General features: G+C 41.2%; 11 protein-coding genes across 14 annotated transcripts; 6 read left to right on the forward strand and 5 right to left on the reverse strand.

Annotated features, from left to right (window-relative positions):
- Positions 1–3680: 3680 nt before the first annotated feature.
- On the reverse strand, positions 3681–5092 carry LOC139457708 (uncharacterized). Its single transcript, XM_071239065.1, has one exon. The coding sequence runs from the start codon at positions 5090–5092 to the stop codon at positions 3731–3733; it is 1362 nt and encodes a 453-aa protein (XP_071095166.1). The 3' UTR covers positions 3681–3730.
- Positions 5093–18217: 13125 nt separating this feature from the next.
- On the forward strand, positions 18218–49820 carry LOC139469044 (plasma kallikrein-like). 2 transcript variants are annotated; one of them, XM_071251177.1, is made up of 6 exons: positions 18218–19375; positions 36546–36711; positions 46079–46184; positions 47208–47379; positions 48557–48693; positions 49640–49820. In XM_071251177.1, exons 1-6 carry the CDS (start codon positions 18400–18402, stop codon positions 49814–49816), a joined length of 1734 nt encoding a protein of 577 aa, XP_071107278.1. In that variant the 5' UTR covers positions 18218–18399; the 3' UTR covers positions 49817–49820. The 2 variants fall into 2 exon arrangements, with proteins under 2 accessions (XP_071107278.1, XP_071107284.1); XM_071251183.1 differs by lacking the exon at positions 18218–19375 and adding an exon at positions 36348–36382.
- Positions 49821–55157: 5337 nt separating this feature from the next.
- Positions 55158–56288, forward strand: LOC139469061 (uncharacterized). The gene has a single exon (XM_071251192.1). The coding sequence runs from the start codon at positions 55158–55160 to the stop codon at positions 56286–56288; it is 1131 nt and encodes a 376-aa protein (XP_071107293.1).
- Positions 56289–58868: 2580 nt separating this feature from the next.
- On the reverse strand, positions 58869–59963 carry LOC139457719 (uncharacterized). Its single transcript, XM_071239074.1, has one exon. The coding sequence runs from the start codon at positions 59961–59963 to the stop codon at positions 58869–58871; it is 1095 nt and encodes a 364-aa protein (XP_071095175.1).
- Positions 59964–70467: 10504 nt separating this feature from the next.
- On the reverse strand, positions 70468–77676 carry LOC139469072 (uncharacterized). Its single transcript, XM_071251202.1, has 4 exons — positions 77633–77676; positions 74566–75452; positions 73238–73330; positions 70468–72458 (listed from the first exon to the last, which is right to left on the reverse strand). Exons 2-4 carry the CDS (start codon positions 75437–75439, stop codon positions 70999–71001), a joined length of 2427 nt encoding a protein of 808 aa, XP_071107303.1. The 5' UTR covers positions 75440–75452; positions 77633–77676; the 3' UTR covers positions 70468–70998.
- A 3080-nt stretch (positions 77677–80756) lies between these two features.
- On the forward strand, positions 80757–111136 carry LOC139469084 (N-alpha-acetyltransferase 35, NatC auxiliary subunit-like). Its single transcript, XM_071251213.1, has 20 exons — positions 80757–80845; positions 82819–82935; positions 83291–83405; positions 84072–84146; positions 84548–84715; positions 85316–85426; positions 85887–85937; positions 87126–87209; positions 90605–90722; positions 92905–93083; positions 101270–101329; positions 102023–102129; positions 103226–103391; positions 103722–103900; positions 105098–105183; positions 106237–106355; positions 107237–107377; positions 107766–107888; positions 109246–109326; positions 110582–111136. Exons 2-20 carry the CDS (start codon positions 82820–82822, stop codon positions 110639–110641), a joined length of 2139 nt encoding a protein of 712 aa, XP_071107314.1. The 5' UTR covers positions 80757–80845; position 82819; the 3' UTR covers positions 110642–111136.
- Positions 111137–117816: 6680 nt separating this feature from the next.
- Positions 117817–126136, forward strand: LOC139469092 (uncharacterized). Its single transcript, XM_071251224.1, has 8 exons — positions 117817–117862; positions 118317–118465; positions 119272–119452; positions 121356–121604; positions 122964–123089; positions 123950–124072; positions 125139–125258; positions 125901–126136. The coding sequence occupies exons 1-8, from the start codon at positions 117817–117819 to the stop codon at positions 126134–126136; spliced, it is 1230 nt and encodes a 409-aa protein (XP_071107325.1).
- A 1973-nt stretch (positions 126137–128109) lies between these two features.
- Positions 128110–145071, reverse strand: LOC139469102 (uncharacterized). The gene is made up of 13 exons (XM_071251235.1): positions 145015–145071; positions 144438–144504; positions 141036–141262; positions 140162–140396; positions 138350–138391; positions 136782–137008; positions 135565–135790; positions 134684–134820; positions 132615–133020; positions 131295–131408; positions 130352–130474; positions 129374–129496; positions 128110–128480 (listed from the first exon to the last, which is right to left on the reverse strand). The coding sequence occupies exons 1-13, from the start codon at positions 145069–145071 to the stop codon at positions 128110–128112; spliced, it is 2355 nt and encodes a 784-aa protein (XP_071107336.1).
- A 20078-nt stretch (positions 145072–165149) lies between these two features.
- On the forward strand, positions 165150–235360 carry LOC139469111 (uncharacterized). 3 transcript variants are annotated; one of them, XM_071251247.1, is made up of 3 exons: positions 165150–165336; positions 205338–205411; positions 233950–235360. In XM_071251247.1, exon 3 carries the CDS (start codon positions 234026–234028, stop codon positions 235148–235150), a length of 1125 nt encoding a protein of 374 aa, XP_071107348.1. In that variant the 5' UTR covers positions 165150–165336; positions 205338–205411; positions 233950–234025; the 3' UTR covers positions 235151–235360. The 3 variants fall into 3 exon arrangements, with proteins under 3 accessions (XP_071107348.1, XP_071107363.1, XP_071107356.1); XM_071251262.1 differs by lacking the exon at positions 165150–165336 and adding an exon at positions 195780–195865; XM_071251255.1 differs by lacking the exons at positions 165150–165336; positions 205338–205411 and adding an exon at positions 219922–220097.
- Positions 235361–237346: 1986 nt separating this feature from the next.
- On the reverse strand, positions 237347–246494 carry LOC139477133 (myeloid-derived growth factor-like). The gene is made up of 5 exons (XM_071259718.1): positions 246299–246494; positions 244422–244478; positions 243671–243814; positions 242676–242736; positions 237347–241892 (listed from the first exon to the last, which is right to left on the reverse strand). Exons 1-5 carry the CDS (start codon positions 246449–246451, stop codon positions 241813–241815), a joined length of 495 nt encoding a protein of 164 aa, XP_071115819.1. The 5' UTR covers positions 246452–246494; the 3' UTR covers positions 237347–241812.
- Positions 246495–247423: 929 nt separating this feature from the next.
- LOC139469133 (peroxisomal multifunctional enzyme type 2-like) lies at positions 247424–279126 on the forward strand. Its single transcript, XM_071251273.1, has 23 exons — positions 247424–247498; positions 254416–254469; positions 258851–258958; positions 263250–263309; positions 264228–264296; positions 265632–265716; positions 266011–266075; positions 266758–266880; positions 267478–267594; positions 267989–268054; positions 268200–268262; positions 268710–268804; positions 269800–269878; positions 270389–270546; positions 271363–271486; positions 271905–272077; positions 272769–272838; positions 273385–273491; positions 274889–274975; positions 275288–275368; positions 276060–276198; positions 277031–277164; positions 277993–279126. Exons 1-23 carry the CDS (start codon positions 247441–247443, stop codon positions 278080–278082), a joined length of 2205 nt encoding a protein of 734 aa, XP_071107374.1. The 5' UTR covers positions 247424–247440; the 3' UTR covers positions 278083–279126.
- The last annotated feature ends 1271 nt before the right edge of the window (positions 279127–280397 follow it).

Consider the following 280397-nt stretch of genomic DNA (forward strand, 5'->3'; position numbering starts at 1 on the left):
GCGGCGTTAAAACCAACTCATTCACACACTCACTCTTCCTACAAGCGAGTGGTCCCGGGGACCTATTGTGACCAGAATCCCCACTGGTGGAATGTATGGACCTTTCACCCTACGAGAACCATCCCGGGTGATGCATGCCTCAGTTTCAATCGTCCATACTTTCTGTACTCAACAATAAGGTAGACTGAATGAGGTAGACGGAATGGTGAATGAGTTGGGTTTAACGGTGCTTTGAACAGTATTTCAGTTACATCACGGCGCGTGAACGCAATGTGGGAGGAAAACCCAAAGTGATGCAGTTTAGACGTTTTTAACGTATAAAAAATTACCTCTTTGGTGAAGCCAACGAACACTGGTGCTAACAAACCTTGACACTCACGGCGCTCTGGGATTCGAACCACGATCATAGGTTTCTGGCATGCCCGAGGGACCTAACTCAGAGAGTGTCATCATGCCAGGGGTATTAAAAAGTGTGGCACATGTTGCCTAGTCATAAAGAGTTGCGCCCCTTTGTCAGTTGCCGGAATCGCCCTGATAATGATGCATGGTCTGTCAGCATAACAGCATAATGTTCAATAAGGCGGAAAACCGAACTCACGCACTCTAGTGGAAGAGCAGAAGGTCCGGGGTTCGATCCCCGGCCGCGTCACACCAAAAGAAGTTAAACGATGGTACTTGTTGTTACCCTGTCTGGCGCTCGGCATAAAGGGGCTAAAACAAGGACTGGTCGGCTCGGAGTCAGTATACTGTGTCTGAGTGGGGTATTCATGTTACACTGAGCCATGGTATCTCAGTGCGCAGGCCCTATAAATCGCCATCAGTCCGGACCCGTGAAGATCCGGGGTAAAATAGGTCATCAGCAACTCATACTTGCCGTAAATGGCGACTATGCTTGTTGTAAGAGGTGACTAACAAGATCTGGTGGTCAGGTTCGCTGACTTGGTTGATGCATGTCATCAGATCCCAAATGCGTGGATCGATGCCCATGATGTCAATCACTGGATTGTCTGGTCCAGACGCGATTATTTTACAGGCCGCCGTCATATAGCTGGAATATTTCTGAGTGCGGCGTTAAAGAACAAACAAACAAACAAAACAGTCACCTCACCTCACTCAATCACAACTTAAACTGGACGACACATGGACGTCAAACTGAGATACATGGTAGTTGTTTGTTTCCTAATTAGGTTAGGAAGAACGTGGGCGCGAGGCTATCTGTCAAGGCAAACAAGGCGACTGCACATTACAAAAACAAACCCTTCAACTTTACCTAATTTATCAAAGCGTCAGGATGATACTGGCCAATATTAATTGTAGAGGAGGGTATTTAACCATTACATATTTATAGTAAGATCGTGACGAGTGAAGTATTTGTTTATCCTGTAAACAAACAAACACCATTGGTAATCCCTAGAGATGGAGATTAGGCGTGGTTGTGTATAGAAATAATTAGCTTGGACATTACGACAATATCGAGAACCCTATATAGACATCAACATCTTATTATAGGCATAAAGGTAAAAAATACCCAAGCTTATAAACATCAACATGACCGAAATTGCTTACAGTAAGAAAATAACTGTCCGGAATAATCCTCCATAATCAATATACAGAAAGTAAATAAACAGTTCGTCTAGTAATCTCCTTTCGACGACCGAGGAGACAACGGGTCCTCTTTAAATGTGATAAAACTGATAATAGATTGATTTTCAAAAAACAATTCTGGAGAAAGAAGGTTGGGATTGACAAAAACAGCTGAAGACATAATGATCATCGTCATCATCATAGTCGTCATCATAACAATCATCATCACCCCAGTCATCGTCATCATAGTCGTCATCATAACAATCATCATCACCTTAGTGGTCATCAGCATCGTCATCATAATCATGGTCGTCATCATAACAATCATCATCACCCTAGTGGTCATCATCATCGTCATCATCATCATAGTCGTCATCATAACAATAATCCTCCCCCTAGAGGTCATCAGCATCGTCATCTTCATCATTATCTTCATAGTAATAATCAGCATCGCCATCGTCGTTATCATCACCACCATAATCGTCATCATCAACACCATAGTCGTCATTATCATTGCCGTCTTCATCATTATCATTGGCATCAGCATCGTCATCGACGTCGTCATCATTATCACTGTTGTCGTCATCATTACCTTAGCTGTCGTAATAATCATCCATCCATCTACACACGCACGCACGCTGCCCAGAAAACCCCAGCAAAAGTGAATTTAGATATTTATATATCATATAAATAATCAACAGTTGGTATTCAATTGTTCAAAATTGTTCAACACTTAATTGTCATTGACCAAGTTTCCATATGGCTCACATGGAACAATAGATGTTTAAGGGGAAGGTCATCTGTTCTCAATATCTTGTATGGCCACCATTAGAGTCCAAAACTAACTGGCATCCAGGAAGAAATCCGATCCCGAATGGTGGCCTGGGGAATGTTCACTCACTCTGCCTGCAGTGCTTGTGCCAACTGTCGGAGGTTCTGTGGTTGTTGCTGACGTGCTCGCAGTCGTTGATTCAGTACATCCCTTAAATGTTTGATTGAGTTTAAATCTGGAGACCCGGCGAGCCATGGCAGGACCTGGATGTTGTGATTCCTGCAAAAAAGGCTGTTGTCAGTCTTGCCGTGAGAGATCGGGCGTTGTCTTGTTGGAAAATGACGTTCGCTTGCTGCATAATGGAAAGGGCGTCTGTCCGAAGAATCTCATCCGTGTAATGTTGTTCCGTTAAATTTCCCAGAACTTGTGCCCATACTCTGTGACCTTAAGACCATTGACATCGGAGCCGACGATGCAGGTCCGTCAAAATGACACCTAGAACCGGTCGTCTAGCGTGAATAATTTTAGCGCGTAAACGGTTCCTCACTGTCTGGGAGGGGCAGAGGGGTAGCCTAGTGGTTAAAGCGTGCTTTAGTCACGCCAAATACCCGTGTTCGATTCCCCACATGGATGCACTGTGTGAAGCCCATTTCGGGTGTCTTCCGCCGTGATATTGTTGGAATATTGCTAAACGCGGCATAAAACCATACTCATTCACTCACTCACTATCTGGGCTGATATCCTACGCAATCCTGACATTGTCGTAGTTGTAGAGGTGATCGCGGTGCTTCTTTCACGTAAGTGACATAGCCGTATAAATCTGCCCTGTGCTCTAGTAGTGATAACTGGCCGACCGGGTGTGGGAAGGCCAGGTGTTGTCCCTTGTGTCTGATGACGGTTCCAAGTCTTGTGCTACGTGGAAAAATCTGGCTGGAGCTGGAGATGATTCTCCTGTTTGCAGTCGGCCGATGACGTTGTTGCGTTGGGCCTCCGTCAGTCGTGGCATGTTTTCGCTGTTCACCAGCTGTAAGATTTTGATGGCATGCAAATGAAAACCCAACGTTTTTATAGCCCAACAAGTGATGTTGCACGTGCATATCATGTTGTGTTTCGGCGCCAGGCTCCGTGGTTGTGTTTTTGCAATTTTTCCATCTTTTCACCACATTTCCGCAGTAACTCATTCTTTCCACACAAATCAATCCCAATCCATGCAGAAATGACCAATTCATATTTGTGTAATGATGTCGGCCACACTCTGTCAGATATTTAAGATTTTACTAGGAAAGGATAGGATAAGTTTTATTCCATACTGAAAGGCCTCAGGCCCATAGTACAATTCTGTTTTCGGGAGTGGTTACAGATCCGTTTAACAGGTCATATTCTAATTAACATAGCATGATAAATGAACATTGATAGATTTTTTAGAGTATCTTTATCAGTTGTTGACATGATCGTTGTAAATCTTTGTATAGTGGGATGTACATAACCAGGCAGATCAATATATTTTCTTCTAAGGTGGTCGTATTTTGGACAAACTAACAGAAAATGAAACTCATCTTCAATCACATTTAAATCACATTGCTCACATATTCTCAATTCTCTGTCTATGTTTCTATGCCTGCCAACTTCGATCCTAAGTCTATGAGAGCTGCATCTAAATTGTGCTAAACTTATTCTAAACCTTTTAAAGTTGATGTCAAACAAATAGTATTCTGGGGAAATTGTTGTCTTGAAAAGCTTGTTATAATTGGATTTTTCTGAACTTAAAACATGCGATGCCCATTTTTGCAAGTATATATCCTTAAGTCTTTGGCGTAAAGATATTAAAAATGAATCTGGATTGTTTGGTACACATTGATTACGCCAAACATACCCATAGCCGCAATCATTTAATAACGACTTTACATCATATACCCAATTGCGGCTTCCATGTTTTTCATACAATAACATCATATTGTAACATTTTCTAGGTAATCTATCAATAGGCATTTTAAGAATCTTGAACCAATACTTGAGAATTCCAATATGTTGAAATATGTAAAGTGGTACACGTCCACATTCACCATATACCATAACACTCGATGTAGAGTTTTTTACGCCAAGGAATCGTTTACAAGCATATAGATGGACCAGTTCAATACTGTATTCAGTATGCCCCCAGACCTCTGCTCCATATAAAAGAATTGGAGTAATTTTTGTATCAAATATTTTAAAAAAGGTTTTATATGGGAGATCAGTGAAGATTTTCAAACTATGTAAGATTCCCATTAGTATCTTTTTTGCCTGCATTGCTGCATTACTGGTGTGGTAATTCCACGTTAATCTGCCTGTGAAGGTTACTCCCAGATATTTATAAGAAGTGACAATTTTTAACGGTTGTGAGTTGAAGAACCATTTTTCCCTACTTGATAGTTTATTTCCCTTTTTGAAAACTAACACTTTCGTTTTCTCAGTGTTCACTTGGAGTTTACAATTAGAACAGTACAGTTCCAGTTGATCTATCAAATTCTGTAAACCTTTTATCGTACTAAAGAACAGGACTACATCATCAGCAAAAAGCAACAGAAATATCTTCACAATATCTGGATGCAGCTGTATACCATCCGTACAATATTCCTTAATTTGTGCAGCTAGTTCATTGATGAAAAAACAGAACAGGAATGGGCTAAGAATACAGCCTTGGTGTACACCAAAGATTTTACTACTTTTTGCGTTTCTTTTTTTCTGAGTATACATACATGATACAGATGACAGCTACTCCTAATCATCTCGTGGATGCCTGTACGTTGCTATTGTAGGCCTCTTTTCGACTTGTGTGCCTGTCTTGAACATTCCTCGCATATTAAGAACTGACTTTCATAGACCGTATGTATCTTGGCGTTTAGGTCACATATTAACCTTGGCATTTGTTCTCGTGTATCGTGTTTATTGTGACTATTTATACTGACCAGTGGTCAGTCGGTGTTAAGGTCAATGTTGAGTTGATCAACGACAATGTCACACAACGGAGATCGAGTGTTGACTCGTTGCGGGTGTTACAACACTGGGAAGGTTTATTTACACTGTCAATAGTCCTCAATAGCCCAATCTATGACAACACAGACCGACCCTGTCATACAGTTCGTGTTTTCTATTTTTTGCTGGAGGCATGATTATAATAATGTAGACGATGTAAAAGAACTTATTTATGGGCTCTGGAAAAATACAATGTTGAATCAGGTCTTTCAAACAACACTTTATTTGTCTGTTTATTCAAAGATTATGATCTGACCCCACCCAGCGGGAACATGTTGCCCTAATTAGAGACATTAATGTTTACATGCACCCGTTGATGTCGAAAAAAAGGGTATGAGGGGCAAAATATACAGAAATGTTATATCTTTATAATGTATTTTCTTAAACAGGAAGAATGTTTGCTGAATGTCACCTTTGAAAGAATGTATCTATGCACCTTTAACACACACCTTCAATTGTTTTGAATAGGAGAGCATATTATGTTCACCACCTCTTTGATAAGAACTGGCGCATCACAGCGTTTCATCTTAAAAGACCGAAGTGACGAAGGCCCCAGGCGTTAACCAGTTTGCTGAAACCCAGAGCACTGAATGGCTAAAATGCATATAAAGTCACGATCAGCGGATCCTGGCATGGCTAAGGGATGTAACCTTTAATAATTATTAGCGATACCTCAAGACCATCATTGCCCACAGACTCTGAAGAGATCAACATGAATAACTGTCCATAAATAACTGACATAAACTCGATAATACATTTGGTTTCTTCAAATAGAAAACAACGTTAGAGTTTGAAAAATAATTTGTGAGTATTAGACAAAAAGTAAATGCAAAACATCGACTACTATTTTGTCCCCCTGAGCAAGTCTAACTGTGTCAGTTCAGATGACATGAATTAAACATTAACGTTTCTCGTGTGATACACGTATTTAACCCCTTCCCTTCTACACGATATCGTCCGTCATGAACGTCATCAATTACATAATTCATCCTACCGGCTTGGTGTGAAAGCCAATATTTGCACGGATTCGGCACTGTATAATTTACCTGCTGTGTTCTCCACCAATCCCAATTCCACATCCCTTTGGCACGTGTACTTCGTTAAGGAAATACGCTGGCTTAAACTTTTATTTACATTCAAAGCAAAAATCTAATCAAATTGGCATTCTTTTCTTTTGTTTGTGTCTGTATCGATATGAAAAGAGGTAAATCAAGCTCTTTTTGAATACTAACAATACAGTTTTATTGTTTAAGCCTCCATTTTTTGGCTTCGTATATTTGATGTGTTCTTTCTGAATGTAATACAAGAATTGCTAGTCCAAGTCAACACAATAAGGGTATACAAAATGAAGCTTCGTCTTTAAGTACCACGGAAGCCTCAAGTGTAAGAGGACGAAAAAAACGTGACAGTTTAAAGACTTTGTTTAATCAAAACAAATAGACGAAAAAACTCATGCAAACTTGCAGGACAAAGGCATTTGGCTTCATATCACAAGCATGAGAATATTAGATTAGTTTGATAAAATATTATACTTCAAACATTTATGTTTGAACACTGTAAACGAATGTGCTTCCAGTAAAAAATAATGTCCTCAAAACACAAACAATTGCAAAAAATATTGACAATGTTAATGTATAACGAGATGAAATATTACGAAAGCAAATATTACTTCAAACTTTGAAGTTTATAACTCACAACAAATCACACTTGGCAGCTTTCTACAGTACATTAATTAAAACGTAATATTTTTTCGTTTTTTTGGTTTACTTTGTAAAGTTGGATGGGTTGTTTGTAAAATGCATAAAAAATACATGCAGCTCAATCGCCATCAGAAGAGGATGATTACCTTTATGGCTGATATTATTAAGTGCAGGTAAAATAAAAGTACACACTCTAACTGATCTTGACAATACCTGTTTCATTCTGCTCACTACCGTGTACTGTGCGCGTCACCTGTTGTGGGATACTCATTGATATGATGCATGTAGCATCGTATCAAACGAAAAACAACAAACCTTCGAGTAAGCATTTGTCGACAATTTCGAAAAAATGAATTCCCCCCACATGCGTGACAAAAAAATGATGCTTCAGATACATTGTTGCAAGATGATTGTTATGTTTTGTTTTTGCTCATGGCATTAATTAAAACAGTATTTGGTTTGGCAGAATCCATCGACACTTTCCACGTGGAAACTAGACATTAGCAGTCAGTTAACGTCCTTGCTCGGGAAGATGAAGCAACAGCAACTACATTGACAGTAACGTCTACATGTCATACAACAGTAACTACATCGACAGTAACGTCTACATGTGATACAACAGTGACTACATCGACAGTAACGTCTACATGTGATACAACAGTGACTACATCGACAGTGACGTCTACATGTGATACAATAGTGACTACATCGACAGTAACGTCTACATGTGATACAACAGTGACTACATCGACAGTAACGTCTACATGTGATACAACAGTGACTACATCGACAGTAACGTCTCCATGTCATACAACAGTGACTACATAGTCAGTAAGTCTACATGTGATACAACAATGACTACATCGACAGTAACGTCAACACAAGATATACAGTTTATACGTCGACAGTAACTTCTATACGTGACATGCAATGACAGATCAATCCCGCAATATCTATAAATATTTGCGTTGATCCGATGTTAAATGAGTTTCCACTGGCACAGGTTCGTGTAATTACGAAAAGATAAGAAACGTTTTCAACTGGTTTACTTCAATACGTTGTCATATCCTTAACCTTTACATCTGTTAAACATAACTGACAATTAATTTCACTATGCATTTTACTAGTTTTAATTGGAACATAACAGATGGGTGAAATGGGGTTCAACGTCGCTTCCACGATTATTTCAATTATATAGCGACGTGCATGCACGTGTGTGCGTGTTGCTGTTTGTACTAGTCCGTACTAACGCCAATTTTATAGTGCTAGCCCACACAGTTACCATGCAGCAGTCATTTTAACATAAATGCCCCACTCAGACACAGTATACTGACTCCGAGCCGACCAACCCTTGTTTTAGCCCCTTAATGCCGAGCGCTAGACAGGGTAACAACAAGTACCATCTTTTAATGTCTTTTGGTATGACGCGGCCGGGGATCGAACCCCGGACCTTCCGCTAGAACAAGGAGGCGGCCTGTAAAAGAACAGAATACGGGTATCACTGCAGGGTCAGGACGACCTCACATGCAAACAGACCGACCAAGGCCGTCATTCGCACAATGTAAATACATGTTCATATAAACTCGTGTTTTACAAATCCAGTCTATGTGTTTTACTACTTTTTGTCTTATGTGACAACTCATATGCATTCACACTGTGCTGTGTTAATATTGATGCTGGTTCTCTAAATGGGTTCGTTCAAATGTGAGTTTTGGATGTCACATAAGTCTTAAGGAAAGGCGGGAATACAATATAAAGCTGCGAAGCAAATATCCTGCTAGGTCGTTTAAACAAATTCCATGCAAGACCTTTGATGTCCGACAAGTTTGGTGAAGGAAAAAGTAATGACTCCGTAAACCAGAAATCCTTCAATTTCTTAAAAGATAGAAACTTGATGACAAAGTTGTTTAGATACGAAGCGTTTTTCTGTTGCTTCTTTTCTCCAACGAAGTGTCAGAGATCTGTACGTTTCTTTAGAGGTAAACATTCCTCACAAACACAATACTATAGGCACGTCTTCGAAAACAAAGGCATTAGCGTTGAGAGATATTATTCGTGAAACATTTGACATAATCCTTCGGATTTTATCTCGTTTAGCGGATAATCCTTGCATATTCTCTGCAGTGCAATGACAACAATCTGTCTAAGATATCAGACACTTTAACAAGTGGCGACATTGTGCTATAATCTTACAGAACAATTGCTGTTGTGTCGGAGACATTTCCAAAATTCTATGTTTCCAAACATTTTAATGAAATCACGTCAGGTACATGTTTGTCATATTATTTATTTCTTTAACTTCTGAAACAACATGGATTTGTGAGGATTTATGCAGCGTTAACGCAGGTTATAGCTACCTGAATTTGTCTTCTTCTATCACGAAATAATTCAAACTTCTAACAGCAGTAAAGAAAGCATTGAAACACAAACTTTTTTTAATGCACAAATGACAAACAATAGTTTCCAATTGTTTCAACACGTGCACGGTTTTTTTTTTATCAGCCAGGGCGACGGGATTTTCTTACACCAATACATTAGGATCAAGTGTACATCAATCCAGCTTTCATCGTGCAATTTTGTATTTCATCAAAAAGTGGAGTAAATACAATTTTCAAGAATATTAGGATATTTTATGATAGCATCATCGTTATTTAAATCTATGTTGTGGATTCTCGTTGAATGCCATGATTTAAATTAATATGTTTTAGTTTAGATTATGTTGAGATAAACTGGACATATGATAGAGGGAACATAAAACATACATAAAAGATATCTACATATCCTTATGTATACGGGCGATTATACATTACACCCATGAAGTACTAAATGAAAGTGAGGTCTACAGGTAATGTACACTGCACCATGAAGTACTAAATGAAAGTGAGGTGTACAGTGAATATACAATGTACTATCAAGTACTAAATGAAAGTGATGTATACGGGTAATATATTACACACCACGAAGTACTAAATGAAAGTGAGCTATACAGGTAATATACACTGCCCCCTGAAGTACTAAATGGAAGTGAGGTGTACAGGTAATATACAATGCACCATGAAGTACTAAATGAAGGTGATGTATACGGGTGATATACAATGCACCATGAAGTACTAAATGAAAGTGAGATATACAGGTAATATAGAAACTGCACAATGAAGTACCGATGAAAGTTAGGTGTACAGGTAATATACAATGCACAATGAGGTACTAAATGAAAGTGAGATAAACAGTTATTATACAATGCACCATGAAGTACTATAGTACTCACGGAAATGAAAAAAAACTGTTTTTTCGATCTCAGATTTTAAATAAATGCAGTTAGTAAACAAAATATATAAATATTCAAACAACTCAATTAGTACTAATTGGGCCTTGGCACAAATACAGCGTATCAAAGGTTTTTATGTCTTTTTACACGTAAAAGTGTGTAAAAATATGAACAAAACAGACTATTGTGAAACTGAGCATAACCAGGTGTTAGTAGATCAAGGTGAATGTCCATGTCCTATGACACCTTGACGACAGGTGAAAACAGGTGCTTGAAACCCACGTGCATGTGATTTGTCAGTGGTTAGTGATTTGTGAGTGGCATTGTGGGATAGTAAATCATCGTCAAAATATCAGAACGTAAAAGTAACATATTCCCTTCTCAAACAACAACTTACATGTCATTATTATTATGTACATAAACATAGCTGTTATTTTTATTGTTGTTTTGATAATTTTTTTCCAGGCTAATTTGCATAATGCTTATAGCCTGTTTCTGCCATGTCAATTTGGACTTAGTTTTATTTTTGAATGTTGAAAGTGCCTACAAATTACCCCCTGTAAAGTACATTTTGTATTGAGCACTGAGATAAAACTAGCAAATCCAGACTAGTACTTTTCCAGTTGTTTTGTTATTTCGGATTAACCTCTACATAATGCTTTGTGTCGATTATTAAATCCAGCAAAACAGGGTTTTTTTCATTTCCATGAGTACTTGAAGTGAGGTGTACAGGTAATATACAATGCCCCATGAAGTACTAAAAGAAAGTAAGGTGTACAGGTAATATACACCACGAAGTACCAAATGAAAGTGAGGTTACAGGTAAAATACACTATGAAGTACCAAATGAAAGCGAGGTGTACAGATGATAAACACCACAAAGTACTAAATGAAAGTGACGTGTAGAGATAATACAAATGCACCATGAAGTACTTCATGAATTTGAGGTGTACAGGTATTATACACCATGAAGTACGAAATGAAAGTGAGGTGTACAGGTAATATACACCGCGAAGTACCAAATGGAAGTGAGGTATACATGTAATATACACTGCCCCATGAAGTACTAAATGAAAGTGAGGTGTACAAGCAATATACAATGCACCCTGAAGCACTAAATGAAGGTGATGTAATACAGGTACTATACAATGCACCGTTAAGTACTAGGTGAAAGTGAGGTGTACAGGCAATATGCACTGCACCATGAAGTACCGATGAAAGTGAGGTGTAAAGGTAATATATAATGCACCGTTAAGTACTAAGTGAAAGTGAGGTGAACAGGTAATATACGCTACACCATGAAGTACTAAGTGAAAGTGAGGTGAACAGGTAATATACGCTACACCATGAAGTACTAAGTGAAAGTGAGGTGAACAGGTAATATACGCTACACCATGAAGTACTAAGTGAAAGTGAGGTGAACAGGTAATATACGCTACACCATGAAGTACTAAGTGAAAGTGAGCTATACAGGTAATATACGCTACACCATGACGTACTTTATGCCAGGACATCGTCAATATGAAACAACACAGAGATGTGACACATTGCAGAGGGAAAGGGGGGGGGGGGGGGGGGGGGGGGGTGGGGGGTGGGGAGGGATTTATCAATTCCTGACGTTTTGTCTATTTATTTCACGTGTGAGGTGTTCACGAAGTGAAACAGATAACCTGTCTGTGTGATGGCTAACCCGTTTCCGGTTTTTCTTTCCGACTAAAGAAGTTTCATGTGTACCAGAACATCGATTAAAAATACATTTTCTGAAACGTTGAAGGAGAGATGGGCATGGGGTAGAGATGGGCATGTTTGATTCAACCTGTTCCCAATCTTTCTCGTTCGATTTAATCCTCGTTGTTTTTCTGTGTGAAGACCGTCAACACAAGGTCTGCAGCGAAATCTTGGATTTGCCAACAGGTGCTGGGAATCGGTTACAAATAACGCGGTGGCCACAACAAAGAACACAGCCGAAAATATCAACAGAGCAACAGAAAAACCAACAGAAAACGCCAACAAAGCAGATCTGTCTTGTAAGATGACTCAAGCTTAGCTGCCCCCCGGGGAATTGTTTGTTTCTAGGTTGTTCTCCAGGGGCATCGAACTCCTTGACTCTGTAAAAGACAACTTCTAAGGTGAAGAATTGACCGCGTCTACACTGAATTCGCTAGACTGACCCCTATAACGGAATCTCTTAATACCGGCAGTGTTTGTTTTCCACGGAGGTCAGATAGCTATTGACCGCTACCTTCTCTACGAAATTAAAGAAGGCCCCAAGCTTAGATCAGGTTGTTCGGCTTGATTTTCACATTCCCAACACGAGTGGTTTAGTTAATGATTGAGTGCCGCGTGTCTGACATGAGACTGGTTTGACTCGATTCTAGGATTCGAGGACAACATCTAACATCCTGGACAAACAGTGAAAACAGTGCTTTCACAGGCCATCAATTACAGTTGAGTGTCTGCGTGACTCGCCACTCGCCACCCGAATATGACTTCCGCACCTGTCTTCTTTAAACTAATTAAACAGGGGCAAAAAGTAATTATCTCTCCCAGGGAGACCTGCTTGTGTTTGGAAACGGCTACAATACCTGAACAGTGGAGTACACACCATGAAGTACTAAATGAAAGTGAGCTACACAGGTAATATACACTGCCCCATGAAGTACTAAATGAAAGTGAGGTGTACAGGTAATATACACTGCACCATGAAGTACTAAATGAAAGTGAGCTATTCAGGTAATATACACTGCTCCATGAAGTACTAAATGAAAGTGAGGTGTACAGGTAATATACACTGCTCCATGAAGTACTAAATGAAAGTGAGGTGTACAGGTAATATACACTGCTCCATGAAGTACTAAATGAAAGTGAGGTGTACAGGTAATATACACTGCTCCATGAAGTACTAAATGAAAGTGAGCTACACAGGTAATATACACTGCCCCATGAAGTACTAAATGAAAGTGAGGTGTACAGGTAATATACACTGCCCCATGAAGTACTAAATGAAAGTGAGGTGTACAGGTAATATACACTGCCCCATGAAGTACTAAATGAAAGTGAGGTGTACAGGTAATATACACTGCCCCATGAAGTACTAAATGAAAGTGAGCTACACAGGTAATATACACTGCCCCATGAAGTACTAAATGAAAGTAAGGTGTACAGGTAATATACACTGCCCCATGAAGTACTAAATGAAAGTGAGGTGTACAGGTAATATACACTGCCCCATGAAGTACTAAATGAAAGTGAGGTGTACAGGTAATATACACTGCCCCATGAAGTACTAAATGAAAGTGAGGTGTACAGGTAATATACACTGCCCCATGAAGTACTAAATGAAAGTGAGGTGTACAGGTAATATACACTGCCCCATGAAGTACTAAATGAAAGTGAGCTATTCAGGTAATATACACTGCCCCATGAAGTACTAAATGAAAGTGAGGTGTACAGGTAATATACACTGCCCCATGAAGTACTAAATGAAAGTAAGGTGTACAGGTAATATACACTGCCCCATGAAGTACTAAATGAAAGTGAGGTGTACAGGTAATATACACTGCCCCATGAAGTACTAAATGAAAGTGAGGTGTACAGGTAATATACACTGCCCCATGAAGTACTAAATGAAAGTGAGGTGTACAGGTAATATACACTGCCCCATGAAGTACTAAATGAAAGTGAGCTATTCAGGTAATATACACTGCCCCATGAAGTACTAAATGAAAGTGAGGTGTACAGGTAATATACACTGCCCCATGAAGTACTAAATGAAAGTGAGGTGTACAGGTAATATACAATGCACCATGAAGCACTAAATGAAGGTGATGTATACGGGTAATATACAATGCACAATGAAGTACTCCCAGGGAGACGTGCTAGCGTTTGGAAAAGGCTACAATACCCAAACAGTGGAGCTGCCAAGGCAGATAGACTTCTCTCGGCATGGAATAAGTGCGAATGTCTCACATCGGATTTTATGTAAAGTGAGTGATTACGTTTGGTGTAAGGTCCCTCGATGTAAATTGAAAGTCCGAAATTATGCAGGTTTTAGACGTTTACCACTTTGGAGGAAACCAAGGATACGGGTATTGTGCTGACAATGCCTGAAACATGATCACTACGAACCGGTATTCAAACCCACGATTATAGTTATCTGTCATGCTTAAAGGACGCACAGCGCATTGTGGGTTGTGTAGTTACGCATATGATTACCCTTTACTCGGAGAACCACCATTAACATGGATATTGATAACGGTAGCAATGTGTGTTATATAACGTATATTATTATATAATCGAGTGGGACATATCAGCGTTATCCTGAGTAGCCACAGTTGTAGAGCATAGAGAATGTCTTCACATTACATGGGTGAGTGAGTTGTATTTAACGCCGCTTTTAACAGTTTTCAAGTTGTATCACGTCGTGTCAGCTTAATATGGGACGAAAGCCCGAAGTGATGCAGGTCTCAGACGTTTACCGCTTTGGTGAAACCCGCGAGCACCGGTGGTGCTGACAAACCTAGAAACAAAATCGGGGCGAACCGGGATTCGAACCCACAATATACGTGTCTGGCGTGTCCAAGGGACGCAAGTGTGCACAGCGAATTGCGGCGCCCTACTTGACTGTGCCTCCCGTGCCCTTTCACATTGCATGAATAACCTTAGTTAATGTTACCATATTTTTATAAAAATATATTTTTTGTTATTATGTTTAATGTTTATATGCGAGGAAAGACCAAAGTGGCGTGGGTGCTTTGTGGAAACCCACGATATGATGTGTATAATGTGTACAAAAAATTGTGGACAAACCAGTGGTTGATATTAAGCGCAACGTCCGACCTTGTCTGGGTACGATGACAATCAATCAAACAGTCACCATTCCTAACCAACCGATCCAGTTTAGTGACCTCTTACGACCAGCAATGTAGCTGGGGACACATTATGTCTTGGAATCCCCAGGGGAGTGTAGCATCCGATATTACTGCTGCGTCACCTGTCGGCATAGACTCACTTGCCCAGTGGTCTCAGGAATCCTATTTCCCTTGTTTACTCAGCCACGCCAGAATGTCGTCCGGGATAGGGGTACTGGTTTGGCCAGTACATTACCGTTGTAGTGGTTTTCTCCAAATAAGTTTCTTTGTTTGTTTGTTTCTTTGTTTGTTTGTTGTTTAACGGCACACTTAGCAATATTCCAGCTATATGACGGCGGTCTGAAATATAATCGAGTCTCGACCAGACAATCCAGTGATTGATATCATGAGTATCGATCCACGCAATTGGGATCTGATGACATGCATCAACCAAGTCTGCGAGCCTGACCATCCGATCTCGTTAGTCACCCCTTACGACAAGCATAGTCGCCTTTTACTTCAAGCATTGGTTGCTGAAGACCTATTCTACCCCGGGTCTTTACGGGTACACGACAACGACTAGCGTCCCTGGGGGCTCTCCTCCCATATTGTGACATGTGGTGATATTATTTATTGTCATTCAGGAACGTGAAGACTTTCTCTATGCACTTCGGCTGTGAGTATTCAAGATATTGCCGATAGATAACCGTGGACGCAACATTTCATCAGGCTAGATGTTTTGGCAAATCTGCCGTCATGTCTCTTCAAGTTCTGATAAGGCACAATTCATACAGCCACGCAAAGGAGACAGGGCATACAATGGTGGTGGACACTAAGCATTATACCCATGTGGGGTATCGAACGCGGATCTGCGAACCAAAGCTTTAACCACGCGGCCACGCCCGTCACCATCACGTGCCCGAGAGCCCTCAGTTGGTAGTTCATACTGTTTAACTTGTTAACTTAGAGCTAATTCTAGTCTCACAAAAAAAACAGATAATGAATGTTGGCAAATGTTTCCCATTTCTGAAAATACCTTGTATTTATTGTAGAATTGATTAAGGTCTCGCCCCTGTACATCATTTGAAATATCAATACATACATACATATTGTATAGAAGCCAACCAATGAGATATGACACTCGTATAAAACGATTTTATATAATGTAGTTGTAGAGTATTGCAAATGAGCCATCCAAACACCAACGCAACACAATAAAAAACTCGATTTGACAAATGTATACTTAACTAAGCCCATGAGTTAGTGGTTATTGCTTAACGCCGCATCAACAATTTTACAGCTATTCGCGGCTTTACCAAGCGAACTTGAAACATGGTATGGGTGAATGTTATGCATGAAACCAGAACATGTCTCCGATACCTCAGCAGTAGCCCCCTCCGGCCTGCGGGTGGTCGTACTTCACTCTCATCGATATGGTAAAAAGCCCCACCAAGGCGTTTCCCCACCATATTTCGAGACGGGATGCGGTATGTTTACACATTGGGCGCAAATGGTTGGAACTGCCGTTAAAAATAACTGTCGTGAATAAATGTTTTCACCTGCGGAAGACGGCCCCCACTAACGTGAGACGTAAATGGAATAATTCTATCAATCACAGACGACGTTTCTTCACGGACCACTCTTGCATTAATTTATTCCGGATTTATTTGTGATATGATTTTGATCTTCATCAGCTTTAAAGCAAGACAATGTGTGTATAACAAGTTCTGATTATTCATTTTAAAAGGTTCACCACAATTCATATTTGTTCAATATCTGCATAGGGGACATGTTTTAAACATGTTTATAAAACCGATGTATGTCATGTGGAGATGTCTGTGACTCTTAAAACCTTCACATGTTGTAGGATATTGCTCCAGTGAGGTTTATTCATGTTTAGAAGTCCCTTTGTTTATAAGTATAATTTTCTTTTCAGGCTGCTAATTGACTTAGCTCTCTTTGACAATATAAACACGCTGTTTTCCATTGCACACTGTCATGCGGCAATGTTTTATCATAAACGGTCCACAAGACAACGTTCAACAAACAACATCCGAACTGTGTGAATGTGTGACATATTTAGTACCTTCAAGTTTGAAGAGTGCACTATGATGAAAATAGTATTTCTGTGTGCAATATTGTGGGCAGTCATATGTGGGTCACTTCCTGTCATGCCATCATTACACCTCACGAATGTGTTTGCAGTTTAAACATTAACATGAGTGTAGTATTTGAGTTTCTATGCTGCACCGTAAGATGAGGGACTTTGTTTTATACTACATGCAGTTTACAACTTGTCTTGAAGGTTTTTTGATATGTTTGCATATCATAACGCCAGCTAGTGGAATGTTAAACGTGACCTCTCCGAAAATACCCACCTGGAACAAATGTAGGATCGCAATGTCATCGGCAGGATTTTTGTCTGTTAATATATGCTTGAAACAGTGGCAAGGGATTTAGGTCATTTTTACACGAAAAACTCGGCCTAACATCAACATTCCCTAGTCTATTAGGACCTTGTGTCCAAAGATATGGATGAACATGACGTCCGCGGCACGTCTCATGAGTCTGCCTGCATATAACATAGTCATGCGGCCTTAGTTGATGCTGTGGATGGCTAGAAGGACATTATTAAAAGAAACTGTAAATGTAGATGGTTGGGATTATAGGGTCTTGTTCAAACTTCCCCTCCTGTGTTCCTCTGGTGTGTTATGGTCTTGGAGCTTCTTGGCAGCACGTTGACCACGTCTATTTCTCTCCGTACGGCGGCACGGGCCGTCACTCATATACCTGGCAACCGAGAAAACAGGTGACAAAATTTTTAAACCGATCATCTGCGTCTCTTGTAAACAGACAGTGGACTTGTTGCCAAACTGGACGCAGTTCATCTGACAGCCCTCTTACTCCGCCTCCTCGCGCTCTTCGGCCTATGGCTGGTGTCGTCTGCTAGCCAGTTTGAGCAGCCGACTCGAGCAAACACCACAAAAAGGTGCCTCTGGCTTTCATTACCACACTGTTGACTAAAGAGTTTTGGCGGCCGCTGGCTTCATCGCAACCATTCTTTTTCTCAATGTCTCCCTAGATCTAGTCTCGAGGTCTGGACAAGGGTTAAGAGCAGACGACAGCCGCCTTGAGCGGTCCGTGTGCTTTAGGTTAGGCCTGGAGCGCCTGTGATCAGTGTGTTAAGGAGGGATATACGTTTACAGTGTAATGGCGGACTTAAATAAGGCTGTGTATGTGTTTTTACTTTTAATGATATATGGACATACTTCTTCATACGGAGCAAGGCGGCGTGCAAGGAACACTCCTAGGTCCCCATGTACTTCAATGGGCATCCAGTGGGTGAGGCATCCTGACAACTGTTCTCAATATTATATATGTGGGTTTGGTAAGCCTCACTTACTGCCGGCCTGTCCTCATTCTTCGGTGTGGTCTAATAAATATAAAAATTGTGTGCCTGCATTGTCAAGGTGGGATGACTGCAATAAAGTTGACAAGCCTAGGTGGGGCCAATATCCCATTTATACTCCTCCTACTAATAGGGTAAGGACTACAACAGACACTGTTACATTCCCTCCAAACACCTCTCCGGCTACCTGGGCTAGAACTACTGCATGGTGGCAGCGAACTTCAATACCATGGCAACAACGTACATCGCCATCTTGGAAACGTACAACGTCTCGATGGCGGAGACGGACAACGCCATGGCAGTGGACGACGTATAGATGGCATACGACGACGATGCCATGGGAGACGACTACATACACCTGGCAAACACCAGAATGGAGAACCAAGGCGCCGTCATGGCGAACGAAAGCGCCATCGTGGCACACGAAGGCACCCGAATGGAGAACGAATGCACCCGTATGGAGAACGAATGCACCCGAATGGAGAACGAAATCTCCGTCATGGCGGTCGAAAAAACCCGACTGGTGGACAAAGTCCCCCAGATGGAGAACGAGATCCCCCCGATGGCAAACCACAACGGAGTGGAGAACGACACCGACAACTACTACTTCTACTACAACTACAACTACAACTACAACTACAACTACAACACCAACTACAACCACTACCACTACAACTACAACTACCACACCGCCAACTACAGAACGGATATCTACAAAACCCATCTCTATACCAGACAGGAAACAAAGCTCAACAAAAATACCCAACTACAATGCCGGTATGTATGCACATGTCTTTCAGCGTTCATATGTTGTTGGGTACATGCACGTTTTAATACTTCTTAATGTTCCTAACTTCTTTGTATAATATTTCAGTGTCTACAAATGTGAATGTGCGTGTCATGAACTGATATGTACAAAATCTTGTAAGGCAAATATACAAGATTGAATATATCGTTGCGAACTATGCAAATTGCATTCTGTGCCAAGTTTTTAGAAGTCGCTTTTTCGCTCATCGTCCCTTTACCAGTCCAAAACTGTTTACCTTCTTACAACACAACCTTTCTTTATTTGATTTAAATTTATTAAATAATAAAAAATATCTATTTCATTTGACAAATGTCTGACAAGTTGTCCCTGTTGATGTCAAGCTGAAAATAATGGTCATTTCTAGTTCAATATTGGAAACCCCAAATAACGATTCTGGACATCAGATTCAAGTGTTTTCCAAATAGCCCAACTCTCTATTCATACACCATCAACCATTTAACAGTCCAGTTGCAGGTACCAGTCAAGGTAAAACGATTTCTCTCGAACGAAGCTCTCCCTGTTTAAATATATTTTCTGACCATCACAACACTGTGTACAAACTTTATCTATCCGTCCTTACACTTGTATACATTTGTTTACTTGATTTTCTGTGTATATACATCTCTCATCTCTAAACAAACCAGATTTTCTGGGCACTTTCGAAGGCCAGTTGGACCAAGGGACATGTATTAACATTGAACAAATACCAATATTTATATACGTTAATCTTGAGGCGCAGATAGGAATTTTGTAATATGACGGTAGGCCCAACTCACATGTGCACAAAAAAATATACCACGTGGCATTGAATGTGAAGTGTCGCTACACTCGGACTTGTCGAAATTACAAAATTTGGCAAATGTTCTTCGATGTTGCATAACGTGCGCGGTTCAAACCAGAACACTAAACACAAAAACGTGTCTGCCTCGCGATCCTAACATGCTACAGTGCAAGCAAAATAGAGCTAATTTGCTAAAGTCAAAGTTGGTTCTAACGTTGCAGAGCTGGTAACGAGGAGTCGGACATGAAGTCGTTTGAACGCTGCGCCGTCAGCTTAGATGGCAAACAGAGGTTAACTTTCCTTCTGATTGTTTTCATTGCAAAGTAAAGGCCGCACCTGTGAGTAAGCACCTCTAAACTGAGGAATTATAGTATTTCACTTCCCTTCTTCTGTTTAGCAAATTTCGACTGCCATATCTAATAACAACGTTTTCAGTTGATGCGAGCCTAGCAAGTTAATACGAGGACTAAGACATTGATCTTACGATATTATATCCTTATTTTATTGACCCAGCTGTGATATTCAGTGAAAAATATCACTATTCAAATTTCAACTTGAAACGTTTTGGATATGAAGATAAGTACAGCAACGTCAGACAAATAATCCAAAGTCCACCACTTATCAAACATGCAACCCACACACAAACATCCGTTTACAAGACACTTCCATGTGTGTACAACAAGCCCAGGTATTAATGATAATACACCAGTGGGGATTCCGGGTTAGATTAGATCTTCGGCAAACCAAGCTGATCGTAAGAGGCGATTTAATAGATCAGACTCGGTGACTTGTTTGATAGCGTGTCATCGTACCCAGACGGGAGTGGACCGTTGTTCATAATATCAGCCACTGGATTGTCTGGTCCTGACTCGATTATTTTCAGGATGCTGCATTATAACCTGAATATTTGATGTAAGGCAATCAAGTATTACAAATGTACATGTCCCGTAGTATGTTATATTATCGTAAATGAAAATCAATGCTATATCAATTAACCAAACTAGTACTATAGTAGTTTGAGCCTAACTGTAATACCCTTCATGCACCTGCTGTCCTATCCAGGATTACCCGGATGAAGAGTTGGGCTAGAGATCCACGGCACATACAGAGGAACATGTATAATACAATTCTTTTAAGCACAACCTCAAGGCTATCATATGGCACATCCATGTTAAGTTTGTCAGACACCGCGTGTCGTGTCTGAAACACCTGAAAGCTTTAGCCTTTAATAAGTGTCATTTCGTTGACAAGACGAGGAACAGCAAGATGGATGGTGTAATCGGCTGCAGACACGCAATATCATGCTTTAGGTCTCTGTAAATCCTTGACGACTTAGGTTTTTACCAAAGTGACAATTTGTCCATAAGCTGAAAGGCATTAGTCAAATGACACAATCTTTGACGGACGTGGATCATGATGGTTCAGCCTTCTATAAACTTTAGTTTTCAGCGTTTGACATTTATCTGTCGGATTAAGAGTGAGTGAGTGAGTTAGAAATTTAACGTCGCATAGGCATTATTTCAGCCATATATTGACGAGAACAAGTCGATATATTCACAAGTGAGTCATGAATGCAAAGTCAGATTTCAAAACAAATTTTATCAAACATATTTGGGTAAACAGTATCATTTATACAGTTTAAAACACGGGTAGGCCACCAGTAACCAAAGCTAGGCCATCTCGCTGGGGATCATGGGGACTTACGGTGCCCCAGTTTTCTGCATGATGCCCCAGCAGACTGATTAAGAAGCAACTACTTTTCATAACCCTAAATTTCATACGCATACGCATAAAATCATTAATGCTAGCCACAAGGCGATTATTAAAACAGTAATGATAACAATAACAACATGACCCCACGCAGGGGAAGACCAAGGGCATGATATACGTCAGTGTGCGTACACATAATTAGTTTCAGCTCCCTTGGGAGTATACAATCTAGAAAACACGTAGGTCATATGCATATACACTCACCTACAAAAGAGACGCGAATACCATACATGTTGGTTAATATACGAAGAATTCAAGAGATATTAATCGGTTCGATGCACAAACAAACATACTGATATGTTGCGTGAACCGCCGCTAATGAACGCATCACATGTGACGTCATAGATCCATGACTCGAAAAGGACCATTTGTCTTGTACAGGCTTAGCGTGTAAAGTTTGGAAATCACGTGCAGCATATCGTGATAAATATAAAGTCACTCTGTGGTAACACTTGGCTGATTGTTAGTATTGTCATTAATTGGTACACATTGCAAACATCTCTTCTTAACGTACATAATCTCTATGTGTGTCTATGGTTCGCGTTTCTTTTGGCGGTGTGTATACTTCTTCTAGCCTGTTTCAAATGAAAAGGGCAAAGTCCTCTAGTTTTTTGTGTGACAGTGATTCAGTGTGTATGTGACATTATCAATGTGCTAAAAACATAAGACAGGAAACTGGCGTCTGGCGTCAAGATTAACATTTACAGTCAACATAGTATTATGTTATTAGGCGTTCTCTGGTGCTTGGTGTACACAACAGTGCAAATTCAATGATAATCCAAATACAAGTTAATCTAGCTCTGGTAAATACAGGACAAATTGACATCAGTGTTGTTTGTCTGAAGTCGGCAGGATCTCTCATTTCCTAAACCTCTCCACCGTGATATTGTTGGAATATTGCTAAAGGTGGCGTAAAACCAAACTCACTTTAAACCTTTAAACGGATGTTCATGTAAAGACCAATCATATTACTAGTATATACACCTCCTCCGTGGTCTCGTGGTAGAGTGTCCGCCCGGAGAGCGGAAGGTCCGGGGTTCGATCCCAGACCGCGTCATACCAAAAGACTTTAAAAGATGGTTGTTTCCCAGTCTGGCGCTCGTCATTAAGGGCCTAAAACAAGGGCTGGTCGGCTCGAAGTCAGTATACTGTGTGTGAGTGGGGTATTCATGTTAAACTGCGGCTTGGTATCTCAGTTATCTCAGTGAGCTAGCACTATAAATCGGCATCAGTCCGGACTACTACAAGCAGCCACACAAACACATACATGTACATGCACGTTGCTATATAAGTGCAATAATCTTGGACGCGACGTTAAACCCCATTTCACCTCACCTACTAGTATATACCCTTAATATGAGACTCCATCATTAACCGAACAGCTGAACTTAATGGGATCAGTTCCAGGTATTTTATGCATGGTATAAGAATTTGAAAGAACTAAAACAGCCACCAAATCATTCCCCTTATGGTTACATCACCAAGACGTTGAACGACATTGACAACATTTGAAAAACATTTGTTTACCGAGTGTGATATTGTTGGAAACATTTACTTTCTCTCTCAGCGTGGGAATGCCAAAATAATGTGATGTTTGGTTACAGATTTAGAGTTGTAAAGACAAAAGATCTACAATATGTGTTTTGAGTTCATGTATGATATGGTGTAGCACATTTTTTTTCGCATGTTGGAAATCAGCCATTCAACTTCTTACTAAAAGCCACGTTGCCCCTACTTACCCCGACAAAGGTCAAGGGATCATACCTGTGTTTTTCGCAGTCTACACAGGCTATTGTTGATAAGGTCTGAGCACAATATTTGAAATCTTCTAGGCTCGTATTTGTCACAAGCTTCAAGCGCAAATGTCATTGGAGAAACTTGGCAACAAGACTAGGCCAAGACATGAAGGCCAACATTTAAAAGGTCACGTTAAACTATCAAAACGTTACAATGTGCAACCTGGCATATTTTTATGCTGTCTCATTTGTCATGCAGTTGATCGTTGGTTTTAAAGATAAAACTGTGTTAGGAGTCTAGGCGAACTGGCATTGTTGGAATATTCATTTCTTAAACTCGTGTTTATGAACACATGTTCACGATATAGTCTAAATCGTACAATCGACTCTGTTGTGTTTGGCAGAGATTTCTTATGAATATGAAAAAGGTTTTGTCGCTTTTATCTTAAAAAAAACCCCTTTATTGATGTTATAGGACTGACTGCAGAAAATGTGGGCCCATGTCAAAAGGATGTAACATTCGTCAAGTCATAAGATGGGAAGATGCTTTATGTAACATATTGACTTAATATACATGACGCTTTAAAAGAGTTAAAGAAACAGGTATTATGACGACACTTTTTATGAAAGTTTGTTATGAGATCATCGAACATGTTCCTATGACTAACAACTTGTCTTGTCTATATCAAAGTCATGCCCGTGAAGGACTTGATCAAGTACATGAATATGGCTTAAGTAGTGAACAAGACATCGTTTATCAAAGACAATATAATCTTCAAATATTACACGCGAAACCACCTAAAATCAGCCTTTACATAATTAGCATTATCTTTGCATTGAAATACACCAACAAATAAAAGTGACAAAACCATTTCCATAATCAGAAGAAATATCTGCTGAAACTGAGTCTGTTGTACGATTCCGGTTATATCATGGTCATGTGTTAATGGATCACTATTAATTAGTGATGAAACCAGGTGTTCGTGGAAAGCCCACACCATGCTGGTGTAGAAAAGGAACAAAGTCGAAAACAGGTGATTTTGCTCATTTCTTAATTTTTTCAGTTCCTGTGGGACAAAAGAGTCTTAACCTACTTCATCCCTTACTTACTCCTTGACATGTTGATGCTGGGTTGGGTCGCACTTGTTTTTCTTGTTAGTTTAATCCTTGAATCTTTTACACAACGACAGCGAAGAAATGTAAGGCACTCATTTGTGAAGAAAAAGCATTACTGAACACAATCTCATGGCAAACAATAAAATGGACTCAGGTATTACAAATACATGGAACATTTCCTCTAAAACAGAACGTATCGACATGTTCATTTGACCGGAAACACATAGATGTACGCTACATGGGTTGTCCAGGGTGTTTGTATAAACCTTTATGCAAGTTGCGTCAGAAAGGCTTAAACCAGGAACGGAGCCTTAGCTCATCGCATTACCCCTATCGCATGTCGACTTCCTTGCTTGAGGTATTTCAGTCTCGTCACTTGTTTCATCTCCGTCCAAGATTTGTGTTTGCTTTCGCACAGATACTGAACATTTTGAGAAGAAGCTATTGATTTGCCTTGCCCCAAGTTCGCCAAATATTGCATAACTTGGCACCCGATACAATCTGTTCAACAGCGTGTAGAAGGAAACTATGTATTTGTTTGCACTGGTAATTACAAATCTAAAGAATTAATCCTTCAAAGGCCGCACAGGAAGTGCCCAAATATGCTTCTCTTCCTCGTGGAAAGGGCTGATTTGGGAATATTTGGCCTTTTTGGAAGAATATGTTTTCCTATTGATTATGCCCCTCTGAAACTATGGGCAACTAAACGTGCATTTAAACGTACCATATTTGTTGATGTTAGTTTTAGAATAGAAAATAAAGGTATTACGGCCTAAAATGTTCATTGATCTTAGAGTTGCATTATTTTTGTTTTAGGGGAAGAATGAATGTTTATTCATACGCAATAGTGATTCAAATTTTGTGAGATAGTTAACGTTTTGACAGAAAAATGGCACAAACGATGATATCCAATAGAGACATGGAAGCCAGACACAGTGTTACGTCGCTTGCACCGACATGCACGGTAGCTGTTGTGAATATTTAACACATTTAAACAGTGCAGTATGCTCCGAATTCATGGCCATTCAACTGAACCTGTAAATCTTTTCGCAAACAATTCATATCCATATTTCTGATCACTTGTTTATTTTACGCATTCAGGGATCTATGAATGAGAAACAGCTTATGGAGGATGCACGATGAGAACTCGGTCCAGTAAATATTGGGAAATCTATACGTATCTTATTTTGGATGTCAAAATTAATAAACTGGCGTATGCTTAACTCAGAACCCCTGAACATTTCACATGTGCCACCTATACAGTCGTGTATGTATTGTTTACCAATACTAGTGTATGGATTTATAACTTACACTTCTTGCAACCATTTAAGTATGGACTACCATTATTAGGGAATGCATTTAAATCATGTGGTTCTAGGTATTTCCTATGTATTAATTCTTGTTTGGATTATCAATACCAGTGTATGGATTTAACACATAAACTTCTAGGTGCTCCCTGTTTAATCATTCTTGTCTAGATTACCAATACCAGTGTATGGATTTAACACATAAACTTCTAGGTGCTCCCTGTTAAATCATTCTTGTCTAGATTACCAATACCAGTGTATGGATTTAACACATAAACTTCTAGGTGCTCCCCGTTTAATCATTCTCGTCTTGATTACCAATACCAGTGTATGGATTTAACACATAAACTTCTAGGTGCTCCCCGTTTAATCATTCTCGTCTAGATTACCAATACCAGTGTATGGATTTAACACATAAACTTCTAGGTGCTCCCCGTTTAATCATTCTTGTGTAGATTACCAATGCCAGTGTATGGATTTAACACATAAACTTCTATGTGCTCCCTGTTTAATCATTCTTGTCCAGACACATAAACTTCTAGGTGCTCCCTGTTTAATCATTCTTGTCTAGATTACCAATGCCAGTGTATGGATTTAACATGTAAACTTCTATGTGCTCCCCGTTTAATCATTCTTGTGTAGATTACCAATACCAGTGTATGGATTTAACACATAAACTTCTAGGTGCTCCCTGTTTATTCATTCATGTGTGGATTATCAATACCAGTGTATGGATTTAACATATATACTTCTGAGTGTTCCCTGAGCAGCCTATCATGTGTTGATTACATATTGAGTATGTAGGCATTTAAAACGTTTATTCGCTGTGTTATGTATGAGTCATGAGAACATGTTTGTATACCAAAGAGTGGAACTGTGCACAAGTGGTAAACAACGAAACATTAAAGAACGGAACTATTTAATCAAGCCTCAAATAATCCTCGAAACAATAACTCAGATGCTGCCAATTATGCTGCATCACTGTATAGTTATCTCTGAAAGAAAAGGAAACCACACCATGAAATATTTTCAGGCAAAGTGGCACGTTTGAAATAACGAATAAATCCTGTTTCGTTTGTACGAATTACAAAACCGTGAAAAGCATGACATGAAGATTCCTCAGTGTTGACAGTTTTTCCTGGTATTCGTATTGTACTGTGTCCCCGTTTTACAACAAACCTTGGTCCAAAGGAATACAGGAAATGGTTCACTTGTTGTTACAGGTTGTTTCTAATGCCTATATATCCTGGATTACACCCCTGTACATCATGACGGTGTGCTGACTACGCCATTATAGAATTAGAACAGGTGTCAGGCAAGGTGCACGCCTAAAAGAATCTGACCATAACTCTTTCTTTTGGTGCCTTTGATGAGTTCGCTGTAAGAATGGTGAATGTAGGCCCAGCTCACACATAGGATACTATCGAAAAAATGATCCAGAAATGCTTAAAAATAGTCTGGGCTCAGATTGTTAAAAATAAGGATTTATGTTAACTGAATTCATTTATAGAATATCTGGTTTTGCAGCTGTAGCTGAACAGATATCCAGTCTCACTACACAATCACAGCCCCACCCCGCCCTTATTCTTTGTTTTACACTTATCTCTAGTCAATAGATATTATAGCATGGTATTCTGGATGTATCTTCGACATATAAAAACATTTAACTTTGAATATATATTGTCCGCATTCCTAAAGAGTGAGTGATCCGTTTTGGGTGAACAGCATAAGTAGTTGTTTTTACGGTGTGAATTCGTATCGTCGACAAAGACTGACAAATATGACTTTGCTCTCAAATAAGTCAGTATATTAATGTCATTTACATTAGTAGGGGTGATACCATTTTCATTTATAAATAGTATACAAACCTAAATATATCTTAAATAATACAGATAAGGTACTGGGTAGATATCGCGTTGAAGTGAAATTATCTCACAAGTATGATTTTGTATTTTAATAATATATTTGTTGATTGTAGGCACGCTGTAATTAATACTACTAGATGTTTGTAACATCTCTTAATACGTTATACACATATAATGTGAACTATGATATCAATACAGTATGCGATTATATATCCATAACTGACATAACACACTTTTAACATATCTTTTAAAACAAACAACTCTACTGCCATGCAGTGAAAACGCATAATCTGTTTTCAAGCATCAGACATGATGTTTATGTCCTAATGTCCATCTCGAAACACATTGAATGAGATTCGAACCTGAACGACGACCATACTGTGTTTGATTACCTCCTGTCTGAATACACAGACCAACTTATTTGGAAGGATTTTTGGGGCATTTTTCCAAATATTCCCAACATTCGAATATGCGTTTTCAAAGTGTATCGGTATATAAATGGTATGCTTGCAGCATAAAACGTGTGTCATAGTCATTGCCTCCGTTCATCAGTTGGGCGGTGGGGTAGCCTAGTGGTTCAAGCGTTTACTCGTCACCCCGAGGACCCGGGTTTAAGTCCCCACATGGGTACAATGTGTGCAGCCCATTTCTGGAGTCCCCCGCAGTGATAATGCTGGACTATTGCTAAAAGCGCCGTAAAACCATACTCACTCACTCCAGTTCATCAGTATGTTGGTCACCGTCTACGAGACCATGTCGTACATCAAATTCTTACGGCAGTAAACGAGTTACTCGTAATTGCATCAGTGTGCCAAGTTTACAATGCATAAATTGCCAAGGCGTATACAGGTTAGTTGTATCCACAAATAAAATTCACACACATTCACAAAAGACGACCAGTTAGGAAACACCTTGTACGCTGCGGATAAGGGTGTTGTGGGATTAACATCATGTATTGAAATTGATACTGTTTACGTTTCAAGAATCTCAATAATCAGCACCTAATGTAAAAAGTATTGTCGAGTTTACTCGACAAATTCATTCATGGACAAGTGAAATTTTTAAGTAAGAGGCAGATTTTATTAGCATTTGGCCAGCGTTTCTAAACGCTTTCACGCAAGCCAGGTAAAGCTTTAAGCAAGCCTTGCCCTAACGTTGAGCAACGATCGTGTTTAAACAACGTGTGACCACGTAGGGATAGAGAGTCTTGTATTGTCTTGTCTTCTGTTTGAGACACAAATTTGATTTTTAAGTCAAACAAATACCCAGCTACTTCTGAATGACAGAACGCGCTGTACTACTTGCAGTTGACATCGGATCTTCCGACAACCTTTTGATGTGTAGACATACATCCATCAAAATAAAGAGAAACCTCGGAAGGCAAATTGTATCAAGGTTTGAATAATTTCTTCTCGGAAGAGTGCAGAGTTCTACAGCGTTCCTGCCCGGAATCCCCGTGCTAATGCCATCTCAAGGTCGTCTGATGTCAAAGCAAGGCTTTGTTGGTGTACCATAAGAGGTGACTATTGTCAATGTCAAAGCGTAGGTGTCATGTGTGTCTGAGAATTAATGGCAAGGCAGAGATAACTTTCATTCCTGACACATGCATAGAAGGGGATATAAACCAAGTTTTCATTGGAATCAACAGTACATTAATAGCACGGCAACACCCAAAAAACATGGACATTCTCTTCGTTTCTTATTGGCTAGTTTAACCAGGCTTACTTTTGTTATGGAAGGTCTAATTTTCTTAGGAATCAAGGGACATTAATAGCATGGTAACATCCGGAAGGTACCGGTTCCTTTTGCGTTTTGGTCCCGTCCCATTGAACAAACGTATCGACTAGTTTGCCAAGTACTGAAAACTGGCAAGCCTTATATAATGATACTTTATTTTAAGATGTTTGTCCAATAAAATAGAAATTGCTCCAATAGAAACAAAACATTTAACTTCTTTGATCGGCATTTAGAAGTTGGAGTACTAAGTAAGGATAAGAATTTATGGATGAGCAACTTCTTTATTACAATTAAGAGTGATTCTAACACCGTTATCAAGCAAGTTGTTCATCCATAAATTCATTACTTAGAAGCAAAACAGACATCTTTTTCTTCTCAAACGCATTGTGACCTTCCTTGATTGTGATGTTTTTTCTAATGGTCAAAATATCACATGATGAATGGATTTATAAAAAGACATGGTAATAAACAGTTAGTGCGTGCAAACATGACACGTGAACTGTCCTTCATATTCAGTTATTTATTTAAATCCCGTTAAGCATGAAGATATCGTCCGAATAATAACCGGATTTACGATTAATGGATATCGTGTTATATACCTCCGTGCAGGGATATGTATAATCTCGTAGTCGAATGTCTTTTTCAGTATAATTTTCATACTCGCATAAAGGTTCTCTTGAAAAAAGTAACCTTTTCCTGTTAAATGGTGGGATGTTTTGCTCAGTTCACACAACCATGGTGTACCGAGCATGCAGGATGTACTGAAATAATTAATGTGTTTTGGGTCAAAAAGAAATTGCCCTTCCGTGTATTGTTTGAAGCAGTGCTCGACCAAATATTCTGTCTCAACCAGACCCCAGCGTCCCTCTCCAGTCCCAGAATAGTAAATGGCTACTCCCATTACAATTGCAAGGACTGTAAGATCTATTGTAGGGGTATCAGGTCTGAATAAGTCTCAATACCTTGAAGTAATGGCCAGCCAAAATGGCGATCTAGTGGTGAGGCACCGTGACTTGAGGGACTGTTCCCTGATGACCTGGACTGTAGTCATGATTTCTCTCACTGGTTTTCTTGGTCCTTGAATATTTACAGATAGTCAGGGTATAGCATGAATATTGGTGGCACTCGCGTTACATCATATACAATTTCGTCCTGATAGATTGGTGTACTGGTACCTCAGCCTTCAGAAGAATGGCAGAAATTCTGCGAGAACATACTTACGAACATTATAGACTCAACACAAAGACACACAGACGCAATACCACTTCTTGAAATCAGTTCTACCGTAGTGACATTACTGACCTCCCGTATACGCTTTGTATTTTACACAAATGATGTCGAAATATCGCTGCAACAACGTCAAACAATAAGGAAACGTTACTTACGTAACGCTCTTTGAGTACAAGGTGTATTATAGGTATATGTATATATTACGGAAGCCTGTTATAGCCATTTTTCTGGAAATTTCAAACTAAATACTTACTTGAAATTTCAAGTTAATAAGTTGAAATTTCAAGAAACTTAGGTATCTTAAAATTACAGGAAACCTGAGTTGACATTTCAAGATAATCAAGATACTAGCTCATTTCGAGGCTGCTCATTATCTTGAAATTTCAAGATAGTATCTTGAAATTTCCAGAAAAAACAAATGGCCCTAAAAGGCTTCCGTAATATATAGACGAGTATACAGTGTTTTTGTTGTTAGGAAGGTTACTGTGTTGCGCGACTCATCTAAAGTCCTCGTTTAATGTTCACGGTTCCATATTACAGCGTAACTTTGTGTACAACATGTGTTTATATAAACAGTTCGAATCTACTAAATGTTGACAGTGCATGCCACTTCAACATGAAACATGTTAGTTTATTATCCAGAAAATTAGCACTTCTAGTTGAAGTTCAACTCTACGCTTTGGTGTGCTATTGACAAAGTGTTAACAGTTGAGCTACTTAATCATAATCCATTGAGGGGAATGAGTAAATTGTTTGCCGTTACAACATACATGATTCATTCTCTTAAACTCAATGCTATACTGAGTCATTGGTGTTATCGATATAGTTGTAGAGTGTCAAATGTGTCACCCACGGCAGGATTAGTCAGGAGACGTCGATATTATGTAGTAGCGCCTGTTAACAACGCTTTCGAGAAGGCGTTATATTTTAGTAGTGTAACGGCAAAATATGATCATATATTGATATAGTAATAATAAGTCCATTTATACTGCGCCAGATTCCATTCACCAAGTTAATGCTTTTGGCGCTACATAGTTTTAGCAAATAATGCTAATGAAAGGGGAGTAGAGTTGATAGTGTTGTCTGAAAAAGGTGTGTTTTCAGATGAGCCTTAAAGGATGAAAGCGATGGCGACAGCTTAAGATTGGATAGTAGTTTTTTCCATAGCGAGGAAGTGCAGAACTGGAAAGCTCTCTGACCAAAGGTTTTGAGACGGGTTTCCGGAACTTGTAACCGGTGGTTATTCTGTCATCCTTTTTAAGTGCCCCGTTTTCATTAACAGAACTTTACTAATATTATTTCATGAAATATTTCCAGGCATTTTATTACACTTAAGCCTTTTCGTGATGAATGCGAAATATAAAACATTAATACTATTGAATCAGTGTGACACTATTGGAAGATATAATATTGCCAAGTGATAGGAATTCAGTCAGTTGTCAGCTCGTAGTTTTTAGAACAAGCTTATGACTATGTCGAAATAGGCATGGAGGTAACTTACCCAGCATACCTCTCCACGAAACTGTCTTTTCATGTAATTACCATACCCAATTGGTCCATTTCTCTGAGACCTGAACATTTGCACACTGCATGGTGTTGAAGCTATTTATTTTGTCAATTTTTGCCAATTCGACAACATGAAGGTACACATTTCCCTGTCAACATTGAGAAGGGACATTTTCCCACATTACTCACAGTTCGGCAAGGTCATACTCTCCCATATACAGTATTACCCAACATGGACAATCACACAGTTCGGCAAGGTCATACTCTCCCATACACAGTATTACCCAACATGGACAATCACACAGTTCGGCAAGGTCATACTCTCCCATATACAGTATTACCCAACATGGACAATCACACAGTTCGGCAAGGTCATACTCTCCCATACACAGTATTACCCAACATGGACAATCACACAGTTCGGCGAGGTCATACTCTCCCATACACAGTATTACCCAACATGGACAATCACACAGTTCGGCAAGGTCATACTCTCCCATATACAGTATTACCCAACATGGACAATCACACAGTTCGGCAAGGTCATACTCTCCCATATACAGTATTACCCAACATGGACAATCACACAGTTCGGCAAGGTCATACTCTCCCATACACAGTATTACCCAACATGGACAATCACACAGTTCGGCAAGGTCATACTCTCCCATACACAGTATTACCCAACATGGACAATCACTAACTCGGAACAACAATACAGCCACGCAAATAACAGTAATCACTCTTTACATAGAGGAAAACATCTAATTGTGTTTTTACGGTTCTCAAATACATCAAAGATACTTGGAGCAGCCTTGAATATGTCAACTACTGGATTTGTAAATACAGAAGGAAATTCAAACTGAGGCAAGCAATGTGTCAGATTGCCAGAGAATGAAAGGAATTTGAATGTACGAACAAAGTAAGCGTTTAAAGGGTTGTCTGGCAATGGGATTACAAACTAGCACAAATACTCTTCCAAATCACAAACCTAGGCGTCTACCTTCATGTCCAAATACTGACGGACTAAACCCCTTTGGAATTTTCAAGGTAGCTTAATTACCTCTGAAGTTTATTTCCACATAGACGTCTAATTCTGGACAAGGAATATATTTTTAGGGCCATTGGATTGTCCACTGTTGCCATAGCAATGGTCAAAGACTTTGATCACGGGATGACAACGTGGGTCCGATTCGGTTCTTGTAAATACAATGTGGCATATTGAAAAAATATTTAGTTTGAAGATTTTGTCGTTTTGAAGTCAAACGCCGATGTTACAGCCTGTTTTGTTTGTTCTGTTGCCCCATAAAATGATAAACAAAGACAAGGTATTCTTTACGTCACTCGACTTGGAACAGTGACTGTGGAGGCACAGCGGTGACTGGCTTAAACAAAACTCACGCGTTCCTGGCTAGTTTAATCAAACTGACGTGGTTGTTTGGAGGATCAATATTGTTATGAAAAACAATGTCAAAGACAATTAATCGTACAATGTAATACATGTTTTTGTTTGACATTTTTTCTGCGGCACATGCTTCACTCCGGGACTCAAATTGATCCTTCAAACAGAAAGTGGTTGGGTGTACTTTAATCCACACAATATAAATAAAAGCGTCGAAACCTATTCCATTTTTGCAAGAAAGCAGAGTCGATTGCACGATTCAGACAATATCATGAACACGTATTCCTTAATCACTGCCAAAAAGTGATGATACCTGGAGTTCGCGAAAAGACTACACCTGTTGAGATGAACCTGTAGTCTTCCCTATTGGTGCCTTTAAATTTCACATTGAAACAGAAATGGTAGCGTTGCTTTTTATGTGTGTCATCTGCTACCGGTAGGGCAGGCTATTAGGCGAACACCTGGTGTCATCACTAATTTTCGATGCTTGCCGTAAAAGGTGACTAGGCTTGTCGTAAAAGGCGACTAACGGGATCGGGTGGTCAGGCTCGCTGACTTGGTTGATGCATGTCATCTTATCCGAATTGCGTAGATCGATGCTCATGGTGTCAATTACTGGATTGCCAGGTCCAGACTCGATTATTTACAGACAGCCGTCATATAGCTGGAATATTGCTGACAAACTCATTTTCGATGATTCATTCATGCAATTTTCACCACTATTTGGGCTTTTCCGCACAATGGAATCTGTTTATGTGGATAACCGAGACGATTTTTTCCCTTGGCGTTGACGTTATATATTTTATCTGTATTGGTGACTTTTGGTTCCAGGTTCTTGAAACTCAGATATTAACTTTAGCATATACTAATCTATTGATTACAGAGCCACGTGTAAATACATCAAAATAGTTTCGCAGCTCATATCCGTATAAAGCAGGGCCCCGTTCCTCAATGCGATCTTAGCGCTACGATGATCGTAAACCTATGTTAAAGTATGTGACTTACGATCATCTTAGTGCTAAGATCGCTTTGTGGAACGGGGCTCGGACCTATTTGAAAGAAGCCGCTTAATGTTTTACCAGTTCCGAAACTATACATTGAAATCAATGGCTTTCAAAATACTTCAAGCCACACTTAACTATGTCACCCGACAAATTAAGGTTGAATACTCACCCGAACAGAGACAAATTGGTTGGAAAATCCGACAAAACCACATGTAAATTTCAGATGATTATTCAATAAGGAACTGCATTTTGAAATGTTACATAGAGCTTTACAAGGCTTAAATATAATCCTAGTCAAGTTGTTTTACCAACATTTGGTTGTAGAGAGAGCTTGAAGTAGGATTGACTACAAGCCGTGGGTAATAGTTGGGTTATAGTTTGACCTACTCCCATTTGGTTCATTTACACACGGTAGCAAAGTAGGGCAGATTTGAATCTCTACGTCAGAAAAGGGCTTTAGTGGTATTATATTATTATTCCGGGAATATATTTGATGAAGATTTGATTGAAGAACGCGTGTAATATAGAAAGTATATTAAAGCATTACCAATGTAAGTGTTTAACTTTACACATTCAAGTTTCAGTATACATTTGATTTGTAAAGTTAGTTATTGGTGTACAGGGACGTGTTATCATTGTAAAGCAAGGAAACGTGTTAAGAGCGGAAGTTGTAAATTTATGCATCGTTGTATGAACCGACTAGAACTAAATGACTGCTTTAAACGGAAACAAATTGCTGGTGACTCCTATCTTATCTTTAATATATTTCAATTTAAACCAACTATAATGAACAGAAGTTAGAGGGAAGATGTCTTTGCCTATGGATATATTGTCAATAATTATAAACTCCTTTACTTCAATGCTTTGGATATGAAAACATGGCTATTTTAACTCAGTAGGATAGTTTGGGGTGTTTTTCTCCTTTAAGAGATATGGTTTGTTTGCTTCTCAACATGGAGGAGTGTAAGGCCAACGTTCCAATTAAATTAAGAGGATTTGAAGCAAACGGTTATTCCCCTGTGACCGAATAACGTCTCGTAGTGAGGATTTCACACACGATGTGTAATTGGACGTGCAGTTTACAGGTGGCGGTTCTGGGTGTGAGGGTTAACCACATCTACGAGGTGGATTACCTGAGGTGAGGTGAGGTGAAATGGGATTTAACGCTGCGTTCGAGATTCTAGCACTTATATAGCGACGTGCATGCACGTGTGTGTGGCTGCTTGTACTAGTCCAGACTGATGCCGGTTTTATAGCGCTACCCCTTGTGATAACATGCAGTTTTAACATGAATACCCACTCAGACACAGTATACAGACTCCGAGCCGACCAGTCCTTGTTTTAGCCCCTTAAAACCGAGCACCAGGCAGGATAATAATAAGTACCATATTTTAATGTCATTTACTATGACGCGGTCAGGGATCGAACCCCGGACCTTCCGCTCACCGGGTAGACGCTCTACCATTAGACCACGGATACGGTCGCCAGACAAAATGAATTATTGATCTTTTAAAGTATTTTGGTATGACGCGTTTGTATGATGCATTCGTTTTGTCGGAAATTAATACACAGTTAAAGTTTATAAACTTGATTACAGTTAAGTTTATGGGATACTTTAACCATGGAAATTATAGAAACTCCGATTGTTTGATACAGTGTATAATAACAATCTTGTTCATTTTCAGAATGTGGAGTAGCCATTACAAACATGATTGTTGGTGGTATTCCGTCCTCAGAAGGAAGATGGCCATGGGTTGTCTCCCTTCGACTGACGTGGGCCAAACGTCACGTGTGTGGCGGTACCCTCGTTCACCCTCAGTGGATAGTGACAGCGGCTCATTGCGTGCATGGGTATGTATGCGTTTTTAACACAACGCACAGTACTAAATTTGTCGGGCAATATAGCCTGTAAGTATACAGATGTTGGTTATTGATAACAAGAGTTTCTGTTTAATTGGAAATATTTAGATATTCAACTCTGCAATTTATAATGCCATTAAACACGCACACGCACACACGCACACCACGCACGTACGCAGGTACGTACAAGCATAAAATAGAGTTTTTAACAATATTCTTATCACAGCATGAAAAGAAGGTCTCCAACTGGAGACGGAGAAATGCGAATCGACGATTATTGGATTCTAGGCAGTTGAGGCAGTGTAAGACTTGTAAACTAAAACTTACGACAGTCCTATTGCTGAGCTACGTGTTAGAATTGCTCCCCAGCAACCTATGCCGGTCGTAAGAGACAGCCAAATGGATCTGGTAGTTAGGTTCGATGACTTCTTTAATCTTGTGCCATCGCACTCCGACAGATCGTTGTTCGTAATATCAATCAGTGGATGTTCTCGTCCAGACTCCGTCAATCACAGCCCGACTGAATCTACTGCTGAATGTGGCGTTTAACAACACACAAAAATAGTGAGATAGCGGTGTGAAACCTGGCCAGTTAGTTCAAGTAACTGACTTTAAGAGAAGCTCTTGTTGGAAAGAACTTGTCCTCACTACCAAATACCAAGATGGCGGATACTCGGACGTATGGGTCATGAACTCACAATTATGGTTTTGTTTGTTTGTTTGTTGTTTTACGCCGCAATCAGCAATATTCCGGCTGTATGACGACGGTCCGTAAATGATCGAGTCTGGGCAGACAATCAAGGGATTGACATTATGAGCATCTATCCACGCAATTGGTATACGATGACATGCATCAATCAAGTCATCGAACCTGACCACCCGATCCCGTAAGTCGCCTCTTACGACACCCTCTTCATAGAGATTAAATGGAAGCCAGCTCAAGTGTATCTGGTTATGGGTGTCCAAAGTAGGATGAAGCTGTGATTGGTGTAAACATTGTACTTCAAGCTACAATGGGAAGTACAATGCACCCTACTGACCCTATCATTCCATAACAAAGTGGTAGAGAGAGAGAATACTGGACAAATATGTTTTCCCCTGGTAATACCTAAAACATACTGGATGCCCTGAAAATAATGTGTAAATATTGAATAGTTGGTCCCTTAACCCGACCAGCTACACTACCGGGCAGAAGTAAGTAGACAGTCCTTCCGGATTACAATGCCCCTGGTTATATTACCATTTTTTCCTTAGAACGGATTTCCGCAGTGAAAAATTCACTGGTTTTAATGCCAGTGTCAATGTTTTTCAGACCAAACGTTCCAATTTCCTGGTTATAATGCCAATTTGTTGTAATTTTGAGAAAAACTTGGCAAAGTAGTTAATCTTCAGGAGATAATTCCCTTTTCTAAATGAAGACATTAATTACATTGATCTCACAGTTAATTCAGAACAAACGTTCCAATTTCCGGGTTATAATGCCAATTTGTTTTAATTTTGAGAAAAACTTGGCAATGTAGTTAATCTTCTGGAGATAATTCCCTTTTCTAAATGAAGACATTAATTGCATTGATCTCACAGCTAATCCTCACACAGAGGTTCTGATCCCTGAGCAGTTGTCACAGGTTAAGATTCATTTCCTGCCCCCTACAACACGGCATCTGCAGCCCTTGATGCTGTTATCACCCAATCAATAAGTCCCAGTACCATAAGGTGAGGTGAAATGGGGTTTAACGCGCCCAAGATTATTGCACTTATATAGCGACGTGCATGCATGTGTGTGTGGCTGTTTGTGCTAGTCCGGACTGATGCCGATTTATAGTGCTAGCTCATTGAGATATCATGCCGAAGTTTAACATGTATACCCCATTCAGACACAGTATGCTGACTCCGAGCCGACCAGTCCTTGTTTTAGCCCCTTAATGCCGAGCGTCAGACAGGGTAGCAACAAGTACCATCTTTTAAAGTCTTTTGGTATGATGCGGTCGGGGATCGAAAGCGGACCTTCCGCTCTCTGGACGGACGCTGTACCACAAGACCACGGAGGCGGTCCCCAGTACCATAAATCTTAGCTTCATCATCTGATACACTGTATTGACAATAAACTGACCCCAATTAGGATGATGTGATGGTTGTGCTCCCACAATCGATGTCCTCATGAAAACACCAATTCATAGAAGGAATCAGTCTGTAGGCACAAGCTAGGGCTTAGGGGTAGCACTCATACTGACCCACTGACAACATTATGAGCTGGCTCAAGGCAGACTAACATCAAAGACTTCTTTTTTTTTTAAAATGTCAACATTTGACCTCGGGATTGGCAATGTATATAATGCAGTCCTGTTTGAAAATATAGCTTGGATTGAATGACTATGTCTTGGTTCTTATTATATTTTTATTATATCTTATTATATATTATGTCAGTAAGGTCTGTTTTTTACCACCCTGGTTATAGTGCCACCCTGGTTAAAGTGCCATATTTTCCGCTGGAATAAAGGTGGCATTATAACCAGAGGGGCAGTACACCTTTGTGCCCACCTTAGCTAAACATGTTTGCTAGTTTGTTGTTTAATGCCGCACTCATCAATATTCCTGCTATATGAACGCAGTCTGTAGATAATCGAGTCTGGACCAGAAAATCCAGTGATTGATATCATGAGCATCGATCCACGCAAATGGGATACGATGACATGCATCAACCAAGTCAGCGAGTCTGACCACTCGATCCCGTTAGTCACCTCTTACGACAAACATAGTTGTCTTTCAGGGCAAGCATGGGTTGCTGAAGACCTAATAAACATATAACAAACAAAAGATGACATTCGATGGTGATGTATTCGACACTGGTATCATAGTTGTGTTTTAGACCTTAAGTTTGCAGTGTTTTGCGACTGTTTTCATCCTTTTGACGCTTTGATAACGTTTGTAATTTGGGTCAAATCCAATTTTCAAGTGTATACTTTCTTTTGCCCGGCAGTGTATTTGGATTCGACATAGCTCTAACCTGTCTGACATTTGAATGATAAGAGCGCATGTGGTTTCTGTGCCCAAACGGCGTGGTCTTCCTTGTTTACATATGGGCTGAATGCGGGTGAGGTAATGTACACAATGTCACCTGTCCACCCCATCACTTGCACACCAGCCAACACTTGGCCGAGGGTTCCTATACACTCCTGGCGTGTGCTGTGAAGGCACGGATTGTGACGGACATGTAACCACACAAACACCAGGCAAATACTTACGACAAACATGTTGTCAGTCCACATCGCGAGGAAGATAGGGGTACGATGACACCAGACTATATCCGCCACCACACCCAGCGCGACACGCCCACCGCGACCTACCACGCCCATGTGTTTCCATATACCCTGAAGGGATTGGAGTGAATTATTTTTTAAATGGTGTAGCTATAACTTATGCCACTATAAATGAATAGTGATCTGTTAATGACATAAAGACAGGTAGTGGCTTCAGGTCATGAACATAATTATTAGGTGGCACATGCGTGTGCGTGTGTGCGTTTGCGTGTAGGCGGGGAGGGGGGGGGGGGGGGGGGGGTTGTTTCGATATGTTAATTTATTAATTGTCACGAAGCGCATTTCTCTTTTTCAACAGGAACAGGTGCTCCATTATCATTTTTAAATTAGTAAATTTAAAAGAATTGCATTCTTTGGACATTATTTTCTTTTCAGTAAAACTGAGACTTGATTAGGTTATGTTTTTTGACACACACACCCCGCATCCCCAACACCTGACTCACCCTCACCACCCCCATCCCCCATCCCCAACAACCAAAGGACCAAGCCGATTACCAAGACTCAATCTGATGGTAGTCATTGCTTTGGTTTGGGCGCCACTTAGGTCAAGAAGTCATACAAACCACAGAAACAATAATGTAGCCAACAAATTAAAGGAATAGGTCGCATTGTGTCTCCACTTGGGTAAACCGCCCAAAGAACAAACGATAACATGTATGTGAGTTACTGTATTGAAGTAAGAGGACTGGAATAGTAGGAAAACACGAAGCACTCCACAGGCAAAATCAGGACTTATATTACAGGCACCATAAGAAACGCGAGAAACGCAAACATAATTCAACTGCTTCAAATGTAAAGTAAAGCTGCTTAGTAAACTGCACCACAATTCAAATTAGACACACAAGAAAAACACTGTCCTTAACCCATTGATATGTATATCTCAAGGATTAACACTCACACCACAGTTTACGCGTGGATTTACACAGCACGTGCATACCATGAATCATCTTTCTAGTTCATCCGGCTTATGTACGGACGGGATCAGCCTTGAAATGAATATTCATGCACACAGCCTTATTCTCGCATGTGTTCAAACTGAAGGGTCATAGTTTATCCGTATGTGTTCAAAAAGAAGTAGTTAATTGAAGGTTAAACTGAAAGTTATCTTCAGTTTCATGTGTAAGAAATTTGTGATGCATGCATAATGATTAAAACCTAAATGAAATGTGTTAGGTTGGTTGGTTGGTTGTTTGACGCCGCACTCAGCAATATTCCAGCTATATGACGGCGGTCTGTAAATAATCGAGTCTGGACCAGACAATCCAGTTATTAATATCATAAGCATCTATCCACGCAATTGGGATACGATGACATGCATCAACTAAGTCAGCGAGCCTGACCACCCGATCCCGTTAGTCGCCTTTTACGACAAGCATAGTCACCTTTTAGGGCAAGCATGGGTTGCTGAAGACCTATTCAACCCCGGAATCTTCACGGGTCTAAATTTGTTAGGACATAAGAAATTTATTTCTTAATCTAATTATATTCAAAGAGTGGAACGGAGGACGACGCTTTATTAAGGAGTGACAATTGTTTTCGAGGACATTGATTAACGTTATTTGTTATATGAAATATTAAGATTAGGTACAGCCTCTTTAAGGGTGTTAGTAAAAAGTATAGCTTTAAACATATTTATCCGTATTTAAATAATGATGACTCCCTGAATGGAATCCGGCAACGGCCGCGTTTCAGTACAGATCCTAATACAGTTGTCAAATTACCGAAACGTCGCCTTTACAGTATTAAAGAAGTTGGTATCCATTAACTGTGTTGACTTTGTCATTCGTCAACTTCTTAGTAATGCCTATCAAACAGTTTAAAATTGTATACGTTATAATGACCAATTTCAGTTGTTTTCCTTCGAGTGAGTTAAGTTTTTTTTGTCCCCTTACAACCTATGGTAAGCCATGTCTAGGTATTGTGTTCAATTGATTACTTTCAATCGTTAATGTTGATAATATTTCTACAAAACATAACGAAATTTGTAAACTTTGAAGAACATTAGTCGATAAATCCATTCGTGTCAGTCATATCCTTCAGTGTTATTTCGATTGGCCCGACTAAAGAGTGACTTCCCTTCTCGTAGTTATCACGACCCGCGTATGACAGTCATACAAAACTTATATGCAGTCAGCACTTTTCCCTTGATGAGATGGTAAATTGCCGTATATTCGCAAACACCTGGTGTCGTCAAATTTCCAGTGATCCATTCATGTAATTTTCCTCACATCTTTTCCTTTTACGCCCATTGGAATCAAGACTTGTTATTCTCTGGCGCTGACATTTTGGCTTTACAGTCCTAAATAACTAGTGTGACCAATACACTTAGCGGATTAGTTTTGGTGGAAAATGTATTACAGTAATATACAAGTTGTTTTTACAGTCGTTAGTCTTCGGGTTAGGTAATATGCCGGAGGTGCAGGTACTCGAAGCGTGGATGGGCGTCTTTCTGATTGTGTTGGCTTCAAAGTCGGTAACGACCGTCAAATGTTGGGGGAGGGAGGGCAGTTCTCCGAATAATCCTGTGTTTGGCACTGCATGGTGGTGTCACAACACGACGCAGTTTTGTAAAGAGTGTGTCAGACAACAGATAGGTGTGGGGCTGGGATTGCGCCCACAGGCCAGCTCCTCACAGCGACAGCCCGTTCGCGGAGCTCTCTATACAGAGAATGCAACAAAGGTGTCACGCGCTGGGAAGGAGCTTGCGCCCACAGACCGGGAGGGGAGGGAACTGTTCACAATTCTAATGACACTGCAAACACGTACGGCGGGGTCACTTTGACATGTTGTTTTATTCAGGGTTAACTGACTTAATACGCTTTTACGTGATGTCCAAATACGCAAGGGCAGGCCACGATTTTGATGCTAAAGGTGAGGACATTCTTTATTGGCTTTTCAGACGGGAAAAGTAATCCTTGTTTCCAGGTATCGCCCCTATTAGCAAAACAAAGTGAAAAAGCATTTTATTTCTGTTATAACATATATCATGAACGTTGGGGTGAACACTATAGCAACAATCGTGTGCTAGTTTTTGGAAAGAATTGTTATGGTCCACTGTCGAATCTACATATTGTCGACCCGTGAAGATCCGAGTTAGAATAGGTCTTCAGCATCCCATGCTTGACGTAAAAGGCGTCTATGCTTGACTAATGTTATATTTGGGATAACACTTACTTTTTTAACATTGAGGAACGATGATGAATTTTTATGATTTTACAATGTCTCATTGACAGGCAAATTGTCAAAGGTACTGGGTAAAGCTTTTTTACCATCAAGGGACAATGATGAACTCTCTTGATTTTACAATGTCTCATTGACAGGCAAATTGTCAAAGGTACTGGGGAAGGCCTTTTTGATCATCGATAGACGATGATGAATACATAATGCAGATATTGCTCTAAAGGTATCACAACATCCATTTCGTAACGTCAATATAACTGACAGAGTTGTCTCCCCTTGTCGACAATGAGTGTCTCCGAAGTGTGTTCAGTGTTTTAGAAGGTAAGACAAAAAGACCCTGTGATCACCCGACTCGTCTCAGTCACACATGACCTTGATCAGCGCTGTGGGAATCCATATTGGAAATACATGTAGTATGTGCACGTGACTGTCACGTGACTCAATACAGCCTGGAGGTAGTCATGAACCATAAATAACAATTCAAATTGTTTCCAGTAGCTGTTGTCGTCGAATCAAAGTGAACACCTAATGTCTGTGAAGCACGGAATAACATGTCTTCCAAATACACCGTCATGTTATACGAACTATATCCGACTTCTCCATTGCTCCCCGAGGTATTAGTATGTATAGCAGATTAAGCCGAATGAACTAGAGCGTCGTGTTATCTGCATAGACGACGTAACGATTTCTGTCGTTAACCATATTGAAAGAAGGGTTCGTAATATATAAACAGAGCTACAGATTTTGCGTAAAATACCCCCCAAAAGTATTCAAAACCCAATTAATTTCAATTAACTTGCGTACAGGAACGCATGCATTAAATGCAAAACTCAAATGTGTAGAAACAACACACGTAAATACCCAATGCAGCTTTTCAGCATGCGTACAAAGAAGTTAATTTCCGAAACACAATAACGAGCTAATTTACTTTCCGGGTCAAGCCTATAGTTAGAGCTTTATATACATCTAAAACATTATTATTATTTTATTTTAAATCTCAAAATGTTATCTCATTTGGGGAAAAAAACCAATAGGGTGATAAATAGATGAATGAAAAGATATTGATTACCCAATGACAAATGTAATAACCCATGACCATGAACCTTCGACAACAAACTCAATTGCTCAAAAAGTTATCTGGAGCTCCGATCAACTAGAAACAAATGACAAGGTGTTCATTTTGTACATGGACACACATACAATAAACACAAGGAGTTTAAATCTGCGAAACACTTCATCAAGAGTTGTTACATAATGCACATAATCGTCTTACACATATATGCTAGTCCAACCACGATTTAATGACTAGTCCTTGTTTCACGCATAGGGATAGTATAATAGTTATATCAAATGGAAATCTCCACGTTGTTTGACAAAACTTATTATTGTTATTTGTTATATTCTTGTTGTGAATACTAATAACAGAATGTGATGGAAAGACTAACACATCATGAGGCCTATGTGTCTATCATGGGGCAGTTAAGCATTTACGGTGAAACCCCGTTAATCCAGATGCTACTGTTCAAAGTATTTTTCAGAGTAAGAAATGTCCGGATTAACGAGTCGAGGGTTATTGTAATGTTCCTCTGATTAACAACGAAAGGCGGGGACTCTGGAATAACAGCAGTTACCAGTGTGTCACTGTATACACCTTCTTAAAACCCCAACTGAAAAATATCTTTTGAAGAAGAGGTTATTATGTCCAGGGCAACCTTTTGACACAAGGAGCCATGTTGGCGCCCAGAACCAGAACCTAATGTCTACTAAAGTCGTCTCCCATTTGTGTGGATCTTGTTCTGTTCGTACTGGATTATTATTAATCTTGAACATTCACGTTTCCATCAGCTCATGGTTTAATCAGAAATAATTAACTATCCTCACAGCATGCTGAGAGAGGGGTTGGCATTTTATAATCGCCGAAAAAAGACAACTTTTACGTACTGACATATCCTTGATGTAACAGCAGGAGGATGTTGAGATCGAACATTTCTAACAAATAAAGCTCCTGTTGGAGCACCTCCGGGACGTACATCAGGTATTGATCAAATGTCATACCGGGAGATTCATTCAGGTTCATAAATCATGTCAAGCTAACAGATGTTTCTCGATTCTTATAATAAGACGGTAAAATCCATTTCAAGATATCATATATTTACAAGCTGCGTGCCTTTGCCAACATGCACCTGTGTATGTATCCATATAGTTTACATTTATACCCTTGACCGCAAAAAAGTAAATACAAAATCAATTTTAGAATATGGAACTGCTTGAGAAATAGTTCACTACGGTTCCTCCCAACCACAAATGTAATCAGCTATTTATGAAGGGTTAAAAACGAAACTGCCATGTAGTTGATTTGTAAATATATAGAAAATAAACAACGATATTGTAACCACATGTATGATGGGACTGTCTGTACACACACAGGGTTATGTTCCTTACCCGTGCCAGGATTCGCTCACGTTCGATCACGCATCATACCAAAAGACGTTAAAAAGATGGTACTACTATTATTACCCTGCATGGTGTTCGGCATTAAGGGGCTAAAACGAAGAATGGTCGGCTCTGAGTCAGTATACTGTGTCTGAGTTGGTATTCATGTTACACTGCGGCATGGTATCTCAGTGGGCTAGCACTATAAAACCTGACTATAGTACGAGCAGCCACGTAAACACACGTGCAGGCACGCGGTTATATAAGTGCAATAATATTGAACGCGACGTTAAACCCCATTTCACCTCAGCCACCTATTTTCCTATTTTCCCCGGCAGTTTATGTCTTTTAAGCCAGGTAAAATGTTGTCCTAGTGTTGTGTTATGTTTAGTAATAATCACTAAACAATTATCATATTTTATTCACAGGAACCAGTTTGAAAAGGCGAGTGACTGGAGAGCGGCATTCGGAGAACACCAACAGGGCGTCAACTCCGGCATGGAGACCCGAAGGGAGATAGATCTCATTGTCAAAGTAGGTTGGCATTTCGAGCATAAGTGATTATAATGTAGCCCCACAGTCTCTATTTCAGCATATAACCGACAAACAAGGGGTTGATATACACCAAATTATTATATGTTTTTTTCATGATTAGGTTTACAACATGGCAGGTATGCTTCTAAAGTGGGAATGCGCTAATGCAGTGTACATATATAGTTGTGTTGTAGATGTCGTGACTTGGTGCTGTGACTATCCGTCTGACCCCAAATTTCCATGAATAGATACGTGATCGAAATGCCTGAATAACTTGACAGGACAGTCACTGATAAAGGCACCAAAGTGGATGATACACAGATTATTAATACAATCTTAAAATACAAGAGTGAGTGAGTATGGTTTACGCCGCTTTCAGCAATACTCCAGCAATATCACGTCGGGGGACACCAGAAATGGGCTTCACATAGTGTACCCATGTGGGGAATCGAACCCGGACCATGAAGCGAAGGCTTTAACCACTAGGCTACCCCAAGCAGATTGTACATGGAAAACATAAGAGTTGTTTTATCCCACGAAATTATATATCATGCCCAAGGCTCGGTTGAACAACACACTGAGGCAAACTCGTATTCTGCAACCGCGACTTAAGGGCCACCGTGAAGAGAACACTGATAGTCGCTATTACCAAGTGTTACGTAACTTACCGCCCACGGTCGCTCTCTGCATTAATCAGCCAGTTATCCGCTTATCGCATAAGTTCTTATTTATCTGATAAAGCGCCTGGTTTCATGAATTCATAAACTTAAGAATCTGTACTTGGACAACTTAGACTAATTTATGTGAAACTTAGAGTCAAAAGTCTTTTTCTTAGTTTTCTGGGGTGTTTTTTTAGATAGTGTCTAATTGAATTGTTGTTGTTGCTGCTGTTGTTGTTATCAATATTATTATGAGATTAAACTTAAAAAAACAGCAAGGAAGGTTTAGGTGATCCTGGCATTTTATATATATTATTATTATTATTATTATTATTATTATTATTATTATTATTATTACTCCCAGAATCCCGAGTTCGTGAATGGCGGCAACTACCCCAACGACATCGCATTGATGCGGCTGAAGGAGGCGGTGGATGTGACGGGCTTCAGTATCAGACATGCATGTTTGCCCTCAAAGGAAGAGCAGTTCGAGCCGGAAGACGACTGCTGGATTATGGGATGGGGCGAGACAAAGGGTGAGTCTGGGTTATGACCGATCATGTGACATTATACCATACGTCTGAATTGTAAAAATATTTCAAAACATACTTTAAATATCTTAAACGGAGAATGGAATATGATGACGTTTACTCTGGATTTGAGAAATATGCTACGTTGAGAAGTTTATTATATCTCGATATAACTGAAATTTGGGCACTTGGTGATCAGGAGAACAATTCAAATAGTTATATGCATATCATTAGCATATACAAACACCCAGAGAAGGCCATAACTACAATTAGACAAAATATTATCTTCAACTGAATATACGCAAATACATTCTATATTGTGTATTGTTCCTGTGGAAACTGTTATTTGATGCTAAATATATACATTGCACACACGTTCAGCTCCGTAGAGTGTTGGGGGCGGTCGGCTAGCCTCGTTGTTAACGCGTTCGCTCGTCACGCCGAAGACCCGGGTTCGATTCCCGACATGGGTACAATGTGTCAAGCCCATTTCTAGTGTCCCCTCCGGTGATATTGCTGGAATATTGCTAAAAGTGGCGTAATCCAATCTCACTCACCCACCATAGAGTGTTGATGATGGGAATAGCAGTAGAAGTAGTTGTTTTTTTTCAATTCAAAGGGTTAGGGAATATACGATGAAGATGTTTTAACCATTGTGTGATGGATCGGGAATGTTTAACAAAAGCAGTTTATATTTGTGTATTGGATAGTATTCCAAAATCACCCCATTGCTTCATAAACAGAGGGCGGTCGGGTAGCCTAGTGGTTAAAGCGTTCGCTCGTCACGCCGAAGACCCGGGTTCGATTCCCGACATGGGTACAATGTGTGAAGCCCATTTCTGGTGTCCCCCGCCGTGATATTGCTGGAATATTGCTAAAAGCGGCGTAAAACCATACTCAGTCAGTCATAAACAGAATATATTCCGAGGCAGATAGGTTCCCAGTCTTCCATGCTAAGAAGTGTCTAATGCGGACCGGATGGTTGCAGTCTGTGACCTGACTAATAGTGTGACGTCATGCCTGGATCGTTGTTCATGCTGTCAACTCCTGGTTTAACCCGATTCCTTACATGCCGCCATGATATAGCAGGAACATTGCTGACTGAAGTGGCACAATCAGCATTGACAGTCACTCTGATACACGTAATCGGTGTTGATATGGTGTATGTTGTCCTCTGTTACAGATTTCGAGGACCAGAGTCTCCTGCAGGAGCTCAAGGTGACAGTGAGGACAAACAACGAGTGTGCCGCTAGGTGGGGCTGGAAGCGCATCCTCAACTCCCACGTGTGTGTGGGCAATGGGGATGGTGGCGCCTGCAACGTAAGTTATTGCTATAGACTTTATTAAGTTATTGATATAGACTTCATCAGCCTCGATTATCCAGTGTATTTTACTTCCATTATTGTTTCATACATGACCTTGATCCGCTCTATGGATAAATGAATACATCCAGAAAGGGCTGTTCGTGATTTACTAAAGATTTATATGACAGATTATCTAATTGCTACTTTGTCACTTTCCTAAAAATGATTTTTTCTCTGAAATGTGAAACCCAACTGTTATTATCCCAATCCCCCGTCACAATTCCACCCAACTACCCAGCATATTGAGTGAAGAACCCATAGCTATTTGGTTAGTTTCGTACGCGTTGCATAGCAACTCTTGCAATAATGACTGTGCAAGTCGAGATCGTCTTATGGCTACGCTCGCTTTGTGCAGGTGGTCCACGACTTCCCTTCAAATAAAGCCTATAGAAGTTGATCGCTGATTAAAATATTTGAGTTATGATCGAAGCTCTAAACTGATGGGTTGGGCTGGAGGGATGGCGCTGTGCAGAGTTGCGTATCTTCGGCGTTACAGAAAACTATGATCGTGGATTTGAATCCCGATTCGCCCTGATTATGTTTCAATATTCAAGGCGTGAAAGCACCACATCTGTGCTCGCCGGTTTCACACCAAAAGTATGACCCGTGAAGATCCGGGGTAGAATAGGTCTTCAGAAACCCATGCTTGCCGTAAGAGGCGACTAACGGGTTCGGGTGGTCAGACTCGCTGACTTGGCTGATGCATGTCATCGTATTTCAATTGCGTAGATCGATGTTCATGTCAATCACTGGATTGTTTGGTCCAGACTCGATTATTTACAGACCGGCTTCATATAGCTGGAATATTGCTGAGTGCGGCGTTAAACAACAAACCAACCAAACGTAAACATCTACAACCTGCGTCGTGCCCCACTCACTCACGTTTATCTTAATGTTTTCAGGGGGATTCTGGCGGTCCTCTCGTTTGTTCTCGTGGCGGTTACTATTTCCTCGTGGGTGTGACGTCATGGGGCGTCAGCGGCTGTCAGACATCGGGGTACCCAAGTGTGTTTTCACGTGTTTCGTTTTATGACAAATGGATACAGGATATGATACGGACGTACTCAAAGAAATCATAGCAACCAAAAGACAATTTTATATATATGTGAAATATTATACATACATATGGTAAATAGATTGTATATTGTAAATAAATATTTTTGTTCTTATACGTGTTTGTTCATTCGGTTGTAACAGTGATATAGCGAGTGAGCGAGTAGAGTTGTACACGGAATCGAACCTGGCTCCTGTTCACAAAGCGATCGTAGCGCTACGACTGACGAAAGTCTGTGTTAATGTAGGGGAGTACGATCATCTTAGCGCTGCGATCGCTTTGGCTCTCGGGGCACTGGTCTTTCGGGTGACTTCTCACCATTTAACTACAAGGTGAGCCCTGCATTCCCCGGAGTGCGGCGTTACACAACAAACAAACAAACAAATATATGGTGTTTGGGGACCTATTCTTACCACATCTGTGATATAATGGAACAGTGTAAATCCATGGTAATGCCAACACTGCTGGCTCTAGCTGTTGGTAATCAATGGTATTCCGTTCAACCGTTCGTCCCGATATGGTGGAAAATACGTGGTAATCCCGGCATTTGGCACCATGGGAATCAAGAATAACTCAGATATGTGGGGACATCATTAAGTCATCGTCCAATATTGTGGAACAACGGTAACTCATGGATATCCCGATGTACTGGAAAAGTAGTCCATGGTAGCCCATGGATATCCAGATGTACTGGAACAGTGGTCCATTGTAGCCTAGGGATATCCAGATATAATGGAACTGAGGTCTTGGTAACCCATGGATATCCCGATATACTGGAATAGAGGCCTTGGTAACCCATGGATATCCCGATGTACTGGAACAGTGGTCCATTGTAGCCCTTAAACGATTTTTTTCTCATATATAATGTTTCATTTCCCAAAGTTCAACCTTCTTAAAAACACAGCTTTTGTGCTGGCTAACCAATGGTCGCGACCGGGCGATATTTGGATTCGAAACCCTGATCCGGGTCTCCAGGCCCTATACCAGGAATGGCATAGGGTGGGGGGCAGGGGGCCCGGACCCCCTCCCTCTTTTGGCAACCAAATGTAGTATGTTGTAGGTGGTAAAATTATCTGAGAGAGGATTTTGATATTTTGGACCCCTCCCTTTTAAAAATGCTGCATGCGCTCTTGAATGTCCAGAACTACCACGGTCAATAACAGCTAGGGTGAACATCAACAGCTAAAATCATTCATTCATATCATGCACCTATTTACATTTGCATGAACGAACAATGTAGCAACGATTGCGGAAAAATGAAAATTTGACATATTCTTCCCGACGTTGACTAGTACGATATCTGCAATGCTAATTCAAACTCATACACGATTAGCCAGTGTATCACAATCTCCATTCTATAAGAACAAAACTCCGCATTATGGAATACTGTAAGGGACATTCTCGCGATCTCGATCTTTGGAAACCAGCTAACTATGCGAGAGCGAGGATGCGACAGGGCTGGAAACAATTCTTAAACTCAACATGTCCTGCATTGCAAGTAAATAATATTTCGTACTCGTCCTGCAATGTTTTCACTTGTCCTCTTAAATTTCATAAAGTTTTATGTTCTCAGTTATCATTTACGGCAGACAATACAAAATAATTAAGTCCTTGCCATCTGCGTTCATCTCTGCCCATTCAAACTCGCTCAACCATGCGTCTTGTTTGTGTTCTTTTTTTTTACAGTCATACTGTTTTTGAGAAATCATGAGAAATCATTTTTTTGTCGTTAACCCCACCATCCCAGATCAAAAACATAAAATTCCGTAGGTCAGCCATTTCACTCACAAAATAATTCATCAGCTGTTCACTATCGCTTTGACATCTGAGCGTCAGTTGTTGGTTTGTTTGTTTGTTGTTTAACGCCTCATCCAGCAATATTCAAGCTATATGACGGCGGTCTGTAAATAATCGAGTCTGGACCAGAAAATCCAGTGATTGATATCATGAGCATCGATCCACGCAAATGGGATACGATGACATGCATCAACCAAGTCAGCGAGCCTGACCACTCGATCCCGTTAGTCACCTCTTACGACAAACATAGTTGCCTTTCAGGGCAAGCATGGGTTGCTGAAGACCTAATAAACATATAACAAACAAAAGATGACATTCGATGGTGATGTATTCGACACTGGTATCATAGTTGTGTTCGATCCACGCAATTGAAATCGATGACATGCATCAACCACCCGATCCAGTTAGTCGCCTCTTACGACAAGCATAGACGCCATTTACGGCAAGCATGGGTTGCTGAAAACCTCTTCTACCCCGGATCACGGGTCCTGAGCGTCAGTATCAAGTCGCTTACAATAAAAACAATTCTTTTTACTCATCTCCCTAGTTTCGATACCTGCTGTGCAAACGTACTTCCTGTTTATCTCTGTAATAGACAGTCGCCAAGTATGTCGTCTATATATGATATAAGCGACATGTATTTCGTTATTACAGTGTTCCCTCGCTTTTGCGCCCGTCAAATGGCGCTAACTCTTTTCTTAACTTTTATATATAGTAAAAGGTGCAACTAAAATAACACTATATTGGAATATATTATTCCTGATAAAATTATTTTTTCAGATACAATTTCTTCCAGCCATTGCATCAAATTTCATTGAAGTTGAATCATTGGGTACTTTTGAACTGAAAAATATCGAAAAAAGGACATTCTTACGTATACGATTTGTTTCATGTCACGTGTGCCTTTCTGCTGAGTCCCTAATACCCCTAATCTGGGGGTGGCAGTCTCATAAATCTCTAGGTTGTCGTATAGGCCTTGGGGCGTTGTGAAGGTGATGAGGCAGAGGACGATGTAGCCGGAGGTCTATCTAATAAACATTTCAACATAGTAATGGACTCTTTCGCCAATATAGATTCTGTTAACTGATACTGTCTTGCGATCTGATCTTTAGATTATTACCTTTATTCTCAGGGTTATTTGTTTGATGTGAAGAAGAAATTAGTTTCATAAAAGAAACATCTTTTTTTTAAATAAATACAGTTTAAGAGTGCCATTGATTATAGTTTATTTTGGAGAATATAATTTCCATACATAAAACTATCTCAGAATGTAAATTATCTACCACTGACCCTGAAGATAACCCGACATATACATAAATCAAAGTAGATAGGCATTCGTATTAGTACGTATGTGCGTATGCGCGTGTGAGCGTATGTGTATGTATGTGTGCGTGCGTGTGTGCGCGTGCGTGCGTGCGTGCGTGCGTGCGTGCGTGCGTGTGTTTATGAGTGTGTATATGGCAATGGTCCAGTAGTACAATGTTGCAGTCAGGAATGGAGGCTAGCGTTTTCATGGATGTTCCTGCGTACCCACAAAACTGCATGTTACGCTGGCCTATCAAATGGATCTAATTTACGTGGGCAATCTGACCTAAGTGTCCATTGACCACGGGTCTTACCAATCGGCACTTTGAACACTGCCCTAGGCTTTACACAATGCGGTACCCATCGTAAACCAGGCTGCCTGTGAGAAGCAAGAAGTGTCGCGTCAGTACGTTGTCACTTACCCAAGGAGGCCTCCTCTCATGCTGTTTAACCCATATTTAGCAAGGACAAGCCACCCAGACAATAGACAAATGTCTTGTATCTATAAGTTATCAGTTCCTTGTAATTAAACATGGACAATAAATTGCTGGCATTCCTCATACATGATGGCGGCTCAAGCTTAACTTAGGCGTCACACCAAGACATTAAATATTCTGAATCTAGACAAGACACATACATTAGACATTCAGAATCTAGACTAGACACTTACATTAGACATTCAGAATCTAGACTAGACACAAACATTAGACATTCAGAATCTAGACTAGACACAAACATTAGACATTCAGAATCTAGACAAGACACATACATTATACATTCAGAATCTAGACTAGGCACATACATTATACATTCAGAATCTAGACTAGACACATACATTAGACATTCAGAATCTAGACTAGACACATACATTAGACATTCAGAATCTAGACAAGACACATACATTATACATTCAGAATCTAGACTAGGCACATACATTATACATTCAGAATCTAGACTAGACACATACATTAGACATTCAGAATCTAGACTAGACACATACATTAGACATTCAGAATCTAGACTAGACACAAACATTAGACATTCAGAATCTAGACAAGACACATACATTATACATTCAGAATCTAGACTAGACACATACATTAGACATTCAGAATCTAGACTAGACACATACATTAGACATTCAGAATCTAGACTAGACACATACATTAGACATTCTGGATCTTGACCGAACACATACATTCAGGATCTAGACAAGGTACATTTGTAGGCGTTCGGGATCAAGACTGCACACAGAGTCCTGATGGTTTCGACTGAACACAATGAGATATTTAGGATCAAGAATGGACACTCTCATTAGACACGATCTAGCCTTGACTAATTCACAAAGCATTTTCACCTTAAAGTCACCGAATTTCACTGATGCCTTTGACAAGAAATGCTTGAACCGGTAACATCCCTTAAAAACGTGCTACATGATCCAACAGTAACGTGCAGCAAATGAATAAATAACTATACGGGTTATGTCGCAATGAAATGTCGCATTCTCTTGATTTCCTATGTTTGTGATTTGACAAGTCAAGATTGCGAGATTGCGATATTTTGCATCCTGTCCAAATGTTGTATTCTCGCGTTGTCGACTTATGACAGAAATGTGTTATGTAAAAAACCACGAAAACGCGAGATTTTTGCTTTCTCGCACTTTTGGCATATTGAGCTTGTTTCCAAAGGTCGAGATCGGGAAAATGCGAGCTCGAGAGAATGTCCCTGACAGTATACCATAGTTAGGACAGTTTTTCGTTGGGTCACCAAGTTGGACGACAAGACCAACACTGTTGGAACGATGGTAACTTTCTCAAGAAGTAAATACCAAAGAATTCATTGAAGGAAGCAAGAGCATGATCTCTCTTTGAAACTTGAGCAGGACAGATGCAAAAGAGGAAAAAGAAAATGGTATTGTACGTATGGTGAAACCTTCCGTCATTTGATCCAAAGGCAATTCTATTTCAGTAGATTATTCTTATCAGAGGTTTAATGCCATAAGTGTTGCAATCAACATCTCATTATCCCCAGTCCATTGTGAGCCAGTTGTGATTGTCCCTCCAGAAAGACATAGCCTGGGGAACTCCGTACACAGCGAATGCTAACCCGGATTAAGATAACGAGTGGATTGTTATCTCCAGCTATATAGACGCATGTAGTCAGAGATGAAGTGTACAAACGACCAGTATCAGCAGGTCTGTGTTGGAAGAAGCTGCGCTCGGTCAGAACAAAAATCGTGTTGACATTGCTGCTGGAGGAGACGCATGGACTTGAACAAGATGTTCCAAGAGAAGTTTCGGTTCTATGCCAGACCGGTGCTGGCATTTACAACAGTAGCCGCAGTTCTTCTACTTTTGTATGTTAAGGGACCTAGACTAAACAATAATTATTGGAAGACACAGGGACCGTGTATTACCAGTCTGAACACAAAGATGGATAACATTCAACATTCAGTTGGTGAGTTGTCTGTGGATATAAAGTCACACCAGGACAAGGTACCAGCTCCAGTTCCAATTCCAGTTCCAGCGAAACCTACACCAAAACAAGCAGTTCAAGCTCTGCCCTTTAAGAAGAAGATTCCATGGCAGGGGATTGCGTACAAAAGAACAAATGGATCATGGGTAGCAGACGACAGTATGTGTACAGAAGACGAAGTGTTTGATCAGGCGACTCTCAAAACACCCGCTGGAAATACGCCCATCTTCATCCACGATGTCGTCAAAGATCACTCAGTCTCTAAATACTTGAAGACTGTTGGCAACTGGGAGCCAGATGTCATGTACACTGCTTTTGAAGCACTGAAAGAAAATAAAGATCACGTGTTTGTCGACATCGGAGGCAATATTGGAACATTCAGTCTTGCTGCTGCTAAACTGGGGCACAGGGTCATCTCTGTTGAGCCCTATGCTATGAACACCAAACGCCTGTGCCGAGGAGTGGTAAAAGGTGGGTTTGCTGGACAGATGTTTGTCATTCACAACGCAATGTCTGAACTCCGAGAAACGCTTTCATTTAAGCTCCACCCTAATGATATTGCAATGACCCGTGTTGAGAAAGTTACTAACTCAACTTCAAACACAGATACCGTAACTTCCATACAGATGAACGATCTTCTGGAGCTGTTTGACATGAAGTCAGCTGTTATAAAGCTGGACTGTGAGGACCACGAAGTGGAGGTGATGAAGGGTGCAGAGATTTTTTTTCAAAAAGTCGATGTACGCATGGTGCTGATAGAATGGGATAAACTTATTGTGAACCAGGGAACACTGTATATCATAGAAATGATGAAGAGATTTAATTTCAAACCATACAACCTCGGGAAAAACGCAAAAGCCTTGGATATGTCTGAGTATACTCGATGGAAAAATAGGAACGTTGTGTTTAAGAAAGTATAAACGCAACTGGAATGTGAATGAAGACAGATTGTATATGCGAGCCATTAGTGATGTCATTTGATTGTGACGTCATGGTAACACTGACGTCACGATGGTCTGCAAAGCATTGTGATGCAATTTCATCTTTGATCTCACCCAAGCGATATCTCCTGTGGGAGCCAGTTTTGGATGATAATATATGATGCTGTACATGTTGTATATAAGATGTTGTATGAGAGTGTACATGTTGTATGTGAGATACTGTATGCGATTTATTGTGTAATATATTTTGAAATGTATGAATAAAAGCTACTTCCGTTAACATTTGTCCTATTGTAATTAAGGCAGGTGGGGTAGCCTGGTAGTTAAATCTTTCGCTCGTCACGCTGAAGACCCAGGTCCGATTCCCCACATGGGTACAATGTGTGAAGCCCATTTCTGGTGTTCCCCGCCGTGATATTGTTGGAATATTGCTAAAAGCGGCGTAAAACCATACTCACTCACTCCTAATATGTGCAGTTTTTGGGTGCAATATTTCAGATATCAGATCATGGAGACGTATCGGGAGGCGTTTTCAGCAGACGTTAAGGTCTTTGCACATAATATTATTTTGGGTATCTGTTCTTGTACTTCAGCAAAATATTGAGAAGATGAATCTCCACAGATATCTCACAATTAAGTTGTGTGTAGTTTGCACGAGCTACGATTTTATCCAGTGGAGCTCAATGACACACATTCGACCAGGTCACACATAACAACCACCTCAACCCCCATCAGTCGCCTCTTACAACAAACCCGTGAGATCCGGGGTAGAATAGGTCCTCAGCAACCAATGCTTGTCGTAAAAGGCGACTATGCTTGTCGTAAGGGGCGATTAACCGGATCGGGTGGTCAGGCTCACTGACTTGGCTAATGCATGTCATCGTATGCCAATTGCGTGCATCGATGCTCATAATGCCAATTACTGGATCCAGACTGGAATATTTACAGACCGCCGACTTATAGCTGGAATATTGCTGAGTGCCGCGTTAAAAAAACATACAAACAAACAAATACATGTATATGGTGTTGGGGGACCTATTCTTACCACATCTGTGATATTTTGGAACAGTGTAAATCCATGGTAATGCCAACACTGCTGGCTCTAGCTGTTGGTAATCAATGGTATTCCGTTCAACCGTTCGTCCCGATTTGGTGGAAAATACGTGGTAATCCTGCCATTTGGCACTATGGGAATCAAGAATAACTCAGATATGTTGGGACAACATTCAGTCATCGTCCAACAGTGTGGAACAATGGTAACCCATGGAAAACCCGATGTACTGGAACAGTAGTACATGATAACCCACGTTTATCCCGTTATAATGGAAAAGAGGTCCATGGTAACCCATGGATATCCCGATATACTGGAACAGAGATCTTGGTAATCCACAGATATCCCGATACACTGGAACAGAGGTCCATGGTAACCATTGGATATCCCGATATACTGGAACAGTAGACAATGGTAACCGAGGGATATCCCGATATACTGGAACAGTGGTCCATGGTAACTATGGGATATCCCGATATACTGGAACAGTCGTCCATGGAAACCCATTTGTTGTGGTTACGTTGGTTGTCGGCAGTGTCCAGATGAATTTTACCCTTTTCGAAGAGGATCAGAAAACGGACCTTTTACAATTAATCGATCTTATTACATGGACACGAGGTCAATATGTCCTCCCCCTAACAGTCATAGAGCTGTCTTAAATACTTTGTACAAATATGGTACCGATCTTAATTATAAAATAACATGTCATATCATTAAATCACTGGCTGATCAATACAGTGAATTTAGTGTAGGATAATTGTGTTAAACAGATTAATCAAAACATTCATGTTCAGTTGAAATGAAAGCAAACATATTAAAGGTTTTATGAAAGTTCATTGACAAACTGTTTATTCCAGTAAACTTGTTTATTTTACAAGAACCTCGTGTAATAATGAAACTATTAAACATTTTTAACAAAATCATGCTCAAAATCATGGTATGTGTGCAGAGGTGAGGGAAGTAACGAGCTCTAAGAGCACCGTCTCCCCTTTGGTTTGGTACCTCCTTTTAAATGGTTTCCAAATTATCAGTAATGACTAACAGATAGTCGTCCTTCTATGTTAAATATGATAAATTTACTGCGAAGTAAAACTACCATCATATGAAGGAAACCTTCTAGATTTTTCTGCCAAGTAAACAATAAGTATAGGTAATGTGTCATTTGCCGCCATATACTTGTATATTGATAACTACCTCATTATTCTATGCTATGTAGCCTCCCCCTCCCCCCCCCCCCCCCCCCCCCCCCCCTCTCTGTCTCTCTCTCAAAAGGAGTTCTTGCTTTTTAATTGAATAGTTCATCGATATCTAACATCATACTCTGTCTCATATGAATGATATGAATATAAGAAAATCGAAGGCCCCAGGAAAGCTATCAAACTGTTTTTATTGTAGACGTGTACAGGATATTTCCAAATTGACGCATCAAGGACAAAAATGAAATGTAACAATTTAAGTGATTCACAGATATATGAGAAAACAGCATCAGAATATATACAACACATGTGTTATTCTTCTCTTTTGAACACAATGTTCCTTATATTCCATTGATTGTATTCAGAGATATTCAAAGGCTTTGCGTCCTTGCCAATTGTGTATGGTTTAAATTTGAATCGTTCCATCATTTCTATTATACATGGTGTTTCTGGGTTTTTGTAAAGTTTGTCCCATTCAATAATCACCATGCGCACATCGACAACCTTGAAGAACATCTCGGCACCTTTCATCACTTGTACTTCATGGTCCTCACAGTCCATCTTCAAAACTGCTGACTTGATGTCAAACATCTCCAACAGATCGTTCATCTGAATGGTCGTTACCGCATCGCTGCTTGGTTTGGTGTTAGCTGCTTTGACAATGCGTGTCATTGCAGCCTCCTTCGGGAAGACTTTAAATGAAATTGTTTCCCGAACGTATGACATTGCATTATATATGACAAACATCTGTCCAGCAAACCCACCTTTTACCACACCTCGGCACAGGCGTTTGGTGTTCATAGCATAGGGCTCAACAGAAATGACCCTGTGCCCCAGTTTAGCAGCAGCAAGACTGAATGTTCCAATATTGCCTCCGATGTCGACAAACACGTGATCTTTATTTTCATTCAGTGCTTCAAAGGCAGTGTACATGACTTCCGGCTCCCAATTGCCAACAGCCTTCAGGCTTTTAGAGACTGAGCGATCTTCGACGACATCGTGGATGCAGATGGGCGTATTTCCAGCGGGTGTTTTGAGAGTCGCCACATCAAACTCTTCGTCTTCTGTACACACACTGTCATCTGCTACCCATGATCCGTTTGTTCTTCTGTACGCAATCCCCTGCCATGGAATCTTCTTCTTAAAAGGTTGTGCTTGAGGCGACGGTTTGGTCCTCACTTCAACTGGGGGATGTGTCTCATTCTCCCTCTCTTTGATGTCCCAAGACAACTCACTGATGATGTTTTGAATGTCACCCAGTTTTATGTGCAGGTTATTAACAGAGGACAACTCTGTCCTGGGAACAAATTTCGATCCTTTGAAATATACAACTGTGAGAACTGTTGCAACTATCATTGTTAACACCAGCACAAGTCGAGTACAGGGTAGGTTCCAGCGCAAAGACATTTTGTTTTAATCAAATGTCTAAGAATGTCAGATTACACGTAATAACCGAGGTAATATTTCCCCCTGCTTCTGCTCAAAGCTCTCGGCACGGAGTGTGGTTATTCACAGTCCACTGTCATACACGAAGATATTTTACACAGAACGAAAACTCAGATTTTACATGTCTGAAACCTATGCAAACGGAATGGGATATGTAATTACGCTGTTGACATTCAAATTGTTTGGAAGGCGACAACATGACAAACATAGTTATTACTGTTACATCATGTACTCGAGGCGTATTTACGTGATAATTACAACAAATATCACTATCTGAAAAAAGCATTATGCAAATACTGCGCATACTGTTACAAATTCAATTTGGCGAGGTTAAATATACAAGTTTTACATTGAAAACAGTATGTTTTAATCTCCTAACTATTTGCATAAATTAAATCACATATTCGAGGCCATTTAATTCAGTTTTGAAAGTGTGAAAAACTTACTTTTATCTTTCTAAGTGCATCATTTCAGCACAATATCTTGTAAAACGGGAATATGACCCAAAAATTTCTTTATTCCGGCACATTGATCAATGTGTTGATTAAGTTGGATACACCGGCAAGAGGGACCCCGTATCTGTTGTTGGTGGACTTAGGACTTAGACTTCACTCTTAGGGTATCCCGCCTGGCCAATATACTCTTCTTCCCGCATTGTATTACATAAACCAAGTATTTGGAAGCACACTTCATAGTTTCAAGGACACGGAAAGTTTTTCCGTCGTTGAATGTAAAAGGGCTACTTTGTAAAACATTGAGGGCAGGTATCACAATTTGGCGTGTCACTCTTTTTCAGTTTTAGATTCATTTTCTTCTTGTGTGAAAGAAGCCCTAGTAAGAAATTGTTTAAAGATTATGTCGGCTCTGTTTTTGACGACAAGAAGTTTTTTAGTCATGTTTTTTTGTTTAAGTTTTTCACACATGTTTAAAGAAAACAGTGTCTACCGAACATTTCCAAATATTTCCAGGGTTTGGGGTTTAAAACTAGAAACCAAATGGAGAAAACTCGTTCGGTATATATTTTAGCTTTTAGAAGATCACAACGGTTTTGTGATTTAGTCTTAAGTTTTTTTGCCTCTTCTACTATTTCTCTTGTTTAGTTTCTTTCTAGTAAATCCCTCAGTTCGTGAAGTTTATATTGTGCACGATCTGAATTGGATACTATTGCGCAGATTATACGTGATAATGAGTAAAGGGCACTGTATTTCGTTAGTCCTGCATCATAACTGTGGAATATATTTATTTAATGGGGAAAAACCAATCTAGAAACGTATACAAAAGCAAGTTTAGCCAGCTCTAGCTAGCCCTATCCACATATGAAATCAGCATAGGGAAAATTATTGTTTTTATATTTAGAGCCGAGAAGGGTATTGTGTAATATAAGATTTCATAGACTAAATGTTAGTCTAAGAAATTGTTATTGGGTTGGTTTATACTTATTTTTTGACATTGTAATAATTACACCAAGGAAAAAAAGGCTTTTATGGTTCATCTCTCAGTTGGTGAGTGAGTGAGTGAGCGAGTTAAATTTAACGTCACATCGGCAGTATGTCAGCCATATGGTGACGAAAATTTATACATTGATAATTACTATATTTAAACTAAATAAAAACCTGTCATCGATGGACAAGATAATAACTTGATTATCACAGTTTTGATTGCAAAAAGTTAGTTGCGAACATTTGAAAGAACAAATTATAATTCAACAACACAAGATAAAAATGAGCTATAGACTACTAGTATCCAAAGTTAGACATCCATACCAGGGAATTACGATACTTGTGCTATATGCACGGTTCCACAGCAGGATTTACATCATCCATAAAGTAAGTGTTAATCTTGGATGGAGTATCTGCAATATATATAATAATATAATTAAATTTTCCTTGTGTTCATTGAAATTCCTGCATTTTGATTAGCTGAATAGGTCACAGGCTATTGCATTCATTACCCACACTCTCCTACCCAGAGTTCCATGTAGCCGGCAGCCAGCCAGCATAGTGACGATTCGTCATATCTTTCACAATCTATTCAAGATATTGCATATGCTTTTCATCCGTTTCATGTTTGACAAGTTTACACATTTTGATAAACAAATGTCAAAGAATGGTTACGGTTCATTAAGAAAGTCTCCTAATACGTGAAAATCTACTCCCACCGAAGCGGACTACTTTTATTACTACTGAATGTCGGGAAATCCCTATATTACAGTCGAGGGAATTCCCTTTCTGCTCACGTGTATCGTCATGCACAGGGCATTTAGCGAAATTTATGCATATTCATTGTCCAAACAAATCTTTGAGTCGAGTACAGGAGAGATTTTGTTGCGATGGCATTTTGTGTGAAGTATTAACACTCAGATTAGACATATAAACCGAGGCGGAATCGCTCGTGTTTCAGGCTGATGCGCTCGGGAAGGTGTGGGATTACACCCTGACTGCACATTAGCATGAGCGTCGATATTTTCACAGGACGAAAATTCAGATTTTACACATCAGAAATAAGACAAAATATACATTACTTGACTTACCAACCATACTGAAACAAAATTAACTTATTATTTTACTTGTATTATTATTACTCCCTGACTGCATAATGTTTTAATTATGCAAAGACATTCTCATAGGACGAAAATTCCAATCAGCCCAAATGGGGTGGACATTATGCAGTCAGGCGTCTACTTTCTGGAACTTGTATTAACCCCGAGGTTCCACTTCTGAAACACACATTTATCGTCATTCCTGTCACATATTAATACTGAACATTTTCATTTCACTTCTCATGAAAATGAAAATGGGTGAAATGAGAGAAAATAGAGTGGGATACATATATTGCATGCTGTCAGGGTTTACTGATATTTACCACGAAGTTCCATCATTGGACACACGTTATTATCTTCACATAACCTTGTGTATATTCTAAGAATAAATTGCAGAAAATATTAGACATAATTATTTTTATGGTAATCAAATTTACCAGATAGGAGTTAGATTTAATATTTCATGTACAACTGCAAATGCCTGAGATTTTACAGGCGGGTATCATTATGCCGGCACTATACCCACAGCTACGGGATGCTATCTCAGTTGGTTAGCACCATATACCCAGTATACGTTCATGCTATTACAAGTACAACCAGCACACACACGTGCATACACGTCGCTATATAAGTGCAATAAGCTTTATCGCGAGGTCCAACCCAATTTCACCTCACCTCACAATCTACGACCGATGGATAGAAAGATGGTATTTTTTCTTCCATTTTCTGTTTTGAATCCACTATACATGTTACATGCTAAAGTGTTATATAATGTTAAAATGAGGTTGAATACTGTACAAGTAAAATAAATATCAGCTTGGAAAGTCCAAATAATTTGTGCAAGATATCACGATATCACCAACTTCTCATGATCTCATGAACAGATTAACGTTTAACATGTAACAGAAATAACTGAAAGGTTTATATTACATAATGAGGTAAATTAAACACTTACAAATACTAATCCTAGTGCTATACTAAATAAAAGTGACACTCTGCATCGTTATGCCTAGCTCTGGATATAAAACTGACGAGGTGGTTTTACTTGTCCATTTTATTTCTAATTCAGACGGTCAAATCAGTCGAAAGGGATTGGCTATAAGTAAGCTTAAGCCAGAAAGATATAAGACGTTTACATATTCTAATATATATTTCAAGGTTCTCGACCCACTTCAACAAGGACCATAAAGTTTGGTACTGAGTTTCTGGGACGACTGGAGTTTTGAGGTGAACATTACACTTTGACGGAACTATTGTCATAAAAGAGTGACCTCCCCTCAAATTGTCCCCCTTTATCGTAAGTGTGGCCCATAAACAACTGTTGACCTCCTTGTCACGTTAGTTCCACATTGATAAGGCAAAATAATGACAGATGGCCATTTATAGAGTTGATAACGCCCTTGCAGTTTGTTATTCTGCCGAAAATGAATGTTTTTTTCATAAACTGTAGATTTCTCAGTAATCAATCTCGTCAATCCAGACTGGTCGTTTCGCAAAACGCCATTTTTGTTACTTGAGAGTTAACAGAGATCGAGCACGAGCTTACGCCAAGAATTTATAGTCGTCGCTTTTCGTGAAGTCACAGTTCGACAGTGAAACATCGATGATTTTCAGGGCGCTTCAGTGGATTACACACGTGCTCCTGGAGGTGGCGGATTCGACTCTTACCAAAGCTTGTTCTTTTGAATCGGCAAAGGTTCAAGGACGTAATAGCTTCGGGCCAGTTAAATAACCGAGACAGGAGCAGATACCTGGCGATCACGGCAAGGGCTTATACTATGTTACGGCTGGTTTCAGAGGACGCTGGAATCGGCGTTCGATGGAACCGCCATCATAGCCGTCAGAGTGCCGCTTTTAGCAATATTCCAGCAATATCACGGCGGGGGACACCAGAAATGGGCTTCACACATTGTACCCATGTCGGATTGTTCTGAATAGTGTCTGTGTCTGCTTGTACTAGTCAGGGTTAAAGCCGATTTTATAGTGCTACCCACTGAGATACCATACCGCAGTTTAACATGAATACCCAACTCAGACACAGTTAACTCCGAGCCGACCAGTCCTTGTTTTAACCCCTTAAAGCCGAGCTTCAGGGAGGGTAACAAAAAGTACCATCTTACGGATCGAATCCCCGACCTTCCAGTAGACCACGCAGGCAGTCGAGCTTTCTAGAAGGGAATTATACTATATAAGTGTGTAGGAGCGTGCCTCTCTCATCTCATATTACATCAACCTCAGCGGTTGTGTGAAGATAGTATCTATCCTAGGCCTATTTTGGTTTGACCACTGTTGCTGCTAGATGAATATTATCCTCGCTGGCTTTATTGATATTAACATCGCTATTATATTTTATACTGTCATTGTTATAGTACTGCCGCTGAATTGTGCCATTGTAGTTACTTTGCAGTAATTTGTATTGGTTTGTAGACCTAGTAAATTTTATACAAGTGTTAATTGTATAACATTTATTTGTTGTTTGTTGGTTTCACACTGAAGTCTAGATGCAGATACTTCTCCAGATTGTTCCATAAATCCGGGGTGAAGCCACGTGCATTCATAAAACAGTTGTTCTTAAAGGCGATGAGACGAGTTAAGAAGAGTGAGTGAGTGAGTGAGTATGGTTTTACGCCGCTTTTAGCAATATTCCAGCAATATCACGGCGTACCCATTGTACATTGTACCCATGTCGGGAATCGAACCCGGGTCTTCGGCGTGACGAGCGACGCTTTAACTACGAGGCTACCCGACTGCCCCGAGTTAAGAAGTGCTGATCCGGGGTGAAGCCACGTGCATTCATAAAACAGTTGTTCTTAAAGGCGATGAGACGAGTTAAGAAGAGTGAGTGAGTGAGTGAGTATGGTTTTACGCCGCTTTTAGCAATATTCCAGCAATATCACGGCGTACCCATGGTACATTGTACCCATGTCGGGAATCGAACCCGGGTCTTCGGCGTGACGAGCGACGCTTTAACTACGAGGCTACCCGACTGCCCCGAGTTAAGAAGTGCTGTCTGGCTAGAAAATGGTTCGGGCTGTTGCACAGGTTTCAAAGAAAGAAAACCTTTCTTGAGTTGATATGAGATTCAGAAGAATGCCATCTTATTAGTATATTACAGATGTCAGTCCTTGTTGTTCTAGGCAGGCCTTTGCACATCTTGAGGCAGACGCGTTGTGGTCTTTCAAGAGAGATGTATCCACCTTTGGATATATTGGACCAGAGTTCAAAACCAAAGAGCGCCCGGAGCAGGCAGACAGAAACATCTTGTACATACTGCATTGTGCTTTTGGACCTCACATGGCCAAACTGTTAGCAATTTAACACCTAATTGCTGGTTGTGGGTAAAGACGGGCTAGAACTGACTGAAAATACATCTTTATGCGCTCAGGAAGATGAGGAGTGTTAAATGCCAACCAAACAATGGTAGTGATGTCCTGTTCTTCTCCCTCGTCATAAACGCTTGGCATGTATGACTTTTATACCCTTAAGCTGATCAACAATTTCATTTACATCAACATCAGAGTCAACGTTATTTATCAGGCCTTTGCTTTGACTCTTTGGAACTCAGCCCCTGACAAATATGTCACAAATCGTGGATACACTTCGGGACAACTTGCAAGACTTGCAATGAATCACTCAAGTTTTGTTACATGAAGTCGACATCACCAATGAATTTTTTCTGAACACCACGAGCCGAACAAATGTGACATAAGTTTGTAAGTTTCAGTCTAGGTTGTGGCGAAACTACAACCCAAAATTGTAATCGTTTTTCTCGGAGTAATGTCTTGGTGCATGCATTTTTCTATACCATTATATTGTAATTTACAGCAAATTCGGGGTCTGTAGACGTCGTTTCAAAGTCAAAGAGATTAGATATATCCTCAACCCATGTCCGTCTTTATTTGCTATGCATATTGAAGTAGTTTACACCCATCGACCAGCTTGCCCAAACACACCCAACGACCAGCTCGCCCAAACACACCCAACGACCAGCTCGCCCAAACACACCTAACGACCAGCTTGCCCAAACACACCCAACGACCAGCTCGCCCAAACACACCCAACGACCAGCTCGCCCAAACACCCAACGACCAGCTCGCCCAAACACACCCAACGACCAGCTCGCCCCAACACACCCAACGACCAGCTCGCCCAAACACACCCAACGACCAGCTCGCCCAAACACACATAACGACCAGCTCGCCCAAACACGCCAAACGAAAACTGATACCACCAGTCACGTGGGACGAGAAGTTCGTGCCCCAACACAAAGTATAAACAGTTGCAACAAAGTAAGCCAGTATTTTATGATGACAGTAATTCTAACCTACCTTGATGATACTATATCCAGTTAAACACTAACATTAACACACGACTGACCTCCCCGACAGTCTAAAGTAGTCTCCCATTTGTCCCTCTTTCGAGTTGTGGCATATCACCTTGAGTGAGTGAGCGAGTGTTGGTTTTATGTGGCTTTTAGCAATATTCATGCTCGAGGGACACCAGAAATGGGCTTTGCACATTGTACCCACTTCGGGAATCGAACCCGGGTCCGCAGTGTGACAAGTGAACGCTTTAACCACTAGGCTACCCGACCGCCCTTATATCACCTTCATATAGTTGTAATATTGATGATTGGGACATAAACATTGTGATGTGATGAAGTATACTAACCTTGGTTTCGTGGAAACGAGTCCTACACAAATCAGTGACTTCAGCGTAAGTTACATAATCTATTACAGACACAATTTCACCATATAAAATATTATTTAACATTGCGTGATGGTATCCTAGTTGCTTCAATTTACTGAGCAACAAGGGATACAAGTCACTGGGCCTGATCGCCTCTTACTGCAAGCGAGGCACAGGTGGCTCAGTCATCTAAGGCGCCGTGATTTACTGTGCTGGCATGCCAGAAACCTATGATTGTGAGTTCGAATCCCGGTTCGCCCCGATTATGTTTCTAGGTTTGTAAGCACCATACCCCTGCTCATGGGTTTCACCGAAGTGGTAAACGTCGGAGACCTGCATCACTTCGGGCTTTCCTCACACATTAAGCTGACACGCCGGGATATAACTGGAATACTGTCAAAAGCGGCGTTAAACCCAACTCACTCACTTACTGCAAGCATACAATAGGTCCAATGCATGTCCTCATGGTTGACTACAATGGTGTTGTCATGATTCAATCACTGGTTTTCCTTGTCCAGATTCGGTTATTTAGATGCTTCTGTGATTTAGCTGGAATACCGCTGACTTGATAGATTCACTCATTCAGTTACATTGTGCAAATAGAGCCACAAGGCTCTGTAGCTCACCTGATGTTTACGACACATTCAACCTTACTTTCGTACACAGATCTATACTGAGGTTAAAAGGTATTGGTGCAAAAGATTCCAGGACCATCATTTAGAACAACAATGTTGAATGCAAACTTGAACAATCTTGGATCATCTGACTGCCATTATATTCACACAAAACATAAGATGTTTTTTTTCCATGTGGTTTTTAAGAATAGTTTTTGTAAAAAAATTCTAAAATTTGATATATAATATACGCTATTTTTAACAAAAAATTTTTTTATCACATTGATTAGAAGAGACATGAAGGCCAAATTTCAAATTAATCAGTCAAGCAGTTTCAGAAGAGGAGATATTTGAGAGCATGGAAAAAGTGCAAAGGTCTTCCAACTGTAAAGGTTGGTGTCCGGGATACCAGGGGTCGTAATTAAGGAGTTGGTCACAAGGAACAGACCTCTTTGAAGTGCTGAAGGCACCTAGCCCATGCTTTGATGGCTGAAGCAATAGCTGTTTTGGCTCGGAGCAGCCATGGGTAAAAGACACACAAGAAACTTTGGCCCCAAAAAACTGGCCTGCCATCAGTGGACAGTTTGGGCCAGGTTGAAAATGTTTCGATATTTTCTCCGAAATTAAAAGGTGTAGAATGGTGAAACTTTTGCCTGGATCATCCTACTATATGAAAAAATACCTTTTACCACTAATCCCAGATAACTTGATGAAACATACTGACAGATTAGTGTAAGATCAAGGATATGGTTTTACAATTTTGCATCTTCTTTGATTTTTATTGCCAAATACAGCATTTTCAGTTTGATGACATGAAATTTTACGCTGTAAAGATTGAATCAAAGTCAAAATTCATAATTTTTGCAAAAATTAGAAAATTTATGTTACTCCATCTACATCTAAATATATCTTCCATGGTGGCCATGTTTGACAGGGGATCAAAATCCTCTCAGCAATATTTGTGACACCATAGCAAGGAATGATCATGGAAAGTTGCAACTTCAAAGGCATTGCAGTTTCAGACGAAATGTCAAAACTTCCGAACACTAACACAGGAAATAGAGGAATATGTGAAGGCAAAGGTTGTAGTTGAATAAAAATAAAAATATATCAAATAACGCATTATACGCTATTCCAAAAACCACATGCTGCATATCAAATTTCATTATGATACATACAAAAATTGGGTAAATGGCTAAAAATGCCATTTTCAAAATAGCCGTCTTTTAAGAACACCATAGCTGGAATCATTCATAAAAAGGTCCAGCACCGTAGTCCTTGTAGTTCCAGAGAAAATGCCGAATATGCAAAAGACAGACAGACAGACAACAGACAATGCACTACGAGATCATCTTCACGAGGCAAGAGTGTTAACTGAATATGAAAGTCCAGTTTCCACCCTTGCCGAACTTGGCTGGTATTATGGAGTTATATTTTGGCTGGACTAACGAGTCTATGCATTGTCCAATCAAAATCATGCAACAAAATCGAAATCTGGTTCGTAAACTGTAATGCAGATTTTAGTCGATTGGAGGATTTGCAAAGCATGTGCACCGCCAACTCGTTGTCAACAGATATTTTCCTAATCTTTTCATGTTTTTAATCAAGGTGCTACGTGATTTGATGCACTTCTCAATGTAAGACCCTTTTTATCACAATACAGATTTTGATTATTGATCAGATCGTCTTCACTGGGCGCTACCATTTTGTTAGAAGCAAATGGCAGTGATACGAGAGGTGCAATCTGATTGGTCATTAGGAGAGACATAGAAGGGACATAACTTGTTAAAGCCACTGGTGGCGCTACAATTGAGCCCAGGAATTCCAGCCTAGTTCGGCAAGGGTGGAAACTGGACTTTTAAAGTCAGTTAACTCTCTTGCCTCGGGAAGATGCTACGAGATAAGCTCACCTGACTTTCAGTTAGTTGAGCCAAAAATAACAAAAACAGTAAGTAATGGCATCAGGATTCATTCCAAGATAAATGTATGAGTTCTCAACAAAATAACAACATTTAGGGACAATGCTCACATAGATGTTAGGACTTGCCGGAACCATCATCAACACCATGCAGGTTGAGGTGTGTAAATCACCTTCTAATATACCCATGCACGAAAACATAATTCATTCCATGGAACTACATATATAATATGTATATTCAAGAATCCTTTGAAAAGGTGGACATATATTAAGGACAAAACCATGACAACCATATTGTGCATTTGTAGCACAGTGAGGTAGAATAAGCAAAATGGGTAATAACAGTATCACAAGTCATTCCGAAGACACCCATAACAAATTCAACAAGCCAACAACACACAGGGAAGTTTTTTTTTATCATGTTATATCTTGTGTGGTTTTTTTATTCCTTTATTCCTTGGTTATGGGTCCCACCGACCTACAAGTCAGGAATGTGGATTTTTTTTTTATTCCAGGTCCAAGTATCTTATTACCACTATGCCTGATAATCTCACATATTTGGGGGTTGGTTGGGGGTGGGTAGAAATAACATCTAGTTTCCCTGTCTGACTAAGGCCAGGGACACATGCTCAATGACTTGGACATAATATTATAATAATAATAATAATAATGGATATAATATGTACTCCATACAGCATGTACAGTGTTGTTTCTCATGTAAATGCTATCAATTTGGTAACATCTCATTACACACAAATGAAAAAGGAATATTTAAATCCAATAATTCTCATCCTACGGACCCTATTTTTTCACAAACCAATTAAATGGTGTACATGTACCGTATTCGATGTAATAAGCCCCCCACTCTTATAAGCGCCCACAGCGATATTTGCTACTATATTGGCTAGTGAACAATCCAAAATAGCACCCCTTCTGATTGATCAATGTACACAAGATTTATTTATTCGCGTATAATATGCATTTGTGTGTTCCTTATGCATCCTTAATTCTGGAAAAATATATCTGTCGTATATAAATATTTCAGGCTGTCAGCATAAACCACAAAATTTATCTTTCAACTCTGTTTTTTCCACCAAAATAATATTCTAATAAGAACCCCTATTTCTAATTTTGAGAGCGCTCTGGGTGCTTATTACATCGAATACGGTAATATATTTTCACTATATTTTGACAACTGGACAAACATTCTGAAAACCAGCTAACGAAAAGGCGTTATTACAGGTTTGCATCACTCTGAGGAAGGGAGAGGATAGCCGTTTTTCCAGAGGCCTGCCCACCGCCTGCTGGGACTTTCAACACTATAGATATTTGGTTTTGCAGTTGACTGGCATCCGCTAGGCTGTTGACTTCAGATGCATTTCCAGACAAAGATTTCATAATGTCTGGAGACAGCAAACTTCGGAGGGGTTTGGCAGGTTCAGCTAAACAATTGGAGGCTTGGTTCATTGGTAAGGTGGATGGAAGCTGTATCACTTGGAAAAGGGGGGAGGAAGTCGACAACATAGGAAGATGGGTCTTGGTTTCAAAGCTGACAGGGATTTCCTGTGATTGCATGATCTTATTGTCTATTTGTGTTGCTAGATCAAGTGTGTCAATGGACTCGGTAGACTTTGACATTGGAGACTTAATCTGACACAGATTATCTACACTTTCAGATCTCAACCCCAAGCCAACACTTCTGAAAGGATTGGCCTTTACATTTGTAAAGTTCTCAGATATATCTGACAAAATCTGCTCGGCACCTTCAGTCATCTGAAGGCTGGTTTCTGGAGAGTCCAGATAAGGAATCTTTCCCTTATGGACATCATGAAACTTATTCAGGTCGAGTACAGGCCCTGCTGAGGTATCCAAGCGGACATTCCTGGTTACAAACAGACTGTTAGAATCCTCAGAATGAAAGCTCTGGGGAACAGTATCTGTATCTAGAGGAAAGGATGGGTCACTGCACAGATTGAACCCACCACCCATGATAGAGATGTCTTCCAGATCGTCGGGGCTTCCTTGCGGCAGGGATGAGATCCTAGATTCACACAGAAGGCCTTCTTCCTCCACAATGCCTGCATGAAGAGCTGCTGGTGCAGTTGCAGCTTCCACAGCCTCATCCTCTACTTCTTCCTCTTGTTCTTCCTCACCATCCCCGTTAAGGCGGATCACTTTTACATCTATTTTATGAACATCTGGATTGAGATAATCTTTGACATCAAACTTAAGGCAGTTCTCAACTTTAATCACTTTGGCAACATTTTGAACATGCTTCTGGGAACAGTGCCTTTTGACTTTGTTGGACAAATTGCTTCTGTAAGGACATAGACTGCATTTGTAGGGTTTGATGCCTTCATGTGCCATGAGATGCATGGACAGTCCACTATAGTAGGCCGTCTTGAAATCGCAACGATTACAAGCATATCTCTTGTGGTCAATGTGTTTGCCGTAGATGTGCTTCACAACAACATATCTGGATGTTCCCTTGTATGAGCAATCGGGACACTTGAACAGCTTCTTACCATTGTGGATCAAACAATGGCGTTTGAAGCTGCCTGTCTCTATGGTCTTGTAGCCACAAATCTCACAAACATACCTTGTTATTCCCTGGTGTTTAGCTTTATGAAGGCCTAGTGCCTTTTCAAACTTGGTCATGAACTTGCACTGACCATAGTCACAAAACAGCAGTTCTCCTGAAAACAAATCAGAAAACTTTAAACAATTCATATGTCAGGACTTGGCCTTTAAAGGAGACTCCCTGAGACTCCCAATTTAACATTGTTTCACCATGTTCACTGTGCATTGTTTCTAGAGTTTGTAATTTCAATATAGGGCTGGGTGGTGGGGCAGGGTGGTGGGGCTTGGTGGTAGGGCAGGACAGTGGTGCAGGGTTTTGATGCTGCATGGTGGGGCTGGGTGGTGGGGCAGGGTGGTGGGGCAGGGTTGTTGGGCTGGGTGGTTGGGCAGGGTGGTGGGGCAGGGTTGTTGGGCTGGGTGGTGGGGCAGGGTGGTTGGGCTTGGTGGTGGAGCTGGGTGGTGGGGCTGTGTGGTGGGGCAGGGTGGTGGGGCAGGGTTGTTGGGCTTGGTGGTGGAGCTGGGTGGTTGGGCTTGGTGGTGGAGCTGGGTGGTGGGGCTGTGTGGTGGGGCAGGGTGGTGGGGCAGGGTTGTTGGGCTGGGTGGTGGGGCAGGGTGGTTGGGCTTGGTGGTGGAGCTGGGTGGTGGGGCTGTGTGGTGGGGCAGGGTGGTGGGGCAGGGTGGTGGGGCTGGGTGGTGGAGCTGGGTGGTGGGGCAGGGTGGTGGGGCTTGGACTGTGGTGCAGGGTTCTGATGCTGCTTGGTGGGACAGGGGCAGCTAACCTAACAATGAAATCCTGCTGCTACTGTAGCATCATGTTAACAGTCTTCAACAAGACAGAAACCTGAACCATTCAAACAAAAGGACAGCAAGTTTGTGGTAGGGGAAGTAACTCTACCTGTGTGTTTCCGCATGTGGTCTCGGAGATTCGCACTGTTGACTCCCACAAATCCACAGTCCTGGCTATATGTGCATAAGAAGTTGCTTTTGCCTGTAAGTGAAAAAAAAGAATAAGTAGGCCATAAGAGGTGTCTAAATGGATTGGGTGGTCAGGTTCAATGACTTGGATGACTGCATGTCATTGTACCCCAATTATGTGGATCATATCTCATGATGGCAATCACTGGATTGTTTGGTCCAGACTTGATTTACAGACCATGTCATGCATCTGAAATAGTGAAACAAATCAAGCAGCCAGTAATTCTTACTTCCCACGCGGACACTTTCAAAATCACTTTTTCCCATTTTCAGGATTGACACTGTCATGATTGTGTGGAATATTCCTCATGTTCAGTTTTATAATGAGTGAGTGAGTTAAAATTTAATGTCGCATCAGCATTATTTCAGCCATATAGCGACGGTTTCGTAATGAAAAGTCTAAGATGTTTAACATGAAACATGAAAGTAGGGCAACAAAGAGTAAATTTCACACACATTTTACAGAAGTAACTTGACCAAAACAGAGGCCAAAGGTTGTATGTATTTGCCTCAACAGTTGTCAATTAGTGAACACAAGTTGCCAGGTTGCTGTGGTGAAATATTTCACATTTTAAGACGAAAAACCTACTTTGTTGTAAAAGATACATGTTCTGTGGGAAATAATGATGCTCAATAGTTTTAAAGAAGACTTTTTACATCTAGGACTTGATGGAGTGAGTGAGTTTAGCTTAATGTTGCATTCAACAGCATTTCTGTCATAACATGCTGTCCCCTTCACATGGGAGTGACGCAGGTCTTAGATCTGTCCTGCTATCCACTAGCGGAGACATTTCACTGTGCAGGGTTGCATTTCCTAGGCACATCAGAATCCTGTAAACATACCCCAATTATATGAATCCTTGGCAGTGATCGACATTAGCATAAACGTGAAGGTGTCCTTGTCATAATCCTAATGCCAAAGAGGGGGTCCCCCGACTCAAATACCCCCAGGAAACATCACAGGCCCCATAACCCCCTTAATTTCCAACACTGCTTGGTCCTGTTTCCAGTCACTTATTTCTGGTCTGCGACTGATTATTATTCACAGGCTGACTTAGGCTAAAAACAATAATAGTCTTGGTTCTCAGGCACCACCTGCATCTTCGTAAAGTTTGTCGCTGAGACCTACACAACTTAGGGCTTTCATCCTACATTAAGCTTAAAGGTTTGATATGGACCTGGAATCCTGTTCAAAGTGGCATTAAAACAAACTCACTCATTGTAAAACAAGTATTTCAAAAAATGTACCATTATGTTTCTTGGCACTGTGTCTAGTGAGGCTGGACTTGTTCTTGAATCTCCTGGGGCAGTGTTCACACAGGAAGTTGGGCTGTGCATGCTTGCTCTTGTGCACCTGCAGCTGGCTGCGCCAAATTGTGCTGAAGTCACACTGGTCACACTGCAGCACATCTCCATTGTTGTGGGCCCGAATGTGTCGCTTCATAAACCCCAGATAGTTCGATTCATGGCTGCACAGCCTACACCTATACACAGTGTGATTGTCCCTCACAAATTCATCCCAATGACACTCATCCGCTGCATCTTCGGTTTCGAGGACAGTCTTGCAACTTTCCTCTTCATCCGTAATGCAAGCATCAATCTGATTATCATCTTTTGAAAAGATGTTTTCAGTTTCTTGAACAAAACTTTTATACATAGTTTCAGCCTCTTGTTCTGCCTCCGAGAGAGTTAACTGCCTGTTGTCGACATCATTCCCCAGAACATCTAACCGAACATCAGACATGTCCATATTTGGAGAGTCAATATTTGGACTCAGAGCATCTTTGTCCACAACAGTGTAATCCTGAGATCTGGTTCTTCCTAAAATATGAACATTGTTCGTTTTATGTAATGAACTTGAAGTTGAAGGATCATGAATTTCATGTTTCCCTTGTTTTAGAACAGTGTCGTCAACTTCAGACATGGAGAAATCAGATATGAGTTCGATATCTTTGCTGAAAAGTTGTAGAAACATATCTCTGGGGCATGCAAACAGCTGACATGACGAGGTCTGTCGGTTGCCATCACAGATGGCGGCATGGTGTGCATACGTCTCCTGGGTGCAGAGCAGGCCGTCACATCGGGGGCAGCCCAGGTACATGACTGGAGCAGCCGGTATCATGATTGTGATGTACCTAGCAACAATAAGTAAACAATAACATAACGAGGGATAAATACTCTCAATAGTAATTAATTGTTGTAAGCTGTAACTGAAAATATTGTCTTCTATAATATGATAATTTAGATAAGGATTCACTAGCTCGGAATGGCATAAATGGGAGAAAAAAAATATGAGAGAAGTTTTCCTTTACGATTCTTCTTGGTTTGGTCAATACAGGAAAGGAAGCATGGTACACGTAAAACCCTTCGGCATGCAGTTTTTCTTGTATTTCATTCTTTCTTATTTCATCATCCAAATATCAATACTGACAAGAGATTCCTTTTGAAAAAAACATGTTTTAAAATTTTATTTTAATTAGCATATTTAGACCACCAAACCTGTGTTATATACAAATTTTAAAAATCTGTAAACTTAGCAATTGAAATATAGAGACTAAATTACTCCACATAAAATGTAAAATCTATATTGACATGAAAAAAGAGTCAAGTGTACAATAAGTGATACCCAAGTTGTCATATCATCCTCCTTGTGTCAACTGCTACAAATGATATCAGCACTAGCAGCTCGTGGACATTACATACCCCTTCTCTCGAACCTAACGGGGCGGTGTTGTAACTTTGAGATATCTGGACATTCGAGATAATGAGGCTTGATCATCATCTAACAGTTTAACAGATACATAGTAGGGGTGACTATTGGTCTGGAAATCACTATTGCGATAACTATTGATATTGAAAGAAACTATTGCGATAAATATCGATAGTTTTCAGTGTATCATTTTACATGTAGATGGATTTTAGAGTTGAATTAAACCTTGGAACTGAAGTTCCTTTGAATGTGATAACCATAACAACAAATAAAAAGTAAAGTTTGAGATATGACTGATTTGTTTTTTCTTTATCCTAATAATTTAAGAAAAACAAACTTCCACATTACCATGTGTTAATTACTACCACTCATGATCAAAAGAAAAACGAATTTGAACAGCATTGTATGTAATTTAATTATATGGTAAATACAATTGAAACTATCGATATTCCTAACTGAAATCGATACTATTGATCGGATACTGATTTAACAATTGATTTATTGACTTTAAGTGCTTACCAATAGCAATATATCAATATTTCGATCTATAGTGACACCCCTTATACATAGCAATATAATTGGATACATTTAATCGTTTGTTTGTTTGTTGCTTAACGTCGCACTCAGCAATATTCCAGCTATTCTACCCCAGATGTTCACGGGTCCAACTGGATACACAAGAAAGACTGTACAAAATTTGTCACAGTTGTTATTAGAAATTATGACAACACGTTGATGTCATGAGAAATTGAAATGCAGGCAATGATTAATAACAACTGTGACAATTTATGTACAGTGTACATGTACCTTACTCAGCATAGCAGAAATTGCTACATAGTCTGTCCACAAAAACAACAAAGTGCCACTCTTGCCTCAACAACATTGTATTAAGAACACATTACCATCAAATCAACATACTATCCCTGAAATAGAGTTATGTATATAAATTGCAATTGATTCCATGGCATTTCATTGGCTAGGTTGTTTTTTAACTTTTCAACAAACGGAAAAAGTAGGGATGAGTATAGACTGTTAGTGCTGAGAAGGCGATGAGAATAGAATGCGGGTGATTGTTTGAAAGAGACAGAACAATTAGGCCTAATAGTCATCATGATATAATATTATCCAAGGATTGTTTGTGATTCTTTGTGATTTTCATTTGTTTACATCGTTTTCTATTTTTCATTTTTCATGGTCGTTTTGACTTTGACACAAATGGCCCTTTTGTGGTTTGACTTGAGTTGACCTGTTGACCCGATTCCGTCAATAAACAGCTGATAAACATATTTGATTGACAAGGGCGCCTTATAGCGATATACATTATGATAATGAAGTTGACAAAAGCACAATATGTAACTATTGCACTTTGCACATATTTTCCACTGAGGTTCGATAAATTATCTCATATCCAACTGGGATAACAGTAATTTGTGCAAATTAGTAAGAATAAATTATCTCCCCTCGACATACATTTCCTACTTTGCGGGAAATGCACAGTTCGACAGCATGAAAGTAGCATATATTTAGTGCAACGTGATTAATGGGGTAACGTGAAACGAGGATCTGCATGTCAGTTTCAAGTATTGCAAGAATCAATCACCATACCCAATTTTCACTGGACGTAACCTTGCATTCCTGTCATTAGCAAAGATTCCAAGACAGGAAGTACTGCCAGAGTTACCTTTCATGAAGTTGAGAAAATGGGAAGCGGTAGTAAAATACGCATGTGTTATGTAATACAAGCGCAAATAATTTACGGCTATGTTTTTCTTACTATTTCAATTTTAAATGTTACCGTGTTAAAGGATACAGAAATAATTTACTGAAACGAGTGTTAGCTATAAAATATAGTTTATTTCCGAGCGAAATGACTTGCCCGTGAAGAGATCACCCGTTTAATAAACATACAGCTGTATTACACATTGTGTAATACCAAAACGCGTGCTTATGTACTCTCGGAACATGTTTCACGAACAAATTTTGAAAACTCTCAACATCCCTTGGCTTATTCAACGACATTGCGTGTGGAGATGATAGATCACTGAGAGGAGCTTATGCACACACGATGACCCCAGCAACCTTGTTGCTAGGCTGACGTCACTTGGCATTGTTTCGCCGAGGATCTTGCAACAAAATTCCACAAATTACGTCATCGGGTATTGTGACGTGATTGTAAACTTTGAGGTGCAAGGCCCCGTTCCACAAGGCGATCGTACAGTAGCGCAACGACACTCGTTGGTCTAAGTTAAAGTATGTGAGTTGCGATAGTCTTAACGCTACGATAATTTTGTGGAACGGACGCCTGAATTCTACAGGTGGACTGTTGTCTGGTATTAAATTCAACTTTTGACGTGTTTGAAGTATTACTGTCTTAAGCTCAATTGGATTATGCCGTGGATCGCGTAGGTGTCAGCCTATTCACACTCAACAGTATAATTCTAAAAACGTTATAAATGGCCAGTAATAAATAAAATACTAAACTAGCTCCCGTGTAAAACCAAATTTATGAAACTCGTGAATAGTTGTGGTATCTGACTCGCTTTCGCTCGTCAGATACCAGAACTATTCACTCGTTTCATAAAATTGGTATTACACGGGAACTCGTTTAGTATTCTATATTTATGATGTCACATTGTACCATAAATATTGCTGTCCAGTTCCTAGTCACTGATTTTTGTAGAGACACTCGATAACTACAGCCCTGAAACAAACACAAATACAGTTCACATATAAACCCAGTTACGTCAAACTTGAAAAATACATCGATGATTTAGGTTCAGCGTCATAAAATTTAAAAAATATAATGTTTATCTTTGCTGGAACTGTACAAGGCACGATCGCGTAGAAAAGGTTACTTATTGTCAAGAAAACATTTAGAAATAACCTAGATTTACGTACATTTTTTTTCATATTGCCGACTTTCATTACTGCATTCATGTTTGGAATGAATTTTTGAAAATCTAAATATAGATGTTGTTTTTGTTGGGGTTTTTTTTTTTTTTTGTCTGATTGTTTTTTTGTCTGATTTATTTATTTATTTATTTATTTATTTATTTATTTATTTATTTATTTATTTATTTATATTTTATTTATTTTATATATTTTTTTTTGGGAGGGGGGGAGTCCTTGAAATACGCTTACTTGGACTGCTAGATGATCCTCCGAGTTTGTTTCCCCCTTTAATGTAAATGATGTTTAATAACTGTGATTATGTTATTTTATACACGCTCTAGACTGACATATAGTCTCTGAAATGAACATATCGTACAGAAAAAAACAGTTGTTCAGTTATCTTAATAAAGATATAATAAAAAGGGAGCCCAGTGATTCATTTCCTGATACTGCAGTAATCTAGACTTGCCAAACATTATAGACTTGCATGGGCTGTAGTTGATATATTTGTATCAGGGTCTGTAAGACAGACTATACACGCTCGTCAAAGGCACGTTAACAGCAATAGAACATAGCAGTGATTGTATTGTTTAATGTCTAACGATGCAACCCTTTCTGAGGTTTTCATAATTAAGGTATACTGTATTTCTCTTTCCAAGCAAACAGTTCATGATAACAACGAGACATGTGTGAAATATACTTTTGTGCCAAAGGGTACGACTTGTGTACAGTAAACTAGGGATATAAGGCAACATCTTGATCCGTGATTGTCAGTGGTCTTGAAATTGTTCGTGATTTTATATAGACATATCCAATCTAGAGTAGCATTTAATATGGGTTTAATATGATTTTCATTGTATATACCGGCGAATGTATATACACATGTACCGGTGTTTGTATTTTGTATTTACGCGGAGGTGTACCAATACATACACATTAACACATTTAGATAGGGCCATGCATACCTTCATTGTTAGCGAATGTGACTAAATAATACAATTCTGGCATAACTTGATCATAGCTTATCATTTGTGTTTTCATAGATTTATTGGTTTACCTTTACTAAATTTGTTGTATATACATTAACCAGATAAACTGACACAAGTCGACCTACTTTATTAAATATTACTTTGAATACAACGTGCGTGCTTATGATTTATTATGGATGTACCCAATCTATACTTTCATCCAGGAGAAAGGAAACAAAGCTGTGTTTGTTCAGTATTGCTGTCACCACCTGTGTGCACACTCTGTTGCGATACATCTACCCTGGATTTCCTTGTCCATTTCACAATATAATGACAAGTATACAATTGGACCAGATGATATTAATTTTGCACCATTATAACTTCACTTTTGGTAGGTTATAATCGTGTAATTTCACAGTTGATTATAACCAGGGTGTCGGCCACTTATGTAAATCACTTTGAATATATATTCAAAATTGTGGTAATAAATGATTGTTATGTAAAAGATATGAAGTTCATATGCAGTTGTATGTGTACGTTGTTTAAAAAAAGTGAATGTTTAGAATGCATGAATATATTTGTGATAATGTCAAGTGTGACGTGATATTGGAAAAAAAGACACACAATTTGACACAATTTGGGTTTCTTTGTGATTTCTAAATATCGGTTCGTTGTAGCATTGACATGTAATTAAAATATTTAGAGTCTATGGTTGTGTCATGACCCGGGATCATTCTTTCCTGACCTCGCCAGGATGACTTTTTGTAATCTGCAAGAAATCCCCTATGTCCGGATTTTAACCGTAGCCAAGCTCACAATAGCGTTGTATAGAACTCGCACCATAGTGCTTTTAATGGTAAGGCGGTGATCAGAGTTTACGATAAAACATGGCGAGATTGATTCACAACCTGGTTGTCACTACGAACTAACGATCTGCGTCAATCACAAAAATAACAAGGTACCTTTGTTTATACAGTCTGTGTCTCTAAGAATAACCACATGCAGGATAGATTTCTCACTTATTTGATTCAATAAGATTTTGAAGAAAGACTGACTCGGTATTAGACGTTTTAGGTCGTTCATGTTCACGAATGTTTTTAGTTTAGCCTAGTAAGTAGTAAGACTAAGATGCATTTGGCCATCAATGGGATATCTTGCTAACGAACCTATGAACTTGCATTATCACATGACTCATATTCATTTGCAATCATAGAACATGTCTGAAATTGTTGATCAGCTTGTTAGTTTCCTGGATCCGACAGCGTCAGCTAAAACTGAGATCAGTCTAGGCCTATATGGTCTCTGGCTAAACACTACAGGTTTCCATTGTTAAATACTCTGTGCATCGGTCACTCAAAAACAACCCCAATGAAACAGATACCTTGTATTGAGAAAAAGGACAAGCCAATTGTTTGATAGGCGTTACTTAGAAGTTGACGGATAACAAAGTAGAGATAATTTATGGATAACAACTTATAACAGTAAATGAAGAAGTTGTTATCCATCAATTATCTCTACTTTTGTCTATTAAAAAGTCATTAACTGTTACTTTGTTAGTCAATACAGACCTCTGAGATATCAGATATTAAAGCGAAAACAAATCTTGTAGTTTAAGTTACTTTAACGCTAATTTTATGATCATTAATTTATCTGTTTACTAACCATGCTAACAGTGATGTACATTAGAGACCATATAGTAGATTCTATTATTACTTGCCCGTGAAGAGATGACCCGTTTAATAAACATACAGCTTTATTACACATTGTATAATACCAAAACGCGTGCTTATGTACTCTCGGAACACGTTTCACGAACAAAAATTGAAAGCTCTCAACATCCCTTGGCTTATTCAACAGCATTGTGTGTGGAGATGATAGATCACTGGGAGGAGCTTATGCTCACTCGATGACCCCAGCAACCTTGTTGCTAGGCTGACGTCACTTGGCATTGTTTCGCCGATGGATCTTGCAACAAAATTCAACAAATTACGTCATCGGGTATTGTGACGTGATTGTAAACTTTGAGGTGCAAGGCCCCGTTCCACAAGGCGATCGTACTCTAGCGCAACAACAGTCGTTACCCTTAGAAGTTAAATTATGTGAGTTGTGACAGCCTTAGCACTACGATAATTTTGTGGGACGAACGCCTGAATTCTAAAGGTGGACCATTGTATGATATTAAATTCATACGTTTCAACTTTTTACGTGTTTGAAGTATTATTCTGTTAAACTCAATTGGATTATGCCATGGATCGTGTAGGTGTCAGCCTATTTACACTCAACAGTATAATTATAAAAACATTATAAATGGCAAGTAATAAATAAAATACTGAACTCTCTCCCGTGTAAAACCAATTTTATGAAACTCGTGAATAGTTGTGGTATCTGACTCGCTTTCGCTCGTCAGATACCACAACTATTCACTCGTTTCATAAAATTGGTATTACACGGGAGCTCGTTTAGTATTCTATATTTATATGATCTCTGTATACATTCACAAACGTACACACTTTGTCACAATGAGGATGCAGTTGGTGCACCTAGATGGTTATGGTACCTCAAGACAGGTACAATTTTCTGTAAAGTCAGTCCCAACCTTGTGTCAGTGTTGTCAGTCAGCAGGTCCTGGTCCGTTTGACTTCTTCTCTCAAACACTACAAAGCCAAGTAGTCTGGTGACTAATTTCTCATTGAAGTAGGACAGGCTTACCCCAGCTTTTCTCAAACACCTGGTGTCATCATTGATCTTCAGTGGTCCATTCATATAATTTTCACAGTTAGGTTGTCCTAAAAGAAATCTGTTTCGGCGGATAATCAAGACTGGATATTCTCTTGCATTCACATTTTTTTGTTTACACTGACAGTGTTTCAAGTACTCTGCACAACACTAACCATCAACATGTGAAGCCACTCCTTGTGTTACTATTTTCAGAATGGACGGTATTGTGGAGAAAGCAGAGAAACTGACATACAGCTGGAATGATGTTACTCAAGACTTTGTGGGTGCTGTGTCCGAGTTACAGCTCGGAGAGCTTCTACATGACTCCTCGTAAGCCACATTTCTGTGGAAGATTTACCAGTCTTACAATTGGCATTATCAAGTCGGAAACCTTTGATATGATTGAAAACTACTGAACATGATCATGATAATGTTACATTTTACATTCTATGTCAAAATGTTGTTTTTTATTTTCAGCTTTTTTTACCATTATCAAATTGAAAGTGTTTTCAACATATGGTTAGGAATGGTTACATCTTCAAAAACAGAAATGGAATATGCACATTTTCAATGCTATGTTACCATGGGTACACAAAATATAATAGAACAGACCATGTTGCATACTTACGGTAACTAACTGTTACCATGGTTATCATCTAATTCACAGACTTTTTCTAATGAACAGGTTTGGTCTGTTTGAGGCTATGTCTGCCATTGAAATGATGGATCCCAAAATGGATGCTGGCATGATGTGCAACCAGATCCGAAGAAAAGTGCTCAGTCTTGAACAGGCGGTGGAGGTAGGCACTGTTACAACTACTGGTACCAGTCATAAATGGATATACAATGAAAAAGATTCCTTGGTGATTCCTTGTCAGAATAGATCCCAAGTCATCCATTTTTGCAAGGGATACATAAATTGGAAGTAGGTGGCTGATTATGCATCTGATACTTGACACCAAAGTGTTCAAATGGACCTATAAGAAGAAATACAGTGAAACCCCATTATCATGGTTAGAACCTTGTTCCAGATGATGGATGCCAGGAATGTCTTTGTAGGATTACGGGGACTTTACTATGTACCCATTTGCCCATGATATGTTATTCTGGAAATTTGGATTAATTAACTGAGAATGTAGTGATCAGGGCGCTATGATTGCTTTGTGGAGCGGATCCCAGGTTACAGATTTTCAGTCCACATGGCAATATCATGGCGGGGACACCAGAAATGGGCTTCACACATTGTTTCCATGTAGGGAATTGAACCTGGGTCTTCGGCATGACAAGTGAACACTTTAACCACTAGGCTACCTCACCGCCCCCAGTCTACGTGAAGGAATGTATGTTCTCATTAAGAGATTTGACTTTATGTCGTTAATATCTGATTGAACAATGTTTCATATCATGAATATGGTGCAATGTTATCATGTATGTGTGTGTTTTATTGTTTCTTGCATATGTTTCAGGCAGATAGTATAAAGATACAGGATCTGACAATGCCAGAACAGATTGGGATTATGGACTCAACACTAGCGTGCCTGGTAGGTAGTGACTTGCTTCTTTGTCCCCTTGTTTTGAAATACATCCCGTGCTTTAGACTAGGCCAGCCCTGCTATCTCTTGGAGGAACAGGGTCTGGTAACACATGCCACAAGCCTTTCACATCTTTCTGCAGATGCTGTGGTAGGTTTTTGTTAATGGAATTCCCCCCCCCCCACTCTCCCACTTGCCTAAGGAGACAACACATCACACACTTCAGTGTGGGGCAGGACTGGAGACCGAGAAGTTCTCAGGAGTCAACCGACACCCATCCAACTACTGTATTCTCCGCGAGCAACTTTGCTTTTTTTCGTCTGATTAAACTCTCAGACCCCAATAGCATCAATATTAATATCAACATACTAAATCCCCTCACTCACTAAGTTGACATATTGTTTTTTCAGGTGACATGGTTGGAGGGCCACTCCTTGGCTCAAACAGTGTTTACGAACCTGTACCTCCACGACCCCTACCTCATAGAGGACAGATGTCTCAAGGCATTCAGCATCTGTAGTCTCAAGATAGTCGACAACATCAGGGAAAAGATCAACAGAGCCAATGTGTTTGAAGAAGTGAGTGCAATCTTGAAGTCAAATCCTTGAACAGCAGATTTTGGCAAGTTCATTAAAAGCATAACATGACATTGGAAAATGAATGGGAGTGTGTGCTGCAATCTGATTGGTTGTATACTGTTTCAAACCCCGGAACTGTGGACTTTTCACTGTGAATAATTTTCTTGATAAGCTATTTATTTTTCCTCAATCCCAAATTAGAAACACATGCCATTTGGCTTCAATGAATGGCTTGTATGAATACCACGTTAATTAATTTTTAAGTTTGATCAATATCAATAATGTTAATCAGAACAACTTTGATGTTTTGTTTTGTTTTCTTCACATTCTGCTAACCAGGCGAGTTCAGTTATCCAGGAAGCATGACGTTTTTGTCTGTCTCACGTTGATAGAGAGAGCTTCAGTAAAAGATGGATAACTTTTGTATGTTACAATGTCAATAAACATGTGTTTTTAGTTGTTTTTTATGATTCCATAAGAAATTGCTTGGCATCAATTACTCAATAAGACTCAATATCTGAAAACACATAATGTTTTATTAATCTGCAGCATACAGTCAGTATACCCCAGCCATCTTGCAAATTCAAAATTGTATTACAGGAAGATTTCCAGCCAATGTCGTATGGTTTCAAAATGGCTGCTGAGGTGACAGATGCTCGCACGTCTGGTATGATGAAGGAGGTGGAGGAGGATGTTAACAGACTTATCAAGGTAATGAGGAACATCGGACATTGTACAAGAGAAGCGATAGAAGCTAATTGTCGTTTCTTTTGAATAGAAGATCAAATCAAATGATGCTTGTTTGTATGCCATGTTGACAAGGCAGATCAGAAGTACTTTACTCAATTTTTAAATTATTTCTTTACAAGAGAATCCGCTGAGCCATTTTGTTCTGACTGTCATGGGAATACATGTATAGCTATCAGTTATAGCACGTTTTGAGAGTTTGTTGTTAGGATGTTGTCCTATGGATGTTAATTTTTGAGTGGTTGTAGTCTGGAGAAGTTATTTATAGAGTTGTGTCCCTTAGCTTCAAGGCTTTTTTTTGGTTGTTGATTGAAATCCAGCTTGTGATGGGAACACACAAAAATGTTAATGTTTATGACCCCAGTTAATCTCTTGTTGTATGTTTGTTGTATAAGTGTTGTATAACTTTTGTATTCCTCCCCAGATGACCCGCAGTAAGCCCGGCGAAGAGAGAGACTCGACCACAGAGCATGAGGTAATCTTCAGTATTGCCCAATAAGGTCGAATGTATTATCTTTCTAATTTTAACACATATGCATCTGTGCTCAAAGCTGATTGGTCAGTTTGAAGTACAAGAAAGCACACATTGTCCGTCACATTACAGTTGACCAGATTCCCATGGGAGTTACCATATTACTTGGGATTTGCTGGCAGGCACAAGATGTGTGTATTTTTGTCACACAAACATATTTCACAGGAAATAATTCTTTGGGAAATTGCAAGCTTGTACTGATAAATTCATTGCATCTGTCACCCTTGATCTTTGGCCTGGAGATGTACAATTTCATTCAATACATAAAATCCCATACACTGCTGTTGAGACACGTAACTCATAATAAGGCCATGAAACTGACAGGGAAAACACACTGCTCCATGTGAGCAGGAGTATAGTCACAGGGTTAAATGATTGTTCCGTGAACTGTTGAGATTAGTCTTGAAAATTGACTTCAATATGTTTTGTGATCATGGAGGTATTAACTGGTGTGCACCAGGGATCCGGAAATATGTTTTTGCTCAATCGGACATTTGCATTCTGGTCATGCTCACCTTATATCTGAGGTGCTAGATGTTTTGCATGAATAAAGTAAGCTTCATAATTTGCTCAACCGGTTTTTCGGATGTGATTTTCAAGAGTACAGTTATACTTATTCCGTTACGCCGTTTTGACGTCACAGTGCACTCTAACATAGTATGACGTCATAGTGCAATCTAACTTTGTGACGTCACAATAAGACGCAAAACATTGTGTGGGACAGGCATACAACACATACAGAAATAAGTATTGTAGTGGCAGTAAAATGTACAATATTTGTATAAAATAATTCAATTATTTGAGGCCATTTAATTTTGGTTTGAAAGTATTAATAAAATAATTTTCTTTTATCTTTCTAAGTGCATCATTTTTACATTTGTAAAATGTGAATATCACAAAATTTGGTGTTTTAATCCTGGCACATTGATCAATGTAAGCCAACTATTATAACTTCACAGAAACAAAAATATCGACAATACAAAATCAGTGACTTTGTTGAGCACAATAATGCAACCCAAAACCCACCCACTCTTATCAGCCAATCAGGAAACAGTACTCCACTAGTGGGCTTTGCCTAATTGTTGCTTGGTTAGCTGTTTCCTGTTAACTGTGAGAATGATTGTGTTGCAGCATGACCTGGCTACAGCTGTGTTCTCCAGAGTGCGGTTCTACAGACTCCTACACTCCATGCTGTTGTCCTTCAGTAAGGAAAAGGTGTGTCATTAGGGATGTGTGTTGCCTTGAATTTTGCACTACATTACATTGCCATACTTAAGTTGTCTTGTATTGTATCAGGCCCAGTTCTCTTTGGCACTGCAATTTGCTGTGCGTGCAGAGTTGTGTCCCTTGGGCACGCCTGAAGCCTATGATTGTGGGTTTGAATCCTGGTTCTCCTCGATTATGTATCTATGTCTGTCAGAACCATACCTATGCTTGTGGGTTTCACCAAAGTGGTAAACATCTGAGACCTGCATCCCTTTGAGCTTACCTCCCACATGAGGCTGACACGCCGTGATATAACTGGAATACTGTTTAAAGCAGTGTTAGACACAAACTTACTCACTCTGTACTGTGATACATTTTGCACTATATATCTGCAAACATCTTGCCAAGGTATCTTCCACTTTTGAACGCCCCTTCAGTTTTTTTTCAAAGCTGTTCCACTTTAATTGGGAACAATCTCAAAGGCTCGGTCACCATTTTTAAATATAGCAACACTTAATAAAGGCAGTAAATACAGTGACAAATTGCAGAGATTAGTTGTACCAGGAAGGTTTTGATATACAGTAGAACACGGATATAATGAACACGGATATAGCGAACAAACGGATACAACGAAATGTTAAAAAATCACCGATTTATCTCCTATATAATATCATATAAAATTTACGTATATAACGAACTCTCTACAGCAAACTAACGGATACAGGGAACTGATATCTGATCACCGACTAGCCCATCTATCACTAATTAGTGACGTGTATAGCGAACTGACAAATCTCACTCAGTGTCAAGTGTCACTGACAATTGGCTGTATGCAATCAGCGGCAAATCAACACAATAATGGCGAATCAATACAATCAGCGGTGACGGATCAACCTTGTTACATTTGCATTGTGTTAATCTCACCTGTACATGTAATCTTGTCTGTAAAACAAACATTAAACATAAACATTTTACGCTAGCTATCAGTTTAGACACAAAATTGAGAATTATTAATGCTGTTGATGCTGGCATAAAAACCAAGAAAGACCAAAGCTGACGAACTTGCAGTGAAATTAGGCCACGAAGATTTCACGTGTAACACTGCAATTGTGTTTTGTCTTATCCAAGATGGCGGACGTTTCCGAGTGAAAACATGTATACTACTCAAAATTTGATAAGGATCACTAGGTGATATGTGTGTAAGTTACCACAAACATAACAAAAGACATGACTCTGACTCAGAAACGTGTTTAATCATGTTATGAATGAAAATTCATGAACGGCATGAACTTGTATCAATATGGAATGTTTGAAATCTGCAAACACCAAAAGGCATTTCATTAAAAAATGTTAACAGCAAACAAGAGAAAGAATTACACAGTTATGAGGGATAGTCCATCATTACACTTAGTCGATGAAGTGTCAATATCGAGTATGACCTCCCCTTGCATCAATGACGGCCTGACAACGTCGAGATATGCTGTCAATAAGCACCCGGATGTTCCCAATGGGAAGGTTGTTCCACTCTTCCACGAAGGCATGTCCGAGCTCTGCCAAAGTCTTGGGTTGTGCTCTACGGCGTGAAAGGGCAACCTGCAGCATGTTCCAGACATGCTCAATCGGGTTCAAGTCCGGCGAGCGCGCTGGCCAATCCATGCGGACAATTGTCTCCTGCTCAAGGTACTGCTCAACCACCCTGGCGCGATGAGGACGGGCGTTATCATCCATCAGGATGAACTCAGGGCCAACAGCACCAGCGTAGGGTCTGACGTACACATCGAGGATCTCATCCCGGTACCTCACCCCCGTCATTATTCCTCTCTCCAGGACATGAAGATCTGTCCTTCCATCTCTGTTGATTCCACCCCAGACCATGATGGAACCACCACCATAACGGTCATGTTCGCTGATGTTGGCATCATGGAAACGTTCACGTTGCCGTCGCTACACCCGCTGCCTCCTGTCTGTAAAGTCCAAACAATACCTGGAGTTCGGTGAACAGAACTGGAACCCAATCGTTCCGTGTCCAAGTGACATGATCTTCAGCCCATTCCAATCGCTCCCGCCGGTGTCGAACAGTCAGGGGGATTCGGACACATGCCCTTCTCGAGTAGAGACCTGCATTGTGAAGACGATTCCGTATCGTCTGAGTGGACACATTCACCCCCGAGGCGTTCAGGAGGTCGTTACGTAGGCTGGTTGCTGTCCAGAAGGGATGACGTTGTGCCTGAAGAGCCACAAAATGATCTTGGCGTTGGGTTGTCGACCTCTGACGACCACCCCCATGTCGGTGTGCTGCTGTACCAAAATTTTGCTGTCGGGACCAGGCCCTGCTTACAACGCTCTGGCTGACGTTTAGTGCATTGGCAACGTCACGTTGTGAATAGCCAGCATCAAGCATTCCAATACATCTGCCCAGTTGTTCTGTCGTCAGGTGACGCCTTACACGTTGAGGGGGCATTGCGTAGATAAACGTAGTGTAAACACTCAATTGAGTTTAAAGTTTCAGAATGAATCAAACACCGTTGCCTGATTGGAAATCGTGCAATGATAGCAAAAGCATGAACTGTGATGTGAAACGCATTTCCCACGGCATGTAATGCACGTGCAAGTGTGTTGGAGACGTTTTTGATTTCACTTGAACACAATATTGCCAGTTATGCAGTTATTTTGTTTTTTTATTAAGAAAAATATCTACGATCCTTATCAAATTTTGAGTAGTATATAACGAATAACGAATATATCCAACTGATTTCTCTGGTCCCTTGTAGTTCGTTATATCCGTGTTCTACTGTATTTGATACATTTTCCAGCAACCACTTTTGTAAATGTGGAACAGAAGGGAGGACATACTTTTTTGGAATAGTAGCTGTCCATCTGTCAATATTAAAGTATTTACCAGACTAGTGTTCTACTAACATGACTAATGCTAGATAAATAGCATAGATAAATAGATAGAAAGCATAAATTGCTTTTAGACTCCAGTCAGCAGTATTCCAGCTACATGAAGTTGGTTGGTGGATAATCAGTCAGGCAAGCCTGGCATGAGGAACAATCCACACCATCAGGGCAAGCTGACAGTCAGTCCTGCCACAGAGACTGTCTATGTGACAGTGCAGTGAGTGTATTGAAACAGTATGCATGTGCTGTCGATGCTGTCAATACCAGGGCAGTCGGGTAGCCTAGTGGTTAAAGCGTTTGCTCGTTACGCCGAAGACCCGGGTTCGATTCCCGACATGGGTACAATGTGTGAAGCCCATTTCTGGTGTCCCCCGCCGTGATATTGCTGGAATATTGCTAAAAGCGGCGTAAAACAATACTCACTCACTCACTCACTCACTGTCAATACCAATCACATGTCAGCATCTCTGTATTTCTGACATATTTCTGACATATGTTGTCAGTGTGAGGGAATCCCCCAGGCTCAGAAGACCCTGGTGCAGCTGCTGGAGCTGGTGCCCCAGGTCAAGGCCACCATACACTTCGGCATCCAGCCAGAGGACAGGGAGGCCACCAAGAACGGTAGGTGGTGTACTCTTGTCTGTCTCACATTGATAACAGTTACACTGTGTTATATGTGGTAAGTTGCATGCGATGCATAGAGTTGGTATTGTTTGCAAGGAGTAGTCACATGACCTAAAGATGGCGACGTCCATGGATTCGCCGCAAGCTATCATTCATTCTAGAGTAAGTATTCGAAACTTGGTAAGTTGATGACGTATAGTATTCCATACTTGGGAAGTTGATGACGTATGAGTGTAATTGTGGTTGAGTCGACAGTTGTACTATGGCGATGGTGTAGTAAAGACTGTTTTGATTAATACGAAGTGTTTGTTGAGTTTGAGTCAAATCTGGGTTGTCAACAAGTGAGCATAATGCAACAACTGTAAGAATGGTAGGTGGTGTACTCCCATCTCACAGTGAAATTAGTAACACTGTATTAGCCACCCTGTAAAACTCCCAAACCCCAGTCCAACCTTACAGCAGACAAGTGTCCTTAATTATCCTCTGCAACACGTTTGCGGGGCCTATCAAAATGGACACTGTCAGTCTGTCCTTGCAAGATGTTGTTTCTGAAGCAGATCTTGAAAAGCGTACACTATTTCTTCAGCTAACTTGGCACATAGATCGATCTAATAGTGAACTGGTGCCTTGTGATAGTTTGGTTTTTCAAAAAAAACCAACATTTTCGAGTTTCCATGGCAACAACTTTGACCTTTGCTGGAAATGGAAGAAGTGCTCATTTCCAGGTCAGAAACCATAAAATATTTCTTCATCAAACTTGACACATTGATAGGTCTAGTAGTAAACTGGTGCCTTGTGATAGTTTGGTTTTTCAAAAAAAACCAACATTTTCGAGTTTCCATGGCAACAACTTTGACCTTTGCTGGAAATGGAAGAAGTGCTCATTTCCAGGTCAGAAACCATAAAATATTTCTTCATCAAACTTGACACATTGATAGGTCTAGTAGTAAACTGGTGCCTTGTGATAGTTTGGTTTTTCAAAAAAAACCAACATTTTCGAGTTTCCATGGCAACAACTTTGACCTTTGCTGGAAATGGAAGAAGTGCTCATTTCCAGGTCAGAAACCATAAAATATTTCTTCATCAAACTTGACACATTGATAGGTCTAGTAGTAAACTGGTGCCTTCTGATAGTTTGGGATTTTCAAGAGAGAAAACTTTTCAAGTTGCCAGGGCAACCAAATGTGTATATATATAGTTATTTCACCATTGCGGGATATATAGATGACTTTGACATCCTGTTAATATAACATGGTGCATGATGTATCTGAATATTTACCTACGTATGGTGACACTAAGTAGGTAGTCTTTGATAAGCACCCACACTTGTCAACTTTCTGTTTGCCCCTGACACTAAGTACATGGAATACAGTCGACCACTTCATATCAGGAAGCTTGTATTGCAGGGAGAGAGATACGGAAAGGAACAGAATCAAAGCCAGCTGTTAACTGGAATTCTTTTAGATTTCAGTATTTTTAAAATTAAAAAAAAAATGTACCAAGGACTAGTGTAAACCTTATCTCACAAGTCCTTGTAGCTGGTCCTGCTTGAATGAGACAATTATGAATTGTTTGTTTGATAGGCATTACATAGAAGTTGAGGGATGACATAAAATTTAAACAGTAATCATAACTGTCTCAAAGTAGACACAATTTATGGAAGAACTAAAAAGTTCTTATCCATGAATAATGTCTACTTTGAGACAATTTTGATTACTGTTTAAATTTTATGTCCGTTTTATTCAGTTCTAATTTGTTGCAAAATTGAAGCATAATGAACCGGTTCAGAGTAATAGCCCTCAAATGCTACCAGTCAATGAGGACTACCATCATTGATAGTTTGCTTGTCCTCAGCTCAGTTTAGTTGTCGGGGGCTCATGTACTAGGCTGTGTGTACAGGCTGTGTGTACAGGCTGTGTGTACTAGGCTGTGTGTACAGGCTGTGTGTACAGGCTGTGTGTACAGGCTGTTTGTACAGGCTGTGTGTACAGGCTGTGTGTACAGGCTGTGTGTACAGGCTGTGTGTACAGGCTGTTTGTACAGGCTGTGTGTACAGGCTGTGTGTACAGGCTGTTTGTACAGGCTGTGTGTACAGGCTGTGTGTACAGGCTGTGTGTACAGGCTGTTTGTACAGGCTGTGTGTACAGGCTGTGTGTACAGACTGTTTGTTTTGGTTCAGACTATCCGACCATCATGGGGTTTGAACCTTTGATCAACCAGAGACTGCTGCCACCCACCTTCCCCCGCTACACAGTGATCAAGAGTCGGACAGAAGCCATGGACTATGTAGAGAATCTCCTGCTCCGGCTTCAGACCGTCACATCTGTGCCGGAGATGACATCACTTCACATCATCCTGGTAAGGTTATGATGCCCCTGGATTGAAGAACGGGGCAATATAGTGATTAGTATGTCCATCAGTCAGTCTGCTGAGAAGAGCTCCTAACCGTTGATTCTCTTTCAGATTAAATCCTCCTTGGGGCACTTATTGCATTTTCCTGGCTCAAGAAAATCTACATGACATAGTTGTAACCATTTTCCTTAATAAAAATTGTTACCACACAAAAAACTTTGTTTTTGTATGATATACGTCCACCCTTATGGTGCCTCACCCTCCACGGCGCGTCACGCCAAGGGAAGCAACTCTCACCCAAATCACTTTCCTTATGTCATCTGACTAAGACAGACGTGCTGTTTTTTTCAAGACAAAACAAAGTACAAGATAATCGTTCGTACAAGAACCATGGCAGACCAAACTGTATGTATGGTACATTTCTTTCATGCAAAGGCGTAATACATCGCATTGTGAAGTTATAAAGTTGTAATTATGTGACACGTGTACGATACCTTTGAAAACAAAGGCCGTAGTAGCGTCCATTTTGTAGTGCCACGTATGATACATGTAACACCAGGGCCATCAAAAACGGCTTGGGTTTTTTAATGTTATATCATCGGGCTTTAGCCTACAATCTTTTCCTTTAATAAACCCAAGGTGGTGTGTTATTTATTTTTAAATTACACTTACCTTTTTTACGGGTTTTTTACACCTTCGCGCGTAACACGCCCACTTTGGTGTTATAATTATACTACGACATTGGCTATTAGTATCGCGTTACCAATCGCATTCTAAATTACGCCTTTGCTTCTAGTTGCACAATTTATGCACGTATCTTTCCGATCTTTCAATCGCACTGATACACTTTATTACCCTTCCCGCCAAACTCAAAAATTACGGTCTTTTTTACAGACCTTCAAACTGTGTACGGGGTGCTCGGCTTCGATTCCCCCCCAAGACAGGCATGATACTTGCATAAAGTGTTTGGCCGAAGACGGGCATGACGATGGGTCATGCCCGATCTGTGTTGCATTTACACCACGGACGCAAAAAAAGAGGAAGGTGGACCTCTTACACTTTAAGGGTCTATTGAAGGCGGGGGTGGACATTAGATCGGCAAAGACCGCCCCCCCCCCATCTAAAAAAGTAAGAAGGGGAAAAAAAGCAGCTGAGACTGTCTCCTCCGCTCCCTCCCCGGGGGCCGGGGGAGAAGGCTCTAGGGTCCCCGTCACAATCACTGCACCCTCTCCTGCACCGTCTTTGGCAGACATCTCTGCCTTGTTGAGGTCGCAGATGGCGTCGATGATGGAGGAGGTAAAGTCTCAGCTCCGAGAGGAGATGCGGACCGAGCCTTCCCCGTTGTCGGCGCCGGACGCGGCTTCGAGACCTTGTGATATGCCCGGCGTCGGCCGAGGCAGGCCACTTGGTCTCGGGGACGATCTCAGACCGGGCTTCGGCGCCGGCTCGAGGTCGCTCCCCAGCGGAGGGGTGGCGGGCACTGGCCCGTTCACTACCGACGCACAGTTCTCCCTAGCGGAGCCAGACGCCTCTTCCGAGGCCGAGGCTTCCTCTAGCGGATTGCTAGCCCAGAGCCAGGTGGGTTCCCTTGAACCCCCGGCACCTCGGGACCGGGACTCGGCTTCGGGCCGGGTGCAGCCAGGGGATGCGAAGGCCCAGGCCTTCGGGCGTCCCCTTCCGACTTCGTCTGCCTCTTCTCTCGGGGAAGAGTCGATTAATTTCGGCTCGGAATCGAGAGAGGAGGAGTGGATGGAGGAGGGGGGAGACGACTCGGAGACCTCGGGAACATTTACCTTCGTTTCCTCGTTGAGGCATGTACGGGACAAGATTGTCCAGGTACTGCCTCAGGTGGCTGCGCCTATGCCCCAGTCGGATCCGACTGAGTTCCGCCTTCCGGGGGACGCTTTTGCTCCGAGCAAGGCGCCCCAGGTGCGGCTCCGTATTCTGTCCTCATTGGTGCATGAAGTCATCAATCCTCTGTTGTCGGGTGCCCGCAGGAAGTTCGACCTGCCCGAACTTATTAAGCGGTACCCGTTAGCAGAGGATGGTGATTTTGAGGTACCGGTGGTGGACGAATGGGTCTGGACCTCCGTTACCCTGGGGGGGTCTTCGACCCCCAACTTGGCTAAGGTCAAGCAGGGCCGGCGGTTGCCACCCTTTCCCGCGTGCGGTACGGAGCTGAAGGCTGCTTACGTTTGCTTCGAGGAGCAATATCGTAACGCATGTCAGCAGCTCCGGGTGTCCGTACACTCCGCTTATCTGTCGGCCGTACAGAGGGAGTTAGCGGGAGAGGGGCCGGCCGACTCTTCGGAGTTGGCCGCGCAACTGACGGAGGTACATAGTCATCTTGCCAGGGACGCTATTCGTAGCTGTGCCTCGCAGATGATGTGCGCAGTCATGGGCATGCGCAGGCTGTGGATGTCGGTATCCAAATACTCGGCTTCCACACGCCAGGATCTACTTGCTTTGCCATATAAGATGGGTGCCACCCTCTTCCCTGGGGCTCAGCAGGTGGTCCGAGAGGCCGCACAGTTGTATGCCTCCATCAAGGATTCTAAGGCCTTGTTGGAGGTACCATGCGTTAAACCGCGTAAGCGGACCTCTCCACTTGCTTCCTCCTACGCTGATGCGCCGGGTCAGAAGTCTGCACCTGCTTGGAAGCAGCCGCTTCCTTCTGGTAAGGGCGCCGGGAGGAGCAAGAGAGGCAGGGGCCGGGGCAGGGCAGCTGGTCGAGGCCAGCAGCCTTTTCGCGGGGCCGGGAACCCATCGGGTTCCCATTAGCGCCCGAAGTGCCCCGGGCGGACCCACGGTCGCATGTTATCGAACTGCCGACAGCCGGGGTCCACTGCCTCAAGCCGGATGTCCCCGTAGGCGGCCGACTGGCTCTATTCCTGCAGGAATGGGAGACAGTCACATCCAATCCCTGGACCCTGTCCACTCTAAGGGATGGCCATTTGCCTCGGTGGAAACACCATCCGCCACCCTTCTCCGGGATAAAGCACACTCCGGTGCCTGCTACCCTAGAGAGGGCGGAATTCCTCCGTGCCGAGGTCGACGCACTTCTTATGAAGGCTGCGATCGAACCGGTTCCCGTGGGACAGGAAAGCGAGGGCTTCTACTCGACATATTTCCTAGTCACCAAAAAAGACGGAGGGTTCAGGCCTATTCTCAATCTGAGAAGGCTGAACAAACTTATAGAGGTACCGTCCTTCAGGATGGAGACACTGCGCTCGGTGATCTCAGCTGTCGAGACCGGAGAATGGCTAACGTCAATAGACCTAAAAGACGCCTATCTCCACGTACCCATACACCCCGAGTTCAAGAAATACCTCAGGTTTTCTTTCGACGGGAGGTGTTATCAGTTCAGGGTTCTACCATTCGGGATCGCTACGGCCCCGAGGGTGTTCACCAAGCTGATGTTGATTCCCGCCCAAGTGGCCAGGTCAAAAGGTCGGTTCTGCCATCCGTACCTCGACGACTGGTTACTAAGAGCTCTATCGCAATCCCTGAGTCAGATAGCTACACAACAAGTGATAGATATTCTGATCACTCTAGGGTGGATAGTCAATCTCAAGAAGTCAGATCTGAGCCCTACTCAGAATCTAGTCTTCCTAGGGGCGAATTTCAACACGGTGAGCGGAATTGTATCTCTGTCACAAGATCGCATTACCAAGGTCAGAAGTGTTACTTCCCAGTTCCTTCTGTCCGCCAGTCACACTGCTCGTACATGGCTCCAGTTACTGGGCAACATGGCGGCGACAGTGGATGTGGTTTGGGGGGCGCGCTTGAGAATGAGACCCATTCAACAAGCGCTCCGTCGACTTTGGGTGAACTCGGAAGATCTCGAGACTGTTCTCGAGACTCCGCAGTGGCTCAATGCACACCTTCAGTGGTGGACCGAGGTGGGGAATCTGTCCCGGGGGCTCCCCCTCGACACTCCCGTGCCGTCTCTCACAGTTCAAACAGACGCGTCACTCTCCGGCTGGGGAGGCGTTCTGAACGATCACACTGCCTCGGGACTATGGTCCCAGCAGGAGATCAAACTGCATATCAATGTGCTAGAACTGAGAGCGGTCAGGTTGGTGTTCCAACGCTTCCTGGATCTGCTTCGTGGCCAAGTGGTGCGTCTAGAGATGGACAACCAAACGGCGATGACTTACATCCGGAAGCAGGGGGGAACGGTGTCTCCGTCGCTTCTCCAAGAGACGTGGCAGTTCCTCCTATGGTGCGACTCACACGTTATCAGGGTGCTACCTGTTTATCTCCCGGGGGTAGACAACGTCCGTGCGGACGCTCTGTCTCGCCGGATCCTCGCTCCTCACGAGTGGAGGCTCGACCCGGGGATATTCGGGATTATCTCCCAGTTATACGGGTCGTTCCAGGTGGATCTGTTTGCGTCTGGGGTGAATCACCAGACACCAACGTTCTGCTCCCGAGTCCCCGACCCGAGGTCGGTGGCACCGGACGCCTTCCAGCTAGATTGGACGGACAGAATTCTGTGGGCATTCCCCCCAGTACCTCTGATTTCCAAGGTCCTGTCTCAGCTAGCCACTCAGCCTGCGCGACTACTTGTGCTCCTGGCACCCCTTTGGTCGGCGCAGAGTTGGTTTCCAGTCATACTCAGGTTTCTGGCTCAGCCTCCTGTTCTATTACCTTTACGGCCGGACCTCCTATCCCAGAACGAGGCCCTCCACCCGAATCCCAGGATTCAGTGGGTGGCTTGGCCACTGTCCGGAATCGCCTCCAGGAGAGCGGTATTCCTGCACGAGTTGCAGACACAATACTGGCTTCGCGGAGGGATTCGACAAACGTTCAGTACGAGGATAGATGGGCCTGCTATGCGCGCTGGTGTGTCGATAGAGGGATTGCAGATCCCTTTTCTGCAGATCTCGTAGCCGTACTTGAGTTCCTCCAGTCGCGACTAGATGTCGGCCTGGCCGCATCGACAGTCCGGGGGTACTCTACAGCTATCGCTGCCTTTCACGTCCCCGTCGACGGGGCACTTTTGGGTGCGCACCCATTAGTGCAGCGTTTTTTAGCAGGTGTGGACAGGATCCGACCGCCTGTCCGGCGGATCAGTCCCCCTTGGGAATTGTCAATCGTTCTTGATTGGCTGTCCGGTCCTTCCTTTCGGGATCTGTCGTCCCTCTCTCTTCAGCTGTTGAGCTGGAAGACGGCGTTCCTTGTGGCGGTAACGTCCGGCAGACGGGTAGGCGACATTCACGCAATGTCAGCCGATCCCGAACTAACTGTCTTTCACCGGGACAGGGTCAGTATTCGCCTGCCGGACTCTTACCGTCCTAAGGTCGCACACGCCTTCCACGTGACGGCTCCTATTGAGCTACCTGCTCTTTCACAGCCTTCTTCGTCGGGGACCACTACAAGACATGCTCATGTCTTGGATGTCCGCAGGACCCTTAAGTCCTATATCAGCAGAACTAAGGGTATCCGTAAGGATAATCAACTATTTTGCTGTTATGGCGGTAGGAAGGCTGGCTCACCTGCGAGCAAACAAACAATCTCCAGGTGGATAGTCTCTACTATATGTACGGCGTACACACTTCAAGGCAGGGACCCCCCTACCAAGTTGAAGGCTCATTCGGTTAGAGCAGTGGCTACGACACAAGCGTATGCCGCGGCTCTGCCCATTGAGGAGATCTGCTCCGCGGCTATTTGGAGCCAGCCGAGCACGTTCATCAAACATTACCAACTCGACAAACACTCAAGCGAGCGTGCTCGGTTTGGTCAGTCAGTTCTCCGAACTGGGCAAAGTTCTACATCTCTAGCCGATTGAGCCTTCGAGATTTTAGACCGCCCGGACCGGTTATAACACTGCTCAGTAACGGTCCGGATTTTATCTTCTACGGTCGATACAATACCAGCCATTACCATTCGATAATCATCGTATTTGCACATGCACTCCTTCGATTACGGGGACCCTCTGGCCTAGCTCTGTGTGGGTTTATAGGCTCTCGTGATCTGTGCCCCAATATCACTTGTTCAAAAAAAGTGTGGGGGGTGGGGGGTGTGTGTGTCTCGAGTTCTCGATATGATAAGCCACAAAGAATGGCTCTTTTCATGGTGTATGGTCGATAACGCCCTGTCTCCAGCCCCCGCCTTTCGACGGTGGTGCCTCACGATAAGGTTGGTTCCATTTATTGAACTCTTGTTTATTCATTGAAATAATCAAAATACGATGTATTTATGCACGCTTGTCGCTGACGGATGCCACTTCCTAGATTATCTTTAGGAGTCTATCTTGATGCAATAAGTGCCCCAAGGAGGATTTAATCTGAAAGAGAATTTTACAAACCTGTAGAGGTTATGAATTCTCTGATGAAATCCTCCTTGGGGCACGGCCACCCGCCTCCCCACATTCCGTCAGCATTAGACATATGGAAAGTGATTTGGGTGAGAGTTGCTTCCCTTGGCGTGACGCGCCGTGGAGGGTGAGGCACCATAAGGGTGGACGTATATCATACAAAAACAAAGTTTTTTGTGTGGTAACAATTTTTATTAAGGAAAATGGTTACAACTATGTCATGTAGATTTTCTTGAGCCAGGAAAATGCAATAAGTGCCCCAAGGAGGATTTCATCAGAGAATTCATAACCTCTACAGGTTTGTAAAAATATTTCCCGTTGAAACTTTCTACATAGATCAATCTAGTGGTGAACTGGTGCCTTTTGATTTGGGATATTGAAAAATACTGAACAGCATTATTGTTTTTTTCATTGAATGGAAGTTGTCCAATGGCAATGAACCAAAAGTGGGGTATAAGTAGAATAGCACCAGACCTGGGGGAATATGTCATATCCTGATGCCTCTTCTTGTTAGTTGAAGGAATACCCCAAGTCGTTGATGTTTAAACTAGTTTAGCTTCAGATTCATGCAGACATTCACGACAAGACACGATGCAGGTGGATATCCTATCCTAAATAACTTCATAAATTCATTTGTTGGAATTAATTCAAAACATTTTGGATTTTCAAGAATGACATGTTGTAGTAAGGTGATGTGGTGTCGGGACATCATTCACACTGGTGTCTGGAGCAACATCCCTGCTGCTGTAATGCTGAGACCAGTGTACAGAACTAGCCACTTGGTACATTGACATGGACATCACTCCTGGCTTGTGGCAAGCTAAGATGGCTCTCATTTGAACTATCACACATCTAACATGATATACCTAACCTTTGCAGACACTCCAATAAGCAGTATGTCTGTGAACCAAAATGTGCAATCATCAGTTTGCTGATATCATGCCCTCGAGAAACGGGCCAGTTACGAAACATTTCAACCTGTTCAAGTGTCTCGTTTATCCTGAGAGAGTTGTTGTCGGATCCACAAACTTAGAACAATGGTACCTTTTCCAGATTAATGAAATGGTACAGCCTTGTAATTCCTCCCAACACCCTTCATCTGTTGTTATTTAAGGTCAATAGCCCGATGGGCCTCTTGATATAAACTTTACTCTATCACACATGGGGCCATGGGGAGCCAAGTCGTCTAAGGCATCACAATTAGTTGTGCAGTGTTGCATCCTTTTGACATGTGGCTTCGAATCCTGATTCACTCCAATTATGTTTCTTAGGTTTGTCAGCACCATATCTGTTCTCGTGGGTTTCACCGAAGTGGTAAAGGTCTGAGACCTGCATTACTTCAGGCTTTCCTCCCACATTAAGCTGACACTCTGTTGTAACTGAAATACTGTTCATTGTGGCATTAGACCCCACTCACTCACTCACTCACTCACTCACTCACTCACTCACTCACTCACTCACTCACTCACTCACTCACTCACTCATGCACGCACGCACTCACTCATGCACGCACGCACGCACGCACGCACTCACTCACTCACTCACTCACTCACTCACTCACTCACTCACTCACTCACTCACACCTGTATGTAATAGTTTATGGACATGCTAATTATGTACAGTTCATATGTGTTGAAGTATGGCATCCACAGTGCCAAGAAGAATGTTAAGCTTCATTTACAAGGTCCTGTTGTTGAAATGCCAATTCCTTTTAAAACTAGGCAGCTCTGTTGCCAGCAGATTGCTTGCTTGTTTACCATTGTGTTTGTAGGGTTCTGCTGAGAACAAAGACAGAAATTACTTTAGCCTTCCAGGGGAGTGAATGATAGTTTCTACAGTAGAGATGTACAGTTCTCTGTTTTACCTTCAGGAGACCTTCATCGAGTTCAGCAAGTCTGGTCCCTGTGTCTTGGCCAGGTCAATACTTCAGGTAGGTTCTCTCTACACTGTAGATGCTGAAGGTGTCCCAATATACCCCCTGATGTGTTGTACAAGAAGATTGTTAAATGAAAATATGTTATACAAAATGTCAGACCAATTGTAATATCTTGACTGCAGGGAAAACAACTTTAACTTCGTCACTCAAAACTGTGAAGAACATGATACAGTTTCTGTGATTATTTACAGACCACCATGATACATCCTACATCATCATGTGACTTATATTTGGGCCCGTGAAGATCCGGGTCAGATTAGGCCTTCAGCAACCCATGCTTGCCGTAAGAGCCGACTAACAGGATCGGGTAGTCAGGCTTGCTGACTTGGTTGATGCATGTCATCTTATCCTAATTGCGTGGATCGATGCTCATGACATCAGTCACTGGATTGTCTTAGCCATACTTGATTATTTACAGACCGGCATCATATAGCTGGAATTTTGCTGACTGTGCCTTTCAGCATCAAACAAACAAACAAATAAACAAACCAACATTTCTATCTGAAAAGCTTCAAACGTTCAAATAATAAGTATTCTTCTAACATGTCAAAGCTCCAGTCAAACAGGTTTTCGCTGTGTAACTAATTCTTACTGATTGATGAGGACACCATTATTCCCTGTGATGTGTGATAAGAGTTGTGGTAAATGTTTATTAGTGTTTGTGATCTGACCTCTCTCTGCTGACAGCAAACCCTCCTGCCTGCCAACCGTCGTATCTTTGGGATTCATCCTGTTATAGACTTCATGAAGGATACAATCAGGAACTTCATAGCACCGCCTGCTTTGTCTCAAAAGTAAGCAAGACTGATCATATTTAGGGATAGACATCATGAGAAAAATTCAACTAAATTACCAGGTAAAAGAAAGTATTCACCCATGTTTAATGGCGGCTACAAACGAAACAAACAAGAAATGGTTATCCAATGGGGATGTATTTGATACGGGAATTAGAGGCGATAATGCACGCATCATATCAGTTAGTATCTCACACCAAGTCAGCCCAGTAACGTTTTGATAACTTTTGTAATGTTTTAGTCAAATCCAAGTTTCAGGTGTGTTTCTTTTGCCTAGCAGTTTAATCCACAGCTCAATTCAGACTACTGGTTTACATGTTTGTGTACCATGGTAGCCAGAAAATAACTAATCCTTACAGATTTTCACTGGTCTTGGACTAGTGGACTAGTGGGGGTGTCTATCCCTGATATTACCAGACATGGTGAACGCCCAAGTCCTATGTCATTTTGAGCTTTCTCCTACATTAGGCTGACATGATATGAAAAGTTAACTGAAATACTATTGAATGTGGCGTAAAAACCAAACCACTTATCATCAGTTCATAGCTATGGTTTGGAATGTGCAAAACTTTTTCCCCACGAAATGTTTCCCTTAGTTAGTTCTCTGAGTTTACCTGTCAGTCACATGGAACCGATGAAGACAATCTTTGATCTAGGACATCTTAGATCAAGGACATGCTAGATCAAGGACATCTTTGATTGAGGACATCTTCGATTGAGGACATCTTTGATCAAGGACATCTTTTATCTAGGATACTTTGATGTAGGATATCTTAAATCAAGGACATCTTTTAATTGAGGACATCTTGGATTAAGGACATCTTTGATCTAGGATACTTTGATAAAGGATATCTTAGATCAAGGAGGTCTTAGATCAATAACATCCTAGATCAAGGACATCTTTGATTGAGGACATCTTGAATCAAGGACATCTTTGATCTACGATACTTTGATATAGGATATCTTAAATCAAGGAGGTCTTAGATCAAGGACATCATTGACTGAGGACATCTTCGATCAAGGACATAATTGATCAAGGACATCTCAGATCAAGGACATGATGGATCTAGGATTCAAGTGAGTGTTCATGTCCCAGGTGCAGCCTGTACAACAACCCACAAGCCAAGGAGTACGTGGATGCCCTGCTGACGCATGCTGTGCGGCCCATCTGCACCTTGTTCCAGATTACCGGACACAACCGAGCCCGGCAGAGGGACAAGTGGGCACATGTTCTGGAGGATCTGGCCCTGCTGCAGGAGGAGGTGAGTGGCAAGAGGATTGTTGGGGAGAGAGCTTTATTATTTTATCTTATCCTGACTCATACACATGAGCAATACGTATGAGTCAGGATATGTATAAAATATGTTTTTTACTAAAAAAAATACATGTACACATACACGTGATATACTGTATTGTGTTATATACTCATAGTATTCTGCCCTAATTTGTCTATGTACCAAATCACATTGTAAGTATAAGTCATATTTACCACTGATAAACACGAATTTGTGCAAAGGAAAACTTTTGCAAGGAACATCTGTTATCATGGGTAAAAATATTAACTTGTTGTTTTACTTCAAAACTAAATCTAGGCTGACAAGGTTGATGCATTCCTGCATGGGATCCTGGTTAAGACGGAGCCCAGTCGGAACCACCTGGCATGTTTCGGGACGTGGGTTCTGTACCACACCCTGCAGGCCATGATCTACTACACCCTGGCTGGCTTTGAGCTGGAGCTGTATGCTTCCTACGAATACCACTACGTTTACTGGTGAGTCTCCCGACACTGGTACGACATCCTAATGTCATCTTCCCGAGGCGAGGGAGTTAACTGACTTTAAAAGTCCTGTTTCCACCCTTGCCGAACTAGGCTGAAATTCTTGGGCTTGATCGTAGCGCCACTAATGGCTATTATGAGTTATGTCCCTTCAAAGCCTCTCCTATGGACCAATCAGATTCCACCCCTCGTATCACTTGCATTTATTTCAAACAAAATGGCGGCACCCAGTCAAGACGATCGGATCTATAATCAAGATCTATATTGTGATAAAATTGGTCTTACACCGCGAAGTGCGTCAGATCATGTGAGCACCTTGATTAAAAACATGAAAAGATTTGGAAAATATCTGTTGACATCGAGTTTGCGATGCACATGCTTTGCAATTCATGCAATTGACCGAAAACTGGACGACGGTTTACGATCCAGATTTCGATTTCGTTGCGCGATTTTGATTGGACTGTGCATAGAGTCGTTAGTCCAGCCAAACTGTAACTCCACAATACCAGCCTAGTTTGGCAATGATGGAACTTGGACTTTTAAGATCAGTTAACTCAGGAAGATGTCCTAAGATGTCCTAATGTGAGAGTTGAGAGTGACAGTGTATGGTGTTATAACTACATGTATTATATTGAGGCCAATTTGAAATGTAGAACATAGAAGCATGGAATCTGGACAGCTTAGGGACATAACTCTGCAAAGCCAGACAAGTACCATTGAGCATGCCCAGACATATATAAGAGGAAAAGAAGTATACTGTATTTCCTCGATTACACGCCAGGACGTATATTTCTATCTGACACTCTTTACCCGAAATGTTTAATTCCGCAGATAATGGGGAGAACTCCATGCATAAAACTACCTGGCATTAATAATCATGTTATTAGTGGCCCGGCATTTAATCGAGACCACAGCATGTATTCAACACGTAGCATTTGTTCTAGCCCATGTGTTTATTCGAGGAAATACAGTATGTGTTTTTATCCAAATATTTTGACATTGCCACTGATTTCCCTATATTTCTGGGGTGAAATCAGCTTTTGATTTATTTATGACACAAACAAATGCATCAGTTAATTTCCATATCAATCCACATAACTTTTCTTTAGGATAGTAAGACTCAACTATTAGTTTTTGTTGCTGCTGTCAGTACTTTCAATACATAAAGCATGACTGTTGTTGGATCCGCAGGTACCTGTACGAGCTGCTGTATGCATGGCTGGTGTCAACTCTCCACCGAGCCGACAACTTCCTCCTGGAACATGAAACTCTACTAGGTAGGGACAAACGTGACAGTTGTTGTGCGTAGTTGTCTTTCAGATTGATACGCAATGCTAGGTAAGGAACCCAGGGTCCCATGCTGATAGCCAAATGTGGACTGGGTGATCTCAATGACCTGGCTGATAGTGTATCATCATGCCCTGATGGCACGGGTATTTGCTTCAGCTATCAACCACAGGTTTGCCTGGCCCATGCTTGACTATTTATGCACTGATGTATACCTGGAGTATTGCTGACTGCAGCATTAACATACTCATTGAGTCTGCGGCAGTGTTCATCTCATCACTGAATTGATTGATAGGCACTACTTAGAAGTTGATGGATGACAAAGTAGACACAATTTATGGATAACGACTCCTTTATTTACTGTAAAGGCGTTGTTTTGGTGTAAATAATGAACCGTTGTCAAGCAAGGCTGAATGATGAACAATTATCAGAACATTACTGTTGAGTTCATTATTCAGCCTTGCTTGACAATAATGATATTGTAATTGCTTAATAATGATAGTCTTTATCAGTAGCATAAGACTCGTGAAGATCTGGGATAGAATAGGTCTTCAGCAACCCATGCTTGCCGTAAAAGGAGACTATGCTTGTCCTAAGAGGCGGCTAACGGGATCGTGGTGGACAGGCTCACTGACTTGGTTGATGCATGTCATCGTATCCCAATTGTGTGGATTGATGCTCATGATGTCAGTCACAGGATTGTCTGGTCCAGATTCAATTATTGTTCAGACCGCCGTCATGTATTGGAATATTCCTGAGCTGAGTATGGCGTTAAACAACAAACAAACAAACAAACAAAATATACAAAGTTCCATGAGGTTTGTCTTCCACCGAGTCATGGTAGTCCGGGTATGCAATATGGATTCTTCAAACATGGACTTGGAGAAATGGACCAGGCATACAACAGTTTACAAATGCTATAATTCATCTCCTAATGACATTATGTGAACATGTGCCTTTTATTTAGACGGTATTTATATTAAATGTTTCCATCATTGACCAGATCTATAAAAGTTGACAACAGATGCTGCTCTCACTTGCAGATCAACAACAGAAAGGCAGGAGTAGCAAAAAGAACAAAAAGAAGAAGCGATCGAAAACACTGAGTAAGGCGATCATCCTGGCCCAGACTCAGCAACAGATGTGTGGAGGTTACTACAAGGTGAGACAGTCCACACTCATCACAATGAAATCGGAAAGGCCTACTTACTAAAATAAACATAGCCGTGGCCTTCCAAAGTTGATTGTGGGATGTACTATCAGCCCTTTTGATTGAGCGGCGTCATACCGAAAGTCGTTAAATGATGGTACTTGGTGTTACCCTGCCTGGCTCGGCATTAAGGGGCTAAATCAAGGACTGGTCGGCTCAGAGTCAGTATACTGTGTCTGAGTGGGGAATTTCATGTTAAACTGCAACATGGTATCTCCAAATGCTGGCACTATAAATCGGCATCAGTCCGGACTAGTACAAGCAGCCACACACACACATGTCATGCATATCACTATATAAGTGCAATAATCTTGGATGGGACGTTAAATCCCATTTCACCTCACCTCACCTCACCTCACCTTCTGATTGGTCTATTACTAGGTTACTAATGATGCTGTCCTCGCCTAATGTTTACATCACTGTGATTGGATATAGTACATAACATTGGCTTAATCTGTTCTGAAGCATGTGTTGTGGTGACATGCTTACCAGTACATGTGGCCAAATGAATATTCATGTTGCACACGTTTTAGAAGTTCAAGGATTTCATGCCCCATACAGAGCAAATCTTCAATGCAACACTGCTGACAAAGCTATATTCAGTTATCAGTCACAGAAAATATGTTCTTCAACATTTGTTTGTTTTTGTGGTAGTCCTGTATTTTTGTGTTGAGGAAAAGGTGCTGCATACTTTGTCAGAGTGGAGTATTTGAAACTGCAACATAGCATTTCAGTGAGCTATCACTATAAACCATATAACCAGCATTTTTAAGCCGACTTTCACCACCTAGATGTTGATCAGTGTGTTTATGTCGTGTTTATGTTGTGTTTAGGCTGTGCTAGGTTTCCGTCTCGATGGGAAGATGAAGCAGCCAGACTTTGAGTTTGACAGTGAGGAGGTCCGCTACAGTCATCGATTCTCTCCCTTTGCTAACGTGGTCACTCCCCCCATGGTGCATTATGGTCAATATAAGGTAAGTCACACATAGAGCGTATTAACTTCATGCACAAGGTCTGTACAATTTTAGCATGTTTGGAGGAAGACAAATGCTGGATGCAGAATGAAATTGAAAACTTGTTTTCCTTTGAAACTAAAAGATTCAAATGCTGTATTAAAAATGAATAATTATTAAGTCTTTGATATTTATAGTTTCCTGTTGACATTGTAAAGAGATAACATGCCATGATGACTTCTATTGTAATGTATAATGATAATAATGATCAACAGTGAATAGTTCACACTGTATGCTTACTGAAGCACACTGACCATGTTATTTTAGTATTTCTGAGGTGAATAGGTATTGTAATCCAGGTGATATACTAAAAATGTATGAATCGTTTAACACAAAGAATATCTTTCAGGAAATGTCCGACTTAAGACGATACGAGCCTGAGCCGTCACCTGAAGCTTTGTACACCGCTGCCTGCAAATGTTTCCATCAGGCTAAGGCGCTTTACGAGAGTATTGCAGCTCCATCAGAGGAGGTAGGAAGTGGTATCACGATGTACATGGTGTAGAGGAACCTACATCCTCACTTACTTGACCCATGAAGATCCAGGGTAGAATAGGCCTTCAGCAACCCATACTTGCCATAAGAGGCAGCTATGCCTGTCGTAAGAGGCGACTAACATGATCGGGTGCTCAGGCTCGCTGACTTGGTTGATGCATGTCATTGTATCCCAATTGTGTGGATCGATGCTCATATTGTCACTGGATTGTCTGTTCCAGACTCGATTATATACAGACTGCCATCATATAGCTGTAATATTGCTGATTGCTGTGTTAAACAACAAACAAACAAATAAAACATGCTCACTTATCCAGTATATTATGTCTCCATTCTATTTAATGAACACCCTGGTCCGATTTGCTACCATAGCTCTGTTTCAGAAGTGATATCACTACCTCTATTGCTATTATGTCTACTTTTGCACAGAATTTCTCTCGCTTGTGACAGTAATTGGATCGGAAGGCTTTCTTTATTGCCATGCTGTTCATTAAATTAGGCTGTGGTATGAAGTTCTGAACTAGTCTCAAATGATGGTGGGCAGTAGATCCAGGGTATTTATTATTATTGCATGGAGATAAAATACAGTGGATTGCTGAGGAAGAGGTAGCGGTTGTCTTTTATGTTACTGATAACGAGTCGTTAAAAAGACTATCATTATTATTGGGACCAAGTTAACATAACTTGTTAGTGACCGTAGCTGTGCTGAAAATATTATACTTGAACTATAGATATGAATTGTTTATACCTTTTGGATGCTATTAACAATTCTCTTTGGCAGTGTTTTTTTTATGTAATCAGTCATTTGGGGGAAAAAGGATGATTCAGTTATCGATTGTATTGCCCTTGATAGTACAAATGTATTGATAGATGGAAGGAATTATTTTTATCATATAATGGGTAGGTTTTTCAGCAGGAAAAAGCAAATGATAAAAACAATATCCTTTGGGCTCATATGGGATATAGATGCAATATCCAAGGTTATGTAGGAACTGCTTTCATTGTTTACAAACAAATATGGTGTTGCCCTTGTCTTTCAATCCAAGAAAATTTTCAATGTTGAGGTAATGTTTGTGAGAGTGGGAAGAGATTTTTCAAGCACAGTTGAAGAATGACATTATATGATAAAGAGGTTTATCACGCTTGTGTGTTTAGGGATGGAAAATATCCTATATTAGGAATAGACACTATGTACTTAGCTCGCCAAGCCCTGCTAAATGCAATGATTATTCCCAATACAGGATATTTACCATCCCCAAAGACACTCGCGTGATAACCTATATATGTTTGTAGATTTCAGTCTGTATAATTCATGAAATATTCTCTTGTTGCAGGTGCAAACACTAACAAAGATAGCGAAAACAAACTTTGTTGTGATGAAGTTGTTACTCGGAGGACACAAGAAAAATTGTATGGTTAGTTGATAACATTTCTTCAGTTCCAGTAAGAGAAGAATAAGTCTCAATATATACATGTTGGTTCAGCGGATCTGTAATACCTATCTAAGAAAAATTTAAGTACTCTGAATACTGATCAGCGGACATCCTTACATGATTAGAATTACTGATGGAAATGTTCAAGCTTGAATGAGGAAATTGGACAAGAGAGTTATCTTCAACAGAGGCGGATCGAGGATTTTGATGAAGGGGTGATGCACATACTTGGCCTAGGGCACACTTACCATGTAAGGTGTCTGATTAAAGGGGGATGTGTTGGTAACAGGTGTGTGAGAATCATGCACCCAGCATATCCAGGTCAGATGTGAAGGGACACAGGTGGCCCAGTTGTCGAAAGCATTGCAGTGTTTTATGCGGAGTTGTCTTCCTTTGATGTGCCAGAATCCTATGATTGTGGTTTGCATTCCCACTGGTTATGTTTCTTTGTGAGTCATCACTATACCCATGCTCATGGGTTTCATCAAGATGGTAAACATCTAAGGTCTGCATCCTCCCACATCAAGCTGACATGCCTTAATGTAGCTGAAATACTCGGTCAGTTCGGGTGTTCCCCCACATCAGGCTGACATGCCTTGATATAACAGAAATACTGTGTCAGTTTGGGCGTTCCCCCACATCATGCTTACATGCCTTGATATAACAGAAATAGTGTGTCAGTTCGGGCATTCCTAACACATCAAGCTGATATGGCTTGATATAACAGAAATACTGTGTCAGTTTGGGCGTTTCCCCCACATCAGGCTAACATGCCTTGATATAACAGAAACACTGTGTCAGTTCGGGCGTTCCCCCACATCAAGGTGACACACCTTGATATAACTGAAATACTGTGTCAGTTTGGGAGTTGCTCCCATATCAGGCTGAACTGCCTTGATATAACAGAAATACTGTGTCAGTTCGGGCGTTCCTCCCACATCAAGCTGTCAATCCTTGATCATAGCTGAAAATCTGTAATATAATGTGATGAGTGAGTGTGAGTGAGTATGGTTTTACGCCGCTTTTAGCAATATTCCAGCAATATCACGGCGAGGGACACCAGAAATGAGCTTCACACATTGTACCCATGTCGGGAATCGAACTCGGGTGTTCGGCGTGACGAGCGAACGCTTTAACCACTAGGCTACCCGACCGCCCCGTAATGTGATGATACTCCTTTGAATGTGTTTGTGATATTGCATCATGTGTAATATATGTAATTTCCAATTTCTTCCAGGATTCTCCGGAGTTTGACTTCAGCCTACATAAAGTATACCCCATCATCAAGCTACCTTAATCACTACAGTCCACATAGAAATGCCCAACAGACCTTCAAACCTGCACATCAGTTATCTGGATGTTTGAAGAACTTAACAAGGCTACAGGGTCATAACATCTTCTTAAACCAAACTCCAAGGAGATTGACTGCACATTAAATGTCATGTGGATAATAGTACTTAATCCAGCCACCTGACACATTCACAAGGACCATGTGTCGTGTTGTTAAGAATAGACAGAACATTCACAGTGGCAGATGAAATGTTCTTAAAAACCACTGCAAATCTCAACAGTGTCAAGTGAGCAGTGTTTTCCCTATTGGCCTATGGAGGGACAGTGTAATGGTGTTCTATGGCTGCAGTGTCAACACACACAGAGTTCTGTATTAGGATTGGAGGATGGTTGAAATTGGTATTTTGGTTCTATATTGCAGAGGCTGCCCTACAATTGGCAGAACTTTGAAAACATTTGATGTGACAGTGTGTTTCATTTAATAATGAAAAATAAACATTGAAGCCTGCAATTTGTTGTTTTTCTTTTCTGTGAACTGATACCAACAAAGTTAACGTTTGGGTACTATAGTGGTTCTGGTCGAAAGAAGTTGTTTTGGACGAATCTCATGGCCAGTGGTTGGTTGGTTTGTTGTTTAACGCTGCACTCAGCAATATTCCAGCTATATGACGGAGGTCTGTAAATAATCGAGTCTGGACCAGACAATCCAGTGATTAATATCATGAGCATCAATCCACTCAATTCGGATTGATGACATGCATCAACCAAGTCAGCGAGCCTGACCACCAGATCCCGTTAGTCGCCTTTTATGACAAGCATAGTCACCTTTTACGGCAAGCATGGGTTGCTCAAGACCTATTCTACCCCGGAATCTTCACGGGTCCTGATGGCCAGTTGTGTCAGGAGACAGGAATAGACATATAAAAAAACGGTTAATGCTGTCAGTATTGATTTTAGGTTAATTTTGAATAGGAACTCTTGAAACAAAAGTTTTATCCAAATACAAACAATTATCTTTGTTAAAAGGTATATTTTTTAATAACAGCATTTAATTTACTTTGCAAAGTTTTTGAGAAAATGTTATTAGTGTCAGGAGGGACAATAGTGTCTGAGAACTGAATAATGCTACTCCCTATGTTTAAGTGAGAGAACTGAATAATGGTACTCCCTATGTTTAAGTGAGAGAAATGAGAAATGAGTGGCTGTTGAGAGTTGCATCCCTTATCAGTGTCAGGATCCACTGGTGGTTGGATTGAATCCCAGATTTGACTGAAGACCTTTGATGTGTTGTCATCAAGTGGATGAAAAGGATATTCTGTAGACCACTCCGGTCACTAAAACACTAGATGAGGGTGGGCACTTAATAAAAGCATATACAACCAGTTAAATATATTTTCAGAGATCTCATGGTAGTGAACAAAGTTAGTTCAAACGACAATGAAACTGAAAGAAATTTGATAATAGGTACTCGGCAATTATACACCCATTCTGTGCTGCTGTTTTCTGTAGAAAGAGTGAATATACACAAGAAGGTATAGACTGTCATGTACATTGTGCCTATAAAGAGTACTTACAGATTAGTCTTGAAGTAGGTCGTGGATGCTTATTGGAGTCAGTGCTGAATACCATGACAGTTTTTATATACATTCTGAATTCAGTACAGTGCAGTTTGTATATGAATTTATTCCCATATCAACAGTGCATGTATATGACCATATTGAAAATGGGAAACCAAAATGTGTTTGGAACTCCTATTTGATAAATGACAATATGTTTTAACAATGTTTAAGATATACAATATATAACATGTTTTGCTTGTAGAAATTATGGGCATTTTCTGTAAAAATAATATTGGATGAACTATTTAAGTAATACTCATATACTGTGTGTGTGTGTGTGTGTGTGTGTGTGTGTCATAATACACCCCCATTATTAGAGTGAGTAATCGCAATAAACATGGCCGTCCGGAAAGGTATGATGTCCAAAAACCTATGATCCAACATTGTTTTTTCCTCCTCAACTTCGCATTTCCTCTGTCTCCTCCCCTCTGCATCTCCTCTGTCTTCTCCCAACTGCTGGGGATATGAGGAACATCTTGCCTACCGCCCTTCTTCCTCCTCCTCACAGCATCTCCACTGTCTCCTCCTAACTGCTGAGGTTGTGAGGAACATCTTGCATCCCCCTTTTTCCTCCTCCCCTCTGCATCTCCTCTGTCTTCTCCCAACTGCTGGGGATATGAGGAACATCTTGCCTACCGCCCTTCTTCCTCCTCCTGACAGCATCTCCACTGTCTCCTCCCAACTGCTGAGGTTATGAAGAACATCTTTCATCCCCCCTTCTTCCTCCTTCCCTCTACATCTCCTCTGTCTTCTCCCAACTTCTGGGGTTATAAGGAACATCTTGCATCCCTCTTCTTCCTCCTTGCCTCTGCATCTCTTCTGTCTTCTCCCAACTTCTGGGGTTATAAGGAACATCTTGCATCCCCCTTCTTCCTCCTCCCCTCTGCATCTCATCCTATCTGCTGAGGTAATGAGGAACATCTTGCATCCCCCTTCTTCCCACTTCCCTCTGCATCTTCTCTGTCTTCTCCCACCAACTTCTGGGGCTATAAGGAACATCTTGCATCCCTCTTCTTCCTCCTTCCCTCTGCATCTTCTCTGTCTTCTCCCAACTGCTGAGGTTGTGATGCATATCTTCCTCTTCATCCCTTTTCCACTTTACCTTCCTCCTCCCCTCAACGCCTACGCCACCTCCTCTGTCTCCTCCCACTGGCGGTGGTTGTGACGAACATCTTCCCTCCTATCCTCTTCCCCTAAACATCTCCTCTGCCTCCTCTGTCTCCTCCCAGGCGCACGGGTGGCCCAGTTGTCTAAGGCGCCGCGATTCGCTGTGCAGAGTTGCGTCCCTTGGGCACGCCAGAAATCTATGATTGTGGGTTCGCCTCGATTATGTTTCTAGGTTTGTTTCTTTTTTCACCGAAGTGGTAAACGTCTGAGACCTGTATCACTTGGGGCTTTCCTCCCGCATTAAGCTGACACGCCGCGATGTAATGCTGTTAAAAGTAGCGTTAAACCCAACTCCCTCTCTCACTCACTCTGTCTCCTCCCACTGGCGGTGGTTGTGACGAACATCTTGCCTCCTATCCTCTTCTTACTCCTTCCCTCAACGCCTCCATCTCCTCTGTCTCCTCGCAAGTGGTGGTGGTTGTGACGAACATATTGCCTTCTATCCTCTTCTTCCACCTCCTCCCCTCAAAGCCTCCCCCGCCTCCTATGTTCCTCCCACTGGCGGTGGTTGGGACGCACATATTGCCTTCTATCCTCTTCTTACTCCTTCCCTCAACACCTCTTCCACCTCCTCTGTCTCCTCGCAGGTGGTGGTGGTTGGGACGAACATATTGCCTCCTATCCTCTTCTTACTCCTTCCCCCAACGCCTCCATCTCCTCCCACTGGCGGTTGTTGGGACGCACATCTTGCATCCTATCCTCTTCTTCCTCCTCTGCTCAACGTCTCCTCCGCCTCCTCTTTCTCCTCCCAGTTGGTGGTGGTTGTGGCGTATTTCTTGTCTCTGTCATCTCATCTTCTGTTTGGGAGTCCGGTTGAAATGGTTGAAAAAGTCTACTGATACCTGCAGGTAATATGTTTGCTGTTTTAGTTTTATGTCATTTCCATCAAAGACCTTAGGTTTATGAAGATAATAGCCCTCGAGCCTTCCATTTCAAATATAAAACCTTTCCCCAGGTCTCACTTGATGTTTGGCTATTGTACTGTCCTTTGACGACATTTTTTCATTAAAAAAATATCTATAATATAGATGCATGACTTGTTCAATTCACGATATGGTTAATATATTGCCGATGTGATTTTAAATATTAACTCACTCACCCACTTGAGAGTCGTACTTCTCACAAGGTTACTAATAAAATAGCGAGATACCCATAATACAATAAGCAAGAGTGGCAGTTTGTTTATAGATCCAACTCATTCACTGTTTGAATACTTACCAGATGCGACCCACTGGTAGAGAGCAGTCGCCACGGATAATACTGTGCACTCTAGAAATCAGAAAAAAAAACTTGCTTGTTTTATAAATCAATAGTTACGCTATTGTAATTTTGATCTCTGTACTTGCACAACATAATGCACAACATTATAATATACGGTAATATTTCACTCACTCCAACCCACAAATTAAGCCCCATTCACATGGACACTTTTACTTACGTGAGTATATATACTTACATAAGTAAATTTACTTATGGTGGCATGTAAACGCATTTGCTTACGTGAGTAAATATACTCCAGGAGTAAAGAGGCATGAGTAAAAGTATATTTGCTACACCTGATGAGGTCTAGTAAAAGTATATTTACTCATAAGTATAAATGCTCGTGGAGTATTTCTGGTCATGTGAACAGATTCTCTGTTTGCTTACGTAAGCATATTAAATCCAAGATACTGATAATCAGGAAAATACGGCTGTAGTTCCTTGCAAAGAACATAACATGTTCAAAAAATGTTTCGCGTGTTATGCGAAAGTTATCGATCCACAGTTTATCATCAAATGATCGTTTGACGACATTGTTCCACCAGTGTTGAGAACGTTCTCTTTTCCACAGTTCTCTTTCCTGGCATAATCCTAAGACTAATCCCATACTAAGAAAGAATGGAAAGTCTCTCTTTCGCCTCTGGTTGACTATCTTCGACAGCGACATGGCCTCAAATGATTAAAGTCCACAATTTATTTATGAAATGATGTTTACTTCTGCCTTGCATAAACTTCATGTGAACGCAATGTAAACATACTTTTGCTTACATGAGTAAATATTCTCCATGAGTAAATTTGCTTACATAAGTAAATTTTGTCCATGTGAATGGGGCTTTAGTTGGGGTGGCCCAGTCGTTTTGTGCGCTGCAGTTCGCATTCCAGAGTCGCGTACTTTATAGCGGTTCGAATTCCGGTTCGTCCTGTTTCTTTTTGTTCGTTTCTTAGTTACCACAACCAAATTCGTTCTAGTGAATGTCACCAAAGTGCTAAACGTCTATGACCTGCATTAATGTGGGCTTCTCTCTCATATCAAGCGATGAGAAAACTGAAATACTGCGGCGTTAAACGTATTTTTAGCTCACTCACTCACTCATACTCAACTTAGGTTGTATCTTGTCTATCATTTCTACTCACGATGCGCGAATCCCCGAGGCATAAATCTTCTCCCCGGTCCATAAGATCGCGGCAGTGAGTGGGCGCTGCAGTTCCAGTTGTCGAACTTCTCCTCAATACGTTTCACCTCAGCTTCTGTAACATTTCACATCGGTTTACTGTTATATACATGTAGCTGCCAATATTCAATCATTTTGCCGATATGCGGAAAAAGAAAGAACCTGAGAATATAGAATTTAACGCTACCGCAATGGTAATGACAATGAGAGAGTATATGCGTTCGTTGAAGTCTGTTTTATAGATATTCATCAACATTTTCATTCTGTATTGTTTACCTGAAGGACAGGATGCAAGTATAGGGGGAATTCCACTCCATGAGGCTGTATACATCGTGGTTTGGGGTGAATACTCACTTGGCCTGAAATAAATATAACTATGCATCTATCAAGGGAAGATACGCTGTCACCAACAGTCTCACAACATTTAACTATGTCGTGTCACGATTTTAATGTCTAAAGTGAAACATTTCGTTTCTTTTAAAATAAAAAATATGTTCTTCACTTAAGACAGTGTTTGTCAGCAATATTCCAGCTCTATGACGGCGGTCTGTAAATAATCGAGTCTGGACCAGACACTCCAGTCATTGACTTCATGATCATCGATCCACGCAATTGGGATACGATGACATGCATCAACCAAGTCAACGAGCCTGATCACCTGATCCCTTTAGTCGCCTCTTACGACAAGCCTTCGGACAAAGTAATTTTAATTCGCTGATATCGTGTTGAATTTTCTGCATATGAAACTCTATCGCAGGTATTCTGTAATAATACGACGACTATCGAAATCCACAGACGTTTGAAATTCCCACTTTGGAAACTTCTTTAACTTACCCATACTCAAAAGGCGCTGCTCGAATCATTCCTTCTGGATACGCAAAACCAGGTAAAACATAGTCAGAAAGTGCCATGTTTGCTGCCTTGTTTGTTCCAAGACGGTATTGACAATGCTTAGATAGTTATGACGTCACGGCATTATGACGACACAAAAACAGGTCATGACCCTTCTGCTTCATGGCATTGTGACGTCACCGAGGTCTGACCATATGGAAATATTTCAAAACTTGATTTTGAAAAATTATGTTTTGTGTGTCAAAAATGAATCTATTTTGCTCATCTTTATGAGGAATACATCCTGTCTCGACACCCCCCTCCCTCACCGAAAAGAGAAAGATGAAGCAGGCAAAAGCAGAACTTAATCAAAGAAAACAGATTCATGTTTCTTTTGGGTAGAGATATACATTATATACATTTCCCGTTGAAATAAAATAAACAAATTTATTACGAATGTGATACGCATTAATGCATTTCCAATTGAATATGTGCAATTCAGATTGTGCGCAAAATGCTATCGCATCGTTGTCAATTGCTTGCACGAGATTTTCGTGCTGTGTTTGCGCATGCCCGTTGTGTCACTTCCTGTGGCCAGGTGTCACGCGTAGGTGAGTGAATGATGTGATTTTTGACTGATATTTGCTCTAAGAAACTAACTTCTGATGCAGCACTTCACTCGTCGAGTAATCAAACCGTGTTAAACATATCTCGCGGACAGTTTTAAAAACATTAAAAAATACCAAACAAAACCGAATTTCTTGAGTGAGGTAATCGTCTCTTTAAATTCATGATTTTACAATTCTGGTTGTAAATATAGATATATTAATGAGCAAACGTGTTAAATGTGATTCTGTTGATAGAATCGAGTGAACCTCAGGGTAGCACTGATCCAACAGAAATAGACGTATTGCAGGTATATCACCAGGCAGCAGTAATGACTGCATGGAGTGTTGATTGCGGCTGAAAACAACAGTCACTCACCCATGCTTTGTGTCTTTTTTATGTCGTTTGTCGTGGAGAAGCAGTAATCATCTGTAATATTTCTTGCGTAAAAAACTGCACATTGAAACACTTCTTCCGGACTGCTCACACGTATATGTTATCATGTTTGACTTTTCAGACCTTCAACAATGATTTGGATATCCCTTCTTACAGCAGCATTTCTCACCAGAACAGGTGGGATATCGTTGTGCCTAAAGATAACGTTGTTAGCATGACATTGCATCATCGGATGTACATCATGTATGGACGGTGTGGCAGTGTCTCGCGATAAACCGTATCCCTTGACAATGAGGAGATAAACACACCGTGTTTTCAATGTATAACTGCATTATCTGTGGATTTTACGGAGCTTAATGTAACACTTGAAACATCCGCTGTTAAACATTCAAATAGAATATCACTGTCAAATTTACACGTAACATAGTTCCACATTTAAAAAAGAACTGTATAAAAATCTCATAATTAGCCGAAATCGTCAAATCGCATCATGAGCAAGTGAAACTCGAAATAACATTTTTTGGGCAAAATATATATTGACTGAATTGATATCGTATAATTGTAATTTTGTTAATTATTCTAATTTTTTCCGTCCAAACTGAAAATATTTTAATTTTTTTTTGCACCCCAGGAGATGCTGCCGGTACCTTCAAACTCCCTGGAAATATCACCATTGTGGAGGGACTGACGGGAGCCACGGGGCCCATTGGTGCGACCGGGCCCCGGGGACTGGCTGGCCCCATGGGGCAGAAAGGCATTAAAGGGGACATGGGGATGGCGGTAAGAGCAACATTGAAACTTGTGTCGCGGATCCAAAATAAATTTGTATCATATTTTCTTTCCTTGCACTTTCAAGGAAAGAATATGTATAATCTGTATAATCAATTATAAATGCTAGGCATTCGTGTTTAGTCGATTTTCATGTTTGATATTCTACCTTTCAAGTTATATGATTTATATTTAAATTAAATACTATAGTGTCGAAAGTTAAATATAAAACAAACAAACGTATGTTAGTCCGTGGGGACTTTTGTCTGATCCTGACATGGTTCCAGACATTGGTAAACACTCGAGTATTATTATCACGACTGTGACGTTACACAGCCATCACCTGATCCGGGGGAGAACATGTCTTCAGCAACCCATGCTTACCGTAAATTCCGTAAAGGCTTGTCATAAGAGACGTCTAACGGGATCGGGTGGTCAGGCTCGACGACTTGGTTGATGCATGTCATCGTATCTCAATTGCGTGGATCAATGCTCATGATGTCAATCACTGGACTGTCTGGTCCAGACTCGATTATTTACAGACCGTCGTGATAACAGCTGGAATATTACTGCGTTAAACAACACAAACACACGAACACTCAATGCAAAATCTATGGAGCGATCTTATATAATGTAATGGAAAATCAAGTCATTAAGGTAGAATATTGCTGTGCGGCGTTAAACAACAAACAAACACTTGCTCCGTCTTTGTAGACGTAGGTATTCGTACTTGTTTGTTTAAGTTATCTTTGTCTAAGCTTTCATTGCATTTTGGACAGTTGCAGGCATACCAAAAGTGTTGGTTATGTGTTTTGTAGGGAAGCACGGGCCCTACAGGTGGCCGAGGTGAGATGGGTGTGACAGGCCCAGCTGGCCCCCAGGGTGGAGCCGGCCCCCGGGGAGACCTTGGGGCCACAGGTGCGACTGGACCTGTAGGGGCGGTAGGGGCGACAGGACCGATTGGCCAGACTGGAAGGGAAGGATTAAAGGGAAACCCAGGTAAACTCCAGTTGAACCTCGTTTATACGGACACGTTTTCTCACATGTTGTCCGGATAAACGAATTTCCGGATATCTGAATTACTTGTCAGTTACCTCCCCTACCTTAAAATGCAGGTCGGAAAAAGAAATCTATTATGTACATTCGTAACCAACTCGTATTATTCCGGGACAAGCCGAATAGCGGCTCGTGCCCTTCTCATGCATTCGTGACCAACTCGTGTTAATCCGGGACAAGCCGAATAGCGACTCGTGCCCTCCTCATGGCCATTTTTGCGACCGGGTTCCGTCTTGGCGCAAACGGGCATACCTAAAACAATTGTCAACTCTTTGCGTAATGGTTCACATATATTTCCCCATATATTATATATATATGTCAGTTGCAGTTTAAAGCACATCTGGACATGCGGAATTATACGGTATGATTGAACACATTTAACTGTGTCTTGGGTATATTTTTAAATGCAAGACATGTGTAAAATCAAAAATGATTTCTGAGAGGTTCTTTGACCAAGAACTTGAAATCATACGCGCATTCTGATTGGTTTGTCGTATTTTCGCACATAACATTCATCGAGAAAGGGACGAGTCTTCTTGCAGGTTACGGAAAGGGGCGAGTGGTGACGAATGCTATTGTGTAGTGCATAAGAACGTGGTATCTAATGGTCGTGGTTTATGGTTTTTAATAAGTTATTCGTTGTTGATTTTTGTTTTACTGGTAGGCCTAATGTATATCCTCAACAAATATGAAATAATCCCTGTCAATGTAAATGACATTAACTTTGTAAGAATGAAATAGAACCGGATGGCCACATTCGAATACAAAGGCGACAGTATAGGTGTTAGTGCCTGCTGCGCTGTAAAACAGCATTCATTCACTAACTCAGAGGAACAGCCCGTCACTGGTGCCATCATGCCAGAAAGGGATGATCGCGGTCAACATGGTCAACAATTGGTATTCCTGTCAAACGTGATGTCAGGGGATACTGCTATTCACTTACTTAAATTATGATATAATCAGGACATATTATACCATACGGTATCCATGTTGTATGGTAAATGTAAAAGCGACTATGCTTAAGAGGCGACTAAGAGGCTCGCTGACTTGGTTGATGCAGGTCATCGAGCCCAATTGCGGGGATCGATGCTCATGATGTCAATCACTGGATTGTCTGGTCCAGACTCGATTATTTTACACACCGCCATCATATAGCTGGAATATTGCTGCGTGCGGCGTTAAACAACAAACAAACAAACAAATCAAACGTCTGTGGATTTCGATAGTCGTCCTATTATAGAAAACCAGCCATAGAGTTTCATATGCAGGAAATACAACACGATATCAGTGACTTAAAATTACTTTGTCCGAAGGCTTGTCGTAAGAGGAAACTAAAGGGATCAGGTGATCAGGCTCGTTGACTTGGTTGATGCATGTCATCGTATCCTTATTGCGTGGATCGATGCTCATGATATCTATCACTAGAATGTCTGGTCCAAACTCGATTATTTGCTGAGTGTGGCGATAAACAACAAACAAACAAACAAAAGTATCGGCCTCTTTTCATCATGGGGACCGCCGTCATATAGCTGGAATATTGCGGCCTTAAATAACAGACAAAACCAAAAAAACAAAAAACTTTGATACATGTTAGTATTTGGGGCACCGTTTGCGCAGTTATCGGAATTTCATATCCAGTGTTGCGCCCCTTTGTTCTGCCAGAATCCGTATATCAACATACAACATTTACGCCGATTATAAACCATGATCTGTCAGCACCAGACTCATGCTCGCTGATTTCACCGACGTTTGGGGCATTCGTCCCATGTTATCTGCCTCGCCCTATAACTGAAACCCTATTTCAATTCTTCTACGTTTTGCAACTGTTCTGTTTTCATATCCCCAGGTCTACGAGGTCCTATAGGAGAGACCGGCGATGACGGAGACATGGGGGGTCGTGGAGCACCCGGGGAGAAGGGAGCACCGGGTTCCCCGGGGGTGAAGGGGGGTACAGGTCCACGTGGGCACACGGGTGCAAGAGGGGTGACGGGACCTGCAGGAGCGACCGGTGTTCGCGGACCCGAGGGAACGCCAGGACAGACGGGTTCCAAGGGGGAGGTGGGCATGACTGGCCCCCAAGGACCAGTATTTACCGGTGAGTTTAGTTGTAATGCTTACACTGCTGCCACCTTTGGTCCAGTCGTGGAATTATTCGGTGTATATGACATGTGGACTGCGGTCACGTTTCGGTCATACTTGGCGTATTCTAAACGTGGGGAATGACCGCGTGATATTCTCATATTTGTACCAGAAAATAATGGAATAAAGTATTTTCTCAAATTTAACACAAAATGGACTGGACATGCTTACTGGACATCCTGAAACATGACTCTTCATTCAGACCAATAAAAAATAAAACAATATATTGGAGAATATTAGTTAGGAGCGTGTACTGCTGGATTTATTAGGTTTTCTTAACTTGGCCATGGTTCGCGTTTCATGGTACAAACTAGTTATATATTTTTCAAGGGGTAGGTGTCGCCTAGTGTTATAGTGTTCGCTCGTCACGCTGAAGACCAGGGTTCGATTCCTCAGATGGGTACAATGTCTGAAGTCCATTTCCGGTGTTTCCCACCTTGATACTGCTAGAATATTGCTAAAAGCGACATAAAACCATATTCACCCACTTATATATGTATATCTCATCGCATTATATAACTCACAACAGAGAATGCATGGTACTCATTATCGATCATCGGCTTCGGTTTCATTCCTCACGTAAGACAGCAGTGATATTGGGGAATGCGGCGTGAAACTACTTCGCTCAGTGCATTATATGTGACTTTATTGACCACTCGAGTACAGAGCAATACCCTAAGACCTACTGCTTGTACCAGACAAGTGGATGGCTCGGCTCACTGTACGATAGCCGACCACTGGATCACCTGTTGTAAACCCTAATACATTGCCCACCCAATATCGCCGACCACACACGTGCTGTATGGTCCAAAGGGTCGGCAGGATAGCCTAGTTGTCAAAGAACCTTGATTCATGAGTAGGATACAATGTATGAAGTTAGTTTCTATGGTGTCCCCAGCCGTATTATTGCTGGAATATTGCGCAAAAGCGGTTTAAAACTAATTCACTCACTCCAAGTTCATTTAACGATGTTACCAGACTTTTGATAAATGCACAAGCTATGTAAAGGCATAATTTCTTTATATGGCGATCCCTGAAGATCCGGGTAGAGAAGATGTCTTCAGCAACCCATGCTTGCCGTAAGAGGCGACTAACGGGATCGGATGGTCAGGCTCGCTGACTTGGTTGATGCATGTCATCGTATCCCAATTGCGTGAATCGATGCTCCTACTGTCAATCACTGGGTTGTCTGGTCCAGACTTGATTATTACAGATAGCTGGAATATTGCTGAGTGCGGCGTTAAACAGCAAATCTGTGTGTGGCCTTTTGGAATATCCCATTTCAAACCCAGTCGCAAAATAATTGATGTTCCAGATGTTAATGAATGTGCCACGTCAGACCATGGCTGCTCACACAACTGTGTGAACACAATACAAGGGTATCACTGCACGTGCAAAACCGGATACCGTCTGCTCATCTCCGACAATAAAACATGTTCAGGTAAGTATTTTGTGTGATAAAACATTGTCATGAAGATCTTGTAAATTCCACAAGAACAAGATAAATGTACCTGTAAGTATCCTCAGAAATAGACCGCCTCCGTGGTCTAGTGGTAGAGCGTCCGCTAGGAGAGCGAAAGGTCCGGGGTTCGATCCCAGGCCGCGTCATATCAATAGACGTTAAAAGATGGTTCTTCTTGTTGCCCTGCCTGGCGCTCGGCATTTAGGGGCTAAAACGAAGACTGGTGTGTCTGTCATGTTAAACTGAGGTATGGTATCTCAGTGGTCTTGGACTATAAACTCGGCATTAGTCCGGACTAGTACAAGCAGCACACGCACACGCACACGCACACGCACACACGCATTGAACGTCCCTATATGGGTGCAATAATCTTCACCTAACCTCCCCTCCTCAGAAATATATACAAGAAACTTCAGTGAAACCCCGAAACGTCAGTTTCTCGTCAATTACTGTTAGGAATATTATGTTATAGAAAAAACATCACTCCTTCAAATGATGCGTTACACATGGTCTATTTAAATAATGACTCATTCACGGGATATTGTAGTCTGCGCTGCTGGTACGTTTTGACCGTGCAAATGGGCCTTAGTGACCAAATATCTCGTCCGTTTTGAGAACAACAGATCGCTGTGCAGGTGTTCGTCCCTCTTTCCCGCTGCTTGTGATAATTGGCTTTTCATCTTCGCACTGTGGTCGTTGGACCGAAATGTAAAGGCTCCTATATTCAGCTGATTGAAATACTGAAGGGACGTCCTAAACAACACACTCGCACTAGAAATGTTCAACACCATATTCAGTTGGAAGGGTTGTATCTAAAACTGACGATATTTTCTTTTCAGACGTGGATGAGTGTGAGGTGCGGAATGGCGGCTGTCAACACACTTGTTCCAACTCTGACGGCCTGTACGAGTGCGCCTGTGATGATGGCTACAGACTAGGTCCGGACAGACGTTCATGTTTAGGTAGGTGCCCGTAAAATATACATTGTCGTCAGGTCCTTTTGTACTGTAATGATACTATTTTCGGCCATTCACTCTGATGGAAGCAAAATTAATATTTTCTCGCCAATCTTTTGAAAAGCTATCAGTTGCCTTGTTATATTAAAGTAATTGGTAAGTGAATTTCTTACTTATGTTATTACAGACGTGATGGTATGAGATCATTATGTTATTCTACTCACAAGCCAAACAAGTTGCTTGTTTTGGGTTGGTTATACATTCACGACTTTATACCTGCAAAATACAGATTTTAACTTGTTCCCTCGTCTTCTTGCTGGCAGTCTTTCTTTGCTTAAGTAGATATTCTGTGGTATCTGCAGTATTAATCAAGCAAGATATCCACAACTGGGCAAAGGTAGTTTATAAAAGATTATTTTCCGCCATTGCTGCTAGACACAAAATCTAACTCTGAAAAGAACAACAGCGCATTTTCAGTTCACCTTGACATTGTAACACGTTGACATCGTAACATGTTGACATCGTAACGCAATAACGTCTTAACACATTGACATCGTTACACATTGACATACATCGTAACAAACTGACATCGTAACAAACTGACATCGTAACAAACTGACATCGTAACACATTGGCATCATAACACAATGACATCGTAACACCTTGACATCGTAACACCTTGACATCGTAGTACACTGACATCGTAACACATTGGCATCATAACACAATGACATCGTAACACCTTGACATCGTAACACCTTGACATCGTAGTACACTGACATCGTAACACATTGGCATCATAACACAATGATATCGTAACACCATGACATCGTAGTACACTGACATCGTAACACATTGGCATCATAACACAATGATATCGTAACACCTTGACATCGTAGTGCACTGACATCGTAACACCTTGTCATCATAACACATTGACATCGTGACACATTGTCATCGTAACACCTTGACTTGATCTCAGTGCGCATAGATATCTGTGCATGTGTAAATGTATGACCATGTGTAAATGTATGACCAAATATCAGTACACGATTATTGTTGTCATTTTCAGACATAGACGAGTGTAGGGAGCGGCACGGTGGGTGTACGAACTTACAGCATTGTATCAACATGCCCGGGGGTAACCAATGTGTGAGGAGGGAGGTGGGCGTGGCAGCAGCGAAATCATCAGGTGAGGGGTGATGATTGCTCTCTCATTTCAGGTACGCGCAACAAACAAACAATTTTCAATATGTTTTGCTTTATTAAAAAGGTTCGCTGTAGAAGTGACATTATAAGTTGTTGTTTTCCGTAATGTTTTCATCAGCTTCTCACAGGACAAGTCACTATCAAGACAATCTTTGTTTGAGTATTCCTGTAGCTGAATGTGAAGAATAAATAAGTATTACTCTTAAAAAGAAGAAGCCAGATTTGTGTGAGTTAGGAAAATACATTTATACGAGGAACCGTACAAGGTATTGAGCCAAAATGTTGTGGAGAGAACACTTGGTGATTGTAGTCATCTCGGTTATCGGTACATAGGAAAAGTCCAAGGTGAAGGTCAGCTACCATCAATAACGCGTATGTCCCCCGTTGGAATCGATAGCGGCCTGACATCTTCTGCCCATGGATGAGACGAGTATGCGAATCACATCCTGGGGAATGGTAGCCCACCCGGCCTACAACGCAAATGCCAACTGCTGCAACGTCTGGGGTTGTGGTTGACGTGCCGTCTATCCAATTCATCCCACATGTGCTCTATCGGGTTCAAATTCGGGTGGGACGGCGTTAAACAACCTTCATTCGCTACAACCTTCCTATGTTGTTATTTCAGCCTCCACTCAAGCAGTTTGTGAAAAATACAGTGGGATTTTAAGCAGGTCAACAGTCATCGGGCTCATCGTCTGGCTTATCCTGCTCAGCCTTCTGCTTTTCCTCATCTTGGCTTGCCTTTTCGCCAGGAAGGGGCGGCGTAGTCGGGACGAGAGGCGTTTTAACGAGGGAGCTTGGGAAACAAAGTCTCACAGAAGTGCCTACTCAAGCAGAATGCCTGAGGTCAATTATTATTAAGCCTTATGAAACAAATAACGTATAACTCGACTGTTGTAACGTGTATATAAGAACATATAATAGTTATACATTAAATTATTTATCTTTTTGCCTTGCTGTTATGTTATTTGTTATAATGGAATTATTAAAATGATTCAGCAGGAATTGTAATATATACTTCTCAAAAGAAGGTAAAGAATACCCGATTCTTTCATATGACTATAGTTAAATGTCATGCCAGCTATAGTAATATGGAAGAATCAGGTTGTCTTTAACTTCTTTTGAGTAGTATATATATTTGTATGGAAATTTCGGTGCAAAGAATCGGTAGTTCTCTTATCTTTGACTTCGAACAACCTATCAATGAAACCCTTTTACTCTGTTTGAAACTATCCATGGAGAGGTTATTACTTATTACTGTTCAATAGTACAGCATCAGTGAGATGTACATCGACTCCAAATGTATCAAAACATCAAAATTAAAGTATTGATTCCTTGTTTTGGTAACTTTATAGTCCGCGTGATTCTGTGTCCGCGGTATGTTGTTTTATGCCGCACGGTCAGCACTATTCTAGCTCTCTCACGACCGAAGGTAATGATCGAGTTGGGGCCAGACAGTCGTTGTACACCTGAGCGCGACGATCCTCGCCATCAACGTTTGGAGACGCACAATCAGCAGACCACTTTATACGAATCTTTGGAACCGGCTATGTTATACTCACCTTGAAGTTTGTATATATTTAATTGTTAATTCCACACAATTTATTTCAAATTGCTTACGGTACGGACTTCGAAATCCCCTGGTGACATACCTTTGAAATTACTCATCAAATAACAGCGACACATGTCTTATATATTTTAACCTTTTGGGCGATACAGCTCGACAGTTTAAAACATTTGGCTACAAGTAGTACTTTGGGGGAATGAACCACGATTTTATATACACAATATACACCTAGCTGGTTGTGTCGTACCAACTGCTATAATTCATGTTATTGTGGACAAGTATAGTATCGGTAAACTTCTCAAAAAAGATCAGCTACCTTATTGAAAGCACTGCCCATTCCTAAGAAATGCATATGGTAGATTTGTGAAGATGAAAATCGCGCCAAGGTAAAGTGGTGATCTGATAGGTAATGGTCCAAAAGCCAATTCCCTTCCACTGATTTACCCACCTGAGAGACAAGCGAAACTGCCTCAATTGTTCAATGTTTAGAATGGAAAGAAAACTACCAACAAGAGGGATCACTTCAACTTTTGCTTGTATCGGGTGTTTTTTTCAGGTGAACAATTGACTTGCCTTTGCATGTGTTTCAGTGTGCCGGGTGCCAACAATGAAGCTGGTTACGCACAATTGACTGTGCTTTTAGCAAATATTTCTTTTGATTAGGGAAAGGTTTTGTCGCTTTTATGTATAGATGTCTGGGAATTGTAAACAACATAAATTTGTTTATACCCGTTACTTATTGACGTGTCTATAAAATGCAGGTAAACCCTAAGGGTTCCCATGCAGCTACTCAAGAATGACGTGCAGGGTACATTTCCGTGTACTGTGCTCGAAACGCGACTTCAAGATTATTTTAGCTGAGTACCCTCCTATTCAGAAACCATCATCATGGTACCCATGAAGATCCGGGGTAGAATGGGTCTTCAGCAACCCATGCTTGCCGTAAAGGGCGACTATGCTTGTCGTAAGAGGCGACTAACGGGATCGGTTGGTCGGGCTCTCTGACATGGTTGATGCATGTCATCCTATCCCAATTGCGTAGATCGATGCTCATGATGTCAATCACTGGAATGTCTGTTCTAGACTCGATTATTTACAGACCGTCGTGATAACAGCTGGAATATTACTGCGTTAAACAACACAAACACACGAACACTCAATGCAAAATTTATGGAGCGATCGTATATAATGTAATGGAAAATCAACACGTCATTTACAGTATATTTACAGCATTCATACCAGTTGTATACAACAAGTATACCGACGTTTACAAATTCGATCTCTTCCTTTCTGTTCCTCCGGTTGCCACGCCCCTCTGAACATGGGAATACATTTCCTCCTGTCCAGCATTAGCCTCATCCACGCTCATCCTTCGGGGCGTGGCAGCATCCATCACGTCCACCTTGTCGACACTCGGTCGCCGGTCCAAGCTTATCCTAGGAAAGAATGCTGGGTAATAAAATTCCGGTCGATGACCTCTTGGAACGACAGGTTCTTTCGGATGTTTTCGGCTTGTTCCGGTAAGTTCCGGAACGAAGAGTATGATGGCCATGATGGTGAGAAGAGTGAGAAGAACCAACCACAGAATGAGACCAATCATCACGTGACGTGTTACCAAGGGAACGGTGGACATTGAACCTGACGAAGAAAGCAAAGAATCCCAATATAAATAATTTAAGTGAAAATGATGAATCCACAACACAAACAAAAATTATAGAGTGAGTGAGTGAGTATGGCAATATTTTGCCGCTTTTAGCAATATTCCAGCAATATCACGGCGGGGGACACTAGAAATGGGTTTAACACATTGTACCCATGTTGGGAATCGAACCCGGGTCTTCGGCGTGACGAGCGAACGCTTTAACCACTGGGCTACCCGACCTCCCCAAAAAATTATAGAATTTAGAAAAAAGCTGTTATAATTTACCTTACTTGGGAAAAAGTGTTTCCTCTGGTATTTTGTATTTACAATACATCACGTTTTGTATACTGAATATATGATTTCTTTCTCCCATAAGGCGATGGCGTGGTCAGCCCCACGGCCACGTTTAACACAAACAACTATCCCCGTCATGACATTTATAGAAATGAGATTTTAAAAACGTAAGTTAATAATCGGCTTTGTCATCAATGTAAAGCATTTATTATCATGTATCATAAAAAGTTCCGTCTAAAATGAGGATTGGGTAGTCAAAATGTATGACCATGAGGACATGCTATCCTGATGGTGTGGACGGTGTTCATGACGTCAACCTCTATTTGAAGGCCCAGATGTTTTTTTCTGCTGATTGGTGTAAAACAACATGCACTCAGTTGCTCCGATCTCAATGACATCTTACTCGTTAGTGCAATGTTCAAATTAGTCCAATTATAACTAAGCCTGGAAATAATCGAGCTTGCCCAAGGCAAACGTATGAATAAAATCATGAGCAACGGTCCACACAATCAACCAAGTCACCAAACCTGTCCATCCGATCCTCTTGCGACAAAAATGGGGCACTCGGGACCTAACCTCTCCGCGGGGGACTTACTCATGAGACGCGCGACGATCGACCCCTCCTCCCAGGGTCCGGCACAGTAGTAGTCGCCCCACGTGTTGATGCACGTCTGCCCCGCCCCACATCGGCTCCCGCTCTGCTTGCACTCGTCCACGTCTGGGATATACGGAATAGTGACACAGCATATTCATCTGACAAGTGAGTGAGTGACTTGGGTTTAACGCTGATTTAAGCAAATTGTGGCGAATGGATCACAGTACGAGTTTGTGTGTTTGTTGTTTAACACGGCACTCACCAATATTCCAGCTATATGATGGTGGTCTGTAAATAATCGATCTGGACCAGAAAATCCAGTGATTGACATCATGTGCATCGATCCACGCAACTGGGATACGATGACTTGTATCAACAAAGCCAGCGAGCCTGACAACCCGATCCCGTTAGTCGCCTCTTAAGACAAACATGGGATGCTGAAGACCTATTCTACCCCGGATCTTCACGGGTCACAGTTTAACTGTCCGGATGTATAAACTGTCAAAGTGACTTGTCGCTACACAGACCTAGATCCCCGATCAAAATTTGCATCGATATATGCTTCAGCACAATGCATGCCTGGGATTGGTCCCCAGGGTGCCAAAGTCAATCGTAGGTTCGAACCCTAGCTGCAGATTTGCCGTATTATAATTCTTAGTTTGTCAGCATCAAGCCTGTAGGTTTCACAAACACTGGGAGATGTCAGGGAGGCGTGCATCACTTTGGGTTTCCTTCCGAAACCAAGCCGACATGCCGTTGATATAACTGGAATACTCCCCATAGGCGTTAAACCAAATCCCTGAGTCACTAATATTAATCGTTGTCTTCGTCTTCATAAGGTGAGAAGACGCAGAGCTATACACTCCTTAACGATGTCAGACTTTGCATGTCAAAGTTTTGTATGAAAATATCAACAAGATTCCCGTTCAAATGAAATGTTCAGATGTTTAATTTGAGCCCAACTGGTTGCTGACTCACCGTTACACCTGTAGAGATCCTTGGACAAGACAAGGCCGAGAGGACAGTCACACCGGAAGCTGCCAACTGTGTTGATACAGTCGTGCTGACACATTCCGTTCCTGAAGAAGCACTCGTCTATGTCTGAAACAAAGGAACCCTTCACGCTATGATCTGTCTTTAAGTTTGGTTGTTTTTCATTTAACGCCGCACTCACCAATATTCCAGCTATATGACGGCGGTCTATAAATAATCGAGTCTGGACCAGACAATCCATTGATTGACATCATGTGCATCGATCTAGGCATCGATCTAGGCATGGGATACGAAGAGATGCACCAAACAAGTGAGCTAACCTGACCATCTGATCCCGTTAGTTGCCTCTTACAACAAGCATAGTCGCCTGTTACCTATTGAAGACCTATTGAAACCCGGGTCTGTCCTTAACTATTTGTATGATATGCCACAAGATCCTATATATTCCCATGCAGTCATTCGTTGACACATTGTGTAGTGGATGTTAGCCATCAATTCAAATATATCCTGAACTCTTTCACACAAGGTAACAGATCATTTTACAGTCCACATCCTCCTAGCCACATTAAACCCTCCCCCCCCCCCCCCACACACACACCGGAAAATAAATGCATCATTATGAAATATCTACACACACCTTTACCGCTTTTAGTGAACCCGCGATTCCAGGTATGGTGCAAAGATCATAATAGGGACGAATCTTAGAATCGAACCCACTACCAGAGGATCCTTGTGGAGTGGATGAGTGAGTATGGTTTTACGCCGCTTTTAGCACTATGGGCTTCACATATTGAACCTTTTAGGGAATCGAACATGGGCCTTCGCCGTGACGAGCGAAAGCTTTAACCCCTAGGTTCTCCCACCGCCCCAGGATCCTTATGGTGGCAACTCGAATTACTCTTGGCCCCTTGGGAACACTGTGACCTACCAATACACGTGTAGCCATCCGTCAACCGATATCCGGGTCTGCACGTACAGGTTGCCGCCAGGCCGTTGCTCGTACAACCCTGCTCACACGTCACGTTCATCTGCTTACATAGATCTAAAAAAACAACGCCACTGAATGCTTTTTTTGTTTTGTTTATTGTTTTATGCCGCACTCTGCAATATTCCAGCTATATGACGGCGGTCTGTAAATAATCGAGTTTGGACCAGACATTACAGGGATTGACATCATGAACATCGATCAACGCAATTGGAATACGTTGACATGCATCAACCAAGTCAGCGAGCCTGATCACCTGATCCCGTTAGTCGCCTATTACGACAAGCATAGTCGCCTCTTACGGCAAGCATATGGGTTGTTGAAGACCTATTCTAACCCGGATCTTCACGGGTACCCTGATAACCGTACTGAATAGAAGGGTACTCAACTAATATGACATTGCAGTCGTGTTTCGAGTAGAACACACAGAAACCTACCAAGCAAGGCATTATTGAGTAGCTGGGTACCCTAATATTATACCTGAATTTTGTGCAAATGGCTGTTATCGTCAATAAGTGACGGGTATTAAAAAAAAATATGTTTACCCATTTCCAGACTTTATATATAGGATCGACAAAACCCTTTCATAATCAGAATAGTTGCTGAAAACTTTAAAAACCGTTTGATTCCGACTATAACAAGATCATGTGTTAATGAATCTCCATCGAACAGCGATGATAAGTGTTCGCGAAAAGATGAGGGTAACCACCCTCAGCACCCGGCAACTTTTGACATATTTCTTTCCATTTAATCTCTATTAGATAAATACAAAGCACTGCGCATAGGTAAACAAAGGCGAGATCGATCCCAACAAATAAATTCACCAAAACAGTTGCACTCAGCAATATTCCAGCTATATGATGGCAGTCTGTAATTATCGAGTCTGGACCAGACAATTCAGTGAACGACATTATGAGCATCGATCCACGCAATTGGGATGCGATGACATGTATTAACCTATAGTCACCGAGCCTGATCCCGTTACTCGCCTCTTACGACAAGCATAGTCGCCTTTTACGGCAAGCATGGGTTACTGAAGACCTATTCAACCCCGGATCCTTACGGGTCTCACCAAAACAGACAGTGACTAGAATCCTCCCCGCGCAACAGAAATATGACGTATCCTACCAAGAACCAGTCTGAATGAGAATAGATTTAAAACAGCCTGTTTCATATTCGTTGCGCTGCCGCTACGAAAAAGAAACTACCGTAGGGGGCCATCGGCTACACGCATGACAAATCAACCACTGGAAGACATCTTACCGGCAGGCGTCCACATGTGACCTCGAGCTCCCCGCGCCCCATCAGCGCCTGTCATGCCAGTAGGTCCGCCATCTCCCCGGAGACCAATCTCTCCTGGTTTCCCTTGTGGCCCTGTTTCACCTTCTGGTCCTCGTGGTCCCTGGTCCCCATCACGACCCTTTGGGGAGTCACCAGTCACACCCTGTTCCCCTTGGGGTCCTCGACTACCCTTGTCACCCATCTCTCCAAGTGGCCCCTCACTTCCGGTTTCGCCAATTGGACCCTTCTCCCCAGGTTGACCAACTGTTCCGACCTGACCCGAAACTCCAGCTTCTCCCTGTGGGCCAATCTTTCCCACGGGACCTAACCGACCCCTGCTTCCAACTGAGCCCTGTGGACCCACTGCGCCATCTGACCCACGGTCGCCCTGGCAACAGACCAAGTATACGTCGTTCAGCAAACACCAAAGTTTTTCCGCATTGAAATTACAAAGCAGGTTTTGTTTGTTTGTTGTTAAACGCCACATTCAGCAATATTCCAAGTGGGTGGGTGAGTGGGTGAGTGGGTGAGTGAGTGAGTGAGTGAGTGAGTGAGTGAGTGAGGTTTTACGCCGCCTTTAGCAGTATATTCCAGCAATATCACGGCGGGGGATACCAAAAATAGGCTATACACATTGTACCCATGTCGGGAATCGAACCGGGTCTTCGGCGTGACGAGCGAACGCTTTTACCACTAGGCTACCCGCCCCAGGTACTAAATAGAAGAACGTTGGTGTTAAGACGAACCTTTTAGTAGTATTGAATTGACGATAGCACGATTGAGTGACCGCCCATCAGCTTTAGGAGGAAATCATGTAAATGTAAGTTTGGTGCTGACAAACCACATCCGTGAAAATCCGGGTTAGAATAGGTCTTCAGCAACCCATGCTTGGCGACTATGCTTGTCGTAAGAGGCGACTAACAGGATCGGGTGTCAGGCTCGCTGACTCGGTTGATGCATGTCATCGTATCCCAATTGAGTCAATCACGCGATTGTCTGGCCCGGACTCGATTATTTAGAGACCGCCGTCATATATTGGTAATTGCGTAGTGCAACGTTAAACACGTTATTACACCTGTGCTGGTAGCTAGTAGAGTACAAGATAAGTGAGATTCCATGCATCAGTGTTACATGGATACCCCACTGACACAGTATACTGACTCCGAGACGACCAGTCCTTGCTTTTTGCCCCACGTTGCGGAGCGCCACCCAGAGTAGAGAAGTACCATCTTTAGTGAGTGAGTTTAACGCCGCTTTTAACAGTATACCAGTTATATCACAGCGTGTCAGCTTAATGTGGGAGGAAAGCTCGAAGTGACGCAGGTCTCACATGTTCACCATTTCGATGAAACCCACGAGCACGGGTATGGTGCTAACAAACCCAGAAACATAATCGGGGCGAACCGGGATTCGAACCCACAATCATAGGTTTCTGGTGTGCCCAACGGACGCAACTCTGCACAGCGAACCACGGCGCCTTAGACGACTGGGCCCACCCCAAGTACCATCTTAAACCTCTTGACGCGGTCGGGGATCGAACCACCGACCTTCTGTGCTGAATTCAATTATATGTCTCTAACACGGTGATATAATTTTGAGAAACTGTCAGTTCATGTTCCACGAGGTACCGGTGGACAATGAATTTGTCTTGCCGCACACCTGATTATGTCTTATGCATGGATGCTTTGGTCCCAATCGGTAAGAATACCACAGTTAGGCATTTGTCCACGTCGTTCTATAGCCGAAGACATATCTATTTCATTCGAAAGACAGCATAAATATCCGGAGAATGGCGTCTTACATAATTAACTCAAAATAAAATTGCAGTTGGTATGTTGCAAATGTTAAGCTTACAGTTCGGCAGTTCGGGAGGGGAACATGAGACATGTACCTTACATGCGGGGTACATAGGAAATAATTTTGGCGTGCATGTTTTTAGGAATCCACCGGGCCTTTAGCGTGACGACCGGGCCTTCAGCGTGACGGTAGTACTCGGGATGCCGGTATTAGTTAGAGGACTGTGAACCCGCGTACAAGGCCAATACAAGCACCTGCGGTCCCTGCTCCCCAGTTCGGCCCTGGTCTCCTTTGTCCCCGCCTTCTCCCGTGGGTCCTGGCAGCCCCTGGATGCCCCGGGTACCGGTCGCCCCGGTCGCCCCTCTCGGTCCCGGTGGCAGGAGGAAGGACTCTGAAAGTGGAATGAGTGAGTGAACGGTTTGATGCCGCTTTGAACAATTTCAGTCACATCATGGCGTGACAAACATGTGGGAGGAGATCCCGGTCGGAGACGTTTGCCACTTTAGTGTTACCAGTGATCACCGGATTGGTGGAAATACACTGGTGGAGATACAAGAGAGTCAGTTTGGTGTAACGACAGTATTGGGGCGTATTTCAATTATATCACTGTGATTTAGCTTCAGGAAATCCCGAAGTGATGCTAGTCTTAGACGTTTACCACATTGGTGAAGCCCACGAGCACGGGCATGGTGCTGACAAACCAAGAAACAAAATCAGGGAATTTGGCAATCGTACCTGCGATCCCAGGTTTCTGGCACACATAAGGGACGCAACTCTGCAAAGCCAATGGTGACGCTTTAGATGACTTGACTTGGCCCCGCAAGAGATCAAGATTTGTTTTTGGTGTTTTTTTTCGGTTTACGCTGCACTCAGCATTATTCCAGCTATACACGACAATCGAGCCTTGACGAGATAATCTAGTAATTGACATCATGAGCATCGATCTACGCAATTGGGATACGAAAACATGCATAAACCAAGTCAGCAAACCTGACCACCCTATCCTGTTAATCGCCTCTTTCGACAAGCATAGGTTGCTGAAGCCCAATTCTAACCTGGATCTTCAAGGGTGTAAGAGATTACGTAGCAGGGGTGTGTCTATGGGCTGTACGTCAACGTCTCGCATGTATCTCACCAACAATGGCTACCTCCACAGCAAAGAGGTACGTAGTCTGGAGGGCGCTGAAGATGTGGCTGGAGTTGACGGCAGGGGGGCTGGAGGAGAAGAAGTCGTGGAAGACTGTCTGGGACCGTCTCTCGTCGGCCACAAACATGTAGGGCACACACGTGCTGCTGTCGTCCAGGGTGGAGAACCCCACCTTGTCAGCCGAAGTCACTGGGATGGGGTTAGATGACGGAACCTAGGCAACGTAATTAGGATTGAGTGAGTGAGTTTGGTTTAACGTCGCTTAAACAGTATTTTAATTATATCAACTTATTGTGGGAGGAAGGCCATGAGTGACTCTGGGACGTTCACTTCGGTGAAACCCACGAGCACTGGATGGTGCTGACAAACCTTGAAACATAAACGGGGCACACAGGGATTCGAATCCACAACGCATGCACAAAAAACGCAACTCTGCAAAGCGAATTGCAGCGCCTGAGACGTATGGACCACCCGTGACCCCTTATTGGGACTGCAGAGACGGAACCAATTTACAGATCATCTGAATGAGTTGCGTCCCTTGGGCACGCCAGAAACCTAGGACTATGGGTTCGAATCCCGGTTCGGCCCGATTATGTTTCTAAGTTTGTCAGCACCACATCCGTGCTCGTGGGTTTCACCGAAGTGGTAAATGTCAGGGACCTGCATCACTTCAGGATGTCCTCCCATTAATCTGAAACGCTGTGAAATAACTGGAATACTATCAAAAGCGGCGTCAAACCCAACTCATGTTTGGAAACCGTGATGGGTAAACAAATTTTGAATATTGTTATTTTTCAATCCATATTATTTGCTACCGATGTCAGTAGTTAAAATTGTTTCCTGCTAAAATCAAATGCCAATTGGTGCTTCAGATGTGTAAAGAAACCATACAACCGACGAACCTATTTTCGTATCGTTGTTTCGACTGATCTGAAGTGTACACTTCATGTACCATATGCAAGTACATGAAAATATCCCTTCTCTTCTGATGTCCAAAAATTGCAGTAGCCCTGAGCTAAATACATTATGTGCTGAGAATGTAGAACATTAAAATTAAAAAAAGGGAATGATATGCCAGGACATTGGCTTCTCATACAACTAATCGCTGTTTTCCCTGATCCAAACGCGAATTACACGCCGCCGAAAGATAGCGTTACTATAACTGACTGCAGCGTTAACAGCATTCACCCTCTCACTCTACGTACATGGAAATAGCCGGTAGTATTTGACATGAAGTTCGTCTCTCCAAGCAGATCGTAGGACCGACCGGAAGTAGGCCGCCATATCTGTAGTTTGATTGGACAGTTCGCTTTGGCCAGCCTGACGTAATATCCGCTGACCATGCCCTCGGTAAGCATGACACCCTCCAGGATGATGGTGATCTTCCCTGCTGATGCCAGCTTATCTGTGTTCACGTGGTGACCGATCACTCCTGTGGACGAGGGCAATGGATTGAAAGAATAGATTGTAAGATATGACATGAAACGGGAGGGTAGTAGGTCAACGAACATCTGAGAAAGAAAGATGCAAGACAGTAAAACAACATACTTGATAAGCAAATCGTGCTAGTTTCTATCATTTAGGGAGTAACACTAATACGTTACATCAACATTCAAAAGTTAAAATTATCTTACAAAATTTCGTCGAAAATGCAAAAAGTAACATATTGCCTTTATATAACAAAAACACGAAAGTCTTAGAATGGCAGTGAAAAAGTAATACATAAGGAAGAGAATTTATGGATGTCAACTTTTTTATCATCTATCTACGAACCAATGGCAGAGGCACCAGCAGCGGAATTTCCGACCCCAAAGGATGTATGTACCACACCCCTGGCAACTGTGGCCACCGATACATTCGAGAAACCTTTAGACCCCTCATCACCAGATTCACAGAACATCATTTCCAGAGCACAACTTGAAAACCGCGACTTTTCATCAAAACCTAGTATTAACCAAGGGCTGAAGTTGTGGCTTTTAGAGTACCTGACATAGAAATATCAAGTTATGACTCCCAACTGCATGGTAGTGTTTTGAGAGCTCAATAATTACTCTTGAATATGGACATACAGATGAGATAAAAAATTCTTACGAATTTGTGGGGGTCGGGGAGATTTGTCATTTTCTGATTTCTCGGTAACTTCTTACAAGTACATGAACGTATACATGCTCTTTGCTTCCTAACATTCACTCATACGATGAAGAAGTAAGCATATACTCTGAAACGTTGTGTTCCCCATAATAAAGAAGTTGACATCCATACATTCTCGTCCCTCACAAAAAATATACATAAGCAAATAGGCTGAGAGTTTCTTTAACATGTACTTCTTGTAACAGTAAAAAAAGTATTATCTTAGGGATATATTTATGTCAAAGCAGGATGAGACGACCATGCAAAAATGAAACACGTTCCTTTTGTATGTAAGTTATCAAGCAATCTCAGTGAGTGAGATGGGTTTAACACCGCTTTTAACAGTATTTCAGTCATGTCACGACGTGTCAGCTTAATTTGGGAGGAAAGCCCGAAGTGATGCAGGTCCCTGACATTTACCACCTCGGTGAAACCCACGAGCACGGGTATGGCGCCGACAAACCTAGAAACACAATCGGGGCGAACGTGGATTCGAACCCACAATCATAGGTTTCTTGCATGCCCAAGGGACGCAACTCTGCACAGCGAATCGCGGCGTCTTAGACGACTGGGCCACCCGTGCCCCCTCAAGCATTCTCAGCTGAGGACGAACATCTGTTATTTGGTATGAAGTGAGACGTACTTTCTGTGCCCGCCATGAAGAACTTCCGATGCTGGTTGCCATCTGATAACAGAACAGAGTAAACATTACAGTGTAGAATGTTATTTTCTAAACTGTCTGCACATCCGATGAAAGAAATTTCTGTCGTCATGTTCAATATTGCCAACATGGTAAGTAAAGTGTTAATGGTGAAATGTTTAGAGGGGAATGGCGGAATGACTTGTGATTTAACGCTGCGGCCAGTTATATCACGGCATGGCACAGCTTGATGGGGGGAAAGTGACGCAGTAGACGTTTACAACTGGAATGGTATTGACATTAAAATGTCGAGTCCAGGAAAGTAGCCCACGATCATAGGATCCCAGCAGCTAAGGAGGGCAACTCTGCAGATTCCCGGCTCCTTGATCACAGCCAGCAGACTTGTGTATTCGGCTGGTCACAGAATACACGTTCAGCCTTAGTCAGTGCACCAGATAATTTTTCAACTAAATGAGTTCAGTTCTGCTCGTTTGTTGAACTGACGAGTAGTGGTATGATATTGCGCCGCCATTGTTACAACATAACCGAGAATTCGGGTGCGTTATTTTCAGCAAATGAATGCAGGATTTGCAGGAAAACCATTTTCTGCTGGAGCGAATGACATATTCCCTTCGTTAAAGCGGATGGTAATCCCCGATACGGTATACAGAAGTTCAACTTTGTTTTAAAGAATATTTTTGAGAATAAATAGACGAAATACGGTAACAATTAAATATGAGTGCGTATAGTATTGCCCACGTATTTGATACGGTTGTAATTTGCAATCCATCCATAATTGGCTTTTTTATCCGTACGATACGGCATCTATCTGGAGCACGGTAGTATGAAAACCATCCCCTCAACTTGAGAGAGGTATTTCGGTTTAACGCAGCATTCAACAGTATTCCAGTTATATCACGGCCACGACCATTCGGCTTGATGTTGAAGGAAACCTCAAGTAATGCAGAGCTTAGACGTTTACCACTGTGGGGAGTGAGTGAGTGAGTTGGGTTTAACGCCGCTTTTAATAGTATTACAGTTACTAGTATATCCCGGCGTGTCAGCTTAATGTGGAGGAAAGCCCGAAGTGATGCAGGTCTCAGACGTTTACCACTTCGGTGAAACCCACGAGCACGGGTATGGTGCTGACAAACCTAGAAACATCCTCGGGGTACCACTGCGGCGAAAGCCACGAGCTCGAGTATGCTGCCGACAAACCAAGAAAGCATGATCACAGGCCTCCGGTACGGCTAAGGGACGCAACTCTGCACTGTGGAATGATGAGTCGCATTTACTTTTTGTTACCTAAGGTTTTATTAGAAAGAGGAATGAAAAGGTGACATTTCACTTTCCGATCATTCCTAAATAAATGAATTATGCAGAAGAGTTTTGATGGGTTTTCGCTGTCCAGTTTCATGGAAACAATGTTAATAAGTCCCAAGGTCCATTATGACTACGGGGTGAGTGAGTGAGTTGAGTTTAACGCCGCTTTTAACAGTATTCTAGTTATATCGCGGCGTGTCAGCTTAATGTGGGAGGAAAGCCCGAAGTGATGCAGGTCTCAGACGTTTACCGCCTCGGTGAAACCCACGAGCACGGGTATGGTGCTGACAAACCTAGAAACCTAGAAATCGGGGCGAACCAGGATTCGAACCCACAATCATAGGTTTCTGGCGTTCCCAAGGGACGCAACTCTGCACAGCGAATCGCGGCGCCTTAGACGACTGGGCCACCTGTGCCCCCTTATGACTACGGTCACACACAGTGCTTTATATGGTAAATACCCACAAGGCTGAAGGATAATAGAAGACGTACATTTCACCAGGATGCCTATGCCGTATCGGTATGTCTGTTTGTACATGTCGAACGTGTAGGTATTGCCCTGTACCGGTGGGATGCCGTCACTGTAACCGTAACGGAGTGTCGGAGTCTCATCTCCCGGGTTTGTCACAAAGGTATAGGCCACACAGGAATGGGCGGAACTGAGAGACGAAAACCCCAGCCTGTCACCATTGAAGATCATGAATTGTTCCGATTCTTCCAGAGGGATCTGAAAGGTGGGCGACATGATCAGTAGTGCAGAGTACAGAGAGGTATGATGTGGAATTAAATTAAATAAATCCTATGACATTGACACGTTCTGATGACCTTTGCTACAGGTCGGAGACAGTGGGTATTCACTTGGTGGCTACCAAACTTCAGACCCATGACGTACTGTGTAAGAATAGGTCTTCAGCAACCCACGCTTGTCGTAAGAACCGACAATGCTTGTCATAAGAGGCGGCTAACGGGATCGAGTGGTCAGGCTCGATGACATGGTTAATGGATGTCATCGTATCTCAACTTCGTAGATCGATGTTCATGATTTCAAACACTTGATTGTCTGGCCCAGACTCGAATATTTACAGACCGCCTTCATAGCTGGAGTATTGCTGGGTACGGCTTTAAACAACACACAAACCAAAAACATGATAATTTAAACTGTTATTCGCCCTTTTTTATAATGTCGACCTGTCTATACCGGTAAATGCTATCACACACATACGCACGTACACGCAAGGGCACGCATACGCACACATGGTGTTTCAACAGGGTGTACTGCTTATGTCGCAACCAACCACTCCATGTCGCGATCAAAATATAGCTGGGTACTATGGAAGTAACGTATTAATTTAGCTGTAACACTTACATAGTTAGGTCCCACAGAAGATGAAGTGAGTTCTTTCTCAAAAAGGAGCTTATACTTGAGATATGACAATCTCCTCCATATCTGTAATTTGATAGGGCAGTTGGCAGTAGACATGGTGACGTAGAACCCTGTGACTACATCAATGGCCAGGGGCAGCCCTTCCAGGACGATTGATGAGTATCCACCGTCTGATGGGGTTGATGACGTCACTTTATAGCCAATGAAATCTGTAAATAATAAATTATCATGATTATAAAGAGAATGAGTGAGGTTGGAAGTATAAAAGCGAAGACATATCACCAGCTATCGACACCTTTTTGTGACTTGCAATACATTTTAGTATATCTAAGTGTCGTTCCCGCGTCTTTAATATAACGTATTTTAACATAAAAACACGTTTCAAGATTTGGAAATTAATTCCAGTCTTCTCGGTTGAATTTTACTTCACTTTTTGTGAGTGAATGAGTATGGTTTTACGCCGCTTAAAGCACTATCCCAGCGACACCAGAAATGGGCTTCACACATTGTACCCATGTGGGGAATCGAACCCGGGCGTTCGGCGTACATCGCCTATGTAATATTCCAGCCAAATCAAAGCGTTGGGTCAACAGTCACACCTAGTACCTATAATGGGAATCGAACCAGGAACTTTGACGTGACGAGCTAATGCTTTAGCCACACAGGCAGATGGCGTATAATACGTCAATCAAAACATGATATGTCCAAAATGGGGGTATTTTAGATACCCCGATTGGCGTATAATATCAAACAATTGTGATAATTTTAATAGTAATCTGTTTCCATAATACTCCGCTATATTTAAACATTTGGAATGTTTCTAAAATAAAATATCACGAATTCAATGTTGTTAAAATATGACTCGGGAGATTATCATAATCTGTAATCAACTGAAGTATATATAACACCTCAGTCTAATGATTAAGATCCCTGCCATTCTATTATGTCCTCTATCATGCGATACTTGCATATCAGAAGACCCGTGATGATCTGGGGAAGATAAGGTTTTCAGCAACCCATTCTTACCATAAACGGCGACTAGCCTTGTCGTAAGAGGCGACTAACGGGATCGTGTGGTAAGGCTCGCTGACTTGGTTGATGCATGTCATTGTATCCCATTGTAACATAAATGTAGGTATGTTCCCTGATCTGATTGGTTAAAAAGTGTTGTCGAATGAGCATAACATCGCTGAATTTTTGGGGTCTCATCACCGTGTATGTATACATTAATTAATGGAACTATTTTTGAAATCATCAACATGGAGGAACAGATGGAAATTTACCCTGACTTCCACATCGGAGATTTCGATGAAATATTGAGTGAATGGGGCGACGAGACATTTTCTGAGATAATACAAGAATTTGAAGGTAAATGAAATTTACCTTTTTCCATTATTTACAAAATCATAATCATAAATAATGTAATTTTCTTGGGCTTGGCCAAAGGAAAAAACAAAACAAAATCAATTTTTAACAGAGTAAAAAACATTTATTACAACTCTATAATGACTTTCATACATCCACCTAATTTTGTTCTTATTATAACCCACAAAAAGCTGTTGAAGCTGAAAACCGTTCTGAGATGGCCCCCGAACTAGGAAATACAGCCAGCGAGCCCAAAGTTCAAGCGTCCAGTCACCGCTTCGCGTCCCTTGATACAAAAGCAGTACAGGACATCGTGGATAGGAACCTCTCCAAATCTACTGGGAGTTAAAATATTTCGACGTAAGCCATTGAAACATGAAAGAATACATAAACAAATAAAAAAAAATTCCTACGCAGATTCGATCAACATCAGCGAGAGTTACCTCCCTTACACCATTGCCATAATAGCAATGTAAAGCGTGACCAATGTGTCATCGCAAAAATTGGCAATAATATAACGAGATTGACCAAAATCTTAACATAAATTAAATATTTCGTTTTGTAAGATTTGAGATATGTTATACTAAATGGATATACGGAAATTTCATTTAAACACGACACCGTAATAATAACGAAATACTCCCACTTACCGTCACATTTGTACCCTGAACACGGCAATCTTTTCACTTCCAGAATGGCTTGGTTTCCGAGGTTTTGAACCCACGTTCGAAGAGCTTCCTGCTTTTCAACTGAATGAGAGACTGAGGTTCTTTTATGCCGAAGTCAGAAATGCTGAGGGAGAACTTTACTCAAAATCGAGTTTTGTTGGGTTGCGTGCTGCCATACACAGGCACATCAGGGGGCCGCCATTTGAGCGCAGCATAAACATTATCCAAGACCGGGAATTTCACACTGCAAACTGCCGTCACTTTACTGTCAAACGCAGGTATTGAATCGCGAGATTTGCAGAATTACCGGCCACAAATCCGATGAATCGTTGAAGTCGTATTCCATTGACTCGTGCTCGTCTCAAAAACGACATTATTCGAACATTTTTCAGTGACAGGAGTAGCTCGCTAACGAACGTAATTTGGTACCTGTCATAGATACAAATATCCTGCCACTGTCCACTGCTCCCGTGAGTAATTTCCAGGTTAATTCTTCTGCTAATTTCCACGGCCTCTCTCACATATGTTATTCCACTGTAACAGTAAACAACTTTTTCAATCCCAGCTAAGCTGCATGTCTGAAATTTCGCACGTTTGACGTCTCTTGTCACCACCTCAGTTTCAGGCGAGTTGACACTATCTTGTACAGGGGCCAAACAGTATGTACGTCTTTTCTAATTTTGATTATTTGAATTTCATAGTTACGCATAACTACAAATTACAAGTAAGATGAGGAACTGTGATAAAGAATTGAATTTGTGATATTTCCTGTTGTTTGTTTATTTTCTGAGAAATGAGCTTGAACATGTGACCACCCCTTTCGTAAAATGGACCCTCATTATTGGAGTACCTCGAAACCATTGATCGGTTTCGCGGCACCCCATATCATGCATCTTTTCGAAGGTGAGCACGAGGAGACGTATTACTAACGACAGTTTTGTTGTGTCATGCGCTCAGTAAATTAGTTCCTCCTAAATATCGATATAATTAACGTTCATGTTACAATGTCGATAAATATTTCGTTTTGTAAGATTTGCGTGATGTTATGCTGAATGGATGTACGGAAATTTTTCATTTGAACACTCCGCCTTACGGCGTCGTGTTCAAATGAAATTTCCGTACATCCATTCAGCATAACATCACGCAAATCTTACAAAACGAAATATTTATCTCCTAAATGACGTAGATCGATGCTCATGATATCAATCACTGTATTGTCTGGCCCAGACTCGATTATTTACAGACCGCCGTCATATAGCTGGAATATTTGTGAGTGCGGCGTAAAAAAATAAATAAACAAACAAACATAGAATATCAGAAAGAGTAAAGACGATATAGGCTTTGTTCATACCTGAGCCCGCCACACTGAGGAGTGAGGACATCAACACAATCCATAGAGGGTGGAGCGCCATGCTGGACTGTCAAACAGAAGAGACGGTGTTGGCACAACCAACTTAATCTTACTGTATTAGGTTATACATATACAAGCGGAGAGTGAGTGAGTTTGGTTTTACGCCGCTTTTAGCAATATTCCAGTAATATCACGGCGGGGGACACCAGAAATGGGCTTCACACATTGTACCCATGTCGGGGATTCGAACCCGGGTCTTCGGCGTGACGAGCGAACGCTTTAACCACTAGGCTACCCGACCGCCCCACATGCGGAGAGTGTGACAGTAAGTCATGCACAAAAAAGTATGTCCCTCTCCATAATTATCTCTTTTATGAAGTCACGATCCCACAATTTTAGTAGAAGATGATAAGTTTCTTTGAATTCTAACCCCAAGGGAAGATTTCAACCCGTAACCCCTGCTTCAAATTTTGCCTGGGTTAGTGCAACCTAATCCTAAAACTACATAATGGGTTTAAAATATCTCCAGCCACGGGTTATGATTTTTAAAAAGCAGAGGTTAGGGCTGACGATTTACCCCGTAAAGACACCATCGGCCATTTGAAGGATGACCCGTCAACTTTAAACGTATCATCCATGAGCTTGGCACTTAACACAGCCAGGTTTTTACATGGCGACTCTCCCCAGATTTCCTCTGATAAGGTCCAACGGCATGGGAGGATCGAGAGGTGCTGAGGAGATATATCTAACTGATTTGTAGAGAGTTTATAATAATCAACATACAGGTAAACAACAAATGAACTCACTCTTCATCGGTTAGGCGAGCGACGCACTTTACAAAATCCAAGTTGGGTGAAATGTAATCACTGTAGATCACGTGTCATGAATGAGAATCTTGAAAAAAGCGTGCATCAAAGAGACCCCACAACGCCCAACAGATTTTCATTCCCTAGCCTTGATTGCCGAAGCGCTCGTACAATCACACCCCAACGCCTGTTAGATTTTTTGTTTGTATTTCTTTCTTGTTTAACATCATACACAGTAATATTCCAGCTATATAATGGCGGTCTGTACAAAATCGAGTCTGGACCAGACAGTCCAGTGATTGGTATCATGAGCATCGATCTATGCAATTGGGATACGATGATCCCGTTAGTCGCCCCTTCCGACAAGCACATGGTAAGAATGGGAAGACCTATTCTACCCCGGGTGTTCATGGGTACAGTGACTAAGTAGATTATGACCACAGAAATTCATACTAAACCAAATTATTTTTTCATGGCTGATCGATTATTCTCCGCTACTTGTGAGTGAGTATTGTTTTTTGTCAATTTTGTTAATATTTATTCTTGACATCTCACGCCGACGGAACCCAGAATGGGCTTCCCAAGTAGCGATTCGAACGAACTCGGCGTTGGGAGCGAGATTTTACCATCGGGTCTACTCACCCACCTCTTCATGTTACGTATATATTGAACACATTTAAGTTTATTTCGTGATAAACACTATAACGCCATCACCCTGAAACGTAAGGTTATCACATGTTTAAGCAAGTGAGTGAATGTTGTATTTTGTTTGTTTGTTTTGTGTTTAACGCCGCACTTATCAATATTCCAGCTATATGACGGCGGTCTATAAATAATCGAGTGTGGACTAGACAATCCGGTGATTGACATCATGAGCATCGATCCACGCAATTGGGATACGATGAAATGCATCAACCAAGTCAGCGATCCCGTTAGTCGCCTCTTACGACAAGTATAGTCGCCTTTTACGGCAAGCATGCATGGGCGGATACAGAGGGGGGATGCGGGGGTGCGCATCCCCCCTTTTTATTTCGAAAAAAATCTTTATTTCTGTATAAATTACCACCAAAGACAATAAATAGATGTTAATTTGTGCACGACGCCCCCCCCCCCCCTTTTCAAAAAAGCTGTATCAGCCCATGGGATGGGTTGCTGAAGACCCATTCTACCCCGGATCTTCACGGGTCGAATGTTGTATTAACCTCCTGTTGCAAATGTATCATTCGTTGCGACCATTAACATTATATATGCTATTTATAAACATTGAATTCTTTAAATGCTGCGTAAACTGTATTCGAACATTTTCCTTTTCCCATTAGACCATTATAATTATCACCACTTTAATGCTTTCAAATATTCAAACCCTATTTTTAAAAGGCTAACCTCGTGAACCCCTTCCTATCTTCAATATTAAATGGTCTTTTTATTAGAATCTAGTACCAGAAGGTTTTCCGTTTAATATCACATCCACATAAACGTAAGAATAGTTCAATACAGCATGTTAATGTGATCGGGGTTATTCTGTCCTGTTATCCCCAGGAAATGTTTAGTCCTCTGAATAAAGTCTTTTTCCCCCTCTTTTGTCCACACAAGATTAGTACAGCCTCCATTAATAATCAGTGGCGAAGGCCTGTGAAACGGGAAACTGCAAATACCTTGCGGGGTAATCTTCGTGAGTACTCGACGCTGCGCCTGACGTATCTGTGGGCTGTCGTATTGGTCAAGTAATGTCTCTGCAAGCAGTTGTATGATCTGCGAGGCTCTTCATGGGTTGGTCAGTAGAGATTACGGTGTGGGAGGATGTTTCCTTATCCGCCCCTGGATATCCGGTCATTCTGAGACTGAACCATATGTCACTATTGATAATGATGCCATGATTCCGTGTGGTTAATGAGAGACATTTACCATTAAGCATCTGCATTGGCTATGTTTATCGTTGTAAGAAGGTCATGGTCGATTCAAAAGATAAATGAGACAACAATGAGTATATGACACCTGTTCGGATGAAATGAATATTTACATTTCCCGAAAAGGATAAAACAATAAAAAATATGTTTTCTGTGTTAGATTATATTCTACTAAACAAATATGAAGGACCACCATTTTCTTTCATGTTACTAGTTAAAAACTATGTCATAGATTAACGAAAGTAATATGAGTGAGTGAGATTGGTTTCACACCGCTTTTAAAATATTCCAGCAATATCGCGGCGAGGGACACCAGAAATAGGCTTCACATATGAAAGAATCGGGTGGTCCTCTACTTGTTACGAGTGCTATGCATGATTTGGGTATCTGTTTAAAGCCTAGTGCAGGGACCCGGATGACCCGCTTGTCTAAGGCTAAATTCCATGTGCAGTGTCGCAAAGGCGTGCCAGAAACCTATGATCGTGAGTTCGAATCCCGGTTCGCCCTGATTATGTTTCTATGTCTGTCCTCGTGGGTTTCATGCATTCTTTTTGTAGGTAAGTAAAACTGACGCAACTATAGTTCATTTGCAAACTTATAGAGAAATTTTATAGGAAACATAACATTCTTTAAGAAATCACTCAATTCTGTTGAGCCCGATGGTACAGTGCTGTAAGTACTGGGGCAAAGAACATCCATTTTCACTGAACCTACCAAAACATGACCCGTCACATGTATAGAGAAATGGTCAAGCCTAGGGTAAGAATAGGCCTTCAGCAACCCATATTTGCCGTAAATGGCAACTATACTTGTCGTAAAAGGCGACTAACGGGATCGGGTGGTCAGGCTCGCTGACTTGGTTAATGCATGTCATCGTATCCCAATGACGTTGATCGATGCTCATGATGTCAATCACTGGATTGTCTGGTCAAGACTCGATTATTTACAGACCGCCGTCATATATTGGAATATTGCTGAGTGCGTCATTAAACAACAAACAAACAATGGTCTGTGAGTGAGGGTTTTATCAGTGTCCTGTTTCCTTGCTTGGATCGTGTTGTGTGCCGAGTGTATCAACGACAGGGGCAGTAAGTAGAGGGGAATGTCCGAGTAACTCTCCATTCCTTAAAAATAATGGAGCAGAGGCCCCGCAGGGGCCGAGGCCCATTATTCTTTAGGAATGGAGAGTTACGAGGATATTCCCCTACTTAAAACTCATCCTTTTAACAACTCATACTTTTACACTTTGACAAAATATTCTGTAGTTGAAAATATTTGAAAAATTCAAATGCTGCTTTAAGATAATGTACAGTTGACAAGCAACTCTCCATTCCTGAAAAATAATGGAGCCTTCAAACAATAGAATGACGTCACAGATGTGTTTTAATACATTGGATGACACCAAGCAGCCGAGCGTCTCTTTCCCGACCACGGGCCCCGTGCAAGACACAATCCACGGGGATGATCCCATAGTCCTGAATCCGCCCCAAAGGGGATTCCGGATCAGGTTTTGATCGTATGAGTGAGATAGTGAGTATGGTTTAACTCCGCTTTTAGCAATATTCCAGCAATATCACGGCGGGGGACACCAGAAATGGGCTTCACACATTTTACCCATGTCGGGAATCGAACCCGGGTCTTCGGCGTGACGAGCGAACGCTTTGACCACTAGGCTACCCGATCGCCCCTGATCGTACGAGGCAACCAAAATGAGGATCGGGTGATCATAATGTGCTGATAGTATGTCCTCGCACCCGACATAACACAGACACAACTTGATCTGTCTCTGGCCCTTGGTTGAAGCATGTGAAGATTACACATAAATGTACACTGCCGGGCAAAAGAAAGTATACATTTAAAAATTGGATTTGACCAAAACAATTACCAACGTTATCAAAACGTTACTAGGCTGAACGCAGTCGCCGAAAGACTGCAAACTTAAGGTCCATAACACAAATACATCAGCATCGAATAACCATTTCTTGTTTGTTTTATATTACCCATGAGCAAGCATAGGTGTATACTTTCTTTTTAGTTTATTTCAATAGCATTGCAGCAGGGCTCTTTATTTAGAATTTACATCAGTACAGTGCACATATTATTTACCCAGAGGACATATGTTTGCATTTTTATTGAATAAAAAATAGATTTTTAACATTTGTAACACACATATATTTGACATGTAATATTAAACTTTGGAATTTTAATATATTTGGAATAACAAATCATATCTGTCGCTTTTAAAAAAAAATACTATGGAAAAGTGTATGAAATTCATCAACAACGTCCCTCCTATCACACATATTACTTTTCCTTTCAAGAAATGATACTTTCCCCTAGCGACCCACTTCAACTGGAAGCCTATAACATGATATTCTAAACCAAGTTAAGTGAAACATGGGTTTTTACATAATTTATCAAAATATTGTTCAACTAAACGGCGTGGGACGTTGCTAAATATTTAATGCTGTCAACAAGGAGTGTGTAATGTAGCTTCTTTGGCGTAAAACAACATTCACCCACCCACAATCTGAGTACGCCGACACGTGCCGCTGAGGAGAAGCAATCCTCACCCACATACACATTAACACACATACAGCGCCTAGCTACAACTCACACTGTCGCCAATCTCCCTAACCAGCTCACTAACAAACCCGCGGCCCAGTAACCACAATAACGAACGAAAGATTGGGTATTATACAGGAGTAGTCTTCTCATATTCCATTGGTTTATAGAATATCTGGAAATAATGACTGACCCATGAATGTTTTAATGAAGTGGCTGATCGGTGGACAACTTGTGGCAATATGGAGACACTTCAATGGCAGCTGGTATAGAGGGCTGCGTGTGTGCATGTCACTTAATGGTAAGCTTATGGTGGAAGAGGCGCAGTCTTCATTAACACAAACCTTAAGCCCTTTAGAATAAACGATGCAGGGTTTTATATAAGCTGGTGACTCCTGGGTAAAATAGGTCAACACAACCCCATTCTTGTTAGGGACGATTGACGACAAGATGTTGACTACGCGCGCGTGCGTGCGTGTGTGTGTGTGTGTGTGTGTGCGCGCGCGCGTGCGTGTGCGTGTACTCGTTATTCCCCGGTGTTTTGGCCCGTAGTTCAGAAATAAAGTTATCTTATTTAAAAATATATATCTACAAAATATAAAAAAATGAAATCCAAATGAAGCCCAGAATAAACCTTATTTTCTTAGGTAATTTCCTTGAGTTGGGGGCAATCTCGAGTTTGTAATACGACACTCACCCCTTGACTTTCTTGTATTACAACACTAACTCATTGACTCTCTTGTAATACAACACTCACTCATTGACTCTCTTGTAATACAACACTCACTCATTGACTCTCTTGTAATACAACACTCACTCATTGACTCTCTTGTAATACAACACTCACTCACAGACTCTCTTGTAATACAACACTCACCCATTGACTCTCTTGTAATACAACACTCACTCACAGACTCTCTTGTAATACAACACTCACTCACAGACTCTCTTGTAATACAACACTCATTCATTGACTCTCCACATTCAAACATTCAAACATTCACTCACTTTGTACAGTGGTATGGGACTGCAGGCACCTCTCCGAATGTTTCAAGACTGAGCCCGAACACATGGACACCAGCAACAGCCCTTCTTCTGTTTCTCTCAGTTTCTCCATCTAGCTTAAATATTTGAATCTCAAAGCCACAAGTTTGAAAACAGAGAAGTATCAGAAAACAGATTTGATAAAACCCAAGGGATAAAAGAGGGCACTAAGACGAGATTACGTGTCATCGTTCTATCGATGAAGATCGATACTGTGCAATCAAGGATTTGTTGTCATTTAGTATTTGCAGTGTAGAAAATCTATCAATTTCTGACATCAAATGGCTTCTTCCCAAAGCTGGACGGATTCCCTTTGTCTGTGGAAACATTGGCCTGACTTTGATGTCTTTTGTTGATCGCCATCCAAGCTTATTGTCCGACTGAAGTCCGTGAAGAAGGTGCTGGAAGTATGTTAGCTGGTTGAGATACAGGAGAATTGAGTGCCGACAGCACACATATGATGTAGCCATGTACTGCTAATGTTCCCTATAATCGACATCCCGGCTTGATAACGGTCTTGTGTGTGCGGTAGGGTCTGATATGTGCGTATAATGACCAGATAGCTACAATTATGATGTCATAACGAGTATTGCCTAGAGTTATAAATATATTAAACCCAATGCGATCATGATAATAGTCTGTCGTAAGAAGCGACTAACGGGGTCGGGTGGTCAGGCTCTCTGACTTGGTTGATGCATGTCATCGTATCCCAATTGCGTGGATCGATGCTCATGATATTAATCACTGGATTGGGTGGTCCAGAGTCGATTGTTTACATTTACCGTCTTATAGCTGGAATATTGCTGAGTGCGGCGTTAAACAACCTTCCAACCAACCTACCAACCATTATAATAGTCCATTTATCAGGCGCAACACAGAAGGGCTTGCTTTAAACGCATGACATTACCTAGGGTTAGTATGCATGTAAATCTCATTCTCAGCTCCCTAGGGAATATGTTTTATATATGACACCAGAAAACACTAACGTACAATGGGCACATGAACTTGAACCTACTTATCTATACCATATACTTAACACTATGTGATAAGAGCATCAGTATATGTTATTTTCAACACTATTCGTATTTCACAGGCCCAAAACAAAGCATTATCACTTAAGTACATTAAGCCCGTCTTCCGGGTAACACTAGGTCCTCAGCAACCCACGCTTGTCATAGGAGGCGGCTCTTTGGGCCGGAATCAAATATAGGAGTTAAAAATCCATTATCATTAGTACTACGCATTCACTAATAATATCATTAAATCATCACACAAAGTGCCCCTACATAATATAACTCAACTAATGTAAGCCCCAGACAAAGTCCATAACAGTATCGTTAACTAGTACCAAATATACACTCGCTTAGCCTACAAGTAATAATGTCGCTTACACAGAGAGTGAAATTGTCTAGTCATGGAAGTGAGACGCATGATGTCGGAGATCAACTTCAGTGGTCTTCAACATGGTGTGACCAGTGTCCGTCTTGGCGGCCTGTGACATTGATTGCTGCCAAGTCTTCTGGGAGCAATCGGCCCTTTCTCAGGTAATGGTTCAGCAGGAAATCGAAGATTCGTGTCTGTGTGTATAGAACGAGGAGTGTTTACTTTCTCATCTGGGATTTACTAATAGATGTCTTATTCTGTGAATAGTGGGTGGGGTTGTTTTCTGAACACTTAATATCTCCCCAGATCCTCTACCTTAAGAAGTATTGTCAACATGTTGCTTCATCGAGCTTTACTGATACACAACGTATCGGTAATTTACCTCATAGAGAATGGGGGTAGATCAATCTAACTAAATGGTGTTGTAAAATTGAAGATTTTAATGGTAATATTTGCTTAGTTAGTTTATCACTACTGACATGAATACACGATGAATGGCGGTGTGTACCGCAAACTGGTTGAGAAACACGTACATATTTTGGACTGCAAATTTCGGAATACTATGGAATGTTATGGAATCGACTATGGACATCGCCCTTATAAAAACAAGTGAAAAGTATAATAAATGTCCCTACTCGGATTCCATTGAATACTTTTCTTGATAAGTATCTCACTTCCAAATTTGAAATAAAAGCGACAAAACCCTTTCAATATTCATAGGAAATCTCTGCCTCTGTACAAGTCGATTTACGAATCCAACTATATCATGAACATGTGTTTATGAATCACTATTAAAAAGTACCCTGCCCCACCGTCGGCTCCCGTCACAAACACATGCAAAGGCAAGTCAGTTGTTCACCTGGTGCACACTGAGATACCATGCCGCAGTTTAACATGAATACCCCACTCAGACACAGTATACTGACTCCGAGACGACCAGTCCTTGTTTTAGCCCTTTAATGCCGAACGCCAGACAGGGTAACAACAAGTACCATCTTTTAACGTCTTTTGGTATGACGCTCTACCACTAGACCACGGAGGCGGCTTAATCTTTGAGACAAGGATTTGGTGGGACATTTGCTGGACCCTGCAATATCTCTCTCTTTCTACGGATTTTTATGGAGTTTGGGAATCCAGTACAAAAGAGAAATGGACATATCTTCAGGTTTTAGAGTCAAGCCAAAAGTTGATAGTACTGATGCATGGCTTTGGCAGATTTCTTCCTCAGTTAACATACTGGCCTCACATGTGGCATTATGTGATATGTCACTTATAGCAAGTTCTTTAATGGACAATTAATGTAGTGATGCTTACTTGTAATGGCTGGGACAGAATGGGTCTGTTTCATTTCAGTTTCCTCTTTTCAGTTTGTGCATTCTACCAATGACAACATCACGCACAGCATTTGGTTTGGTGAAATGGATACCGCATTTATTAAACGTTAAGTTGATCAATATTTATCATCAGGACACTGATTGTGATCGATTTTCAGCACATTCTGGTGACTAGGTTGGTCCAAGAGGTCAAGGAATAATATAGTGTCTTCTATTAAATCCTGATATCATTGTAAAAAAATGCTTATCTTTAAAGTAAGATCGCTTTTTGTTTACAAGTTTGGTTTCAACGCCTGCTGAAAACTTTGTCATGCCCCGTTCATTCCACAGAACTCGTTCGTGAGAGATGCCAACTGTATTGGCTATATGACGTGTTGTGAGTTGTCAACCATCCACATTATACCATGTAGTTTATCAGTTTTACTTAGTGGTGGTACTTGAAAGTCTTCCTGAACTTGGTTCATCTTCGAGGCTGCCTCTTCCCCTCCCAGCTTGGTTGTCACTTTTGTCCATTTTCATCAACAGAGGATGCCTTGTCACTTTGCAGTCTACAGAAAAAGGCTATCTATACTCACACGCAAAAGAAACGCAAGTGGTTTTAAGCAAATAGGTAACAAACACGGAACCATAAATTGAGTTTTAGCATGTAGTGAAGCCTAATGGTGTTATCAATATTTTTGGTTGCATTTTGGAAGCCCCGAGTAAAAACGCAACCTAAAAAACGAATCGCCAAAACGCACCATTTCAATGAATATGTGGGTATCATGCACCCATTTCTCGCGAAATCGAAAATGCACGTAGTTACGAACTGTAGTGGGTATAAAACTGTGGCCGATTCTTGGAACTACCACTCCTTGGTCAACAATGCCACGCCAAACTCAAATTCAGAGCAACCAGGCTATCGGACGTTTGGAAGCTGGAGAGTCATTTCAACGTTAACATAACCACAATTTACCGTCTTCTGCATCGATACAATGCTACACAGACCACAGATGACCTTTCTCGGAGCGGTCGTCCTAAGGTCACCACACCTCGACAAGATCGGCAGATTACCCGTCAACACCTGTGATCCGACGTCTCCGTTCCAACAACATGAGATGTCGCCGACCAGCACGTCGTCCTGTTCTCCAACCACGGCATCGACAAGCACGACTTCACAGGGTCATCACAATTTGCGTCATCGTGAGTGGAGGCATGTCATCTTCTCTGATGAAAGTCACCTTTGTGTCTCCCATGCAGACGGAAGAGTCAGTATTTGGCGGCGTCGAGGTGGTCGTTTCTCTGACAGAAAGGTTGTGGAAAGGGATCCATGGGGTGGACCTGGCGTCATGATATGGGCAGGGACTGGACTTAATGCGAGACCCATGTGCTTTCTGAATGTTGGTCAAGGTCGGGGACACGGCGTCACTGCTCAACGGTATATCGACCAAGTGATCAGACCCCACGTTGTTCCATTTTTTGCACAGCATCAACAACACATTTTCCAGCAGGACGACGCTCGTCCCCATGTTGCCAGAGCTACCATGGCCTTTACACAACATCCGTGTTCTACCGTGGCCAGCCCTCAGCCCTGATCTGAACCCCTTGTGTGATGAGGTTCAAAGGCGTCTGCACAATGTGCGCCCACTCTCTACAGCTGCCGATGAACTACGCACAGCTGCTCTGGATGTGTGCATGAGGATCCCTAGGGCCTTCATAAATCGTCTGATCCACTCAATGTACAGGATATGTGTGGCAGTGACCAATGCTAATGGTGGTCACACCAGGTATTGACTGACATTTTGGGTATTGACCCGAAACTGTGTTAGCCCTTAACATTTGAAAAAACAATTATGTCATCTGCCTTTTAATCCATTAAACTGTCTACAGTCAAATTTTTGTCGATCTTGCCCTATAAGTATGTCTTGTCTTTACTGTTGAAAATAAATAACATGTATACTGCATACTCGACTTGCGTTTCTTTTGCGTGTGAGTATAGTTGTTATTTGGTTCAAATGCAGTCCACAAGCACGAAAAGTGTTGTGCTTAATACATACTGTTAAAGGTTTTCAATACATCCTTCGTAGTTTTGGAGACCGCCTCCGTGGTCTAGTGGTAGAGCGTCCGCCCGGAGAGCGGAAGGGCCGGAGTTCGATCCCCGACCGCGTCATACCCAAAGACGTCAAGAGATGTACTTGTCTGGCGCTCGGCATTAAGGGGCTAAAACAAGGACTGGTCGGCTCGGAGTCAGTATACTGTGTGTGAGTGGGGTATTCATGTTAAACTGCGGCATGGTATCTCAGTAGCTAGCACTATATATCGGCATCAGTCCGGACTAGTACAAGCAGCAACACACACACACACACACACGTGCATGCACGTCGCTATATAACGCTATGGACGCGACGTTAAACCCCATTTCACCTCACCTCGTAGTTTGGGTCGTAGCATTTCAGCCACCCCTCGTTTCTCTACACACATACACGCCCCTGTACACAGTATATCTCAATGGCACATCGTCATACACCCAAGCGCGTTCTGAACTCCCCTCTATACAGTATATCTCAATGGCATATCCTCGTACACACAGAGAAGTTCTGAAGGCCCATGTACACATTATATCTTACTGGCATATCATCGTACATACAAGCGCGTTCTGAACGCCCCTGTACACATTTTATCTCAATGGCATATCCTCGTACACACAAGAGCGTTCTGAACGCCCCTGTACACATTATATCTCAATGACATATCCTCGTACACACAAGAGAGTCCTGAACGCCCTTGTGCACATTATATCTCAATGACATATCCTCGTACACACAAGCGCGTTCTGAACGCCCCTGTGCACATTATATCTCAATGACATATCCTCGTACACACAAGCGCGTTCTGAACGCCCCTGTACACATTATATATCAATGACATATCCTCGTACACACAAGCGCGTTCTGAACGCCCCTGTGCACATTATATCTCAATGACATATCCTCGTACACACAAGAGCGTTCTGAACGCCCCTGTACACATTATATCTCAATGACATATCCTCGTACACACAAGCGCGTTCTGAACGCCCCTGTACACATTATATCTCAATGACATATCCTCGTACACACAAGCGCGTTCTGAACGCCCCTGTACACATTATATCTCAATGACATATCCTCGTACACACAAGAGCGTTCTGAACGCCCCTGTACACATTATATCTCAATGACATATCCTCGTACACACAAGAGCGTTCTGAACGCCCCTGTACACATTATATCTCAATGACATATCCTCGTACACACAAGCGCGTTCTGAACGCCCCTGTACACATTATATATCAATGACATATCCTCGTACACACAAGAGCGTTCTGAACGCCCCTGTACACATTATATCTCAATGACATATCCTCGTACACACAAGCGCGTTCTGAACGCCCCTGTACACATTATATATCAATGACATATCCTCGTACACACAAGCGCGTTCTGAACGCCCCTGTACACATTATATCTCAATGACATATCCTCGTACACACAAGCGCGTTCTGAACGCCCCTGTGCACATTATATCTCAATGACATATCCTCGTACACACAAGCGCGTTCTGAACGCCCCTGTACACATTATATCTCAATGACATATCCTCGTACACACAAGCGCGTTCTGAACGCCCCTGTGCACATTATATCTCAATGACATATCCTCGTACACACAAGAGCGTTCTGAACGCCCCTGTACACATTATATCTCAATGACATATCCTCGTACACACAAGAGCGTTCTGAACGCCCCTGTACACATTATATCTCAATGACATATCCTCGTACACACAAGAGCGTTCTGAACGCCCCTGTACACATTATATCTCAATGACATATCCTCGTACACACAAGAGCGTTCTGAACGCCCCTATACACATTATATCTCAATGACATATCCTCGTACACACAAGAGCGTTCTGAACGCCCCTGTACACATTATATCTCAATGACATATCCTCGTACACACAAGCGCGTTCTGAACGCCCCTGTACACATTATATCTCAATGACATATCCTCGTACACACAAGAGCGTTCTGAACGCCCCTGTACACATTATATCTCAATGACATATCCTCGTACACACAAGCGCGTTCTGAACGCCCCTGTACACATTATATCTCAATGACATATCCTCGTACACACAAGCGCGTTCTGAACGCCCCTGTACACATTATATCTCAATGACATATCCTCGTACACACAAGAGCGTTCTGAACGCCCCTGTACACATTATATCTCAATGACATATCCTCGTACAACCAGATCCAAGGAACACATACTTTACTGAGATCAGATTGACATATCAAACTGTAGTGGAATGTCTCTTTTCAAGATCTTGTAGACTGCTACCAATTACAGATCGTCAGTTTCACTCACAAGGAAGGGACGTCAAACAAGCGGCGAGTCAGCCATGAAGTGAGATATAGCCTCTCTCTCCAGACAGGAGACCCGTCGTTCTGTGGCATCGGGAGAGTGACGGACGAGAGAAGACACAACACGACACATCCCTGACACATCCCTGACACAACACGACACATCCCTGACACAACACGACACATCCCTGACACATCCCTGACACAACACGACACATCCCTGACACATCCCTGACACATCCCTGACACACCCCTGGCTCCACCGGGTCCGCATGGCAATGCAGCACATCAGCAACTATACTACTCAAAATTTGATAAGGATCGTAGATATTTTTCTTAATAAAAAAACAAAAAAACTGCATAACTGGCAATATTGTGTTCAAGTGAAATCAAAAACGTCTCCAACACACTTGCACGTGCATTTCATGCCATGGGAAATGCGTTTCACATCACACTTCATGCTTTTGCTACCATTGCACGATTTCCAATCAGGCAACGGTGTCTGATTCATTCTGAAACTTTAAACTCAATTGAGTGTTTACACTACGTTTATCTACGCAATGCCCCCTCAACGTGTAAGGCGTCGCCTGACGACAGAACAACTGGGCAGATGTATTGGAATGCTTGATGCTGGCTATTCACAACGTGACGTTGCCAATGCACTAAACGTCAGCCAGAGCGTTGTAAGCAGGGCCTGGTCCCGACAGCAAAATTTTGGTACAGCAGCACACCGACATGGGGGTGGTCGTCAGAGGTCGACAACCCAACGCCAAGATCATTTTGTGGCTCTTCAGGCACGACGTCATCCCTTCTGGACAGCAACCAGCCTACGTAACGACCTCCTGAACGCCTCGGGGGTGAATGTATCCACTCAGACGATACGGAATCGTCTTCCCAATGCAGGTCTCTACTGGAGAAGGGCATGTGTCCGAATCCCCCTGATTGTTCGACACCGGTGGGAGCGATTGGAATGGGCTGAAGATCATGTCACTTGGACACGGAACGATTGGGTTCCAGTTCTGTTCACCGATGAGTCCAGGTATTGTTTGGACTTTACAGACAGGAGGCAGCGGGTGTGGCGACGACAACGTGAACGTTTCCATGATGCCAACATCAGTGAGCATGACCGTTATGGTGGTGGTTCCATCATGGTCTGGGGTGGAATCAACAGAGATGGAAGGACAGATCTTCATGTCCTGGAGAGAGGAACAATGACGGGGGTGAGGTATCGGGATGAGATCCTCGATGTGTACGTCAGACCCTACGCTGGTGCTGTTGGCCCTGAGTTCATCCTGATGGATGATAACGCCCGTCCTCATCGCGCCAGGGTGGTTGAGCAATACCTTGAGCAGGAGACAATTGTCCGCATGGATTGGCCAGCGCGCTCGCCGGACTTGAACCCGATTGAGCATGTCTGGAACATGCTGCAGGTTGCCCTTTCACGCCGTAGAGCACAACCCACGACTTTGGCAGAGCTCGGACATGCCCTCTTGGAAGAGTGGAGCAACCTTCCCATTGGGAACATCCGGGTGCTTATTGACAGCATATCTCGACGTTGTCAGGCCGTCATTGATGCAAGGGGAGGTCATACTCGATATTGACACTTCATCGACTAAGTGTAATGATGGACTATCCCTCATTACTGTGTAATTCTTTCTCTTGTTTGCTGTTAACATTTTTTAATGAAATGCCTTTTGGTGTTTGCAGATTTCAAACATTCCATATTGATACAAGTTCATGCCGTTCATGAATTTTCATTCATAACATGATTAAACACGTTTCTGAGTCAGAGTCATGTGTTTTGTTATGTTTGTGGTAACTTACACACATATCACCTAGTGATCCTTATCAAATTTTGAGTAGTATATTTGTTTGACATCAACTTTAAAAGGTTTAGAATAAGTTTAGCACAATTTAGATGCAGCTCTCATAGACTTAGGATGGAAGTAGGCAGGCATAGAAACATAGCCAGAGAATTGAGAAAATGTGAGCAATGTGGTTTAAATGTGATTGGAGATGAGTTTCATTTTCTGTTAGTTTGTCCAAAATACGACCACCTTAGAAGAAAATATATTGATCTGCCTTGTTATGTACATCCCACTCTACAAACATTTACAACGGTCATGTCAACAACTGATAAAGATACCCTAAAAAATATCAATGTTCATTTATCATGCTATGTTAATTAGAATATGACCTGTTAAACGGATCTGTAACCACTCCCGAAAACAGAATTGTACTATGGGCCTGAGGCCTTTCAGTATGGAATAAAACTTATCCTATCCTAACTGGTGTGTGTACTTGGAGACCTTAATCTAGTCATACGTGGCATTTCTTCTTGGATTCTTAACATGTTGTTCTATTCTCTTATTTCGATGTTTACTTTGTACAGAATAGTATGCGTCTGCACTGCAATCCCACGATGACGTTTGTAGTGTGTTCATTTAACTACGGGGGCACGGGTGGCCCAGTCGTCTAAGGCGCCGCGATTCGCTGTGCAGAGTTGCGTCCCTTGGGCATGCTAGAAACCTATGATTGTGGGTTCGAATCCCGGTTCGCCCCGATTATGTTTCTAGGTTTGTCAGCTCCATACCCGTGCTCGTGGGTTTCACCGAAGTGGTAAACGTCTGAGACCTGCATCACTTCCTCCCACATTAAGCTGACACGCCGCGATATAACTGTAATATTGTTAAAAGCGACATTACACCTAACTCACTGACTCATATAACTACATGTATTGTTTTATGACAACACTTACAGGGAATCAGGAATGAACAGTTCGAGCAATTACAGATGTGTATATTGCTTAGTAACAGATTTCACAAGATTACTTTTTTCTGAGACAAATGTAGATAATTACCGATTAATTTTAAAGTAATAACACATATATGTCTTTTCATCGAAGAAATGAAATTTCGTGTATATAAAAATATTTGATTTGGACGTGGAATATGTCCGACTTCAAAACAACTTAGTTCCTTTAACAAGCTCCGTTTCAACGGAGGAAATAAGTTATTAATTTTAAAATGTTCTGAATAAATTCACTTTCCACTTCTGTTCCGACCCGTGAAGATCCGGGGTAGAATACTTCTTAGGCAACCCATGATTGCCGTAAAAGGCGCCTATGCTTGTCGTAAGAGGCGAGTAACGGGATCGCGTGGTCAGGCTTGCTGACTTGGTTGATGCATGTCATCGTATCCAAATGCTTGGATCGTTTTGTTTGTTTGTTTGTTGTGTAACGGCGCACTCACCAATATTCCAACTATGTGACGGCGGTCTGGACCAGACAATCCAGTGATTGACAACATGAGCATTGATCCACGCAATTGCGATCGATGACATGCATCAACCAAGTCTGCGAACCTGACCACCCGATCCCGTTAGTCGCCTCTTACGACAAGCATAGTCGCCTTTAACAGCAAGCATTGGTTGCTGAAGACCTATTCCACCCCGAATCTTCACGGGCCACAGAGATATGAATTATACATGTTTGTATGATGAATACTCACGAAATGCATTGTGAAAAATTCCTTCCTGTTTCTACAAGATATCGGTTAAGCCGCTCAACACAGAAGAAGGTCGGCATGACTTTGCCTGTAGCTGTATCGCGTCACGTGGATCAAACTGTGATTTCTTTCTCTTCCCTCCATCTCGTTTGAGCGCATCTTTTAACTCTTAGAAATAATGTGCATTAAGACCAAAGAAACGCTGCTAACAATGCGAGATGAAAGGCAAAGTCAGGTCTGTATCTGAAACAAGGTTATCTAGGATGTTTAGCTGAGACTAAACCTGAAGTATGGTTATTGCTTCAAATTCTAGAAGTAATACTAGGGTTTCTCAATTCTTCTATACGCCTAGGTGTTGCGGTGAAAACTCCATTCCGGCCTCGGGGATTTGCATGACTAAGATTCATTTGGAAATTAACATCAGTCCTATATAAATCAAAATGTATAATTTCTATGTCATAATTTGGGTCCTTACTGGACCATCAAAAAAGGCACATTTAGAAGTTTCAGGACACCATGTTCACGGTAGAAGACGTGTTCATGTTTAAAATATTAAGCCAAAGCCTCCAAAGCCCCTTAGCACAGACTGTTTCACACAGTTTCTGACACCGCTACACTTGGTTTAATAGCTTAGAAGGTTTGACAAGCAAAACGCTAGCTCTCACTTGTGCACACTATTAAATGTTTTCAGACCAAGAGGTTCACATACACTGTCCTTTGATGTAATGAATACACTCACTCACTGGAAGGGTCTGACTGTTTTTCATCAGATTCATACAGCAATTCAGTTTGACAGCTATGGGAATGCGTTAAGAAACAATCATCCTTGCTAAAACGATGGAACGCCAAGGAGCTGTGTTCGAAACCGGAATGTGAAGCCGATTATTGCTTGAAGTGGCATACGTCCACACTTACTCACTCGTCAGAGGTCAGGTAAGAATCGTCTGCTGATTCAGTGTCACCGTGTGTGTTCGAGATGAAATCAAAACGTTCCATTTATATACATCACAATTACAGGTGAGATGGGTGAGGTGAAAAGGGTTTTAACGTCGCGTCCAAGATTATTGCTTGCATGTGTGTGTGTGTGTGTGTGTGTGTGTGTGTGTGTGTGTATCTGCTTGTACCAGTCCGGACTGATGCCGAATTCTAGTGCTAGCTCACTGAGATACTATGCCGCAGTTTAACATGTATACCCAACTTAGACGCAGAATACTGACTCCGAACCGACCAGTCCTTGTTTTATCCCGTTAATGTAGAGCGCCAGACAGGGTTACAACAAGTACCATATTTTAATGTCTTTTGATAAGACGCGGCCGGGGATCGAACCCCGGACCTTCCGCCTTCCGGGGGGACGCTCTACCACTAACTAGACCACGGAGGCGGTCCCATAACAATTATATACATGATAATAATTGGAGTCGTATCATGCGTTGTACTCCCACAGCAACATATGCAAAATTACAAGCAACACCGTTATATTACGCAAACGTTTATCCACACTATGTGATTCCTACGTTCCAAGGGGGCACGGGTGGCCCAGTCGTCTAAGGCGCCGCGATTCGCTGTGCATAGTTGCGTCCCTTGGGCACGCCAGAAACCTATGATTGTGGGTTCGAATCCCGGTTCGCCCCGATTGTGTTTCTAGGTTTGTCAGCACCATATCCGTGCTCGTTGGTTTCACCAAAGTGGTAATCGTCCGAGACCTGACTCACTTGGGGCTTTCCTCCAACATTAAGCTGACACGCCGTGATATAACAGGAATGAAAAGCAGCGTTAAACCCAACTCACTCACTCACATTTGTTCCAAATGTGTCTAGAGTTCGTAACAACACACATTTAATGTCTGGCACAACATCACACAATATGCTATTCACAAAATATTTTCAGCAGAGGTTGAGTACAACTGAGTTCACCCCAGTGAATTTTCCACGAGAGTCTCGTTCTAGCTGGTGTTAACGGCACGTGGCAGTCGTTCATCTCTCGACTCGATCTCACACCAGGAAGAGAGGGAGCACGACGCCACCACATCCACATACAGTTGAAATGAGCTTTGGCAATTTTACGAGCCTAACTCGAAATTAAGCAATTCGTTTCGTCAAGGTCAACTTGAAGCAGACGAAAGTGATTCGGGCGGAGACCGCCTGACGTGCGGAGACGGGAAAACTGTTTCACGACTAGTTTCGTTCAAAGCATTTTCGCACTACACATCTTCAAAGGCATAAATACTAAACAGTCGAAAAACGTCATGCAATTTGTCCTGTTGGTTTAGATCATGCGTGGTTCTCCCCAGCTCGACAGGTGTTGTAATTAACCAGATTTTGGAGACGATGTGGAGAGGATGCACACTATATACCTAATAATTACAGGAGTCATATCTCATCTTCTATTTCCAAAGTTACAAGCATATCCCCGGTATTACGCAAACGTTTGTCCACAAAGTATGGTAATGTAGCCCTTTTGTGTATTACGTGTTTAGGTCTTATTAACAGAATTAGTATTCGTTCGGCGGAATTGCAAATACGTTTATTTTCTAAAGAAAACAATATGTTAACTCTTTCTTCAGCCACTAGATCGTCGCCAAAAACAACTCGCTACACTCTCTCTACTACGAGAGGCGTTATAGCGAGGTTTAATGGTATGAACAGCAACTTTAGCGATACACTCAACGATGTATGAGAGTGCAACACTTCAGTTTACAAATACTTACTTGTCTTAGGTACGGATCTTGTAAAACGTCTGTGCCATGAATACTCTCACGGCTAAAGCAGATTCGTTATTATATCAATCTCCCCGCCTTTACACCCACTTAATGACAAAATTGTTATTGACACTTCGTTGTGATAAATCTTATGATAAAGGAGGTGGCCTAATTCGATAGAGATAGTTGATATATAGGGCACATATTATTAAGAAAATATATTTATATACTTTTAATAACTTTGAATACCTTCAATGCATATAAATCATGAATCGCAACATTAATGTTCACAAAACTACCGTTGTGGGATCACGTAACTGCAGTTTAAATCAATTAATAATAATAAATTATACATGATTGATACAGCTTAAGATTTCAGGCAGTATCAGATTAAAAAGTAATTAATTTTAAAGTCATGATTAGGCTTTAAAGGTTCATGGACAGAACATCTTGCCCTTGCAATGAAAACAAACTGAAACCCTGGAGCTAATTACTATATTTCCAAGTTCCAACCAGAACCTCCCAAGACATTGTTTCGGGCCAACTGGGCCGACATGGGATGGGATTATCTGTCGCGCGACTAGGTCACGACGAACTCACGTGACCTAAGTTGACGTCTGGTTGCTGATATCGTCTGCTCGTTGCACGAGACAAAAACTCAAACACAGACAACTCAAAGTCTCGCCATATGACCTATAATTTTTTCCAAGTTCTTAAACCGATCACCGTGTGCGATGGTCTGCTGTGCATTCCTCCCAAGTCATGACATTCGGGTCACTTGTTTGACTTAGCAAAACGGGCAAGTCAGTGGTTGGACTATGTCTTGTATATTACAAACGGCCGCCTCAACACTTCTGTCGTATTTCGTGCTAGGCGACAAGGAAATACGTGAGCCAACGACAGGGAAATGAATGAAGCAATATCCAAACTCTCAGACGTCTAATTTCCATATTTAATGAGTTTAAATGAAACACTGCATGTATTTTATCCGCGTTTCAATTAAGTCCCAGCCAGTGAGTGTCAGCGGTATATATACACACAGCATCCGGGCTCTTACAGATAGTGTATATTGTGCATAACGTACAGCCGCAGGTTGGAAGGTTGAAGGGCATGTCGCTCTATCACCAACGGTTATGTAGTTTCAAACTCGTCTGTGAAATCATTACGAAGGCAACGTGCTGGATTGAGCGACTGTGAAGCAGACGACACGGACTGCAGCCTAGACTGAAGCTGTTGTCCCAGGCGCGGCTCTGACAGATGGTAGAGGTAGGTCACTCACTCCTCCGATTTAAGTTTTGTAACTGAAAAGTTGGTATGTAAATGTTGTATACATGTGCACGATTAACCCTCCACACAAACATAGACACAAATTGTCTTATTCTCCTAAGATTTCGTTATAACGTGAATACGAGAACGTCTGTATTGATGTAGGTGCAAATTGTGTATATAACATTATGTCGTAGGAGTGTTATCGGGCAATATCCTCGTTATACCGTGACTATCTGTGCATTGTAAATAATACATTTAATGATGTAGGTATATCAGAAAATGCGTGTTTAATTTGAGGAACTATTTATTTATTATTGATTCATGTGGTTATAATGGTTACTAACGTCAATTTTAGATTCTGTTAAAATTTAACAGTACTATTAGTATCTTGAAAAAAGCACCTGTTACTAAGCAACAACCGATTCACATACATTTTACATTAGAATTGAGGCTAGTGTTCGGTTCTCAAATATAGGGGTGAGCTGATATGAGAATACCTAACATTCTGTGTGTTTCGTACTATCAACTGCATGAATATTATATTACAGATAAATAGACTCATTCAGCACTTTTCAAAGTGGCTGTAGGGTGTAAATGGTGGATGATGTCCTTTGAAGCATCCTGATGATTTTTGTGATAGATAAAGGGTGTTAAGAACGCAGTTATATTTAATCAGAATTACACATTCTTGTGATCTATCTAAACCAGGTGACACAGAAGCGACTGGCGTACGTGGGTGTGCATGTTCAATAATTATTGATCCTGTTTTATAGTCTCCTAATTGCCTTTTACTCGTATCCCACTGGCCATTCCTTTAATCGGATCCTGATACTTAACCCATGAAACAGATGACATGCACGAGATATATGTGTAAAATATAAGTATGGAACCACCCAATACATCCCAGGAAGTTATTGCTAAACTCGCACTGGTTAACTTAATATGTATTTCAATAATGTATACCCACACAATATTATCACAATCTTCAGCTTAGTATGGCATGACGCGTATGAAATATTACTTGTTACCGTGTATACGTAAGACATATCACGGATATAGTTTAAAATAGGGTTTCCAGTGACAAGTGGTTTGTTTCAAATGTACACATGAGTCACTAAGTACATTAAACGACTTTATGCTGGTACAGAGGACACCCTTCTCATACTTCCCGTTGTCTTTCTGTTTTCAAACAACAGCTATATCCGATTCTCCTCTATCATGTATAACAGTTATCACATATGTCAAGGTCATGTGACCTGTGTCATACCCTAAATTTGGGTCATTAAATAATGCTTCTCATATTTCATAAGATAAGGCTGCCATAACATGTCGGTCAAGTAAAGTCTTCTATTTTCAGAAACAAAGAACCAAACATTGTTAAAAAAAGGTTCAAATTGTATTTGGTTAAACATTGATTCCAGGAGATTTGCATGGCTAATATTAAAAGGAGATAATTATGTAATTATCTTTATAAAAATAAAAATGAATCACGTACATCATGACATGATCAGTTTAGAATGACGTCATCAAATCACAGATTGTAATTCGTTAGATATTGGCAACCTGTTAAATTGGTATTTCGTTCTCAAGACATATGCATATTTAATGACAAGTTGATCATGGGATACCGAATCATGATTAAAAGAAGAATCTGCTTAGGTGATGACAATGCATGGTGACTCAATGCCCGCACTGCAAGGTTAGCGATGTATCACGATGAAGACGATTCATTGACATACATAGATGTGACGTGTGCCACCGGTGGGGCAGGATACGCTCACCTTTTCCTGAATACCTGGTATCATCACTTTTTGATAGTGAGTCATAAACACATGCTTGTGATATAGTCGGAATCGGACTTTGCTTTTGGCAGAGATTTCTTGTATTTATGGAAAAGGGCTTTGTAGTGTTAATTGTGTGTTAATTTTGAAATTTTGATCGAATAGAGTCGCTATGCTATCCACGAACCTATTAATCAAACCGCTTTGTCTCGTTAATTCTTTACATTATAACAATGTTATGACGGGATATATTGTTTCATGTATTGAAGTTTGGCGCCATCCAGTTGCAAAATATGTTTATGAATCATGTATACTGTCGAACAATGTTTGGTTTATTAAAAAAGATAGGTCTGCAATTCACGTAATATCATTTCATAACAGTTTCTGGTCGGTTATTAGGGCGGACTATATTAATGAATTTACTTCACATCCAAATAAAGCCCGGAGCCTGGTATTTGAGGAGTCATTATTTCTGTCTTATAAAGTGATTGAGTAATATTCTTCGGCGGTGGTGATGGTATTGAACAACTTTATCAGTGCGCTCGCGAGCGGCATCAAAGTCACTGTTGACAGAAAGCTAGGCTAAGTGTTACACTTTCGTCAGATATGTTTCAACGATGCCCTTGCCATGGTTAACCGATGGGTAACCCGAACTGGCGCATGTAGTACCTGAACGGTCACCAACAACACAGAACTCACAAGTATTGTTTATATGTATATGTAGGATGGGCCATGTTCGGATCTCTCAAACTCTATAAGTTTCAGACTGAAATCTGATTGCTAAATTTAGTTTCTGCCCTGGGGACATATAGATATAGCAGTTTCGTTCAATGGCCTATATATTAAGAGATCGCTGTTCCATTATGCCTTATCTAAGGCTCGTTGATCAACTTTAGTGTCCATCACTTGCTCAGAACTTGTGGGCACGAGTGACCTAGTTTTCTAACGCGATTCGCAGTGTAGACTTGCTTCTCTTGGGTACGCCTAAACCTATCATATGGTTTGAATCCCGGTTGGTTCCGATTATGTTTCTAGGCTTGTCAGCACCATACCCGTGATCCTGGGTTTCACCAAAGTGGTAAACGTCTGAGACCTGCATTACTTCGGGCTTTCCTCCCACATTAAGCTGACCCGCCGTGATATAACTGGAATACTGTTAAAAGCGGCGTTAAACCCAACTCGCTCATCCACTACTCTGAACGTTTCCTGAATAACAGATGTGCTCAACGGACACAATATATTAAACAGTTGCCTAAAACTGAAAAATACAAGCAACACATTTGTTTGTAACCAAGGTGCATATTTTACCCGAATCAGACGTATATATTGTTGTAAATCAGTGTCATTTTTTGTCAAACAACGATTGTAACTGTATAACATTGTTTCTGTTGAGATTCAGTAGAAGTTCATGTCATTGTATTTGGACAAAGAGTAGTTGTCGGGAATGTAGTACTATTTAATGTAGGCAGTGGTGAGAAAGGTTTTTTTTATATTCAGATGCTCGAATTATTGGTACACTTCCCGAATATCATGGATGAATGTCAAGCATTATAAAACATGTGGAATATTCTGTGATGTTCAAGTGACACTGGACTGATCTGACAATGTGCAGACAATGCTAGAAGCTGGTTAGACTATATAAGTGAAGCGGGCGCGTCCCTGTCTAATCTCATGTTTGATCTGACATTACATCAAGACCAGTTTTCGTGTGAAGATCACTTTTCATCTTAAAAGTGTTCAGCCTAGGCCTATTTCATAAAGCCAATGAATATTGTACTACCACTCTATTGTGTACTGACCTTGTAATTGCTTTGCAGTAATTTGTATTGATTTGTAAACCTAGTTCATTTTGTAATACAAGTGCTGATTGGATACCATTTGTTGGTTGTTTGTTGGTTTCACACTAAATTCTTCTACGTACATATTTCTGGGTTAGCATATTGTTTCAATTCGGGAATCGACACGTATTTCTGTCTGTCTGTCTGTCTGTCTGTCTGTCTGTCTGTCTGTCTCTCTCTCTATATATATATATATAAATATAACGTTCATCATGTCAGCGCGTAAAGGTTATGCTGAACTTGCACATATAAGACATTAATGTCCCAGCTTGCACTTATAACCATTTGCCCGATTTATTTTCATATTTATATGTAATTTATGTATATTATTGCAATCTAATTAAGTGGTATTAATTACATATATGAAAGGAACACATGACCTCATCATAATACACCCAGCAGTGACAGCCCTGCATTAGAAACAGTTTCTTATGTCGACGCATATAATATGAACTATTTACACGTCAATCATGCATATCGCCATTCTATTAACATACAGGTCATGTACAATTACTTTATAAGGCAGCCTTGAGTGGCCCGGGCACCATATAGAAATCCAATCTGCTGTGTAATATAAGGTAATTCAATGAGGCTATTACATGATATCCAATAGAGATGGCGACAAAAGCCACTGCACTGGTTGTCCATTGATAAACCCCAGGCACACTCGGCGTGACGTGACTGGAAAATGGTATTACATCCGTGTTCAGTGGAATGCGACGATTTAACCGTGTGGACGTGTACGTTAACAAATAGAACACATACACAGCTCGCTCTTAATGTCGGGTTGACACGCTTTGATTATCACCCACGCATAAGCAGCACTCGCTTGCTGCATCGGCCCCTCTGTCCTAACTCACTCGTCTACGAACCAGCATCTGATATTCTTGTCAAGACAAGACTTACGGATCGGTGATATGTAACTGTTTCCGTGACCTTGACATTGATTGACGGTGGATGCTAACGTAAGAATAGGACATGCTCGCCTGTTTCATCACTTAAGGCTATCGTGACCTTGACATTGATTGACGGTGGATTCTAACGTAAGAACAGGACATGCTCACCTGTTTCATCACTTAAGGTTATCAGAGATTCGTGAGTGTACATTCCTGATGTCGCTTCCAGTTTGTTTGGGCCACCTCCGTGGAAAGAGCGTCTGCCGGGAGAGCGGAAGATCGGTGGATCGATCACCGGCGGCGTCATACCAAAAGACCTTAAAAAGATGGTACTTGTTGTTTCCTCGCCTTGTGCTCGGCATAAAAGAGGTTAAACAAGGACTGGCCGGCTCAGTGTCAGAAAACTGTGCTTGAGTGAGGAATTCATGTTAAAAGGCGTCATGGTATCTCATAGGACTAGCACTGTAACGCCGGCATCGGTCCGGACTAGTACAAGCAGCCACATACACATGTGGATGCACGTCGCTATATAAGTACAATAATCTGGAACGCGACGTTAAACCCTATTTCACCTCACCTCACCCCCCAATGTGTTTGGACTCGATACGAATACGACTAGGTAGGACTGCTTTCCAAGTGAACGATCCAAAACGAGAAGTGGTCGGTCACAATGGCAGATTAGTGTATACACTACTTACACGGGTGCATTGCTTCACATCTAGACTGTCAGGGTGTGAACGCATAGGAACACCATAGCTGTATAGTATAAGATAAGACTCGGGGACCATACAAGACGGCTCCGATCATGACGTTCCGAGGCCTACAAGCACGAACCTATGTCGTGTTACCATGATACACACGATGTTCACGAAACGACTGTGCTTGTCCTGCCTTGGTGACACACATGCATTTAGACTGGATGAAGTAGTAGGGGCTCTGGAAGACTCCAGCTAATGTCTCCTTCAAGTACATTGTTGATGACGACATTCTTCTAAGTCATTTAAGAAGGACTACAGGATCCTTGTTCATAACAGGTAGTCGCGAGTGTGTAAACATATGCTGCAAATATACCACCCAGGCAGTCAAATATCTCTTTTTGTCAAACAAATAGTGTGATCGTTATGCAGCTGCTGGGAGCTTGTCCATATGATGCAATTACGCCCGTTGCGTATACAGTCTCTTTGACGTCATGATAGAAAACACTATGTGTTGAAACAGTGGAAGGTTTTGCCATACCTGAGGCTGTACCTCAAGGCATTGCTTCTGATTGCCCGGGGCCCAGATCATTGGTGATCTATAGGGTGCAATATAGGGGAGCCCAGTCCCATTTTTACAAGTAATGGGTCATTTAACCTAACCAATGTCTATACGACCATCCGTAGTTTGTTCTACCAAGAATACAAACATTCGGAATTTTGGAAAATTTCACAACTCCTTTCTAAGAAAGAGGATATAAGAGATTGAATTGATCATTCTAATTCATTGAACACGCTAAGGTTAAAGGGTAAGTTCAAATAACCGTTTAGTCAGCTAGTATGTACAGAGGTGGTTTGTATGAAAACTGTATATGTTTTCAGCTTCAGGTGCAAAACCAGATATTTTTAAAATTATAACTGTGCGCCTTTCAAAACACCTTTAAAACCATGTATTTTTTCTATACACCCCACTCTCCCGAATGTCAAATGGACTGTCCCTAATCAACGTTAACTGCACGACAACGACGACAACTGATCAAGGACACTATTCAGACAACGACTTAGACGACAGCGTAGAAAACTTACACGTATAACACATGCACGGAACTGTTGGATAGTGTATATGCCTATCAATGATCAGTGATAATAGAAGTACCTTATATGCATATGGAAGACTACCACGAAGAAGACTGCTAATCACGTGTGCGATATATGTATTCCGTTATCTTTAAGACCGCCCGATTAGTGGATTAAATAACATATTTATATCTGCTCAGAACAAAACGACCATGGAATGTTTATCGGACACACCTATGTCACTTCGGTGACTACGTTAATTGTGGTTGTGTGATCCGATACATTCTACAATAACATGACGTGATATGTGCCATGTCACTGCGACGCTTGAGTGAGTGAGTTAGTTGGGTTTAACGCCGCTTTCAGTTGCTTCAAGGCATGACAAAATCTTAATATGGGAGAAAAGCCAAGAGGGGAGCAAGTCTTTAGACGTTTACCGCTTTGGTGAAACCAACGAGATTTGAGATATGATGCTGAATAATCAATGATCATTGGATTCGAACCTGCGATTACAGGATTATGGCTACACCGCCTCAGCGAATGACGGACTATGCGACAGATTGTTCGTAATTTCCCATTTGATATTGATGTAGTCTCTATAGCTTTAGGTAAACCCTAAAGCTATTCAGGGGCTGTTTTGCCTTAAAAGACATTTCTGAAATAAGATAGGTGCTGCTCAAAGTTTGCCTCAGGCGAAATGAGTACAGTTAATATCGTGCAATTCAGTGCCATTAGCTTACCGAGCCACACTGAAACTCGCTTTAAATGCTCATTGAAAATCGACAATGGCTAATGTTGAACTTGTCGAACATCAGGACGATGAATCAAATGAAATAAGCTAAAACATTGACTGTAACCTGCTCGCACCAAATAATACCCACCTTAGGGCGTAATTCCTGCATCCGATTGAACGTTCAAATCGCAATGTTCTAAAATGATGATTTCATCACAAAACGGATTCGGGTTCAATCAACATTACAGAGTTCACATTTTGATATGTTAGAGATTGTGTAGGATGCACCGATGCTTAATCATATCCTTTGATGGACCAAAGTGCACTTTAGCTTAAATGCAGGTTGCATATTGATTTGTGATTGTCGGAATTGCTCAGTTTGTAATGGGAAACAAAATGTCACATTTCCTCTTGAGTGGGTTCGTAGCGTTAGTTCGCCACTGGCTCATGGCTGAGCATGGTTGGTGTACAATCAGTCTAGGTAAGCATTTTTTGGTAATTATAGAAAATATATGTTAAAGGATTAATTAAAAATGTATATTACACTATCCATGCAATCTGCAGTATAGGCCTGTGGTCTTTCAGTATGTGTCTAAATAAAGATTGATTGGTATTTCATGTGAACAATCTACTTGCCTGTGCATGTATTTATGACACGTTTCATCACTAGGGCTGGATAGGCTTATCTTTGGCGAACACCGGGTATCTTTACTATTTGATAGTGATTCACATGCTACTGATATTGTCGAAATCGTGTAATGAATAGCGAAGATTTCTGATGAGTATGGAAAGGCTTTTGTCACTATGGCGTCAGAATGTTTGTTCACCACCGACAGTCTGCTTTCGAATCCTCACGTTTTCCTCCAAAGGCTACCGCAATATTACATACCTCGCTGATTCATCCTGTGTCACTCATCTGTCAAATTGACATGCTATTACCGTCAAACGGGTGTCTTTCAGTAACATTACTTGACTTGATTGTCGTGGGTACGGGTGGCCCAGTTGTCCCAGGTGGCTCAATTCGCCCTTCCGCCACTCACCAATTCCGATTCCTGTTTTACATACACATACTTTTTAATACTAATCTATACACATGGTCTAGTCTGAATATATTATGAGATAAAACAAGTGGTTCTGATTGCACATTTGTTTTTCCCTGAATCACTTCATCACACTAAAAGTTGCATTTTAGGTTTCGGATAATGAAGAGAATTGGAACAATAATTATTAACCGGTGCACATAAAAATGAATATTTGGATTTTGTAGGTAATAAGTATTTAATTTCCACCTATGACCAACACTCAGTTGCCGATGGGTCGATCATGTGAAGGTTATTTCTGGGGTCCCCGCTAACGCCGTTATGGGTGAAGTATTTAAAAAAGCGGCGTAAAACTCTTCTCGATCTCTCACAACTATTGACTTCTTGGTGACCTTAAAACTTGCTATTATTATAAGAATAGTTTATTACGTGAATAAAATTGTTTAATTTCTGTCTGACTGGAGGATAACACAATCACTCTTGTGCATCTTGGGCAATTGCAGCCATAGTTCCGGCGACGGGTTGGCCTGTGGTTTTCATCCATTTTCCTTAATCTCGCCAGAGGATGTCTTGTTGTGGCCAGGAAGTATTTAAGTTCACAAACGCACTGTCTGGAATCACTTGCGGATGTCCCTGGGACGCTTTTATTGCCCAATATGGTCTTAGGGGAAAATAGTTACCAGTCCTCGAAAAACGAAATTAAGATGCTAATAATGTTTTTGCAGAGCGTGAATTAAAGCGTGAAAAAGGCGACGGAACACCTTTTCAAAGACAACGATTTTTTTACATGTATATGTTACAGGAAATTGTGGAGTTCACATGGCAATGTAATGTGGGAAATTGATTTTTACACGGAAAACTGTCCACAAGTACGTAACCGTATATATTATAAAAACGATATATAATACACCAGACATTCGCCGCTGACACGACAGTTTTACTTGTTGTCGTCAACAAGGTCTTTAAAACATTTAAATATCCCAGAATTAATTTTATTAATGCTGACTGGAAACTGGACAGTAGTTAGTTAACACCCTTGCCTTGGGAAGATGGTTGGATTAAAGACAGGTTCGTCCTAACCTCAGACTAAGTCATATCCATGGATATCCGTATCGGCCCTATCCGTGAAGATCCGGGTAGAGAAAAGGTCTGCAGCAACCCATGTCTGTCGTAAAAGGCAACTATGCTTGTCGTAAGAGGCGACTAACGGGATCGGTTGGTCAGGCTCGCTGACTTGGTTGTGTGCATGTCATCGAATCCCAATTGCGTAGATGGGTGCTCCTGATGTCAATCACTGGATTGTCTGGTCCAGACTCGATTATTTACAGACCGCCGTTATATAGCTGGAATATTGCTGAGCGTGGCGTTAATAAACAAACAAACAGTATCGGCCCCTTTAAGCCGTCTCTACATCATGGGGAGTATTACACATAGACGACGTAATTCCCAATTGACCTGCTTCCATTTACCACTGTGTATATATAACTAGTTCCGACAGTCATATGAACTCCGTGCTGCCAAAGCCGTGACAGGCTGTAGCAATCGATAAACATTAAGTCAGAATTTGCTGCAGAAACGTTTCTAAACTGTTATATATATATATATATATACTGACCAGGTTTCCTCATGTCAGTGTGTTATGGAAATTAGAAAATGTTCGTCGCAGCATTGTATACAGTTAACCCTGTCTGTAACGAACACACGAGTACCTTTAACTAACGTACCTTATACCAAAATTACGACATGCATCCCAATGGGTTGTAAGGAATAGCACGATTGCTGGGAGTCATAGACGGCTTCGTACTGTACCAAGTTATCCGGCTGCATGTCTGAGGTACCATGTGTTTCAAGGATTGTTGCACGACTTTTACTCAAACGGTGTTTGGCCAGACTTGCAACATTCACGGCCTCAGTCAAACTTTCAGAATGTATTAGGTAGACATGTAGATGCCATTTCCAAATTCGACGCATCAGTGACCAAAATGCTGCCCGATGCAATTCCCTATTTTGACTCGTACCATGTGTTCAAATTTTTGTTCAGGTAAACAAATGACATTCTTTTGAAGGTGTTTTAATGGATGGCACCTGTAGGGCAGGGTATGTTTCCCGAACGCCTGTCATCATCACTATTTGGGGACCGTCGGGTAGCCCAGTGGTTAAAGCGTTCGCTCGTCACACCGAAAACCCGGGTTCAATTCCCGACATGGGTACAATATGTGAAGCCCATTTCTGGTGTCCCCCGCCGTGATATTGCTGGAATATTGCTAAAAGTGGCGTAAAACCATACTCACTCACTCATCACTATTTGATAGGACCCGTGAAGATCCGGGGTGAATAGGTCTTCAGGAACCCATGCTTGCCGTAAAAGGCGACTATGCTTGTCGTAAGAGTCAGGTGGTCATGCTCGCTGACTTGGTTCATGCATGTCATCGATCCCAAAGTCCAGACTCGATTATTTACAGACCGCCGTCATGAAGCTTGAATATGGCTTAGTGCGGCGGTAAACAACAAACAAACAAACAAACACTATTTGATAGTGATTCATAAACACATGTTATGGTATACTCGGAAGCGTACAATGAACTCTGGTTTTTAGCAGACAAGTCTTATGAATGTTGTAGCTTTATGTGATTAAGTTTGCGTTGGTGACATGTTTATGTCAGACAGAAAGACAGGTTATTCAATCCTTCATGCGAATTTTATTTCCTTTCGAAAGAAAATAACGTGTATTTTACCGTGTCATCGATTTGACGTGGGAGGCCATGGGAAATGACGTTTTGATAACTAGCTGGCAGTGATAGAGCTGGTAGTGTAGAATGCAGTAGCCAGAAAGCAAACGGACATTACTTGTCAACTTGTCAAAACAAATCTGCGACTGATAATGATAATAATATTAATAAGGCTATTTATATAGCCCAAAATCCACATCACTAAGGGACATTCGCGATGCAACTATTGTACTTGAAAAAATAGTTTGATCTAGCTTTCCACCCTCCTCTCATAAAACAAATGCCTGGATGTCCTGCAAGAAATACGGTTGAGAGAAACAACGTATTTCAGAACAAAACAACTCCCAGGCCACCAACAGAATATTACATGTACATAGACGTCCAGTACATAGCAACTGTGTAGTGAAAGCAAGGGCACTGGCACAGATATCTGCTTAGCCTTAGTAATCTCTGCAACCTGAATCACTAAAAATGCATGATTACAAATATAAAGCTCATGTTGTACAGCAAGAAAGTATAATTCAAATACAGTCAATTACTAATGCATCGTCAAACTTTGCTGATTTCTGAAGGTTATAACTTTAAATTGTAAAAACCATATACGATATTTTTGTTGGGCTGTATAGTAATACTTATTTAAAACTCTCATGAATATTTAAAAATGTACTGACATTCGTTTCCTATTAAGTAACAAAGTTTCCATACTCCGAAATCTCATGGGACATTTAACATTGGCCGGTTTCAATGGGTAATTTGTGTTTACTGTATCAAGGGGCCAGTTCCACAAAGCTATCTTAGCGCTACGGCTATTGTCTAGTCTGTGTTAATATAGGGTAGTTTCATCTACTTTTACTAAATTACCATAAACCAGTCCACACATTAATTGTTTGATGGTTCAGATTGCCGTATTTCCAGATTAACCAGTGTACGGAGTAGTGTTCGTTTGTACCTAGGTATAACAGAGACGTTCTCGGTTGAATCCTGTAGATTTTGTATTTCTCCTACGACCTCCTTGGTCCAGTGGGTAGAGCATTAGCTCGGAGAGCGGAAGGTTTGCGGTGCGATCTCTGGTCGTGTCATTCCCAAATTAGATATTACGTGTTATCAGAGACCATGTGGTCTTTGGTGTTTCCCCGCTTGGCGTTGCAGCATTGAGTAGATACAACGAGGAATGGCCGTCTCTTAGTCCGTCTACTGTGGCGTATCAATGTAAAACTGCGGCATGGGATCTCAGTGGACAAGCACAACAAAATAGGTATTAGTCCGGACTAGTACAAACAGACACGCATAAGAGCACGCACACGCACACGCACGCATACGTTGATGTACAAGTGTAATAATTTTGAACGCGACGTTAAACCCTATTTCACCACACCTCACACCTCCAATGGCTGGTCATATACTTTTATAATTGGGCACTTGGAGTAATGTCAACCTGTGTAAAAGTATTCTATTATTTGTATTCCTTACGATCTGATCTGATATACAAAATAATATCTTTCACAAAAGTGGTAAACGTCTGAGACCTGCATCGCTTCGGGCTTTCCTCCTACATTAAGTTGACACGCAGTGAAATAATTGGAACACCGTTCAAAGCTGCGTTACGCCCAACTCACTCACTTTCGAACAAACAAGGAATACAAGCTTAGGTATCAAATAAAATACGTTCAACGAAGAAACATAATGATCCGAGATAGCTGGGTCCCTTTCAAAAAAGCGATCTTAGCACTACGACAATCGTAAGCCAATGATAAAGCATGGGAGTTGCGAAAGTCTTAGCGCTAAGATCGCTTTGTGGAAGCGGGCCCTGTCCTTTACCGGGGTAATAGGGTGATGTCCTTAGCACGGCGTGCACAACGCCAGGAATGGGCATCCAACTCCGTAAACCTGTGGGAAATGAACGGAGCATCACAACAGAAGATACTAACCTTTTCTATCATGTTATCTCACTAATATCAATCAACGTCATAAAAGAACAGGATTGCATAAAGATAATTACCCACCGAGAAGATAAGAATTATAAAACAAATGGCAAACAGGACACTTTCATAACCGGTCTATCAATCATTGGTATTCATGGAATATCTAGTTTACATTAGAAGCTACAAGAAGTTTGTTTGAAAACCATTTTCTTGTTAATAAAGCCCTGCTGCTAAATGTCAAAATGAAAGGGTGGCGTGCATTTCCTTGATTAATGCCGATCACAAAGGCGCATCATCTGAAGCCTGTACAGGACCGTTTGGTTAATCATTTAATAAAGATATTTCATTGACACAACGAGGGCAACAGTTTGCTGGTTCAAGTGCAAGTAGGCTAGTCAATATTCCATGCTAGCCTGACCCTTCATTTAGAGTGCGAGGTACTTTTTCGTTTTTTTTTTATCTGAACATACATTAATCAAAGAGGTAGTGACGTGGCGTATGTAAACGCAAACGTCAAACTTAAATCTAAAGACCAAAGCGGTGCCAGCCGTGCAAAATCCTCGATTTCGTGAACGCGGGAAACTGCGTGTCATTAATATGTTCCATATAGCCTGATTTCCAAATTCAAAGCGCTATTTCAGACTTACGCCTGCAAATTTTCCTCGATGGCGTGACAAAAGCTGCTCGGTGGAATGGCACAACACAACGTGTTGCTGACTTCGAATAAAGACCGGTTGTAGACAATTGCACGATATTTGGGTAGCCATATTATGTCTAAGCTAGTCAAAAGGTGAATGATAAGATTGTATTTCTTAGAGATTGTGTGTTCAATGTGAAAAAACACTTTAACACAATATTGTATCTCATCACTGCTTACGTCACCCTAAACCAACTAAATGACTGTCGTCAGTATTTCTCAATTGGGCCAGCATGCCCGCTTGACGAAATACGTAAAAGCCACACACATATGATAGGTGTTCGGCAAGGGTGAATTTTTTTTCCAAGCGTTATTAATAGTAACCGTAAAAGTTACGGCAACATTGCAACAATGAGATTGTATCTCGAAACAGCACTGTAGGAAACACCAGCTACGAGGCAGTCAGTTAGCGCCGGAACAGGGAGTGGCGATGAAGAGACAATGTAAACACTACGTCGGGTTTTCACAGCTGCGTTAGTTAAAAAACCTTTTTGTTTGTTCAACTTTTAAATCCACTGTAGTGTGAAAGCAGCGCATTTAGAAAAGACAGCTTGCGTGCTGGCCCAACAGAACTCGTGAACAGTTGGCTTATGTCAGCTCTTGCTGGAGTTTTGTCAGTATTTCGGGCAGACTGTTCAATCAAAATTTATATTTATAAAAAAAAGTTACATTTTGAATAAATATGAACTAAAAAGGCGCAGATTTGAATGTGACATTGAAATAGGAGAGCTTGGTGCAGCTGCGAACTGAAATATTAAGGGCTTGGTTGCTGTATTATTCATGTATGTATGTATTATACCCGAGTTTGGAAACATACATTTGACGATCCAGTTTTTCCGGGTATTTGTAACCAGTTTCTGGCAGCGATGTAAATAGTTTACAGTTAAAACGACAAAAAAAAAAAAGAAAAAATCTATAATCACATCAGAAATCGGTACCGAAAGCAGAGTCCATTGTACGATACCGACTTCTTCATGTTAAGCTTATGTTTATGAATCACTGTCAAACAATGACGATACTAGGTGTTCGAAATAAGGTGACCGTATCCTGCAAAACCGCTGTCTACCGTCACAAACACATGCAAAGGGAAGTCAGTTGTACACCAAAAAAAGACAGGAATGTGTGGTAGATTGACTGTACATATGAAGAATGGTTAATGGCGTTACTCTGACAATGGGAGTCGATACTCTTATAACTCCAGTTATGTGTCATTGATAAGTTAATGTAATATAAAGATGCAGGTTTTTTATCACGGAGTTATTATATACCTTTCAATACTCAAGTGGTCTAAGTAGGTTGAAGACTGGAATAAAATAAATTTTCACTTCGAAGATGGCGTTACTCTGACAATGGGAGTCGATACTCTTATAACTCCAGTTATGTGTCATTGATAAGTTAATGTAATATAAAGATGCAGGTTTTTTATCACGGAGTTATTATATACCTTTCAATACTCAAGTGGTCTAAGTAGGTTGAAGACTGGAATAAAATAAATTTTCACTTCGAAGAAGAAAGTTGAATGCCAGAACTGCATCGCTGCCATACACGAGGGAATCTTTAATACAAATGCGTCATAAAGGCCCGTCAATCCGAAAACATTTCAAATAAGGGTCGACACAAAGGAAGGCATTAGTTAGTTAAGCACCTTTGCTTGTCTACAGGATTTGGCTTTCATTTAAGCAAAGTCCTTGTCCAACGTCGCCTGAATGGGGTCTTCAGTTGATTGAGAACTACTTCTCGGACAAACAATTTATTGACGAAAATCATGTGTCGATTATGATGTGCAGCATGTGGCGTTAGGGATTTGGACGTAGGGTTAGGTGGGTTTGGGAGTGTACACCAGGTCTGTGTCATGAACCATATATATAATTCTCAATGTTTGATTGGGATAACGTGTGATCTGGTGGTGGATATATTTACTGGTTGCTTGGAAATAGCTGAATAAATGAATAGCTGCAATCGATATTGACATGGAAGTGATATATTGTCGTAAATTATGTTACCATACGAATACATTTCCCTAAGTTGTCCTGTGGAATTGGTATCATTATGAACTATCTCAGTATCATTATTGAACGATGAGTCTAAACAGCGTCATATAGCCAACATGGCGGATCTGGATTTGACGTGCATTGTACAGCAAGTATCAGTGTCCCCGATTAGTTATGTCCCTTAGGCGTGACAGGAACCTTTGCTCGTAGTATCGAATCCTTGATTAGCCCCGACTATGCGTCTAGCTTTGTCAGCACCAAACATCAGCTGGTGTTTTTATCCTAAACTGGTAAACGTCTAAGACGTTCATAACTTCGGGTTTTCCTCCCTCATCCAGATGTCACATCGTGATATAACTGAATACTGTCAAAACGACGTTAATTATATAACTCATGATAAACAACGACCACGAGTCGTATATTTTTTAAATGAGATATCAACATTATGTACAACCTCTTTAAGGACGATGATAACATGTACAAGCTTTACAAATATTTACCCGTGTTTAAATAATGACGACTCCCTCAATAGAATCCGACCTCGGCAGTGTCGGACAAGTACATTTTATCCACGGGTAGGTATTTCCCGCATATTCCCACAATACTCACGTCGATTATCTGACTTTTCTCTCAATACCGATTGAAATATCTCCCCCGCTTTTGGATACCATCGTTCGGCCATCGCGTGTTTCTGCGTTGCCCAGCTACATCTAAGGAGAACAACTCACTAGACACTCCCCTCTAAAAAAAAACGTCGTCCAGTTTATGACTTGATCAAGTTGTGAGCGCATGTTCGAATCTCCAGAAATGACGTCATGATAGAACAATGTTTTCGTGACATAAACCACGCTTCATTCTTCAATGTTCTTTGCGAGTTATCGCGAAGCTATCCTATATTTGGTAATAACAACGCAGTAACTATAATGGTCTATATTCACCCACTACATAAAGTGGTGGGTGGTCTTATAACCTTGTCCCCGTTACAATCCCACGATGCTGTAACTGTTGTAATGTAGGTTACATATTGGGACTTCTTTTGTCAAGCTACACCAAGTCTAAACTCCATATTTCAGCACTGCTCCGTTTTCGTAACCAAGAAGTTCGTTTTTGATAACAAACCATTTCAATGCGTTTTCAAGATAGGAGAGAATTTATGTGGTAACTTGTTTCAACTTTAAATGCCGAACTGTTACTTACGTAGACGCAACTCGTTGCGTGATGGTAACTCGTTTCTAACATTTCGATAGCCAATTTTTTATATGACTTGCCAAAATGTGAACTCATGATCACGTATCTTGAAAAAGCTAAATTTGTTAATTTAAACGAGGAATGTACAGTCAAGCCCACTACAAACCGCCAGCGCAAGAACAAAGGTTGCATCGTCAAAGTCGATATTCTCATTTTCTTTGTTGTTTGCTATACATAAGTAGAACAAAAACACACAATCATTGATTTTTTTACACTGACGCAAGCATAGTGTTTTACCAGTAACCTGATGAGACGAGAGTTCAGCCTTCCTTTTTCACGAGGGCAATGATTTTATAACTTGGAGCTTTCAGTATGTCCATTGTTAACAGTGACTAATGTGCCCACACTTCCTTGATTCTGGAGGTCTGTCGTCGTCTCTGTTCGATAGTGGAAATAGATTCTAATCAGGTGCACTTTAACGTTTGCTGGAATTTGATATCGATCCTTGATCAAAGATTGACTATGTCATTGTGACTTTCTTCAGGTGATTATGTTAACACATGGAAGGATTCGTCAGTTTTCTTGCAGCTTGTACATACTGATTGTTAATGTCATGCTCACTGTTTCATATATTTGTTTGAAACCTAACACCGCCACATGTAGATATAGTATTATGTTGGTGTATCCAAACTAATTAACATACCAACACAGTCAGAAACATACTGACGATCGCTTGGTGTGTGTGGCAGCAGGCTATACCGACGTGTCGGCTTAACGTTGGCGAAACTCCAAAGTGAAATATACATTCAGATACTTTCTCTGACATACACACACATGCACGCAGGCATGCAGGCACACAGGCACGCACACACACACGTACACGTACACACACACACGTACACACACTCACGCACGCACGCACGCACGCACACACACACACACACACACACCAGTGACATATTTAGACACACATCTATGAACAGCAGCAGCTGATTCAGGGTTTGTTATCAAAAACGAACTTCTTGGTGTCCGAACGGGGAGACTGGTGTTGGTGCATGTGTGTGTGTTTGTGTGTGTGTGTGTGCCTGCGCGCGCGTACGTACGTGCCTCTGTGTGTGTGTACGCGCGCGCGTGCGTGCATGCGTGCGTGCGTGTGTGTGTGTGTGTGTACGTGTGCGTGTTCGTGTGAGCGCTCGCACTCTGCGCTCTCTCTGGACCCGCCAGTGATCTTAATGAAAGACATGCAAGCAAAAAACACCCACCTACAACCAAACACACATTCCCGCATACTCAAATTCCAACATCTTGCCTTAGCTGATTTACGTGGACATGTGTTCGACTGTCGTACATTAAAGCGCACGGGGTAACAGTAATTAATCAATTTCAGTTTCAACATGTACATATTATGGTACGAATGCACATGTGTAGCACGTGTGTCTGCACTCTTTTTTATACATCTTACCTCAACGTTATATCTGCTAATTTAGCAAGGTGACATTATATCTGCCCCTCTGAAGCGGTAATGTTAATGAAATGATAACGGAAGGCACTTAGTTCGTAAACAAACTTTCCGCTATTTCAAGATGTGAAATACGAAATCCGACAGAGCCTCGTTCTGATTTATTCAGTGATGACCTTGTGTTGCCGACGTCCTTTCGTTGATATCGTCGTCTATTGGCGTTCTGTGTCCAACACGTACTGTATCAGACGAGGTAATACTGCCACCAGCTCACCGTGTATTCTTCATCGATCTGATGATGTCATACTTTACACGTTTCACCAAATGAGCAATTAATTGAATGAGTTTTATTACTTTTGATGTTACATTTATTGAATAATCGATTACATCACAGCAAAACTTCGATTTTCCTGTGATCGAATGCTTCGTGAATTGTTTAATCAGTATTTATATAAAACTAAATCCGGATGGAAGTCTTCCCCAAACACGATATCACAATTTGTGTTCCGTTTGATAGTTTAACAAGTTGGATTTCTACTTTTGTTAGGTTGTTGCACAGGATGCAGCGAATCGTCGGCAGTCAGTGTTATGTATGGCCCAATGCCGTGCCACCTCAGTAACTGACGGTCATTTGTTGCGACTCAGAGATTTATTGTCGTCGCCAACATTGATCGGAGTACAGACATCCTCAGATTTATGTAGTTAAAGTTTATTTTTTCTGTGTTGTCGGGCAGGAATGATTCATTTTATCGATTAATTCACAAAGACCTGTTCGAAATCGATACAATCGTTTCGTGAAGGTATCGATCAGCCCTAGTGCTGTTTTTAAGGAAATGCATTATTTCCTTTCTATTTGTGTATGTTGCAGGCGGTAAACCCACATAAACATGAACTGATTCTACTTGCTACTGAGCAGCATTATGCATCAAACAAGTTTGTTGAACATGTAGCCGCACCTGTGAAGATCCGGGTTAGAATTGGTCTTCAGCAACCCTGACGGGACCAGGTGGTCAGGCTCGCAGACTTGGTTGATGCATGTCATCGCATCCCAGATTCGTAGATTGATGCTCATGATGTCAATCACTGGACTGTCTGGTCCAGACTCGATTATTTACGCCGTCATAAAACTACGGCGTTAAACAAAAACAACAAAACTAAACACGTGAGGAACCAAAGACGGAATCATTGCCGTAAGTGTCCGTGCAGTGACATCGCGGTCAGTTTGTGTTATTATATAAAACCCAATTCACACACACAAATTCAGCATGATTGTCCATAGTATATATTTCCAGGGACTGAGCCACGGTGTATTGGCATTCCTTCAAACATAAAGTGTCCACATTGTCGAAATTTAATATAAACTAGTTATGGGTCTTTGATACCCGATTCGTCCATGGTGTATACCGCAAGCGTCCTTGAGATGGACAAGTTGTGTTGCCGACAGACATCTTGTCAATGTATACAAACCAAGTAGTTCAGCCCCATGTCTGGAAATTTTCAACGCATGTACTGTCTTATGGAAATAGTCGCACTTATGTCATAAATATTGCAATATTGAGACCATAGGTCACGTATATACTATATACATTCTGTTTAATGCCAGAAATGATATGTTCAACACCAACTGAAAGGAAAATGCTGATCTTGTATCATCGCAACCCCACTGTGTGGGCCCTTGCTCATTCTATCAGCCACGGGTTTACCTTGCCCAGACTCGATTATTTACAGACTATCCTTATATAGCCAAATATTATAGGCTGCGACGTAAAACTACATTCTAATTCACTCCTTCTACTTATAAGTTATCGTCCATGATTAAAGGGAGTGCATAAATCTTATATACCCCCAGCTTGACATGTGTATTTACAGTCAGTGTATGGTTACTCCCTATAGCGTGTGTCTGTACTGCAATGCAGTGAGGTGGATAGATTGTTCAGTGAAGTAATTTCCTTCCAACCTTTAAGTATACCAGTGGGTATTTGATGTTTCTAGGACGGTAGGAAATGAAGCTAGATTAAATAGAATAAAAAGTTAAAGTTTGTTGTTTGTGTCGTGAGGCCAGGAAACTCCGATGCTGTAATGGCCTCGTTGAGTAGCTGTTCCCAATGTCTTGTAGTGTACCTACACTTTCTTATTTTTAAGATGACGTAAAACTTTAAAGGTTATAACATTAATACATTTATTAAACGCCTAAAAAACTAGTAATTCTTTGGTTTAACTGATTTAATGACATGCATATTCTCTTGTTGTTCTTGACGTGTACATATTCCAACGTAAAGCAGCAAATCTATCAACCTCAGTTAAGGTATATGTATTCGATAGGCCCCAGACTCACACTATCATCATGGTTTTAAAATTATGTTAAACTTATGGTGTCGGTATCATTTTTGTGTATTTGCCTGTGCCTGCGCCTGCGCCTGTACCTGTGCCTGTGCCTGCACCTGCACCCGTGCCCGTGCGTTTAATATGTTTTCAGAAGGTGATATTTGTAATATGTAGAGTAGCCCATTTAATAAGAATGATAATAACAATAAAAATAACACTGATAATAATGTTTTGTGTACTGGCTGTCTTACGGCGAGGGATTCGTAGAATGAAAGTTAAACATTATTTTAGGTACCTTGTTCAGAGTGTTACCACGATTCCAGTTACATATACCCAGGTTTTACACCCCAAGAGACCCGTGGAGATCCTGGTTAGAATGGGTCTTCAGCAACCCCTGCTTGTCGTAAGAGGCTTGTCTGACGGGGTCGGGAGGTCAGACTCGCTGACTTGGTTGCTACATGTCATCGTATCCAAATTGCGTAGATCGAAGCTCATGTGTCAATCACTGGATTGTCTGGTCCAGCCTTGATCATTTATAGACCGCCGTTACGTATCTGGAATATTGGTGAGAGTGGCGTTAAACAACAAGGAAACAAACATCCTAGTGTATGTAAATTATGCAGGCCCTCAGGATCGTCGTAAATGGGTTCAATCATTTTCGCAACCTACAGCCACGATTAACCTACAACCTCAACATCTGCACTCATTAAATTATCCTGAAAAAAGGTCAATTTATTCAAGCGAAGCGATCGTACATTCCAAGTGTCACGCAGGCACTAGTCGCGAGATGACGTACACTAGGGAGAAGCCAATCCAGTCAAACAATGTCGATACTTTTGAATAAAGCCCAGACGAATGAACGCTCACATAAATGTGTCTCTGATAGATCTTGTGCCTCTAATCTTTACGTATCCTGATGCCAAACCCATTAAAAGTTATCAGTGACGTGAAAAATGGTCGTTTAACTCGATTGTCCATTGGGGTAGGGATTGCCGGGTGAGGTACCGCAATTCTCCGTGACGTGTTGTGTTATTTATTGTGTCAGAATTCTATGATTATAGGTTCGAATTCAAGGTTTCACCTGATTAAGATTCTGTTTTTTTTTGGTCATCAGCATTCTCCTAGGTTCCCTGTGTCACGCCCGGCCTTCTCCCACATTGAGCTGACTCACTAGTTGTGATATAACTGAACACCTGTTGAAAGCGGCGTTAAGGATTGTCCCAAAGTGAGCAGGGTGCTGTTGTACAAAGCGATCTTAGCGCTAAGGTGATCGTAACTCCCGTACCTTAATATATACAAGTACTTACGACAGTCGTAGCGCTAAGGCTAAGTCTTGAACAACGGCAACCTGGATATCTTCTAGGGAGGTCTTGCTGGTGACTACAATGTTATCCCATGCAGTGCTGATATGTCGATATGTCGCCTGCCAGTTGATGTATTCCTGGCGACTGTTAGGTTACTTCATACTGTGTCTGTATGTCGACCTCCAGGGAATGTGTTCCTGGCGACTGTTAGGTTACTTCATACTGTGTCTGTATGTCGACTTCCAGGAAATGTGTTCCTGGCGACTGTCAGGTTACTTCCTACCGTGTCTGTATATCGACTTCCAGGGAATGTGTTCCTGGCGACTGTCAGGTTACTTCCTACCGTGTCTGCATGTCGACTTCCAGGTGATGTGTTCCTGGCGACTGTCAGGTTACTTCCTACCGTGTCTGCATGTCGACTTCCAGGGAATGTGTTCCTGGCGACTGTCAGGTTACTTCCTACCGTGTCTGCATGTCGACTTCCAGGGAATGTGTTCCTGGCGACTGTCAGGTTACTTCCTACCGTGTCTGCATGTCGACTTCCAGGGAATGTGTTCCTGGCGACTGTCAGGTTACTTCATACTGTGTCTGCATGTCGACTTCCAGGTGATGTGTTCCTGGCGACTGTCAGGTTACTTCATACCGTGTCTGTATGTCGACTTCTAGGGAATGTGTTCCTGGCGACTGTCAGGTTACTTCATACCGTGTCTGTTTGCGACATCCAGGTGATGTGTTCCTGGCGACTGTCAGGTTACTTCATACCGAGTCTGTATTTCGACATCGAGTTGATGTGTTCCTGGCGACTGTTAGGTTACTTCATACAGTTTCTGTATGTCGACTTCTAGGGAATGTGTTCCTGGCGACTGTCAGGTTACTTCATACCGTGTCTGTATGTCGACTTCTAGGGAATGTGTTCCTGGCGACTGTTAGGTTACTTCCTACCGTGTCTGTATGTCGACTTCCAGGGAATGTGTTCCTGGCGACTGTCAGGTTACTTCCTACCGTGTCTGTATGTCGACTTCTAGGGAATGTGTTCCTGGCGACTGTCAGGTTACTTCATACCGTGTCTGTATGTCGACATCCAGGTGATGTGTTCCTGGCGACTGTTAGGTTACTTCATACCGTGTCTGTATGTCGACTTCTAGGGAATGTGTTCCTGGCGACAGTCAGGTTACTTCATACCGTGTCTGTTTGCGACATCCAGGTGATGTGTTCCTGGCGACTGTCAGGTTACTTCATACCGAGTCTGTATGTCGACATCGAGTTGATGTGTTCCTGGCGACTGTTAGGTTACTTCATACAGTTTCTGTATGTCGACTTCTAGGGAATGTGTTCCTGGCGACTGTCAGGTTACTTCATACCGTGTCTGTATGTCGACTTTTAGGGAATGTGTTCCTGGCGACTGTTAGGTTACTTCATACCGTGTCTGTATGTCGACATCCAGGTGATGTGTTCCTGGCGACTGTTAGGTTTCTTCATACTGTGTCTGTATGTCGACTTCCAGGGAATGTGTTCCTGGCGACTGTCAGGTTACTTCCTACCGTGTCTGTATGTCGACTTCCAGGGAATGTATTCCTGGCGACTGTCAGGTTACTTCATACCGTGTCTGTATGCCGACTTCCAGGGAATGTGTTCCTGGCGACTGTCAGGTTACTTCCTACCGTGTCTGTATGTCGACTTCTAGGGAATGTGTTCCTGGCGACTGTCAGGTTACTTTATACCTTGTCTGTATGTCGACATCCAGGTGATGTGTTCCTGGCGACTGTTAGGTTACTTCCTACCGTGTCTGTATGTCGACTTCCAGGGAATGTATTCCTGGCGACTGTCAGGTTACTTCATACCGTGTCTGTATGCCGACTTCCAGGGAATGTGTTCCTGGCGACTGTCAGGTTACTTCCTACCGTGTCTGTATGTCGACTTCTAGGGAATGTGTTCCTGGCGACTGTCAGGTTACTTTATACCTTGTCTGTATGTCGACATCCAGGTGATGTGTTCCTGGCGACTGTTAGGTTACTTCCTACCGTGTCTGTATGTCGACTTCCAGGGAATGTGTTCCTGGCGACTGTCAGGTTACTTCCTACCGTGTCTGTATGTCGACTTCTAGGGAATGTGTTCCTGGCGACTGTCAGGTTACTTCATACCGTGTCTGTATGTCGACATCCAGGTGATGTGTTCCTGGCGACTGTTAGGTTACTTCATACCGTGTCTGTATGTCGACTTCTAGGGAATGTGTTCCTGGCGACAGTCAGGTTACTTCATACCGTGTCTGTTTGCGACATCCAGGTGATGTGTTCCTGGCGACTGTCAGGTTACTTCATACCGAGTCTGTATGTCGACATCGAGTTGATGTGTTCCTGGCGACTGTTAGGTTACTTCATACAGTTTCTGTATGTCGACTTCTAGGGAATGTGTTCCTGGCGACTGTCAGGTTACTTCATACCGTGTCTGTATGTCGACTTTTAGGGAATGTGTTCCTGGCGACTGTTAGGTTACTTCATACCGTGTCTGTATGTCGACATCCAGGTGATGTGTTCCTGGCGACTGTTAGGTTTCTTCATACTGTGTCTGTATGTCGACTTCCAGGGAATGTGTTCCTGGCGACTGTCAGGTTACTTCCTACCGTGTCTGTATGTCGACTTCCAGGGAATGTATTCCTGGCGACTGTCAGGTTACTTCATACCGTGTCTGTATGCCGACTTCCAGGGAATGTGTTCCTGGCGACTGTCAGGTTACTTCCTACCGTGTCTGTATGTCGACTTCTAGGGAATGTGTTCCTGGCGACTGTCAGGTTACTTTATACCTTGTCTGTATGTCGACATCCAGGTGATGTGTTCCTGGCGACTGTTAGGTTTCTTCATACTGTGTCTGTATGTCGACCTCCAGGGAATGTATTCCTGGCGACTGATAGGTTACTTCATACTGTGTCTGTATGTCGACTTCCAGGAAATGTGTTCCTGGCGACTGTCAGGTTACTTCATACCGTGTCTGTATGTCGACTTCTAGGGAATGTGTTCCTGGCGACTGTCAGGTTACTTCCAACCGTGTCTGCATGTCGACTTCCAGGTGATGTGTTCCTGGCGACTGTCAGGTTACTTCATACCGTGTCTGTTTGCGACATCCAGGTGATGTGTTCCTGGCGACGGTCAGGTTACTTCATACCGAGTCTGTATGTCGACATCGAGTTGATGTGTTCCTGGCGGCTGTTAGGTTACTTCATACAGTTTCTGTATGTCGACTTCTAGGGAATGTGTTCCTGGCGACTGTCAGGTTACTTCATACCGTGTCTGTATGTCGACTTCTAGGGAATGTGTTCCTGGCGACTGTTAGGTTACTTCATATCGTGTCTGTTTGCGACATCCAGGTGATGTGTTCCTGGCGACGGTCAGGTTACTTCATACCGAGTCTGTATGTCGACATCGAGTTGATGTGTTCCTGGCGGCTGTTAGGTTACTTCATACAGTTTCTGTATGTCGACTTCTAGGGAATGTGTTCCTGGCGACTGTCAGGTTACTTCATACCGTGTCTGTATGTCGACTTCTAGGGAATGTGTTCCTGGCGACTGTCAGGTTACTTTATACCTTGTCTGTATGTCGACATCCAGGTGATGTGTTCCTGGCGACTGTTAGGTTTCTTCATACTGTGTCTGTATGTCGACCTCCAGGGAATGTATTCCTGGCGACTGATAGGTTACTTCATACTGTGTCTGTATGTCGACTTCCAGGAAATGTGTTCCTGGCGACTGTCAGGTTACTTCATACCGTGTCTGTATGTCGACTTCTAGGGAATGTGTTCCTGGCGACTGTCAGGTTACTTCCAACCGTGTCTGCATGTCGACTTCCAGGTGATGTGTTCCTGGCGACTGTCAGGTTACTTCATACCGTGTCTGTTTGCGACATCCAGGTGATGTGTTCCTGGCGACGGTCAGGTTACTTCATACCGAGTCTGTATGTCGACATCGAGTTGATGTGTTCCTGGCGGCTGTTAGGTTACTTCATACAGTTTCTGTATGTCGACTTCTAGGGAATGTGTTCCTGGCGACTGTCAGGTTACTTCATACCGTGTCTGTATGTCGACTTGCAGGTAATGTGTTCCTGGCGACTGTTAGGTTACTTCATATCGTGTCTGTATGTCGACTTCCAGGTAATGTGTTCCTGGCGACTGTCAGGTTACTTCATACCGTGTCTGTATGTCGACTTCTAGGGAATGTGTTCCTGGCGACTGTCAGGTTACTTCCAACCGTGTCTGCATGTCGACTTCCAGGTGATGTGTTCCTGGCGACTGTCAGGTTACTTCATACCGTGTCTGTTTGCGACATCCAGGTGATGTGTTCCTGGCGACTGTCAGGTTACTTCATACCGAGTCTGTATGTCGACATCGAGTTGATGTGTTCCTGGCGGCTGTTAGGTTACTTCATACAGTTTCTGTATGTCGACTTCTAGGGAATGTGTTCCTGGCGACTGTCAGGTTACTTCATACCGTGTCTGTATGTCGACTTCTAGGGAATGTGTTCCTGGCGACTGTTAGGTTACTTCCTACCGTGTCTGTATGTCGACTTCCAGGGAATGTGTTCCTGGCGACTGTTAGGTTACTTTCTACCGTGTCTGTATGTCGGCTTCTAGGGAATGTGTTCCTGGCGACTGTCAGGTTGCTTCATACCTTGTCTGTATGTCGACATCCAGTTGAAGTGTTCCTGGCGACTGTTAGGTTACTTCATACCGTGTCTGTATGTCGACTTCTAGGGAATGTGTTCCTGGCGACTGTCAGGTTACTTCCTACCGTGTCTGTTTGTCGACTTCTAGGGAATGTGTTCCTGGCGACTGTTAGGTTACTTCATACTGTGTCTGTATGTCGACTTCCAGGGAATGTGTTCCTGGCGACTGTCAGGTTACTTCCTACCGTGTCTGTATGTCGACTTCCAGGGAATGTGTTCCTGGCGACTGTCAGGTTACTTCATACCGTGTCTGTATGTCGACTTCCAGGGAATGTGTTCCTGGCGACTGTCAGGTTACTTCCTACCGTGTCTGTATGTCGACTTCTAGGGAATGTGTTCCTGGCGACTGTCAAGTTACTTCATACCGTGTCTGTATGTCGACTTCTAGGGAATGTGTTCCTGGCGACTGTCAGGTTACTTCCTACCGTGTCTGTATGTCGACTTCCAGGGAATGTGTTCCTGGCGACTGTTAGGTTACTTTCTACCGTGTCTGTATGTCGACTTCCAGGTAATGTGTTCCTGGCGACTGTTAGGTTACTTTCTACCGTGTCTGTATGTCGACTTCCAGGTAATGTGTTCCTGGCGACTGTTAGGTTACTTCCTACCGTGTCTGTATGTCGACTTCTAGGAAATGTGTTCCTGGCGACCGTCAGGTTACTTCACACCATGTCTGTATGTCGGCTTCTAGGGAATGTGTTTCTGGCGACTGTTTGATTCCTTCATGCAACGTTGGTGTGTCGACTTCTAGGGAATGTGTTCCTGGCGACTGTTTGATTCCTTGATGCAATGTTAGTATGTCGACTTCTAGTGAATGTGTTCCCGATGATTATCATACATTGTCAGTATATAGTCTCCCAGCAAGTGTGTTGCTGATGAATATTATGCTACTTCATACAGTGTTAGTATATCGGCTTCCAGGGAATCGGAGATCGCGTGTGAAGATACAACCACTGTGCAAGATATCCCCTAGGTTGAAGATACACCGGCTGGTATCACCACATATCAGACAGCTTTCATTAGATAGCTGTGCTGGCGAGGACCGGCTTCCCGTTGCCATTGATGCTGTTGATAGCGTATGTATGTCAGTGCATGTGTCTGTGCATGAATGTACAAGACTGGTGGGCTGATTGCATTTGGTTAGGTTGCGGTTATTCTACACCGACAGATAAACACAGAGCTTCACTAATTGCATATTGGGTTGCAGATAATGGCGTTGAAAAGTTTTCGTACAGTATACAGTTTCTTTAATATAGAAATAGGGGAGGATAATGTCTGTCGAAATGTCACAGAGGGTCGGTGGTGTAATTAGGAGAAAACGCACATACTCACAAAGGTTTGTTGAGACACTCTAGGGGATGGGTTTGAAGGCGTGAGGGAATGTTGTTATAAACTGCAGTCACCAGTACTCATCCCTTATCACGGCCGAGTCTTGGCCAGGCAGTCCGGTGGTTGATAACATTAGCAACTATGCACACCGTCGGGGGTTGCCATGCCACACCTGTACACTGTAAACCCTTAATTCTTGGTCCCCTTTTACATGGGCTTACGAAGTCGTAGCTCTACGATCACTTTGCAGAACGGGAGGACATGGGACCAGTTCTGGTCCTGGTCGGTTAAAAGTCAGTAATCAGCGCAGGCCTGACGCTGTTGTTTGTGAGTGGAATAACGCCGCTTTGAACAGTATTCCAGTTATACCACGACACTGTCTTTTGTGTGTCAGTCATACATGTGAGGAAGCCTAGAGTTATGTAGGACGTTGATGTTTGTGGGGCGGTTGGGTAGCCTTGTGGTTAAAGCTTTCGTTCGTTACGCCGAAGGCCCGGGTTCGATTCCCAACATGGGTCCATTTCTGGTGTTTCACGCCGTGATATTGGTGAACTATTGCTAAAAGCGGCGTAAAACCATACTCACTCACTCATTCGTTGATATTTGTCACTTTGATGAAACATAACGACCACAAACATGGTGCTGACAAACCAAGGACCATCATCTTGATGAATCTGGGATTCAAACCCACGATCAGCGGATCATGGTATGATTAAGGTACATAACTCTTCACATTAAGTTGCAGCGTATTAGACTACTAGGTCACCATTCTTCGAGTTAAGGAAATGTTTCGAGAAATATGAATACGACTTTCTATTGTAAGATCCCCTACCCCACCCCCATATGTGAACAACGAGATTAATGTGCACATGTTTTGCAAATGCTGCAGTCGACCGAAATCTGCATGACACTTTACGAACCGGATTTCGATTTCGGTGCGCGATTTTGATTGGACTATGCATAGACTCGTTAGTCCAGCCAAATTGTAACTCAATAATACCAGCCTAGTTCGGCAAGGGTGGAAACTGGACTTTTACAGTCAGTTAACTCACTTGCCTCGGGAAAGATGTAGGCTACCCGAGCGCCCCCTATAATAATTGTAAGGACTGGAACTGGAACTAGTCATTACAACATCACGAGGGAAGAGAGGTGTTGAGGATGAGTGAGTCGGGTTTTACATCGCTGTCAGCAATAATGCAGCTAATGGCGGTGACACAAAATGGCTGCACACATTGCATCAATGTCATGTCTGCTGCTTGACGAGCGAACGTCTTAACGAAGAACAATAATCATACATAGGCAATTTATTCGTTCCTTACTTCACAATACAGTATACGTTTATATTTTACATTGCTCATTTTCTTGTCATATGTTGGCAAGAGGCGGTTTCATTTTCCGTTTTCCGATAGACGCTATGTTTGCTGTTTACACTGTAGCCGTTGAGTAATTAGTGTCTGTTTTTCACCTGCACCTTATCGATTTCCGCGATTATTAATAATTTGAATTCCATCACATGGGGATTTATGCTCACAGCTTGCGCATTTGCTGGCTAGCAGCTGTCCTCGCATCAATATTGTCTAAAGAAATTGTACTGATTATCAAAGGGCATTATTAAGCCGTCGTTTTGTCTCGGGGGTTGTTTTGTTGGATGTATTGCATAAAAGGTTATACCAGCACCTGCATGAATACGTGCCATCTAAGGAGCGGGATCATTTAAGCAACACGTATGAACTGGATCATGCTGACAAATTAAATTTGTTTCGGTGCGTTGTGTTCATAGTGAGTTGCCGTGTCGAGTTTTCCGACTGATATGAAACGTGTTTAATTTAAATGTAGAGTGTGAGTGCGTAGGTTTAAAGCCGCTTTGAACGGTGGTATGACGGTGTGTCAGGTTATTGTGGGAGGAAAGCCCGATGAGGATTAGACGTTAACCCTTTGGTAAAATCAACGAGCGCCTGTATGGTGTCGACCAATCTAGGGTTATGGCCATGACGAATCTCGGATTCGAACAATCCGAGATTGTTAGCGATCTTAGCCCTACGTCTATCGTAAGCCTTTGAGTTCCGATCACCTTAGCGCTAAGATCACTTTGGAACCTATGGTCGTTGGTTCGAATCCCCGATTCGCCCTAATGATGTTTCTAGGCTTGTCAGCACCAGGAAGGTGGGACGAGACTTCGCCAAAGTGGCAAACATGCAAGACGAGCTGCTCTTCCACTGAAGTTAAATGCCATCATATAACTAGAATACGGTTCAAACGACGTGTCTCACTCACGCGTGCGAAGTACGTCCCAGAAGCTAATGCTGAACCCGAAATATACATTAGTGTGTACTTAAGGGCCACTCGAAAACGTCTGATGAGTTCATGCCAGGTAAAAGTCATAGGCGGAAACTCACCATCGACTTCACAGTCTCGCATTGATCGGCCGATGTGGAGAAGTGTGACCTCGTTAAATGACAATGAGGAAGCCTTTGTTTCGTGCCACGGTACTGCAGGCACTTCAGCAAAACACTCAGTTCTGTTTCGTCCACGTCCTGCTCTCATGGCATACAAACATGTTCCGCAATAATTGATGTATTTGTGCGTGGAGCATAATGGATGCGAGGGATGAATATCAATATCTGTTCATTGTTCAGATTTAGGCCCGAAAACTTATATATTAATTTCCCAGCAAATGATTTGTGAGAATCCGTTCCAGTAGCAGGCTTTCAGAATAACAATAGGGTGGCACAGGTGTTGCTTCCAGCCAGGATAACAACCAGAGATTCAAGGTTATGATGGTAGTGGCCTCACCTGGACTTTAATGCTGGTCAGGTGAGTCGGATACCAGTGTGGTTACATCTATGTCTGTTTGCTTGATGGTGTGGATATATGGTTAATGCCTGTTTGCCTGATGGCGTGGGTATATGTATAATGTCTGTCTGCCTGATGGGGTGGGTATATGTGTAATGTCTCTTTGCCAGATGGTGTGGGTATATGTATAATGTCTGTCTGCCTGATGGGGTGGGTATATGTATAATGCCTGTTTGCCTGATGGTGTGGGTATATGTATAATGTGTGTTTGCCTGATGGTGTGCATATATATTTAATGCCTGTTTGCCTGATGGTGTGGGTATATGTATAATGGCTGTTTGCCTGATGGTGTGGGTATATGTATAATGTGTGTTTGCCTGATGGTGTGGGTATATGTGTTATGTGTGTTTGCCTGATGGTGTGGGTATATGTATAATGTGTGTTTTCCTGATGGTGTGGGTATATGTATTATGTGTGTTTGCCTGATGGTGTGGGTATATGTATTATGTGTGTTTGCCTGATGGTGTGGGTATATGTATTATGTGTGTTTGCCTGATGGTGTGGGTATATGTATTATGTGTGTTTGCCTGATGGTGTGGGTATATGTATAATGTGTGTTTGCCTGATGGTGTGGGTATATGTATTATGTGTGTTTGCCTGATGGTGTGGGTATATGTATAATGTGTGTTTGCCTGATGGTGTGGGTATATGTATTATGTGTGTTTGCCTGATGGTGTGGGTGTATGTACTATGTGTGTTTGCCTGATGGTGTGGGTATATGTATTATGTGTGTTTGCCTGATGGTGTGGGTATATGTATTATGTGTGTTTGCCTGATGGTGTGGGTATATGTATTATGTGTGTTTGCCTGATGGTGTGGGTATATGTACTATGTGTGTTTGCCTGATGGTGTGGGTATATGTATTATGTGTGTTTGCCTGATGGTGTGGGTATATGTATTATGTGTGTTTGCCTGATGGTGTGGGTATATGTATAATGTGTGTTTTCCTGATGGTGTGGGTATATGTATCATGTATGTTTGCCTGATGGTGTAGGTATATGTATTATGTGTGTTTGCCTGATGGTGTGGGTGTATGTACTATGTGTGTTTGCCTGATGGTGTGGGTATATGTATTATGTGTGTTTGCCTGATGGTGTGGGTATATGTATTATGTGTGTTTGCCTGATGGTGTGGGTGTATGTACTATGTGTGTTTGCCTGATGGTGTGGGTATATGTATAATGTGTGTTTGCCTGATGGTGTGGGTATATGTATTATGTGTGTTTGCCTGATGGTGTGGGTATATGTATAATGTGTGTTTGCCTGATGGTGTGGGTATATGTATTATGTGTGTTTGCCTGATGGTGTGGGTATATGTATAATGTGTGTTTGCCTGATGGTGTGGGTATATGTATTATGTGTGTTTGCCTGATGGTGTGGGTATATGTATAATGGCTGTTTGCCTGATGGTGTGGGTATATGTATAATGTGTGTTTGCCTGATGGTGTGGGTATATGTATTATGTGTGTTTGCCTGATGGTGTGGGTATATGTATTATGTGTGTTTGCCTGATGGTGTGGGTATATGTATTATGTGTGTTTGCCTGATGGTGTGGGTATATGTATTATGTGTGTTTGCCTGATGGTGTGGGTATATGTATAATGTGTGTTTGCCTGATGGTGTGGGTATATGTATTATGTGTGTTTGCCTGATGGTGTGGGTGTATGTACTATGTGTGTTTGCCTGATGGTGTGGGTATATGTATTATGTGTGTTTGCCTGATGGTGTGGGTGTATGTACTATGTGTGTTTGCCTGATGGTGTGGGTGTATGTACTATGTGTGTTTGCCTGATGGTGTGGGTATATGTATAATGTGTGTTTGCCTGATGGTGTGGGTATATGTATTATGTGTGTTTGCCTGATGGTGTGGGTATATGTATAATGTGTGTTTGCCTGATGGTGTGGGTATATGTATTATGTGTGTTTGCCTGATGGTGTGGGTATATGTATAATGTGTGTTTGCCTGATGGTGTGGGTATATGTATTATGTGTGTTTGCCTGATGGTGTGGGTATATGTATAATGGCTGTTTGCCTGATGGTGTGGGTATATGTATAATGTGTGTTTGCCTGATGGTGTGGGTATATGTGTTATGTGTGTTTGCCTGATGGTGTGGGTATATGTATAATGTGTGTTTTCCTGATGGTGTGGGTATATGTATTATGTGTGTTTGCCTGATGGTGTGGGTATATGTATTATGTGTGTTTGCCTGATGGTGTGGGTATATGTATAATGTGTGTTTGCCTGATGGTGTGGGTATATGTATTATGTGTGTTTGCCTGATGGTGTGGGTATATGTATAATGTGTGTTTGCCTGATGGTGTGGGTATATGTATTATGTGTGTTTGCCTGATGGTGTGGGTGTATGTACTATGTGTGTTTGCCTGATGGTGTGGGTATATGTATTATGTGTGTTTGCCTGATGGTGTGGGTATATGTATTATGTGTGTTTGCCTGATGGTGTGGGTATATGTATTATGTGTGTTTGCCTGATGGTGTGGGTATATGTACTATGTGTGTTTGCCTGATGGTGTGGGTATATGTATTATGTGTGTTTGCCTGATGGTGTGGGTATATGTATTATGTGTGTTTGCCTGATGGTGTGGGTATATGTATAATGTGTGTTTTCCTGATGGTGTGGGTATATGTATCATGTATGTTTGCCTGATGGTGTGGGTATATGTATTATGTGTGTTTGCCTGATGGTGTGGGTGTATGTACTATGTGTGTTTGCCTGATGGTGTGGGTATATGTATTATGTGTGTTTGCCTGATGGTGTGGGTATATGTATTATGTGTGTTTGCCTGATGGTGTGGGTATATGTATTATGTGTGTTTGCCTGATGGTGTGGGTGTATGTACTATGTGTGTTTGCCTGATGGTGTGGGTATATGTATTATGTGTGTTTGCCTGATGGTGTGGGTGTATGTACTATGTGTGTTTGCCTGATGGTGTGGGTGTATGTACTATGTGTGTTTGCCTGATGGTGTGGGTATATGTATAATGTGTGTTTGCCTGATGGTGTAGGTATATGTATTATGTGTGTTTGCCTGATGGTGTGGGTATATGTATAATGTGTGTTTGCCTGATGGTGTGGGTATATGTATTATGTGTGTTTGCCTGATGGTGTGGGTATATGTATAATGTGTGTTTGCCTGATGGTGTGGGTATATGTATTATGTGTGTTTTCCTGATGGTGTGGGTATATGTATTATGTGTGTTTGCCTGATGGTGTGGGTATATGTATAATGTGTGTTTGCCTGATGGTGTGGGTATATGTATAATGTGTGTTTTCCTGATGGTGTGGGTACATGTATTATGTGTGTTTGCCTGATGGTGTGGGTATATGTATTATGTGTGTTTGCCTGATGGTGTGGGTATATGTATTATGTGTGTTTGCCTGATGGTGTGGGTATATGTATTATGTGTGTTTGCCTGATGGTGTGGGTATATGTATAATGGCTGTTTGCCTGATGGTGTGGGTATATGTATAATGTGTGTTTGCCTGATGGTGTGGGTATATGTGTTATGTGTGTTTGCCTGATGGTGTGGGTATATGTATTATGTGTGTTTGCCTGATGGTGTGGGTATATGTATCATGTATGTTTGCCTGATGGTGTGGGTGTATGTATAATGTGTGTTTGCCTGATGGTGTGGGTGTATGTATAATGTGTGTTTGCCTGATGGTGTGGGTGTATGTATAATGCCTGTTTGCCTGATGCTGTATGTATATGCATAATGTGGCTGCCCATGTACGCCGCGCGTGCAACTCCCCAATGGAGAAACGTAAGAGGTAAATACATTCGTGTTCGTTTGTGTAGAGTACCGACTTTACTAAACTCGTGTCAGAATTGAGATAATAAATTACCCAAAATCTATCCCCCGTTTCGTAATCAATGTAATGACAACTGATGCTGATGTAATTCTCTTCAATAATTACATCTCTTCAATAGTTGTGCACGGTCGCCGGTTAATTGTCATTATCAGAATATGAGTCATAACTGTGTTTTCATTCTTAATATACAGTAAACTACGGTTATAACGAATTTTAGTTCGTTATAACTCTAGTTCGTTTTATTTATAAGCATGTATACAGTATTGATTGATAAGATTTATGGATGAACTACTTCTTTATAACAATTAGGAGCGACGCTTCGGTGTAGGTCCTAACACCGTTATCAAGCAAAGTAAATGCCCTTTAAAGAAGATATATACAGAAGTTAGTCGGGACCAAAAATAAGTTCGTTATATCGGTCAGTTTGTTATAAGCGTGTTCGTTATAAACGTAGTTCACTGTTACAGTAGCTCTCAATAGGTGTGTATATCAAACGTCCAAACTGTTTCCACTGTTGAGCATCCACGGGCTCGAATTCCATTCACAGAACTACAGTGGTTTCGACCATGAAAGAGAAGCAACATGATATGAGAGCTATTAAACACCTACATATTATTGGCTTCAGAGGATGAATGCTTCCAATATCCGACGAACTTCTGACACTGCCAGTCATTAGCTTATTTCATTATACAAATGGTCGCTCGGGTAAAAGGACTTGACTTATAAATCCTACTTGGACACGCAGAGCTACCGCATTCAGCTCCTCACATCGACATCGGTGCCAACTTCTATTAATTCTACAGACTCGGTAGCTGTTTCTATGTCAAAGGCTGCACAGAGCTTGTGTGCGTTTGCCACAAATGCTAATCTCATCAGTGTGAAACCTTTGCCCTGGTCAGTGTTAAGATCAAAGTGTTCCGTTATGTCCTCTATATGCTTTACCATAGTCGACATATTAAATACACAGGGCGAAAAGAAGTTCCATTTCTATTTCAAAGTCACTATTTCACTTCATTGCAACTAGATTAAACTTTTGAACTTCATTATGACATACCCATGAAGGAAAGTAAATCTCTTCTTGTAATTGTAACATAGGACGCTTGACATTTTGTATTCGAGGCATGTAAGGGGTGTTCTTTGGATTAGCGCACTTAATACATCTGATACGGTACTTATCTTTATGGCCAATCGATGTTAGGAGCTTGACCGCTGAAAGAGACCTTTCTTTAGGAGAATAAGATAATTTACCATAATCGAGTGAGGTACGACAGGGTTAAATTACTGAGTAATGTGATGAATTTACTGTTCTGCCCAAGGACGTTGACTCTATTACAGGGCTAATGTTATTTCATACATAATAGTGTGAAAGTTTAATAGAAGTTTTGTAAAGTCGGAATCGCCACTGATCTCAAACTGACCCACATTTGGTCTCTCCATAGCCAATGATACCAATGTCTTTCACTCTAAATTCCATTACTCGAGTTCTACCGAACTTGATTATCTGCCGAAACAGATTCCTTAGGCTGTTGAAGGCAAAAACCAGGCCCGATGGACAGTATCGGTGGCAGGTGTTTCATGGAACTATTCCATTAGTTGGGGCTTCTTCTTTTCTCACTCTTAAAACAACAAAGGTTATGGCCGTATGCCTCATCCTATGTCTGCTACCTATAGCACATCCAAGGATGACTAATCAATGCCGGTTACAAGTAATACGGTCTAAAATGGTAGGAGGAAAAAGTCTTTAGTGAGAAAGCAAAACGTCCATTTAGTTGGTGAATTGTATCCAAAAATCTATAGAAATATGAGACAGCCATCTGTATATTTTTTCGCAAATCCGACTAACACCTGTCTCTCAGTAATTTGGATTAATTAACTCTCTTAGCAGACAGGTTTAGCTAAAACGTTCATCTCAGTCAGTCCACTCGGGTCTCTGGCCACGGCATGCTTATAGTACATGGCTATGTCACATAGACACACATCAAAGCCTTGGGTTAAGGGGGATATTGCCGACATGATGGTTTAAGGTAGTAGATGTGGCGGACATCAATCGTTGAGGTTGTAGATGTGGCGGATATCAGGGGTTGAGGTAGAGCAAGTGGCAGACATCTGAGGTTGAGGTAGAGGATGTGGCAGACATCAGGGTTTGAGGTAGAGGATGTGGCGGACATCTGGGGTTGAGGTAGTAGATGTGGCAGACATCTGGGGTTGAGGTAGTGGATGTGGCAGACATCTGGGGTTGAGGTAGAGGATGTGGCAGACATCTGGGGTTGAGGTAGAGGATGTGGCAGACATCTGGGGTTGAGGTAGAGGATGTGGCAGACATCTGGGGTTGAGGTAGTAGATGTGGCAGACATCTGGGGTTGAGGTAGTAGATGTGGCAGACATCTGGGGTTGAGGTAGAGGATGTGGCAGACATCTGGGGTTGAGGTAGTAGATGTGGCAGACATCTGGGGTTGAGGTAGAGGATGTGGCAGACATCTGGGGTTGAGGTAGAGGATGTGGCAGACATCTGGGGTTGAGGTAGTAGATGTGGCAGACATCTGGGGTTGAGGTAGAGGATGTGGCGGACATCTGGGGTTGAGGTAGAGGATGTGGCAGACATCTGGGGTTGAGGTAGTAGATGTGGCGGACATCTGGGGTTGAGGTAGTAGATGTGGCAGACATCTGGGGTTGAGGTAGTAGATGTGGCGGACATCTGGGGTTGAGGTAGTGGATGTGGCGGACATCTGGGGTTGAGGTAGAGGATGTGGCGGACATCTGGGGTTGAGGTAGTAGATGTGGCGGACATCTGGGGTTGAGGTAGTAGATGTGGCGGACATCTGGGGTTGAGGTAGTAGATGTGGCAGACATCTAGGGTTGAGGTAGTAGATGTGGCAGACATCTGGGGTTGAGGTAGAGGATGTGGCAGACATCTGGGGTTGAGGTAGTGGATGTGGCGGACATCTGGGGTTGAGGTAGAGGATGTGGCGGACATCTGGGGTCGAGGTAGTAGATTTGGCAGACATCTGGGGTTGAGGTAGTAGATGTGGCAGACATCTGGGGTTGAGGTAGTAGATATGGCAGACATCTGGGCTTGAGGTAGAGGATGTGGCAGACATCTGGGGTTGAGGTAGTAGATGTGGCGGACATCTGGGGTTGAGGTAGTAGATGTGGCAGACATCTAGGGTTGAGGTAGTAGATGTGGCAGACATCTGGGGTTGAGGTAGAGGATGTGGCAGACATCTGGGGTTGAGGTAGTAGATGTGGCGGACATCTGGGGTTGAGGTAGTAGATGTGGCAGACATCTGGGGTTGAGGTAGTAGATGTGGCAGACATCTGGGGTTGTGGTTGGTGTGGCAGACATCTGGGGTTGAGGTAGTAGATGTGGCAGACATCTAGGGTTGTGGTTGGTGTGGCAGACATCTGGGGTTGTGGTTGGTGTGGCGGACATCTGGGGTTGAGGTAGTAGATGTGGCGGACATCTGGGGTTGTGGTTGGTGTGGCGGACATCTGGGGTTGTGGTTGGTGTGGCGGACATCTGGGGTTGTGGTTGGTGTGGCGGACATCTGGGTTTGAGGTAAAGGATGTGGTGGACCTCAATGGTTGGGATAGATGTATCGAGAACATCAAGGTTTGATGTATAGGGTGTGGCGGTTGATGGAGTTAAGTTGTATGTATCAGTGCATCAGATGTTTCTGCAAATAAATAATTTCAATGAAACTCCCGACAATCTAGTCCCTCAGCGCTTACTGCTGGGAAGGGTTCCATTAAAGAGAGTAGTGCCGATGATGCATTGTTATTCTAAACAACGCATTGTACCTCTGTGAGGAAATATGAGTAAAGACGGACGTATAACAAAGGTTGCCCCGTGGAGCAATTTGACATACTTCATCACAGTGGAGAAACGGCCCCAGTCTTCCAACGATTATGAACTGGAATGGAACATTGCCCCTTTATATAGTTCACTGTGTCACTGTCTACCTTGTGTGTTTCTAGCGACGTAGATGATCTCGTTTAACGTAATATATAGTTTCTGTAGTGCTTGGGCCAAGGACAACTATCCAAACTCATGTACACTCGTATGTTCACTCTTGTCGCTTTAGTTTATTCCTTGTGGTATTACTTACTCGTGTTGTCATACACATCGTATAAACTCATCGCGTCATCGTGTTGTACAAGCATGGCGGGTACTTTAAAATTAACTAATATATAAACGTAAACCCGGCGTGCACGCAGCTTTACATGTGTTATTACCTTTAATTCGAAACTCTATAAATGCATGAACATTTTGCAAGTCAATTCTCATAAACAAATACGTCAACAATAATAACTTCACATACCGTATTCGACGTAATAAGCGCCCCGCTCTAATAAGCGCCCACGGCGACATTTAGCACCCCTTCCGATTGATCAATCAATGTACACAAGACTTATTTATTCGTGTATAATACGCACTCGTCTGTTTTATGCACCCTTAATTATGGGCAATTAAATTCGGGAAAATATATCTGTCATGTATGATACGCACAAGTCCTCCCATTCTATTGTCAGTCAGGAAACAGTAGTCCATTTGAAGGCGTGGCCTGTTCTTTCATCGGTTTTAGGAAACATAAACGCAAAAGAAATTGCTTGGTTAGCGAATCAAATGCCACGGGACCATATGCAATATATTCATGGCAAAGTCAACTGTTCATGGTGGCGACATAAATGCTTTATGCAATTCAGGACAGGTTTTACAACACGTATCATGTAATAAACTATAAAGCATATAAAGCAGAGAAACACTTTTTTCCAAATCATTATAAAAGGGGACTTTTTCTTCTCGGCTTTGCCAGATTTACGTAGTGTAATGCGTATTTCATAAATAGATGGTTGGCTCTTGTCTGAGGTTCATTGCGTGGTCTGTGACACGTCATTTAGAGATGTGATAGAGTCCTACTGTTTTCATAGGCAAGAAAATATTGCAACAACAAAAGGGTGCATTGCTGGCCCACTCGTCTAAGGCGCCACAATCGCTGTGCAGAGTTGCGTATCTTGGGCATGCAGGGTTCCTGTGATCGTGGGTTCGAATCCCGGTTCGCCCCTACTATGTTTCTAGTTTTGTCGGTACTCTAGGGTTGCAAAGTGGTAAACGTCTGAGACCTGCATCACTTCGGATTTTCAACCCCCATTAAGCTAACACGCTGTTATGTAACAAGAATACTGTTCAATGCGGCGTAGAACAAACTCACTCACTCACTCAAGACTACCCTTCAATGTCCATGATAAAATATCAGAACAGTGACCAAACATTCGGAAAACTAATCACTATGTTAAGAATATCATCCCTTTGCATGACCATGTCGATTGTTCAACGCCTAACGTTATTTGTGTCTGATCAGCCCCTACTGAAGTCATCTCTCTGTATTCGACTCCACGCTTTACGTACATAATAGGAATGACTCTTCATTGTCGGTGTGCAATGTCGAGACCCGAGTGTAGGCCGAAAGTGGAATCGATGTAATCTAGCAGCAAGACGACATCCTCCTCTGTAGGTAAGCACGGTAGAGTTGAGAGGCGGTGGCATCGATCAGCAACGTACGTTTGCTTTCCATATTCATTCCCCATTACATCTCATTGCAGATCAGCCTGAAGATCACAGCGACGAGTGTAGGGAAAGTGGATTTGTCAAGTACATAGTGGACAACCTGTGAAAGGTAGGTACTCTCGATTAATTAGAGACATTTATAGGCTGCACTCATTCATATTGTTTTGGCCACTGTTGAGCTCTAATAGACCTTCCGACAGACGGAATGACAATATGAAGTGTGACGATTATAGTGTTTAGCATACAGCTTTATTAAAGCTGGCGTGTCACTGGGTATTCGTCTGGCGATCTCCAGGTATGTGTATGGACAAATGGTGAGATCTAAAAACTCTCTCTCTCTCTCTTGCTCTCTTTCTTTCTCTCTCTATCTCTCAATATCTGTCTCTTTCTTTCTTTCTATCTCTATATCTCTAGCGCTCTCTTTCCCTTTTGCTCTCTTTCTATCATTCTCTCTATCTCTGTCTCTTCCTCTCCCATCTCTTTCTCTCTTTCTTGCTCTCTCTCTCTCTCTCTAGCGCTCTCTCTTTCTATAATTCTCTCTATCGCTGTCTCTTCCTCTCCCTATCTCTCCCTTTCTCTCTCTCAATATCTGTCTCTTTCTCTCTATTTTTCTCCCTTTCTTTCTATCTCTATATCTCTATCGCACTTTTTCTCTCTATTGCTCTCTTTCTTTCCCTTTCTATCATTCTCTCTAGCCCTGTCTCTTCCTCACTATCTCTTTCTCTCTCTCTTTCTTTCTCTATCTCTCTATCTATTCTCTCTCTCTCTCTCTCTCCCAATCTATTTGGTAAATATTGTTAAATGTCACTTAACCAATAACTCTGGACATCATGGTACCGACAAGCATACATTGCACTGAAGACAGTACATGTCAAGGCGATCTTTCAGTCAGGTATGATTTAATATCCCTGAAAGGATGCCGTATTGTTCACTTAGCCACATACTGTCTAGCCCTTCATATATTTAGAATAAACTTAGTTTGGCTTTTGTTGCCAACATCAAGGACATTGCACGAAACCGGAAACCATATGGTGAATAATTCAAAGGTGAAAATCAATGAACTGGCTCGCCAAAGCCAACGACATGGCCTTGTCAAGACATTGCATGTACAGGTGTATTATGCTAGTTGGTAGTGGACAGACTATTTCACTGTTCCATATTGTCTATAGGCCACACTTCTATAGACGTCACAAGCTGTCGAGTCAACTCGGATCTGATCAAAGACATCCGATTGTATCTTACGTCGGATCTTTACGTAAACGTCATTCACGTGAAGCGTAAGTTAATCAAACTGTTACTAAATTGGATCAAGCGCATCTTTGTGTTTTAATCTGGTAATTGCGGTCGATGTATTCCCCTCAATGTCTGGTGTGTTGTCTGCTCATCAGCGCCACCTCTGATGAATGTCGCTGTTTCCTACATTACAAGGTCATACGGACAATCCCGATCGCTTGTACATTTTTTTCCAGCAGACGTGCAGATATTCCTTACGGAAATCAGAACGACTGATTGAGTTATTTCCGACTGTCTTATTTGAAAAAAGAGCTTGATAAACTTCCAAGGGAAAAAATAAATAATCTTATTTGGCCCGGGACTGACGTCCATGCCTGTCAATTTGTTAAGAAGCGAGTATTTGGACAAGCGAAATAATATATAACCCAGGCATAGAAGGCCATAGTTTCCCTTTGAAAACTATTTCGAGGGGCTTTTATTTTACATGAACGATTCTAATGACTGAAAATGAATACGATGAGGCCTCTAGAGCCAAGCTTTCCCATAGAACAGGCTTTGTTCTACCATATTCGTCTTGCCCTGCGGTGAAAAGAACAGCGTGTATGTATCGACCAGTTTGGTTATAATCGCATCTCGTGTTATTTCTCCATTGAAATAGACAAAGTTGTATGACTGTATCCCTTCCCTGGGTCGTGGACAATCGTGTTCATACGTCATCTGTTTAGATGATCAATCATAACGTGTTACAATCTCATGCGTTGGTCTCTGGGGCGTGTCAAGGTTTTGTCATAAATATATGTATGTGTCGTGTGGGTCTAGTTAAAGGTTATGGATGAAGTTGATAAAGTATCCTATAATGCATGTGGTTTTCTTGAAATGGTTACTTCCGGGTTAGAAAAGGTCCTCGGTAACCTATTCATCTAAAAGACGTCTCAATGGATTGGGTGGTCAGGCTTGGTAACTTGCTTGGCTGGTGTCATCGTGCCCAGATCCATGGCTCGTTGCTCATACTATCAACCACTGGTTTATCTATCGAAATTTGAGTATTTACATTTTGCTTGACTATTGCTGACAATAAACAAACATGAAAAGGTTATGTGGAGTGAGTGAGTTTTGTTTTACGCCGCTTGTATCATTATTTCAGACACATCACGGAATGACACGCCAGGATTTGGTTTTACACTTTGTTATTGATGTGTGGAATCGAACCCGGGTTTTCGGCGTGACAATTCTACTCCTTCACCCCTCATGGTTCAGATAAAACATCAGCTGCTTTGTTGTACGCAAAGATTTAGCGTGCGTTGACTGTGTCGTGAACAAAACGTCGTGACAGACGCCATTGTTTCTGCAGACACTTGGCGCTGTCAAGGAATTCATTTCATTTCTTATCTTTGTTGATTTACCAGTTGAAAAATTCACTTGTTGAAATTCTAACCGTTTTTAAAACTTGTATTGTTGTCCTTTTTTCGATGCAACGTGATCTCATGAAAATCGTGAACTGTTTCCTGTGTGATTTACAAAGCATGACTGTGTCTAGACGGCCAAGCCACAGACAGAACTATAATAGGGGATATGATGAGACCGTACGTGATAAAGGATGGGGACTTTGAGCATGACAATCGTTATCATTCACTCAATGATGTCTAGTCCTCCACCGTATAGGCTATCATGAGGAGTATGATAACCAACAATCATGATAAATAGAGGTGTTTGTTTTAAGAATCGACGAGCGCTGCGCTGTATTTCACGAAATGTCTAAACGGATCTATCTAGATACGAAGCACTATATTCGGAGATGCGTAAGTTTTCCCAAAACGAATATTAGTTTTTGAGTTACACAAATCATGAATTATATCATCTAGTATAATCTTTATTGGGAGTATGCCTCGACGCATCAGGACGTTAAATGATCATCGTTTAGCTAGATAATACAAAAAAGCGCATTCAAATGTGATCATAAAGTACATCGGTCCCAAATATTGCGGTCTCTTTTAATGATATGTGTTTGTTTGGGAACTCACTGTATGGTGATGGTGTTTATGGAGTCGGAGATCAGAGACTGATCCGCCAAGATTATAAATATATTACTCGCAGACAACCCACGTTTTCTAACCTAACTAAAGTCAAACTATCCCCGTGTTATGGGTTTTCAGACGCTTGAGAAACATTCGTAGTTTTCTCGCTAATAACAAGAACCGTTGTAAAACACCACTTTCACTTATAAACACAACTTTATCTTAAAAACAAGCCCTCATATGATTTTTCACAATGTCTGTGTGACTCCATACCCCTCAATATAGCGCGAGTAATCGCGATAAACATGGCCGTCCGAAAACATGACCCGACCAATGTCTAAATCGGACTAAACTCTCGGTCCCAACACGTCCGGATTAAACAGATTCCGTACTAGTATATTACACTGTTAAATTTTTATGACAAACAGCCCATTTTAGGGTGTCCCCCGCCGTGATATTTCTGGAATATTGCTAAAAGCGGTTTAAAACCACTCACTATGACAAACAGGCGATGTAAATACAAATTAAATCCCTGTCTGGTGATTCGATTCAAGGATATGCTACTTGTTTACTGTAAAGACGACCTGTGTGATACAAACTTATCAGTTCACTGGAATAAATAGCAACAAGCACAAGAAGTCCTGGCTCATCATATATATGTCGAGTTATCCGTGTTCGAAACAAGCAAAGTATCGCTGATAATATGGTCATGTTCATTCGGGGTTCGATCCCCGGGCACGTAAAAAGATGGTGACCCAACCTAGAGCTCTGGATTAAGGGGATAAAACAAGGAGTTGTCGGCTCGGTGTACGTAGACTGTGTCTGAGTTGGGATTCCATGTTACACTGTGACACGCACACACGCACGCACACACGCACACTCGTCGCGCTCACCTCATATTCCATCTTCCCGAGGCAAAAGAGTTAACTGACTTTAAATGTCCAATTTCCACCCTTGCCGAACTTGGCTGGTATTATGGAGTTACATTTTGGCTGGACTAACGAGTCTATGCATCGTCCAAACAAAATCGCGCAACGAAATCGAATTCCGGTTCGTAAATTGTCATGCAGATTTCGGTCGATTTTCAAAGCATGTGCACCGCCAACTCGTTGGTAACAGATATTTTCCAAATCATTTCATGGGTGCTTGCGTGATTCGTTGCACTTCGCGAGGTAAGACTCATTTTATCACAATATAGATACTGATTGTCGATCAGATCGTCTTGACTGGGCGCCGCCATTTTGTTTGAAGCAAATGAAGGTGATACGAGAGGTGGAATCTGGTCCATAGGAGAGGCATAGAAGGGACAATTCGTAATAGCCACAGGAGCGCTGTGATCGAGCCCACGCATTCCAACCTTGTTCGGCAAGGGTGGAAACTAGACTTTTATAATCAGTTAACTCCCTTGCCTCGGGGAGATGCTTATATTCATTCATTTAGGAACAGTACAATACAGTCTACATGAACAGATGATACTTTTCGACTCAACGTGGTTTCAGGGTAATTATAGTGCCTCAAGTTTCTGCAGCAACATTCACGTACACCTCACTACAAACTTCGATCGTAAATTGAATTCGTTGCAGCTTCCACTAACCCTACTTTAACTTACTCTTTAAAGCTTCTTCAAGCTAATCCTGGTTTCCACTCAACTAAATGGTTATTACACAAAAACGGTACAACTGAGCATCAAATTATATTTGAAACAAACGAGGCTGAGAGGAGAGAAGCGAGCATAACGCAAAACATGATAATTTGCAATTTTTAAATACCATTTTTATGTTATAGATTTGTGGACTTGTGGTTTGTAGCTAAAATATTTGGGATTGAATACGTAGACAAACGAAATGATCACTATGACGAGATACGCGATACCTTCATTGTAATCACATTTTTGCCACGAAACAAAAGTAGAAAAAATGTGATACGTTCATGGTTCTAATTAATTTACTCTTCCTTGGTGTGGTATTTATGTACGAAGGTTCATTGATAATTTCTGAGCTTGACTTGATTCATTGTTCAACATGATACCCCTCCACACTGATAGACTTTTGCCAATAATGTTGTCAATATCATGGCTGTCCAAAATATCCCACAGAGCTGCTATGACGTCATCGTTCGAGTCGAAATGGATTCCGGATGGAGGTTTCTTCGTGTTTGGGAACAGATGGGAGTCTGGCGGAGTAAAATAAGGTGTTCAAAGCCAAACTCGTGGACTGTAGCTATGGCAATCTGTGCATTGGCGCATTGTCCTGATGGAAGAGCACACATTTCTTTCAGCTTCCAGCGTCTCGTAGTTTTCTTAATTTCATCCGTATTTGCCTTGGAAGTGCTACATAATATGCTCCGTTTATTATCTGGCCTTTTGGAACATCGTCCACCTTAATGACATCCTCGGCATCCCTGAAAAAAGGAGACAATAACCTTTCTGTCTTCTTTGGTGGTGGTGATATCAAATGGTTTCACTGTTTGATTGTTGTTTGGACACAAACTGGAAGTGGTGAACCCAGGTTTCCGCAAGAGTCACAAATCATTGCAAGAACCTTTCGGGTCAGCTTCAGACAGCTAGAGTATCTAACAATTGTTATATTTGGGATAACACTTTCTTAGTAAAGGACAGATTCTCGTTCTTTTTTGGGTTGAGTCCCGTCCGGGATTCGAACCCCCAAATATAACATTTGTTACATTTGACCACTTTCTAAATGGCATTGTAAATTCATAGCTAGAGTATCACGAGACACGTTGTGCCTGGTTCTTTAGCTTTGAAACCCAACAAGCTGATACTTTCTTGTGAAAGTTACTGTGATAATGGAATGTACTCCTTTGAAATGCCTCCTGAACTGACAATAGGACATATTGTCTCATTCGGCAGTGGTGGGTCATCACCATGTTGTGGAATCACTGTATCATTTCTGCTGTTGCTGACGTCACAGGCGCTCCAGGACAGGAGTTGTCTTAAAGTCTCTGCCGACCACCCAACTTCCCACCTCATTACAGTAGCATAGGAAGGAACCTCCTTCCTGGGTGTTGTACTCATATCTTCATGGATGGCTTTTGGTGTTACGCAGTTGTTTCTGCAGGTATTTGATCTATGCACGTAGGGGCGGTCGGGTAGCCTAGTGGTTAAAGCGTCCGCTCGTCACGCCGAAGACTCGGGTTCGAACCCCCACATGGGGACAATGTGTGAAGACCATTTTTGGTGTCCCCCGACGTGATATTGCTGGAATATTGCTAAAAGTGGCATAAAACCATACTCACTCACACAATGCACGTACATCAAGTTTGTCAGTTTCCCAAAGGTCACAGACCCTTACTTAATTTACTGACGGTTTGCTCCATTGACTTATTCCAGTGTCTGGATATACCTCTATGTGTGGATCTACGTCTGTGTGTGGATCTACCTCTGTGTGTGGATCTACCTCTGTGTGTGGATCTACCTCTGTGTGTGGATCTGCCTCTGTGTGTGGATCTACCTCTGTGTGTGGATCTACCTCTGTGTGTGTATCTACCTCTGTGTGTGGATCTACCTCTGTGTGTGGATCTACCTCTGAGTGTGGATCTACCTCTGTGTGTGGATCTACCTCTGTGTGTGGATCTACCTGTGTGTGTGGATCTACCTCTATGTGTGTTGATCTACCTCTGTGTGTTGATCTACCTCTGTGTGTTGATCTACCTCCATGACATGTGATATCCACAATAAAAAAAATTCACTATTACGCAAGTCATTGCATTTGAGGCTCAGAACTTATCAATCAACACTTGTACAGTGTAATTCAGCCATGGTGTTGTATCACTTCCATGAAGCGTCCCACTCCCAGTCTTTAACTGACCTTGGCGAAAGTACGACCAAATGTATAACGAGGCATTCTCGTGCTGCATTTTACTGTTAATCACCTTGCTAGCAAAAAACATGTTTACGTGAGTAATTACATTCTCTTTGTTCAAATTGTTAAAATGTCCGTTCCGTGCGTTGCGTGCACGGTGTAATGTTAGAGTGTTGTTTCAAATATGATTTAATGTCAGTTCATCCATTAGTCCGTCAGTTTATCCATCCCATTTGCATTAAGACCTCTCCCTGAAACCCCAAGATGCTGCTGGAATGCATGTATGATCCGAGCAACACCGTCCCAAAATTGATATCTCAGAATTCCAATTTCAACATGGCCGCCATAGCAGACATATTGAGAATATCCATTTACCACTTTTTCGTGTATTAATATTTAAGTACAACATAAAGTGAATCTGTCAGTTAGGTTCTTCAACATCTGGTTTAGTCACATCTTATTATTTACTTTGCACTAAGTTATATGGCAGTGTATGTTCTTGTTAGGACTGAAACTGTATTTGTTTCTGTACATTGCGTTGTATTTTGACAATGATTAGTTGTCAGGAATGTAGTACTATTTAATGTAGCAGTGCTAAGGAAGTTATTATATTAAGATGCTCAAATTAAACTTCCGGAAAGGCATGGATGGATGTCAAGCGTTATAGAAACATGTTGAATATTCTACGATGTTCTGGTGACATTGGACTGGTCAAGGACTGTGTGGAAAGTGCTAGACGCTAGTAAGACGATAAAAGTGGAGAGGGCGCGTGCCTGGCGTCTCAATTTCATCTGACTTTATATCAAGACCAGACCACTTATCACCTCGGATCCCCAACCTCGGCCTATCTCGGAAGCTAGACCACTGTTGGGAATACTCTTTATCGCAGGACTTTTAGCTACCCCCATTTCATTTTGTATCTGATACTACCATTGAATATTGTACAGTGTACTACCATTATTATAATATTGCATATTACCATTGTAATTACTGTGCAGTAGTTTGTATTGAGTTTGAAACCTAGTTAATTGTGTAATACAATTGTTGATTGTATTCCATTTGTTAGTTGGTTTCACATTAGTTTTTTGGTACAGATTTCTGGGGTAACTGATTGTTTCAATTTGGGAATCAACTCGTTACATAAATAACATTCCACGCAATGTTTTCAATAATGTTGACACCAACCCGTGACTTTTTGGGCAATCTGCAGTCTCGTGGCTGTATTTGGATTCAATTCCTCCATGCTGTTGAAATAAACGGAAACTGAAGACAGGGAAAACACAATGAATAGTAGTTCTCTGTCTATCAATTAACGAAATGTCGGCGTGCGCGGAGCCACGTGTTGATACATATAAAAATGCTAAAATAAAATGGAGTCAGGGAGCCAAGAGATTTAATTAAAGATTGATTCAAATTTCGAAATACACAATATATTAATGGTACAAAATATTTACCCAAGCCTTAGACTTGTGTGGCAGCAAAGAAAAGACGACCACAAATTCTGATTAAACAATTTGACTCGATGTGTGTAGTCGTAGAAGGGTCATTAGACACATGAGCCGTCCTTGTGGGTGTATTTATGAAACGAGTGATATCTCCCGTGATTCCCTCAATCTTGACCATCCAGTAGCCCGAATCGTGCTAGCTTTCATTAACGTAATCCGACCGCGCCACGGCCAGGCGTTGCTGGGAAGCGCTGAAGGCGTGTGGCGCTGTTACTGACATCGACACACGTCACTGTCAATCACTTGTCAATTTCAGACCCTATTACAAAATGATTGACAAGGAAACACGCTCAAACAACATGAGTGTGTGTTATTAGTGAGGGATCTTCCTATTTGTAGTTGCCTTTCCTTCGCTTATACGTTTACAATGATTGAAGTTTCTGTTCTAGTCTAGATTATCTCAAGCTTCAACATTCCTGACAGTTTTCATATAACGCGTGTATATCAGTCACTTGATTATCAAGACTCCTTTGCTTTGATCTTGGTTTCTGAAGGATAGGTTTGATATCCGCCATATTGACATGTTTATGCTGCTATAAATGTGTGTTGTTTTTTTTTGTTGTTTAACGCCGCACTCAGCAATATTCCAGCTATATAACGGCGGTCTATAAATAATCGAGTCTGGACCAGACAATCCAGTGATTGACATCATGAGCATCGATCCTCGCAATTAGGATACGATGACATGCATCAACCAAGTCAGCGAGCCTGACCACCCGATCCCGTTAGTCGCCTCTTACGACAAGTATAGTTGCCCTTCACGGCAAGCATGGGTTGCTGAAGACCTATTCCACCCCGGATCTTCACGGGTTGACAATGCTGTGCTTTAAGAAATTGAAGTTCATTTGCCTTTCGTGTTTGAAAAGACTGAAGTTATTAAAGTGAATTCAAATATCGGGCATGTGAAATCTTGTAACCTCAGGTGAACGTTTTGGATTATTTTGGCATAGTGTCCCTTGGTAAATATGAATAAGTTACACAAGGAATTCTAATCAGAGTTTGTCATATGAGTCCACTGACATTCATCAAGTGAGCGTTAACGCTATTTTTCTTTAAAGGTATAATCCATACGACATATATCTTAATAAAAGAGCTACCAAAATAACTAATACAAAATTGCAACCTTTGACCAAGAAAACTGTCACCTATTCACTGTTATATTTATTTGAAACATTTACTTACAGTATGGCAAATGCAAAATGGTGTATTTTGTAAGGATCGCATGTTTGCTTCTTGTATTGAGTGCGTCCTTCAAGAATACCAACCCGGTTTGTACTGGATTCAGACCGTTATAGAACGGCCGCTTCAATGACATGAGTCATTTGATCTTTGAAACCGAATGGTTTAATCAGGCATCCCCAATTAAGTATGACCCAGCCAGCTCATCGTCAGCGTACACAGGAATGGATGAAAGTGTTTCACAAAAATAACACACGTTCCAGCAGTCGCCTAGTTCTCGGAAAGCGGAGGAATCCCATCAAAGGCGACCGGTTGTTCAGTTGATTGGCGATCAATTCTATCCCGATTACAACTATTGTTAGGCTAATTAACGTGGCAAAAATGGGCATTGGGACAGAGGAACTAGGAAATCGACAAGCGAGTAATGATCACAATTGGGTATTCATTTCATATCCTACTGTTATCTCATGCAGTATTCTCTTTGAAGTAACTATACCTTCTTTGAGTATTCAACATACGATATTGTCGAGTAATACGACCAACTTGTGTGGAATATCTGTCTCTGTGGCAAAATGGAATAGCTGCTATGAACTTATTTGAAACTTTTGAACACGAAAATAATATTTATCTGAAAGAAGGCATTTACAAGAACGCTTTGATGCTTGAGTTTTTTTAAGTACAGAGAAACATCGAACGCTATTAATTCTATATGTCTTTAATGTAACTCTAAGTACCCGGTACAACCACTGTGGTCTAACATCGGACTCCGCATGCATCAAAATACGCTTAAGTCGACATATGGTGCGCAAGATTTCGAGTTAAGTAGGTATTGGTACATTTAACTGGTTACCATTCAGAAATCAGCGAATCGGTAATTTGGGGGTAAAAAGGCGGACGCCCATGGATGTTTAAAAATATTATACTGAATACATTCAGTTTTATGCAATTTGATGTCTTTGGTAAGATGTCAGACACCCTATATAGAACTGTGCGGCAGAACCGCATCGGTTGTGTCTGGCGTCACCCATACATACATATTGAGTGAGAGGTAAGTAATTACGTTACTAACATCAACACCTACTCATGGTAACGCGATTAGAGACTGGTGGCAGCTGGGTGACGGACTTAAGCCAATGAACAGAGTGATACTTTAGTACCAGTTAAGGCATTTTCTAATTCCCGCGAGAGTTGAAGACAATAATACCTTAGTATTAAATTCTCGTAGTATGTAGTCTTCATTGCCTTGTGGTAATAGGTTTTAAAGCATTTCACGTGTGCCAATTTTCACTGCTAAACGTTTTAAGGTATAATGAGAGAAGGTGAGGCTGTCTGACTGTTTCTGTAGGAGATGCTTGTGTCAGAACAACCCGCCGGGTTAGCCTGATACACCCAGCTTCCAGTGTAACATGTTACACGGACTGGTGAATACTGTTGCTGGCTTCCTTATAACCCGTGGTCTTTACTATTCCACAAAAGGGCGTGTCTGTTGACATCTTCGAGGAATACTGGTTTCAAGCGAATCTTGAAAATCTGTTAATGGCTGGAAAACTACTTCAGTGCCTTTGCTTTGAGGGGAAATGGTGTTATTCCTGTTTACGTCTCCCCATCTATCCATTCTACAGTTATACGTGCAGCACTGTATATTCGCAGCTATACACGCAGAGTGATATATTCTCATTTGTATCTTACACGAAGTTTCAATATACCGAAACTACGTTTATAACGAACACGCTTATAACGAACTGACGGATAAATCGAATTATTTTTGGTCCCGTCCATTTGCTGTGTATATGTTGTATATATGCACAGAACGAACTTCGGTTATAACAGACTAAAATTAGTGGTCCCTTTAAGTTCGTCACAACCGTAGTTTACTGTATTTGGTTCATATTCTGTTAACCTGCATGTAGATTTTACCCTGGGAGAATGGATCGCGTTAGTCAAGCTAAACTGACTGACACCATACACGTCACGAATGTGATCATTTCCTATAATGACACTATCTGATGACAAAGGAGTATTTAAAATAATTACAACATCAATTCATTATAAATCGATATCATACTGTTTACCACTTAAATAACTTTTATAACGAAATTGCAAGTTTGTATGAAGTGTGTCGTAATCAAAGTCTTTCATCCGAACTCAATTCATTTTTTTCTCTAAAATAACATGGAAACTGGGTTGCATTAAAACAACACAGATCGTCCAGTCTATTTATACTGAGTTCGGATATACACGTTATTGGACATCAAAGCAGTAGTTATTAGATTATAATTGAAATGACAAAATAATTCACAAAAGCAACCCTAATTCCTAGAAACACAACGCTCGAGCATAGTATGATATTTCACTATAACACTCTCGCTATGTCATAAGCCATTAGTAGCCTAATAGAGCCTTTAGACGGGTGTTATCTCGGCGCTCTATCGACTCGATTAGTAAAATGAATATTGCATGTTTGTTATTTCTATAAGCACCAGAGGCATATCGGTATTTACTGTATACACACGAGGGAAAACATCTGAATAGGGCTAAATACTTCTACAGATGACGACGGCATTAAGCACATTAGCAAATAGCGTAGCAAACCACGACAAAATGAAGTTGGAAACACACAATAAACACAATCAAGTCTTTGTGCATTGTTAACACGTGTTGGGGATTACTATACTGCATTGATCAGAACTCGGTTGACTGTATGGAGACTGTAGTAACGTGTTGGAGTTATGGTCACCTCCACTGAGACGCATTTCATGAATATGAGAGTTTTTCTCATTTATTTGATCTCCACCTGTCGTGAGTCATCCTTGTGGAGAGTATCGATCGCACGTTAACCCTATTAATTTACTAAATTGTGTCGAGCAATGTGGACCCGGGGCCTTGTTTAATATTGATAGAAATTGGAGGTAATAGTCAATGAATTCCTAAACAGATTCGTGATTCTTTGAAATATTTTGATCATGGTTTTTCGGGGAACTGATAATTACAGAATAATGACATTAAGAACAAGATGGTTCATGTCATCATTGATGATGAGGCACGGATCACGGACATTTTATTATGTTATTAGTTCACTCCGCTGGTCTTCTACCATTCTCCTCATGCCCCCACTTTGGGATGAACTCGTTGCAAAAGTCACAAGTGGCAGTTGAGACCGGATCCTGTTATATGTATGATACCTCTAAAATTGTATTTATGTGGACCATAATTACGATTTCGTGTATCGATTTCTCATCCTCTTCGAAAATCGTCAAATTGGATCCATTTATTTTCCATCTTTTCAAAATCCCATCTTAGAGAACCTCTATTTTGAAATGTCACGAAGACCTTGCGCGGTTTCAGAGATGTCTGAGACTTAAAATTAAGCTGAAATATTCCTATAATTCTCAATGACAGCAAATAATCGCGGAAACCTCGTCGATTTCAGTGTTAGACGTTTGACGAATATGCCTTCGGCAATCTTTACGAAATCAGTCTAATTTCACATCTCTGGTCTCAAGAACGTTTTAAAACCTTATCCTGAAATTAGATTTCTCTTCTTGTTCTCTTTCGCGGATTTTGAAATTATGAATTTGCAATTGTTATATTCCTTTTGCTAAACCCACACATTGGTGCTTTTTGGTTCCCCTTGGGATGTGACTTGTAGAAACAGCTTATGGTAATAATTCGTTTTTACTTGAATTAATATTATCTTCATTGAACATTAATTTAAAGAATGCTGACATCCTCCTCACCAAACAAATAATGATCAAATAAGTTTTTTTTATTCCATTTGCTGTTGCCGATCTCTTGCTGTGCTTTTGTTTGTTATGTATGTAGCATACTGACCTATTTAAAGCAAAAGGTCGGTAGATAGAAGCTAAATTATTGATGCTTTGTGTATGTTGATTATTTCCATACAGATTTAATCTCGAGTTAAAGTATCCAATAACGTCTTCAGAATATATCGAGAATAACTAATTAATTTCACCGGAACGAATCTTGGCGCTGGTTGTGCGGTCTACACGTCCCTGCATATCAAATAAAGCTAGATTTCATCTTGTCGATGTAACTAATACCAAATACTCAATTCTTCGATATTGTAATTGATTTTGGAAATCTAATAGCGTTGGTTTCTTGTATCAAATCTCGACACCCATTACAAATGTAGGAATTGGCGCGTTTGTCTTGCAGTAGAGATACCTTGGACTTTGTTCACAGATGGTGTTTATAGTTGGTAGTTTATCATGAGTTACAGCGTGTATAGAGAGAACGCGTTAATCCGAACTGTTAATGTCGTCCGGAAATACAATGTTTTGGATTTACCCGAGTAACGAATCATTACATGCATTTGCCCAGAAGGCTTGTCCGGGCTAACGGGATTTCATATATATCCATATTATATGGATTATGGGTAAATATATATGCTTAAAGATAACCTCTTATAAATAAAGACAGAAATTATTTGATGTATATCTCTATATCTATACCGGTACATGTCTTATTATAAATAATAGCTTTCATCTTGAAGAAATCACATGGCAATTATTTTAACGCAACTTAAAAGAGCTCCTTTTTCTATATCACGTTGTTTATCGGCGTTGTATATACTCCGGTTATCGACAGGTTCTTTGAAGTAACTCATTTGCGTCGATACTTGAAAAACGTCAAATAAGACCATCAAAAGCCAAGCTATCTCTGAAGTAAAAGTCAATTGATCGTCATCGTTCTTTACCGCGGCAGACCCAGAGAGCCTCCACCAGTTTTAGTATTCCGCTTACTAACTCCACAGCCGTTCGATACAAGCGAGTCGTGTGCGCGTACATGCAACTGTAGCTCCTCGACAGTGTATCTCACGTGTGATGGTGCGGTGAGTCACGCAGGCAGATCTATACCTGATGGACGTGCCAGAACGAGGACAGGTAGGGAGGATACCACGTGCTGCAGCGTCCATTGTTACCGCTGTTGGTGATGCAGTATAGCGTGTAGATTACGAGGCCGAGGGCGTGACTCATGTACACACCATGGCGGGCGGGGAGGTTAACATCCGTGGCGTGGAGGTAAGAGTCGTAGTCAAAGTCGTTGTTGGGGTGATGATAATTACTGTTGTCGTCGCCCGTGACGGCCGTTGTCGTTGGCTATGGCTTTCACATGTTGCTATTTTATGAAGGTGTTGCAAGCGCTTTGGAATTTGGGATGTTAAGGTCTATGAGGGACAGAAATGAGGACAATTTTATTGCTGTTAACTGACGTTGTTATTTTCTCTGACAAGGGGGGTATAATTTTGTCGCGCTGATATAATTGGCCGTTATTTGCATAGACTTGTTGTGCTTGACTCTGTTCCACCTTCCTTTAAAGGTGCAATGTGGCCCGCGCCGTTATAAAGCTGAAAGTGGTGTAAAACCATACTCTCTCAATCACTCATTCTCACACTACCCTTACGGATGTTTTGAAACAACCAAACGGTTCCTTCGTTAAAGACTTTTTCGACTTTTTCATTTTTTTCTTTGAAGCTTCTTTGTTGGTTTGTTGTTTAACGCCGCACTCAGCAATATTCCAGCTATATGACGGCGGTCTGTAAATAATCGAGTCTAGACCAGACAATCCACTGACTGGACAATGCTTCTAAAAAGGGGAAGAAAAGTCCAAATGTCGTCGTCGTGTATATATCACAACGTAGTCGTGGACGTCTGCTGCCTATGGTAAACAGCATTCACAACATCAAAGACAGTGTGTGGTCCTATGTATGGGAGGCTACTTGAAATTGCGGAGTCTTTGATGTGCAATGTCGTCGTCGACGATAGAGGTTGCGAAGTGGTCGCAAGGGAGTGTCAACGACGTTGAGGTACGGAAAAAACATATCATCAGACACAAATTAATTTTCTCTACTCTTGGTGGAATTAATGCGTGACTGGTCCAGTGGTCAATCAATATATTTCAGTATATTTAGGCCTCAGGCCTCTGTGTACAAACGTTATGGTACAGGCGGTGTTACAGTCAACCGTATATTTCATTCCATATTGTGAATAGTAGAACTATTTTGCTAGATTTGTAATGATGTTAGAGTTAGTGGTATATCGCGCCACCGAGCATAGCTTAATATAAAGCTATATGTATTTGACATTAAACTCCTACATGGCGTGTATGTGTTTGAAAGCACGTATATAAAGTGAGATAATGGGTGCTTTTATCAGTGTACGTTGGATGATATCGGATATCACGATCGTGACGTAAGGAGTACAATCCAAGGGCACGTAACCCAGTTACTGGACTGGTTACATGCTGGTGGGTAACGAACCTTGTCCAATCGTGCCATTCAGAGACAAGCCGAATGTCGTCTTGTAGATTACGGCAAGGGGCAAATGTTGGCGAGTGCTATCAGGCAACCGCATGTTTGACGCGATACTCATTGCATCGAAGTTTATTTTGGAAGGAAGAAAACACCGTACTGAATGATATGATGTGTCGACATTGCACAGGCCTTCTTTCCTTAACCCAGATATATTTAAAGCGTTGCTCACGCAGCGGTTTTTGCAATTATGTATATTCAACGTCTGTTCCACGTGGAGCATGCTTGAGAGTAAATCGATCATGTTATCTACCGTCAAAACTACGAACGTAACCCTTTACTAATATACAAAGTACAGATCCTCAGCAGCAGACTGGCAAGTGAGATTCCTGTTTGATAAAAAGAGTGTACCAGATATGTGTTAGTAAACAATACAACGTTTTCGCCTCAAACGTAAATCTGTTATAAAAACGCATATCCTCAAGGGAGTACATCGCTTTCAAGATATTCGGAGACGATATTTGAGTTTTTTACATGGCCCTGTGTTAGGCCCACTGTTTCCCAAGGGGTATATCCTAGCAATGAAACGATCAGCTGAAACGTTGGCAATGTGTTTACCAATCATGTCTTCAGACGAACAGAACAAAAAACCCAGTGCATTTACACGATGAAGACTTGAGGTGAAAGAGAGTGTGTAACGATGTACGTATATTTACGTCGTGGTGAAGACGGCTAGCGACGTGGACATACCGGTAGCAAACCACCCGACAGACTTTGAGGTTTCGTTTTTTGCCAACTCCTAGATCATCACACACGTTTGCGCCACGGACAAACACACATTCAAGCACGGACGAAAACGTACATGCACACGTTCCCTGAAATAGTGATCACTATTTCATCCCTGAAATGAAATGCTATGATTTTACTCGCAAATAAAACCGACAAAACCATTTCTGTAATCATAACCAATCTCCGCTAAGCTGTCCGCCACAAAACAGCTTGTCAGGTTCACAAGGCACACGCTTACCCATAGGTTCACAAACTCTTTTAATTTCATCCTTATCTTGTTTTCTTTAATAACAAGTAGGGGAGGTATATCTTTATCATTGCCAATTGGACGGATAAGCCTACATGATAGTTGTTAAACCACATCATTAAGGTAGGGGAAGATGTTTATAAAGGACTGGGTATGATAACGCCCTTATTCACACGATCTGCGTGATTTTAAAACAAATGAGAAAAGCGTTTATTAATCGTTAGTTCTCACATGTGTTCATGTATATATATACACCCTTTTTAAAAATGGAGCTGCCGGAATCGGAGTGAATTTAGGTCCCGTTTGTCGCTGGAGTGAGGCTGAATGGTATTCCAGTTTCCCCATGGGATAAAGGGTTTGAACGAGGTCCAGTGAGAGGGGTTGGACCAGATGGTAGAACAGTGTTAAGGCAATGAAACCGAAACTTGGGCTTATACAGTGAGTGAGTGAACATATTTAACGTCGCTTTGAGCAGTATTCAGTAATATCATGACGTGTCAGTTCAAAGTGGAAGAAAGATCAACGTGAAGGTAATGAGAAACAAATGTGTTTATTATGGCAAAGTGAGAGGACATAGGCCCATAGTTCAACATATATAATAATACAAGGTATGCGTGTTTTATTTCAACAATGCATGATGTATGTACAATGCAATATTTTGTGAAGGTTTATGGGCAGTTGGCCAGTGGTGAAAAAAAAAGAATTTCGTTCCCACATTTTCCTGTATACCTACAACCTTTCCTATTGCATAAAGGAGGTGAATGTAACTTCTTTCATAACAGTGTTAGAACCTACACCGAAACGTCGCTCTTAATTGTAATAAAGAAGTTGTTCATCTATAAATTCTTATCCTTACGAAGTGTATGTACACGACTTTCATTGGATGGTAAGCTTGCATGTGTGCGCGTAAATTGTCAGGGGGTCCAAATTGCATAAATTGAAGGAAAATGTTTAATTTGACAAAATCAGACGTAACATATTTATATTTGTTTAAAGTCATTCAATTATCTAAATTATGTTTTGGATTACAGGTACTATGTTAGGTTATATGAATTTGGCAAACATTTTGTTTCATTTAACTGTTATTTGCTCCGACGTTATTGTTAGCGTCATGTCATCCGAAGACGGAGTCCAGAATAATTTAATAGAAGGGATATATAAAACACTGGATAATCGAAGGCAACGTTAATAGTGGTGATTTTTGTATCAGTTCATCTGATATATCTGAAGCATCTTCAGAATGTAAAGAAATATGATTCCTCTCTCGCCGTTTGTATAGCAAGGTTTAGCAAGATTATTTAACGTTTATAGTGACGTGCATGTGACTGCTTGTACGAGTCAGGACTAATGCTGCTAGTTTAATAGTTCTAGTCCTTGCCGCGGTTTAGCAAGGATACCCCACCACATTCTACTGACTGTGTCGACCAGTCCTTGGTTTATCCCCTTAATGCCGAGCGATGGGCAGGGTAACAAGATGTACCATTTTTTAACGTCCTTTGGTATGGTACAGGCAGAGGATCGAACAGCCGACATTCCTCTCTCCGGGCAGTCGACTAGACTATGGGGACGGTCGACGATGGAAAGAGAAGGAGATGCACATGGATGAATGTATTGAATATGAGTAAAGTAATGTTGCTAGACGGAAGATCTATAACCACAGAATCTCCTCGTAGAGTTATACCGCGTCGTGTTGCTCGACCACAACATGGTTGTCACTCTCTTTATCGACAAGTGCTTATCTGCTGAGGTCGGTTTACATCGCCCGATAACCACAGAATCTCTTCGTCGCAGAGATAATGTCTACAGCGTCGTGTTGCTCGACCACAACGAGGTTGTCACTTTCTTTATCAACAATTGCTTATCTCCTAAAGTCGCCTAATTACGCACGTTTTCATTACAACACATCGGAAAACGAGGCGATTCTAATTATCAAGAGAGAATAAAAACATCCATCAGAGAGAAATATGACGAACACAAACGGAATTATTACCGGAGTACTAAATTGGATTGGTTGTAGAATTTTAATAACGTATGTCATTAAGCGTGTTTGTGAAGAAATTAATGTCCACAGTTGCAAATATATGTCAAAATGTACCTCGAAGGGCGTTTGTGACGTGATGAGCTCGACGTCACCAGACCGGTAACAGCGGATGGGCTCAGAGGAGTGGGCTCAGTTTCATTAAGATTAAACATCTTAAAGCCGAAGTCGCCTGTGGGTGATTCTTTGACTAGAATTAGTCCCTGGCAGCATACCCTGTTGGGATTGTCTGGTCCAGACTCGATTATAAACAGGGCACCGTCATAGTCCTGGAATATTCCCTTAGAAGTGCGGAGTGAAATATTTCCCTTTACGTGTCAAGTTAAAGATTCTATGTTCCAAAAGTGTATGCTTCAGGCTCTTAAATATCAAATGGTCGGTCCCATAAAAGCAAACGTTAAACCACAACATATGGATCAACCCCCCCCCCCCCCCCCCTCTCTCTCTCTCTCTCTCTCTCCCCACCCACCCCTTATGTGTCATCCTGTGTCCCATACCATGTAATTTAGTCACGTCATGACGCCCCTACTCCTGGGCCCGCCACAGCAGCACCTACCAGACAATTTGTCAAGCATCAAGCAAGAACTACATGAAGACTCCCAAGACCACCTGACCGTATATAATAGTTAGCAATTGAAGTTACTTATTCTGCTCCAAGGCAATTCTACACTGCTTAATCCTCAAACATCAACGGGGTTTGATTCTTTGTGGTGTTAAAACCATATACATGTAATTGTTTCTTATTTTGTCAATTAATCTACAACAATCCTTTCATATTTCCCACAGTTCTGAGAGGTGAGGTTGGTTGTGGTAACGTGAGTCCTTAACAAACGGAAGGTTGGTAATCTCCGGGCAAGCGGTCATACCCTGTGGTCAGTGTGGTCATACCCTGTGGTCAGTGTGGTCATACCCTGTGGTCAGTGTGGTCATACCCTGTGGTCAGTGTGGTCATACCCTGTGGTCAGTGTGGTCATACCCTGTGGTCAGTGTGGTCATACCCTGTGGTCAGTGTGGTCATACCCTGTGGTCAGTGTGGTGGCGATACTTGATCATTGGCTTTCATTGATTGAACCGCATGTGGTCCAAAGTCGGGTAATTATATGAAATTAGCTCGGTTTTCATTCATCGGTTACAATAATGCAGATGATCCCTATAAGTTATCATATGGCGGCAAGGATCTTTGTTTCTGGTACTGCTGATATATGTCATCGCCGTCTAATAACGGCATAATTGTCTCGTAGTTGTGGCAAGTTTGATCTACGGTGGTCCAGTTGCCGAGGATCACGTGACCAATGAACATGAAATAGGGGACGAGCAATTTCAGCGAACTAGAGTGAGTGAGTCTGTTTTAACGCAGTTTTAGCAGTATTTCAGTTATATCACGGCGTGTCAGATTTTTAAGTGCAATCGGATCACTTTATCCATAATCCAAATAAAAGGGAAGTACTTTGAAAAGGTTGTTTCGCTATTCTTTCTGAGGTCACCGACATTCGCTGTTCAGAGTTGCGTCCCCTAGGAGTGCCAGAATCCTATGATCGTGGGTCCGAATTCCAGATTAACCCTGATGATTCTTGGCTTGTCAACACTAAAACCGTTCTCGTTGGTTTCTCGTGAAGGAGCATTAAGCCAAGCTCACTCACAACTCCCTGATGCCGCTGTGGTATAAGAGTGCGATTTAGCGGGAACGAACAGTGCCGCGAGAATATGGAGAATAAAGGTAACCCTACGGACTATGTGAAGGTTCCATAAAATATAGGAAATAATATTTTAGACTTACGAGTTACAAAACAAATACGTTATTCACTTGACGTGGTCGATGTCGTAAGAAGAATATGTTCCCAAATGGTTCCCAATAATGTTTCGGATTCTCCTTTCACAGAAACATGTAATATTTCTATAAGCAGTGTATTCTGTCTCGGACAAAACTCCCAGCCCCGCCTGGAACATTAACTAGTTGGTACCTAAATGTCATTGAGACTTTGAACAGACCAGTGTATAACCTCGGCAAAATAAGACGGAACGCGTGGGATGAGACTCACCATGGCGGGAAGCTTATTTCTCTTCTACGTTCATGGTCGAGTGTTATATCATATGTAAGCGGCTATTTATAAGAGTACTGGCATATATTTATACATCTACATATTGTTAACTTGTTATATCAGCGATGGGGCTCATTATGTTAGATGAGTCCAGGGCTGTTTAGTACGCACCGAAGACCTATTAAGCCATGTTTACGTATACCGGTATGTGATTATCCAGTACATTCAAATGCACATATTTATTCCATCGCCTTCCCATCACCATTATAACAAACGTGGAAAGTGACAAAATTAAAAAAATAAAACCCATGCCATATATTCCGTGGTTCAACCTTATACGATTATCCTGAAAATTCTACACCAATAGAGCTTTCTTCGCATCTTTTATTGTGTAATTCTGAGACGAGATGAAGAGAAATAACAACATAATAATGAACAAATATATGTCCAATATTGAATATAATTTTGGTTGTTTTGAAATATTCTTTGGGGTATTTCATTACGTAAGTTGATGCCAAACAGGTGCGTGTCTTGTCCAATTAAGATACATGATAAACTATCTAATTGTTTATATATTCAATACATTATATACTTGGTGAAAGAAGTCATTTTATGTTGTGTCGAAAAAGCGTCAAATTCCGTTTGACACATCGAGATTTTCAATACCATGAATGAAAATTAGGGGAGATATATATTAATGAAAATACCAGTGTCGTCTTTCTCCGACGTTATCAAAGACATAAAACCAGCCATGACGTCAAATAGAAGGGTGTTATTCTTTTTGGTATTTCATTACATTTGATGATAAGGCTAGTGCTCCATTAATAATGGTGCAACATTAGTCAAATTACACTTACACATTCAGGAGAATGTTTGAATCTAATGACTAAGTTATAGGTTAGATAGGGACATCCATTTCTCTATTACCTCTTTTTTTATGAAGTGCGATTTCATTTCTTATGGGGTTCTTTTAGAACTAAACGTATACAGTTTCAATATCGATATTTGTGTTGGAATAGTTTGGTTCCTCGTGAACAAAACGCCACGAAAATATATTGTCCTCATCGACAGCTAATTCTCACCAAGTGACCTGGGTTACGATAAGCTAGTGCTAAGTATAGCGGAGTTATGCCCCCTTTTCTTTGTACGTATGTAACTCTCTGTCGCCTTTTGACGTCATAAAAAAAGAGAAAAATCAGATTTCGTCATTTACGGCATGCTATTTTTGGCATTGAATGTGTCGTTACACATACGCATATAACTCCACTTGATATATAGTTATGTCGTTCAGATATTAGGCAGTATTTTGTTCGCTCACAGTTCCGTAAAGCTTTTAAATAAAAAAAATCGTCGCACGGTACTTTTGTCGTACCGATAAAAAGCGGAGAAATTTACTGTTTTTCAACGCAGAATAAATTCTCGGACAACTCCTAGAAGTGTCTTTTTTTAAAACCGGTTTAATATTTGCAGTTAAATTTACACCATCAAATAGGAAATTTAATGGTCTCCGCCTCTGGGTAATTTTATAGCCAGAGGTTAGATTCAGTGCCGCGTGAGCGCAATTCTCGCACAACCTTCACTTTTCCGATCTTAGGAAAATGTGCGTTAGAAAAAAACTCGGCATCCAGAGGGTTAATTCTTTTTACAGGCCGCCATGACAAAGCTGGAATGTTGCAAACTGCGACGTTAAACAGCATTCACTCACTCATCCTTTCTGTGCCGTTGGCGGTTACCTGGGCGGGTGTAATATTAAGAAGCCATGTTAGTTTTAGATACGTAGGTGTTAAATGTAAGTTGCTCAGGGCTGAGCATGTGTAACACAAACTGTTTAAGGTGGGTGTTGTTTCTTTGAAATATGTAATGTCATACAAAAATAACCTTTTTGTTCGTCAATAAAAAATCGTGACTCAGAAGAAGAAACCAAATTCCAACCTTTATGTAATCTGTGTGTACAGCCGAAGACGCTTCCCACACAAAATACTTCTTTATCATACTGCAATACGTGTGCTGTGAAAATTGGCATTCGGGTAGATAAGATTGCATTACGTTAATGATATGTTTTAATTACATCATACAAAATGGGCCCTTTCTTGTTGCTTTCTAGTAAAGCTTTTTCTTAAATATTTTTTCTATGGATTTAGTTGGTTGGTTTGTTGTTTAACGCCGCACTCAGCAATATTCCAGCTATATGACGGCGGTCTGTAAATAATCGAGTCTGGACCAGACAATCCAGTGATTAATATCATGAACATCGAGCCGCGCAATTGGGATCGATGACATGTAACAACCAAGTCAGCGAGCCTGACCACCCGGTCCCGTTAGTCGCCTTTTAAGACAAGCATAGTCGCCTTTTACGGCAAGTATGGGTTGCTGAAGAGCTATTCTACGCCGGAATCTTCACGGGTCTTCTATGGATTTAGTCCAAAACCGTGGGATTGGTGGTTGAAATAAAACTATAAATACTAAATTGTAAACAATAACATTGATGGTTCACTTTTAGTGGATGATTTCAACATTTCTTGTCGTGGTAAGAATATGAATACAATAGAAAGACAGCTAAAGCTCTGTCTAAGCAAAATTCAAAAATGGGCGAACGAAAACGGCTTCACATTTTCTAAATCCAAAACAAACTGTATTCACTTTTGTCGTAAATACAAACCTCACACGGATTCAGATTTATTTTTTAGATGGTACTCCTATCAAGGTAGTAGAGGAAGCCAAATTCCTGGGCCTCATATTTGACCGTCATCTCATATTCTTGCCACACATCAAATATCTCAAGGCAAAGTGCCTGAAGGCTCTCGACTTGTTAAAAGTCGTTTCAAATTCCAAGTGGGGAGGGGATCAGACCACCCTCCTTCACTTGTACAGATCGTTAATACGCTCTAAACTGGACTATGGTTCCACTGTCTATGGTGGAGCCTGCAAAAGCAACTTAGAAAAATTAGACACAATACACCATCAAGGCCTAAGGCTCTGTCTTTGAGCTTTTAGGACCTCTCCCGTGGACAGCTTGTATGTGGAGGCCGATGAACCTTCACTCGGACTGCGCCACATTAAACTTTCACTGCAATACATTACTAGATTGCACTCAAATAAATCCAATCGAGCATACAATTATGTTTTTCACCCTCAGTATGAAAACTTATTTCGAAATCTATCAAACCTGGTTCTCTTGACAAACCGTTATCTCCACTACTTATCCCGTACAGCGATTTCAAACCAACTATTGAACGTTATACACGGGATCTCATGCAAAAGAGGTGGGACACCCAGGTAGGAAGCAATTAACTTCACGAATTAAAACAAACAATTGGTCAAACCTACTTGGGTTGTCAGTCAAAACATGGCGAGGTCGTTTTACAAAGATGTCGTATTGGCCACAGTCGGTTTACACACGAATATCTGCTTAAGACAGATGAGGACGAACCTCCTAATTGTATCCCTTGTGATGAGAGGTTCACCGTCAAGCATATATTGCCCGACTGTGTGCACTTTGCAATCGCAAGGGATTCACATTATCAAAGTGTAAATCTAAAAGATCTCATTCCCGTGTCAGCGGGCATCTCATCATAAATTACTTGAAAGAAATTGGTCTGTAGAATACATTTTAAATATGTATGTGAATAATTAAATGCTTGTTTTTAAATTTGGTGTGATGCTACTATTAACTGGCATTATTGAAGGCTCTGTCCAGGAGGTTAAAGTACCGTAAAAATATTGTCCCCCCTGTGTGACACGTAATCCTATCATAATCAATGTAACTATGACCAACCAGTGTTTTTAAGCCAACTCATTGATGGGTATTTTTTAATATTGGCTGGCATTGTGAACAACCACCAGTAGCTAATGTGATGACGTAAATCCTGCTGGGGTATCATGCAGGAAGCAGAGGTACTGAAAGTCCCCATGAACCCCAGCGAGGTGGCCTAGCTTTGGTTACTGGTGCCCTATAGCCCGTGTTTTAAAACTGTATATTAATGTTGTCATGCTCAAAGTTTAAAGTTTAAGTTTCCCCACGTTTGTGAAAGTTTTGGTCTTCAAAGCTAACCAACGATTGCAAAAATCGCTCAACGGCAACGGCAACGGCAGCTAATTCCCGATACTTGTTAAATCACAGACCACTAAAGTGTTTTTTGATATTTGAAAACGGGTGGTAGTCACTAGGGGCCAGATCTGGAGAATAAGGTGGATGGGGTAGAAGCCTTTATCATACCGCCATGTCAGAATGATGAGATCTGATTGGTCTACGTGATCTTCATAAAATACTGCTTAACCCGCCTTGGAGGGTAATACATTTCTCAGCGGGGAATAAATCTCTTATAACCCTGCACGAGCAATATAGGCTGCACGTGGATTTCTGAGAGACGGAAAACATCCCTCATACCCCGCTTCAAAGCAAAAATCCGTATGCTTTTTCCGCGTCAATGGAAGTCACGTGACTTCGCAAAAGTAAACCTCAGCTCAATCGAACAGCTGTTTTCTATCAATTTTGAATCTGTGTTAATTCTTTAACTATGTCACATTAAAACATGTCGGTAAGATAAATTCGTTGTAGCAGGGTCACTTGGAGTATATGGGGTTCTATGCATAAAACCCCTTGTACCCCTCGTGATCCTGCTACAACCGCTGTATCAATATTCCCGTACTGCAGCCATTGCAACATGACGGCATGCCTGGTGTGAACTGCAGCATTGTCCTGATGACGGAGAACACCACGTCCAAGTTTGCCGAGACTCCTGGCTTTGAAACTCGCGTACGCCTTTCAATAAGTTGGCATACTATTCAACATTCATGGTTATTCCCCAAGGTAAATAACTGATGTGTATTACCCGTGAAGATCCGGGTTAGAATAGGTCTTCAGCAACCCATGCTTGCCGTAAAAGGCGACTATGCTCGTCGTAAGATGCGACTAACGGGATCGGGTGGTCAGGCTCGCTGACTTGGTTGATGCATGTCATCGTATCCTAATTGCTCATGATGTCAATCTCTGGATTGTCTGATCCAGATTCGATTATTTACAGACCGCCGTCATGTAGCTGGAATATTGCTGAGTGCGGCGTTAAACAACAAACCAACCAACTTTCTGTCCCAAAAGCAGGTGGCCATAACTTTCTAAGTGGATCTGCTTTAAACTTCTTGGATTTGGGAGACCTGAGTGTTTCAACTAAATGTATTCTTGTTTACTTTCGGGATCCTAGAGATGGATCCAGGTCACTAACCTAATCTTGTGGGATGCGATAATATCTGGTTAACAGGGAATTTGAGGCGGGTAGCCTTCAAATATCCGGTAGCATTCTTTTGAACCAATCGCACACAAAACCTTTGACCGCCGTGGATTATTGCTGAGTGCAGCGTTAACCAACAGAGAAACAAAGATGTTGATGAAAGGTTGTTTCTTATTGGCCCATGGGAAAGCCTGTGATCTCTTCTAACTCGTAGTGTAATGCGTCATTACCAGGTTGTCGACGGCATCAATGCTTTCTTTTGTGGTGCTGGGTCGGCCAGAGTGGGGTCATCCAACGTTTAGTTGTGGCACATGATAGGGCAGCCTCCCCACAAACAGCATGTAACCCTTCATCAGTATTCTTTAGCGACTGACCCCCTAGTTTGAAAACATTCGTGACTGCTCTATACTCAGTTTTTCCATTGTAAAGCCAAGGAGTAGGGTACCCCCGAGTCGAAGTCAATTATCAGCACGCCACTTGGCTGGAGCAGGTCAAATTGTGAAAGATGGCTCACCAAGCACAGGTCAATACTGATAAGTGTAACATGCAAGCATAACAACAACCTAGATATGAAAGGCTGAAACCTTTTGATAATACCATGTACGTGACTAGCATCAGACATGAGAAACTCAATCTGGAGTAGGATATGCACGCACCTGTTCACAAAAGCCGTGTGTCAAAAATGATGAAAGTATGCAAATACCAATATACGACTATTCATAATACAATACTTTTTAGATTGCACAGTAAAGTGTCACAAATATCAAGGCTGGTGCCATTTGTTCTGAAACACGTTTATTAAACATTTGATAAAAATCACGATTCTTTGTTGACAATACGCTCTGTACGCTTTATCAATAATAATAAGTAATAAGTGCATTTATAATGCGCCAGATTCCATTCACCAAGTGGATGTTCATAGCGCTACACTATTATTACCCCGGTCAATGGATCAGTAAGCACTCGATTTTCATTCTCAGCTCCCCGGGGAGTATACAACCCAAGCTGCATGTGAGGCGCTAGAAGGTTAACAGCCACATTACCATCTCATCCCTCATCTCAGGGTACCCACTCACTGCTGGGTGAACAGAGGCACATTTCGAACAAAGTCACTTGCTTAAGGAGATACCATATGTGGTACATGTGCTTCAGCTTGGGGCAGGACCGAAGCACTAGAAACTCTCAGGAGTCAAGCTGCTGAACGTGGTCACCCATCCAACTACCCTCCGAAACCAACGTTGCTTAACTTCACCTGATTTGTGATCTGTGATCTGTGCGCTGTGCGCTGTGCATAGGACCACGTGCCACTACTGTATCGCGATTCTTTGTTGATAATACGGTATATAGCGATACTTTGTCCACGATATACTATTTCTGATAAACGTTTACATGTCAAATTATTTGAATTCCCAAAGCACCTTGACAAATATATGTTCAGATGAAACGATAGTTTACAAATGAAAACGCTGAAAAGTGCGTCAAAATAACTACAAATGGTTGAAAGGCTAATTTTAGCATATATCAGCAACACAATACAGAATGAATCATATCGTGTGTCAAAGTGGATATCACGGTGCCCGTGAATCGATCCAGTCTCACTACACAGAGGTTTATGGGACATAAGTGACTCTGAAACAGTTTGTTGCTGCTAATGTAGATGTTGTCCCGGGCGTTCTGACAGAAGAGTGGGTATTGCATGACCTCTGACTACAGTTTGATGGAAGCATGTATCTGGTAGCCGTTCCTCCTTACAAAACCTCATTATGCGTTGACAGAGTGGAGCTCTTTAACAGGTAAAGGAATGCTTCACTCTCCAGCCGAGCGCATGATCTCTTTTAAACGTGTTCCCAGATTGCTCAACGTTACCGGTAAAAAGTCTCTTTCTAGTTACTCGTGTGCATACACAAATAGTGAAGGTTACCCAAAGTCAAGAGACTTTGTTGAAGATTTATTGGCATACGTGTATTCCGTCTTTTTGTTTGACGTCTGTTCCTAAATTGTCATTGTTATTCATTTTTTAAATAAATGGCAACAATGGCACTTAACATGTGTTACCATCTGCTTGGTGGAGCGCGAAGTCTATGTGAATATCTAACCATTCACATTTTAATGTGGGACAGTCAGGAATATCAATTATAGTAGGATTTAGAGTACATATCGATCGCAAAATGTGATGGTATATGCCATTCAATATTGCAAAATACCACGTGTTAGAAAATCTCTTGATGTGTATCATGTCATATGATTTCTGTTATGAGTAAAATATTTGTTTTTCTTGTCAGGTACCCGACCCCGTGCGATGCATCGTTCCGAGCAACACCGCTGTCGATGGTGTTGACGTAGTGTGACGTAGCGGCCATGATGGCGGACCCATCACATGGCTCCCCTCAACACAAGGCCTACAGTAACATGAGGTTTGGTCCCGGCCACAAGACGGGCCATTTTCCAGCATACGATATGAGAGTCGACGGAGGCACGGCTGTACGGAATACTGTCAAGAACATGGTCAGCAATCTAGAAAATGTCATCACAAATCTGCACGGCATTGTGGGAGATTTACGAGTGCTTGTCCATCAGATTGATGTTGTGACCAACAAGATTGATGGGAAGTACGGTGTTTATTGGGAGAAATCCGGTTTGAACCATGTCAGTAATACCCAAGAGAAGGTATCTAAGGCAAAGGACATGGATTCCTTTGGTGTGTGTAGATGGAAAATGTTGCGAGAAAAATACGATTCCACAGAATTCTCTCCTGATATTGATTGGTCGTATTTAGGATTAGGTGAGTGCAATAAAAATCCTGACACGAAAGGCGTAGTAGGCAGGAAACTTCATTCCAAGAAACTCCGACGAGTCAAACATTTGGACACATCTGTGGACTCGTCCGGAGTGAGCACCGACTGTGACCTTGACAACGAAGATTTCCGGTTACAATTTGGAAGTGATTTAGGATTGTTCAAATCCCCTCATGGAAAATTTGATCTCCAAGGTGAAATTAATTTTGATTGTTTGGAAATGGATGGCCATTCCAGTGACCTGGACTGTGACGTGAAGGCCAGAGCCAAGTCGAGGAACATATCTCTACCCGCGCCCGTGCCCCAGCACACCTACTGCAAGGATGTCACCGGTGGCTGCTCGAAGGAAACATACTGCGGAATGTATGAATCACTGATGGAATCCAAATTAGAAACTTTATCCAACTGTGACGCAAACAGCGATTTTTCGGAGGAACTAGAAGACGATTTACCGCCTGTAGTAGACGATGTACCTTCTGTGAAGTCCTTAGACTTTGAGGCGGAGTACAACCGCCATGTCAATCCTTGGACATCTTTCGGTTTGGTGCACATCGACTCCACACAAGAGTCTGATGAGGTGCTGTCTGAAAGCGCATCAGACATTCTCAACGACAACTACATAGAAACCAGCTATATCAATCCAGGCTTCGATGACGTTCAACCACTGGTGCAACAGACTATATGTTAGTTAACACGTATGTTATTTAGTCCATGGAATTAGGTTACTGTTGTTACCTTTCTGCGGAGGTCTTTTTGGTGCAAGTCATTTATTAATACTTTTCACATGTCTTGATTGTTCCACATTTTCTTCATGTACATGCATTGATTGGTAACTCTCGGAAGAATGGTATGACGAATGGAGGCAATGCATGGACTCCTTGAATAAATCTTAAACGTTTTGACTTTTACTACTTTTTTAGGATTTGATTCTGAAATATTAAACGTCAACGCCAGAGAAACAGTCTCGATTATCGAAACGGATTCCATTGGACGCAAAAAGGCAAAATAACTGGAAATTATATGAATGGGTCACTGAAAATCAGTGATGACACCAGCGTCGTGTGGGAGAAAACCCAAAAGCCATGCTTTACCACTTGGGTGAAACAGCAAGTATACATGATGCTGACAAACCTAGACATATAATCATAGGCTTGCCACAGCGATCTTAGCGTTACGGCTACCCAAGCCTGTGTTAAAGTATGGGAGTTATTATCATCTTAAGATTGCTTTGAGGAACGGGGACCAGTTGCGTCTAAGGGGCGCAACTCTGTACAGTGATCTGGTCCCCGGGATGCGATATGAAGGCGTTCTTTCCTGGTCATACACTTCACTGTAACGTGTGCGGGTATGAGGTAGATAAATGATGACCATATCTATACAAGGTGACTCATTTCCGATAAGGTAAAAGATAAGATAACAATTTAGCTATTTCTTGTTCCGTTAGATTATCTTGACATGCAAGTCACATTTAATGTTCAACCTTGTCAGTCTTATGAGATTGTGTGGAGCTTGTATATTTTAAGGATGCTTCTTTCTATTTGCATTGAGGTGACCACGGAATAGCCTGTGCCACCCAATGTTGGTAAAACATCACTTTCAAGATTATTTCACTGATATTGCGACGTGCAGTACGTCTTTATGTGTGTGTGCGTGCGTGTGTTGGTGCATGCGTGCTTGTCTGTACTGATATACATGTACCATGGCAGTCTGACTCTGAGCCGAACACTCGTTGTTTTATCCCCTTAATGCCGAGACAGGCAGGGTAACAGCAAGTACCATCTTTTACCGTCTTATTGATTAATTGGTATTAATCAAACCTTTCACTCTTCGTCAGACGTTTTATCCACAAGAACATGGAAGCAGATGTTGGTAATGGGGGTCTGCTCTTACAACTGAATGTACTTTGGAACGGAACGAGTACACAGCGAGCCCTTGTTAATATGGACAATTTTATGGCAGTTTTTTATCATCATTTTCCTGGTCAACAAATCATGAGCGTGGAGTAATGAGCATGGAATATGTTTGGATGTTTCTAACATTGACTGTCGGGAAATTGGGTACACCTATCAATATGTTTGGATGTTTCTAACATTGACTGTCGGGAAATTGGGTACACCTATCAATATGTTTGGATGTTTCTAACATTGACTGTCGGGAAATTGGGTACACCTATCAATATGTTTGGATGTTTCTAACATGGACTGTCGGGAAATCGGGTACACCTATCAGTATGTTTGGATGTTTCTAACATGGACTGTCGGGAAATCGGGTACACCTATCAATATGTTTGGATGTTTCTGACATTGACTGTCGGGAAATTGGGTACACCTATCAATATGTTTGGATGTTTCTAACATTGACTTTCGGGAAATTTGGTACACCTATCAATATGTTTGGATGTTTCTAACATTGACTGTCGGGAAATTGGGTACACCTATCAATATGTTTGGATGTTTCTAACATTGATTGTCGGGAAATTGGGTACACCTATCAGTATGTTTGGATGTTTCTAACATTGACTGTCGGGAAATCGGGTACACCTATCAATATGTTTGGATGTTTCTAACATTGACTGTCGGGAAATTGGGTACACCTATCAATATGTTTGGATGTTTCTAACATTGACTGTCGGGAAATTGGGTACACCTATCAATATGTTTGGATGTTTCTAACATTGACTGTCGGGAAATTGAGTTACTGGACCAAGAGGGTCCTAAATAAGTGGATTTTCACTACATCCAGGGTGAGAGGGGTCCCTTTGGTACATATCTAAATAAAACTGGAGATATTAACTTTAATATTTCCAGTTTGGGAATGTCTCATGGAAGTTCTGGTCTTGTAAAAAGTTTGTCACCAATATATGAATCATAATAGAACAAATGTGAGCAAGAAAATATTTTATTATGGACATCGCAGTTACTCGCCAGTCACACACACAACCCTAAACCAATATACAAGGACACTGCATGGTTCTGTGTCAATAAATAGCCTCAGCCTGTATGATGGTGGTCTTTACACACACTAAACTAGCCATGTGATACCCTACATCTACTCTTGGTTCATAGGAAAGTACACAACATTTGACATAACAAATAGATCATATGGGTACATATTTCTTGTATTGTGCTGTAAGCCTTTTACAAAGCAAAAGCCCATCATGGTCTTGAATATCTTTCCTTAACCTTAAGATACTACTCATCTGATAGACGAAAGAACAGGTAATTATTAATTTGTCATAACCAAACTGGCATGAACATTGGTCAAGGTGGACTAGTCTATTCACACACCTATCAAACAGTGTACAAATGACATCAGTCTTAAACGTCTAAGTATATAATGAAGTCAGCAGGATTCAAACAGCACCATCAACATGGACGACATCGCAACTCAAGTTACCTAATCAACTCTTATACACAACTGACTCAGATGGATTTTCACAAAAGACCCTACAATACAACACCAATAAGACAAGTCTGTCTCCCAGTCCCTGAACCATAATATGTTCCCTTCCGGCCACCCCTTACTTAATTCCCATAATCCTGAATGCAGCAGATTTAGATTTTCCACAGGTTTAGGATCTCATCTTACTGGATCTCCCTTTCTATTTAGATAGAGTTGTATGTTTGTAGTCCAATAAAATAAAATAAATTAAATAGGCATCTAAAAGATTCAATGACTAAAATTACATTGTTAAAGACTCATTATGTATATGTTTTTGACCTGATATAGCTATGCTATTTGATTAAGATCCCTTTGCATATTTCATATTTCAAACATAAAATCTACAGTTGAAAAATGAAATGTTCGTATTTCACATGACAGAATTCAGTGAGTGAGTGAGTTGTGTTTAACACCGCTTTTTAACAGTATTCCAGTTATATCGCGGCGTGTCAGCTTAATGTGGGAGGAAAGCCCAAAGTGATGCAGGTCTCAGACGTTTTCAACTTCGGTGAAACCCACGAGCACGGGTATGGTGCTGACAAACCTAGAAACATAGACTGGGCGAACCGGGATTCGAACCCACAATCATAGGTTTCTGGTGTGCCTAAGGGACCCAACTCTGCACAGCAAATTGTGGCGCCTTAGACGACTGGACCATCCGTGCCCCATGACAGAATTGAATGACAGTATGGTGTGATATATCTGATACATGGTCACTCTCTACAAGCATAAAATAATTAAATAACTATATCCACATGTCACAGCACCCATGTATGTCCATCTCATTATCTACAGGAGATCATAGCATTCAAAGCATTTACCTTGAAGGGTACTGCCACAAAAGTGAAGACTGTAAGCTATTGATAAATACAATCATTCACCTTTATGAAGACAATACAACATTCATCCTACACCAGTTTAAGGCACATGGGGTAGATGTACCTACTGCCACAACATACATCATCACTTGTTCACAAATGCAATATTTCTGAAATCATTTAATCTTCAGGTAATTTTAACAGGTATAAACATGTTAAATGGGGAGTAGGCATAGACACAAGTCCAACAAACATGACTTGTTAATGAGCGCAGTAGTTAATGATTCCTGTAACTACATGGAGACAATGTCTCAAGTGTCACACAGGCCAAAAGCTACCATGTCTACACCTAGACTGACACCTGTCCATGGAGTGTAGTCCCCCTTTCATGCTTTGAAATGTTCAATGTTCAAGATCAATGTGTTTGTACTAAATCTCATGAAAAATGTGAAGTGATAACACAAACACTTGACTGCTGTACTCTATTAACAAGACAAAAGTTACATCCAAACATGATTCAAATTCATTCAAATATTTACAGAATGACTTCTATAGCTAAATACCTAAAATAATTGTCTTGGTTCTCAGGCACCACCTGAATCATCATAAAGTCTGCCGCACGTTTCGTTTTAATTTCCATTTTAAAAAACAAAAAAACTTTAAATACTCGCATCTTGAACACACTACCCCGTCAGTGAAATGCTACAATACTTAAGAACAACATGATTTCGCCAATATTATTGTAAACAAAATTTGGTGACATACTAGCTTTAACACACACCCCAAAAAACACCACCAGACGGCACTATATTTTCACAAGCCATTGCGTGAGAACCAATTCTTTTAGTTTTGTAAGCCTAACCTTAACATGGCACATGGGGGGTAGACTCCACTGTCATATCCAGATTGTCTTGGAATTGTAGTTTTTGATTTTGATAGAAAACTACTAGCCCTCTTGATTTTCCCTAGTTCGGACTAACAGACTAGTGGCTGTGTCGAACCCTGGCTTATCAGTAATATTTCAACTAGAACCGTAATTGAATTACAAGCTACCTGCTAAAAGCTGAAGCAGTGTGCTACACACGACAAACTGTCATATTTTCTTTGTCATAATGCAGAAACAAACTTCCTCCCATTAGTGGAGGGATCCTACTCCGAGAGTGTCGTCATCACACTGAGGGTTCCTTTAAGTAACTGAACATATGTTATTGTGTCTGCAGTGAAACACACATCTACGTGTCAAAATAGAAACAACAATCTAAACTGCTTTTGAGCAGCATCATAACTTTTACAGTAGAGCAGTGTGCAGGTGCCCTGTCGGATTATACATGCACATGGGTGTATACACTTACATAAAAAATACTCATAAAAACACAAAAAAGTATGAGAATACTTTACATGAACCTAAAACATACAGAAATATTAACAATTGTGCTTTTTGCCACAAATACATCATATTTTCAAATTAGACAAAAAGGTTTATCATAAACAAATGATTTCAATTATTGGACATAAGTGAAGTTTAGAAATAAAAAAAATTAAAAGGAGGGATTTTGTTAATACCATGCAACCAGCAAGTTCTTGCAAAAGAAATCCATAAACTAAAATGTATGCAACTACAAGCCTTGTCTTGAACCCATCAACACTAATTCTGGTCAAAATATCACATTTAAAATGGAGTTCAACAAAAACAACCAACAACTGACCACAGAAAACCTCCGGAAGTTGATGACATATCAAGGACAGCCCATAGCAAGTGCTCATACAATGATAAGAACAGGTTCAGTGTCTATTCATACTCAAGACCGTGACCAAATGATGACTTGGATACAAGTACTAAAACACAGATAGTTCTGTTTAAGTTCCAATAAGTGAAAATAAAAACAAGTTACATGACCACCTGAATCAAACTTTTGTTTGTTTGTTTGTTGTTTAAGGGCGCACTCAGCACTATTACCTGAATCAAAGTAACACACTCTAAATCCACAAAACATGGTTAATGAACCTGAAGTTTGAGATCAAAGAAGGATAACATATTTTGATAACAGCTGAAACCATGTCACTAGGTGTTGGTATTCAAACCCACCATCAGCGCATCCTAGGAGCAAAGGGGTAGTCTGGCTGCACTTTACAGAGCTGGGCTGCCCATGCTCCCTGTCACCTGGTGAAGTGGTTGGGGCTAATCAAGTTTTCAGTTGGCTAAAATTAAACAGGAGTCAACTGTATTGTAAAATTCAACTTGATGTCAGATAACTGGGGAGTGAAAATGAATCACATAATTTGTAATACTAAAACCATGCATCCTTAAAGCCCTACCGATTTTTTAAATCTGCAGTTTCATGGAACAATTCATCTTCCCGAGGCAAGTGAGTTAACTGACTATAAAAGCCCAGTTTCCACCCTTGCCGAACTAGGCTGGCATTATGGAGTTACAATTTGGTTGGACTAACGAGTCTATGCATTGTCCAATCACATTCGCGCAACGAAATTGAAATCTGGTTCGTAAACTGTCATGCAGATTTTGGTTGATTGCAGGATTTGCAAAGCATGTGCACCGCCATCTCGTTGTCAACAGATATTTTCCAAATCTTTTCATGTTTTTAATCAAGGTGCTCACGTGATTTGATGCATTTCGCGATGTAAGACCTGTTTTATCACAATGTAGATCTTGATTATCGAGCAGATCATCCTGGCTTGGCACCGCCATATTGTTTGAAGCAAATGCAAGTGATACGAGAGGTGGAATCTGATTGGTCCATAGGAGAGGCTTAGAAGGGACATAACTGGTAATAGCCACTGGTGGCGCTACGATCGAGCCTAGGAATTCCAGCCAAGTTCAGCAAGGGTGGAAACTGGACTTTTCAAGTCAGTTAACTCTCTTGCCTCGGGAAGATGGGAACAATTAAACCCACGTCATCTTTACCATACGTGGGTCCTAGTGCTACGACTATCATAGATCTATGTAAAAGTTACGACAGTACGGCCCCTAGCCACCTTGCTACAATGCTTCCTTGATGGTGTCATACTTCACTAGAAGTAACTTCAGTCAGAAAAAGAAGAGAGTGGTGTTTGCAATAATCCGACAAATTCTTCACAGCTCCTGCTTGGGCTTGACCGCACACAACTCAACACGTCCGAGCATGCTGTGGAACTTCCCTTCCACATGGGAGACTGAAACAGCAACAGAGTGGGGGAATTTGAGTGAATATGGGTTATTCATGAGATAAATATATATGCTACTGAGTATTTGCTGCCACGAAATGTCACTTGTAATTGGTGGAATAAGCCGGGACTAATGATAGTGGACATTGTGAATAGTTCATGGCTTTCTGAGTTAGGCTGGCTGGTAGCCAAACAATCAGTGTACATGGGCATAGGTTGAATGGGGCTTTTGTTTGTTTGTTTGTTTGTTATTTAACGTCACATTCAGCAATATTCCAGCTATATGACAGCAGTCTGTTAATAGTCAAGTCTGGACCAGACAATCCAGTGATTGATATCATGAGCAATTTCTGAATGGGATACAATGACATGCATTAACGAAGTCAGCATGAGTCCAGCATAGTCACCTGTTACGGCAAGCATGGGTTGCTGAAGACCTATTCTAACCTGAATGTTCACAGGTAAGTTTGTTATTGAACGCAGGAACAATTGTATGTGTTTCCACTGTTTTCGGATAATAATCTGGTTCATCAGAGGTGTTTATTATGTCAAAGCCAACTTCAAAATACACTTGAATGTAGTCTATCATGTTATAATGTAATAATGAAGAAGGATAAAATCAAAAGTGTTTAGATTGTTTGCCGTAATGGGATGTCCTCAGATCTTTGATTAGCGGTAGCGAGAACTAAGATCTGATTTTAATGAGATTGTAAATTTGGACTCATCCCAGCCCACTAAATAGTAACTTTAGTATCCAGCAAACAATCCTTTTCACCTTGGTATTGGACTTACCTGAGCTAGAAGACTCATCCATTATATACTCTTCTGGTTTAAGAAGGGATTGATCTGGACCCTGTCAGAAATAAGATAATAATAGAGGATCCAGTTAGATATGATGACATATTAATAGAGGACACTGTCAAACCTACTACCGGTAACATCAGGGCTGGCTATAGATATAGATCATAGCGATCAATAATTGTTAACTAAATATCAATCAATTATCGATAAATATCAGAGAAGTAACTTTGAGTAAATAGTCAAAAACAATTCCAAAAGAAAGCAACATATTTCACTTCGCTGGTGAGTGAGAGGCGGTCAGGTAGCCTACTGGTTAAAGCGTTCGCTCGTCACGCCGAAGACCCGTGTTTGATTCCCGACATGGGTACAATGTGTGAAGCCCATTTCTGTTGTCCCCGCTGTGATATTGCTGGAATATTTCTAAAAACAGCGTAAAACTATACTCACTCACTCACTGGTGAGTGGTGGCACATTTATGCAGGGATTGCCAGAATTGTAAATTTTCACCACTCCGGTGTGGTCAAAACCATCAAAATCGGTTAATGGACATTTAAGATATAACACAAACAATTGCTTTCCGTCTTCGGCAACTTACATGACTGACAATAACAAGTCTGTTTGGGTAAATCTAAACTTTATTTCATCACAATAGTTAATGAAATTATTATTGATGACACAATTTTCATATTGATAATCATGAATATTTCTTCCCATCAATGATAATTCTGATAATCGATCTTTTTAGCCAACCCTAACTAACATATTAATGGATGACCTCGTTGTATAACAGTAATGGCGAAGTAACAACATCCCAATACAAGACAGCTGGCACACAACCTTAGTGATCCAACAACTACAAAGCAAAATATCATGAAACAATCACAGTCATAGCTCTCAGTCTCAGATCCATTTTCATCATAAATCAATAATATCAAACCTTTTGGCTCAAGATCTTACTTGTTTTCAAAGCATTAGAAGAGTTTTACCTTGACCTCTGCCTCCACAGCTCGAGCTCCATACACTTCCATCCTAAATGACTGGAAAAAGAGATATGAGGAGCTTCCAGGTCTTTCTACAGAACAGGAGAACTTGGTGTTGTCAGCGTTGACACTTAGTCCCATCAGCCATGACTTGAAAACAAAAGACACCACTGTAAACTCTTCATGGGGAAGATCTATTTTGAGTTTAATGTTGCCATTCTTGTCCGCATAGGGTATTTGTTTTTTGGGGGGATAATGCATCCATATCACTGATAATTAATATAATAATGGCCTGTAAATCATCAAATATGGACTGGGCAGAGACAATAACCCAAATTATTAGGGTATGATGACACACAATCAGGTCACAAACGTCCATATGTAGTTTTTGTAAACAGTCACTTGTAACTATAGAATACCACTTTTGGGACTGTGATGCTGTTAATGCTATTTGGAAAGACATTGAAAACTGACCAAAAGACATAACTTTGACCTTATCGAAGCAAAACATCATTTTGGGAATAAAAGGTAAACAATGCTGTTAATGTTGTAAAGTTACGAGTTAAACACATAATTTACAGATGTAGTACAAAAGAAGTCTTGCCCTTTTTTGTACAAATCAAGAAAGAAGTCATCAGGTACAATAATAGCCCAAAATGTATATATTTCTCTATGTGCAAACCTAATTATTTCTACTCTTTGAGTGGAGAGAATGAATATAGACAAAGAAAAGAGAATCATTTGTAGCAATAAATACCTCCTTTGTGCCACCTTGAGCTTGATATGTAAAGTTACAGGAAAACTTCATGTCTTCCTGAAAAAGAAATATATGGTCTATATAACAGCACGGACTTGTATAGGTCCGTGATAACAGGAATATATGCAAAAAAAATGACTTAAACAAATTACAAATTACTTCATAATACACAATACCGAAACACTGTGAAAATATCTTGTTGATTACCAACGATAATAAACAAGTATTATGATCAGTGATGATGATATTTTATTATGTTATCTTTGGCAAATTTGTATCATGACGTGACCGACTTTAGGTTAAAAAATGTCAGGAATGTTTAGTTTTGGTCATGTGACACAAGACAAAATGACAAAAAGACTAATATATTCTTGTATTGAAACCAGAGAGAACTTCCCACAGAAAGATATTCTCAGCACAACGCATTCGTTTTTTGTTATTATTTTCCTCCTAATATTGGTAAATAAAACAATATATTAAAGAATAACAATCTTTAAAAATTATTGAGAAAGAAACAGGAAATTGTGTTTCAGTTATAAACTGTTACCATGACAAAGAAGATCTTGAATTCAATGTTTTCTTCATTGCAAACTAGAGACCATATATATCACTGTTATTCATGCAAACCATGCTAGATGATACAGGTAACACATAATAAGGCCACATAAACATAAATTAGTTTTTGTTTCTGAATTCTTCCCAGACCCGTCATGTTTGACATTAATATAAATATATTTTTCTATATGTTTCTTTTGCATTAAATTTGTCCCGGAGGAAACAGCGCAGTACAGGAAATAATATTAAAAAACACAATTGTGAATGTTATTCAAACAAATGTGTCAATTATTATATTTCTAAGTATAAGAAGCTCTACCAATCAAACCCATTAAAAAAAGCAATTACTTTTATCACAATAGCAAACTAGGTCTATCACTATAATAACTATAAATATGAATCAACAGCTAGTTATGAATTATGGAACACAGAAATATTATGGTGATGGTATGTCATCAACAACTGGGCTTCACCATATACTCATACAACGTACAAATTCACGCAAAACTAGTACAGAGAGCATCCACTGGGATGCAGGAATTTTCATTATTTGGTATCACTCAAAAATATGTTTCTGTACGTAATCATATAAAATGTTCAATGCACAGTCAATAGCTTCACTATCTTCTAGTGCTAACACTTGTAGTTTCAGTTGAAGAATGCCATATCTGTTTTTAACTAACGCCTTCTGACCACAAATAATTTTACATCACTTGTGTCTCTGTATTTATTGTGGTGAAGTGTGTGATTCAAAGCTGGCAAAACAAGATTTGTGAATTTCTTCCGTCATCCAAGTATGTATTCAATAGCAAACAAACATGAATAAAATTTATATATAATATTGCATATCAAAATAAGATAAAAAAAAGGGCAAGGAATTAGATCTAAGTTGTTTTATTTGCTATATTCAATATTTGACATTTCTCCATTCCTACAAATAAAGACTCTAAATCTACTGGACCCCACAACTCATGAAATGTAAACTTCCTTCTGTTCCACGAAAAATATTTAAGTTACATTTGACGTTTATTAAGATGTTGACATTAGAAGTTGATGAAAAAGCTAGTCAAAGGGGCGTAACTCTGTGTTGTTATGATTTCCCACTGTTGCAACTGCTTGCTCGATCGATTTGGCCGATATTCATTCCATTGATTAATCACAATCAGAGATTTATTTCCACAGTCATGTACTATTACCTACCAAATGCTTTCTCTCTGGTGTAAATGACAAGGATTTCGAATTAGTCTTAATCAGCGTGTCGAGTCGTGAGTCAAAAGACATGGCAAGTCGTACTTTTACTTAGTCAACGCTCGTTTACTTACCCAATCTTTTTTGTAGCTTATTTTCTCTCCACCCGGCATGACATCAAATTCGCTCACTTGGATTTTATCTTCAGTCATATCACATATTGCATTGGCGCTATAAAAACACAGCGTTGCAATGCAACAGAGTAATAAGTCACAATTCATACTCATTTTCCGTCCGTTTCTGTCTGCAATTGGCGATAGAGGTTTTCATATCCTATCAAATGCACCCACGTTTCAGCCAATCAGCACGCAGATCCAAAGGCGTTTAGGTCAAAGGACACGCACCTGCAACCTTTGACCCTAAGTTGAACTGCATATACTATTTACTAACAACATATCTGTTTCAGCTTGTCATAAAGAAATGTTGTAGAATATTGTCTGGTTTCCCCTCCCTTCAGATATAAAAAAGAATGTCTGACAAATTACAACTTGTGTCGCCTCTTGTAATATATAATGGCAAATGTTATGAACTGCACAAGTATAATCATTAACGGAGAGAGACGTGACTTCTCTATAGACTGCATACACTGTGTGTCCCTTGACAGGAAATTGTGTCATCTGCTCGGAAAATAAAACCACGTACTGCATGTAAACATGAAACCGATCAAGGGAATACTACAATTGTTTCTGCTGGTTTTTTAATTGAAGTGAAACAGTATAAATCGGGAAAATAAGGTTTTAAAGTGCATGCGAAATATGAAATACCAACAATATCTACGCATTCGGTCATTTTGTTATTCCCGGACATTTCGGTCATTCAAAAATATGTTGATTATACATAATGACTGACGTAAGAGGCGACTAACGGGAACGGGTGGTTAGGCTCGCTCACTTGGTTGATACATGTCATCGTATTCCTATGTGTGTAGATCGATGTTCATTGTGTGAATCACTTGATTATCTGATCCAGACTAAAATATTTACAGACCGCCACCATATAGCTAAAAATATTGCTGAATGCCGCTAACAAACAAACATATTGACTTTATATAAATACATGTTTTTCATGCATGTAAACTTTATATAGGCAACAACTTATGACTTATCAGGAATTTAAAATGGCACACCGACAGAATACTATGAAATCTTTATGAGAAAGTAGTTAGTTGTTACGCAAACTGTATACAAGGATGTCGGCTCAAAGTGCAGTTGTAAACATGGCTGCTCCCTTGCGGTTCGATGGTCGTGTTGTGCTTGTGACAGGCGCCGGGAATGGTAATTTTTTCTCAGTGTAGCATTAGTGACAGTTGTTGAACTTAGTTTCACTTTACATGTACTTGTCCACTGATTGTCTCTCCTTCACTTTCTAATTTACAATAGTATGTTTTTGTCAGTGATATGTAGCCTACATCAGCTGATCTTAACTTATAGTTCATAGATTAGAGACCATGTCGATCTCGCCTGCATTAGTAGTCAATAATATTTTATAGCTACATTTTGAGCAATGAAATATATATTGTATGAAAAGTGCATTGAAATTAATAGTAAACAACGCCCCCCAGAAACATGTCGGCATGAATTTACAACGTTTACAAAAGTGTAAATATACCTTCAATTTCACATTTTCACAATCTCAATAAAATGAGATCTACTCGTAGCAGTAGCAGGCAGTAAGATCTATTCTAATGATGTTGATATATTATAAGCCTCTTTTTTTATATCGTTGTAGTTAGAAAGGTGAAGATTGAGACCATCACCATGACCACATACTATGGTCATCTTCTGTTCAATTTATTAATAAAAATAATGATAATAAGTGCATTTATAATGCGCCAGATTCCATTCACCAAGTGGATGCTCATAGCCCTACACTATTATTACCCTGTCAATGGATCAGTGAGCACTCAATTAAGCCCCCTTTTAGATTCTTGCTGTTTGGAATGGTATCAATATGGTCATGAAATAGACTGAGAGTTCATTCCTTGAAATTGTTGGTGTTCTTTTTTTCCAGCTGATCTACTAATACATTTTCAGTCTGTGCAATATGTTCAATATTCATTAGCATATTTTCATTCACTATAGTTGAAGGAAGATTCACATAACCATATGTGCTTGCATGTTGTGTAATTCCACTCTCAGCAATATTCCAGCTACTGACATGATTCATGGCACCCAGTAAATAATCAGCTCTGGTCGAGACAGACTGCCTCCGTGGTCTAGTAGTAGAGCGTCTGCCCGGACGTTTAAAAAAACGTTTTAAGATGATACTTGTTGTTACCTTGCCTGGTGCTCGGCATTAAGGGACTAAAACAGGGACTGGTCGGCTTAGAGTCAATATACTGTCTGAGTGGGGTATTCATGTTCAACTGCAGGATGGTATCTCAGTGGGCTAGCACTATCAAATCGGCATCAGTCCGGACTAAAACAAGCAGCCTCTCTCTCACTCACACACACACACACACACACGCACACACCTCACCTGATCCAGACAAATCAGGGATTGATATTATGAGCAACATCTCAGGCCATCAGGGTTTGATGAGACAAGGTCAATCTGATCCATTTACTTGCCTTGCTCAACAAGCAGAGGTAGCTGGGACCCATCTATCCTCTCTATGGGGCCAGTAGTATAACAGTCCCAGACTAATTATGAGGTAAAATTTTCAAAATTTTGCTGTAAATTCTGTGGTGAACACATGACAATTTCCAGCTCAAACATTAATACAAACTCATTTTTTTCTCTAACATTTTGAATCCCTTGCATTTAGACATTTCAAGACATAAACTTCTGCATATATATATATAGCGAGCCTTGGTGAGCTAAATGCATTGTGTATATTCCTAATACAGGATATTTACCATCCCCAAACACACAAGCGTGATAACCTCTTTATCATATAATGTCATTCTTTAATTCTGTGCTTTAAAATCGCTTTCCCTCTCTCACAAACATTACCGAAACATTGCGAGTTTTCCTGGAATGCGCGCATTAATATTTATTATGTCACCGGGTAAGTGATGTGTCAGTCGGACAGTGGCGAAGCAACATATACGCAAAACAACAGTTGTTATTACTTGCCTTTCGCGACAATCCATCGGTCTGTCTTTGTCAAAGGGAAGCTACTCTAACCCTAGTCTATGAGACGCCACGGACACGGTCAGACGTTGTTGACAGTCGGTCTGTCCTGTCATAACGTTAAGAAGTGTAGTCAGATGTACACACAGCGACAAAACGAAACAAGGTAACAATTCAAACATATATCGGCCAAATCCAACTATTTTGATTTGTGGAGAAGGTTTCAAGCCGCAGAGGTCTACAAGCACAGATATGGCTACTGATCCCGCTTGGCTAAGCCTTGTGCCCTCACAAAATTGTTTCAAAATTTATATCTCCAAAGTTGCCAAAACTTATAAAATGCCTTAGCTACGTCACAGTTAGACAGTGATTTTCAGTATATTAGACTGTTCTTTTGATAGTGATAGCAATTATCCCTGTAGTTTATCCAGATTCCCGATGGTTAATTCTGACTCAATCGCCGAATGACGAGGGCGATGCCATGTTTGTTTATAAACATTGAAAGTAGTCCTACTTGACCATTGATATTTGCATCTCTATCCGCATATGACCCCAACAGACATCGTTTTTATCCGTTGGCTTTATCCTGCTGAGAAACCTACCCATTATATGATAAATATATATATATATATATTGTAGTGTCTGATATCTTTTTATGCTTAGATGTAAACAGTTAATGTTGTTTAATATACCACAAGAACATTTAAAAGTGAGAATGATATATTTCAAGTTTCGTTTTTTTGTAGAAATCATATTTTGTAGGTTTGTATTGCATGTTAATTGTTTGGGCATCAATCGAGTGCAAAATTCAATAGAAAACCATGAAAATAATGAATGTTTGGTGTAAATATTGATTGAAGATAAAGGCAAATTCGGTTGTTTTTTTTTTTCAATTCTGTGGTTGGTTACATTTTCTGCAATTCTTTCCGCGAGTGCAAAATCGCAGAATTTTCATCTGGGACTGGTATGTGAATAGCCACACCATCGTGATGTTCCACTATTTCATACCAAGAGTTTTTGGTCAGACTACCTTAGATGCAGATGTGACTGATGCACGATAGGGTCCGATAAGCAACAGTCCTACCGCGGACCCCTTACACATTTGCATACAGACCCTTTTGCGGGTCAAGTTGTCCCTCTGCCATGCTTGGAAGACAGGACACGAAGTAAAGATTCTGCCATTCCCCCCACGGAAACAGCGGGTAGAAGAACTTGGGCTCCGGCTGTAGTTAGCAGGCAACCAATGTATCATACCAGCACCAGAATGGTGTTTAACTAAAGCCCCCGTCTGCACCATGCCAAACAGCAGCATTCAAAGTGTGTATAAATACATTATGTGCACACCACTGACATCCACATAGTATATTAAAGTTACAGGTATTTTTGTAACTTCGAAGGGGGTTGGGACTGGGGAATAAAAACATATGTGCCTCCCCCAAAGTGAAGTTACATACTTAGTGTGTTTGCAATAAAAAAATTGCCAGGCTGCCATCAGGACTCAAAGATTTTAGAAGCTGCAGGCCCTGACTAAACTCTTCAGGCTCTAATTTAAAAAAAGACAACTGCTGCTTACTTTGACAAATATGTAAATTGACACATAAGTTTACTGCAGGCCATAAGGACCCATACAAATTGGAAACTACGGGCCGGACCAGAGACCTATCTGCCACCGGCCTTTAGGCAGCCATTACTTATCCATCTAACCTGGATACCTGTGAAGACCCTGGGTAGAATAGGTCTTCAGCAACCCTTGTCGTAAGAGGTGACTAACGGAATCAGGTGGTCAGGCTCGCTGACTTGGTTGATGCATGTCATCGTATCCCAATTGCGTGGATCCATGCTCATGATGTCAATCACTGGATTGTTCGGTCCAGACTCGATTATTTATAGACCACAGTCATATAGCTGGAATATCGCTGAGTGCGGCGTTAAGCAACCAACAGAAAAGTATTTGTTGAAGTACGGGGCCATGGGGACCATGTATGTACTGCACAATATTTATGTTAATTCATCATCAAGTAAAATTCCTGTCAAACACTGTCATTTATGTAGTACTATATTCGGTTACTTTGCTAACTGCTTTTCTGGTATGCTATGCAAACAATTGTCGAGCTAAAATAAACAAAGGCAAAGGCTCAACAAAAGGAAATAATACCTACCGTAAAATAAAAATTATTTCATCATTGTTTGATCAGTTGATGAGATTTGTTGCAACAGCGCAGAAGTAAAAATGAAAAGCCATGAAGAAAGTAATACTGTCTGAGTGTCAAATAAAACCTGTCTGCTTCTTATAATGCTCAAAAACACAACTGTTTAGTGCTGTAGGTGTTAATGTCAATTGTATTGTTGGTAAGGGTTAAATGATACATCGGTGCAGCGGTGCATCGTGAGTATTCATGTGACGATAGGATACACAATATGTTTTTGTTTTTCGATACAAGACGATACACTAGCTAAAATAAATTACTTACTACTCTTTTTATGAACTCAGCGTATTTGTCAGTTAAATATTGCAAAATGTGTTGTATATAGTGTTTCAAGTTCACTACTAAAAATAGCCTCTACGAACATGTAGCTACAGCTAGCCTTTCCTTTTGAACCTGCTCTGTAATATTTATAAGTTTCGACGCGATTTGACGTAAATACGTTAGTTGCAATGCGTATCGTAGTGTGACCTATGCATCATGATATCGTATTGTGATGTTGCTTTATCGTTTCAACTCTGTTGGTTACCAGTAAAAATTAATGTGAGTTTAAAGGCTAAAACAGATACATTCAGCAGTACTAAGACCTCATTTCACAGATGCTGGCAGAGGGAAAAGACATTTCGGATATGTAGGACAAAGTATGGTGTTGCTGGATTATCTCGAGATGAACTGATTATGTTATCTAAATGGAGTTGAGAAGTCGAATACTTGCTTGACCTTCTGTGATGAATACATTGTTACTGGTCCCTCGCATGTTTCGCTCTCACAAAGGTAAAACATACATGTCATTATTCCCACCTATGATTTAGTTTTCTTCGTGTGTATGCTAGTTTAAGGGAATTTGTCACCACGATAGAAGACTAAGAGACATTAGGTGCCCGATGTAATTTATTATCAAGTGTTAACAATGGTTAGCTAAGAGACATTTTGTTTTTATATGCAATTGATTATAAAGGGTTAACAAAAATTCTTAAGCATCGTGGTGTCACTTTAAATTCTGTCTGTCAGACATTTTTTGTGCCAATCGAAAAATATTTTTCAAATTTCCCACATCATGAAGCAGACTGTTTGTTGTCCTTGCCAGACCACTGACATTATCATACCTCCATGTCTGAATGATGAGATCTGATTGGTCCATGTGATCTTGATAAAATTCTTTGTATGGAAGAGCCGTGTTCTGTGTGTGCCCAGATGTGTTTTCTTGGTGGGGAAAAAGTAAAATCTGTTGTCTCTCATCACTTTTGTTATAAGAAATAACAAGACCTATTGCCCTCCTCACTTTTAAGAAAACTATGCCTGAGAAACTTATATACAGCCCAAACAAATAAATATTCATGGAAAACAGACGGAATGTACCATCTATTCCTTTAAAGAGAGTCCTTTATGTCTTACAAAGGAAGAATTGAGAACATACAGTTGGTTAACTGTTAGCTAATGAACTTTGACGTTATACAATAGGTTGGCCAATAGATATTTTATTAACATATTTGTAAGGAAATTAGATATTTCGACAGACCAAAGACTTTACATTTCAAACCAATGATTACGTACAGTTGAATAAATGGTTCAAGGAAGTCCATTGTAACTTTGAATGGTTTGATTTTGATTTAAAGGTGCGAGGTCAGATCAGTTTGAATATTTTTGATTGGTTATTTTCATATTGTATTTATTACTCTGCCCCATGAGAAGATATCAGTTTTTTTATAAGGGAACTCCTAACATGGCTTTCAGATAAAAATATCAGCATGACTTCTGACAAAAACTCAAGTCTGTACATCATAAAGGTTTTGCATTTCGGAAACTTCTAAGTATTTGTCTGTGGATGATTGGAAGATGGTCATCATGGTAGTGCTTTACACATTGTTGTGTTCTCACAAGGAAGTGAGATATTGTAGGTGAGAGGAAATGGGCTTTAATGTCGCATCCAAGATTATTGCGATGTGCATGTATGGGATCTGGGATTTAAACCTAAAACAGCTGATCCTGGCATAACTGCAATTCCGCACAGAAAATCCAGGGCCCCGTTCCACAAAACGATCTTAGCGCTATGATGATCTTAAGCCTATGGTAAAGTATGGGAGTTACAATCACCTTAGTGCTAAGATCCCTTTCTGGAACAGGTCCCAGGTGCCTTAGTTATTTGGATTTTGACATGATTGAGATACTGTTGCAAGTACGGTGCACCAGAAGAGTTTCAGATGACTACAGCAGGTCATCAGGCCAAGGCGAGTTCAAGAGTAGAATATGAAATGTTGCTTTTACGTGTGAGCATGAATATTAATTACAACTGACTGTGATACTGGTGTGTATTAGTATGACTGGGAGCAGGGAAAACATTATTTTTTAATACATTGTGCATTTTGGCATGCAGTTATAAACACAACGGAACCAGCCGATTAAACTTGGAATGTTTACAAATTGAAGTGCCATCTGGCATTCTTTATTGTCAACATCCTTTAACAGTTTCGTGTCCTGACGTTGTTTAGTACACATGGTTCTTTCTTTTCATATGACGTCTTTTCGTAACTTCTGACTATTATATTGAATACTTTTGACCTTTATTTCAGCTTTGCGTTTTGTTACCGGCGTCTGTTTGTTTTGTATTTTGACCTTTATTGGTAACATTTGATACTTTATTCATAACATTTGACTAGTATTGCATACTTTTGTCCTTTATTTCAACTTTGTATTTTTTGACCGAATGGCCGCCCATATCCATCACATGTTCATGAAGTTATCAGGGATCAAGATGAGGAAAGTGGTGATATTTGACATGCAATTTACATGTTGATTATGAACTAAACATACTGTATATAATTATGATACATGGAAGTTACAACTACTATTTAATGAATAAGCCAGGCAATGTGGCCTGTACTGAGCTAATGCTTGTATTCTTGTGTTGACAGGACTCGGACGGGCCTACGCTTTAGCCTTCGGTGAACGAGGTGCCTCTGTGGTGGGTGAGTGTCTTGTACAGAGTGAGTGAGTGAGTGAGTTAGGTTTGAACAGCCTTATATTTGACGCTGTATGTGGCAGAAAGCCCAATGGGATGCAGTGTTTACCAATTGGCCGTAAGGGATGCAACAGTGAGCTTCAGTGCCTGCTGGGCCTCACTTGTCTTGTGAGTGTAATATAACTGTTGTTACTTTGAGCAATATGTGTACTCTGATGAAATGTTACTGTCAAAAGTTACATGTAACTTGTTTAGTTGAAAGGATTTAACCTATCTTTTATTTTTTCAAACACTCTGTATTATGAACCCGCCTTTTGGGAATGGTTTTCGTTTCATAAGGCTTTAGTAAATTTGGTCCTAGATTTTCATCCTTGACTTCTTCACTACCAAACTACCCACTTCTCATAGCTTTATTGCCCCTAAGTACCTGAAGATGTGTGTTCGTTGGTTTCTGATATGAAATGCACCATTTCATAGTCCTATCAAACATACATGCTTCATGTGAATAGCATCCATTAAATTATTGTAGATCCCTTGAGCAGGTTGTTTTATAAAAAGTAATTTTATTAAAAATAAAAGGCCACCAGCCACACAATTATCAACAAAATGTCTGAAAAATCTAAAAATTAATTTATGCTTGCCTCGAGGCATTTTCTATCATTTTGGCAACAGTAGGAATAAACAGTACTTCAGTAACAAGCCACTGATGCGACAATTGGATCATTGACCCATGAAGATAACAAATGACATCCCATTCCTGAGCAAAATGGGTCCCCTTGCCCTATTTCTTCTACACAAGGCCATGGTGACCCATCTGTATGTTGAAATCAGCCTGAAGCTGATAATCAATTTGAATTTTTCTTGTACTCAACTTTGTCTACTGTCATACAAGTTTGTACGAGCAATTTGTCAGCAACAGATGTGTCATTGTAGTCATTATTGATTGAATATTGTTTGTGTATTTCAATATATGGTCATTATAATAATGACATTTTAAAAATGAATATTAGTAATAAATCAAACTTGAGGATATTAGTGGGAATGTATTTTGTTGTATGAAGTCCATTACAATCAAGTGTCAGCCCCGAGGTACACGACTTCCTCAGGCAATGTGGCTGTCTGTGTTGGAGGGTGATTAAAGTTCTGTAGGAAATGCTAGAAACTGTTAAAAAAGGATATAATTTTTCACAGGCTGTTGTTATTGAAATATCTAGTAACTACTGATCGCCCTACTTGTGGTTTGAAGTATTTCAGTCACAAGGAATCCTATCGAGAAGTTAACAGGAGACAAATTCGAACGAAAACAGGAAGTTTACATTTATTCTAAGTCAAATGATGGCAGTCTGAAACAGACTATAGAAATATGCGCACTTGACTCCGTTATAATGATAATAATGTAGTATTCATAAAACATCTAATCCACACACAAAAATCATTTTGAGAAAATTCTAGATGTGCATCTTCTAAAATGACAAAATGATGCTGCGTTTGTTTTGTTAACATTGCTCCCGTGATGCATGTCCCATTACACTTGCATAGCCATAACCAAGGTACCCGATATGGAGTCTGTATTGGGAAATGTATATAAGTTCTTTATACTTTAGAGAGATAGAGGGAAACCATTTATTAATTTAGATAGGGTGAAATACAGAACTGCCCAAGCTATTTGATTTTCAATTCATATCATCAAGTCTACGGTATGATAAATAAAACAAAACAGGTATAGGGATGGTCTCAAAAACAAAACTGGGACGTAAAAGGACATTAGACAGCTTTGATACAGGGTGATTAGGCGTATAGTGTACAAGCTTTATGAGCAGAAGGTAACCCTGACTTGTAGTAGAATTTGGGAGGAATTAGAGATACAATTAATGTTAACTGCACTAACTATTGCTCTCCAATAGAGAGAGGGGTTCTCTTTCTGATTAAATCCTCCTTGGGGCACTTATTGCATTTTCCTTGCTGAAGAAAATCTACATGACATGGTTGTAACCATTTTCCTTAATAAAAAATGTTACCACACAAAAAACTTTGTTTTTGTATGATATACGACCACCCTTACGGGGCCTCACAACCAACGGCGCCTCACGCCAGGGGGAGCAACTCTCACCCAAATCACTTTCCTTATGTCATCTGTAAGAGACAGACGTGTTGATTTTTCACACAAGACAAAATAAGAGCAATCTATCGTTCGACAAGAACCATGGCTGACCAAACTGTATGTATGGTACATTTCTTTCATTGCAAAGGCATAATACCTCGCATTGTGAAGTTATAGAGTTATAATTGACGCCACGTGCACCTTACTTGATAAGGTTGGTTCCATTTATTGAACTCAATATTTTATTCTGTTGAATAATCAAATACGATGTATTTATTTACACCTGTTGCTGACGGATGCCACTTCCTAGATTATCTTTGGGAGTCTGTCCTGATGCAATAAGTGCCCCAAGGAGGATTTAATCAGAAAGAGAATTTTACAAACCTGTAGAGGTTATGAATTCTCTGATGAAATCCTCCTTGGGGCACGGCCACCCACCTCCCCACATTCCGTCAGCATTTGACATATGGAAAGTGATTTGGGTGAGAGTTGCTCCCCCTGGCGTGAGGCGCCGTTGGTGGTGAGGCTCCGTAAGGGTGGTCGTATATCATACAAAACGAAGTTTTTTGTGTGGTAACATTTTTTATTAAGGAAAATGGTTACAACTATGTCATGTAGATTTTCTTGAGCAAGGAAAATGCAATAAGTGCCCCAAGGAGGATTTCATCAGAGAATTCATAACCTCTACAGGTTTGTAAAAATTTTGATACGCTGCGTGTGGCGATGACCGAGCACTTTTCAGGGGAAAATATTCCATCCGGTCTATGAGGTCTATCTCCGAACCATTCATAACTATCACAGTCAGGGCATCCAGATAATTTACCTTGATGAATCATTCCACTGACTACATGTGGCTATCGGCAGATGGCAAAGCACCCATAGACCATCAGGTAAAGGTAATTGTGTCATTGTTTTTTCATGCTGCAACTCATGATATTGGGCTTATTGATGGATGTGTGCTAGTTTTTCGAGGCGAAAAAAGAAAACTGGGGATTTTCCTAAGGAAATTATAGGAGGTGATGTGTTCATAGACTGGTTGGAACTTCAGCTGTTGCCCATGTTAAACCAGTCAGTGTCATTGTCACAAGTGGGGTGTCCGGTATAGGGTAGGGTGTGGAGGCTGGAGTGTCCGGTATAGGATGTGGTGTGTGGGTTGGAGTGTTGTGTATAGGGTGGGGTGGAGTGTCCTGTAAGGGATGTGGTGTGGGGGCTGGAGCGTCGTGTATGGGATGTGGTGTGTGTGTTGGAGTGTCGTATATAGGGTGGTGTGTGCAGGGTGGAGCATCCTGTATGGGATGTGGTGTGTGGGTGGGAGTGTCGTATAAAGGCTGGAGTGTCTTGTATTGGGTGTGGTGTGTGGATGGGAGAGTCAAGTATAAGGTGGGGTGTGTGGGTGGGAGTGTCATGTATAGGGTGGTGTGTGTGGGTTGGAGTGTTGTGTATAGGGTAGGGTGTGGGGGCTGGAGTGTCCGGTATAGGATGTGGTGTGTGGGTTGGAGTGTTGTGTATAGGGTGGGGTGGAGTGTCCTTTATGAGATGTGGTGTGGGGGGTGGAGCGTCCGGTATGGGATGTGGTGTGTGTGTTGGAGTGTCGTATATAGGGTGGTGTGTGCAGGGTGGAGCGTGCAACACTTAAAAACTTAAAAAGGCCACAAATATTTGAACAGATGAGAATACATAATTGGGAAAATGATCTTTGTTTTTTGGCCTTGGGAGCTTCTGTAGACAGAGTTCCCTAGAGAGAGTTTTCTATTAAGGAATTTTTTTAAAGTTGATTTTTCCCAGTTTACATGGTAATAAGTTTGACCTTGACTCTGTTCATAGTGCTATGTATTCTTTCATGAAACTTTGCACACACAAAGATCAGTTTGTCAAAAGGTACCTTTTGCTACTTAGGGGTGTTTAGAATTTATATTTTTTTCTGTGTCCATTGCAACAAGTTCGATTTAGAATGTGTTCATAGTGATGTGTACCTGACATAGAAATACAAGGTTCTGAATACCAGTACCATGGTATTGTTTTGATAGCTCAATAACTACCCTTGTATTCAGACAGACATATTAGATGGAAATTCTCACATGAAGTAACAGTTAGATCATGATAATTTGTTCTTTTGAATTTGTGGGGGCCAGGGGGATTTGTCATCTTCTGATGACTTTCGTTTGTGTTGTCATCTGTGCTCACTTCTAGAAGCACATTGCACCTGTCGTATTCAATGACCTTGACCCTTGGCGTAGAAAACAGCATTGACCTGTCTTGTAGTCATTGACCTTGACCTGTGTTTCAGTCAACGACCTTGGCGGGGACATACATGGTGGTGGGAAAACAGCCCGGGCAGCTGATGTCGTTGTTGAGGAAATCAGGGCCAAGGGGGGCAAGGCCGTGGCTAACTATGGTGAGTTGCTATATTTGGAGTTTATATCCACAGATTATGTCGAACTCTGGTTTCAAAGGCTATAAAAAGAACTTTTTTATTTTCACTGTTTGTTTGTTGTTTAACATGGCACTCAGCAACATTCCAACTATATGACGGCATATGTAAATAATCGAGTCTGGACCAGACAATCCAGTGCTTGACATCATGAGCATCGATCCACACAATTGGGATCGATGACATGCATCAACCAAGTCAGCAAGCCTGACCACCCGATCCCGTTAGTCGCCTCTTACGACAAGCATATTCGCCTTTTACGGCAAGCATTCGTTGCTGAAGACCTATTCTACCCCGGATCTTCACGGGTCGCATTTTCATGACTGACATGGGGAAAGGATGTGGCAATTAATTTTCAGATACCTTTATGCTTCACATTTTCACTAACACCTTAATGCCATAGTTCAAAGTACCGGGTAACATGTGTTTCTGCCACTTTCTATGGTTGTTTTATCAAAATAATGTTTAAATTTATTGTCTTAATTTCTCTGTGCTGAGCTGGATCTTTGTGAACATGTGCATAATAAATACAGAGTGAGACTCCAGCAGGGCCAATAGCTCTTCTGTTAATGTGGCCTAAATTATATATCTTGTAGATGTCCAAATTTCGATTAATGAAAAGTGTCATAAGATAAAAATTTGATTGGCCAAACAGTTTCGCACGGAGGGAGATAAGGGGTAGCCTGGTTATTAAAGTGTTTCATTGTCATGCTGAAGGCCCAGATTCGATTCCCCACACAATGTGTGAAGTCGATTTGTGGTGTCCCCAGCCGTGATAATGTGGGATATTGCAAAAAGTGGCATACAACCATACTCTCTCACTCACTAAGGGGAGACAGCTATTTTCTTGAGTATGGTGGACACTTTTTTCCAAATAAAATTAGCTCTGTAGAGTGGGGTGCACATAATACTCACCATAATTAAAACACAAAGACATTACCCTGAGCACATAACACTGGAAATACAATTCTTCGGATCGATGCATCAAAGTTCTTTGAAGTTATATCATTGTTTGTTTTTTTACCAAATCACCTGTAGATTGGGAGAAAACCATATGTACAGCTGATCGCTATTAATGGTTGGTTGGTTTGTTGTTTAATTCCTCACTCAGCAATATTCCCGCTATATGACGGCGGTCTGTAAATAATCGAGTCTGGACCAGAAAATCCAGTGATTAATATCATTAGCATCGATCTACACAATTGGGATTGATGACATGCATCAACCAATCAGCGAGCCTGACAACCCGATACAGTTAACAGCCTCTTACGACAAGCATGGGTTGCTGAAGACCTTCAAGCCGTCTAGCCCAGATCTTCAAGGGTCTATTAATGGCTTAGTTTAATCTTTCCTCCAAAATAATGAGAGTACGCATTATACGGATTAGGAATTATTTTACCAGACTCCTGGCAAAATGTATTTAGATACAGGTCAAAAAAGGATCTGGTCATGCATACACTGAAGTTGAGTGAAGCTTTATCTTTACTCAAACATATACAAGTCATAGGGAATGCATGGGTAGTCCATGATAGTTAGAAAGATATGCAAACATCAGTACACTCGGACTTGTAGGTAGCCATGGGGTTGTAATATTTCTCATTAAACAATAAATCACGTGACTAACCAGGGGTATGGGTAGTCCTGTGGGTACCCGGGTCCATGTCAGTACCCACCCGACCCGAGTACCCGATGAACCCATCCCGGGCCTAATGTACACTGTACTCAAAACGCGGTACACTTCCTGTTGTGGTTCTTTCATTGTCAGCACCATGCCTGTACATGTGTTTGTGGGTAAACGTCAGCTCCTTCACTTTCCTCATACGTAAGCCACACAGTCATCAGTTTTAACGACTGGGGCAATTGATGACTGCTTGGAGCCCATTACCATGTGTGCAACCACATTGTGTAGTGGGCAATATTTGAATATATCTCTCCACTTAAAACATGTTTTAAACCTATTTTATCTAAATTCTAAACTTGGAAACATCTGGTTCAATTAAAGTTAGATATACTGTATTTAGATTTGTTAGATACATTTAATACATAATATATGTTAAAACAGCCTGTGGTTCCCAGCAAATGTACAGGAAGCAGGTAGATCTATCATATTACATTTTATTACTTGCCCGTGAAGAGATCACCCGTTTAATAAACATACAGCTTTATTACACATTGTGTAATACCAAAACGCGTGCTTATGTACTCTCGGAACACGTTTCACGAACAGATATTGAAAGCTCTCAACATCCCTTGGCGTATTCAACGACATTGTGTGTGGAGATGATAGATCACTGGGAGGAGCTTATGCACACTCGATGACCCCAGCAACCTTGTTGCTAGGCTGACGTCACATTGCTTTGACTCGCCGATGGATCTTGCAACAAAATTCCAGAAATTACGTCATCGGTTATTGTCACGTCATTGTAAACTTTGAGCTGCAAGGCCCCGTTCCACAAGGCGATCATACTCTAGCGCAACGAGAGTCTTTAGTCTAAGTTAAATTATGTGAGTTGTGATAGCCTTAGCACTACGATAATTTTGTGGGACGAACGCCTGAATTCTAAAGGTGGACCATTGTATGATATTAAATTCATACGTTTCAACTTTTGACGTGTTTGAAGTATTATTCTGTTAAACTCAATTGGATTATGCCATGGATCGTGTAGGTGTCAGCCTATTTACACTCAACAGTATAATTCTAAAAACATTATAAATGACAAGTAATAAATAAAATACTAAACTCGCTCTCGTGTAAAAACAATTTTATGAAACTCGTGAATAGTTGTGGTATCTGACTCGCTTTCTCTCGTCAGATACCAGAACTATTCACTCGTTTCATAAAATTGGTATTCCACGGGAGCTCGTTTAGTATTCTATATGTGGCATCACTGAAGGTATGTTCCATCAGGCACGGAATAAATTCAATGGGCTTGGTAGAATACCAACATGGACCCAATGGAACTGTTTACAATTGACAATAGCACATGCAGGTACAGACATTTTACTGATTGAAGTCACTAGTATGTGACTTGTATGTAATATGTGACATTTCTCCCTCATTGGAATTCTGGGCCATGTGAGAATTGTCAGTGGATGTCACTGTCAAGGGTCACGTGTGTGATGGACATGCCATTACAATATACACATTAAGTCATATAATCCTCCAGAACCTCAGCTAATGTTCAGTGTTTGGGGGAAAAAACCATCCCTGCCTATAGTTTCAAAATACCCAATACTTATGTGACCGCAACAGGAATTACGGGGTTAGGCTATATGTGACTTGTTTGACTGTGATTTTGCTTGACGACATAGGTGGCTGCACTTGCTGTTATTTAGGTCAGGCATATTACTGATATCAGGGAATTATCTAGATGCTCTCAGAGGCTGATATTGGACTCCAGATCTGAAGCAAATGTCAGTAAAAATTACGAAATTGTAATTAAAAATGTCCTTAGTGAGATTAGTACTCATGATAATGAAGATCTGACGTGAAGATCCGGGTTAGAATAGGTCTTCAGCAACCCATGCTTGCCATAAAAGGCGACTATGCTGGTTGTAAGAGGCGACTAACGGTACCCAGGTGTTCAGGCTCACTGACTTGGTTGATGCATGTCATCGTGTCCCAATTGCATGAATCGATGCCCATGATATTAATCACTGGATTGTCTGGTCCAGACTGGATTATTTACAGACTGACGTCATAAAGCTGGAATATTGGTGAGTGCGGCGTTAAACAACAAACCAACCAACCATTCTTGGTGTCATTGGCCACGATATTGCTGGAATATTGCTAAAAGCTGTTAGTATATGGCATTCTCACAAATGGTGAGGTTGTTACAATAACTTGTGCAATTCAAACATCCCAGTCAACAAATAACATGCATTACATGATGTCATATAGAACAGTGAAGTAAAAAATTGGTAATATTTTTTTTTATCAGAAAAGTTCTCAAAGTCCTAAAAAATCCCTGTTTACCATATTCTACATACATTTTTAGCACTCAGGACACATTTGTAGGGATTGACGTTTATTAGAAACTTACCGTGTCACTTTGGGTTGACTGGTGAATCTTCTGCATGCTTTATTATGAATAAGACTGCCAACTGCAAGGAAGTCTCTACATGTAGTACTTATAAAGGTAACGTGAACACTGCTTTGAAAACATGTCGGAGTGTTTATTTGAGCAGAGTGCTTAATGCATTGAGTACTGCAAGATTCACTGACCCACTCATACATCTTTTCTTTCCTCCACAGACTCAGTGGAAGATGGAGACAAGCTGGTTCAGACAGCGCTGGATAACTTCGGCAGGATCGGTAAGTAAAACAACTTGTAACTCAAACTGTATTTACTGTGTAGACACTTGATGACGTCAAAGATGAGTTGGATCCCGATTGTACCAAGACACGAGTATTGTGTAGTTGGATCCCGATTGCACCAAGACATGAGTATCGTGTACCGATAGTTGGATCCTGATTGTTCCAAGACATGAGTATCGTGTACCGATAGTTGGATCCCGATTGTACCAAGACACGAGTATTGTGTAGTTGGATCCCGATTGCACCAAGACATGAGTATCGTGTACCAGTAGTTGGATCCCGATTGTACCAAGACATGAGTATCGTGTACCGATAGTTGGATCCTGATTGTTCCAAGACATGAGTATCGTGTACCGGTAGTTGGATCCTGATTGTTCCAAGACATGAGTATCAGGTAGTTGGAAACCAGTTGTACCAAGACACGAGTATCGGGTAGTTGGATCCTGGTTGTATCAAGACACGAGTAACGTGGAGTTGGATCCCGGTTGGACCAAGACACGAGTATTTTGTACGTTAGTTGGATCCCGATGGTAGGAAGACACGAGTATCGTGTTGTTGGATCCCCATTGAACCAAGATATGAGTATCATGTAGTTGGATCCCGATTGAACCAAGCTCTATTATTGCGGCACTTTGTGCCACTTTCGATGTATTTTCACTGTACTATCCTGAATTTATCAGCACACTATTTCGTAATACTGAGGAAGGAAGGCATGAAATGGAGTGTAAGCACTATTTATGTTAAAAGCTTTTGTCTTTCCTTGTGATTCCTGTGTCAATAAACATTGTGAAACTGATGTACTATCTGAGGAGAATGCTACATGTAAACAACATGGTCATACCGTTCACGGAGGGTTTTTGAATAGTAAGGTGCAACCTGTGCAGGCTGTGATTCCCATCTGTTTCTTCTTGCCAGACGTCGTTGTGAACAATGCTGGCATCCTACGGGACAAATCTTTTGCCAGGATCAGTGATCAAGACTGGGGTGAGTGGAATCTGTTTGACATTTGAAGAGAAAATGATCTCAGATATGTGTTTTGTAAGATATGTGACTTTGTGAAGTAGCCATAACCAATAACCATTAATAAGTACAAGGATCACTCTGTGGAGGATATAGAGGGAGCCCAGCAGTTCAGGCCACTCATGTTGGCACTGCAGTAGTTTGTTCTACGAATGCGTTTCAGACTCTGAAGCTTTATATATACCAGAAGCATGTTTTTTTCATTCCCGAAAGAAATGATTTTTTCTGAGATTTTTTAATCCTTTGTTGTTCACTACAACTAAATATTTTGCATTCTCTGTGGGTCATGCATCCAAAGCTTTGGGCAAGTAGGGATGCAAACCGCTAACCACACCACCGGCTGTGGAATAAGCATTGCCTTGTGGTGTCCCTGACATGATATTACTGGACCATTGCTAGCCATAACCTCTCCCTCTCGGGCTACTTTGATGTTTCATTATATCAAAAATAAAATGCTTCTGAGCTGTTTATTTGTGGCTCCCCTGACTGAAAGCCAGCATGTATGCAGGAATATTTGAATTTCATTGCTGACCAACTTTTGTTAAGTGGCTGTTTTTGTTGACATTTTGAGCTGTAGATTACATATCCAGGTGAGCTACAGTGTCATGGAACTAATTTTTGATTATGTGCCCAGTGTTCATGCTGGCTTTTGAAACTGCCAGTCCTGTAGGACTTGAAACTCTAAAAATTGCCAGTTCCCCCCTAATTTTTGTCAGTCCCAACTTTCAACAAATAAAAAACATATGAAACTTACCTGGTTTTAATTCTTTCAACATCATGTTCAATGCAATGATGTCATCTCTGAAGTAAGTTAGTTAGTTCTACATGAAATTCACACAAAGTTGAGTCACAACTTCCTTTTTTTTTTGTCTTAATATTTTGAGGCTAAGTCACAACAAATATTTTTTTTACACTAAAAATAGACAAGGGGAAACCCTGAGGGTAACAGACAAGCTGACTTTGTTCGAAAAATATTCTTATATGAATATCTCTGATGTTTTGTTCATCAACATAGATTTATAAGGTACTTTATTTGGCAGTCCACAGGGACTGGCAGTACATGAACTACCAGTCCAAGCCTAATTTTACCTGTAAACAACTGGTAATTACCGGGAAACGGGAACACTGTGTGCCAGTAAGACGTTCTTAGCATTCATATTTGTATCTGTTTAAGACCTGGTAAGTCATGTTGTACCTGGTAACTTAGCACAGTTTGTAGTTTATGATTGGGACATGTTGCATAATTGTTGCCTTTGAAACGTCATGATGCAACTGACCTCTGTGTACTGTGTGTTGTAGACATCATCCATAGAGTGCATCTCCGAGGGTCCTTCTTGGTGACACGAGCAGCGTGGCCGCACATGAAGAAACAGAACTATGGAAGGTAGATCTCTTTCTGCTCAGCTTTTGACTCAGCTTGTTGAAATCAGGGGAATCGAGTCAAGGCATTTGTTGTGATGAGTAAATGCTTTATAAAAGCCTCCCCTACCGCCCGTTAGCTTCAAGATGTGGATGGCTGAAAATGCTTGAATTCCTTGAAGTGAGCATGATTTCCTTGCTATCTTGGTCATTTTTTGTGTCTGTTTTCTCCATCATCTATCTCATGTTTCTATCAGCAACAAGCCAAAAATTGAATAGGTGACTGAAGTAATGTAACAGTTTTATGTATGTTTTTCAGAATTATCATGACCACATCAGCTGCTGGAATCTATGGCAACTTTGGCCAAGCCAACTATAGTGCAGGTGAACATTATTCTATGTCACATGGAACTTCAAATATTATTTTCTAACTTTTGTCTGAAGTCCACTGTTTGACTGTTGTTCCTAATAAACCTGTACATTTAGCTTAAGTCAAAAACCCAAAGCAGCTTTGTTCATGACTTCACTGGCAATGATTAATAACAATTGTGTCAAATTATGTACAGTGTGCATGCATCTTATTAGGCATCGCAGCAATCACTGTTTGGTCCATCCTCTTGACAAAAACAACAAAGTGCCACTCTTGCCTCAAGCTTGTTAATTCACAATTCATAATTGGATAATGTGAGAAGCAATTTTTCAGTATCCAGGAAAAGCCGCCATACTTTTACTCATGTCTATTCTCGATATTGTATTTGTAAATAATGATTACCATTACAATTGAATTAAAAGATATATTCATTATTTGTTGAACAGTTAGTTCATATTGCTCTGTACTTTTACAGCGATGTTAGATGTGTTGAGAAAGGTACTAGATTTACTTGCGCTTCTCAAATTATATGTATTTATATAGTAAACTTGTCAGGACCTGAGGATAGGATCGAGATATCGGTACATTCAAGAAAAGTAGGTTTGACTGCAGCTTCAAAACCCAGTGCCAAATATCAGTCTAATGTAGCTTGGGAAATGAGATATACAGACCTAACTGAGACTGATCTACTTGTAGCCAAGCTTGGTCTTCTCGGTCTGAGCAACACCCTGTCTATCGAGGGGCAAAAGAACAACATCAGCAGCAACACCATTGCCCCCATCGCAGGCTCCCGCCTCACGGAGACTGTCATGCCACCAGGTGAGTGAAGGGGCCTTTTTAGGGGGTCATAGATAAGGGGCCTTGTGGATCAAGCTACCAGATGAGAGAAACTAGGCTTGTTAGGGGGTCATATGCCACAAGGTGAGAGAAAGAGGGTTTTTAAGGGGGTTTATACCACCAGGTGAGGGAAGGGGGCTTGTTAGGGGGTCATATGCCACCAGGTGAGAGAAAGAGGGATTTTAAGGGGGTTTATACCACCTGTGGGGGAAGGGGCCTTGTTTGGGATCACGCCACCAGGTGAGAGAAGTGGGGCTTGTTAGGAGGCAAAGATATGATACTGAAACAGTGTTGTGTTTAAAAAGACAATTGTTCAGGAAGAGATGAATAATTACCAGCCCGGGATAATAATTCCAAGTCTTCGGCTTGTGAGCAGGGTCTATATCAAACTCTATAAATGACTGCCATATTTTTAGTGCTTTGCTGAGGAGGTTGACGGTTTGTGGTAGGAGTCGTGGTTTTATGTCAGACCATGGTACTAAAACAATGAAAGGTCAAATGCATCAGATTCTTTGAATGAGGATCTTATTTGTTAACTATATATAGGCACTGCTTCACTGACTGTCCCATGTGTTGTAGAGTGGATCAAGGCCCTCAAGCCGGAGTATGTGATGCCTCTAGTCTTGTTTCTGTGTCACGAGAGCTGCCCGGAGACCGGGTCACTGTTTGAAGTTGGAGCTGGATGGATGGCAAAATGTACGTACATGAACCACAATGGGTCAACTTTATAAGTATTGATTACTACTGCTCAAGTATTAAAGCCTTGCCATTCATCCCCATGGCAAAATGTCATGAAATATCTGTCATTCATATTCAAGATATTTCTGTTGGAAGTGCCCTTTTTTGATTCAGATACATCATGAACTTTTATCATACTTATGCGTAGGATCCTTATCATTCTGGGTGCAGGGATAGCCTAGTGGTAAAAGCGTTCACTTGTCATGCTGAAGCCCCGAGATCAATTCCCATCAGGGGCACAATAGGTGGACCCCTGGTATCCCCTGTCTTCATATAGTAAGGAATATATCTGGAGGTTGCTTAAACCTCACTCACTCACTCACTCATTCATTCTCCTAAATGTGTTTTGCAGTGAGATGGGAGAGAACTCTTGGAGCCACAGTCCGGAGAAAGAACATAGCAATGACACCCGAAGATGGTGAGTTGTTGTTACTAAGATGAGAAATCTTGCTGTTATTTGTCACCTTATGGATAAAAGTCAATTCACCCCACTAATGAAACACCTCTATGAACTACAGGGTGTTACTAAGACATGAATGATTCCCTGTTTGATGTATTTTCAGTGAGAGACAACTGGGAAAAAATAACAGACTTCACTCAGTCCAGCCACCCTGCTTCTAATCAAGGTAAGTGTAGAATTAGCTCGCCTTAACTCCAATGTCCCGATCAAGGTAAATGTAGAATTAGCTCACCTTATCTCCAATGTCCGGATCAAGATAAGTGTAGAATTAGCTCACCTGAACGCCAATGTCCCGATCAAGGTAAGTGTAGAATTAGCTCACCTGAACACCAATTTCCCGATCAAGGTAAGTGTAGAATAAGCTAACCTTAACTCCAATGTCTCGATCATGGTAAGTGTAGAATAATCTCACCTTAACCCCAATGTCCCGATCAAGGTAAGTGTAGAATAAGCTCACCTTAACCCCAATGTCCCGATCAAGGTAAGTGTAGAATTAGCTCACCTTAACCCCAATGTCCCGATCAAGGTAAGTGTAGAATTAGCTCACCTTAACTCCAACGCCCAGTCATTGTGAAGAACACATGGGTTCTTGAACCATTTAGATGTGTTTCAGAGTCGACAGCCAACATGATGAAGGTGATACAAGACATAGATTCAGCAGCTGAAGCACCGGTGGCCAGGCGGACACAATCTGCGGGAATGGATCCTGTGAGTAGGACTGGAGAGATCCCTTCTTCCTGAGGAAAGGGAGTTAACTGACTGTGAAAGTGGATGGAATTTATGGGCTCAATCATAGCACTATCTTTGACTATTACGAGTTATGTCCCCTCCTATTGACCAATCAGTTTCCACCTCTCGTATCACTTGCATTTGGACTACACATAGACTTGTTAGTCCAGCCAAAATGTAACTCAATAATTCCAGCCTAGTTTTTCAAGGATGGAAAGATAGTCAGTTAATGCCCTTGCCTCAGGAAGATGGATGGATCCTGTAAGTATAACTGGTTTGTGCAGAGAAATATCGTGAAAATATTTCAATGACTATGATCTTCTTGTGGTCTGTCAGACAAGTTTGAAATGTTATTTTGAATTAATAAAAAGGAAATTAATATCATGCCAGAATGGGAATTATCAGAGCTCCAGATAAGCTTTTGGTGTTGTGGGTATTTTACCCATGCATTTTAAAATCATTGGGTATCAGTAATTCTATCTGGGTATTCAAATTTCTGTTACCCACTAGTTTTTACGCATGTGGGTATTTAAGTTAAATATTTAAAAACACTATTCATCAGGTCCTTGCAAACTGGTGTCGTGTGGGTTTGAGAGCTTTATAGGACTCAAAAATACCACGATACTTCCACAAGAAAGTGTGATTGCAAATGATCATGATGTAACTGTCATCGTGGAGTTTGGCAAGGTTGACGGAATGCCCTATAATTTCAAAATAAGTTGCTGATTTGCTGATCGAATACTTCACAATATTTTGAAGACACGCACAAGTTTTATTTTGGTAGCGTATCTGTAATGTTCGTTGCATATTTGATACGCTTGGATTTTATTTTACTGCATATTTCTGCATTTCTGATGCGTATTTTATGCAGATACGCAGCTTATCTGGAGCTCTGATTATGTCCTGTTAATTCCTGTGTTATTGTTGTGAGGGCATGTTTCCATGAACTGACATCAGTTTAATACTGTCATCAGGAGTTGGCCAAGGCCCATGACATTCCACCGGAATCCTTCACCTACACGGCACGGGAGGTTATTCTGTATGCTTTAGGAGGTAAGTAATGAACAAATCAAGCAGTCTGTCTATCTTTCTCCATGAATTATTTTCATCAAACAAAATTGGATTTTCTTCTTTTGAGTAGTATATATATGATGTACAAGTTTAGGTGTTGATTGAATCAAGCTTGACACGATTCTGTACATTCAACTTGTACCTACACTACCAATAAACATGACTTCATGTAGAAAGGGACATGAGAAGATCCAGGTTAGAATAGGTCTTCAGCAACCCATGCTTGCCGTAAAAGGCGACTATGCTTGTCGTAAGAGGTGACTAACGAGATCGGATGGTCAGTCTTGCTGGCTTGGTTGATGCATGTCATTGTATCCCAAATGCATAGATCGATGTTCATAATGTCAATCACTGGGTTGTCTGGTCCAGGCTCTATTATGTACAGACCGCCGTCGTATTGCTGGAATAGCTGGAAAGCGGCGTTAAACAACAAACAAACAAACAAAATGCAAAAAGGGGCTGTTACTGTAATGCTGTCCTACATGTGTGTAGTGGGGATGTCCACCAAGGAAGACGAGTACCTGAAGTTCCTGTTTGAGGGGTCAGAAGCCTTCTGTACGTTGCCAACATTTGCCGTGATCCCTGCCCAGATGGCCATGCAGCAGGCTCTCATGCAGGAGATCCCTGGCCTCAAACAGGACCTTGTCAGGGTAAGGCAGGAGCGGAGCAGACCATGCGCTGGTACACTACCCGTCATTAACATAGCTGCTGGCCGTAACTCTCTGTGAATGAGTGTGTGAGTGAGTTGGGTTTACTTTTAACAGTATTCCAGTGATATCACGGTATGTCACCTGAATGTGGAAGGAAAGCCCAAAGTGATGCAAGTCTCAGATGCACGGGTATGGTACTGACAAGCCTAGAAACATAATTGGGGCAAACCGAGATTCGGACCCTACAAGCCCATGGGACACAGCTCTGTGCAGCGGATTGCTGTGTTTAAGACAACCTAGCCACCCTTGTCCCCTCCATCTATCTACAATTATTGTCCATCATCCTACAGTCTGAATGCAATGGTAGTTATTACAGTAAGCAGAAAGTAAAGAATTATAATCATGATGTATTGTATTAATAATGTGCTTTTGAAACAGCATTTTGTTTTTCTTTTGTTCAAACATCTTTTTAGGAAATGAATGTCAAATCAATCCGGACCTCTTTTCTTAATTTTTTGCCTCCTGCCTCCATGCATATTTGCTTAAAACACATTTAGATATATAAAGTTTATTTGCCTTAATGAACAATACATTACAGAGACTTACAGATGCTCTCTGATAATACATCAGCTAACAAAATAATGTATTATGCTGTCGCAATGTACCAGGTATGTGCATTTCATCAATATGCCTGTGATTGCCATGAGAAGGTCCAGAACCCCCATTGTACTTACTACTCCGTGCCTTGTGATGAGGTAGATGCCTGTTTCCGTTGTTCCTAGTTGTTAGGATGACTGTATCCCTCTGTTGTTGCAGGTGCTGCATGGGGAGCAGTACATGGAGGTGTACAAGCCCCTCCCTACCGACGCCACGCTCACCAGTAAACTCAAGATAGCAGATATCCTGGACAAAGGCTCAGGAGCTGTGGTTCTGTATAATGGTGCGCTCACGTCATTTCATTCGTTAGCTTCATTGATAAAATTATATTAAACTGGATATCTCAAGCTCTAAAGCTGTAGCTGGAATATCACTGACCACTGCAAAAAATGACAAACAATACTTTTCTTCAGAAGATGGGTGTTAAAAGGCTTTAAACATGAGTCACCTTTTTTGTATTTAAGATAGATTGGAACCGTTGAAACCTTGAAAGTTGATACATTTTGAGGAATAAGTAGGATTGACATGCCATGGATGCAATACATGGTCTCCATGGGGTAGAGTGGGGAGGGTCAGTGGGGCATACCCACAGCTTCAGTGTACCGCTCCCAACATAGGCAGCAACAGTTGACTGGATCGCCAGTATCTTGGTGATGATATGAAGCTTGGGTTAAAGAGAGCTGTTGTCTTTGATTCCTCAGTGGAGAGCTTCAATGAGAAGGGTGAGAAGGTGGCATTCAACCAGTTCTCCATCTTCGTGGTGGGGTCTGGGAACTTTGGCGGCAAGAGGACATCTGATGCTATCATCCCAACAGCAACAGTGCCTACACGTGCCCCTGACGCCAGCATTACAGAGACAACTCATGTGGATCAGGTGAGCTTCAACAATGGTGATGGTGATATCATCACATATATAAAATATGACCCACTGCAAACCCAAGAAGATCTGGGTTAGGATAGGTCTTCACCAACCCATGCTTAGTGTAAAAGATGACAATGGTTGTCGTAAGAGGCAACTAACAGGATCAGGTGTTTATTGCATATCGTAACCAAATTGCGCATGATTGTTCTTCATGATGTCAATCACTGGATTGATGGTCCAGACTTGATTATTTACAGTCCCCCATCATTCATAATTGATAGTAAACAGCTGTTCAACTGAGCTGAGGTTAACTGCTGCTATGTCATGCAACTTTCATTGACCCTGATAAAGCATGCATCTTTTTGCTTCGAAGCGGGGTATAAGAATATATTCTCCCTCTCAGAAATCACGTGCAGCCTGTCTTATTGGTTGAGGGGTATAAGGGATTTATTCATCTGCTGAGAAATTTATTTCCCTCCAAGGTGGAATACGTAGTATTTTATCAAGATCACATGAACCAATCAGATCTCATCATTCTGACATGGAGGTAAGATAAAATATAATGTGAATGTCTTGATGTAACGTATGTATCGTGTGATGGTCTCCAGGTTTCGATGTATTACAAATTCTGCGAAATAACGTTTGAATAACCTGAGCCTACTGATATGAAAGATGATGTCCATGATGTGCTTCTGTTGTCCAGGCTGCCCTCTACAGACTGAGTGGAGACAGGAACCCACTTCACATTGACCCAAGCTTTGCTGCCCTGGCAGGTGAGATCCCTGGCAGCAATCAGGGACACACTGCTATTTTATTATATACCGGGTAATCACCGCCAAAAGAAACGTGAATACCATACATGTTGGTTAATATATGAAGAATTATTTATGCTCAAGACATATTAGATTGGTTTGATGCACAAGCAAACGAACATACTGGTATGTTGTGCGAACCGAGGCTCATGACCGCATCATGACGTCACAGATCCATGACTCGAGACGTATCATTTGTCTCGTGCAGGATTAGTGTGTAAAGTTTGGAAATCACGTACAGCATATCATGATAAGAATAAAGTCACTCTGTGGTAACACTTGACTGATTGTTAATTTTGTCATTAATTGGTACACATTAGAAACAGCTCTTCTTAACGTATTTACTTCTCTATATGTTTCTATGTTTCACGTTTCATTTGCCGGTGGGTATATTTTACAGTATTGTATTTTTCACTTAGATTGAATTCCACCTTATCGTGTCCTCGTTTATGACTGATGTTTGAAGGTGCCTGCTTGTACCTCCTTTCCTATTGCTTTGATCTCCAGGCTTCGACACCCCAATCATCCACGGCTTGTGCAGCTTCGGTTACGCTGTGAGGCATGTTCTACGTCGCTACGCCAACAACGATGTCACCAGGTTCAAGGCTGTTAAAGTGAGTGAGATCAAACATTCTAATGGCAAGGTCTCAGCAAACATGGTAATCTCTGTTAGTAGGATGACGCTCTGTATGTCACAGACCATTTTGTGGCAAACGATGGCTGTCTTCTAGATTTCATTTAACACAGATGATGGAACAATTTGTAAACTGGAATGTGAGTGTCTGTCACAAGCTGATTGGTTAAAAACATTGTAAAGTCAGATTTGTAGCTGAGAAATTCTCTACCTTTCACTGTATATGAGTACTTAAACATATACTTATTAATGATGGGACGATACACAGATGCATTGGTGGATTGTGACTTTTTACTTCTGATACAAGTATGGATCAGTCTCACTAAATAAAAATATATTGATTCTTACCTTAAATGTTTGCTTTAATTTCCGTTACACCAAACAAACATCAATTAGTAGTGAACAAATAAATATTTTCATCCATTGTGCCATAAGTGACACTGCCAACTGTAAATCATTTGTGTGCCAGGTATTTAGCCATCCTATATTTATGTGATAAAATGGCTTACAGACCACAGATAAGGGCACATGCAAGTATCTTGCTATGTATTTGCTAATTGGAAAGGTATCATGATACATATTGGATATTAGCCCCAATTCTTGTACTGATAAGTGTCTTGTCAAAAAATATGAAAACTTGCCATCCACATGTTGACATATAGGTCATGTCAATGTGATATGACATTTGATAAATATCTCTCACAAAAAAACTTGGTTTGCTTAATGTTTTATTTGGTCCTTTGAATCAGTTGTCACAGAAGCATACAATGTAGGGCTGGGACAGGCAGCCCGGGTACTCTGGTACTGAGAAGGGCCTGGCTACCCACAGTCCTACCTGGACCCGTGGTTTGTCACGTGATACATTGTTAATGACAAAAATTATCTAGAACTCTATGGTTACACTACAAGTCGCTAATGTATGACTTTATATGTTTGAATAAAGGTGACACTTCAGTCAACTTCAGTGTATGCATGACCAGATCATTTTATACTTGTATCTAAATACATTTTGCCAGGCCTACGGTCAAACTTCTCCCAATCAGACAGTTTGTATGTATCTCTTGAGACCTACAGCGGGTACCCGGGTAGGGTTGGGTATAGTGTGGTGGGTCCCCAGGTAGTAAATATGGACTTGTCCCAGCCCTAATACAATGTCATCTATTGTAACATGATGCCATATCTCAATAACAGTTCAGTTACTGTTTGTATTAATGATATCAAAAGAAATAATATATTTTCAAATTTGGGGGTGTTATTTAGTGTTTAGACTCAAACTATAATGTAGTATGTGTGTTTATGTCAAATAAAGTCCTACTAGTCCTACTGGTGTACATGCAAGTTCAGTTCTCCAACTACATTGTGGTATGTGTGTTGCAGGTGAGGTTTGCGAAGCCCGTGCTGCCAGGACAGAGTATTCAGACTGACATGTGGAAGGAGGGCAACAGAATCTACTTCCAGTGTAAGGTGCGTCCACATTGGGTTCTGTCTGTTTGATCTCTACTTTATGTGATAACAAGTCTTCAAGGACATGTTCTGACATTCTATATTATAAACACACAAAGAGTCTGATTATGTGTTATTAAATTTGCTTGTTTTTTTATCAGATTTATTTACTTTTAATGGCAATATTTGTGGACATGCACAATGCATGAATAAAAGGAAAAAAGTGTAACCGTGTAATTCTTTTCTGATAAAAAATGTAGTAATTTTTACCTGTAAATGGAAAGTTGAAAGTGACTGGCCAATCAGACATTGTGGCAATGCTGACTGTTGCAGGTTGTGGAGACAGGTAATACAGCTTTATCTGGTGCATACGTGGACTTGACAAGTAGCAGTGACAAGCCAGCCTCTGTCAAGGTGAGTGGTGTCTGAACTGTTGCTATGTTTAGGAACAAGCACTTGTATGTGACGAAATCTGGGGGTAGAACTGTTGAAGGAGGGATAATGTTTTCTACTTCAAGTGCACGCTTTTTTTAAGAAGTTAGCTGAAGATAAAAAAGATATTCTAGCTTCTCATGAAGTGGCTTAACATAAAATCAGTGCATGAAGGCACTTTAAAATTGACAAAAAAATGAGTAAGTGCCTGGCCAGTGAGTTGATCCAGCAGGTCCAGGTTCTTTTGACAATTACATCACTGTCAATGACATTTGCCTTGTGGCTCTTTTTTTTTCCAAACCTTTTTAGCTCAAATGACTGAAAGTCAGGTGAGCTTCCATTTTGCCTTGTGTCAGGGCAAGTTTTCTGTCATCTGAGTGTCAGTCCGTCATTAACTTTTTGATATCTCCTCTGAAACTACAAGGCCTATTGAGCGTAAACTTTGTTTGAATAATCCCAGCTATGTTGTCGCTAAAAATTGCTCAGATAATTCTCTCAGAATTGACTTTAAACATGGCTGCCATTATTTTTTCATAATACAGCTGTACTACAAAGCATTGTGGCTCTATATTTGTATTCCTCAACCCATCGTTTTCGTCAAATTGTCCCAGAGGTGATTGCCAGCAGCATGTGTGTTTTGTTGTGTTTATGGAATGTTGATATGTCCCCCCAGGCTCCCAGCCGGCTGCAGAGTGACTCAGTGTTTGAGCTGATGCAGGAACAGATCAAGTCCCGCCCAGGTCTGGCCTCCAAGATCAACGCCATCCTTGTGTGGGTCATTACCAAAGGAGGTAAACCTGTCTCAGAATGGAGTAAGTATGCTTTTACCAGCATCTTTAACAACTAGTTGTAGGGAATTAGTACATCTTCAAAACTAAGGATTCTGTTTTGGTAGTGAGTGAATTATTGATAAATTTCAGCCATCATTAAGTAAAACCAATTCAAATATTTTGTCAATACATGAGAAATGAAAAAATGAAAACTAATGGTGGTCTTATTTCAAGTTAACCTTGTGCTAGCTGTCAGTTATATGAACTATTTATAGTTATAGCTCCATATTTGCCAGTTTGAGAGGGCCAGAAAGGATGCTTAACACAGTATGACCTTAAAGCAGTACACTGTCAGTATTTACTCCTTGGGAGTACTGGGACTTCCAGCACTAATACTCGGGGTCCCAGGGTGACCAATGTCTCAACAGTGAAACACATCTGTTGTTATTGACTGGAACTTCACTGTTTGAAAGTAAACCTAATGGAAATCATGGATAATCTACATTAACTTTCATTGTACTTTCTATCTGAATAGGAATTGTTAAGTAAATTTAAAATGCATGCTATAGTTAGATTGGTTTCAGTGATTTAAACTGTTTTACTCTTTTGCCTTTTTGCCCAATGTCCATTCTCCCTGATTCTGTCATCACATGAATATGCATGGCAATAAAAAGAACCAAATTTAGACTTAGTTATATTACAAATTTTAATTATTATATGTAGTAAGGTAAAAATGCATTACTAGAAAGATAGCACAAGACACTATTTGTTCTATTCCCTCTTATTAAAAATATTATTGGCCTAGAATGATCGATAAACACATGTTTCTTTGTTTGTTGCTCACCAATTATATGTTTCTGTTTGGTTATTTCAGCTATTGACATGAAGACATCAAAGAACGGTGAGGTCTACCGTGGACAGCCCAAGTCTGGGAAGGCAGAATGCACACTAACAGTTTCAGATGAAAACATCATGGACCTAGTCACCGGGAAACTAGCACCACCACAGGTAACACATGCATGATCTGTTGAGTGAGTGAATGTTCATTGACATGTGTCAGAGCTGTGGAGCAGACAGACCAGTGGTTCAAAACATTACACAGTGACACACAATGAGCAAGGTAACCAAATTTATTGGCAAGTACTGGGGACTTTGGGCCTATTCTGACCTAGAATCACCTCAGTGTTCCTATTTACTGGTAATCACCAGTTTTTTACTGGTAAAATTAGGCTTGGACGGGTAATTCATGTGACTGTCAGTCCCAGAGGACCGGCAAATAAAGTACCTGATAAATCTTTGTTATTGAACAAAACATCTGCGATATTCATATAAGTATATTTTTCGAACAAAGTCAGCTTGTCTGTTACCATCAGGGTTTCCCCTTGTCTATCTTTAGAGCAAGTCAATAACATTTTGCTTTGCTTCGAGGTTAAATATTTATTTCTTGTGAAATCAAAATATTCAAACAAAAAAGAGAAAACTCAAAACTCAACTTTGTGTGAATGATGTGTAGATCTAACTAACTTACTTCAGAGATGACATCATTGCATTGAACATGATGTTGAAAGAATTAAAACGAGGTAATTTTCATACTTTTTTAGTTTGTTGAAAGTTGGGATTGACAAAAATTAGGGGGGACTGGTAATTTTTAGAGTTTCAAAAGCCAGGGGGAACACTGCACAATGGGGAACAAAAGTAAATTTGTATTCGATTAGGATGTCACCATGATCATCATCTAACACCATGAAGAGAAATAATCAGAATATATTCATGTTCTTTTTCCATCAAATATTTTTACATGGATTTGTGAATGATCATATTATTATTTTCTTGTAGGCTTTCATGGCGGGGAAGCTGAAGGTGAAGGGAAATATCATGCTTGCCCAGAAGCTTGGGGTCCTCTTCAATGAACAAGCCAAGTTGTAAGGAACATAGTATCAAGAGAGTGGCACAGTTGCTTTTAGGATGTTTATAACTGTGATTTTCTGACAACGTCCTCATCAAGTATATATATGTATATGGAAAATGATCAATACTAGCAATGACATCTTTAACGATATAGTTTAGTGTACAGTCAACTGGAGATTTCAGTGTTTGCAAAAGGAAAAGGATGAACAGTTAAACTGTCAAAACAATAATACAATTTCATCCCCAAAACAGTAGCTCATTAAATATGTGAATAATTCATGTGTCAGTCCACCATCCTCACACAATGAACAATATATAGAGCTTCACATCCTTGTCTGGTGTAATACTGTGAAATGTATAACAACAGTTTATTGAGTTCTGCTTCTGTAAGATTGTTTGTACATTTATCGGTAAACAAGATCAATTGTATGGAATCATTATCTGACATTGGTAGCTTTTCATAGAAAGACTGATTGCAGAGGTTGATATATATATGTATGTGTGTGAAGATGTGGGATATATATGTGACTACTGTATTCGCTGTATTAAGTGCCCTACTCCAAAAAGCACCCCTGATCAATGTCTTCTCCAATCTGAAAGTAATCTTTATGAGTGTTCCATCATAAGCCAGAAATCTTTCATGTCAATCTGTATTTATCCTGTTTTTCTATTATAGAAATGCTGCAGTGTTGAAGGGGTATATAATTGCCTCAATTATTTTTGAAAAAGTTTCATTAATGTTTGAATAAAATCTGTTCTCTCCCTCTTAATCTGACAACAGACGTGATCTTGCATGGTCAGGATGCTTGTCACAAATTAGGTATATATATAGGCTTTTTAATTATTTCCCATCATGAATTATGATATTGCTCATGTATGATAATCAGTGATGATAAATCAGAATTTGTAGATAATGTCTATTTATCTTCTGCATCATTGTTTGTGATAGTATATATCACGTGTTATTATAACTTCATGTTATGATATCATTGATAAGAGGGATCAAACCAAATGTGTGACTGTGTTGTAATTGATACAAATATGTTTGTTTTTTATTCTTGACCAGTACACATTTCCCATAATAAAACTTTTCTATTTTCAAATGTGTATCTGTTTTGATGTTGGATTTTGTTTCCTTCAAATAACAGGTTCCTGTGAGTGAGTGAAGGTTGTTTTATGCTGCATTGACAGCTGTATCATGACAGTTTGCTTGCTTGTTTGTTTGTTGTTTAATGCCACATTCAGCAATATTCCAGCTATATGATGGCAGTCTGTAAATAATTGATTTTGGACCAGATAATCCAGTGATTGACATCGTGAGCATCGATCCACGCAATTGGGATATGATGACATGCATCAACTAAGACAGCGAGTCTGACCACCCGATCCTGTTAGTGGGCATGGTGACAAAGTCACCCACTTTGTCACACTTTGTAACTCCACACAGTGACACACAGTCAGCCAGGTCACACATTGTAACCACACTGTTGGACACAGTGACACACAGTCGGCCAGGTCACACATTGTAACCACACTGTTGGACACAGTGACACACAGTCAGCCAGGTCACACATTGTAACCACACTGTTGGACACAGTGACACACAGTCAGCCAGGTCACACATTGTAACCACACTGTTGGACACAGTGACACACAGTCGGCCAGGTCACACATTGTAACCACACTGTTGGACACAGTGACACACAGTCAGCCAGGTCACACATTGTAACCACACTGTTGGACACAGTGACACACAGTCAGCCAGGTCACACATTGTAACCACACTGTTGGACACAGTAACGCACAGTCAGCCAGGTCACACATTGTAACCACACTGTTGGGCACAGTGACACACAGTCAGCCAGGTCACACATTGTAACCACACTGTTGGGCACAGTGACACACAGTCGGCCAGGTCACACATTGTAACCACACTGTTGGGCACAGTGACACAGCCAGGTCACACATTGTAACCACACTGTTGCACACAGTCGGCCAGGTCACACATTGTAACCACACTGTTGGGCACAGTAACACAGCCAGGTCACACATTGTAACCACACTGTTGGGCACAGTGACACACAGTCAGCCAGGTCACACATTGTAACCACACTGTTGGGCACAGTAACACAGCTAGGTCACACATTGTAACCACACTGTTGGGCACAGTAACACAGCCAGGTCACACATTGTAACCACACTGTTGGGCACAGTGACACACAGTCAGCCAGGTCACACATTGTAACCACACTGTTGGACACAGTGACACACACTCAAACAGGTCACACATTGTAACCACACTGTTGGACACGGTGACAAACAGTCAGCCAGGT

The sequence above is a fragment of the Haliotis cracherodii genome, unplaced genomic scaffold (genome assembly GCF_022045235.1).
Source record: "Haliotis cracherodii isolate W230 unplaced genomic scaffold, xgHalCrac1.p SCAF_1, whole genome shotgun sequence".
Classification (NCBI taxonomy): Eukaryota; Metazoa; Mollusca; class Gastropoda; order Lepetellida; family Haliotidae; genus Haliotis; species Haliotis cracherodii.

Coding starts and splice junctions, on each gene's coding strand:
- LOC139457708 (XM_071239065.1), bottom strand. CDS start 5,092: ATGTATACTCAGAAAAAAAGAAACGCAAAAAGTAGTAAAATCTTTGGT.
- LOC139469044 (XM_071251177.1), top strand. CDS start 18,400: ATGGCGGACTTAAATAAGGCTGTGTATGTGTTTTTACTTTTAATGATA. Junction 47,380..48,556: donor GGGATGGGGCGAGACAAAGG/GTGAGTCTGGGT, acceptor CCTCTGTTACAG/ATTTCGAGGACCAGAGTCTC. Junction 48,694..49,639: donor GGGATGGTGGCGCCTGCAAC/GTAAGTTATTGC, acceptor TAATGTTTTCAG/GGGGATTCTGGCGGTCCTCT.
- LOC139469061 (XM_071251192.1), top strand. CDS start 55,158: ATGGACTTGAACAAGATGTTCCAAGAGAAGTTTCGGTTCTATGCCAGA.
- LOC139457719 (XM_071239074.1), bottom strand. CDS start 59,963: ATGTCTTTGCGCTGGAACCTACCCTGTACTCGACTTGTGCTGGTGTTA.
- LOC139469072 (XM_071251202.1), bottom strand. CDS start 75,439: ATGATACCGGCTGCTCCAGTCATGTACCTGGGCTGCCCCCGATGTGAC. Junction 73,331..74,565: donor CAGTGCCAAGAAACATAATG/GTACATTTTTTG, acceptor TTTCACTTACAG/GCAAAAGCAACTTCTTATGC. Junction 72,459..73,237: donor CCACATGCGGAAACACACAG/GTAGAGTTACTT, acceptor ATTTGTTTTCAG/GAGAACTGCTGTTTTGTGAC.
- LOC139469084 (XM_071251213.1), top strand. CDS start 82,820: ATGGACGGTATTGTGGAGAAAGCAGAGAAACTGACATACAGCTGGAAT. Junction 87,210..90,604: donor TGTCCTTCAGTAAGGAAAAG/GTGTGTCATTAG, acceptor ATATGTTGTCAG/TGTGAGGGAATCCCCCAGGC. Junction 107,889..109,245: donor TTGCAGCTCCATCAGAGGAG/GTAGGAAGTGGT, acceptor CTCTTGTTGCAG/GTGCAAACACTAACAAAGAT.
- LOC139469092 (XM_071251224.1), top strand. CDS start 117,817: ATGATTTGGATATCCCTTCTTACAGCAGCATTTCTCACCAGAACAG. Junction 118,466..119,271: donor AAGGGGACATGGGGATGGCG/GTAAGAGCAACA, acceptor TGTGTTTTGTAG/GGAAGCACGGGCCCTACAGG. Junction 124,073..125,138: donor GGACAGACGTTCATGTTTAG/GTAGGTGCCCGT, acceptor TGTCATTTTCAG/ACATAGACGAGTGTAGGGAG.
- LOC139469102 (XM_071251235.1), bottom strand. CDS start 145,071: ATGATACGTTTAAAGTTGACGGGTCATCCTTCAAATGGCCGATGGTGT. Junction 134,821..135,564: donor TGTGGAGGTAGCCATTGTTG/GTGAGATACATG, acceptor TTCCACTTTCAG/AGTCCTTCCTCCTGCCACCG. Junction 133,021..134,683: donor CTGGGGAGCAGGGACCGCAG/GTGCTTGTATTG, acceptor GTCTGTTGCCAG/GGCGACCGTGGGTCAGATGG.
- LOC139469111 (XM_071251247.1), top strand. CDS start 234,026: ATGATGGCGGACCCATCACATGGCTCCCCTCAACACAAGGCCTACAGT.
- LOC139477133 (XM_071259718.1), bottom strand. CDS start 246,451: ATGAGTATGAATTGTGACTTATTACTCTGTTGCATTGCAACGCTGTGT. Junction 244,479..246,298: donor TAAGCTACAAAAAAGATTGG/GTAAGTAAACGA, acceptor TTTCTTTTTCAG/GAAGACATGAAGTTTTCCTG. Junction 241,893..242,675: donor GGATGAGTCTTCTAGCTCAG/GTAAGTCCAATA, acceptor TTGCTGTTTCAG/TCTCCCATGTGGAAGGGAAG.
- LOC139469133 (XM_071251273.1), top strand. CDS start 247,441: ATGGCTGCTCCCTTGCGGTTCGATGGTCGTGTTGTGCTTGTGACAGGC. Junction 272,078..272,768: donor AGACAACTCATGTGGATCAG/GTGAGCTTCAAC, acceptor TCTGTTGTCCAG/GCTGCCCTCTACAGACTGAG. Junction 274,976..275,287: donor GAATCTACTTCCAGTGTAAG/GTGCGTCCACAT, acceptor TGACTGTTGCAG/GTTGTGGAGACAGGTAATAC.